The sequence below is a fragment of the Adelges cooleyi genome, unplaced genomic scaffold, assembly GCF_023614345.1.
Source record: "Adelges cooleyi isolate 19-005CV unplaced genomic scaffold, UGA_ACOO_1.1 ACOO_flye_CR_arks_rails_tigmint_CR_PRNA_167, whole genome shotgun sequence".
Classification (NCBI taxonomy): Eukaryota; Metazoa; Arthropoda; class Insecta; order Hemiptera; family Adelgidae; genus Adelges; species Adelges cooleyi.
In genome coordinates, this window is record NW_026095824.1 from 1,455,009 (window position 1) to 1,736,358 (window position 281,350).

General features: G+C 32.1%; 22 protein-coding genes across 45 annotated transcripts; 12 read left to right on the top strand and 10 right to left on the bottom strand.

The window, feature by feature from the left end:
- Positions 1 to 782: 782 nt before the first annotated feature.
- LOC126832934 (uncharacterized) lies at positions 783 to 4,883 on the bottom strand. Of its 6 annotated transcripts, none has more exons than XM_050563989.1 (7): positions 4,745 to 4,883; positions 4,561 to 4,648; positions 4,379 to 4,443; positions 3,259 to 3,377; positions 3,027 to 3,182; positions 2,800 to 2,955; positions 783 to 2,525 (listed from the first exon to the last, which is right to left on the bottom strand). In XM_050563989.1, exons 3-7 carry the CDS (start codon positions 4,411 to 4,413, stop codon positions 2,293 to 2,295), a joined length of 699 nt encoding a protein of 232 aa, XP_050419946.1. In that variant the 5' UTR covers positions 4,414 to 4,443; positions 4,561 to 4,648; positions 4,745 to 4,883; the 3' UTR covers positions 783 to 2,292. The 6 variants fall into 6 exon arrangements, with proteins under 6 accessions (XP_050419946.1, XP_050419945.1, XP_050419944.1 ...); XM_050563988.1 differs by having other exon boundaries at positions 4,379 to 4,446; XM_050563987.1 differs by having other exon boundaries at positions 4,379 to 4,487.
- Positions 4,884 to 6,994: 2,111 nt separating this feature from the next.
- Positions 6,995 to 9,415, bottom strand: LOC126832938 (uncharacterized). 2 transcript variants are annotated; one of them, XM_050563996.1, is made up of 6 exons: positions 9,169 to 9,415; positions 8,651 to 8,851; positions 8,093 to 8,215; positions 7,863 to 8,015; positions 7,507 to 7,784; positions 6,995 to 7,262 (listed from the first exon to the last, which is right to left on the bottom strand). In XM_050563996.1, exons 2-5 carry the CDS (start codon positions 8,784 to 8,786, stop codon positions 7,525 to 7,527), a joined length of 672 nt encoding a protein of 223 aa, XP_050419953.1. In that variant the 5' UTR covers positions 8,787 to 8,851; positions 9,169 to 9,415; the 3' UTR covers positions 6,995 to 7,262; positions 7,507 to 7,524. The 2 variants fall into 2 exon arrangements, with proteins under 2 accessions (XP_050419953.1, XP_050419952.1); XM_050563995.1 differs by lacking the exon at positions 6,995 to 7,262 and having other exon boundaries at positions 7,293 to 7,784; positions 9,169 to 9,413.
- On the top strand, positions 9,154 to 10,401 carry LOC126832937 (probable pseudouridine-5'-phosphatase). The gene is made up of 4 exons (XM_050563994.1): positions 9,154 to 9,376; positions 9,456 to 9,674; positions 9,736 to 9,968; positions 10,031 to 10,401. Exons 1-4 carry the CDS (start codon positions 9,319 to 9,321, stop codon positions 10,205 to 10,207), a joined length of 687 nt encoding a protein of 228 aa, XP_050419951.1. The 5' UTR covers positions 9,154 to 9,318; the 3' UTR covers positions 10,208 to 10,401.
- A 627-nt stretch (positions 10,402 to 11,028) lies between these two features.
- LOC126832936 (probable pseudouridine-5'-phosphatase) lies at positions 11,029 to 13,396 on the top strand. The gene is made up of 4 exons (XM_050563992.1): positions 11,029 to 11,490; positions 11,572 to 11,793; positions 12,790 to 13,022; positions 13,087 to 13,396. The coding sequence occupies exons 1-4, from the start codon at positions 11,433 to 11,435 to the stop codon at positions 13,261 to 13,263; spliced, it is 690 nt and encodes a 229-aa protein (XP_050419949.1). The 5' UTR covers positions 11,029 to 11,432; the 3' UTR covers positions 13,264 to 13,396.
- Positions 13,397 to 13,548: 152 nt separating this feature from the next.
- LOC126832933 (pseudouridine-5'-phosphatase-like) lies at positions 13,549 to 15,284 on the top strand. Its single transcript, XM_050563985.1, has 5 exons — positions 13,549 to 13,665; positions 13,725 to 13,853; positions 13,918 to 14,136; positions 14,519 to 14,751; positions 14,820 to 15,284. The coding sequence occupies exons 1-5, from the start codon at positions 13,662 to 13,664 to the stop codon at positions 14,997 to 14,999; spliced, it is 765 nt and encodes a 254-aa protein (XP_050419942.1). The 5' UTR covers positions 13,549 to 13,661; the 3' UTR covers positions 15,000 to 15,284.
- A 489-nt stretch (positions 15,285 to 15,773) lies between these two features.
- Positions 15,774 to 21,836, bottom strand: LOC126832932 (uncharacterized). Its single transcript, XM_050563984.1, has 6 exons — positions 21,631 to 21,836; positions 17,910 to 18,002; positions 17,688 to 17,838; positions 16,555 to 16,697; positions 16,327 to 16,476; positions 15,774 to 16,171 (listed from the first exon to the last, which is right to left on the bottom strand). Exons 1-6 carry the CDS (start codon positions 21,722 to 21,724, stop codon positions 16,011 to 16,013), a joined length of 792 nt encoding a protein of 263 aa, XP_050419941.1. The 5' UTR covers positions 21,725 to 21,836; the 3' UTR covers positions 15,774 to 16,010.
- A 3,562-nt stretch (positions 21,837 to 25,398) lies between these two features.
- On the bottom strand, positions 25,399 to 27,124 carry LOC126832930 (GTPase Era, mitochondrial). The gene is made up of 6 exons (XM_050563982.1): positions 26,670 to 27,124; positions 26,470 to 26,594; positions 26,211 to 26,385; positions 25,924 to 26,142; positions 25,674 to 25,854; positions 25,399 to 25,613 (listed from the first exon to the last, which is right to left on the bottom strand). Exons 1-6 carry the CDS (start codon positions 26,883 to 26,885, stop codon positions 25,414 to 25,416), a joined length of 1,116 nt encoding a protein of 371 aa, XP_050419939.1. The 5' UTR covers positions 26,886 to 27,124; the 3' UTR covers positions 25,399 to 25,413.
- A 7,990-nt stretch (positions 27,125 to 35,114) lies between these two features.
- LOC126832925 (pyruvate kinase-like) lies at positions 35,115 to 41,395 on the bottom strand. 5 transcript variants are annotated; one of them, XM_050563970.1, is made up of 10 exons: positions 40,517 to 40,711; positions 39,265 to 39,382; positions 38,972 to 39,195; positions 38,720 to 38,906; positions 37,617 to 37,826; positions 37,378 to 37,559; positions 37,067 to 37,312; positions 36,731 to 36,953; positions 36,438 to 36,662; positions 35,115 to 35,353 (listed from the first exon to the last, which is right to left on the bottom strand). In XM_050563970.1, exons 1-9 carry the CDS (start codon positions 40,661 to 40,663, stop codon positions 36,463 to 36,465), a joined length of 1,737 nt encoding a protein of 578 aa, XP_050419927.1. In that variant the 5' UTR covers positions 40,664 to 40,711; the 3' UTR covers positions 35,115 to 35,353; positions 36,438 to 36,462. The 5 variants fall into 5 exon arrangements, with proteins under 5 accessions (XP_050419927.1, XP_050419929.1, XP_050419930.1 ...); XM_050563972.1 differs by having other exon boundaries at positions 36,506 to 36,662; positions 40,517 to 40,707; XM_050563973.1 differs by lacking the exons at positions 35,115 to 35,353; positions 40,517 to 40,711 and adding an exon at positions 41,030 to 41,395 and having other exon boundaries at positions 36,348 to 36,662.
- Positions 41,241 to 54,353, top strand: LOC126832929 (probable phosphoserine aminotransferase). Of its 2 annotated transcripts, none has more exons than XM_050563981.1 (9): positions 41,241 to 41,527; positions 48,934 to 49,059; positions 49,191 to 49,318; positions 50,580 to 50,695; positions 50,767 to 50,928; positions 52,353 to 52,447; positions 53,208 to 53,377; positions 53,814 to 54,071; positions 54,143 to 54,353. In XM_050563981.1, the coding sequence occupies exons 2-9, from the start codon at positions 48,997 to 48,999 to the stop codon at positions 54,264 to 54,266; spliced, it is 1,116 nt and encodes a 371-aa protein (XP_050419938.1). In that variant the 5' UTR covers positions 41,241 to 41,527; positions 48,934 to 48,996; the 3' UTR covers positions 54,267 to 54,353. The 2 variants fall into 2 exon arrangements, with proteins under 2 accessions (XP_050419938.1, XP_050419936.1); XM_050563979.1 differs by having other exon boundaries at positions 41,242 to 41,510.
- A 3,049-nt stretch (positions 54,354 to 57,402) lies between these two features.
- On the bottom strand, positions 57,403 to 60,914 carry LOC126832924 (uncharacterized). 2 transcript variants are annotated; one of them, XM_050563968.1, is made up of 3 exons: positions 60,802 to 60,914; positions 58,332 to 60,051; positions 57,403 to 58,241 (listed from the first exon to the last, which is right to left on the bottom strand). In XM_050563968.1, exons 1-3 carry the CDS (start codon positions 60,895 to 60,897, stop codon positions 57,625 to 57,627), a joined length of 2,433 nt encoding a protein of 810 aa, XP_050419925.1. In that variant the 5' UTR covers positions 60,898 to 60,914; the 3' UTR covers positions 57,403 to 57,624. The 2 variants fall into 2 exon arrangements, with proteins under 2 accessions (XP_050419925.1, XP_050419923.1); XM_050563966.1 differs by having other exon boundaries at positions 57,403 to 60,051.
- On the bottom strand, positions 58,398 to 68,240 carry LOC126832927 (uncharacterized). Of its 5 annotated transcripts, XR_007684820.1 has the most exons (3): positions 68,094 to 68,240; positions 64,076 to 65,613; positions 58,398 to 58,512 (listed from the first exon to the last, which is right to left on the bottom strand). XR_007684820.1 is itself a non-coding variant. In XM_050563975.1 (2 exons), the coding sequence occupies exons 1-2, from the start codon at positions 68,190 to 68,192 to the stop codon at positions 64,348 to 64,350; spliced, it is 1,365 nt and encodes a 454-aa protein (XP_050419932.1). In that variant the 5' UTR covers positions 68,193 to 68,240; the 3' UTR covers positions 62,985 to 64,347. The 5 variants fall into 4 exon arrangements, 4 of the variants coding, with proteins under 4 accessions (XP_050419932.1, XP_050419935.1, XP_050419934.1 ...); XM_050563975.1 differs by lacking the exon at positions 58,398 to 58,512 and having other exon boundaries at positions 62,985 to 65,613; XM_050563977.1 differs by lacking the exons at positions 58,398 to 58,512; positions 68,094 to 68,240 and adding an exon at positions 67,156 to 67,262 and having other exon boundaries at positions 62,985 to 65,613.
- A 2,333-nt stretch (positions 68,241 to 70,573) lies between these two features.
- LOC126832931 (uncharacterized) lies at positions 70,574 to 98,114 on the top strand. The gene is made up of 6 exons (XM_050563983.1): positions 70,574 to 70,883; positions 87,175 to 87,336; positions 87,465 to 87,635; positions 91,439 to 91,648; positions 91,776 to 91,951; positions 94,294 to 98,114. Exons 1-6 carry the CDS (start codon positions 70,796 to 70,798, stop codon positions 94,507 to 94,509), a joined length of 1,023 nt encoding a protein of 340 aa, XP_050419940.1. The 5' UTR covers positions 70,574 to 70,795; the 3' UTR covers positions 94,510 to 98,114.
- Positions 98,115 to 99,752: 1,638 nt separating this feature from the next.
- On the top strand, positions 99,753 to 166,250 carry LOC126832923 (centaurin-gamma-1A). 2 transcript variants are annotated; one of them, XM_050563964.1, is made up of 13 exons: positions 99,753 to 100,210; positions 150,902 to 151,134; positions 161,412 to 161,553; positions 162,630 to 162,764; positions 162,928 to 163,300; positions 163,390 to 163,603; positions 163,706 to 163,962; positions 164,035 to 164,174; positions 164,249 to 164,376; positions 164,654 to 164,895; positions 164,978 to 165,193; positions 165,342 to 165,486; positions 165,572 to 166,250. In XM_050563964.1, the coding sequence occupies exons 1-13, from the start codon at positions 100,024 to 100,026 to the stop codon at positions 165,767 to 165,769; spliced, it is 2,610 nt and encodes an 869-aa protein (XP_050419921.1). In that variant the 5' UTR covers positions 99,753 to 100,023; the 3' UTR covers positions 165,770 to 166,250. The 2 variants fall into 2 exon arrangements, with proteins under 2 accessions (XP_050419921.1, XP_050419922.1); XM_050563965.1 differs by lacking the exon at positions 99,753 to 100,210 and adding an exon at positions 136,096 to 136,519.
- A 1,005-nt stretch (positions 166,251 to 167,255) lies between these two features.
- Positions 167,256 to 168,631, top strand: LOC126832821 (tRNA (cytosine(38)-C(5))-methyltransferase). The gene is made up of 4 exons (XM_050563802.1): positions 167,256 to 167,454; positions 167,522 to 167,714; positions 167,799 to 168,093; positions 168,155 to 168,631. Exons 1-4 carry the CDS (start codon positions 167,400 to 167,402, stop codon positions 168,599 to 168,601), a joined length of 990 nt encoding a protein of 329 aa, XP_050419759.1. The 5' UTR covers positions 167,256 to 167,399; the 3' UTR covers positions 168,602 to 168,631.
- A 174-nt stretch (positions 168,632 to 168,805) lies between these two features.
- LOC126832822 (28 kDa heat- and acid-stable phosphoprotein-like) lies at positions 168,806 to 170,406 on the bottom strand. The gene is made up of 5 exons (XM_050563803.1): positions 170,205 to 170,406; positions 169,917 to 170,140; positions 169,702 to 169,832; positions 169,430 to 169,581; positions 168,806 to 169,185 (listed from the first exon to the last, which is right to left on the bottom strand). The coding sequence occupies exons 1-5, from the start codon at positions 170,212 to 170,214 to the stop codon at positions 169,124 to 169,126; spliced, it is 579 nt and encodes a 192-aa protein (XP_050419760.1). The 5' UTR covers positions 170,215 to 170,406; the 3' UTR covers positions 168,806 to 169,123.
- Positions 170,407 to 170,535: 129 nt separating this feature from the next.
- On the top strand, positions 170,536 to 171,714 carry LOC126832823 (intraflagellar transport protein 20 homolog). 4 transcript variants are annotated; one of them, XM_050563807.1, is made up of 4 exons: positions 170,536 to 170,554; positions 170,978 to 171,085; positions 171,145 to 171,299; positions 171,363 to 171,714. In XM_050563807.1, the coding sequence occupies exons 2-4, from the start codon at positions 171,004 to 171,006 to the stop codon at positions 171,477 to 171,479; spliced, it is 354 nt and encodes a 117-aa protein (XP_050419764.1). In that variant the 5' UTR covers positions 170,536 to 170,554; positions 170,978 to 171,003; the 3' UTR covers positions 171,480 to 171,714. The 4 variants fall into 4 exon arrangements, with proteins under 4 accessions (XP_050419764.1, XP_050419763.1, XP_050419762.1 ...); XM_050563806.1 differs by lacking the exon at positions 170,536 to 170,554 and adding an exon at positions 170,564 to 170,842; XM_050563805.1 differs by lacking the exon at positions 170,536 to 170,554 and adding an exon at positions 170,564 to 170,842 and having other exon boundaries at positions 170,954 to 171,085; positions 171,363 to 171,712.
- Positions 171,715 to 172,102: 388 nt separating this feature from the next.
- LOC126832942 (myosin heavy chain, non-muscle-like) lies at positions 172,103 to 195,940 on the bottom strand. 2 transcript variants are annotated; one of them, XR_007684821.1, is made up of 31 exons: positions 195,700 to 195,940; positions 195,025 to 195,611; positions 189,015 to 189,171; positions 188,789 to 188,916; positions 180,668 to 180,691; positions 180,211 to 180,303; positions 179,982 to 180,144; positions 179,754 to 179,897; positions 179,319 to 179,686; positions 179,070 to 179,240; positions 178,221 to 179,006; positions 177,875 to 178,134; positions 177,596 to 177,812; positions 177,195 to 177,524; positions 177,010 to 177,133; positions 176,656 to 176,864; positions 176,438 to 176,566; positions 176,236 to 176,368; positions 175,924 to 176,102; positions 175,624 to 175,857; positions 175,349 to 175,534; positions 175,092 to 175,286; positions 174,840 to 175,004; positions 174,344 to 174,771; positions 174,132 to 174,274; positions 173,881 to 174,070; positions 173,698 to 173,815; positions 173,470 to 173,633; positions 173,254 to 173,396; positions 173,075 to 173,150; positions 172,103 to 172,374 (listed from the first exon to the last, which is right to left on the bottom strand). XR_007684821.1 is itself a non-coding variant. In XM_050564000.1 (29 exons), exons 1-29 carry the CDS (start codon positions 195,370 to 195,372, stop codon positions 172,367 to 172,369), a joined length of 5,937 nt encoding a protein of 1,978 aa, XP_050419957.1. In that variant the 5' UTR covers positions 195,373 to 195,939; the 3' UTR covers positions 172,105 to 172,366. The 2 variants fall into 2 exon arrangements, 1 of the variants encoding a protein (XP_050419957.1); XM_050564000.1 differs by lacking the exon at positions 173,075 to 173,150 and having other exon boundaries at positions 172,105 to 172,374; positions 195,025 to 195,939.
- A 1,583-nt stretch (positions 195,941 to 197,523) lies between these two features.
- LOC126832918 (uncharacterized) lies at positions 197,524 to 198,115 on the top strand. Its single transcript, XM_050563958.1, has 2 exons — positions 197,524 to 197,676; positions 197,798 to 198,115. Exons 1-2 carry the CDS (start codon positions 197,524 to 197,526, stop codon positions 198,113 to 198,115), a joined length of 471 nt encoding a protein of 156 aa, XP_050419915.1.
- A 1,005-nt stretch (positions 198,116 to 199,120) lies between these two features.
- Positions 199,121 to 202,722, bottom strand: LOC126832753 (phosphoribosyl pyrophosphate synthase-associated protein 2). Its single transcript, XM_050563661.1, has 7 exons — positions 202,477 to 202,722; positions 202,288 to 202,407; positions 201,975 to 202,084; positions 201,731 to 201,909; positions 201,145 to 201,423; positions 199,679 to 199,825; positions 199,121 to 199,605 (listed from the first exon to the last, which is right to left on the bottom strand). The coding sequence occupies exons 1-7, from the start codon at positions 202,551 to 202,553 to the stop codon at positions 199,447 to 199,449; spliced, it is 1,071 nt and encodes a 356-aa protein (XP_050419618.1). The 5' UTR covers positions 202,554 to 202,722; the 3' UTR covers positions 199,121 to 199,446.
- Positions 202,723 to 204,583: 1,861 nt separating this feature from the next.
- Positions 204,584 to 209,537, top strand: LOC126832761 (synaptogyrin). Its single transcript, XM_050563682.1, has 5 exons — positions 204,584 to 204,837; positions 207,244 to 207,481; positions 207,868 to 208,007; positions 208,068 to 208,215; positions 208,659 to 209,537. Exons 1-5 carry the CDS (start codon positions 204,733 to 204,735, stop codon positions 208,682 to 208,684), a joined length of 657 nt encoding a protein of 218 aa, XP_050419639.1. The 5' UTR covers positions 204,584 to 204,732; the 3' UTR covers positions 208,685 to 209,537.
- Positions 209,538 to 229,635: 20,098 nt separating this feature from the next.
- LOC126832771 (uncharacterized) lies at positions 229,636 to 263,069 on the top strand. The gene is made up of 5 exons (XM_050563700.1): positions 229,636 to 229,904; positions 258,328 to 258,428; positions 259,825 to 259,966; positions 260,849 to 260,995; positions 261,311 to 263,069. The coding sequence occupies exons 1-5, from the start codon at positions 229,838 to 229,840 to the stop codon at positions 261,532 to 261,534; spliced, it is 681 nt and encodes a 226-aa protein (XP_050419657.1). The 5' UTR covers positions 229,636 to 229,837; the 3' UTR covers positions 261,535 to 263,069.
- Positions 263,070 to 267,729: 4,660 nt separating this feature from the next.
- Positions 267,730 to 275,715, top strand: LOC126832803 (uncharacterized). 3 transcript variants are annotated; one of them, XM_050563761.1, is made up of 10 exons: positions 267,730 to 268,119; positions 270,337 to 270,477; positions 270,569 to 270,749; positions 270,852 to 271,035; positions 271,403 to 271,559; positions 271,635 to 271,868; positions 271,949 to 272,293; positions 272,360 to 272,552; positions 272,809 to 272,865; positions 274,602 to 274,651. In XM_050563761.1, the coding sequence occupies exons 1-9, from the start codon at positions 267,946 to 267,948 to the stop codon at positions 272,814 to 272,816; spliced, it is 1,617 nt and encodes a 538-aa protein (XP_050419718.1). In that variant the 5' UTR covers positions 267,730 to 267,945; the 3' UTR covers positions 272,817 to 272,865; positions 274,602 to 274,651. The 3 variants fall into 3 exon arrangements, with proteins under 3 accessions (XP_050419718.1, XP_050419716.1, XP_050419717.1); XM_050563759.1 differs by lacking the exon at positions 272,809 to 272,865 and having other exon boundaries at positions 274,602 to 275,715; XM_050563760.1 differs by having other exon boundaries at positions 272,809 to 274,651.
- The last annotated feature ends 5,635 nt before the right edge of the window (positions 275,716 to 281,350 follow it).

Sequence of the window (281,350 nt, forward strand, 5' to 3'; positions counted from 1 at the left end):
CCGTGTTGGAACCTCATTGGTCGGTACATAAATTGCACTACAATGAATAATATTATTTGTGTTTAAAATAAAAAGTAAAAAATCATCTTACGATGATATTAAACGTTATCAGAAAACCTCAAGTCTCAACCCATGGGTTGCTCTAATATTTCATTTGCCGATTAAATAAACGTGTACCCTAGTCCTAAACATACTCTTAGTATTGTCATTTGTCACTTTGCAGTTATATAGTCGTGGCCGTAATTTATTGGTTCTCCCGTCCTATCGATGATTTAATCGGTAGTTTTAGTAGAAACGACTGCAGTGTGTAATACAAGAGAACAAATAATTAAATTGAGCACCAACTATGAATCCAGTACCAACAAACCATAGAGTATCTTATTATTACCCTATGCGACACATTTATAGTGTTAACACACAATAGTCTGGAAAAATATCTACAAAGCCACATCAAAATTGAATTATAAACTCTAACTAAACAATATTAATCACTTAATTACAAAGTTCTTTGTATTAACCGACTTTATGCTGCCTACAAATTTCATGACAGTCAAATTATACCAGCACGATACTGTGTACGTAATACCAGTATATACATTAGCAGTGATATACTTGTGCCAATTTAGTAATTTTCTGTGGTTATTACATATTTTATTAATATGAAATATGAAATCATATTTGAAGTTTTGAAGGTTAATTTTATCAGGAAAACACACAAATATTTTTTTTTTAAGTTCATAAAGGTCACTGGTTGTTTCACCTATAAATAAAAACAAACCGGCTAGATAATTTTTCTATAATAAATAAGCATTATAATATTAATTTAATACAAAATGTTTGCTTGATGTATTAACACAGATTATTGTAATATTTTATAAAATACAATTAAACTTTAATTTCGGGTGTATATGTTTTGTTCATAAAAATCTTTCAATATAACAAGTACCTATCCATCAGTTATACAAAATAAAAATTAACAAAAAATAGTATTTTACCACCATTGGTGTCAGTTTATATTTAAAATGGAAAATTATTTCAGGCAAAAATATTTTAAAGCTATTTATTTCTAGAGTAAATATTTTATTAATAAAAATAAACTAGAAACTATTACAATAGTTATTAAATACAAAAATATAAGCAACAAATGTATTAACTGTATTGCTGTTTAAATTAAAAAATAATTTTACATTTTCATGCTTAAATAAATAAGAGATTCCATATTTTAATATAAAAATGTTATAAAGGAATTTTGTGTATATAAATATCAGATCCAATAAGAAATATAATTTATAACAATATACATACAAAGCTAGAATAACAAAATGTAATTTAATACAACAGATACTCGATGATATTTGTATAAAAACTAAAGTTTGTTTTATTTTATCAAGAGAAGTTAACAGATAATTTTTAATTTCGTTAATGTAAATTAATTTAAAATAAAATAAATTATTTAAAAAAAATATATTGTATGAACCATACATCAATACTAGGATCAGACATGTTAAGCTATTTACTTAAATAAAATAGGCATACTTAAAAATTAACTTAACTTGTTCTCGACTAATTAATAATGATTTATTAAGAATATTTTTATAGAAATGGTTATAACTTAAAATAATTGTGTAAAAGTTTAAATCTAAAAAGGATGGACAAAATTCAAAAGAAAAATCAATTTAAGTTAAGTTCTTGAGAAAATTAGATCATTAGAGATAAAATTATAATAATGGTGTTCATCCCTTACAGTGATTTATTCTGATGTCACAAGGTTGTTTTCTTAAAACTTAATGTACAAATAGCGTAAGCTATGCACTGTGGTTGACATAAATACTTATGTATATTTTATTAAAGCTATAGTAATAATATATCGTAGCATTCACATTATATTGCTTTTTAAAACAAAACTTAAACACAAAATGGTATAAATTATTTAGAATACATGGTTACAGAAACCATTTTTGTAAGAATAACATTTGTCTTAATACTTTAGTTACATTAACAGTACTTGTTACAATGGACGGAATGAGTTCCAAAATAATAATTACAGTGGTAATAATAATAATAATAATAATAATAATGATAGTAGTTGTCTAATATTATCACAATTATAGAATATGAGATTTTAAAGTGTACAATTAAAAATCATTACGGTTTGTATTTTTTTTTTTCTACAGATTATAACAGTTGTATGCTTAGGATTGTGTTTGTACTGCGGATACCAAAAACAGTCGTATTTTGATTATTGTAATACACATCAAAATTGAATATTTGAAAATTAATATTGTACTCAAATTATGTTTTGGTTTCCATGTCAAATTTAGTTTGAGATTCTTTCAAATATTTTCTCTTTTTCACTTGAATGTTGGTTTCTACAAGATAGAAGGCTCCGGATGCGAGTAACGCAAAGAAACTGGCGATAGCTACTCCAAAAGCCCAACCAAAGAAGTTGTTGTCATGACCCGGCATCCATCCAGGACGGTTAGCGAATAAAGCAAATATTAACACTGCAAGTGCCGCACATATGCCTAAAATAAAAAAATTAAAAAGTACACAGGAATACAATTACAAATATTGTTATCATTTTTGAAAATATTGTCTTAAAAGATAAGGTGGTTGTTTATAGATTTTTTAACTCTTGTACCGTTACATTTATTCAAGGTATTATTAATGAAAATTGAATAAGTAGGTTACAAAAAAAATGTAACAGTATGTTTTGCCTCAGATGCCGTTGAAATATACGTATACATCTAACTGTTAGATCCTAATAGCTTTTATCATATAAATAATGGTGATATTTACCTGAAACAACTAATGTTACTCCTAGAGCAAAAGTTATTTTTATGAAACGTTTCTCATCAGGTGTACAACACAAGAGGAACATAAGAGAACCAACAGCCGACACTAAGGTCCCCAGGAACGCAATTGTATAAAAAAATTGACATGCCACAATGTAAACTATAAAATAATAAATGAAACATATTAAAACTGTACAAGGTAATTAGTATATAATTATTTATAATTCATACATGGCAATAAAAATCCTTTTATTTCGTCATAGCCCTTAGTAAAGGGGTCAAAAATCCAGTGACATCCAACAAAATGTCTCCGCTCTGCTGGATCATTAGGATCTGGTAGCGATCGGAAACAATGTGTCCATAATCCAAAACTATCCAATTTAGCACCTAGGTATAAACTATTATTATTAATATAATTTTTTTTTTAATAAATTTTTTTTTTTTTTTGTTAAGAACTAAATACCTGTGATTCTTGAATCGCTGACCAACCAACTAGTCGAGAAAAATGAAATGAACACAAATACTAAAGCCAACACATAACAGCCAAGAGCTACATTACCGGCCAAACTACGCTTTTTCATTCTACAAAAATTAACAATGTAATAGATTATAATATAAGTTCAGTAATATGAATAAATAAATATACATCACACATTTGACTAATTAATATGTAAAAATATGTATAAAAATGAATTTGAATTCATAAATTTCTAAATATAAAAATATAAACAATGATATACTACATTATAGTTTAGGTAGAAAAGCCAACTTCAGTAATAATAATTGTATGATAATAATCTACAATAGAAAAAAAAATAGTTTTAATTCAATTAAAAATGACTTCATAATCTAGTGTGCCAGTCTTAAATAATTATAAATAGAAGTCACTCGAAAACAAAAAAAAATTAATTTTTAATTAATTATTTATAAATAAATAATGAATAGTGAGCTAATATTTGAATATTTACTAGGTATTGCTTATTTAAAATAATAAATAATATACCGAACTTGCTTAAATAGAATTTAATATAGCAGATAAAAATTTAATTTTGAATGAGAACAATAACAACTATTTGAGCAAAGCTTAATCTCCTGTTATTATTCATATATATTATATAAACATCATCAGGATAACCTCTGCCCTCTGGTACTTTTACGAAACAAATTTGATACCTTCCTTATTGAGTGTGTTTCCAGTATGACAAATAAAATCGATAATTTACCACTACTGTTTACAAATTTAAATAATAAATATTTACAATTACACTTATAATATGAAGTTTTGGTATTAATAGCTTAAAAATTAAATACTACAGCTTTAACCAATTTGATGAATTAGTCAAACGACATGAAATAGTGACAGACAACAGTTAAAAATAAAAATCTGCGAAATATTTTAAAATCGTTTAAGGAATAAACAAGGAACTTGAAAATAGTGGGTGTATAATGCTTATAATTGATTAGTGCTCAGTAATACTAAATATGTTACGTGACAGGCATATGTACAACACTTAAATTTTAAAAACTAGCTAAGACTATTATTCTTATAGTAGTAGAATGTAGGTAATATTGTAGACGCCTACCTTAGGTCTTTAACAGAATCTGTAGACCCGGGCATCGTATATCGGCAAGCGAAACAACAACACTACTACTACGAAAAATCAGTCAATGGAACAGACAAATCGACGGTTACTACAAACTCAACACCAGTGTTGAGGAACGATTAAACAATTTTCAAACACAACACAAAATACAGTGTACATACTTGGAGTGTGATTCGAGTACAGAACGAGTAGGTCTCTTTGAAATTTTGATCGCTATCAAAGCACGTAGAACGTTACAGATCTCATCGCCTGAAACAACATTAACAAACGGTCGGTTTAGACACAGGCACAGAAAAAGATATTCAATCGACCGTGTTGAGAAAAAAATTCGTATCAAAACATTACCTAGGCGCAAGTATGATAAATAAGTACAATTTACAAACAACCGAACGATTGACAAGCCTCTTGTTGTGTTTATCGAATGCAATGATACTATTGGGTTGGGTCACGCCCTACGGTCAGCGTGTGAATGCATTTGTGGAGGAGGGGAGTAAAAATATTTCAAATAATTTCTTTAAAGCCGCATTTTCCCTCCAAAGACGACCACGACGCATAATTTTAAGATTAAGCAACACATAAGATTTTACGGTCTTTCGGAAGGAACGGTCGTTAAACATTTCCATTGGACGGACGAGCGTTTTTTATGGAAAAAAAAAACCGAGGACACATAGAAAAAAGCGTTGGATGTCGGAGAAAATTAAAAACAAGTAGCCGTTGCAATAATAATTATCGCATACTTAATTCCGAAGGTCCGATTTTCCAAAGATTTACACATGACGTGGGAACTTACCGTACACTATGTATTATATTTTTAATGTTATTAGTCGTCAACGTGAGAAATTCAAAACTACGACAAATATTGCGAAACGATCAAGGGTATAGAAAACCGACACAAGGCCTTTTCGTAAAAAGCTAACAAAAATACATTACACAGACGTCTTAACGTGCATAATGATTTTTTATCGAGACTACTGATTTAATGTACATTTATTAAGAACACGACACACCTCACAATAACTATAAAGTATTATTATGATTTATGTAATTCGGATTAGAATATTTAATACTGAATGTTCAAAATCGTATTTTTTCTCTTAGTTTAAACTGTAATTTTAAGAATACATTCTTACTGGCATGGTACAGGATTCTAGCTAATTTAAAAAAAACTATGCTAAAACTTAAGTGACCTTTATTTAGTACAGTTGTGAAAAATCTTTACTTTTAGTCCCAATTGCCAAACAATTTAAAACAATCCATGTGCCTACATTGTATAATAATTCTTTTGCCCGAGCCCAGAAATGTTATGTCAAACAAATACTGTTTACAAAATATTGTTTTAATGTAACTATTTCAACAATATTTGTAAAACATTAAATGTATAGTCAAGAATTAATTATAAAATATTTTTAAGACATTAAAAATATTAAAACATTTTTTCCGACGGTTATTATAGATTGATTTTGGCAGTATAAATCATCTTGTTTTGTACGTAGACAGTAATGGGTCTAAAATGTTGTAAGCTTCTTTTTTATAGTGCTTTAATACTTATTGAAGTAATTAGAAGATATCAATAACTTACTAAAAACGAAAGTTATGGTTTACTATTTTCAACATTTTTAAACGTATCAACTGAATAATATAAATTAAGAAGTAGCTAATAAATACACCTAAAATTATGAGCAACGAGTCACATGCTTTTAAAACTCAATCATTTCACAAAACAAATATATTCTACCACAGTGACAAATGATTATTGGAGATATAGTGATTATTTTAATTCAATGTTGTTTTTAAAAAAAAAACTCAAATAAGATGTAGGAAGATCATAAAATATGTTCCTATTGTATGAAGGTAAAATATAAAACATACCTCAATGTGAAAATAATTATGAATGAGCAAACGCGATTGAATTTAACAATAATTTAAAATCAAAATGATACATAAACATTCATAAAATTGTTTTAGTAAAATATAAAATATTTATTTTAAATACAAATAAATAATAAAAACTAATAAGCTTGTACTTCTTAAACAATGTATATAATATATGCAAAATATATACCAATTAAATAAAAATAATTAAATCATAGGATATGTATACTTGGTTTGTTAGAGTATGATGTTACTCGTTTTTTTTAAACTTAATAATAATACTTTTAATTTAGTCAAATTCTTAATTGTTATTAAATTAAATTAATAAAAAAAATTGTGAATATAAATGAATTCCCAAAATCTAAAATAAAAATATAAGAATAACAATAAAATATTGAGTTTTTGTGAATAAAGTACATAATAAAAAGTACATAGGAAATAAACACTTACTAAAGGTTGTTATTGTCTACTGCCTTACATTATCACTTAAATAAAAAAGAATGATCAAAATTTTTATACATGAAAAATTATTTTAATAAAATACCATGATTGAACAAAAAAAATAAAATATTTGATAAATATTATGTATCAGGTTTTTAAAATTAGTAATAACTTTTCAGTCTTTTAAATGCATAACTGTCTTTTTTTTTTTATTAATTCAGAAATTTTTTTTTCAACCTACTCGTTATTTATGAAGTTTTATATTTATCAGGTTATTAAAAATATTAGACATCAAGTTTGCTATTCATATTTTATAGTAATAACTAATAAATAATATTATATATGATATCTAGAATAGTTAATCAGATAACAGTTTTTTTTTAACTGATACTTAAATACAATAATAATACATGCTTAATATAATATATATAATAGTTTATATATTCTTAAAACAATTAATAATACAAATGTAACCTTATAAAAAATAAATAAATGGACGGATGATTTCCAGTTGGTCAATAATTCTTAAAAAGAGATTCATCGTATGGTGCTAAAATTATCAAAACTAGTTTAAATATATATTATTAAGTTTTCATCAAGCTTTATAAAGCAATTAATGTAAATTTATGTTTTCAACCAAAATAGTGTTATTAAAATTATTTGGATTTTCAATAATTGTTTACATACAATATTTAAGTATTCCATTAAAATAAAGCGCATAAATATGTTTTAAAATAATTAATACTTTTTAGTTGTAATACTAGAATGCCAATACTTTTTTTCGAGATGCGTACATTTTATATTTAAATAATTTAAATATCAGTATGTGACGACTGTTTATGATCCTCAATGTCATAGTCGTAATGAGCCCTTTGACTAGCCATCTTTTCACGTTTGATTTTATGAACCCGCCCTTCTATAATATACAAAATACCGCTAACATAAAGGCTGATGGTGCCAGCGACGGCAACTCCGTAACTCCAACCGACATCATTGTGTTCCCAGTTTGGCATCCATACCCTACTATCACCATTAATTCCGAACAAAATCAAAGCGATAGTGCTGGTTATGGCTAAAACACAAAATCTAACATTAAAAACGTACGAGATTACATCATATTAAAATTTATAACAGAATGATTTTACTCTACCGGCGGCTAAATAAATTCCTCCGGCTGTGAACAATATATGTACATAACGCTCTACTGATCTATTCAAGTACATGTAAAGAGTGGTGTAGAATAAACCACATATTGTTAAAAGAACGCAAACGGAGAACCAGAACTGTACAGCTATATAAAAGCCTAGATTATAAAACAAAATTGTACACTATATTATTATTTGATCGCTTTTCAAAATTATCAACAAAATATTTATTTACCTTTAAATAGTACATCGTAAATGATATAATATTCTTCTTCAAACACCCACCAGCAGTTGCCAAATTTAGTGTCATACCAATGATGACTGTCTTCAAAGTCTTTAAAACAAACCACCCATAGACCTAAAAAATAACAAAACAATAAAAACTTCATATTATTATTTGACTTAAATATTTTTCACCATGCCCGTTAAGAAAATTAAGATTTTTCATTTGCCACACGAAAAGTAGGATGTTTTCGTCATGAGCACCAATACAATAAAAAGATAGACATAATTCAATATACACTAAACCAATTAAAAATATTTTATGGATATGTTTTAGAGAACATTTTTTTTTTTTAATTTTACACTGATCCGTAAACTTACTGTCCCGTCACGCTAACACCGTATACTTGATAAGTGAATATATTGTTTAAATAAAACTACATATTCAATTATGTGTCCGTTTTAACATTAATATAAAAAATAATTTAATTTGTTAGTATAATAAAAAATACAAATAATTACAAAGAGCTTAATAATGTGTCGATCACTTAGGGCGTGACCGCATACTAACCGATCCTTTCGAATTTTGGATGTTCCAACTTGCCGTCCGTGACCAACCAATTTTTAGTGCAAAACGCTAGCAGAACAAAAAAAGTGCCTAACACTGAAAGACCTACGGCCGTTAGACCGTTTCTAGATTTCGCCATCGATCACTCGAAGCCTTCTTTTACATTTATATAAACTGTTTTTAAACGACCAATGTATTTTTTATCTATAACAACAGTACAACACAAACAAATACAATACGGCTGTTATCAATATTATAGCGAACACAAGCAACATGTGTTTCAGGGTAGCCACTACAAGAGATAATTTTTCGATATGGGGCAAGCACGTGATTTTTGTGTTTGAATTTGAAAATTTTGAAACGTAAAATTCAAATAGTAGAGCACAGGTTCAATAACACGTTCATCTTTACTTACAAATTAAAAGTCATTAGACATTAAAAAAGCGGAGATCCTTGAGCGTTCTTATTTACATAATACATATATCTAGTAAACCGAGTTTGCTATTTTACTGAATACTGACCTTGTACATTGTAATTATAGCCTAAAGGTTATATAACATATTTTTGACTACACGAGAAACTGTGGAGATTAAAACATCACAGTTTCATTATGTGTGTAATAGCTTTAATGACGGCAACACCGGTACACGAATTGTTGATAATATCTGAAAATGACCAATTACTCACCTGTGACACATGTAATTTTTGATATGGACGGTCTACTTTTAGGCGAGTTGAATAATATTTTTATTTTTAATTTAAAATTTATGATTTTTAATGTTTTTTTAAATTTTTTTAACGTGTTTAGATTCAGAAAGCATTTACTTTACTTCAGTAACAGAAGTACTGAACAATTATGGGAAAATTTATACAGACGAATTACATTTAAAAGTAATGGGAACAATACCTCTAAAAACTGCTTCGATTATTACAAAAGAACTCAAAATGGATATTACACCCGCACACTTGATGGCAGAGTTAAATAGGAAAAAGCTTATCAATTTAGATAACTTACCTTTAATGCCTGGTTTGAAGTTATATTTTATTTGTTTGCGATATGATCATAATATAATATTAATTGATCTTAGGAGCTGTGAGATTAGTTAATCACTTGTATGAAAATAACATACCAATCGCTGTAGCTACCAGCAGTGGAAAAGAAACGTTCAAAGTGAAAATAGCCAACTATCAAGAATTTTTTTCAAAGTTTCACCACATTGTTCTAGGTAGTGTTGATCCAGAAGTCAAAGAAGGTAAACCTGCCCCAGATATATTTTTGGTGTGCGCATCGCGTTTTGACGACAACCCTAAACCAGAGAAGGTATGTTATTTCAACATTTGTTTTTTTTATTAGATCAAGTATTATTAATCATTTTTTTTTAGTGTTTGGTATTTGAAGATGCTCCAAATGGAGTTACGGCTGCTAGGGCCGCAGGTATGCAAACCGTAATGGTGCCGGACAAAGTAATTCCTATTGAGAAAACTAGTCATGCTACACAAGTTATTACATCTCTGGAACAATTTAAACCAGAAGAATTTGGCCTACCACCTTTTAAATAGTGAGTTATTACTCAAAATTATTTATTGGTAATTATTACAGCAAAAAAAAAAATTATAAGTATTAGGACCACATACCTATTACAATTTTAGTTGTTTTAACGTTATTTATTTGTACTATTATTATATTAAATACTATATTTTTTAATATGTAAGCAGTTTTTATAACAATCTATATTATAATCTCTTTTCGAATTATTGAGTTGACAAATAAAGTGAGTTTTACATTTTTGGATTTGCAAGTTGTTTTTTTTATTAAAATTCCTTATTATGTATTATAATTTATAGCATAGTAAAAGCGTTTATCGAATAAGTATTAAGTAATAACTCACATAAATTAATGAGAAATAAATCGACTTCACTAGGGTTAACTCAAGGTTAACACAATGGTCAATGAACAATGATCTGCATAGCGAGAACAATAACTGTTAAATGTTAATAATTAATATTAACGCAGTCAATATCACAGCTTATCGTCTTTATCTAATAACAAAATATTATTTAGTATTTACCTATTATTATTTTCAATTTTGGAACTTGTATTTTGTATCAAACACGTGCAACACGCATTGAAATTATAATCATTTATCATTATTTGTATTATCCACATGCTTCATGTGTTTGGATGTTTAATGTTTATCTATTTAGTATTTAGTATTTACACAGTGCCATCTGTTAAGCAAATTGAGAAATGTGCTAAAGGTCACAGCAAGGCTGACGCCTGGCAATACAGCTGCTCAGGATAAGGGCTGATGATAGCTGCTGTGGTCCCAGATTATATCACGACTCACGAGGTGGACGGCGGTGCCGGAGGCACGATGGAAGTCGAGCTTTCCGTTTCTCTGACCTTGAACTATGTGTTTTATAGCATAAATAATAATAATCGTTAATTAAAAAAAATACTCCCAATATATGTAAAACGTTGCTCAATTTCTCCAATATTGAAACGGCTCACGAAAAAAAGGCGGCGATACCTATTATTATAATATACGTTCACTTTTCCTTTCTAAAATTGTAAAACTTATATATAAGCAGATAAAATTCCTTTATAGCTCAACGTAATCTATGTTCGTCCAAATTGATAATACTCAAGTACTTGCCTCATGTTTTAACCAGGACCGCTGATAAGAGTATTTTAGAAGAAAAAAATAAGAACGCAAAATTTTCACATCTTCTTAAAACAATTCTTGACAATATACCTACAATTTAAACGGTTATTTTCAAAAAAATGTCCAACTATTTACCTGTGACTCATGTCATTTTTGACATGGACGGTCTACTTTTAGGCGAGTATTGGTTTTTTTTTTTTAAATTTTAATCTAGTAAATTCTATTATTTCTACATTGGCTTTTGGTTGGGTGTTTTAGACTCGGAAAAAGTTTACTTGTCTTCCATGACCGACGTACTACTGAATAAATATGGGAAAATTTATACAGATGAATTACGTGTAAAAGTAATGGGAACCGTACCGCTCAACACTGCAACGATTCTTGTAAATGAACTCGGATTGGACATTGCGCCTACAGATTTAATGGAAGAGTTCTACGAAGTTCAATTGCAAAGAATGGTTAACGTACCTTTAATGCCTGGTTAGTACTGATTTTTCAACAGTCTGCCGTATGTTAGGGATGTTAAATTACTGGTAATTTGTTTTTGGAAAACTTCAGTAAATTATTGGTAATTTTACTAAATTTGAGTAGTAAAAATTGTATAAATCATAATTTTGTTTTTTCTGTAATTATTATTTAGACAATTTCATAAATCCCAAGTGGTCATGCTCACACTATATATTATATAAATAGTATAATATTATTATAATTGGAGGTTATTTCATAAATTTTGCCATTTATTAGTTTTTGTTTTGTACCACATTTATAAAAATATACTGCTGTACTATTTTTCAGTGCTATCAATCATGTATGGTTCTAAATTATAAGATAGATAGTTATTACTTATTGTATATACAGTAGGCGGGTATCTTGAAAATGGAATACCTATCAAGTTGATATTTAATGTAAATATTTGCTACTGTAAATACCTTCAACAATTCACTCTATTTTTGTAATGGTTATAATTATATTTTAGCAATTGCTGTGCTTAAGATTTATGATGATGCCTTTGATTATATTAGCCATGGAGTCTTATAACAGTTTTAAAATCACCATTTTTTATTTATCTTGAATTACTTCTCCATTTAAAAATATTTATAATATAGTGTATTGTAAATTAAAAATGTATACAAAATACTAATTTTTAGTAAAAAACAAATTATTTTTTTATTTTACTAAACAGTCAAAAGTATAGCTCAAAATGTTAATTCTGTCGAAGTATCTTTTTTTTTCAATTATATAAAATATAATAAATATTAATAATAGTTAGATTGCAAAAGTAAAAAAAAAAAAACTTTTTTAATATAAATTAACAAATTAATTATGTATAACTTTTAGTCTACACTAAAAAAAAAAGTACTGATAAAATAGGAAAGTATTTTATTTAAATTACTTTAACTTATTTCCCTAAGTGATATTAACAAGCAACATCCCTTTAGAAATCCGATCAACCGCATTTAAATTTAATCGTTTCAGGTGCCACAAGATTAATCAACCACCTGAGTGAAAATAACGTGCCCATTGCTGTAGCTACTAGTAGTGGTAAAGAGACCTTTAAGGTTAAATCAGCTGACCATCAAGAATTTTTTTCAAAATTTCACCATATTGTGTTGGGAAGTGCCGATCCAGAAGTCAAAGACGGTAAACCCGCCCCAGATATATTTTTGGTGTGTGCATCGCGCTTTGATGACAAACCTAAACCTGGAAAAGTATGTTTAGAAATGTTTGTTTCTATTTTCTGTGTTAAATACTAGAATAACCATTCTTTTTTAGTGTTTGGTGTTTGAGGATGCTCCAAATGGAGTAACAGCTGCTAGGGCCGCTGGTATGCAAGCTGTAATGGTGCCGGACAAAGTAATTCCTATTGAAAAAACTAGTCATGCTACGCAAGTGATAACATCGTTGGAACAATTTAAACCAGAAGATTTTGGATTACCGCCATTTAAATAAATAAGAAATTATTATATTTTTGTTTTATGACTTATTAAAATGTTTTTATATTCAGTTAAATTCTGAAAGAGATATGGTTGTATATCTACTTGATAATCTTAGTTTATCATGATTCATATGCCTCGCCCTACCTATATTAATGTTTTGCTTTGTAGTATTTTTTTTTTTTTTATTCGTGTTAATTTATTTTAAATATCATCATACTTTTATATTAGGCACTATTCTTGTTGACCTACTCTTCAAGTCAGCTGTTTTGTTATCATTAATCAATCCAAATCTAGTCTATCATATTATTGAAAAATTAAAAATCAAAACATTATTTAAATTAATAAAGTTTATTTTAAATATTGTTTTTGCAAAATAGTTTTAAATTTTTTATAATATTATATTTATACAAAATGAGTAAGTTGTATAAACTACAAATACGACACGTATGATAAATATCAATTATATTTTTTTAGGATTTTTAGCCATTAGAAATGCCAGCACCGTGTTCAATAATATATTTTATCGTTCAAATTTCACAAGCGCCAAATCAAAATTTCTCCCAGTGACACACGTAATTTTTGATATGGACGGCGTACTTCTTGGTATTTGAATTGAATGTTTTGAGTCGTTGTTTGTTTTTTATTTCTTAAGTTTTATATAGAACAGACACTGAAAATATTCACAAAAAAGCTGTGTCGGAAGTAGTAGCAAGTTTTGGAAAAGATTATAGCCAAGACCTACGTTATAGGGTCTTGGGCGCTCCACAACTCGACGGTGCTAAACTTGTTGTTGATGAACTGAAATTGCCGACGTCAGTCAGCGATTTTATCCAAATGATTAACAAAATTGAAAAAAAATTACTACCCAATGTAGATGTTTTACCAGGTAATAATTTCACAGTATTTAAGATATACTGTTTGAACCAATATCATGACAATTTTCTAATAAAATGTGTATAGTTGAAAACCAACCAAATAGTATTTGAATTTATTACCGGTACTATTATTATTTACTAAAGGTATATTTTTAAAAATTTATTTAAATCAATAAAGAAACTTCAGAATTTATATACAATACTGACATAACTAGTTATTTTAAGTTCTGTTGATACCTGAACAACATTTCCTAAAAATTATAGCTATATTCTCGCTTGATGGTGGTAAGACTCAAAGTACAACCCATAACTATATTGCTTAAGTGGACATGGATATATAAGTATAATATTTTCTAATTTTGATGCACTAACTCGTTAAATAAAATACTTTAGGTGTTGAACGATTATTACGGCATCTTCACAGTCATAACGTACCATTTGCAATAGCAACTAGTAGCAGTAAAGAAAGTTTTGAAATAAAAACCAGAAAGCATAAAGATTTATTTTCACTTTTTCACCATGTTGTAACAGGAGCATCTGATCTAGAGGTGAAACAAGGAAAACCTGCTCCCGATATATTTCTTATTTGCGCTTCTAGGTTTTCTGATCAGCCTCACCCAAACAAGGTAATTGTTGTTCTATTAAAGACAGGTGACAATTTCCAAGCATGTATGTAATCGGTAATTGTTTTCAGTGTTTAGTTTTTGAAGACTCGCCAAACGGAGTCAGAGGTGCGGTCACAGCGGGTATGCAAGTAGTTATGTTACCTGATCCAGTGATACCAAAGAATTTATGTACTGAAGCGACTGTTGTAGTCGACAGCATGAACGATTTTCTTCCTGAACCATTTGGTATACCAGCATTTAAAACTTAATTTTTAAATTACCCACCTACATTTTTTACTTAATATAATAATTATTGATGGAAAACATTAATGTTGTATTCTACACTTTTACCTTATATCTTATTTAAAGGGATATTATTTCTTATTGAATATTTTTACCGCTTTAGGTAAACGCAATCGGTAGCGCTACAAATTTCAAATATGTTGAATAACTTATAAAATAACAATTAATTGTTTTGTTAAAATATTATTTTTACTTTCGCTTAAGAATATGATTATTATTGATGTTTTATTAATTATGATTTATGAAGTTAAAAATGTTATCGAACAATACAAATTTTGGTTAATTTACCTACTGGCAATAGACTTTTTTATCAACAGCAATGACTTCCAAAGTTTTTTATCTTTACCGTGTGTTGTGCTCTTGAATAATACAACAATAATGTTGACACCAAAAAAGTAAAATTAAGTATTCCACTCAAGCCTCTTGGCATTATATTGATGTTATATTGAGATTTGAGTGTTTGAAGTAGAACGTGATTGGACAACAAAATTCCAATGTCGTACCAGCGAATAGTTAAACGATTGACCAACTTGGCAACGTACCAGCTTTAAGTAGGTAACCAAAAATGTATTTTTTAAACTAACAAATATTACTATTACTTTTTACTTTTCAAAACAAACATTTACTTAGCCCAATATAGATGCCTATAGGCTACAGGTAATTGATTTGTTTGAAATTCCGATGCTCAAAAGCTCAAGTGTACCTACCGTTATGTTTGGTTTAATGATAAGTTTTATGGATAAACAACGTTAAAATTAATTTTAATAAAATAAAAATTATAAATAACATTTTTGTCGGATCTAAACACGTTAGTCCCAATTTACATAGTTAGTTTAATATTATAACATACCTAGTGGGAATGTGTTAAAACAGATATCGCTCCAAAATACATATAGTTATACTTAAACGAAATAAAAATTTAAAAAAAAATCTAAGGCTACGAGATTGAGGTTTTAGGGAGAGATGGGAGGGTTAGATCATTTACGACTGGGTGGGAACAGTTGATCGTATGGGACCTCCAGGAACACTTGATTGATGACGGGCCTACTGATTTTCTCAAAAGCCTCTTCGGCGTATGGCAACATCACTTGGAATATGACTCGCCAGAACTGGTTGACAAACGTCAAAGCCATTTGACCTGAAACAATTTAGGTCATCGTTAGTTCTATAGCTCTTTGCCGGAACGGCTTTTGTCGGCCAACGTACGGTTTATGATGATGTATCTCATACCCGTAACCGATTAATTTAATGTAAGACACAAATGCAAGTATTTTAATAACAATATGTTCTTACTCAATTCTGGGCTTCCGTTGATCAAATTGGTGGCGTAGATCTTCATGTCACCAATGGATAATTTCATACCTACGTCCTTGATGCGCATGTGACGTTGGCCGTTCAATTCCACCGTGTCGCCTTTAAGTATCCACGATCCTGCGACGTCGTCTACGGTGTATACAAAAAGGTGACGGGTAAGTGTAATATGCAAATTATTAGTTGTACACAAAAATGCATTGTACTTACAAGAAGACACGTTAAAAACGCCTTTGCCCATGATTGGGATCTGGCCGATTTTGCCTTCGCCCTTGAATTTTCCTGTGGAAATCACTCTGGGAAGTTCGAAGTCGATTTCCAGTTCCAATCGCCGCGGGTCTTCCACCAGAGCCCTAAAAAACAAAACAAGTTTTTTATTATAAACGTCTCAATACGTTTACATACGGCAATCAATCCAAACACACTACAGACTATATTTATTAAATAAAAATTACATTTCTTCCCTATTGAATCCGATTTTGAACTTAAAAAACAGAATTTTATCACTTTCTTTGTGTATAAAACAAAAAATTAAGATGCTCCATGAATAATAATTCTGAGAAAAGTTTTGAATTCGGTAAAGAAAATGAAAAAACAAAACACTCTACTTGGAATACATTTATACGTACCTACAAAACACGCAAAAATAAAAAAATAACTGTGTTTTTATAAGATAAAAGTTAAAAGTTAAAAGTTCATATCTGTCAAAATTATTGCCAGAAAATGAAGATTTAACAAAATATAAGCGTTTTTGTCATTTATCCCATTTAAACTTCAACCCTTGTAGGGCACGGGTTAAAATTAATAATTTTCTAATTTTTTTTGAACTTATTTTTATTGTATTTAGAAACTTTTTAGGGGGCGTTGAGGTTAAAATTCGAAAATCTCATTTTTAAGGACCACCCTAATATTAAATATATTATGTAATAATTTATGATTGACATTTGGTTTTTTTTTAATGTGCACCTATTTATTAATGTTACTGAATACTAATCGTATTTTAATGGCGACACAAAATCCAGTAAAATAGACGTGCTCTAACATTTTTATAAACGTAGTTCACACGGGTATAGTGTCTCGAAATTAAACTCTATTCGTTCGAACCGGGCATTAATGCTATATAAATCTAAGCTAATTTAATAAAACAGGTAATTTAAACGGATATTATTGGGGGGGGGGGGGGGGTTGGCAGTCCTTGCCGGTTTTGTGATTCATATATAGACCAATACGCTTGCTTTTATAGTTCTGGTCGTGCTTAGGTACTTAAATTTATTGGAGTTGGGATATGATGGCAATTATTTCTAATACCAAATAATTTATACTGTGTTATCAAAGCGACGAACCTGACGTCGACGATTTTGATTGAACCCAAACCGTGATTGTAAACGTTCTTGAACAGACATTTTCCTTCGAGCTGTTCGGAATCAAAATGCATCAGGTACTCATCCATGTAATACGGGTCCAACGAAGAGATGTTCAATTGCGGTATTCCCTCTGCAAGTATATACATAATTAAATCGTGTTTCCCCCAAAAAATGATCAAGCGGTAATCGTTTTGGTGGTACCTTTGCTGAACTTTGGGATCAAATATTGCAGTGTGTTCTTTAGACAGCCACTGAAGTTTTTGTCGTTTCTTTTGCACGGATCAGTGTAAGTCGCTGAAATATAATTTAAAAAAACATTGTAATCAAAGTAAAAACAAAAGAAATCGGACTTAAGACCTTAACAACGGTATCCGTTTTAAAAACTGAAAAATTCTATAAGAAAAGGACCTTGGCTATTTAAAACACACAAAGAGTTATTTAAGTAATAGCGCATTCGAGACGTATCCAGGAAGACTCAAATTAACATAAAATAACTGTGTTTATTATATTAAATTGTTCGGTTAAAAAAAAAAATGAATTTCAGTATTTTGACGTTCATGTTTTTTTTAAATGTAAAATTACCATTAATTAATGAACTATATTATAATATTTTTATTGTAAGCAATGTCAAATGAAAATTTGTATACACATGGCTTAGTAGTTGACGTCCTTCGATCACATCATAAATAATATATCCTTACTAATAATAATAAAACCATTATATTACACATATATACAGTGTATCAACTCGTAATGAATAAACAAACTTCAGGGTCGTTATTTGTCTATGATTATATGCAATTTTTCAAATTTAAGAATACAAGAGCTGACAAAGAGCACAACACGTTTATATTCTACACTCGACTAGAAAAAAAAACTGTTTTCCGTCATTCTGCTCAATTAGTTACTTAATATAAACGGCAAGTTCATTAGTGTTACGAAACAGGTTCATTTTAATATTGCAATAATTATTCGTGGTTGGCGCGATATTAATTTTCCTTTCTATGATCTGAGACAATTGTGTAAAGTCGTCTTTAGGTCTTTAATTGTTATAACTTTGTTTACCGACTTCTAATTATCTCCATAAATAAAGGCTCGATCTTAGATTTTGTCATACATGCTAGTTTCCCTAAAACTACTCGCGATTCCTTAAGAAAACGTATCTCAGACATGTTTCTGTATACAATAATGATAGCTGAACAACTGCGTTGTAATTTGTAAGATTTGGAAACAAAATCTATTGGATATGTACACGGACTCCATTATAACCGGTTTGAAAGCTCTTTGTATTTCCTATGTTACTACATTATGATTATAAAGCTGTAAAACCGTTGACTTATATCGAAAGTATTGAAAAATTGCCTACTCTTTAGTCCTTAATGAACATGTTATGGTGTTAGCAGCGTTCTTTTATAATAATTGTATTATTATGCGCGAGCCGTTTTAGCGCGTGCTTGCGTACAATGGACGCATACAACAGCTATTATCATTATTTATCCATAGAAAGGCACAAAACGAAAACTATAACTCTTACCCAAATAACATACCTAACCTACTCACTTTCGAATTTTACGCACTTCATTATAATATTATGTTATACCTACATGTATATGTATTTATTATTATTAGTGTTGTTGACAAACGGGTACGGCGGCGGCGGTTTTGTTTTAATTAAACATTTTTTTTTTTCATTATTTTTTTACCTTCTATTCTCTCTCTTTCCTTTGCGCCATCTCGGCCAGACCTTGCGGTCGTTGATCCGATCCCAGATGAAAGTGTAACAACGACGGTGAAACCATTTCATTTAATTTATTATTTTTCTTTTTTTACCATAGACGTGCGGTCGGTTTTACACACACATATATATATATATATAATAATCATGTAATCGAAAAAAAATCGAAACGGAAATTGTCATCTATCATTATACCCTTTAATCGCCCAATTTCAGTACAGTTTTTTTGTTATGTCTAAATCCCCTAGTCTTTTGTAAGAGAAACCCTCGTTGAACTTTCTCTTGTGGTAATTTGCACGTAAACCTAAAATAAATGTATATATATTAACATGTGCGTGTGTGTGCGAACACGGTATTATATTATATTTCAAAAACAAAGGAAAATGAGGGGAAAACAATCGTTCGCTGAAGGCAGTTGCACTATCTCTGCTGCGATTTTATTCATTATTGCTGCTCGACGGGCGGCGATTATCAGCTATTAAATTCATCAACTGTATTTTGAAAATTATAATCGTTTTTATTTTTATTATTCTTTTTACATAATCACCAAATATACCGGTGAATTGCAGTACACTCCTATAATCTTTTATTACCGCATAAAGGTATTCCGTTAGGTAGATGCCTATAATGATATGTGCCTATACAATATGGCTATGAATATTTTATTATTATTATTATTATTATTATTATTATTATTATACTAATAATATAATTGAGAGGTCAAAGGAAAAAAAACCAATCAGTTTCAATTAATGTTTCTTATAATTACTAAAATTAGGATTATTAAAAGATCCGAGGAAGTGATTCATGCAATAAATATCAAACATTCATTTCGACTTAAAATTGAGGGTAAATAAATTAATAAAAATAATAAAGTTGAAATTTTACTAATAATATAGACAATAGAACTTTTTAAAATCTATGACCCGGGTCAAATAGTAATGACTCTATAATTAGGTAAGTTTTTGAAAATACACCCAACTTTAGACTTTGGAGTTATCTATCACTGTTTAACCTGTTGCCGCCAAAATGTTAATCAGAAATATATAAATGGTTTACCGTTACACCTATATTTACAAATTGGTTTTGCCAATGTAATTATTTCTAACAACTTACCGTACAGTAACTTCAGCCAATTTATAAACGTAAGTAGTTTATATATTCAATTTATATGTCCAGTGTCTACACACTTTTGAAAAAAATGAAATTCTTAAAAGCGTAACGAGCATCGATTTCGAAACTTCATTAGTAATAACAAAACATAATTAAAAAATATTTGCATTTACATTTACCGCATTCGTTTACAATATTATCTCACTTAGATTTTAAGCAATTAATAATTAATTCTTAAACGATTAATATGCAATTACCAATTCGTATTTAATTTGTGTTGTTATGGATGACAATTGCAATTAAAAACGTCGTAGTATTATCTGAAAATACTCTTTCTCTTTTTTTATTTACTAGTACAATGTACTAAAGAATGAACTGCTATTTATTGAGAATTTATGAAGAAATAATATTACAGTTATGGTATCAGGTTACAGGTATTCCATTAGTTAACAAACGCTTGCTGGTAATTAACTAAAAATTAATCGCGATAAAATCCATTATGTAACTTAGCTAGAATAGCTTCCCCTACATTACACACGTACATATACTTAACTTTTTTAGAATACTTATTTTTGGTTTATGCACTTCTAATGTAGGTAACTTTTACATTTTACGTTATACCTGATTTTTAGGAAAAAGTCATAAATATAATATTTGCTAGTCAAAACGTCCCAAACCGTACAACTGCGTTGTACGGTTTACGGTTTTTACGGTAATGGTTAAGACAAAATTATGGATGGCGGTTTGATTACAATTTATAAAGTTACATATTGATTGACTTTCTAATATAAACGAAAGAAATTAGTGCAATATTCGTTAGAACGGTGTTTTTTTTTTATTGTATTCATTGGATTTAGGTAGTTTATTAGACGAATCAACTCGATTTTGGGATGTGTCTCGGTAAGATCATTTGCACGGATGAGTTCGCTATTAGTATTTTTTTAAAAATTAATTAAACGGTGGTGTGGATCATTTTCACCTGTTGCTCAAGCCACGCCGTTCATAAGCCGGACACCTATTTGTGTAAATTGCGTCGTCGAGTTAATTCGTGTTGTTGTTGTTAAAGACACTTACGCAATTCTATTCCGCCGGTTCTGATGAAAGCCGCCCTGGATGGAACCGCGAACGCAGCGGCCAGTAAGAGCACCACGGAGGTCGTACGGCGCATCTTGTTGCGAGTGTATCTGCTGTGTTGTAACTTATAAGTATACACTTGAAGACGAAAACTTCAATAATTGCGCGTTGTCCGGATGGCGAACTGTAGGCCAAGTAATACGCGGGCCCAGCGAGTGGGTCTTATTTATAGATTCGGCCAGAGGAGGGATTGCGGCTTTGAGCAGAGGTAGGTATCACAAAGCGACCGACTGCAGAAAGCGGTCTTAACCTCACCGCCGCCGCCGCCGCCGCCGACGGAAGTGGGGAACGCGACGACGATTCCACCGCACCGCACACTTGGATTTACCTTTCAAAATATATCAATGTATAAATATTGTACACCGTGTATTATATTATATTATATTATTATTATTATTATGTAAACGACACGGGGGGGTCTACTGTACAGTACAACAGGTTCCTGTGCGTCTGCCCGCGAGTCTAGATATTATTCCATAAAAAAATGTATACATTACCTACGTATATAAAGACTTTCGGACGAACCGGAGGCCACGGGAGACTTTGTCAGGAAGTATAGGTGTTACAAAATAAAGTCTTTTACATAACCAACGTTGCCGGAAGATGTTTTGGTGTTTCAATTTGCAACCCAATGCCCATCGAATCCGCACCTTCAACTTGTTTAATACACTCCTGGATGACACTCTTGGATATTTACTAAAGGATGAATACATAGCCTCTACGCTTGGCACGCGCAATATTTGAATCGTGTAAACTCGACGGGTATGTTAGTGTTAGCTTTAAACACAATTTGTTTTATTCGAGGCTCGAGCTACAGGCTATAACTATTTTGGTGGTAAAAAAAGGGCTTAACGAAGGGCAATTTTCACGTTTTGTAGTTGTCCGAATTGGATACCTTTACTGGACTTAATCCTTATTAAAGCACAGACAAAAAAGTAAAATGATCATTTCATTTCATTTTTTTTTTTATATTATACTTAAAAATTCTTTATAATTGATTGGCGAAAATTATTACCACAAATAAACCTTTTCAATATAATTTATAACATTATATAGTATACCGGTACAATACTACAATCAACAGATTGATAGGAAAAAATTGGGTTTAAATGTTAATGTCGAGGACTTTCGAGAACCTACCTGAGCTTACTTGATACAGACCCGTAAAAAGGTAAAAACTAACAACAACATTATTCAATTATAACCAATGATACAAATAATAATAATAAATGCGTGTTAAAAACGATGTACAAGGAAGTTTATACCTAATTGAATCTATGAAAACTCTATTAAGTTGTATTATAGGCAAGGTCACAAAGTGAACTGGTTAATCACTCAAATTTTAATTTGACAGCGTACATAACTGACAACTGCGTAGATAATATCAACCAAAATATATCTACTAGATTTATTGTATAGATATTATGGTGGTCATTCAGTTTTTATTACAAACGTTGTAGAATTATTTAAGTTTTTAAGAAATAACTCCTAAGTAGATACCTAATTATTCAGTTTTTTTATTCATTGCAATTTGTGATGAAAGTAAACATAGAATAATAATATTATCTTCCGAGTTCCGTAAACCGATTCCAACTTATAACTTCAGGAATTAAAACTGTTTTCGAGAACTGTGAAGAAGTAGGTTAGATATAGGTAGTTACTGCACTACTACCGGTACCAGTATTTAATGTTTACAAGCTGCAATAAATATATACTCGTTATAACATAAAGATATGAGTATAGTTTATGTCAAAGTTAGTTATATGTTATGTAATTTCGTGGTTGATATTCATACACCGTGCTATAGACCGTGCATAACCCAATATAATTATTTATAAATACATTTATATATATATATTAATATAATCACGTCTAAATTAATTTTCTTAGCAGGAGAAACAGAGGTGAAATAAATCGTGCGGTTACTGCATATCTATCACTTGTATTGTAGATTGTTCTAGAATTAATCGTTGTATAGACATCCTACTGCCTACAACAACCCTTTTAAATTTATTTTGTAGCCAGACAGCTAGTTTAGGCCAATAGTCGGTCATAATAAAAAATGAGCTTTAAGGCAGGTAATATTATCATTTGCGCAGTTGTGAGAAGAAAAAATGTCGAGTTCAACCGTCTTACTAATATATTGTAACGGATAATTTAATCATTTTCTGTGCATAAAAAAATACAGCGATTCGGCTTCACACTATAAACGTATACAACCTGTTATTCAAAGCCTTCACCTACAAAACGAAGTACATATTATTCCATGTTGGATTATACAGTTATACTAGATAGGTACTTCATACATTTATTTAATTTCTATATACATATAAATCTCGAGGATTGCGCTTATGTATTTAGATTCGGCCCTTAAATAGCTGCTTTGTAAGTCCTAGCATAAATCATAGTTTAAGAGGTACCTACCATACAGAGGCTATACTATAAAAACATTTCACAGTGATGAATCAAAAATTATATCCGGTTGTTCGAGAATAGTTTATGAAACGTTGTTTTTTATGGCACGGCCCTTAAAAACCAGTAACATTTTTTTCTTAAGAGGTGAACTTAACTAAACACACGTATATTAATATATCATAATAAACAAATTAATATTTTATAATAATTTTTTTGATCAGAAATGTAATGTGTTACAAATATTGTTTAAGTATTTTATTGATATTTAAAATATTTTCAGTATTTTTTAATAAAATGTTGTAAACAGTATTTGACGCCATAGATAATAAAATAATAGATAGGCCATCCGCCTATCTCATGAAGACTTCAAGTCTTTATGCCTGTACTAATAACACACTGGATCACGGTCCGGAGATTGGGAAGAAAGAAAGACAATGTTTAATGCAAGGTACCTATTACATTTACGACCAATTGGGAAACTATCTAAATTATTTTCAAAAGAAAAAAACATTAAGTTTTACAACAAGATTCAGTAATAAGTCATCATCTAACAAGTTTCGATGGCGGAGAATCATACGTTATACGACATTTAACTAGAATAATATTTGCTTGGGAATTCAGTGGTGCTTTTAAAACCACAAAAAAACATAGAGCTCGATTGTTATGAATAGTATTTACGGTTTAAGGAAGATCGTACACACCATTGGCAAGACAAATTGTTAACTTCAGGTGGTTTTCCTTGACACAATACGAGTGTTAGTTGGTATAACAAATATTAAAACCTATCTATGTTGTTCGTTATTCAAAAACACACAATCGGAAGGACGGTAGCAGTAAAACGGGAAAAATAATATAACCTTATTGTGGAAGATTTAATAGTAATATTTTAGTTTGAAACCGACACCAAGATAACTTTTAATACTTAACTAATATGTGTTGTTTTATTTTATATTCTACTAGAGCGGCTGATTGACCTTGAAACAGTCTATAAAGTGAAAGTGAACTTCTCGACAAGTTTACATAACTCGTTCGAGAGATAAAATAGTCTTCTTTCAGTATTCTTATTGTCTTACAGGTAACAGGTCTTGAATGAATTCTCGGCCCTTGCGCAAACACCCCCTTGGTGTCTACGACCTGTATTTTTTTAAATGACACAATAAAAGAAACACAAATAAACATTAACATACGATAAAACTACTACGTTAAATTATTTTTTTAAATACAAAAAATATTTGTATTTATCATTATATAATACTTCAACAACTTAAAAACAATTATAGAAAAAAAAAAAAAACAATATTAATACATTTAAAAAGCATTAGCCGATTCTAAAGTTTTATGTTTTTCGTTGACAACCAATTTGAGAAATACATCAGTGAAAAATACATCTCTTAAATTTTGTTCAGCTTCTCTAGCAATTTTTCTGATTCGACTTCCTTTGTTTCCAATTACTAGTTTCTCTATGCGTAATGTACTGCAACCGATTAGTACAACAATGTGCATATTACCTGTAAAAAATATATTTTATACTATGTTAATTGATATTATTAAAAAATGAATCAAATTACCATCAGAAGACAATTCAAAATATTCTAATTCAATTTGCAAATTGTACGGAACTTCATTGGGAAGATAGTTTAAAAGTTTTGATTTGACAACTTCCAATATCAGATCGGTATCTTGTTTATCGGTCAGTGTACCTTCGGGGAACATCCATGCTGATGGCTTACTGTTGTGCAGTAAGTAATCCTAAGTGAAAAGAAAAATCATTGATATATTTTAATAATTATTATAAATACAATTTAGTAGTTTAAATACCTTAATATCTTGCACTCCGTCTCCAGTTAACGCAGACACCATAAATACGTCTTTGAATTTTTCCCATCCTACACTATCTTTTATTTTTGCATTTAATTGTATTTCGCTTATATTATTCGATAAACGATTTGTTTCAGATGCACAATTTTCTTTGAGTTTTTTACAAGTTAGTGTATTTGCCAAATCTAACAGCGTGCGTCTTGATCTGAAGGTGTCAATCTGAAATACATCAGTTTATAGTTAGAATTGTCATTATTATAATAACTGAACATTACAAAAATTAATACCTTGTTCAATATTAAAAATGAATCTTTATCAGGATATAAATGTAGTAGTCTCAACACTTTGGGATCTAAACAGCTTCTAGTATATCTGTTTGATACGTCGTGTAAAACACCAAATGTGTCGGCCTCGTCTATCGCACACAAAGAATCATTCGTAAAAGTTTTTTCCAAATTGTGCCTGATAAGTACATAATTAATAAAAACATAAAATACAAATTGGTACAGTAAAAATGTGTTCCCAAGTAAAACATTAACTACGTACTTAGAAATTTCTTCAGAATTTACTAGACCGGGCGTGTCTAAAAATACTATTTGTGTTTGGTTTTGAACTAGAATAGCACGAGCCTTTGATCTAGTCGTATGAACTTTTTTAGAAGTCGGTAATACCTAAAAGGATAATTAAAAATAACATATTAATGATATTATATTAAATAATTAATATAAATTATAATTTGATTGTACATTTCTTTGCATGATCATATTGATCAGAGTGCTTTTGCCTGCATTTGGCACGCCGATTATCGCTACTTTCAAGAGCCGTTGTTGTTCCACAGTCTGTTCATTATTTCCAATAACCGATCCTTCCTTCGTATTATGTATAAATCTTAGTGAAGTCGGTGAGTAGTTTGGTGATTTTAGCAAGATTGATACAAGCCAACTTCTTGGCAACTTTACCATTTTCGAGTATTGAAAAACTAAATCCTCATTGAGTATATAACATTTGAAGAACAACCGGAAACTTTTCAGTTTTGTATTAACTTGTAAATCATAGTTCTCACTTACATAATTTTCTCAGCAAAATATGTCAAATATTAGGTTATTTGCATTAAGCCATAATAATTTACAACGTTAAATACTTGAATGTGTTAATTATTGTCATGTAGGTATGATGTGCGCTTGCCGCTTAGAAAATATATCTTAGATTATGATAATACTGTTATCAGTGATAGTACCACAGAACAACCAGAAGGGCAGGGATTGATAAGTGTCCGACATTTTGTTTTCGCGGATTACGTACAATTATCATGATTTTTCCTGAGTCAGTGTGCCGAAACATGGGAAAACTGAATTTTTCTAAAGTTTAGTAGCTGTTATAGTCTGGAGAGTGGCGAAAATATTATGGCAGCCAGGCTTTTTCGGTAGCTAATGTATTTTTCTAAAGTTTCCCTTCCGGTTATTATGGTAATATCATAATGCGATACTATAACCTAAATTTCAGGGATAACACAGTTACCACGAATGTTGCGTGCTACGATGTTATGTTACTCCGACATTTTTGTTACGAATGACAATTGCTACGACGACAATTGACACGAATACATTTACAACGAAAATATGTTTTCGCTTTTATTTTTTATGCCACGATTTACAGTTACATCAAAGTTCCATTTTTAATTATTGCTTCGAATTACATTTACCTCGAATTCCTGTTACATCGACATGACTTATCAAAAAATCTTAATGTTATGATTTCGCTATTTTATAGGACATTTACATTGATAAACATTATATGGACCTTAAATTCCATTTACACTGACATGACCCAACAAATAATTTATATAAAACTATAAATAATATAATCTGAGTAAAAACAAGTTTAAAATTGTTCAGCAAGATGTAACTCAAAGTTAAAATAACATTAAGGGGACCGCAGCATGTTTTTTATAAAAAAATATTAAGTATAAATATCAAAGAAATTAAAAAAGGCCAACCCATTGATAAAGTGTTTCCCTATACATTGTGAGAATTTAGTAAATCTACCCCTTAAGGGGGTCGGAGCACAACTAGTTTCATGCGTTTTAGCGGTGCTTAATTAGACATACTTCTCAATGTTGGATTTTTAAAGTATGTATGGATTTGTTGACAAATTGTCTGGGTTTCTTAGGAAGCCCATTTTTGATTTAAAATGTTATGCCTAAAATAAACTCAAATAAACTATCATTGAATTTTCAAAAAAAATAATTTTGGAGATCTTCAAAAGAGAAAATTAAAAATCGCCTTCCTAAAAAACCTTGAAAATTTGTCGAAAAATGCATACATGTATTAAAAATTAAAGTCCAACATTGGGAAGTATGTCTAATTAAGCACCGCTAGCAGATGATATTTACCAATATAAAGTTAACAACATTTTTATTTTAACGTTGTAACTTACTTTATTAATAACTAGAATTCAATTGAATTGAATAAATTACCACTACTGTGCTTACCAGTCGTGAGTACATTGGTTGCTGGCTGAAATGTGTGTTACTATGCTGAAACGGCTGCGATAACAACCGTCTCAGACTTCAGTTGTTTTTCAGCTTTTCACGAGCAAACGACATTTTTGTTGGAAATACAGTTTTTGCGTTTCAAGTATTATATCTAATATTCTGAAATATGTGCTCTATGGAGAAGATTTTGTGGGCCGGCGGCGCCGTTCTAACGGTAACTGGCGGCGGTTACCTGCTCTATAAGGTATGCGTATGAACATACATATTGTTTGATGACATGTTCAATGACACACCTTCGACCAGGGCTCGCTGTTTTGTCAGTGTCAGCACAATAGTTATTAGTTTAAATAAAAATTGTTCTCGTGTTCAAGGCCAAAAAGAAATGGTGGGACGCGGCACCGGTAGAACTTGCACCGGTTGAACTTACACCGGCTGAATCCGCACCGGTAGAACCCGCATCGGTAGAACTTGAACCTGTAGAACCCGCATCGGTAGAACTTGAACCTGTAGAACCCGCACCGGTAGAACTTACATCGGCTGAACCCGCACCGGTACAACTTGCACCTGTAAACCCTGCACCGGTAGAACCCGCATCGGTAGAACTTGAACCTGTAGAACCCGCTCCGGTAGAACTTGCACCGGTAGAACCCGCTCCGGTAGAACTTGCACCGGTAGTACCTGCGTGTTACTACCACGACAGATACGGGTCGGCGGCGCACAGATGTCGTCCTCCGTGCGGCTACAGGCCAACTGAGGCAGGACAGCCGGAGCCACCGTGTGTGTACCACAGGCGACACGGCGCGGATGCAGTAAACTGCATACTGCCGTGTGGATTTGCAGGAGTGCAGGAGTACGGCATAGGGGAGCCCGTACCATATTGCATATACCATCGACGGTTCGGTCCGGAGGCGGTGAACTGCCGAGCCCCGTGTGGCTTTAGGGCCATACACTGAGGTAACACATTCATTAGTTTCCACAAAAAGCAACATACTGCAACGCGTTGATAATATTTCTTTGTCAGTCTCCTTTTTTTTTCTCTCTGTTAATATTGAACCCAGGTATATTTAACTTGTTTGACTCTACTGAACTCATATCTACAGACTTTCAGGTGTGGAAAAACGGCCGTACTATCATGTTGGAGACCACTACAATTATTAGTTGTCTACGGCCGCCGTGTTTGAACCCATCACGTTGTTTTTTCTCTCTATCTATTCAAGCTGTCATCCCTGTGGTCGCATTCATTTTGTTGACCGCCGTCTCAGCCATCCTCGCTGTGGCCGTCATTCATGTGGTTGGCCGTCGACTAAGTTTTGTAAATTAATAGTTATTTAAGTTTATGTAGAAAAATTGTCCTGTTTATTACCTTTCTCGTGAAAACCTTAGTGATACTAATACACTTAATTAATGATCACCTAATAAATATGTACTGTGTTAATACGGATGTTATTGTTTAATATGTTAGGGAACTCGGGGCAATTGCCCTGATGTCGAAACACTTAAGCTAAAATATTATGTACTTACTCGAAATAAGTTTACCGACACAAGGGCTTTAAAAACCAAGTCGCTATTTTACTACTTTATCTATTTTACTAGAGCTTCGCTCTAGCTGGGAGCTCCGCCTCCAGGCCCCCGAGTCGGGCGGTTAGGTCACAGATTCCTGGTACTGTACCCGGCTACGCCGGGCACGCTCACGTCCTCTCGCTGCAAAGTATTTTCGGGGAGGTCACAGATTCCGAGGGGGGTGCCCGGCTGCGCCGGCCACGGTATGTGGAAGTCAGTGCACAGCGGTTCCTATGGGGGTGCCCGGTTGCGCCGGCCACGGTGTCGAGCCATCGCAATACGTCTTAAAGGAATGACGTTATAATTCTTGGTACCTATAGGCTGTATCTAGTAATCAGAATTCATACCTAGTTATGGACAAATATTTGCAAGCTAAGTACTGATTAAGTGTAGAGTAAGTCTAGCTATGTATCTGTAATTTTTTTAAATTTTGAATTGAAAAGAATAGTATAGAAGTTAGACGGTTAATAAATATCAAGTGTCCGGTGTTGCTTACTTGGGTTGCTACCACTTTTACCAATTTTTATGAACTAACAATGTCCAGTTCCTTATCAGCGGGCGGAATTCGTATTGAAAACTGATAAGGACGGCAGGTCTCCGAGTGTTTTGGCATTCACTCGCTTCGCCAACTAAAAATATCCTAGGTTTGTAGGCTACAGTCTATGAGGAGGTAACAGGTTTAAAATTAAGTTTAAATTAAAATTTTAAAAAGTTAAAGAGGCTTGATAAGAAGCTGGCCATTGGGAAAAAGTGTACAATGGAAATTGTCTTTGGTAAAATTTGTTATATTATAGACCACGTCATCAATATAGGCCGGCGTCATCCCGCTTAATTTTATGAGTTGAAAACAGATAAAAATGTCTAGAGGACAGTCAGCTAAATGTCTGTTAAGGTTTACCTTTGTGAAACAAAATTTGTTTAATTGTAGTATGTTATATGTCTGTACACAGCAGTTCCGAGGGGGGTGCCCGGCCACGGCGTCGAGTCAGCTCACTACGTTTTAAAGTATACCGTTATAATTCATCGTACCTTTATCTAGTAATCATAGTTCATACTTAGTTTCGAAAAAGTGTTTTGCAAGCTAAGTACCGGTTAACTGTAGTGCAAGTCTAGCTATCTGTCAGATCAGAAACGTCCTACTACTAAAGCGAGTGTGCTACTTGCTTAAAGGACAATTTTTTTTTTTTTTTTAATTTGAATTGTTTGAGGTGTTGTTTACTTCACGGGCTTGGTAATAGCTATGGTTAAAAATAGAAAGAAATGTTTAGAGGTCAGTCTGTATATGTCTGATATGGTGTTCCTATGTGCAACAAAACTTTTTCAAACGTATACGTTATATGTCTAGATATTGGTTGAATTAAAATTCTTATTTGTTCAGAAATCACCGTCTATGCCATTTTTCGGTAATGACGTACTGTACGTTTAGAATGTAACCAACAGCATAATGCATTAAATATGTATATTAAAGGTCTGGTGGTTTAACAGAAGTTCTTAAGTGTTTAAGAATTCAAGAGTAAATCACATGAATGAAATGTCTAGAGTTTATATTAAAACTTAAAAGGGAAAGAAGTGAAGAGTGATAAATACATTATTTTAATTTTTGATCGACTATTTGGCAGAGCTTATAAAAATGTCCAAAGAGAGGTTAAATGAAATGTCTCGATGCAAATCTTTTAGTTTTTGGATCTGGATCTTTAATGCTAAAGGTACTTTGTTACTTAAGGTCTGACGTTTGTTGGTTATTAGAAGTTTAAAAGTGTGGAAGAATGATATGTTTGTGTGACGGTTACTTAGGAACTCAAGAGTACAAAACATGAATGAAATGTCTGAAATAATTTGTAGCAAATATTTTTGATTATTCGAGTGTCCGGCGGTGATTATAAAAACGGCCAGAGTACAAAATGATAATAATAATAATAATATTCAGTGCATAAAATACCTAAATTATTTGATACTTATCCAGACATATTTTATACATAATAGATAAATTGATATATACATTAATACTTTTTTAAGTAAACCATGAAAGGTATAAATCCATATGTTGATATATTTTTAGATGGCTAACCAACAATTCATCCTACTAAATGATAATAATCAAAAATTTTAAAATAATTTTATTTTTCATTATGTAGTATCAATTTAAAAAAATATAGCAAAATCTATAGATTTACTATACTTTTTTAGGGTGGAGCGAATACTTATGTTATACTTCTATAAATAATAAAATAGTAAATTAAATGTTGATTTTCAATATAAATTTTAACCCTTTGAAGCACAGCATTTTTTCTCCGATTTTCTCTGAACATGATTATGAAGGTGGTAATAAATATATACCACTGTGCGAGAGTAGGCTATTTTTTGAAAAAGTGGTATATTACTTATACCACCATGCTTCAAAATGTTAAAATGCAATAAAATGATTTGAAATTAATATTTTATTTTTATGTTTTAATTATGCCCTATGTCTGAAATCACACTACAAAAAAAACCAAAATAGTCAATATTAATAAGTATCTAATTTAGTTCAAGCTATATCAACAGCAGCTCAAAAAAAAAATATATACATACATATAATATAAAAAATTAACATTAAATAGTTAGTAAAAATAAATGTTCAGACAATTTTTTTGATTTTTGATTACTACTCATAAAAACGGTCTAAGAACACAAAATGTTGAACGCTAAAATAATCTAAAGACAACTGTTTTAAGAATTTAAAAAGATGATATAGGGACTTTTGCTGATGCTTTTAAAAAACATACCTATAATTTTTTATAATAAGACTGTGTAAAAATGCATTTACTCGTTGGTTAAATAAGTATTATAAAGCCAGGGAGTAAAAACTGGAATGATTACAATAGCATAAGTTAAAATATTAAAACCACAAATTAAGTCAAAAAACAATTTTAAAAACCCCAAACGGTTAGTGATAGTACTCGATAGTGATCATACATATTTATATAGGTAAATCATCCTATTAAATGAAATAATTAAAATATATTCAAATAATGCCAATTTAACGTGAAATAATATATCATTAAAAAAAAAATATATAAAAAAACTAAAATAATTTTTATTCTATGTAGTGATCATAATTGTACAGCTTAAACAAAAAAATTTGAAATAATTAATGTCTTAATTATTTGTACATCAGTATCGTATGTGTGTGCACGTTAAGAAACTAAAGCGTTAAGAGAAGTCGGTTAAGACACTGTATAATGAAAAAAAAAACTGTCAATTTAAATTAGGGTTGAGTATAGAGATTAGATAGGCACTAATTATTAAAAAATACTTCATAAATAACAAAAAATGAACTTTTATGGTGTAAGTTTTCTGTTGGCCGCAGACAAATTAATCGGTGACGGCATAGGATAACAGTCTGTAACCAATGGTAACAATAATAACTACTTATTGTATTAATTAAAGACAGAGTAGATAGAAGTAGCAATCAATCTTCTAAACGGACACGCGTCGGTTATGATTTCACTATAGTATTGGCCTAAAACAAATAATTTACATATATATAAAATAAGTCAGTAAGTTATTTAATTGAAAATAAACAGTAGATATATACGTCAACAAATTTTTCAACAAAAAATATGAAATGTATCGTTATCACCACACACAGCGGTTTGAAAAAGATCTATACTCTACACATACAGTTGATTTAAAATTGAAACACTGGTTCAATATTATTACTTTTTTATAATACCAATTTGTTTTCACATATTAATCGTAATTAAAAACTAACTTTTATATTGTTACAATTATTTTATAATATTGTAAGTTATTGTCCATTTTAAGTGACTCTAAAACCTAAAAATAATTGTTTATAATACCAGTCACAACGAATTAACAATAATATATTCGAAAATCTATCTGAAACCCTTGGGCCTCAATTTGAAGCAATCACCTACCTTCTAAATTATATTATATTACAATCAGATTTATATAATTATTTATTAAAAAAATAGTTTATAAAATTCTTATCTTATTTGTCTAACTTTTCTATTTTAAATGTATAGTCTACTGTATTCAATTATGTATATCAACTATTTTAATGAAACCCTTACAATGGCCTTTGTTGCCAAAGGGTTTTACCCAATAATTAAAAAAAATATTGTATATTAAAATGTGCAATTGATAATAAAGAATATACTATAAAACGTAATTAATGAATTTAATATAATGTAATATTACATATTAAATTCATTATGCCCGGTGGTCAAGTATTCTTATCATGTATAGTCGAAGTAAAATACTTTCGTGGTATCACAATATCGGGTTAACTGTTGTATGATTCTTTAATTACTTTACGATGTCGGGTATGTTAAATTCGGGCTAACCGTCTAATCGTAGTAATTGTATATTCGAAGTAGATTATATTCGTGGCAAATGACTGATAAAGCAATGTCGGAGTAACTACGAGTCGTGGCATGCAACATTCGTGGTAACTGTAGCAACCCAAATTTCATGACAAAATTAACAGGTATGTTAGCAAATTGTGATAACGGCTGCCGGTTGTTAACTTTTAATGGGCTACCATATTGTAAGAAATTGATAACAAATGTTACCGACTACTGTCATACCGTTTTGTCATGCTAGTTATTACGATGAAATTCAAATTCGCCACATGATATACGACGAACCGTACCGCCATTTTTTGGCCAACTTATGTACAATCTACATTGTTAATTTAAGTGTACTGAATGTATTGGCAATGTTTCTATTATCATTATATTATATTTATAATTAATAAACGAGTGCTATTTCTTATACAATTAATTTATAATATAGCATCGTAATAAAATTAATAATTATTATTTGTGGTGACATAAACCGTGTCGGATGGATGATAACTGTCATCACTCATAGTCATAATTAAAAAGTTACGATAGCTAGCTATAATAAAACAGCTTTTAAAGAACATTTCGGATCCATAGTCTTGACTCTAAATTAAATATACTTATTCTTTACTTACCATGGTTTAGTACGACACACCTCACACAGGCGAATGAGAATGTAAAATGGAATAATAAAAAAAAGAAGAGGAAGAAATTAGTGGATTTTAGCCGTGTTGTTCGTACAATAAATAATGTACAATTAGGATTTTATAAAACATTAAACAAAATAATTATTACATTCCTAATTTTTTTTATTAAAAAAACAAAAATAATAAATAAAATGTATAACACTGTATACAGTATAATCTTGACATTACCATTATGTTAGGATAAGTGTTATAATGCACAATAAGAAATGGATTTAAATTTGGGATCTTCTAAACAGAACACCGATTAGTGTTTTATTTTAACATTTATTTATTTTTTATTGCGGTATAGCACTCAATTTTGGACAACTCATTCCACGTTACTGAAAAACAAAAAACAATAAGTACTTGTCGCTACTAAAATGACTACTAACACCACCTTTATTAATTTTTCACATTAGGTATGCTTGTTAGTAGTTTTATAGCATTAAACGTATTTAACAATTGTAAATACAGCAGTGTTTAAAAATGCATACATTTTCATACAAGCTCTTAACAATATCTAAGACTATAATATTTGACTCAATTCATAATGAGAATTATGAAAATTAATCACAAATGAATATGTTACTTTTTTTTCCCATAATGTTAGTAAAACTTGTACAATTAAGACAGTAAACAATAATAAAAAATACAAATTTAGCTTAACCAAGAGATCATAAAATAAATTAAAAATTCTAAACATTAATGAAGATGTAGAAGATCTAGTTAGTTGGTAGAGATTGACAACTAATACTTTTTTGTATTAGATATTTGACTAGTAACAAGTCGTGAAAGCAAATAATTTTAATGTGTTAAAATATATTGAATTGTAGTCACCAAATGACAGTTAGATTAAGCAAGCACTTGAATATTAATTAAAAGCTGTGTTAACACTAAAGAATTATAGTTTGCCAATTAAAAATTAAAATTAACGCTATTTTGTAATGTTTAACCATAGTATAGGTATTAAAATGATACATTAACCGAAATAATGTTGTGTAGACGACATTGTGAACAAATGACTAGTAAGATTTTTAAATAAAAACAATCTGGGCTAATATAATTGTGTCCATTAATTAAAGAAATGTTAGTAAATAGTTTAAATGGTGAAAAGTTATGAAAAGAAATTTAGCAGTTAGATTGCTGAAAAAATATAAATATACAAAGTATACTCATTGTTTAAAATTTGTAAATAATTATCTTTTACAGCGCACTTTCTTTGCACGTTCAACCGCAATAAAAACTAGAAATTGTTAACTTTATTTTCTCTGTTTAACAATAAATATGCGATTATCGAAATTGTTCACGTAGACGACATGACAGAACTGTTAGCGATTTAATTGAATACATTAATTTATTAATCTATCTTAGGAGGGTTTTATACCACAAATGCTAAGTAAAAAAAAACCACAATATGTTTAATACCTAGTGCCCAATTACATTCGTTAATTTATAATTTTATGAGGCAAAATTCTTCTTGATCGGGTACATACACAATGCGTAAAGTGTTGGTGTATCCGGATCCCTTCTTCCATCCAGTGACGATAACAACTGGATCTCCGGATTGAATGAAACCACGAGCCTTACCGAACTTGATCGCATGAACGACACGGTTGTCAATGTCCTTCAACCAGTCTGATGACGGTTGTTCTGTGGTAAAACATTAAGCAAATATTGACTTCCGTTTTGAGTTTTGACGTTTAGTTAAAAATGCTTACCATTGTAGTACAAAGGCAGAATACCACGGTAGATGTGACATTGACGAGCAACTTGAGCGTTCCTGGTCACAGCTACGATAGGACTACGAGGACGGTACTTGGAAAGAAGGTGAGCAGAGTTGCCCGACGTTGTAAGAACGATAATTGCAGCGGCCTTACATTTGTTAGCGGCATCCACGGCGGCGATAGCAGTAGTGTGAGAAGCGCCCAACGGTAAAACAACCTATGAAACAAATATATTTATACAAAATTAAAGAATAGAATGTCCTAAAATAATTAATAAAACTGTATTAAATAATACCAAACTTTGTTTAAGGCTAATAAAATAATACTTACAGCAGATGATAAATCGGAGTACAATTGTTTTTGCCAAACCGCAGTCTCAGCTTCCTTGCAGATAGTGGCCATTGTTCGAACGCATTCTAAAGGATATTCACCTTTAGCGGTTTCGCCAGATAACATGACACAATCGGCTCCATCCAAAATAGCATTGGCGACGTCAGATGATTCAGCCCTGGTTGCACGGGGTTTCTTGATCATAGATTCCAACATTTGAGTAGCGCAAATTGCTGGTTTACCGGCCTTTGAAAAGATGATTATTATTTTATAATACTGTCATTTTAGTAAAAAGTAGCAAAAACATATACTTTGTTGCAACGGGCGATCATAGCTTTTTGTGCAAGGAAGACTTTTTCTGGTGGGATTTCAATACCCAAATCACCTCTAGCGACCATGATACCATCAGACGCCTCAATGATTTCTTGCAAGTTCTTCATGCCTTGGTGGTTTTCGATTTTCGATATGATAAGGATATTTTTTCCTTTTTCACCTAAAAAGAAAACACACATTGTCAGTGCAGAGCTGTATTTATTTCATGAATATTTACCTAAAATTTCTCTGATTTCCTTAATAGCAGATGCTTCACGGATGAATGATGCAAAAATCATGTCCACGCCTTGTTCAACTCCAAACTGCAAATCGCTTTTATCTTTTTCGGATACAGCCGGAAGATCAACAGGAACACCGGGTAAGTTAACACCTTTGCGACTTCCCAATGATCCACCATTCTCAATTGTACAAACAACATAGTTGCTTCCTTAAAACATTTCAATCCATTATTACTTTATGAATAATATTGTAAGTGTTACTTGATACTTCTATTTAAAAGTGCATCTATGTATAATTATATTATATAATATAAATAAAAATAATGTCAACACTTTACTTTATTTTAATAATTTTTGGCTGCATTAGACCAGCTCATTAAAATTTAGTGTACAATTTCATATAAAATATTTGATTAGTAATAATAATAATTATTGGTAGCTAATAAGCAAACTTAATTAAATACAATAAAATTTAAAAAAGAAACCGTAATTAAAAAACCATTCAGCCTTTACCTTTTCAGCTTAACGATAAAGTTTCATTTTTTATTTGAAATACGTACAAACATTTTTTTTAATTTGAACTAGAAATTGCATTTCTAATACTCTTAATGTTAAACTAAACTGTCTATCTCGACTTTTAGTACTATAAATAAATGGTGTTATGCAGAGAGCATCCATCCCATAAAAACATAAAAAATGATATTTCAATACTACTTTATACAAAATGTCTCTTTGCACATTTTGCAAAATGCAATAATTTTTTAAAAAAAAACTTAATTAAATTAAGCGTGACCGGCATACATTTCTAGTCTGAATCACAGTATGACTAAATTTGACTGGGGTACATTCATACCTCACGTAACCAGTGATAGGTTAAACATTTTTTTTTTTAAAACATCAAATTATTCCCAAATCTGTCTAATTTATCTGACCCTGACTTAAAACCTACATGCTTAAAATGTAAAGAAAGCAAAATGACAAAAAATTAATGTCTCGGTAATTTTTTTTTTTTGAGTGTATAGTATTTGCATAAGAAATATTTTATAATCACAATATTAACAAATAGCATATTTTAAAGTTTAACACCAATTAATGAACTTACCAATTTGTTTCACAATCAAAGAAATAAGACCATCATCAACAAACACTCGGTTGCCTGGTTTTACTACTTTTGTGATATTAGGGTAATCTACATACACTTCAGTAGCGGTTCCGCGAGATTCAAAGTCTTTGTCGGTTGTCAGACGAATAGTGTCACCTTTCTTTAGTTCGATCTCAGCAGATCCACCCTAAATTTCGTACAAAAAAAATGAGTTCAGTGGAATGTTAACCAAAGCACTTTTTTACTACTTACGCCTTCCAACAATCCAGTTCTGATTTCAGGCCCTTTAGTATCCAAAGCAACAGCCAATGGACAGTAAATGCCAATCTTTTTACCGTAGTTTTCAGCGGCTTGTCTCAAGTTCTTAATAGTATTAGCGTGGTATTCATGAGATCCATGAGAGAAATTTAATCGACCAACATTCATGCCGGAGTCGATCATTTCTTCAAGTGTCTCCACGGCGACAGACGCTGGCCCTAAGAGATTACAGCCATTAAATTAGTAAGTAAATAAATAAATAGAAATTATAAAATAAAGAAACTCACCGATAGTGCAAATGATACCAGAGAGACGAACGAACTGAGCTTCGACATCGATATCGAGCGAGGACATATAATCTAAGTGAGTGGAAGTATTGTCATGTTGATATACTGCTTTAGACATCTGAAACATTGAATTTGAATAGCAATTTAACCTTATTTTATTTTTAATTAAATATACTATGCTTAATTTAGAAAAAATAAATGTTTATTCTGACTTTCTGCGGTTGATTTATGAGAGATAACCAAGTAGACTTCTTATGATTAGTATGGATTGTGTTTTTTATACTTAAAGAATTGCATAACTTTATTAAACTTTCTTTAGATTTAGTAACTTTAAATCCAATAGGACGAAAAAACATATTAAAATAATCAACTTGTGTTGCAAAAAATTCAAGCCTAAGTATTCCAGTATTGGCAAGCAACTCTTTTTTATTTTTAATAGATCAAGCAGGTAATGCAAGGAAAACTATTGAGAGCATGCCAAAATTTAAAGCATGGTTCAATGTACTAATTTAAAGAATTTTTTTCTATTCCAAGTTAACCAGTATTGCTTACAATTATATATATTATAATTTGATTGATAATTAGCAAATATTTTAAAATTTAGATTGACATCCTGTCCAATTAACATTTTTGGTTTTTTTAAAGATAACAGAAGAATAATTATTAGCCGTTGCAATAATAAGTTATAATTAAATTCATTATATTAAAATACAATAAAAATAAAATGCATGCACATCTATAATAATTAATGGATAAATAATTTTGAAAAGCTAAACAAAATAAATTAACTATAAAAAAAGTTTAATTTAAGGTCTGATGAATAGGTGAAGCCAATCATGTTTTTAAATAAAACCAACAGTATTAAAATTTTAATCAACTAGATAAAAAGTTATGAAGAATTAGACAAATAGTCTAAGCGATAAATAGTTATTTATTTTTAAATAGAGTTGTTTGATAGATTAATAAGCTTATTATTATATTTTTGTTTTCATTAAATTGCTTTTGAGATTACACATTATAGCTTATTGTATAATAATACTTTATTATGCAAAAAGAAATCCTATTTTCTTAAAACACGAGCAAAATAATTCATACGACTTTCAATAACAAGTATCGTGATACGAAGGTCAATCGTATACCTCGGTTCACCCTTGAACTGAAAAAAAGGCGAAATTTTTAAACAAAAACTATTAAAGCACTGCTTTCGTGTACAAAATATATAGAAATATGAAAGTTGTAAAGTTTTAAAAACCTCAGGCAGTGAAACCTTGCCAGGAAACTTGGGTTTACAACCAAATCTTTTAGAAAATGCCGACGACAACACAGCTGCCGATATTGGTTTTTGCTTATAACCATTTGCAACAGCCAGCCGAACCGTAGTAGACAGTAAGCGGAACATTTTGTAAAACAGACACAAAAATGTTACAAAAAAGAAAAACTGTAATGTCCCAAAAACATAATGAATCCAGCAACCGACATAGAGTCGAGGCACCTAATGAAAGTGGGCGTTTAAGCAAGTTTTGTAGACTAGATAAGATAATGACCGTTTAATATATGCCCATAGATTATCGAAAAACAAAAAGAACCAAAACTCTTTTTACAAAAAAAAAAAAGGTGTAAGGTGCACTATGCGGTTTCAAGGTTAGCGCAATGTCACGTTTTCACAGAAACACACACACACACACGTCGGTTTAGTCAAAAGTGCATGTCTAATGTACACCCTTTTTTCGAAAGAAATATAATATACACGGATATTTATACTCACGTTTGTTTGTTTTCGAACGAGGTTTGCGGGGAAATGTAGGTATTTTTTGTTTTAAACGTTTTCGGCTTTTTTTTTTTCACCAGAAACACAATCGACCGTACCGTATCGAACCGGAGGAGTGTGCCAGAGTTTTGGCTGACTGAGTGAATGTGGTAACGATATTATTATATTTTTCGACTTTTTTTTTTTTTTTCGCGTAGGTACGTTAGTATACGAAGTGGGGTGTTGAAGAAAATATTAAAGACGATCGCGGAGATAACCCGATGACGGCTGAAGGAAATATATATTTATATTACCAAGGTGAACCGTCAATAACGATCACAGTTCGTACGTCAATTACCGGCTTGTTTTACCGGTCGGATTACAATTAAGAATCGAATCGGCTACTATACGAAATAATTATCGGCAACACATTCATACACACGACCCCGTTTGTTCGCTGATAACACGCGGATATTGTCTGATAACGACTACGCACAAGGTAACGCTCTTCACAAGGTATAGTCTTTTAGAACTGTTGTTATAATCGTTTAATTAGTATATTATGACAAAATAACATAACACCAATTAGGTCACATACACATAGCTTTAGATTTTAACTGTATGATATCTTTTAAACTGCGTACTAAATGTTATAAACACTTACACTCTGTGTCGCTCGTGTAATATATTATTACTATACCATTTGGTCGGCGATTAGGCGCGCACACGTGTTTTGGAAATATTTTTGAAAAACAATCTCATTCACTAAATGCATAAACGAACGCCTGGTAGCATGGAAAAAAGATAAACGGTCCATTCAAATTTAATAAACCAATCATGGGTCATTATCCGATGTTTAAAAAAACGGCTATTAAAATTTAACGATCCATTAATTAAACCTATACAACGATTATAATGCAACCGGGCACTAAAAAAAACATTTTAAAATCTACAATAAGTATATTTTGGGGAATAACGTAGTTGTTTGTTTATTTTTAATTTAAACGCCACGTTTAGTAATTGGTACGGATCAAAATACACGGAATATTAACTCTTATATTAGTTAAGACGCTTTAAGTAGCACCAAATATCCGTAAAATTTGGATGGACAGCATAGAACGAAAACGATTATAGATATTTTGTTGGCTAGGTTCGATCGAAGAGGGTTGCATGTGATTTGTTTTAATCGTTCAAATAAACATTTATACAATTGTATGTAGTATAGAATTCAAAAAGACAATGTACCAAGGTCTGTTTTTTATATGTGCCTTGTCAATCGATAGACAGGTCACGTGTTCATTGAAAGAAACGTACCTTTAGTGCAGTTTTTTGTTGAGTGCCTTGATATTGTGTAATATCATTAGGTACCTACTTAAATATTTTATTCTAAGAATTTTTGGATAAAGCATACACTTTTCTTCCAGTTTAGCTGCAGATAGACTGCACCAAGGACGTATTATTATTATTAAAATGTTTGTGTACACAACACGAAAACATTTGTGAATTGTTGAAATAATTTATTTGATGAGCATTTATATCGTTCGGAAATCATAATAAGTTGTCTAAAGTTAAATAAGTTTACTCTATTTCCAATTTTTCGAGAATTTACATATATTTCAAGCTTTAACTTTGACACTTTAGTCATTACCGACACAAAAATAGTCTTGAGTTATTTTCACAAAAAAGTTTTTGTGAAAATAATTTAGTTTCAGTAATTTATTCTTGGTACTTTGTTCCGATTAACTTTGAGATTCACCAACGTTCACAACACTAGCTCAAGTTTTCCTTCCGATTGTTTAGAATAAATAACAATTCATATTAATTATTTCAGAGTAAGGTCCAAGAGAGTAGAATTGCCTTTTCTTGTTTTTCCAAGAGTTTAATTTTGCAGAAATAGTTGTTGTAAACCTAAAATGTCTGAAGAGAACGTTAGGTTAGGTTTTTTTAATAATATTTAAATTCGTGAAGCCTTCTATTAACATAACTAAAAGAAATAGGTACATGATATTGATAGTTAATGTTTGTTTTCAAATGTAACGACGCAGTTGTTTAGCCTTTATTGTACAAAAGCGTGTCTCCTTTCTAAATAAGAAATATTTTTTACTAAGGAACTGTGCAGTTTTAGCGTAAAAGAATATCTATACAAATTTAGAATAAAAACAGTATCTAAATTTTGAATTTTCGATTAAGGTCAACTATCTATTTATTAAGTACTTGAAGCCCGATTAAATGACCTAGAATTTTACAAATTTGCAGTTGTTTTTAAAAACACAAAATGCGTTAGCTGGTATTTTTTATTACTTTTATGTCTATGAAAGTTTAAAAATGTAAACGTATGTAGCAGATAAAATATATATTAGTTACAAGGCTACAAAACCAGCAATCCTTATTAAAACTTATCTTTTTTTTTTTGCTTCAAATTTGGCCAATTAGAATGATTAAAAATGTGCTTTATAGTTCATAACAATTATGTAATACAGTTTGAATAGGAATTGTAATTTTTAATTACTGTATACCAGCGGTAAGTTAATTTAGCTGATCAATTTATTTAATCATCATCGTCAAATCAATAACATGTTTAGGAGTTGTGTGTTGTATGAAGTTTAAAAACAACTTAAACGATTTGCTGAATTCAATACTGATGGTTTAAAATAGCGTTCAACCCTCGTCTACCATCGATTCCGTCATCATTAATTGTGGATTATTTTAGACAATAATAAACAATTATAACCACTTGCAGTTTGATGTAGATAGAATTTATTTTTGTTGATGTTAATTGTGCTAGTCAAATTGATATCAAGTTTTTTGTAAATTTGCCTTTATTTTTAGGTCAGTGATTATATTATTATGCACAATTAGACTCGCTTTATCTAATGTGACGATATTCACGTCAAGTGTTATAACATTGTGATCATCGTAAACACCATGATATTATTAATCTTCTTGAACTCGAAAACTACTATTTTATCCCTTACCTTTCACAACTAGTCACGGTACCATTTTTTTCAGAATGGAGCTAAGGGTAATTCAATTTTCACCTCCGTAGAGTTATGCCTATTGACAACACTCAAATGTCTGCACACACTTGAAGTATCTTCGGCGCTTATTCAAGTTTCTGTATTTTTTTTCGTATAGCGCTCGTTGTAATACTTGGTAATCCCAGAAATAAATTCGTTTAATGTCACTAGGATGAAACTTCGCCATTGTTAGTCGCCAATACAGTTCAATGACCATTCATTTCAATAAGCTTCTATTAAACTTGACCAATGCAATTCTATTTCCAATGGAGCTCTATCTGTGTAGTCATTACTCCGTAAAATTTAGCACACATGTGATCTCATTTGTCCAAGTGAGACCTACTCACATTCGCATAAAATAATATCACTTTCTTGTACGACCCTTTAAATTGTAATTAATATATATATATATTTATATATATATATATTTGTATCTATGTAAAATCATAAAACAAATGCTTAAAATATTTTAAAAACGAAGTTTTTATTTTGGAATTATCGAGAATTTGTAGTATAAGTGTAATAAAGTACACAATTTAAAACTGTTTTATAGCACTAATGTCAGGCTACAGGATTAAATGGAATCTACTTTTAAACTCGGTAGCCCCACCCGGGAATACTTTTTTTTTGTTATACTATTCATATGTCACGTATTACAATATGCAATGTTACGCATTGTTTTATCTTTTATATTGATTATTCATTAACCTACTGGCCACAACGTACATAATATATTTTAACGGGCGGAACTGACTGTTGTACGTATATATATATATATATATATAGCATTTTACATAGCTATTGTATAACTTAATGGTAAAAAAGTATAATGATGCAAAATCATAATCATAATTACTGTAATGGAACCGATTAAATGCACACCACGTGGCACGCGTATAATTTGTGGTATGACTTTTTTTTGTGTATTCAGTAAAAGTAATTTACCATAAAAATATAGAAACCACAATTTTGTAGATAATATTAATAGTATAGTGTTTTATTTGACGTTCGATATATTTTCATCGTCTATAGATTAACGTCGAATGTTAGAGATTGATTCTTTTTATTCGTATTAGGTGTACATTGTTTCCTTACTAAATGTTAAACCACATTGGAATAAAATGTGATAAGTCCCATAGTACAGTTTAAATTCCGATAACAGTATATTCTTATATTATATCGTACTATAACGTTGTACTTTGAAAGTTGTGACTATTTAAATCCTAAGTCTTGGTCTATTTAAAATTTTGAATGTATGAAGAATTAAAATAATATTAGTTTTAAAAAAAATAATTTAAAGATTGTTCTTTTAAACCAAACCTACAGTCGTAAGTCTTCTTTGTAGAAGTGTGTAGGCCACATCGACTTATATAGTCAAGCTGTTTTTAATTGTTTACCCTTTCAGTGCGGTGACGGAGGGTTATCCAAGTAAGCCTTTCTGACTATTGATTTTTAAAAGTAGTATTTTCAATAATTCAAAATTATTATTTATTTATTTACAATATGTATGTCGGGCTGCTTACAAAGGTTCTTTTTTAAAAACTTTTACGATTCATCTATTATTATTATGTTTATTTGAAATAAACGCGGGGATAGTATTTGCAATATAAATATAAATACTTTGTAATTGTACCCATAACAAGTCATAAATTTAATACAGGGATAGCAAACGTTACCAAGCCAAAATATACATTGTTTATAACAAAAATAAATATTTTCCTCTTAAAAAGAAAAACGTTTCAATATATATATATGTTTTTCATACGGTTTATTGATTTGTGTTTGTTCCTTAATTAAACGTGAATCAATAACGGCACCGATATAAAAAAAGTTTAAGTAAAACTTTTCAATGAAAGAAATCCATCCCCGAAGCGCTTAAACTTAATATACATCTAATGAGTGTATATAAAGTTAAGGCGCTGATTCGGCGAATTACGCATCCCTTATAAGTTCTATCCATAAAACCTACTTGTGGGAAACATGCTCGGATAGGACATAAATATTAAATCAAATAGCGTATCCGCGTTTATTAACTGTTACGATTATTAAAGGATTTTATCCGTTCGTATATTTTATCGATTTTCGTTTTTCCTACCCTGACAACTTTATGTATTGTGTGAGGGGTAATGGTGGATGAACAAAAAAAATCGATTTGTATTTCTTGTTTTGTTTTAGAAAAAGTTCCTATGACGTTTTAAAAATGTAGGGCATTTGAATGAGTTGGCAAGTTTTCGGGTAGATTTGCATTCCAACAATCGAGGCATCGAATAAATTGTTATAAATCGCCGAATTCGACGACGTGCTCTTTCGTCGTTTTCACACTTTAATTATACTCAGGGCACCCTTTTACTCTGCAACACATTTGGCTTATACCCAAAGATAAACGTGACGCTATCCAAAACTCAAACAAACTGTCTTCCGGAGTGCTTAGTCAATATGCACAGTGTTTAATGTTTATACAACAGAGTACCTATGTCAAATTGATTACATGATAAAATTGTCATTAGGCAGAGCAAGTCAAACAGTGAACGCAAAACTAAAGTATCATTTGCCATTTGTCACTTTTGCGTTGCCACATAGTAAAGTCGGCGAGTAATTTAGAATTCAGAGATAATTTTGGGATGGCAACCTTTTCTAATATGAGGGGAAAATGGCAATAGTTTACCTAATGTAGCGTTATAAATACTCTATATTGCTTGTAGTTTAAATAGGTCAGTTTACTTACACAACAATTTCAATTTAATCGTGTAACGTCTAATTACACGTTTGTATGTACATAAAATAACTACCTAACCGTTTTTAACAAACAATAAACTAAATTAATTAAAATATCTATGAAAATATTGTATTTTGGAAGTACATGAATAATGGAAAATATGTCTTATATTTTTGTACTTTTCGATATTTCTGTTCTACAACCGTTATGGACTGTCACCAAGGTTCGTGGCCTTTTAATTACTGAAAGCGACCTTAGGATTTTTCGTTAATGCCGCGTTAAGTGATATCATTAGCGAAATCACATAATTGTTGTTGTTATGGTTGCGGAACCCAGTACTTCAAGGGGTAAATATAATTTATTTAGTGATTCATACAAAATTACGGAATAAGTAATTAACGACCACTACGACGTGGAAAGTAAGTATATAATCGCACTAAATTGTTATAATTAATGAGTGTAATGTTTCAATTAGAGGTTTTCTACTGTAATAAGATAGGATCATCTAATTTGGAGTTTTAAAGAGTTAAGAGACTACTTGAAATAGTTACAGATAACATGAAAGTTACTAATAGTAAATAACATAAAAGTAGTGTTGAAGAAAATTATTATCGCACATAAGTCGAGACTTCAAACAATGCCATTTCGGGTAATTACATTCCAAAAGGCTTTTAGAGCATTGTATGTTTGAAATTATTTTTGTGCTCTGGCGAGAGTTTTGCAATAGGTATGCAGTGTATACAGTTAGTCACTGCAAAAAAAAAAAAACAGCCAAATCAGAAATAAAGTTTAGCTGCACGGTCATGTTACGTTGAATACAAATCCAAAGTATATTTTGGCTATGTAATAGTCACGTACACTTTAGTGAGTTTAGGCGAACATTTCGCTCGAAAAAGTGCACAATATGTAGAATAACCCTATTCATTTTAAATTGAATCATTATAGTTTCAGATAATGCGTTACTATTCTCTGAAATATTCCAACATTTGACAATGTATAAACAGTCTTCTTTCTTATATGTACGACTCAGGTTTCTTGTCCCGACGTGTCCTTTTTTAGAAATGTATTTTAATGTACATATATATATTTGTTTCTTACCAGTCAGTAGCTAATATTGAGATAAGAGATCTAGGATTGTCTGTTGACATACTACCCAATCGCGCACCTATGCTGTTTCATAGCAGTGGCGTGGTTTAATTTTGGGCGTACACTATTGTAGTTAAGACAACATATAAAATATTATGATGGACTGCAAAATATTTGATCTTTCTAAATTATCACAACGTTACACTGCCTGACAGACTATCTGTTAATTAAACGCCTGACGGGTCAACATTTACACTAGTAATAATTTTTAATTGTATCATAATTGTTACCGATTATAAGAGTTTATACGATTGTACAGAGTGATATTTTGTTTGGATATTTTAAATTATTTTGACTAAACAATTTTCTTTTGATATTCTTACAATCAAACACGTGCACCAGCTGCCATCTTGTTTTTTACTTTCTTTTAAACTTTTCCTTCTAGAAGCGAGTAACCGTGTTTGTCACAACTTTCCTAACTATAACAACCGTGTGGACGACGAGACACTGATTCGCCAACTAACCAATTGTACAAGTCATTTTATAACATATCGGTGGCTGAACGATGACGGGCAAGATCCTCTCAAGAAAGCTAGGCGCGTTATTACAGTTCCTGCTTACAAAAATAATCTTGTAAAACGTTAAAAAAAAACAACAATACACTCTCATGTTTAATAGTAAATCTGTGCTCGTGAACTGTTTTGATGGTATAAGTGAAAACTACAAACCTCTTACGTCGAAAGTAGTATTAGCCAAAAATGTGACGTTGACTTGTATGCTGATAGCCCGTTAAGTCGTATTCGTTGAAAAAACGCAGTTTTTGCTATATGTTGTGTTGTGTCCGTTAACCAAACCGATATTAAACAATTATATCATCCTGTATGCGCATATTAAATGTTGAACGAACGCGGCCAGTAGGATACGAATGCGATTTCAATGTTAATGTAGTTTAAACGCTGTGATTAATGGAGTAATATTTATCATACATCGTTGTAAGTGTACCTCGTGTTCCCTGCGACCGGTTTCATTTAGTTGGCGTACGCACTCGACACAGCGCACACGTTATGCCCTACTGAAATCGTTCACTCTGTTTATATTTTCAGCATAGCGATCCAGAAGATACCTACCTACCGGCAGAACGACAACTGCAAATAAAAATAAAAAAAATGGCTCAATCATCCAAGCAAGTGATCAATTTCGGCGCCGGGCCGGCAAAAATACCCAGACAGGTAAACGCGACATATTGAAAACAAAAAAATCATGGAATACCTACCTGTAGATTGTATTTATTTTACACGAGCGGTATTTATTAATAACAGTATTGTATGTATTTTTAAAATTTTTCTATTCAATTGCACAGGTTTTGGAACAAGCCAGAGACGAAATTTTGGACTGTGGTTGTGGTATCAGCGTGATGGAACTGAGTCACCGGTCGGCCGACTACGCGGCAATCAACGATCGAGCTATTGAATCAGTCAAAGAACTCCTGTAAGTATACATTTTTCTCTATACCTATAAATGCTAGTAAAATTATTTTGTACTGACATATTTGTAGACGAAAGGTGCCTGTATTATATAATTGTAATAGAATAATTAACTAATTGATTGAACGGTTAAATTAAAAACAAAAAATAAACTGTACAATCAAAAAGTAAATAAGAAAATAGGGTTAATGATATTTTTTTGGTTTTAAAATATATATGTCTGGTGCGGAAGGCAACGAAAAACCACCGCACCATAACCACTTCTCCAAGATGGCAACTCTTGTCTCTAGTAGAGCAAGAGTTGTCCAAACCCACCTAACAGGTCGTAGACTAAAAAAACAAATGTATATAGGCAGTACTTAAGGGTTAAGCGGAGTGATTGTAAACAATAAAACAAATATACATTAAAACTAAACTAAAATGTAAAAAAAAAAATAAAAATTTTAATAGTTGTAAGTATATTGCCATAATATTATTATTCAAATACTTAGCAGTGTATAAATTATAGAAAATTTGCAAGAAAATAATTCTGTTTACTTTTGGTAGTTGGTAGATACACTAAAGTCTAGTCTGTGTTTATTTTAAAATTTGTCTGGACGGTGAATGATGTAACAGGGCGTCGGTTATGGTGTAAGAAAAATTGCACTGTAATAGTCAAGTAATATAAAGAGATGATTAGAACACGGAACTTGTAAAACATATTAAATTGTTTTATTATATTTACTGTCTGGGTTAGTTTATAATTATATGTATCATCTCGGTATCTTTAAGATATTAGAATATATTATATGTCTAGTATGTGACTGTAATATTTGCATATCCTAAACTAAAGATAATCCAATATATATATATATATACTAAGTAGACAGTAGCATAATAGGTATAATGTATACGTGATACAGAAATAATGAAGCTTAATGCATATGAAAACAAGCCATTAGCGATGTAGAGGAATATTTAAGTATAAAAGAGCTAGAGTGAACTTAAAGTGAAGGCAAGGAAGAAGGTAGTCAAAATATGCAGTAAATATTTACATTTATATGTTTTAATATTGAACAACGGTTATAATAATATTGTGACGTTTGAGGTAAGTAGGTATTTAAACTTCAATAAAAGCTGTATTTTTATCTAAATTATGTCAGTAGGTGTACATAATTTTTCCTGTTTGTCGGCTATGAGGTTATTAAGTTTTTACGCTGTATTAGGTTAGGAGAAATATGCTTTTTTTTTTTACTAAATTTGAGATTAATCGTTTCAACTTACAGCGATGTTCCGAATAATTACAAGGTATTATTAATGCAAGGAGGCGGTACTGCTGCTTTTGCATCGGTTGCATTGAATTTGTTGCACAGAGGTGAAAAAGCAGACTATATATTGACAGGTAACGTTGTTGCGTTGGTTTGGTGGTGGTAGTTTTTGTTGGTTGTAACATTGTTTTCTGGTGTTTAATAGGCGTTTGGTCAACAAAAGCCGCCAAAGAAGCATCAAAATACTTAAAAATAAATTATGTGTATCCGAAACCAGAAAAATTCGAACGAATTCCAGATCAGTCGACGTGGAAGTTAGACCCGGATGCAGCGTACGTTTATTATTGTGACAATGAAACAGTAAACGGTTAGTATATTTGATAAAATTGCTAGGATCATTTTGATAAATAAAATGCAATAAAAGGTCGCTATTTCTTATAATATTTCTATAACTAATATTATAATGGCATGGTATATGCATACTGATACACACAGTTTAGATACACATTTGTATATTTTTTTAGCTCGTTAGATTAGATTGTAAATTGATTAAAACCAGACAATCATTATTATAACACAATTTTGCTTTAATTCTAGGTACGGAATTGTCTATTTTATGACCGCGCATCTTTTTAATCAGCTAACAATTAGTTTATGCTTATTATATATATATATATATATATATATATATAATTAAAAAGTTAAGTAGTTCATTTCCAGATATGCATGTTTATGTGTAATTTATTACTAAAACAAATTAGAATATATTTCAATAAATGTTTATTAGGATTTGATTCAGTATTTAATTATGTAATACTACGTATTTTTAAATTTTAATATTATCTTGAATGTAGTAATACATAATGTCTACACTAATATCTGTACGATATGGAGTATTTAATATTAAGTATCAGTATAAATTATGGTATAATGTTGATATATACATATTATAAAAAATAAAAAATTAATGTCACGCTACATTTTTTTATTGGAATCCAATATGTTAAGAGGTTATTCACGATAAATATTAGTATTTAGTTATAATTATTATTAATTTATTCTATTGGTGGTGCCACTATAATAAGTTCACTTCAACGTTATCGTTTGGGTATACTTAAAATTTTCTCATCTTTTCGAGATAAATACGATCTCAGTATTGATAATAACTTTTTTTTAATTGAGTATGGTTATTTTAATGTATTATTATATTTTTTTATCTAACGTTATCATTATTTACTTTGGTTTTTAAATATATTTAGTTATTAGTGGAATTAAAGATAATTAGGTTCTTATTGCTAAACTATGAGTGCAGTATTTTTGCCTGTATTTAATTTAATTTTAAGAGCTTTTTTTTTGCAACAGACACATTTAATTTCTTTAAGCATTGTTCAGAATTTAATCACCAGATATCTATAAGTAACATACATGTTGGCCGTTAAGTCCTAACTCCTAAGACTTATCAGTACTCGGTGGATCTAATTGAGGTTGAACATGTTAGAATTTTTGTGGTAACCGAACATATCATCCTATTCGTGGAATCTTGGAAGTATTGTGTTAAGGGATTAATAATACTTATTTTTAATGTCATCTATAATGATGGTAGTTGTTACTGAATGAAAATTTTGTGGACGAGCTATGGTCCTGAGTACAACTTATGTTCGTAACAGTTCTAGCTATGAATTCGTTCACAGTCCACTTATAAAATCTAGGGAATTTATTTTCAAAACATGTAAAAATACGCTTTACGATTTTGAGTGGAATTTATGTATTTATTAACTGTCATTTTTGTAGGTGTCGAGTTCCCTTTCATTCCTGAAACAAATGGCGTGCCGTTGGTGTGCGACATGTCATCAAACATGTTAACAAGGAACTTTGACGTCAGCAAGGTAAATACTGATTGCTAGAAATGACGGATTAAGTAGACCATCGGCCTATTGTCGATTATAATGGACTGCGCGTACTTAGGACGTCTCCAGCATACAAAGCGATTCGATCAGAATAATAAAATGGCGCTTAAGGAAAAATGATTTAAGGGAAAAAACAATATTAACAGTATAAACATACTTTCCCATACCAGTTTCCGATTTTTTTACGTGAACGACATTTTCGTTGGGCATAGGTTTTAAAGTTTTTTCATTTATAAGTCATTCGACAAGTATCGTGTTGTCTCGTAAACTTATAATAGTATTTGATCATTGGAATTCACGTCTTTATCCTTATCACAATCCTAACATTATTGTTGTTTCTAATTTTAAAATATATTCTAGTCCTTATTTTTTTGCATCTTTCCCTTTTGACAATAACCGTCTATTTACCATTATCATTATCATTCGTTATCATTATATCACGTATTCGCTATCATTATCGTTTATTTATCATTATCTTATAATCTTGGATAACCTACCTAATACCTATAAACTAGCATTCCCAGATAAAAAATTAACGAGCAAAAGAAAAATGTGGATACTATTTCAATAGTGTAGAAACGTATTAAATACATTATGAATTTTCGAATATCGTTACTGTAGAATTTCAAAAATATACTTTCGTACCTGTGTCAATTATGCTACCTATCAAATTGTTCTTGGCTACGATTCGGGGAAGATTTTAATGTTAAATTCCCATTTATTTACCTTATTTTTTCAGTTTGGCGTGGTGTTGGCGTGTGCGCAAAAGAACCTCGGACCCGCCGGAATTACTGTGCTAATAGTGCGTGAAGACCTTATTGGTAATCCCAGTCCCATTTGCCCAACTGTGATGGACTACACGTTGTTCGCTAACGACAATTCTCTGGTCAATACGCCGCCGACGTTTATGTGAGTACAACTGATAGTATTTGACAGTGAATAAGTCCATTATAATATATTGTTATATTAGTACCTTGGGTCTGAAACGATCAATATACCTACATATTTTGGTAGAAACGAGTTAGACCATGTAAAACACCATTTGTCCTATGTGAAAAATAGCACACGCTGGACAAAAATGAAAAAAAATAGTTTTTTTTTTTTTTAAATTGAACATAAAAACTTTAAAGGGCATTTGCCAAAAGGTACAAAAATGTGAGACGGCGAAAAATGTATGCCCATTGATAGTGTAATTATGGAAAAAAGTGCCCTCGTGAAAAACGGAAACTTGAAACAAAATATCTACTATGTATTTCTGACTTCGAATCCGGCTGTTCCATAGCCGAGACGGAGGAGTGAGTGTTGTATACATGTACATAAAACGCATATCTATGACATCTTACAGCGTTTACGTGTTCTCGCTGGTGTTGCAATGGGTCAAGAAACAAGGAGGCGTAGCCGGCATGGAACAGCAGTCCAAGGCAAAAAGCCAACTGTTGTACAACACCATTGCGGACTCGGACGGCTTCTATTCTTGCCCTGTTGACGATGGGTTCAGAAGCCGCATAACGGTGCCGTTCCGATTGTCCGCCGGACCCGAAGCCGACAAGCAGTTCCTAAAGGAATCCCAGGACTTGGGATTCCTGCAACTCAAAGGACACAGGTAAATCCGGAAGCGCGGTGGCTTTTGGTTAACTTTGTGGTGTTGACTAAATTGACTTAAATCTTTTGTAGGCTGGTAGGCGGCATTCGAGCGGCCATGTACAACGCGATTACGGTGGAAGAAGTGAAGGTGCTGGCCGACTTCATGACCAGCTTCCAGGAACGAAACCCGCAGTTCCGGTTAACGCAAAAATAAATTATACGTTTAAATTGATCAAAACAAAAAAAAAACACTGAACATAAAAAAGAAAACATTCCAATAAATTGAACACGCGTTGTTTGTTCTGTTTGAATGACATTTTTCTACCAATTTTCCTCCGAGTTAGGTATTTTTTTTTTTTTTTTTGTGAAAAATATATAATAGGAAATTAATATCTCACGTCATGCGACCGATTGTGTATTGCAGGAAAAGTTTCGTAGGTACTCGATATATTTTGCAGGAAAAAAACTAGAGTAATAATATATACTTTTTCTGTGGGCGCGTGTGTGTGTTGAGAATAATGCAAATACAAATTGTTTTTTTTTTTTTTTTTATTGACTGACGGCGAACAAATACAACGGTTTTGCTGAACGGAGATGATGAAAATATGCGCGGGTGGGGCGGAGGAGCTCGTGCAAGAGCTTTTAGCGAAATAAGATATTTTATTATTTCCGTGTAGGTCAAGGGAATAAATCAGCGCCATGGACGGGTGGTAGCGCTTAGATAACAGAATAAATTAGTGTTGACTGTTATTGAAAACACGGGTATCCACAGGACAGTGCGGGTAAATAATAACTTTAAAGACATTTAATGTCATATGAATATTCCATACAAACGCATCGATTTTTTCTTATGAGAACTCTACTGAATATATATTTTAAACTAAAAGGTCAAAATGCAGTTTGAACATAACCGCGGAGAAGACTAAAATTCGTCTGTTTACTCAAACTAAAGTTAAATTTAGCTGAAGAAAAACGAACAAGTGAATAGAGACTACCATAAGATATGATTGAAACTTGTATAAAATAATTAAAAATATCAACTGTTACGTTTTGTCTTGAAATATATCGTATGCTCGGACATAAATTTGGATTTTTTAACGATTACACTAATTGATATACAGTGTGGAAAAGTATTGGTAGTAGATCCCTATTGGTCTCTCTTTAGCAATTATCCATTTTACATGGAATCATTGTATTTAAGAAAACTAGGTTGGTTTCATGATTGGAATATACATGTTTATTGCACATGCATCCCTTCTTCATCAAATATTCGATGATAAAAACGAATATGTCAGCATAACGTGCAGCCAATCAAAATCAAGTATATACACATGAGTCACAGTAATATAAATATAACAATAGTAAAGTATATAGTAAAATTGATAATCCCGTTTAGCTGTCATTTTATTTCTGAAGTTAAAAATTCGAGACGATGTGCAATAACCTATATATTTCAACCATGTTTGGTCAATAGACATTAATACCGAACGACTGAATTACATCTTAATGGCTACCATTATTTGGACAACAAATTAAAAACGATAAAGATTAATTTAGTTTTGCGAAAGGAAAAGTTTCGGTTTCGGCATTTTATATTACTTGTGGTAGCAAATGTGTTTGTAGTATGATTTCTGTGAATTGGTATTTATTTGGCAGTTGCCACATATTTTTATATCATATGATGTTTTTCTTCATTCCTTCACGCTCAAATACCGCAGGAGATTGGACATTACTGCCGGTTATTTGTTTTTTTTATTACCGCAATAAACTAAACATTTGCAGAAAAAGAAATACAGATAAAGTATTATAGTAGATATATACATAATATATAAAGTGTACACCGTAATAGATATTGACATAAGCCTGCGAATGATGGCGATTCAAAAAATGATGAGCACGTACAAAATATACTTATATTTACTTAGGCTGTAGCCTTAACAGACGAGTAGACTTAACGACAAAAATGGTTTTCGCTTGCATCTTTTAGATTAGTTTTTACCACTATATTTTTATGTGACGCGAACCTAGTGTATTTAAGTGTATAGATATCGATTCAAAATATATGTCTGTTATATTTATGATTTATGAATTATATATGAAGGGCACAGGGGAAAAACGGTAGTAGTCACATTATGAACATTTTTTTTTCCAAATAGTTTTTTTCAATTTATGCCATTAATTTGTTTTATTTATGTCAATAGATTGTTTAAATAAATACATTTATTATTAGAATAGCATTTAATGTGATTTTTTTTTTGTTCTTATGTAAGAGGGAGAGGAATTCACGAACTTTGTTTTTGCTGTACTCTAAAATTTTCATAATGTGACAACTACCGTTTTTACCCCGTGCCCTTCATGTGTATAAATAATTAGTTGATACTTAATCTTACAGATGTCAGTATTAATTTATATTAATTGATTTGCAGTTTCAAATTCACAAATGCATTTTTTGAAAAATACATAAGATGCTACTAACTATTGATTTTATAGTTTTTGATTACTTATACAATTAAATGTTTCTAGGTTCTGTGGAAAAAAAAAATAACAACCAAATCGTTTTTAAATTAACTTATTTCTTTTATTACTTATTAGTGTTAATGATACTCAATACTGATACTGATATTATGGTACTGAAACTAATAACTGATAGAAATCATTTCAAAACACGGTTGTAGGTATGGTAATAATTATTGGTATGTATTAACAACAGTGTTAAAAATGTCGACAAATACAGTGATAGCACAACTACTTTTAAGACCTCGGTAAAAAAAAATTAATTTTTTAATAAAACAATTTTTATTTTGTGAAATTTTGTATTACATGATGATTATGATAATAAATTGTCCTAGAAAAAAGACAAGGATGGGGCAACTGCCCCTACAACGCACTTACCAGTAAAAACCAGCACAGTAAGAAAGTATTAAAATGAGGTGCAGTGTCCACAAATTCGCATCTTCTTCTTCATATTCGCCTTACACTCCCAACTACAACCTAACCTTACCATAGAACTCGGATTGTCCACAGATTCGCATCGAAACGTTAATTTGAAAATGATTTTATCACTTTCAGTTATAGTAATTCTTGAAGATCTATGACCTCTCCGTCTCCGCTCTGCTCTGTGCGGAGATGAAGTTATTTACCTAAATAGGTAGATGTATTATGCAAGATTAAAGGTAACAAACCAACTCTGTGTAATAAATAAATAACTGTAATACTTAATTTGAATTAACTTTTTTTAAATTTTTATTATTTTAACACCATAATATATCGCAACTATAAAATACTCATTTATGAGTGTTACAAAGTATAATATGTAAAAAATAATAATTGATTCATTTAGGTTAGTTATTTTACATGATTATTTAAAAAAACAATTTCATTCTTTAAGATTGGTTAGGTTAGGATCCAAGGCATATTGTTAGAATAAAAGTTTTTTTCAGAAGCGTACCAAATAATAAAAGCTTGGAAAAATATTAACCAAAAATTAAAAAAAAAAATCTTAAATAAATCTTTAATAAAAAATTAAAGATAAACAATCGGAAATTGGGTATGGCGTTCTTGCTAGTTTTGGTTTATTCTCTTGTACTCGGGAGCTGTAATCCTGTGTTAGGAAAAAATGTCACGTTTAATTTGTCTTTTCCGTTATAAAACATAAGAATAAAGCAATAATGAATTGGCCTTAATTTGGAATTGATAACGTTAGTGTATTTAAAGAATGCATCTGTCCGTTCGACGATTTTATTACTTTTCAAAGTTACTTTTTTTTCAATATCGGTTCTTTCGGCCATATTTAGCAGTTCCTTGTCTTTCCGATCAGAGTTTGAAGGATCGATCGATGTATCTTCGTTGATTTCTGACTGTGTGTCTTTTGGCGTGTCAAGATTACCACATAGATCTGGAATAACTTGATCGTTACGATCACGTACATGGTCTTCATTTGCACCCATCTGTATCGAATCTTGATCAGCGTTTTCATCGGACTCTGGCTTATTGATCGATACATCTTCCTTCATATCTGACTGTGTGTCTTTCTGCTGGTCAAGATTACCCCATTCATCTGTAACATCTCGATCGTTAGGATCACGTTCATAGTCTTTATTTGCACCCATCTGTATCGAATCTTGACAAACGTTTTCATCGGACTCTGGCTTATTATCGACGGCCAAAGTGGTGGCAACGACATTATCGTCTGAAATATTTTCTTTCACAGTTTCATTCGTTAATCGACGGATTCCCAGTAATTTTAAAAAGAAATCGATGATGTATTTAAATAACCTACATATAACGATATTATGGTTTTCAATAGTCGTTGTTTTTTTAGATTTCGTTGTATCGGACAAAGTTAGCCGTTCCTTGTCTTCCCGCTTAGAATTTGAAGGAACGATTGATAAATCTTCCTGGACTTCTGACTGATTGTCTTTTGGCGTATCAAGATTATCGCATACATCAGCTGTAACAACCTCTTCGATTTCAGAACATAGTGGTTCCTTGTCTTTTTGTCCAGAACTCGAAGTAATGGTCGATAAATTTTCCTGGGTTTCTGACTGTGTGTCATTCGGCTTGTCAAGATTATCGCATACATTTGTAATAACTGCATCGTTTTCAAAACTTAGCGGTTCCTTGTCTTTTCGCCCAGAACTCGAAGTAATGGTCGGTAAATCAGTGTCGTTCAACGTGTCATGATCATCGTATAGTATGCTACGTACATGGTCTTCATTTGCTCCCATCTGTATCAAGTCTTGAAAAACATTTTCTTTGGACTGTGGCTCATCATACTCGTGCAATGTGGCGTCAACGTCGTTATCGTCTACACCTATTTTCTTCATATCGATTGAAATAATTTCTTTAGCAATTTTTGTCATGTATCGAAGCTTTTCCAGAAACTCTCCGTTAAATGCATCGACTTCAGAACACAGCTGATCGATAATACTGAATAACACTGGGTCTTCATAGTCGAAAAACAAGAACTCTCTTAAGGGTTTGCACGGTAGTATCCAAATAGATGTGTCCGCAACTTTAAAATTTATCTCTTCAACGTGGTTTTTAGCTTGACTTAAAGGGTTTTCAAACATTTTGATATGCGACCGAATGTAAATGTAAATATTTATTTTTATAATTAGCAACACCCGCATGTGATACTCGGTGTACTTGAATGGCTCTTTAACAAAATCAAATGTATGGTACCAGGCTCTAAGTTTGTCTTTTTCGTTTCGTAACAGCCTTTTGCATGATCCCCAGAATATGTTGCTATTAACAAACGTACCAAACAAGTCGGTATCGCGGTTGAGGTAATCGGACAAAGCAAAAGTTTCAATCGAAAAAAGTTTATTGAAAGAGAAGAATTTGTTTAGTTTTTCATTAAATTGAAAACCGTACAGTTGATCTATATACATGCGTATATCCATCTTTACAATGCTATTGTAATAAGCTTGCAGACTCGTTGGTCTGTCGTCGTTGATCGACAAGTAATGGTTATGCTGACAATGGACAATGTAATCCACTAATTGTGTCATGTATTCAGGGTCAAAGGTATTATTGTCCGGCGCGTAGTTGTTGGGCCAGTTAAACTTGGAATAAACTTGAAAAAATATGTTCCATAGACAATTGTGCGCTCTGGTTTTGCTGATTAACAACAAAGATAACATCTTTTGGATGATAAAATTTGTGTAAACGTACAAATTGTTATCATTTATTGGACTCGAATTGATTTTTTTGTGATTTTTTATCATGATGTTCAACATGTAATGCATCATCACGGCGTTGACACATTGTAATGCTTCCATTTTTATTCTATATTTTTGTATTGATATCGATTTTGACTGGATACAATCCAAGTCACCTTTACATCTTGTTAGTAAAAAACTTTTATCTATGTCATTTAAAACAACGGGTCCTTTGCCATCTGGAGTTTCTACGGTTTCTACAGTTCTTATTTCATTAATAACATCAAGGAAGTATTTGCCGAACATGATTTCGCTGGATACCCAATCCGTCTTAGTCTATAATATGAAAAATATGCACTTAAATTTAGCTACAATCATTTGCTATTCAAATTTACAATTTTTTACATTAGAAAGCAATCTCGAGACTCAATCGTATGGTTAGTATGGTCAGTGTTTTACTTTAGTTTATTCCTATATTACCAAAAATATATGTTTTAAACATATACTTTATACTTTACTGCTGTCTGTAAAGTAGGTACATACATTTTTATTAACAAAGATATCGACTAGCTGTCTCTATTTGTTTAGTATAATATAAAGTAAATAAGAAAAAAAACCGAATTAATGGAACTTAATGACAATGAAGGGCTATTAGAATAAAAATAAAAAAAATAAAAAATTACTTAGGTGCCACGTTGAGCACGAGATATAATTGGTGTCGCAAAATAGATGATGTTTTTTAAATAAAAAAACAAGTATAATGAAAATAAAGGTAAAAGACAATTGTATACTTATTAGTTTTCGCGTTTTTTAATGAAATTAAGAAAAATTAATATTTTGCTTGTAACTTTAAAAGTAAGTATGATAGTTAATTTCTGGTCACACCATTTGTTTAAGCAAGCACAATGGCGAGGCTACATAATGAGGAGTGAAGAAAACAATGTCGTGAAAAGTAGTATTTAAATGCAAACTACAAGGAAAGACACTCCTCGGAAGACATAGGAAAAAAATTATTTAGCCTAAGGTAAACTTTTGAATCCCTAACTGAGTTAGTATATTGAAAAAATATCCGTAATTATATATTACCTTCAATGGATCCAACTCATTTGTTTTCCCCAGCGTGAATGTCATAAAACAGACATTTGTGAAGAGCAAGACTGAAATCATAATTAATGAAGTCATTCTACATTAAATTACTTGTAAATTGATTTTAGTACAAAATACTTTTAGAAAATTTGATTCTTATAGTTGAATTCTACCTGTAAAGTTCTGACGCACACAAAAGTCTATGTGTGTGCACTGTTGTTAAAATATCTAGTATAGTTTACAATATTTATTGATTTGTATAGTAAATATATAAAACTGTAGCCAACACTAAAACAATATAAAATATACCAATGCAAATGTTAAAAAGGATAATAATTTTATTCAAACCAATTCTACTATGAATAATGTCGCTTGAATTTTATCATTTTTCAGTTATACCTTTAAAGTACTGAAGCACGCTAAAGATCAAGTGCGTTCGCAGTTGTAATAATATTTATCGATTTATAATAAATACATACAACTAGGGTTAAAACTACAACAATATAAAATATTCTTATGAAAATGTAATTTTTCATTAAAATTGTGTTTGTAAAAAGATCTTTACTTATGTGATTTTTTTCAAGACAAACAAATGCCTAAATATTAGTTTAACCGGTTTGGTAACCGTTTTGATTTTCTGCTGATACTAACGGAGCTAACACTATACAATTTTTACGTTTTATAATATAATATTATAATATTAAATAATTGTTAAACTAACTTTTAGTTAAAAACTACCAGTTTAACCATTATTTAATTTTTACAACTAGCGATAAGAAAATGAATTCCTATAAAGTAAATATCTTTCTAAACAACTTCCCATCCCAATTATGCCTTATATTCTCTTCCCTCTGTACAGTTTTTTTTTTAAAATGAAATGTATTGTTTTGTTAAGTTTATTGGATATATTTGGATTATTAATGGTGTAAAAAATTGGTGGAATATCTTTTAACCTCGGCGCAAACTTTAAGGGACTATTTAAAGTTTAAAAACGTTAGTGATAACTGGCCCGAGTATTAAATGGTAGTTATGTCGAGGAAGTTACACGTCTTATAAATTGCACGGGGTTATTAATTATCACACAACTATAGGTGGGTAAATTGTAAACCTACATTTAATCAGTATTTGGTAGGTAGTAGGTACTGTAATTTATTTGGTCTCGTGTATATGGCTAAATACTGAATTGTACATTTATAAATATTTCAATAACGTCAAACAAAAAAAAAAGTACTCATGTTTTTTTTTATACAGTTCTTGAAAACCCCGCATGAACGAATTGCTCAAGTATAGGTATATTATTTCCTTATTAAAAAGTGCGTTATTTCAATGTCAACTAATTATAATATGATGATTAAATTAAGTGTACACTCGCAATAAAGCGGTGCTTAACACGTTAGTGTCATAGAATCAATAACAATTATTTTTAATTAATATATAAATTATCTTCTAATATATTTTTACATAATATACCATACACGCTATGTACCATTTGGTGTATTTATTGTGTTATGATGTCATACAGCTGCTCATTTCAGGTACTGAAAATAGCGTTTCATACCGTCCGCCCTATTGCCTGCTATCGCCTTGCAACATATAAGCACCACACAACCTTAGGCGCTCTTGTAATTTTTTAGTGACATGTGACAACATATCAAATGTATTGCGCTAAACACCACTACCGTGATCCAAGACATATTGTTAAGATAAAGAATTTTTTATTCAGAAACGTTACAAACAATAAAAGCTTTGAATAATTTAAAAAAAAACTGTTACGTTACAATATGTGTACACTTGAAAGTACATAAAACATAGTTTTTATTTACAATTTAAACATGTATTACAAAAACAAAATTAATTTAGTTACAATTATATTTTTGATACAACTATACAATTATTGCTTGACAGGTTATAGTTAAATTATTATTGTCTACCGCTGGCATTTACTTTTTTTATTATCCCAAAACCAAATTAGTTTTTTACAAAAATTAAAAATAATTGTAAAACTATCTTACATATTTTACTTAGAATAACAACTAAAATTGTTTTGAAAGAAACTATGTGAACGAACATATATATACTTTTAAATGTTTCCATTTAAAAATATCTGTAATATATTAAAAATAAAGCTTACATTTAATTAATAGCAAGAATGGTAATAAAAAATAATTTGAATGGACAAAAAATAAAATACTTTTCCTTGTAGGGAAAGATGGACTAACGAATTTCGGGTTAAAGGAAAAATTGAAAATACCATGCCGAAGTTTAACACCATTCAACGTTTATTAACTAAGCTACAGGGAAAACATATAAAAGTAAAATAATCGGAAATTGGGTGGGGGTTTTTGCTAGTTTTGGTTTATTCCATTGTACTCGGGAGCTGCAATCCTGTGTTAGGAAAAAACGTCACGTATAATTCTTCTTTTCCAATATAAAACATAATAATAAAGGAAACATCAATTGGCCTCAATTTGAAAGAGAGATCGAAAGTGTATTTTAAGAATTTGTTTGTCCGTTCAACGATTTTATTGCTTTTCAAAGTCTCTTTTTTTTCAATTTCCGTTCTTTCGGTCAAATCTAGCAGTTCCTTGTCTTTTCGCTCAGAGTTTGAAGGAACGATCGATGTATCTTCTTTGATTTCTGACTGTGTGTCTTTTGGCGTGTCAAGATTACCAGTTACATCTGTAATAACTTGATCGTTATGATCACGTACATGGTCTTCATTTGCACCCATCTGTATCGAATCTTGACCAGCGTTTTCATCGGACTCTGGCTTATTGAACGATACATCTTCCTTCATATCTGACTGTGTGTCTTTCGGCTGGTCAAGATTACCAGTTACATCTGCAATAACTTGATCGTTACGATCACGTTCATAGTCTTTATTTGCACCCATCTGAATCGAATCTTGACAAACGTTTTCATCGGACTCTGGCTTATTATCGACGTCAAAAGTGGTGTCAACGACGTTATCGTCTGCACATATTTCCTTCAAATCGTCTGAATTTTTTTCGTCCACAGTTTTTTTCGTTAATCGAAGGTTTCCCATTAATTTAAAAAAGAGTTCAATGATATATCTATATAATCTGTATGCCCGTTGAACGATATTATGGTTTTCAATAGTCGCTGTACTTTTAGATTCCGGTATATCGGTCAAAGATAGCCGTTCCTTGTCTTCCCGTTCAGAGTTTGAAGGAACGGTCGATAAATCTTCCTGGATTTCTGACTGATTGTCTTTTGGCGTATCAAGATTATCGCATACATCAGCTGTAACAACCTCTTCGATTTCAGAACATAGTGATTCCTTGTCTTTTTGCCCAGAACTCGAAGTAATGGTCGATAAATTTTCCTGGGTTTCTGACTGTGTGTCATTCGGCTTGTCAAGATTATCGCATACATTTGTAATAACTGCATCGTTTTCAAAACTTAGTGGTTCCTTGTCTTTTCGCCCAGAACTCGAAGTAATGGTCGGTAAATCAGTGTCGTTTAACGTGTCATGATCATCGTATAGTATGCTACGTACATGGTCTTCATTTGCTCCCATCTGTATCAAATCTTGAAAAAATTTTCTTTGGACTCTGGCTCATCATACTCGTGCAATGTGGCGTCAACGTCGTTATCGTCTACACCTATTTTCTTCATATCGATTGAAATAATTTCTTTAGCAATTTTTGTCATGTATCGAAGCTTTTCCAGAAACTCTCCGTTAAATGCATTGACTTCAGAACACAGCTGATGGGTAATATTGAATAACAGTGGGTCGCAATGATCGTTAAATAAGATCTTTCTTAGGGCTCCGCAGGGTAGCATCCAAATAGATGTGTCTGCAACTTTAAAATTTATCTCTTCAACGTGGTTTTTAGCTTGACTCAAAGTGTTTTCAAAAAATGTAATATGCGACCAAATGTACATATAAGTATTTATTCTTATAACGAGCAACACCCGCATGTGATACTCGGTGTGCTTAAATGGCTCTTCAGCGAACTCAAATGTATGGTACCAGTCTTTAAGTTTGTCTTTTTCGTTTTGTAACAGCTTTTTGGCCGATCCCCAGAGTATGTTGTTATTAAGAAACGTACCAAACAAGTCAGTATCGCGGTTGAGGTAATCGAATAAAACTAAATTATCAAACGAAAATAGTTTATTCAAATCAAAAAATAATTTTAGGTTTTTGTTATACTGATAACCGTATAGTTGGTCTATATACTTGTCTATGTCCATCTCGACAATGCTATTGTAAAAGGCCGTCGTACCGAATAGCGTGACGTCGTTTCTCGGTAAGTAATTGTAAGATTGACACTGGCCAATGTAAGGCACTAATTGTTTCACGTATTTAATGTCCAAGAAATTATCACCCGGCGTGTACATATGGGGCCAGTTAAACTTGGAATAAATCTGAATAAATATGTGCCAAAGCCAATGATGCACTCTGGTTTTGCTGATAAATAACACGGCTAACATCCGCCGGATGACGACATTTGTGTAAACGTACATATTGTTTCTATCGATATTACTAGAATTGATTTTGTCATGATTTAATATGACGATGTTCAACATGTAATGCATTATCACGGCGTTGACACACTGTAATGCTTCCATTTTTATTCTATATTTTTGTATTGATAACGATTTTGACTGGATGCATACCCAGTCACCTTCACATAGTTCTTGTAAAAATCTTTTATCTATGTCATTTAAAACAACGGGTCCTGTGCCATCTACAGTATTTACCACTTCTAGCGTTTTGATTTCATTAATAACTTTAAGGAATTCAAAGTCGAAAATGATATCACTGGATACCCAATCCGTATTAGTCTATAATATAAAAAAGATGTACTCAGGTTAGGAATTTTGTTACAGACATTTGCTATTTAAATTTACAATTTGTACACTAGAAAGTTATCTCGAGTTTGAGTTTTATAGTTAGTGTAGGTAATTTTTTTTCCACCGTGTATCAAATCGCGTATTGAACTCAAATGATCCTCCTCCCTTAACAATATTTCTCTTTTTTTCTTATTTACCTTATACTATACTAAACAAGTATAACAAAAAAAAGGTAAACAAATTTTTATAATTATTAATTTTCACGTTTTTAAATACAATTAGGAAAATTAATATTTCGCTTATAACTTTAAAAGTAAGTATGATAGTTAATTTCTGGTCACACCATTCTTTTAAGCGTAAAAATATATATTTTGAAAAATAAAATGTTTTTGAAAGTTCATATTTATAAAGTTATTGTACTTTTAATAATATTAAGTAAATTAAGTTTTATTACAAAATGAAGTTTGATCGCCAAAATCGGACTTCACCATTGTTTTCAGCGTAAAAAAATACCAAAATTCCCAAACAAATTTTTGAAAAAAGTGACTGAGAACTAAACTTTATGTATACCAAATAAATTTGTATTTTATTAAAATGCCAAAGTAATTGTTAGTTGTACTGTAGATGAAATTTGTTAAAAACAAAAATAAATTTGCTTACACAATTTTTTTTTAAAAAGGTAGAGATTACAATGCCGGGTCTACACAATGAGAAGTGAATAAAACTAGGTCGTTCAATATTAGAATGCAAACTACAAGAAAAGAAACTCCTCGGAAGACACGGGAAAAAAAAACATTATTTAGCCTAAGGTAATCTTTTCAATCTCTAACTGAATTAGTATATTGAAAAAAATGTCCGTATTTATATATTACCTTTAATGGGTCCAATTCATTTGTTTTTGCCAGCGTGAATGTCATAAAACAGACATTTGTGAAAAGCAAGACTGAAGTCAAAATTAATGAAGTCATTCTACATTAAATTACTTGTAAATTGATTTTAGTACAAAATACTTTTAGAAAATTTGATTCTTATAGTTGAATTCTACCTGTAAAGTTCTGACGCACACAAAAGTCTATGTGTGTGCACTGTTGTTAAAATATCTAGTATAGTGTATAATATTTATTGATTTATATAGTAAATATATAAAACTGTAGCCAAAACTAAAACAATTATAGAATATACCAATGCAAATGTTAAAAAGGATAATAATTTTATTCAAACCAATTCTACTATGACTAATGTCGCTTGAATTTTATCATTTTTCAGTTATACCTTTAAAGTACTGAAGCACGCTAAAGATCAAGTGCGTTCGCAGTTGTAATAATATTTATCGATTTATAATAAATACATACAACTAGGGTTAAAACTACAACAATATAAAATATTCTTATGAAAATGTAATTTAGAATGCAAACTACAAGAAAAGACACTCCTCGGAAGACACGGGGAAAAAACATTATTTAGCCTAAGGTAAACTTTTTAATCTCTAACTGAATTAGTATATTGAAAAAAATGTCCGTATTTATATATTACCTTTAATGGATCCAATTCATTTGTTTTTGCCAGCGTGAATGTCACAAAACAGACATTTGTGAAAAGCAAGAATATGGTTATAGTTAATGAAGTCATTCTTTGTATAATTATCTAAACGCCGGGTTCTTAGTACAAAAATATTTAGATTTTCAATAGAAAATTTTATTCTTAAACCGGTCCCACACGACTCGCGCATTTGTCGAAAAATTGTCATCAAAAGTATGACGATTTTTTTTTTACTCGGCGAGTCACTCGTCGTATGACACGTGTCAATGTGATAACGAATATTCGTATAAACAATTGTTGTGTCTCCCAGACGACTCAGAGTTCATATAAATATAACGGCAAATAATTCGGCGAGCATCCGCGATGACGGTGATCGTCAAGTACACGTCAATGTAGTGTGTGACCGGCTTTATAGTTTAATTTTGTTTTGACGCACACAAAAGTCTATGTGTGTTCACTGTTGTTATATTATCTAGTATAGTTTAGATATATTTATTGATTTATATAGTAAACATACAAAACTGTAGCCAACACTACTACAACTAGCCAACTACAACAATATAGAATATTCCCATGATTTTTTTTTTTAATAAATTTGCGATATTGATGTAATTTTATGCCCGACCGTACAAGTATACTAGTACCCTGGTACCTTTTGGTTCTTTCTAAAATCGAATGTTCTATCTCTAATCTCTTACCTCACCTCCAGCATCCAGTTTGGACATCTCTGAACTGTAATATCTTATCTCTAATCGTATATAATATGTATACTCGGTAACGTACAGCGTGATGCACGCACGCACGCAAGCACAGATTTTCCGATTCCCAGCCCAATAGCATATCCATGTTAAAAAATGATTTAGCCTAAGGTAATCTGTTGAGTCTCTAACTGGGTTAGTTTATTGAAAAAAATGTCCGCAATTAAATATTACCTTTAATGGATCCAACTCCTCATTGGTTTTACCCAGCGTGCATGTCATAAAACAGACATTTGTGAAGAGCAAGACTGAAGTCAAAATTAATGAAGTCATTCTTTATATAATTACCTAAAAAGGTTCTTAGTACAAAATACTAATAAATTTTCAATAGATACTCAAAATGTAATACACATCGACTAAGATATTATGTTTCGTAGTTTAATTCTACCTGTAAAGTACTCAAGAGCACATAAGAGGCTATACGAGTGAACTGTTGTAGTAGTTCTTTATGGACAGTTGTAATAATATACAGTATAGTTTATTTATTTATTTATTTTTATGCTTTATCGTTAAATGCGATTTATAGGATACAGTCATAATAATGAGATAACATATAATAAAATATACTAGGTATGAGTAACAGTGGATAAATATTAATAAGCTAAAGGCCGTGTGAGTTCACTGTTTTAATAATATATTTATCGTAGTTTATATTATTTATTAATTTATAGTAAATATTTTATAAATTTGTAACCAAAACTACAACAATATAAAATATAATCACATATGAAAATGTCAAAAAGGATAATAATTTTATTCCCACCAATACTACTATGGTAAACATCGCTTGACTTTTATATATTTTTTTAATTTTACCTTCAAAGTACTGACTCACACAATAGATCGCGTGCGTTCACAGTTGTATTAATAATATATTGATTTATAGCAAATAAATAAAACTATGTGAATTTCCTTTCAAGCTAAATAAATGCCTAAAAATTGGTTACTTGGTTTGGGAACCGTTTGGATTTTTTGCTGAAACAAACGGCGTTTAACCTATAATCACTATAAATTATTTACGTTTTATTTTAATAATTTTTTAATTAGCCTTTAGTTAAAGAAAACTATCACTTTCACAATAATTGTAATTAATAATTATATAACAATAAGAAAATCGAATACCATAAAGAATATATACGTCTAAACACCACCACTATAATGGTCTAAATAATTGGGATTGAGTTGTAATGGCTTCCTCCATCTAAAAAATACTCTCACCAAAAAATGTCAGCAATTTTAATTAAGATTTTTTGGTAATTGGCTTTAGATGCTAAATTGTTTAGGCTAATAACTACTTTGAATCAAACCGTTATGACATAAAAAAACTCATGTAGGAATTATTAAATTTTTTTTAAAATTTAATGTTGTGTTTTGTTTTGAGATAGCATAATATAGACTATAGTCATGTACCTGAGCTTTGAGCGCTTAACAAAAAGTGTTATTTACGGCTATATTGCGTGTTGTATATACACTACTCATTTTCAAACGCCAACGGATGTTATTCCACATAGTCTCGTCACGTGGTTATTGTTACTAATCTATCAAATGTTTAATTTTCATACCCATTCACGAATCGAGTTTATATTATTAGCAAAATTAGAACTGACAGAGCGCGAATGCTTGAAGCCAAGACGTTTTCTTATAGGCGTGCACGTTAAAATTGACATAGTAAAAATGTATTTTTATTTTATTTAAATGCCAAAGGGTAATTATTATACAGATGAAATTTATTAAAAACAAAAACTAATTTGCTTACATCATTTTTTTTTAAATTTCATATTAAAAAACATTTAACTGATTCTGTAAAATTACATGTAATATGTAAACCGTCAATTACATATGAATTATTTATAGTAAATTAACCTATAACATATTATTTTGGTAAAAAATAATTCTTTTTTAGTTGACATAAGTAGTAAAATAAAAAAACTGTTCATTGTATACTAACGCTCTATGTTCATTGGTTTTTAAGAATAATTAGTCAAAAATCGATGAAACTTTTTTAAAAATAAAAAATTCTAGAAATGACAAAAGGTTTTATTCATTGTTAATACTGTGTAATATTATGATCGGAAAAATATTTTGTTGGTAAAATGTTACTTGTACCATCTTTATTTCCATCACTTCAAAGAAGGGATTCCGGAACTAGTTGCGGGTAAAATTTACATTTTTTGCCTAGACCAAAAAATAATTATTTCTATCATTAAAAATATGTTTGTCTAAATGCGACTAAACCTTATATTGACCTTAAAAGTAATTATAAATAGACAAGTTGTTCTAATCGGGGTTTTCCCTTCAAACAAGTTCCCCCCGAAAAAAAAAACCGAAGTTCTTAGAATGTATTTCTAAATTCTTGTTATACGATTACTATGAATTGTTGTATAAACGTTGAAACTCGTCGAGGTCAAATATGCAAATGTCATACCGGCGGCGTTATTAGGTAGTTCGTGTGATTTTGATTCTGTCGGCCCACGCTCGCCCACGGGGCGGATAGGTGGCGGCGAGCGGGCGGGCGGGTGGGCCGCAAAATCGCCGCTTTGCCGTCGAGCGTTGCGCGTGTCTCCCCGAAGCGCATCCACTCGTCGGCCGAAACGGAACTGCGCCGCGGTTCTGACGGGACGCAGGGGTGCTTTTGCCGGCAGTTTTCGGACGAACATCATTGGCGTTCCTCATCTTCCGCTCGAGCTTACCGTCCGAACGCCGTTTACGTCCGTCCCGCGGCTTGTATCGGCTTCCCGTTCGGTTGACCGCGTCACGAGCGAACGGCAGATCGGCTGCTGTTGCTGCGGCGGGACACGCGTTGGCAACACGTCAAAGCGACAGGCGGTACGACGGCAGCGTCAACGACGACGACCACGACGAGCCGACGACATGAGATGCTGGTCAGACGGATCCGATGGATGTGCCTGCTGTGTGCTTGTGCGCTCGCCGATCAAAACATGCCAAGCAACGAGACACAAACAGGTAGCCTATCTACTCGCTCCGGCCTCCCTTACACCGGTGTCCATCTGCGTTGCTCTTTGGCGGCGTATTTACAAGGGGGTGATGTGTAAACAAAAGTGTTGCCCCCCCTAAATCCATTGTACAAGTCTTGCCCCTATGGACGGACCAAAAAGGGTGTAAATAGTACACCATGATTTCTGATTTTTTAGAAACAATTTTGCCAAATTATATATTTTTTGTTTTTAAGTTTTAATGAGACAAAATGCATTTTATGCCCACTTTTTAGATTTGCTTTTCATCAAAATATGTTTGTTAGTTGAAAAAAACATGATTAGAATATTAATTGCCGTATAAAATATTAAAATGTTATTTTTTTTATGACATTTCGTCTAAAACTTCTATGTTTACAGTAATATTTCTTTGTTTACAATATTTATATGAAAAATTCAAAATGTTAGATACATTTTGAATAGGTATTTTTTTATACCAAAAATAAAAGTAGTTGATGTCACCCTGACCACCTCCTTTAAAGGCGCCACTATTACTCTTATTTGAACTTAACGGTATTCCATTGCAGTATACTTATAATATCAATAGCGGGCTCATATAAACTCCGGCAGAAAAAACAAACGAGTAAAATTGAATATATATAAACTCCGCCGACACTTTAAGACCATATTGGTTTTAATAATATTTTATAAAGTATATGTCAAATATGCAAACATGTGTAAATAGCTAAAATGTATGCGTAACAAAAAAAAAAAAAAACATATAATATTAGTATGTATCGCGTTGAGAAACAAATAAATTAAAAAAAATGTTTAGAACTAGTAAGAATAACATCACTAGCACATTACCGGATGAGCACCGCCGTTTTTCTTTCAAATTCGGTTCGTTGTGTTTGCAAAGTCGTTATGAGTTACACCTCAACTTGGAACTTATAAGGCGCATAGCTGGTTTTACAACGGGAGGATGCCGCGGCTAAGAGCGGTTGGTTTTTGTGTTGTACTTAAAGCCGGTTAGGCGGATTTATGGCAAAGGTTTACGACGGCTGTTAATGCGACGGACGACACGGCGAAGAGGTGTAATAAAAAAAAGCAATGCGGCTTTTAGGCGGTAGTTGAACATAAAAAAAAAAAAAAAAACAGACTTTTATTTTAATGTTTCCACGTTAATTTTGGCCGGATGCGTTCTGACATCAGCTACATGTACTGAAAAAATAAATTCAATACGATATATTTTGATTTCATGCCTACATAATACACGTATGTATATTATGGTACATTACTCTTGCGCGGGTCTGGCTGGATTTTGACACCCTCGAAGAAGTGACACGACCCGTCAGTCGTGCCGTTAATTGTGTACAAGGGATGTTGTGCTGCTGTATCTATTACTTGTAACACGAGTATCGAGAAAATGACGTGCTCGTTGACAAAGTAATCAAACGGTGCGGTAATGATAAAAAAAAAAAAATGTGGGCGAAAAAAGTCAAGAGAACTGTCGGTTCAATTTATCAAACCAAACATGTACAATATTATATACACCTTCTTCAAAGCACGCGAATAATACATTATTCGTCGTCGTCTCCCGAATTGGCCCGTTTTTATGACGTTTCGACAAGCAATTTTACACCCCTTTTCTCTTTGCAACCCACACACAAAGGTTACCATAATTATTCATCGTCAACAAGTGCTCTCCATACACAGCCGACGTTTCATAATTAACTATGTATATATATATACAGCGATGACTGTATATATATATATATATACATCTCTCGTCGCCAAATCACTGTTGTTCCGCTTGTGTAGAGTCGAGCATGGTAAATAACAACGATCGACCAACAATAAGTTTAAGTCGTCTACTCTAGTACAACGGCCGTGGAACACTAAACAGCAGCTATGTTTAAATGAAAGAAAACATAATAGACACTTTTAACATTTTTTTTATTCAGTTTCCAGAAAATAATTACCCGCTCGGTGTTTCTCATTAAATCTTCTTTTTCGCCTATTGGACGTACAACGCAGAGCCGCTTTTATTAGAGTGTTACATTCAATCCGTTTTCTTCTCTGTGTCGGTCAGTGTCCATTACCCTTTTTAACCGTACGCTCTCTGTAGTACAGATATAAAACACCAAACAGCTGTGCACGAGGAAGGCAATTTGAAATTTTTCTCTTTTTTTCATTTTGCCGAGACGTATTCTACTTAAGTTCACGATCGTAAATCCGTCCCTTCCTGCCGCTAAAAGCGTTTACAGTGTATACATACATACACGCTACACCACGTCACATACATGCTTAATAATATGTATACAGAAACGATACTTTTAAAAAGAGGTAGGTACAACTGAGCTTTATACATTATGTCAGACTTCACGACAACTATCGACTTCATAACCATACAGTATAGGCATTTAGTTTTAGTTTAGTTAATAAATGTTAATAAATTAAACAGAGAATACATAGGTAGATGCGATTTTTTAAACAGTGACAAACGCAGAGTCGTATTAAAAAGTAGTGGAGGCAAATAACAACTGATCATCTACCGATGGAGTATTTTTTTGTTTTTTTTTTCTCCTGGTACACCGTAATAATAATAATAATTGATTTTTTAGCGGTTATGGCGGTGCAGCATTGCGCATTGAACTTTTCCACCCTCTAGCCTGTCAACCGGGATATATATGTTCTCTACGTGTTTGCCAAATACCCCGAAGTTTACACACGACCCATCACCATTGATAGCGTTATATAGCACAATGATGTCTTTACTTGTTCTTCGAATCGCCGTCCTTCGCAAAACACTATCCGCATACGGTTATTGCATAAATGTACCGCTCCACTCCACATTGATTTAATATGTTTACCGTTTTAAACGATTTTTTTTTCATTTATCAATAAAGTACTCGACTGATAAAGACATTGGGGTCTCGGTGGTCCGGTCCGACTGTACTTATCAGATATACATCATCATGTACAATATAAACGCCGAGGGTTTTCAGGATTAAAACCGTAACAACAGCGAGGGTATTTACTGCAAAACATTGTTATTCACGATAATACTACTGTACCCGGTATTGCACGTTTCATTGTTGAAACGTAGTATATGGCCGTTTATAAAAAAGTTTTTAAAAAAAAAAATGTCAAGGAGCTGAGTCCCTACGGAAAACGGAAACTACATTTGCCTCCGGTCACCGTCGGTGGACGTTTTACTATTTATACAGTCTGCTGTTTGCATTTTTACTTGCTAAGCAAACGGGCATTTTTCTACTTCAACGTTCCCCTAAGGCACCCCGCTGTTAATTCAATTTATATTTCCTCGCCTGAAATCGCGTGAAAAATGTTCGGAAGAGTAAAATAATTGTCCATAATGCTGCAATTGGAAAAACTGGGGTTTAGTATATTTTACAACAATAAAATTGTATGTTTATTTGTGCAGTCGGTATGAAATCACTCCTATAGTCAACAGCTGGTTCAGTGTTAGTCTTCTGTGATTGTTTTTCCAATTGTTTCTGTAATGTGTTCTTATTGGTTTACAATGATGTGCGAGTTTAATTTACTATATTTCATGTATTGTATTCATGTTTAACTAAAATTTACAATACAACGGTTTGAATTCCATGTGACAAACCAACTTGTGTAATAGACGAAATATGAAGTGAAATTGCCGAAATGACGTTACGAATAGAATTTCAGTTTTTCCAGAATTTAGTGAATCTGATTTGGGCATTAAAAACGGCCCGGGAATTTCTATGGCTTGCACGCCTCTCGTTTGAAAAGAAAATAGTTTTCGAGTCGTTAATATTCAATCGGCGTGCCGAATACGAAAATCTTAAAACGTTCATTTATCCAATCCAACACGGTATTTCAAAAGATGCAAAACGGCAAGGAAATTTCACCATAATAATACATTAAAACTGTATACTTTCAAAGCGATTTCAAAAGAAACCGGACAAAGTTGTGTCAAATAAAAAACACAGAGATTCTCGAGTTAACTGTAAAATTAAAACGCATAAATCTTTCACGAACAACCGTGAAATGTTTTAAACGCGTTTGTATCATTTTGGCTTAACACTCGTTTTTAAAAAAAAAAAAAAACATTTAATGTAGAAGAATTTGTTCAAACTTTTCGAGCAAGTAAAATACGGGCGCGGTAAAAAGGAAAAGGCTAAAAGGTGAATGAAATCGGAATCGTTTTACTAGTTATGGGAAGTAAAAAACTAAAAACAAAAAAAAAACCTATGATAAATGATACAGACGAATGATAATATATTATAAGGATTACTGTTCGGTGACCGGCTGACAGGTGATACGAAAAAGATTAATTAAAAATGAACCGCGCAGATCGGTATCGAAGCTAACGGAATGCAACAAATTACCTATTTACAAGGCTAATCAATCATGTTATAAAAAAAAAATATATATTTATTTATTTATTATTTAATTAATTTTTAATTTGAAAACTTTCGGTCAGGATTCGCTCAGAAAATATTGATATTTTCAACTGCTAAAAATGAGAGAAGTGCTTCGAATAATAGTACTCTGCCGTTTGTGCAGTTGATAGCGGATATGGCCATTCACAAGTAATCTGATTGGCCGAAGCTAGAAACACTATGAAGAATATAAGTGCATATACGTTTTCGTTAACTTGCTTTTCTTTTTACTATTAACTTAAGTTTTCTCAAGTCCTACATAGCACGTGGGTAGTTAAATAAATTCTGTTTATCTTGCGTGATGTGCCTAACGGTTAATTTTAGTGAACAGCTTCGGGCCTGGCGAGATTGCGGTAATATAATTTCGCGTACTTTTGGCGCGCTCCTTGAGATAATTTAATAATCAAAGTTTACCCATTGAAGTGAAATAATTTATTTAACTCGAATCCGCAGCTCGGTGTCATAGTTGTGATGTGCACCGTGAGATAACACACGATAATAATGTTATGTAGGCACGCACTATATTAATATACATTACTACTACTACTACTACTACTATAGGCGCAGCGTGTGACAGGGCTTACAGAAACGCACAAGGGTAGAGCATAGATCAGTTAAGTGTTAAGATCAATTTATCAAGTGCGAGACGCCTGCAAGATTGCTCGGCGGTCGCATAGAATATTTTATGAGCGTTAAATTTAACTCGGAGAAATGTCAATTGACTTGAAAATGCTTGGCAATACTTGTGTCTTAACCTTGTGTCTGAAAGCAAAAATTACCAACTATTTTCATAGCGGTTATATTATAACCGTAGTATAAAATATAACGCAATATATATTGCTGCCAAATTGAAACGTGTACACTGTAAAAATGGAATGTCTACAAAGTTGACTGTTCATTCCAAGAACTATTTTTTGTTCATTTTTTTTTGTAACCAAATTGAACACTCAATTACATCATAAACACTATAGACAATACAAAATTAAATACCTGTATTTTTTAAACTTTTCATTTCTTTCAAATATTTAAGCATAAATACTATTTACAAGTATTTATGTTGCACAAAACCGTTTAGCATAAAACTATAAAGGTACTCAAACGGTTTCATTAGCTTTACTTTCATTTAAATTTGTACATTTGAATGCTAAGTCGGTACTTTTGTTTAATCAAAAATAATTATAATAATTAATAAACGTTCATGAAAGTTTAGTTACTAAAATAAATAATGAACAAAAAAGTATAGGTAATGAATTACAAGGTCTAACAATGCTTTTTTTTTGTGTAATATTACCAAATAAGTTTATCCCACTTGATTTTATGTTGGTATAATTTTTGGGATTTTTTTGTGGGTGTCCGTGTCTTGTGCTTAATTATATTACATTATTACTTAACCTAACTTGTTGGAGTCAAAGTGCAGTATATAACTTTTTGTTAAAACTCGACTACGATTCTCAGAAGTCTTCAAATGTCGCCTTTGCCTGTTCCTTTTTAAATTGGAAACTAACAAAACAGCGAGAATAAACAGCCATTGTGTGTTCTTTTTAAGGTTTCAAGATGGATATTATTATTAAATTTACCGTTGCTTCCGCACAAAAGTAAGCCGTATGTTAACGTTACAAGAGCACTCGAAAAAGAGCTGTTGACATTTCGCGTATTGACGTTTTCCCTTTAGACGACACCCTTAAGACAGGCTTACAAGTGATACGACAAAATAACAACATAAAGTGGAAGAAATAAAATGATTTACAATTGGTCCATTTCAAAGTGGAGTGAATCTCTTTCATTTCCATCGTGTAGAATTTCCAAGCAGCTTTCTCAATTATTTGCCTATGTTTTGGCAGCAATTACACAACATTTTGAATACCTAACTGAACACTAATTCAAAAACTGAATGATCACTTGAGAATTTATTTTTCTAGTAAATATACCGCAATTGATTCCCAAGTAAATCACTATGCTTAATAGTTGATTTTGAGTACTGAATAATACATTTTTTTATATGTTTTTTGCTTATGTGAATAAATGCAACGACTATTGTGGTATATACAAATTTCTATTTTATAAAATCATTTAAAAATAAATAGTTGTTATAATTGTATTTATTAGGTATATTCTGATAAAGCATCATTACTCAGTAATTTATAACAATTAAGGAAGAAAGTAATCGTAAGAGAAATTACTACCGCTCTAGATATTTCCTCGTATAATAATTTCGAAGCGAGGGTATAAGTTTAAACTATTAACAAAACTCGAGTAATCAGAAGAAAAGTTTATTTTTGAATCGAGTATAAACCGGGTTTTTAGTCATTAGAAATAATAAAATTATTTTTTAAACTTTTAACGGACATTTAAACTTAATATTATTCATACAAGGCTTTCGTAGAGATCCTGTGTTCCAAGAAGTCGTACAAAAAGTTTGTATACAGCTACCAACAGCTTCAAAAAAAAAAAAATAACTTTTAAAAGCATTTTGTAGTTAAAAAAAATTAAAAATACAACAAATTAGAGCTTTAACGGCTGTTGCGTACTTAACTCTTTAATGTATTAACGATTGCATTACAGACTAATTAGCGTACACAAGACGGATATGCGATTTTCGCTAAAATGCAATAATAATTTTCTTAATTGATTATACAAAGATGAAATAGGCGGCTGAAGTTTGCTTATTGTGTAAATAGTCACGATGTCCAACAACATAAAAACTAATACACTAATAGTAAGTTGTAGTATTTTTAGGGCGAATGATGTAGGCAATTTTAATACATTTGTGTATGCGAGGAAAGTAAATTTCTTTAACAGAAACTGTTTTGTAATGATTATAAATTTAGTTCAAATATTTGGATCTAAAATGGATAGCAAAGTATTTCACGTTAAACTCAATTTCATTTACAAGAAAAACGGAGGATACGTTCTGCCTCAACTATCTCTTAACGATTCTTGGTGTCGTTGTGTATTATAATACTGCATTGGTAATTAACAAATAAAACATTTTGTACAGGACTTTTGTCAAAGTTACTAATTATTAAAGAATGGTAAAAAGCAATTATTTATTTGAAATTTTTTGTAAGCGCGTTCATCGAGAAAGTGTACATAAAACAATACATTAGTAAACAAAATGCCACGAAAGTTAAAACGTTTAACCCATTGCGTGTTAAAAAAGCTGTAAGCTATTGAATGTTTTTTTTTATAGTATCCAATGCTCGTTTGGTAAGTGTCGAATAAAAAAAAAGTATAAAAACTAATCACAAGTTAACTATTTTCAAGTGTTAATGATATTATTTTTAAAATATCAGAAATTGTCGAATCCTTTGATTTTTTATGTTTCTGCTTTGGTGTTAGCATTAGGTTTTGCAGTTTTGCCAACCGCAGTCCGTAGGGTACTTTATATTGATGTGATCGTCGCTATGTCACTTATAGTTTTTTAATTTTCGCCCAAAATAATCCATCACCAGAAATGGCAGTTATAATAAATAGCAGCAACTGTCTTAGTGCGAAAGTGCAATTAACGTTGCACGCGGTTCTACTTTGTTGATCAATTTGTACGAGTATGGTGTATTATGTTCAGATGATCTAGCAGAGTGGTAGAAAAATAAATTTGCCACTTAAGGCGATAATGGATGTAACGAATTAGTGAGCAAAACCGCAAGACGTTTATAAGTGTCATTTCCGACCACAGCCTTGGACGGTTGGGCTTTCTGGTCGCTCTCACAGTTAAACGCACGACCCAGCCATTTTGAATAATACTATTAAGATTTATGTCTTATATAAATTACAAGGAAATGTCTTTTTTTTCATAACGTTTTTTCGTGGAATTGTTAATAAAACGCGTTCATAGATCATTTTGTTTAATCTTTGTCATTGCATATTTACCAACGGGCAATCAATTTAATAACCAGATTTGTTTTAATAAAAAAATAACGTAATGGGGTTTGAAAGAGATTTAAAGAAAAATTTTAAAAAGTCAACTTCTTCACCCCCGGAACCGGAATAAACGGGTTTTTTTTTGCTAAGATATGGCAAATCAAAGTTGAAAAACCGGTTTATTTTTTTTTCAGTTTTGAGAATGAAGGAGTTAACTTTTTATACTTTTGACCGATTAAAATTCCATCTGCATAAGATTCCAATCTTTAGAGGTGTTAAACTAGTCGTTCAGTCCACAAGAAAATAGCCAAAAGGGATAACTATACATCAGAAATCAGAATACATCATCATGTACAATATTAATACCGATGGTTTTCTGGATTAAAAACATTACAATTGTAAGAATATTTACTGTAAACATTTTTATTCACGATAATACTACTGTACCCGGTGTTATATGTTTTATTGTTGAAACGTAGTGTACGACCGTTTATTAAAAAGTAAAAAAAAAAATTGACAAGGAGCTGAAATCCCTACAGAAAATGGAAACTTTTTATAAAATAATAAAAAATATTATATTGTACAAAAATAAAATTGTATGTTTATTTGTACAGTCGGTATGAAATATCTCCTACAGCTTACAGCCGGTTCAGTGTTAGTCTTCTGTGATTGTTTTTCCAATTGTTTCTGTAATGTGTTCTTATTGGTTTACAATGATGTGCTAGTTTAATTTTTAGTCTGAACTCGCTATAATATATTTTGTAAATAATTTACTATATTTCATGTATTGTGAATGTTTAACTAAAATTTACAATACAAAGTTTTGAATTCAATGTAACAAATTTATTTACAAGAATTACAAATTTACTTAAAAGCTATCTTACAGTTTTTTCTAAGCCTAAAAACTAAAATTGTTAAAACAAATGTTTAGCAGAGTTTTAAAAAGAATGTAAAGCTTTTGACTTTTACATGTGTACTTTTATAGGGAAAGAGGTTTTAACGAATTTCGGGTGAAATTCAACCGACCATGCTGAAATTTGACCAGATTTAACGTCTATTAATTAAGCTACAGGGAAACAAATTTAAAAGATAAAGATTCGAAATTTCGCGGGGAGGTTCTTGCTAGTTTTGGTTTATTCCCTCGTCTTCGGGAGCCGTACAGGAATGTTAGGAAAGATCGTCACGTTTAATGTTTCTTTTCCATTATAAACAAAAATGATAAAGGGAATATTAATTGGCAGCAACCTGGTATAGAGTTTGTTAGTGTATCGATAGAATCTAAATGTACGTCCAACGATTTTATTTTCTTTAAAAATTACTTTTTTTTCATGATCCGTTGCATCGGATACATCTTTAATAACAGTATGGTTTTCAAAACTTGGCTGTTCCTCGTCTTTCCGCTCAGAACTCGAAGAAATTATGGTTAAATCTTCCTTGATTTCGGACTGAGTGTCTTTTGGCATGTTAATATTATCGCCTAAACCGGTATTAACTTCTTCGTTTTCAAAACTCGGTGGTTCCTTGTCTTTTGGCCCAGAACTCGAAGAAATTATGGTTAAATCTTCCTTGATTTCGGACTGTGTGTCAAGATTATCCCGTACATCTGTAATAACTTCATCTTTACCATCACGTATATGGTCTTCATTTGCACCCATCTGTATCGAATCTTGACCAGCGTTTTCATCGGACTCTGGCTTATCACCGAAGGCCAAAGTGGTGTCAACGACGTTATCGTCTGTAGTATTTTTTTTCACGGTTTTTTTCGCGTGTCGAAGATTTCCCAGTAATTTTAAAAGGAGATCGATAGTGTATTTTAAGAATCTGAATGCCCATCCAACGATTTTATTGTTTTTCAGGGTTACTGTATTTTTAGATTCCGGTCTTTCGGCCAAATTTAGCAGTTCCTTGTCCTCCCGCTCAGGGTTTGACGAAACGATCGATAAATCTTTCTGGATTTCTGACCTTGTGTCTTTCGGCTTATCAAGATTATCGCATACATCAGGTGTAATTACCTCTTCGATTTCAGGACATAGTGGTTCCTTGTCTTTCCGCTCAGAACTCGAAGAAATTACCGATAAATCTTCGTGCATTTCTGACTGTTTGTCTTTCGGCGTATCAAGATTGTCGCATACATTAGCTGTAATAACTTCTTCGATTTCAGGACATAGTGGTTCCTTGTCTTTCCGCTCAGAACTCGAAGAAATTACCGATAAATCTGGCTTGCCAAGATTGCCGTATAGTATGGTACGTGCATGGTTTCTATTTACACCCATGTAAATCAAGTGTTGATAAATTTCTTCTTTGGACTGTGGCTTATCATCGACGTAAAAAGTGGCGTTAATGTCGTTATCGTCGGCACCTACATCCTTCATATAGTTTGAAATAATTTCTTTCATAGTTTCCGTCATGTATCCAAGCGTTTCCAGGAACTCTTCGTTAAATTCATTTACAGCAGTACACAGAAGATTGGTAATACTGATTAACTCTGGGTCGCTATAATATTCGTGAAACAAAAGCAAGATGCCTCTAAAGATATCGCACGGTAATACCCAATGTTGTGTGCGTTCAACTTGAATATTTATCTGCCCAATATGGTTTTTGGTTTGACTCAAAGTGCTTTCAAATGATTTTATATGCGCCCAACCGTGGAAATAAGTTTTTATTTTTAAAACCAGCAACACCCGACCGTGATACTCAACATTCCCGAATGGCTCCATAACCCACTCAGGTGTACGGTACACGGCTTTAAGTTTGTCTTTTTCGTTTTGTAACAGCATTTTGGACGATCCCCAGATTATATTGTTGTCTTCGTGCAGCGGACCAAACAAGTCAGTGTCGCGGTTGAAGAAATCGATTAAAACTAAATTGTCATCGGAAAAAAGATCTTGGTAAGTGAATAAATCCTTTAGATTTTCGTTGGATTCATCGCCGTATAGTTGTTCTATAAATATTTCCGTATCCATCTTTACAATGCTATCGTAAAAGTCTGTCGTACCCAATAGTCCGTCTTGGGAAATCGGCAGGTATTTCTGATATTGGCAAAACCGAATGTAAGGCAACACTAATGTCAGGTATTTATAGTAAAATAAATCATCACCCGGCGAGTACACGTAGGGCCAATTGAACTTGGAGTAATTGTGAACAAAAATGTGCCATAGCCATTTGTGCGCAAGTGTTTTGCTGACAAACAACACGGATAACATCCGTTGGATGATCTTATTCGTTTTCTCATAAAATTCTGGGGTTTCACTCGATTCGATATCGTTTTTTTTCAATACGGCGTTGTGCATCGTGTAATGCAGTATCACGGCGTTGACACACTGTAATGCTTCCATTTTTATTTTATATTTTTGTATTGATAACGATTTTGTCTGGATACATTCCCAGTCACCGTTGCATTTTTTTTGTAATTCACTTTTATCTATCTCATCTATGACGACGGGTCCATTGCCATCCAAAAATTCTACTGTTTCTAACGTTTTGATTTCGTTCATAACACCGAGGAAGTTTTCACTGTAAGTGATTTCGCTGTACACCCAATCCGCATTAGTCTATAATGTGAAAAATATGAACTTTTCATTAGGAATTTAGTGATAAACTGTAGCTATGTAAAATTACAAATTTTACATTAGAAAGAAATCTCAAGACGCAGTGTTATAGTTAGTGTAATCATTTTGATTTTAGTTAGGTAAGGTTTTTAAATCGTTTGATCTTATAAAATACATATTTTGAATAACAATACTTTTTTTAAAAGTTGATACTCAAGTTATTGCACTTTTAATAAAATTAAGTAAATGAAAACCGATCGCTATCGTTTCCAGGGTAAAAAAATATATATTATATTCCAAAACAAACTTTTTCAAAAAGGAACTGAGAACTAAACTACATTTATACCAAATATATATGTATTTAATTGACATGCCAAAGAGTAATTGTTGCATGTAATATGGATAAAATTTGTTAAAAACAAATATTAATTTGATTCTATCAATTTTTTTTTTTTTAATAAAAGGTCGAGATTACAATGTTTAGGCTCTATAATGATTAATGAGTAGTGGAGAGAAAATGTCTCTAAGAGGAATATAATAATGCAAACTACTAAGGAAAGAATCTTTGGAAGACAGAGAAAAAAATGATTTAGCTTAAGATAAACTTTTGAACCCCCAACTAAGTTAGGATATTAAAAAAATGTCCTTAATTAAAATTACCTCTAATGGATCCCATCCATCTGTTTTTGTCAACTTGAATGTCATAAAACAGACATTTGTGAAGAGCAAGACTGTAGTCAAAATTAATAAAGTCATTTTACATTAAATTACCTGTAAATGTACATCGACTAAGTTAATATGTTTCTTGGTTTAGTTTGTACCTTTAAAGTAATGACGCAATTAAGAGATCACTAGCGTTCACAGTTGTAATAATATTTATTTATCTATTGTAAATACATAAAACTAGAGCTAAAACTACAACAGCATAAAAGGTGCCAATGAAAATGTAATTTTTCATTAAATGTTGTGTCTGCTCAAAGATTTTTACTTATATGAATATTCTTTTAAGCTCAATAAATGCCTAAAAAATGGTTTTATATCTAAATCGTTTTATGCTTGCATACCTGGGTACACAGTTATTACATATACATATATATATATATATATATATATATATATATATATATTACATATACCGTTATTAGAGGTAAAAACTAACAGCTCTACTTTTATGTACTTAAAAGTCAAAACAAATAGGAATAACGTCATTCGCTGCAAACCAAACATTCGCTCGTTCTTTTAAGTTAAATACTGTTTTAATTACTCATATAATTCAGACTAAAGTTGCAATGTTTATGGCTGGATACATTAAGTTTAAGACCTGGGGGAATTAAGTTCCAGCCCCATAATTTAATTATTATAAGCTGTATACACACACCAGGCGTCCCAATAAAGCGTGTTTGTTGCAAATTACAATCCTTAATTAATATTTAACACTCATGTCAGTTTATAACCAATATTTTTTATTTATTTATGTCAAGAACAATGGTTTTTTTTTTATGATTAGTGCGCAGTTTTGGTATAATAGCCAAAAAAAACTATTTTATTGTAACCAAGTCACCGTTTTACTTATGTTTTTTGTTTATGTGAATAAAAAGCTATGACTTTCGTGGTATAAAAAAGTTTCTTATACATAATAATCATTTGAGCAATAATGCAGCGAAATATTTGTTATAATTGTATTTATGATATTCTGATAACATTAAAGATGTATAGGAACAATTTATAAAGTATCATTACTCAGTAATTTATAACAATTAAGGAAGAAAGTAATCCTAAGAGAATTACTACTGCTCTAGATATTATCCCGTATATATTATCCCGTATTTCGAAGCGAGAGTATAAGCTAAAACTATTAACAAAACTCGAGTAATGAGAAGAAAAAATTTGTTTCGGCTCGAATATGAACCACCGGGTGTTTTAGTCATTACAATTAAAAAACTAATTTAAATAACTTTTAATGGGCGTTTAAACTTAATTATTCATACAAGGCTTTGGTAGAGAACCTGTATTCCAAGAAGTTGCGTCACTTATTTAAATATTTTATTATGACGTATAATACATACTTCAGACACATACAGACAGTTTTAATAATTTTCTTAATTGATTATAAAAAGTTGAAATAGATAGTTGAAGTCTGTTTATTGTGCAAATAGTCACGATGTTCAACAACATAAAAACTAATACACTAATAGTAAGTTGTAGCAATAATAAGGCGAATGATGTAGGCAATTTTAATACTTTTGTGTATGCGAGGAAAGTAAATTTATTTTACTGAAACTGTGTATAATGTAAATTTAATTAAAATATTTGGATCTGAAATGAGCAGCAAAGTATTTCACGTTAAATCTAATTTCATTTACAAGAAAAACACAGCGGGTACGTCTGCAGTGAAGCTTTATGTGTTTTGAATGAACGCTAAGCCTCAACTATCTCTTAACGATTATTGGTGTCATTGCGTATTGTAATACTGTGTTGGTAATTAACAAACAAAACACAGTATGGCTGATAGAAATAATCATTGTTGGCTTTTGTATAGGACTTTTATCAAAGGTACTAATTAAAAAACGTTAAAAAGCAATTATTTATTTGATTTTTTTTTTGAAAGCGCCTTCATCAAGATAGTTTACATAAAACATTACATTAGTAAACAAAACGCCACGCAGAGTTAAAACGTTTAGTTTAACTCATTGCGTGTTAAAAAAGCTGTTAGCTATTGAATCTGAATGTTTTGTTTAATAGTGTTAAATGCTCGTTTAGTAAGTATAAGAACGTATCACAAGTTTATTATTTTCAAGTGTTTCTGCTTTGGATTTAGCATCAGGTTTTGCAGTTTTGCCAATCGTAGTCCGTAGGGTACTTTATATTAATACTAAGGTGTGATCGTTGCTATGTCATTTATAGTGTTTCATTTTCATCCAACATAATCCATCACTAGAAAATTGCAATTACAATAAATAACAACTTCTGTCTTAGTGCGAAAGAGCAATTAACGTCGCACGCTGTTCTATTTTGTTGATTAAGTTGTACGAGTAAGTATGGTGTATGAAGTTCAGATGATCTAGTAGAGTGGTAGAAAAATATACTTGCCCCTTAGGGCGATGATGGATGTAACGAATTAGTGAGCAAAACCGCAGGACGTTTATAAGTGTCATTTCTGACCACAGCCTTGGACGGTTAGGTTTTCTGGTCGGTCCCACAGTTATACGCACGACCCAGCCATTTTGTATATTACTGTTAAGATTTATGTTTTATATAAATTACACGGGAATGTCCTTTTTTATCATAACGTTTTTTCGTGGAATTTTTAATAAAACGCGTTCATAGATCATTTTGTTTAACCTTTGCCATTGCATATTTACCAACGGGCAATCAATTTACTATCCAGATTTGTCTTAATATAAAAATATTGTAATGAGTTTTGAAGGAGATTCCTTAAACATTCACGGATAAAATTTAAATACCTCGGGTATACGGCATTACTCAATTTAAACAAAGTTTCGATTTAACTGTCTTAACTGTCTTGTCAAGCTAAGACACTTTTGAGTTTTAGGTATTAGAATGATTTATTAATTGTTGTACATAATACACACAAAAGTATCGAAAATGTATATTACATAGGGCTTTTTGTATAAAAAAAACCCTACAGTCGTGTCGGGACATAGTGGAGACGGATCATGGAATGGTCGGTGTATTTATAGGACTGTATGAATTGTTATGAGTGAATAACATTACTCTTTAAAAACGCTTTGATGCAATCTGTAAATGGCACAAATATCGATTAATATAATTTTAAGATGAAAACGTGCTTAAAATTGTGTTCTTAGTAATATGTTTATTTGCTTCCCAGGTGACCTTTTATTCACACATTAGACAATTGAAAACAAATACATATTTTATTGATTTTTATTTGGCCCGTTTAGTTATACAAATAAATATACACTCATACATTAATCCATTGTTTCAATGGATTAATGTAATATGTAACGCTTATTAGGCTTAAAAGATAGGGATTTTCTGTATAAAATGTAAGTATAAATCATGAGTGAAACTACGGCGTTTCATCTTTCCCTTCCGGTTATATTTTTAATAAAATATTCACAACTTTAATACGTACCTAAAATATTTTTTTATGTAAAAAAAATAATTTTTAATAATAATATATTATTATAATAATTTTACCATAATTATCTTCTATCCTTGAAAATTTTTTTTACAAATTCTCCCCACAGTTATTATTTATTTACTATAAGAATTGAATAGGAAAACAGTTACCCTAATTTTAAAAAGTTGTATTTCGAGGTATTCGATCACAAGTTTCAGTACTTTTAAAGAGCAAAGAATAAAACGTGTATAATATAGAAATACACTTAAGACTTCCGAGCTTATGTTATTTTAATGAAATCGAAAACTACTATTCCACAAACCTGAGTGGTCATATCACATATACTTATTTGTAAATTGTATTTTTCAGGGTTGGGAGAACAGTGTTTCCAAGACGACACGTGCCACAAGCACGACAAGCACGCGGTGTGCGCACAGGTGGACCACAACGCCATATGCAAGTGCAAGCAGGGCTACCACATGGTCACCGTGTCCAGGCCTACCAACGCGCGGAGCAGCTTTTGCGCTCAAGGTAACGTTATGTAATATTTTGATGGTCGGCCCGTCGACATTTTTTTTTTTTTTTTTTTTAGTTTAGCTGCCTTTATTTTTATTGTGTTTTCTTTATGACGTTTTTTATTTGTTTTTGTTTGTACACAGACGAATCGGACGGCAAGACTGGCGGTTCGTCGTTGCTCGGCGTCGTGGTCGGTCTGCTAGTGTTCTCGGCGCTCATCTGTTTCGGGCTGCGCCTGTCCACGGCCTCCAGGCCACGGCGCTTCCCGACCACCAACTTGTATCCCAACAAGCTGCTGTGCTCGCGCCAAACTAGTAGGTCGCCGTCTATCGATTTCACCCCGCGGCCCGCCGGCCGAGTATATACGGACTCGGGGGGGGGGGAGAGTCTCGTAAACAGATACCACCTGGTTTTCCCGCGCTCTCCACACTATATATATATATATATATATATATATATATACATCAAATTACATTACATTACATTATACACCACCACCACCGCCGTCATCGCCGCTTCAAATAAATGTATGCTGTCTCCTCCTCCCCCCCCCTCTCAGGGGACACCAGGGACCCTTTTTCGCCTCCACGTGGTCTTTGCTGCAACGGTCGCGCACAAAGGTCCCACGACGGGTTTTTGAATAATTCATACTGCATATACCAGGTATATGGTAAGCTGGTCACGCGAACCAGCGAAAGGGAAAATTTCAAATTTCTTTTATATTTTTTTATTTCAAAATGTTTACCGTGTAAACGCACACTGTAAATATAACTCGCACAGCTTACGCCGACGAAAGGTATTTTGGCAAAAACATAATAATGTTTTCACGAAGAATTTATTGACTAAATGTTCATAAATTCACGGTAGATCCATTTTTTTTCCGAGTAAGTTAAATAAAAACAATTTTTATGGTGGGAGTGTTAGAAAAATAAAATTTTTTATGATTTTTGTTTATTCTCGTTTCAGTTTGTATCAAAAAATAAAAAATCTTTTTGATTTAGACTCGAGAGAATTTCACTTCAGAGTTTAGACTTACTCTATTCGTATAAAAAAAACATGAATCAAAATTAGCTAGCAAATTGGCATTTTTGGAAATAAATGTCTTAAATGGTTTTCACCAAGCACCGAAGATATAGTGTAGAAAAATTGTATTGTACTTATAAGCAACAATGGACAAACAACGCAGTGTTTCTTTTTTATCGGTTAGATTAGTTTGAAGTTTTTGAGTTTAATAGGTCTATGTATTAGGTTTTGACGTTTCAATATTTTTTTCAGCAACAATTTAAAATTTAGACATGTATCAACAAATTAAATCTAAAATCAACTTTAAAGACTTTTATATGACTAGATATAGGTTATTGTAAAAATTGGAATTTTTGTATATCCCGTTCAAAAAACGTATGTTTTTATTGTATTTTAATAGACATCAGCGATTTTAACAGAGTTCATTTTCTAAATTGTTTAAGAAACGTTAACAAAACTTTTTATAGCTTATTAGTTATTATTAAGAGTAGTTTTTATTATTATTTTTCGGATAGTTTCGGTTTTTATTACTATTTTATAATATATATGCGAAACATTTTAATTTTATTCAACGAAATCGGATAAACAGCATTTTTTTTGTTTTACAAAGTGCAATTTGATTATTTTTTTTGTATAATAGATTGTTATTTCTATTCTTTACTTTCTTTCTGTATTTTTTAGTATTGGAAAATACTAATTTAAATTACAGCAAACATTTCAGATAAAATGTTTTTGTTTAGAGAATGTTTAATATAAATTTAAAAAAAAAACGCAATCTGAAGATTTTTGGAGTGACAAATAAATTGATATTCGAGATTTAAATCTTGTGGTAAAAATATACTGTATATATAGTATATATAAATATAAATGTTAATAAAACCCGGAATAAAAAAACGCGAACAGCTGTCACTCGCAAAATATAAGGATTTAGACAGTTGAATGTTGCAAAAAAAAAAAACAGAAATGATAAAAGACCCAAATCTAAATCAAAATGAAAGCATCCTGTTGATGTATTGTTATAAAAAAATTATAATGAAAATTCGTTGAATGTCACGAAAATCAATATCTAACCCTATTGTCAGGGTACGAACCGTATTTATTTTTTTGGTCGGTGTCTGCTCAATCATGTTTTGTTCATCGTAAAACTGTCAATAATTAATTAATATTTGTTTAATACTATGCGCTCTTTTTGAGTAGGTAAAAATATAAAAATATGAGTTTATACAATTTTGATTGTTCCCTTTTTTTTCCAAGTACTTTGCCAGTAAACAAAAACACTGTTAAATGTCATTCACAAGAACGCAGTGTCATTTTTTAACCGGCATGTCGTGTATATTAATATCGAGCTAAAAAGTTATATACATACTGTGAAATCGAACGCCCTTTTTCCATGTACGACTGTTCTCGAAGGTGTGTGTGTGTGTGTGTATGACTTTATAAACCGTTATTTCGATTACAATACACGTTATGTCAACACGAGTTACAGCTGACACGACGTGTGACATGTTAACCGAATACCTATACGATGAAAATCCAAACAAAAGATAAAGGTACGCATAGGCAGTGTGTTTTATAGTCGAGCACCTATCTGGTACACCGCTGGACAGGATAGGTTAGTATAAAATAGTCCAAAAAAATAAAAAATATTATTATTATTGTTGTAACCGTCTATTGTTGTATGATAACAATATCTCGAGACATCTTGTTCCGAACGGTTGGCTTGTGATGTGAATCTGTCGACTTCCTTAAAAAAAAAAAAAAAATACCGTTCAAACTCATAGGAAAATTATCTATTTTATGTACCTACACTTAAACGTCAATCGTCTTTCGTTTGAACTGTAAACGATATTGACAAGTTAGCTATGTTAGGGGTTGCACAATTATATATTTGGGGGGGGGGGGGCTAACTCCTCAACAATATAAGCAAAATCACAACAATAATGTTAAATTTGGTTAAAACATTTTCCTGTTTTTTCGAGGGGCCTGGAGTAGTTTGTTTCACTGTTGTTTGTATCCGTTATTAACATAAGATTATGCATTTGTAGAAATATAGATTAAGAACTAAAAAAAAATATACCAGTTAAGATAAAAAAATAATAATTTCACAAAAAACAAACAATTGAAGTACAAAATAAAAGTTTAAAGAACATTTGACAGGGAGAAGATTGCATATTATTAACTTTTTCACTGGATAATTAAAAATACCCGCTTTTGCTTTCTCGCCGTTTCAAAGTTTATCACACTAGACATCGACAATTATTTTTCGGGCTGAGAGTTAAATCTCTCAAAAATATATCAGCTATAGCTTAAATATTCATAAAATGCCGCATCTTTCGAATACTTTTCCTTGAGAATTTAGGAAACGAGACCGTATCTTTTAACTCTGTATATATTATCCCTCCGCATAACTTTATGAAGTATTGATGGTATGTACAGTAATTTGGGAACCACTCCAGGTCGTATGACCGCTCGATGAAATACATAAGCACTTTGATCGCCGCATTTGCAGCCAATTATAAATGATCGCACGAGCGATCAGCCAACAAGCGCAAAGCAACCGACTCTAATGGTCTGACTTTAAGCCGAAAGGGACTTGCTCGTCTTAAGCCGAAAGTTCAACGTTGTGGTTTCGCCTTATGAATTAATAAACAGCGTCATCAGTTACTATATGGACTTCTTAGCATAATAATAGCATTTCGAGTTCCTACGTTTAGCCCCAGATTTAATCCCGGCTTATTCATGCTACCACACCAACCCTACAGCTGTTATAGTTATAATTTTATGCAGATAACGTTTCTCGGTGCACAAATTATGTAAGCAACGTCTAAATTTCCATTTTTTAAATAATGTATTTCCTACAATAAACCCGAACAATTCAAAAGTATATTTAACTATTATCTTCCATCATATTAATGTCATATACGTTATAAGCAGAGTTCACAGAAGCAGAGTTCATTTTTAATTTAAGTTTATCGGCGCGTTCAATTGAAGGGGTGACAGGTTGGTCCGAATCCTGCGCGAAACCCCAACCTAACAAATTCTGCCATGGTTTATGGAAAATAATTGCATTTTTTTTTTTTTTGATTTTGTACAGAAGCTTCTTCGAGTCGACATTATGGGACATCCGAAGGTTCGGCTCAGCAAGAAGACGAGAGCAGTGCTGGTCAGTCGGAGGCCAAAGACGAAGAGAACAGCAGGGTAGGCGCAGCTAGAGCAGCCGCTTTCATATTAATCTCTTGTCGGCCGTCCACTTCGGAGTCGCCTTCGTCTTCGCCGGGTAGAGTGAAAAGGGCGAAAAAACTGGGCAAGTATATTTTTGGTTATACTTAGGCTCGTGCCGCGGTACGGAAAAAAACATAACGGTCACCGGTATAATAATAGTGTCGCGTTCATACCTACCTACTGACCGGTGTGTTTTCCATAATATATAGGGTACGGCCGGACGGGTAGTGATCCAGCTGTGCACAGTACATCTTCCATGAAGACACACAACCTGAAGTGGTACCAGAGGGACCAGCAGAGAAGACACTCGACCAAGAATAGAGAAGCCAAAGGAACGCCGCCCAGCCATTGTTCGACCGAACAACTTATACACAACAGTTCCAAAGTAAATAGCCGAACAAATAGCAATAATAATGATGCAATTTCAAAGGTACATAACCGGGATTGAATTGTCGATACACATTGGCCGAGCAAACGTCAAAAAAACGCCAGCTGTATGTGTGTGTGGGGGTGCGTGGCGCGAGTTAGATCCTTTCAAGATTGTTCATCGATATTATGATGTCTTCATCGATCATATTAATAATATATATATATATATGTATTGAAAAAATACTCTTCGACGAATAACGTTCGTTTCAAATTGTTTCACAAATCGTTATTTCCCTCCGCTCTGTTCAATCTTTATGTACACGGACCACGGTTAACCGCACATTTTGGCGGTATCTGTTTCGAACCAATAGGATTTAATAAAAATTGATTTTACGGTTTAATAAAATAATAATATATAGATTGAAAATAATATACAAAACGACGCGGTAGCTTGAACTTAATCCTTAAATGCGGTTCTATTATTCGAGTAAGGGCTTATCCGGATTACGTTTACGTTTGCTTTTATAAGTATATATACATTTTTCTTTTGACTAGAGACTATAATATTATCTTAAGGGCACGCGGATGAACGTTAAGGGAGAAAATACTAGCAATATTTGATAAAAAAATAATTTTTTTTTTTTAAACGTCGACCATGTCTACCTATGTTTATACTGATCCGGGGGGATATATTTTTTAACGTACAAACTGTTTTTGTGATAAAAAAAAATGACTTAACGGCAGAAACGGCAATGTAAAAGTAAAGTAATCGGATTTTGGTAATTTTTTTAATGCAATTTACTACTGTTAACACTTGGCGGCACGATATTATTGGATTATTAAAAAATAAAGAAACTAAAAAGTAGTTTCATCTCGTTTGTTTTGTTAAAATTTTATCGATTTTGAATTCAAATATTAATCACCTCAACGACACGTTCGACACATTTCCATATCATAATCCATGTAAGCCACCATTCTTTCTTCCTATAAAATTAACCCTTTTGACCTTAATTCTATAATTAATTGTTCAGCCATTACCGTAATCAAATCTGTTCTCTTATTCATTTATGAGTCCGGCTTTGAATTGTAAATAATTAATATTAAGTCATTTGCTCTTATTATTGTACCGTTATCTTTTGTAACTAAAAATGTAAAGATTTAGATAACTTTAATTTTACGATTCTAGCCATTGTAGTAATAAATAGTTACCTATAAGCCAATATTTAAATAAAATAAAAAAATTCTTATATCTATCCAACATAGAATTATATAAGTTACAATCTAAGGTCGTGACATGTGTAATAAAACTAAAAAAAATTACTTTTACATTCAAGTGAACGTAAACACGTGAACACATTTAATTGCAGTAAATTATATTATGTCAATGACAAATGTGTGTAGAATATCATAACATAGGATTTTCGAATAATAAAATAAATTAAATTATTGTCTTTTGATAAAAAAAAAACAAGCATTTAAGCCATCACGGAACCAAACACATGTACATTTTGATTGACATATATTGTTGGATGGTGACATTTGCGACCCTAGTATTCAGATATTAAACCCTCGTGTTCTGTGAAATCAAACGCAGTACGTTTAATTAAACTGCAGTGGATCATATGAGTCATTAGTATAATTTATTCCGATCCGAGTACTTAATTGACGAGATGCACATAGGCTAGCTTCCAGTTGGTTTTGTTTATGGAACGTAACATGACCTTATAATATAATGCAAGTTAAAACCCCTTAGTTCCATGTTTTCTGGGACAACCCTATTTTAATCACAAACAGGACTTCTGGCTTGGAGTCTACCCGAAAGCTTTTTAAATCCTTTATTTTTCCTTTTTTAAATCCTTTATTTTTTCTCAGCATTATTGAAATAGTACTTCTGTAGTGAAATCGATCGTTGGAGGATCGGAGGTGGAACTTTGCTTACTTAGCCAAGCCTGGTTAAACAAATGTTTACGCGCTTTTATAAATAAAATGTCTCTGGCAAAGTATGTATTGGGATTAAATCCTCACCGGTCGGTTTTACACTAAAGTTTCAAGTTTTTCCAAACATTTGTCTTGTAATCCGCCTAACCGCAGCCTCGCCAAGCTATGTAGATTATTCGATCAGACATGGCCGAATCCCAAAATTCGCCTTTGGCGCTACTATTCAAAATTGGCAAAAGAAACCCAAATCCGTAAAACACCCAGCGGTGCTTTTGAATGAAGTTTTCGATGGGCCCAGCTTATCAAATGTATTATGATATTTAGCCAACTCAAACATAGTTAACTGGCTTTGCTAATATTATGTTATTATGTTGGGGTTTTTTCGATTAATAACAATTTATGACCGTCTTTATTTTGCAGGAAGAATTTTCTAGAACCAGCCAGAACGCGTTAAACTCGAAAGAAAAATCAAAGGCTTCGTCTGTGAATCGTATCGAACACAAGGCTCTAGTCCATCATTCGGCACCCAGCTGTAGTCCGGATGCGGTAGCTGTCCCCTTGGAACCTCTGGTGCCACGAAACCAACCGCAACAGTCCAAAGAGCAGCATCACAAACCGCCGGAAGAAGCGTCGTAGGGATCCCTTATAAGCGTAACTCATATCCTTATCTCCCCTTTAAGTATTATATACACGGGTTTGTCGAAAACGTGTCTGTCGTCGCCCTATTATAGTTATGTAAATCGGTGTACCGCTGGTCTTAGTCCCGTTTATTAAATTTTGCCCAGGGAAACACAAATTATCTCAAAAACCATTCATAAACATACCGTCACAATACTGTTAAATGTATAACTACTGTTTAAATAAAAAAATGTTTATAACCTCGCTATTGGCAACGGCGCATTTGAACCTAAACTTGTTGGGAAGCTTAAGTCTTCCTACAGTTTTTCCCGAAGACCACCGTAGGGTTTCTCTCTTACCGTATACCGTAACCCTTCCCCTATTATACAGGTACTGCAATTTTAGAAATCCCCATAGGGATTTATTATTTTAATCCTATCCGGGAACTGTTCTCGTTAGGATTTCTTTAGGAGAGAACGCTCGGAGACAATTAGGAGCAAAATAGAATAATAAAACTGCTCTTAGCGAGTCACATGTCTTCCAGCTTCGGGCTCCAATTTTGAGATCGATATCCTCATCTTGAGAGTCATTTCAAATAAATAACATAAAAAACGAACTATGATATGCCAGTTTTCCTTACCGTTTTTTGTTTTGGGTGATATTAGAAGAACATAGCAACTCATCCCTAGTTGCGTCTATGTCCTTCGAATTTCTGTTCAAAATCCGTACTATTACCTACTCGACCTGCGTTTATTTTTAAAAATATGTAATAATTCATAGTACTTATATTGTTTTTATGGTACACGGTTTGCGCGAAAATTAAGTACTTTTACCGATTTAAGTAAAATTTAGTTTTAAGTAAATTAATAATAATATACAGTGTTTGGTGAGGGCAAAAGTGATTACAACAATTTTTATAAATTATTTATATATATTTATACAATATTACCATATCCTATATTATATTATATTATTACCATCGAAAAAGTGTGTTACACGATACTTAAAAATAGCCGTTTTTCGTTTTGGTATTAAGTCCGCATTAAAAAAAATCTTTATTTTTATATTTTTTATTTTTACCCTGGTTAACCCGTTTATGTGTGCCAATTTTTGAAACTAAAGTATAATATTTAATAACCAAACGTCCAAACGTACGTTGAGTTTCGCTGAGCGCATGTGTTTAAAAAATTAGGTTGCACCTAGAAACACGTAGTAAGATAATGCAATTGGGTGTCTGTATTGAACATTACTATACATAGGGACGGCTACCTAGATAAGCACGTTGAAATTTGATTGACCCCCCCACCGTAATCGATCAAGTGCTATTAAACGTCAAAAAAATTTAAACACTTTTCCGTCGAGTCAAATAGTTTGTTTAAAACGTAAAGCGTGTAGTTGAAACAAAACAATTTTGACAGCTGTCGTTTTTTCTTAGCGTCTTGAAAAATCATATTAGTTTTTCGAAGTTACTCATATTTTGTCCATAATTTATAAACGTTTAACAGGTATGGGCGCAATTAGACGGGTACCGTACTAACCTTAAAAAATACTTTGGACAACCATTTTTTGCCCTCTTTGCCATCTATTGTCTCCCCCTTCACTTAGCTCGGCTCTGAGGTGAATCCTTGAACAGGTATGAAGAATACTGGTATAAGTTATTCATGCCAATACACCTACTGCAGCAAAAAATGTTTTAACTATTGATAACCTGATTAGAGTTTACAGTCCATTCTAAAAAATTGACCCCAGTTGCCCCTTTGACGTTGAACCAACAATTGCCACTGATTTTTGCCTGCTCGAATACCGTACATATTAAATTGCATGTCTGAAATAGAATTATAAATCTCCTATGATTGTTTTTCTTTGTACTTATTATTTGCTATACTTAGACGGTATGAAACCAAATATCATTAAGCTATACAGCGAGCCACGTGTATGCATCAGCTGTCACCAGTGCTATTACACTTAGGCTATAGTCGAGTTAGGTTTTCATCGTCGTGTATTATTAATAATTTAGACTTAGTAACGTTAGACGATTTTTGTTTAGTGTAGTATTTTATATAATAACGTCGTGTAGCGTCTATAATGATATATACAGTTAATCGGCCTATCTTTTTATATTATGTAGGCAGATATAGTTGTGTTTCAAAAAAAAAAAATGAATAGTATTTTACTAGTAGCCACATATTATATTATGATGTTATATGTATTAATAGCGCGTGAAACGATAAAAGTTAAGTGAATTCATCTGTTATAGACGATATAGTTAATCTATTTGAATAATATAATACAATATATATATATATATATATTATATATCATCATCATGTAGGCTAAGAAGCCATGGGGGCCTAATGCTGCCATCATGAGATGGGTTCTATATATTTATATTTTATTTTTATTATTTCTTGTAGACTATAATATAATATAATATCATAATGGATACTATAAACGAATCACCCTAATTTTTAAACGCATAATAATATAATGTAGATTACAATAATGGTTTATTATACATCTACATAATTATATAATCAGACAAACGGTTGCATATTTTTTTATATTATAGAAGCATATACAAGTCGATCAGATGCTCAAGTTTGTAAGTTTACTGTCTACCCAGGTTGGAAATGACGTAGTTTAGTTTCAAAAATATTTTGATTATTTTTTTTTCCTTTCGAAAAATTCAATTTTTTCATTTTATCATATTATTACAATGCCAGTCTTGTTGAGAACATTTTGCGATTTTTCTTGAGAACGCATTAAGATTCCCGATCAAGACCGACATTTTATAGATAAGAAGAGCGAGTAATGATACCTATTACTGCCTTTTGCGACTGGTCGACTTGTATTTTAATTTGCTATCATCTAGCTATCCAACAGAGTTGATATTCGGTATTCGTAGACTTAAACGATAACAAATAAAACAGTGATTACAATAAATAAACAAATTATATACCAACCACTACGGATTTATTTGAATTTATATTATTTTCAAAAGTACAATATTAAACCAAAATGTGTGTCATGGGAAATTGTTAAACGATATTTGTAACTTACAATCTAAAAAAAATTGTTTACAAATTTTACTGGTACGCGTTTGGATGAGTTGCTAAAAACATATATTTAAAACCCGTCGAATTATCAAAAAAAAACTTAAAAAAGTATTTTACATTTAAGTGTGCCCTTGTATGGCATCTTGGCGGTGGCGTGGCGTTTCAAATTAAACCCATGATTTTGTAAACTTTGAATACAATATTTTAAGTATGATAAATTGTGGCGGTACTGCTGACAATATTTGCATTCTGTGTGCGTTCGAAGGGTGACAAGAGATTTGCATTGTACAGCAAACAGGATGTGACCTAAATATTAATGTTATTACTTATTTTTTAAGCTAAAAAACAACAAACAATAAAATACGTTGGATATGATAAATGTACTTTGACTATAATATTTGATGACAATTTATAATATCAATGAAATAGTGCGTGTCATAATTACAATAATAATAATTGTGTGTTTTATATATTATATAAATAATTTATACATAAAAAAATTGTAAGTGTATCATATATTATATAAATACTATGTGGTAACTTAATTATGTATTTTTTTATGAGTTTGGACCGTGTTTTTAATTATTAATTAAGTTCTTTGTGGAATGATAATATAAAAATATACCTATTGTAATATAAACGAATATGTATTGTATCTAGATATATTGTATTCAATAAAAATGTTATGGGAAGTGAGTTTTATATTTTCTCCACCTGGTATTAATATTACCAAGCGTCCAAATGAAATTCCGGGCAAACATGTTATTTTACTCGCTAACTAAAAAATTGTTTGTAATAAGCATAGGTGTATACGTTGACATTAATGGTAACAAATAGGTTAAAAAAACCTTATTAAAAAAAAACTAATTTGTTGTTAAGATCTTATACCAAGAAAAAGGTCTAACAACATGCAAAACAAATATGAATCCTATATGAATAATATGCGCTGAAATGCTATTATCGTTAAGACATATAATATACTTTGTATGTTTTCTAGATGAAAAAATATACAATGTACGATGGATTTTTTAAAAAGGTTCTATACAAATTTAATTCAAAAGTGTTTAATGATATTTGTCTTAAAACTTTGTCAAATGCAAATAAATATAGCGAAGGCCAGTAAAGGGTGGATCCTGAGGATTTTAAACTTTCTCATTCGTGTGATATAAAATTGTGTATTTATTATCTTTACGTGAACATTTAAAGTAACATAGAAATACATTTGTTTAAAACTATATACTGTACAATATGTATACAGGCATACAAGAACAATTATTCTTTTTTAGTTTATTATTCCATGTTAAATCTAATCTAGAAATTTGCACAATAAGCATATTTTTAAACATTTTCCAGAAAAACATGAATTACATGTGCAGGAAATCTTGTTGAAGAATAATCAAAATGTATTAAGGCTTTTAAGTATTTAAAGTACACATGGAATAATATTATTTTTAATACTATCCAAACGCGTAATTCAAAAAATTATTTAAATTAAATTATTTAATATGAGTAAATATAAACGCAATATTGTCAATTATACGTAATCCATCTTATGGGATGGACAGAATATTATTATTTTATTTTTTCACTCAATCACATCGAATAATAATTATTAACAGTTAACTGTAGTTGACTGTACGGACTAGCTAGCGCGTGCTTGACATTTAAAACACTGATTTTTTTTTTATGATGTGAAAAGTTTGCATTGATATGCTAATTACAGGCCTCGGACACTGATAAAAATTAACACGCAGAAGGTATACTTATCACGCAAAAACGAAGCGGCCGTGTTCTAAACCAGCTATAATCATAATTAATTACATCTATACATTATTATTAGGCTAATATATGATTATAGCAGGTTTAGAACATGGGCGCCACGTTTTAGTTTAAATCGAAACTGTCCTTTCCGCTTTCGTTTATTCTGCTGTACTATTTAATATGCGTTTATATTATAAAATTATTATTATCACGTCCGGTGTATTTTTGAATTTGCGCGGGCCAGCAAACGACGCCATCTGTACACCGGAACGGCCGCGACATCTGTCCGACTACGCGGCAACTGTGGTCGGTGTCGGACGCGTGACCCGATGGCGCATGCGTCGTGACATACCATTTAATGGTAAACACGGATAACAACAACTGGTCGAGATAGCGTTTTGTTTATTTGTACTCGCTTTTGATTACAACCCGTTCGGTCCGAGTGATATCGCCGTCGTTTACTAAACGCCAAGTCTGTTACGTTCGTTCGGTCCGTCTTGTATTTATCGGTTGCGCGGCAATAGTCGTCAGTTTTTTTTTTTTTAATAATATTAATTGGAAAAAAAATCCATGCGTGCGCGGCAAGAAACCGGTCGTCGGGATTAATTGTGCGTTTTTTTTTTTTTTTTAATATATATATTTTTTCTATCCAAACTGTTTATTCCGTTCGACTTAACGTCCGACCGAAAGTGATGTACGTAGCTGTGAACGAAAAATGAATAGCCGGCCATCGTACTACCACAACCACTCGTCGTTCTCCAACAACTCGTTGTCGATATGTAAGGAGATTCAACGGTTCGAAAGCGTACATCCGTCTATATACGCCATCTACGACCTGATCGAACTCATACCGGACCCGATTGTCGCCCAGCAAATCCGGGATCATGTTGTATGCATAGAAGGTAAGATATTGTACTTGCACATAGTAGATATTTTTTTTAGAATCTAATTCTAAGATGGATTCTTTAGTTGCGCCAACGGTTTGCCGTCAAAGCGTAGGCTAGGAACTATTTGTATGATTTGTTACTGTATTGTGACGTTCAGGTAGCTCTTTAACAGTTTCCAACTACCTGAGCCATCCTTTAGGTCATATAGAAATTCAAGTATGTAACAGCATAGGAATGTACCTTCCTTAAGTGTGATTTTGAAAATGTAGGTAGTGTCGATAGTCTGCTTCTAACAAAGTATAATTTAATATCATTCAATGCAATCTGTCTAATAAAACTAAAATTGTCTGCTTTTAATTGCAGTGTTTTATCTGTATAATCTTTGTAATTATGAAGCCTGGATAATTAATTAGATTTTCTTATCATAATAGTTAATTGGACAATAGTGTTATCCAACGATTACAACACTCTGCTGTCAACTCATTAGTTTTTAGTATCATTAACAGTAGGCAAAATAATATTGGCTGTAACCACTCAGTTCATAAATGTCAAAGGACAATATTGATGATTATTTTTTTTTAAGTGCGTTACTCATGCAGACATTGTAGCTATCGCTAATTAACATGTATTAAATTCTGATTTTTATCTGGTTTTCAAAAAACCATAATTTTCTAAAAAAAAAAGATACAATATTTATGAGGTGTTGTTTGGTAGCTATCTAATGTTTATAATATTATTATGAATAACAGTTATTTTGAGGAGTTCACTTGTATTGTTAAATTTCCTATGTGGAATGTTATTTTGACCATATCCAAACGTCATTCAAAATTTTTTTTTTTGTAACACTTCTCGGTACGAATTTTGCACAGTTGGTAATTTCTGTAATAATTCTTTTATAGAAAATGTTGTTCCGTGTGTCATGTTGACATCACGTTATAGGCGTATAATATTACGGTGATTTGGTGTGTAGATAAATACAATAGTGAATTGTTATTAATTTTAATGGCAGAACATAGGATCCACCTCAAAATGTTTACCACCCAAATTGTTGCAATTCGAAAATTCATATTTGGCAGTTGAGTTTTTTGGGATATTCATAAACCCTATAAAACCTGTATTATTTTGGGTAAATATCAAACATTTGCTGCGTTTAAATAAAAAATGTATTAGTATTTTTTTTTTTGGCCAATTGCGAAAATTGAGCAAATCAAATAAATATACTTTGTACACGTCCGGTGGTTAGTACAACAACTATTGTTGTAGTTAACACGCAGACCTAACAATATCCATAATAATTGCAAACGATAATGAAAATTCTATTCTAATCTCGCGACCGTGAAATAGCCAATAAAAATCTTCAGCCCGGCCGTCACACGTTGTGACCAATTGACCTGATTTTTCATATTATGTGCATTTTCAATGTCTATCCAGTCTCCCTCTCACTTGCCCGCCTCGAGAACCGGTTGCATGTCCGCGTCGTTGACTTCCAAACAAATTACTTATGCATGTGCTCATATGTATTCACGTCGGGCACTGGCAGTCAGAACTCGGAGCACGTTGACTACTTTGAATCGAGTATACGCGAATTACAAGTGATAAAAACCACATCAACGACAAGATATCCAAAGCTCAAATTATGGAGAGTAAAAAATAGAGAAACTCCAAACGTGCTATGCGCTTTTTTGGCGACAGTCTGTCCAAAAAACTCGTACGGCACACAAGCTATTAACGATAGATAACATTTAACTATTTTATAACATAATAAAACGGCTGTGACGGGACTACAACACTATAATAACGATACGAGTAAAAACATATTAAACTATGTTTTCACTGTCAATTCCACGGATCTTACCAATGGCCCGCAGAATCCAAAACCGGTAAAGATCACTTTCTACACAACAGTAGTTTTGTGTTCCTTTTTACGTCTTCTTCATTTTTTGTTGACAACTTGTAGTACCACGACTTCAACTGCGAATTTCACATGTTTTTAAAAACAAATCTTTAGCTTTTTTTTTATGACTTTTGGACTATAATATGCCAAATAGAAACGTTCGTTTGCGGGTGATTATAATTTTATAGTTTCAGTAATAGTTCATCTCCTGCAGTCGATGATTGAAGTTTTAAAGTCGTTTTTTTTAGGTTTGGAGGTTACAAATAACAATAAGTCCCTTCGGGAAAAATGTGCTGTATATTTTCTAGTTTACAAAAGTTTAAGTTCCAACAATAGGCTGTATTCGTGCATGTACTTTACAATTTGAAGAATTTGTGAGTTGCGTACACAGAGAACATAAATTGTAAATTTAGGTGTCTATAAGATAGAGATTAGCTTCGCTACCGATTCAAATCTTTACAAATACACTCGGTTTTTATAACTATAACCTAGAAAGCATCGCACCTAAATATAGTAAATATAATATTGTTGTTTGTACATTTTATGTATTTCACACAGTTTTACAGTGTTTCCCCCATAGAAAATCCCACATAATGTGTTAAATGCTGGGGACTATTTGTTAACAAAAAAAATTGATATATTCACATGTTTTTCAATAACTTTTATGGAAAACCGTAAGCCGCTGGTTTGAAGTGTATCCACGGGTAATTGGCAAGCGTCACACTCTGCACTCGTGACCGTAAACAAACGCCTAAAGCAAAAAAAAAATATGGATCATGCAGTTTTAATTTTAGATCTGTGGGACCCACTCACTAGTATTTTCGAACCATTCGATTTTCAGCAACATTGCGTTTTTTGTTCGGAAAACCGTAATTCTCATCAAGTTTCTGGTTGCAGCATCGATAAAGTGTACCTGTGTTGTATTCTTGAGCGTAAAATCAGAAATAAATTTAACATAATTACAAAGAAAATATAGTAAATCGTCATCTTGAATACCGATAAAAGCAATTTTGTACCACACCTAAAATTCCTATAATGGTTATCATAAGCTTACAATTATTGTAAGTGCATACTGCATAATATTAGGTATATTATGTACTATATATTCTAAATAAATTACATAGCGGTTTATGGTATAATTTTACCACTCTATAATTATGTTTGGTCGTACAGAAAATTGCAAAATTATTTATTTAATTTACGTCTGGATATAAAACAAAGTTTTCACAAAACAAAGTTTTTTTATCTTAGTTATTTAGCAACGTAGTGTCCTAAAGGACAGGTTAAGTTTATTAAATACATGGGGTTGTATAACATTATTTTATTTTTAAACGTCGTTCCTGTGAAATTGTAAAAAAATGCACTTAATGTGAAAATTTGAAAAAACCCAAAGAATTAATAACAAGAGTGATTTGTATTCCATTATATGTGTTGTTAAATAATTGAAACATTGCTGTAGAGTGTTATGTACGCAGTGCTTAAAAGTCTTATTATAATTAAGATTTGAATTTAATTAAAAATTTCATAACCCGGATTCCCTAAAGATTAACAATACTTAGTAAAACTAAGTTGAATTTTAATTATATTAAAAATTATATTTTAGCACTATGAAGTTATATTATCTTCTTTGCAACTTGTGTCAACCATACCCTAATCCTGTCTGTCCGCTTTTATTTCGGTGAATATCTGTTAGTATTAAAATATATCATTGAGGAGAAACCATGTGCAATGGTGTATCTAGTGAATAATAACGAGGCTTAACACTATATTATTTACGACCTGCTAGGAGGTACGGTGTGTGGTATGAACAATTTCGAGATATTGATTTTCTTAAAATGCAATTACGTTGAGACGTATTAAATAATATTTTAATGGTCGCCAAGGTCCTGTCTTATTGTATAATTTTACGTTATTGAATATTCGAAAGTCGTAAAACAGCTGTTTATGTACTTAAATTTCATATCCAATACTATGTTTTATCGTCGAATTCTTCGAATATTATGACGGTACTTTACTACTTGTAAATGGTTGTTGACCATTACTAACCTAGTATATATACTTCAATAAAATTAATATCCTTATCGTGTATAATGCGTGAGCACATATTGTTATTATTATTACAACGACGATTATATGTTATTAGGTACACATTATATTTATGTATGTCATTGCGATTCGACCAATTCTCGGTTGAGGTCCAAAACGAATAAAATATCTAACATCCGACGGGTTTGGCGGTAGTCATGTGTTACAAGTAAAACAATGTTAAGGAGTCGACACATTGTTTATGTTTAATGGCCAATAACGTGATCTGCCGTACAACGATACTGTTTTTAGAGCTTCTTTTCGATTTGAAAAGCAATAATATTGTTTCCCGTCCTTATGTCGTACGCCCAACCGCCCACTCCTCAATCGCTCACCAAATGGCATTCAGACATCCTCCGATAGAGATAAGACTAAAAATATTACATCAAATTACACCATATTATATTATACATGGTCGGAGCACGAACAGACTACCATTCGGTTCATTTAAAAAACAACAATTACTGTTTTTCATAAGGTTAATTTTTAGATCCTATTCTCATAGTGAAAACCATCATGAGCGCTAATTGAAGTAAATTAGCAAATCAATTAAACGTCTATCGAGTACAATTGTTACACACGTTATTACTATCTTCTCTCAATTTATTATTTTCGGTGTTTTCTTTTTGAACAGGACTACTCAAATTGCGTACATTATCTGACTTGATACGCCCCGTGTAAGCTTGTTCCCCAGTTTATATTCAAAATAACCATAACATATTGTGCTTGTATTTATTCAATAACCGACTGAAATTTGCGCTTTTGTAAATCGAGGTAATACGTGTCAGGAGAACATACATTTGGGAAATTGAGTTATATACGTATAGAAATAGATACACAATAGGGGGTTAAGTGGGGTAATTGTAAACGAATGAAACAAATGTATATGCAATTTTTTTTAATAAAGTAATAAAATATTTTCAAATTTAACTCCATACTATTAACGATAAGATGTTAATAAACCACATAATTAAAAAAAATATGAACATTGTTCTATCTATTTAAAAAATTGCATTCACATTTGCCCCATTCGTTTACAATTATTCCACTTGTCCCTATCTTACTGTGTATTTTCATCGATATTATGCATTGCGTGCGAGCTTAAGCTACAGAATGCAATAGCTTTTATTTCCGGTCGACATTTTTAAAAGCAAGCCATGCGATGTGCAAAAGAACCCGTACAACTTGTACTTACATTATCATATGTAGGTGACGCGTGGGATATCTTCATATCAGACTGCCACGGATATTTTCTTTACTGCTATAATGCAAATTCATCAGGTACAAGCACTTAGGCGAGGTGTTAAAACCGGGCTATTAATCTTTCTTGAATCCGGTAATTTTTTTTTTTTTGTACTCGGCCGTTGTTTAAGACTAGTTTATATGGTTTTCCACGACCAATGCGTCCTACGCTCATGTATGTATCTTAAAAGGCAAATTAGTGCTGTAAATCTATAAATAACAAAATGATGGCGACATTTGACGACATATTATTACTACAGAAAACTGTTGATTTCAAAGAAATGTTTTAATATTTTTTAAAAGACCGTAGTAAAGATGTACAAGCCTTAAGTATACAAAGTTTAAATTATATATAAATGAAAAACCCAAAAAATGTATTAGACAATCATAATTTTATTAGTCGATTGGTTAACTATGACCAGCCTGATTTCTCTGACAAGTCTTTAAATTTCTTACTTTTTAGCATTATGTGATTTTAATTTGGAAATAATTTATAAAAACATTTATTGTCATTTACTTTATTTATTTTTAATATTTATTTATGATGGCGTTCCCGGATCCGTGCCGTCGGCTTATTGTAGAATTTGTTAATTAGACATAGACGAGGGAGACCTGGATGCGGGCCTCTTTTCTTTGAGACGCAGGTGGTATATGGAGATGCTGGCTGTAGTATACAGCATGTCTTGCACAACAATAGCCCGTGTACAGGATGGATTTACTAAATGTGAGCTAACGGTGTTGATACTGGTCCATATCCAGAGAATCACCCTGTACAACCTATAAACACGAAATCGTGTGCCCCATCAGGACGATTGCAGCTGAAATCTGTGCGTTTTTTACTTGGCCGCGGTACCGTTATGACCGACTGATATAGAGAAAAGAAAATAACAAATAATATCACGAGATCACCGCATAAACGCGTGTACGCGGGAGACAACGTCGATTTTTTTACTATAGACCTACATTTTTTATAGTTTCATTTTTGCCTTCGCAGTTTTGGTTTGCACGTTGCTGTTATTCGTCTTTACCTTCGATTGTCTTCTGTTGTAACTTGTACTAGTTTTGAGTGTAATGCAAATAACTCAGGCAAACTCCATCGGACCCGGCATTGTTGCTTGTTATTGGTTATAATAATATTGGAGTAACGAATCGACCAACAAACTATCATCTCAGGCGCTATCGGACCGGAAACTCGTATAGGAAGTAGGAACCGCAGTTATACGGCTTATTATTATACACATATATTAGAGCAATGTAATATCGTTCCGGTGATGAACGATTCTAACACGTTTGAAAAAAACTGTGTCGCTCCTCTGCATAGCAACACGTTTAGGTGTATCTTGTCAGTTGATGGATAAAAGTGTGTTTCAGTGTAAAAATGCGTTGCTACTAGATCCCATAACCGGAACACAAGTTTAAATAATAATATTCAGAGAACATTGACGGCAAACGCTGTTCGAACCTATTGACAAAAATTTTAAAAATTTTAAAATTAATTATAAAAAAATTTGGTGCTGATATTTTGTTTTGTTTTCGTAACGCTGATGACTACATCACAGCATTTATGGTATTGCTAACACCTGTTTTTAACCGACAGTATGTTCAAATTGTTTAGGAAATCAATTTAAAAAATGTATGCCGATTTGTCATATAACATCGCGAGGATATTATTCATTGATACATACTGTGTAACCAGCGCTTTACACGAATAACTATAAAAGAGAATTTCTATAAAGTGAAATTTATGCATTTTGTGCGTGTTGACGTTTAGTTTTTCAAGACATTCGTTATTATAAACGCGACCGGAAAAGTATTTTTCAATAAAAAAACAAAAGAAGAAATAGTGATAAATGTAATGAAACGTCTGTTCAATTTTCTCGTTTTTTCAATGTCTACCTACTTATTTTTTAGGAGTAGTCCTAACACGTATTTTATGTACCTACATTTTAAAAGAGAAAATCTTGTATTGATATTCAATTATATCGTTACTATGTCGACCCCAAATAATTGGAATAAGTGTCATAGAAGAGCAATTTTGTTAAAATGGAAACTATAGACAGGTTGGTTCAGTTGTAACAGTTTTTATCTAGTTAATCGTGGTTGTGTCTATCATTTGCCATTTCGTACATATATATCCCGTGTAGAACTTGAAATATCTTTTCGATTAGTAAATTATTGTCTATAATATATAATTGTGACCAATGTACAGTAACCTAGGTATTTAAACCCAGATCAAAGTAAAATAATACATTTGAAAAATTATAATTGTATTATTTTTTATGTCATGTTATTTATTCTATTTAATTCAATAAACTAATTTATCTAAAAAACATCTTCCAATTTTACAATTTGTTTCTCTTTAATTATGATCGTGTTTTGATTGTAATACAAAATCTCTCAGTGTGCAGTGACACCACATGACAATTTAATTTGACATAATTTTGATTTATTGTTACACTACTGTAATTTGTAAATAAATTATTCTACTAATATTACTGTCATAGTTATTGAAACTTGGGTTTAAAATTGTGGTAAATAAGTATAGTAAAAAAAATTGTCTTTGTATTTTTTTTTTTGTGTGTGTTGGATTCATTGTACGCAATGTTTGTACGTCCTCAACAACTACAATATAAGTTTTGTCAGTCCACGGAATGTAAAATATATTCTATGAGGTACATTTTAGTTGGTTGTTGTGTTATTAATACTATATTATGTTATTTTTGCAACTGTGTGTAACATTTATACAACGATGGTTTCAAATGCCTTAATTACTGCTTCATCGTTTCAATGTCTGGCACCTAATTATTCTTATGCTCCATAAAATTCCTTTACAAATTATGCGTTAATTAACTTCATTGTTTACCTTTCGTGTCGGTTATTGTGTTCTCAATTATTTGTATGACATCAATTAGCGCTTGTTATTATTTAGTTTATCTGAATTCACAAGCCTATCGTATGCGAAACAATACATACGCGTGTTTTCGCATAACGATTGATGAGTATAATAATAATTATAAATTATAATAAAACGTTTGCCATGTCATATGTTTTGTTGTATTAAAAATTAAATTTAGGTTTTAGTGTAAAAAAAAAAAAAAAAATAGCGTACTGGCCTTAGAACGTATGCAGTATTTAGTTGCCACACAATAGCGACGAGTGTTGCCACTAGACAAGTGTGCGGTGTCATCCTAATATATATATATATATATAATAAAGAAGATATATAACTGAAAATGCCAAAGCGAGTGTAGTTCTGTTTTCTGTTTTTTCGCATAAATATAATAACATCCATAAATATTGTGTATAACACTAATGACGTTTGTCGATGGTAATAAATATTAAATCTTTTACGTTATGGCGATGAGTCATCTTGAAAAACATACACGGCCGACAACGGTAAATCTTAATACCGCGCACCTCAGCCTATGGAGGGCGGTACTGCTGGTTCATCGGCTCGTTAAGATAAAAAATAATAATATTAAGATAAAAAAAACAAATTTATTTGTATTGTATAAAATGGCTTCTCGTATATTTTATACGCCAAAATTATCGAGATATTTTGGCGTTGATCTGTCCGTTTAAGATGATTGACGTTGTTAGAGTTCTATAATTTTCAATAATAATAATAATAATAGAGTTAAAAGAAATTAGGTACAGTTATCGTACGATTTACGTGTTAAACATATGTGTATATTATCTGTATGTATAAAAAAACAAAATATTTACATGTACACACAGGTTATCGTGGCAATAATTTTTTTGAAATAATAGGAAGATACTCTGGTCGCGAAATTCCGTTTAAATTCTATGTATTAAATCAGATTTTTGTTTTTTAGTCGCGGCGCTTATATGTCGGACCGTCGTCGTAGCCTGAAGCGTTTGGCAATCATATTTACTTGTGATCTTAATAATATAATAATCGACCTCTTCCGTTCGGCGTCGTTTTTATAACGGTAATAAATAAACGTATGATGAGTTTATTTCGCGAATATTTCCGCTGCATGATTACTGTGTTATATTTTTCTTCTATAAAACCGTGCAAAACCGGATACGTATGTGCGGTACGCACCGATAACGTGTAGGAAGAAGAGGTACCTACTATATAATATTATGTTTGTGGGTGTGCGGTGAAGGTGTTTATTTACCTGGTCGACGTCTAAAGACATTCAAAGATGAGACGCGTTTAAAGAAGATTAGAATAGTGGAAGAGTGTGGGCTCTATTTTTTTTTTTTTTTTAACGCAATTGTTTAGGAAAAACGTTTTTTGGACCGCCATCTTTTGTACGCGTTGTTGCTGTAGTTTTATTTGTAACATTCCATTGATGTACGATTTGAGTGTGGACTGCGAGGACAAATAAGGAAGACGTGTTAATAGAAGAATAGTATGGGAAAAAATAACCTTGACACATCATTAGCGACGCGGCGAAACTTTTCGGCCGATCTGCACGAGTAAAATATATACAACATATATCTATCTATTTTTTTTCTATTTACGTTTTTTACTTCTATCGTGTGGCTCGAGCTATTACCGTTTGAGTAAATAAATAAATATAATGGTTATTAATAATACAAATAATTGAATTATCCTGCATAGGGGGCGCACGTGCTTCCAATATGGATTAATGTGCTGTCGTCGTTGCCTCACCGTTGGCGGTGCAATGCGTCAATGCATACATATAATATATTATGTATGCCTATTTTTTTAAGTCTATATATTAATATCAATACCATTTTTCTCGTGTGTCCACAATCGTTCAATAACCCTTTTGCTATGGTAATATGCTACTGTGGTATTGTATGTTGACGGCTGTTACAGATGCCGGTGACAGAACGCAAAAAGTACATAATATTTTATTCATGGCGACGCGACAATTGATAGCGATTACAATAGCGACTACTATTTATATACAACAACGTTCTCGCGGCAGCTGTGTTGCTTTTTATTTTTTTGCAAAACAAAAGTCAAACACCCACCACCAGCAGAATAACCTCGTTTAAATTAATTGTATTATGTAGGTATTAGGTGTATATTATATTGTATTCAGAGTAGGTAACAATATATCGCGCGGTCCAATATTTTTCGATACCTTGAAATTAGACCTATTTCGGGAGGCTGAACTCTGATTTAAAAAATATCATATCGGTTTAATCTTGTGCAATGGGTACAGAATGTTTCTGAAGATAATTTAAAAAAAAAATCATCTAAAATGTATACAACTTTATCAACACGTCGTGATACCCCTGTATAGTTGTTGAGGATTTTAAGACAACTATTTATTTAAATTGTGTTTAAAAAAATGCATTTAAATTGTATGGTATAGATATTTTTCTTTAACATTTTTACAGGACTAGCTCTGTCTCATTAACTCGTTTATTACATTCAATTTTCGTACTTAGACTAGGATTATTATTTACTTTACGACAATGTCGAATATTCGAATGTCAATAATTCATTTTATTTAAACGTTTTTTTTTTTATATAATTTAAATCCGTTTACTATTAAACCTTTTTCATAAAAATTTTAAATTGTGTAATGAACATTTGAAGTATTCTACGTATTGTGTAGACTTATGTAAGTTCTGAAGTGTCTTTTGTGCAATAAATCGAGTAATTAGTAATGGCGGATACTTATATAATATTTTTTAATAAAAAAAACTAGTTATTTAATTACTGGCATAACATACATCCTAAAAACTTAAATTGGATTTGAGTAAAAAATGTATACATCCATTAATCTACAACTATAAAGTATAAGAAGTATTATGCAATGTTCGTTTAATTATTTAACATCACCTGAGTGGTGTTTGAAGGAGTAAAAAATCACCCAATAGAGCTATATAGTATGAATTGAGTATTTGTGGATTATCCCTACACCCTTTAAACTAAAAAGTGCCTATTTGGTGTCAATTTGTAAATTAATTTTTTTTTTTACATAAACTCATAAGTTCTGTTTAAATTCATTTTCAAATTTGTTCAATACACATTTTGTAGTGGAGAATTTTAAGAGATAAACACTAAGAGAAGGAAGGTATATATCGGTTGCGTTTACGTTACGCTGGGGTAGGCTCATTATTGTGTCATTAAAAGTATATAAAATAAATCGTCCAAGGCTCTCCGACGCGTCAGTGCCAACGAACTCAAAAATGGTATCAGCCGGAGCGAAAAAGAATGCACACATAGGTAACCACGCGTACCTACCTAGAGTGGTTCAATAACAGACTCCTTCTCCTCGTTGTTGTCTATAACACTATTCTACTTAGTCGTGATGCTCCGTTTGCGTATATATTATGTCTCCACAGTCCAGAAAGACAATCTTTACCTCTCTCTCTGTCTCCCACTCCTCCGCATCGCCTCGACAGATCAGTCACGCCCGTGGTGCATTAACAATACCAAATTTTGTACACCAAACAAAAACCCTATGGACCATAATATATACATATATATATATATGTACACTATAGTAACAACATTGGATATTTTTCGGCCCTGACTTTCACTAGCCACCACCATTCGCCACCACCACCGTCGTCGTGATCGCGGCCCCAGCAACGGCAGATACTATAATTGGAGAAAATACTATTGTTTTCCATTGTCTGGCTTTCTTCTCGGCTGATCGGTTTTAATCGTACACAACTGTATTATAATATTCTTCTATTTAACGTGATGTCGTCATGTGCAACGTCAACGCGCGAAAAACAGTTTTCCCTCTGGTCATAATAATAATATCCGCCGTTGTAGCCAAATACGTTTTTGGCGCGTTCGTTTTCTTTCGATTTGAATTTCATTGTACTAAAACTTTTTATTAAACGCCGCCGCTCTCGCCAGCGTGTTCAACAATTGGACAATAGAGAAAACTTTTTAATACGTCTGAAATTCAATTAAATTCTGTTTTATTCGCTCACTCGGTGCGATCACCGGTAACAACACAATGCATAATATTATTATGACAATATTGCCATTGTAGTAACCGTTGACGCTGCACCAAGATTTATTGTGTGTATAAATACACACTATTTGTATTTTATCTAATTGCATTTTTATGATAGCTGTATTCAACACTCGTAGTGGTGTTATAGACTATTGTGAAGTAGGTATTCATACATTTTCCTATCTGTGACAAAGCTGAACAGTAACTAGTTAAAGTGTTACAAAAGTCAGTAATTTATTTACTCGCTTTACTTGAGTCCATAGATTTTTAATTTAACGTGTTAACGGATAAGTTAAAAATTATCAATGAACGGTACTATTTAAAATAGCTTTTAAGTAAGTAACCTTTATAAATTAATTTTGAAGAATATTATGAATGAAATTGAAATCAGTTTTAGGCCATTTTAATATTTCCTTGTTTTGAGATTATGTTTTATTAATAATTTGGCTTTAGGTTATTATTTTTCGTCGTGACTAATTCTATAATAACTTAACTGTTGTGCTATCATTAACTGTGCGTAACTTGACTGGATGCTAACCCAACTTCGATTTGTTAATTAAATGACATTCTATTATTTTATTAAATTGACATTCGATTTTATTAAATGACAGTATAATACTAAAGAAATTATGAATAGTTTTATATGGAACAAGTGATAAGCGCTTATTAATACAGTGTTGTTATCGTTTATCGTTATTTTACAATAATTTTTTTTCTTTGATTGTAACTAGTATTTTAATAATCACAATTCATACTTCGTTAACTGTGTACAATATTGTCGCACACACTGTATAAAGATACAATACAGTATACGATAAAGATTATTCAAAAGTAATTTGTCAGTTATAAAACATTACAATAAATATATAAAAACACATCACTTTATCTATATAATAACGACAAGGATTGGAACACCACATAAACACATGTGTATTCTAAACACGTGATAACGATGAGTAAAATAACATCAATATGCCAAACATGCAATGACAAAAAAACCGCAAGGGATAATAATAATCACTTAAAAGCTTCAATTACTATTCTGTAAGACAATATTGTTTTTCAATTCATTTTTCGTTCTTGACACGATTGTCAGTCGAAACCTTGGTAATTAAAAAAAAAATACAATTCATTAATGCTTCAAATATTTATATGTGGGCGTATGCAATATATATTTTATGTATAATTAATTAATTATATGGTTTTGATGTTCCTCGTTGTTTGTTGTAGGCGGGAATTGAACGGATAGGGTTTTGTAAACAAAGTACTTTGAATGCAATTTCATTCTCACGGTGTTATTACTAAATAGGTACTTCCGGTAGGTGTAAGCACGGTTTATAATAATATATATTGTACGGTTTTACTAATATTTAATTCGCATAGTTCTCTTTTATAATTTAAAAAAATGTAAAGAAAATAATTTTTAATTTGTTATTATTACTAAGCACCTACAACACGGTTATTGGACGAAATTTTTTCACGTAGTTGCATTTTACTTGTTAACGTTAATCAATTAGTATGAACAAAATGATTGTGTTTTTGTGAAGGTCAATTGATTACCACTTAGGAACGGCCGTCGTTAAACACAATAATTATATTTGTCCAATCAGTAAGAATTCTATAAAAAGTGAAAGGTTATAACAAATCTCCTGCCCGTTATCTTATAAAACTAATTATATTATCTATTGGTTTTTAATTTATATCTTAAAAATAAAAAACAGATATATCATATTATGTACTCTGATATTATTTTCAAAACCCTTTCAATTTTAGCGCCTCACAACTGGCAAGGTTACTACTAAAATGACAGACGTGCGGAGCCGGTTGCCTATACTTTGTTTTTGTAACCGGCTCATAACTTGAACTATCAGAACTAGTTTTCCTTACAATTTTATTTTTATTATCTCTTAGATAATTGACATAAGTACATAATTAGTTTATGTGAAACATAAAGTTAATGTCGTTTAATTATTTGTTGCACTGAAAAGTGCATATACATTACGCATAATAATTATTGTAATTATATATTGGTAGAATACAAAGTAATTATTTTTCAATTCAATCGAATTGAAAAATTAAAATGATATTTAAGTAATTTAATAAAACTGAAAGCTCTAATGCTGTTAAACATATAATAAATTAGTTAAAAAAAAAATGTTCAGTATAACTTTTGAATTTTATTTAAAAATTAAAACTATTCAAACAACATTGTTTTCAAATTTTAAATATTTTATAGTTTAAAATATTTAAGTTTTAGTTTGTTAATAAATTGGTTATTAAATGTAGTCTAATAAATTTATGCTACATAACCACATTTTTACCCCAGCGAATAAAAAACCATGAAGTAATCAAACAAATTTAACAAAATAATACTTTTCTTTTTATTAGTTATTAGTATTTTAATATTTATTAGTTATGCTCGAACAAAAAGTTTGAAACACATATTGTAGGATTGAATGTTATTTATTGTTGTAGTAGACATTAAATAATTCATGCGGTTCTATTTATAAATAAAAACAAAGTCTGAGAGCTGTAGCACATGTTTAATTTGCTTAATGCGCGCGCAAATTTTCAATGGCCTTGAACTTTTCAAGGGTCCTTTATGACTTGCTTGCCATAGATATAAATATATTATGACAGTAAAAGTATTTTCATCGTTTGTTTATGGTGTACTGTTATGTTGTTAATATTTTTTCCATACTTGTTCATTTTTTATTGTTTTTGATCAAATTCCAAGCAACATTTTAAAAACGAAATCTTATTGTACATGCGAATGTTTAAAAACATTTCCTATAACGTTTCCCTCAATAGTTTGCCCAAATTTTAGAGTAGAAATTACTTTTTCGAATTTAGTACAATCTTAATTTACAAAATAAAATATGCTTAGCAAAGATACATTATCAAAACAACCGCATAAAGATAACCATTTTTGCGTTAGGTTAATAAAATACATTATGTTATTGCGAACTTTATGTAATGTTCATATGAATAATAAGGAACTAAGCAGATAGTTTAGATTAACCACGAGATGGCGCTGGCTATAGTTTTATATCAAATTATACTGGCAGATGGCGTACCTAGTATAATTTGAACTTAACTAAAATAAATAATTATCGTTTTAAATTAAAAGTGATCAGTTAAAGTTTGATTAAAATCACTTAAATGCTTATCACTAATGTGTATCTAATTTTGCATGTGAACAGTCATGGATACATTATCCACTTTTCATTTGTTTTATCAAAAAAATATAGTAAATTTATAGTTTTTTATGGTTATTTTAAACATGTAAGTGAAAATAGATGTAAAACACATTTTTTTTAAGCTTTCCACGCAACTTTACTGCATTTCCACTTTTAAATATTAATTATTCAAAAATGTTCACCGATCAATACCAAAAAAAAAAAATGTTCACTTAATTATTATATTGATATTATAAGATTATACAACTTTTACTTCGCCTTTAAGATTTAATATTCTGAAAAATGTGTTAATTAATTGTTTTTATGTTTCAGGTGAGTGTGTAATTTATGTTAACAATACAACATTATGAAATCCAGCTAAAAAACAATTTCGTAAGACATTTTTTTTATTATTATTAAAGTAATATACTTTTTTAAGTTAAAATGTGAGTGGTTTTTTTATTTTGTAATTTAAAAAAATACGCGAAGGTAATGGTAATTCTGACTTTTTCAAAAGCAGTAGGCGTTTTTTAAACTTAATCAAGTTTCTCAGTTGTGTACAAATTATTAAATTACTTTTATATAAAAAAAAATGATACATGAAGGGTACGTATATTCTGAAATATGCGATAGTTGTAGTTATAAATGATTGACGATGTTGCAATTGATAATGATATCATACTATTCAAACCTGTCACATTCAGTTAAAACACTTTATGTATGTACATTTTTTTGTTTTACCTAAACGCTTCATTTTTAAAATAGCTTGTTTATGATAATTAATAATAATGGTAGGCGAAGTTTTGGTTACCATTTCTGTAACCTACATTTGATAGACTATTTCTTAGGTTCAAGTAATGCATTGACCTAAAACCGTGGGTTTTTAGGATTTGCCCAATAAAACCTACATTTTTAGTTAAATAATAAAAAAATTGGAGTTAACCCAAAAAAACCCGCTAACTCTGCTGCATTTACATATTATAAGTTAATTATATTTCTCAATATCTATAATGTTGTTTCACGGGCGAATGAACAAGTAAACGTTTATTTTAATTATTTTGAACATGCCGTTGCAAACAACCCTTGAAGGCATATTATACTGAATAATATGATTTTGAATTTTGACTAAATAATCGACTCAATATGTAAATTTATACCAGACTTTAAAACGGCAGTTTATAGTTTTCGATTACAATATTATTGTCTTTATGCAAATGTAGTGAAATTAATATAGTCAACAATTTGAATAGAATCGCTTGTTGTGTAAAGGTTTACAATTTTTTCGTACGTCTTTCGAAATTACATTATAATACGGTATTAATATGAATATTATAAATAAATAATAATCCGTTTTTTCATTTATATATATCCATTAGGGGTCGGACAAAGTGTGCGCGCATACCTATGATATTGTTCGAATTCGGTTCCTATATTATAAATTATAATTGTTTGGATCATTTCACCGCGGGAAACGCAATCGTACATTGTAATTCCGATTTCCATGCCTTATGTTATAACACAGTCACCGGGTTGTACTTGCTGGTGATTCGATATTACAATAATAATAATATATACGATTTAAAGTCATTGTTGTTAAAACAAACATCAGGTTTATTTGATGTGGACGGAGAAAAAGATGTTCCACCTAATTCCAAATAAGAATAAAAACGAATTGCGTAATTAGCATACATTCGAATAGATTGTATTTTAAAAGAGTGACGGCACCGGCTGGCAAAAAAAAAAATATCCTCGAGTCGTTAAAATCGTTGGGTGATCGAAAAAACTGGTATTTCAAAATCGGCCGAACTAACCTACTCCCAACGCCGAGGCACATGCCCAAGTCCCCAGACTGATTTCGGGTTCCCTATTGTTGTACACCGTCTTTATTATATCCTTTTATTCTTCAACACATACACAATGCACAGACCGCTCCGCCACCGTCGTCGAACAACCCCGTTATTTTTATTTATTATTTTTTTTTGCATCAAAGGGGTAGGGGATACGTCTCAACTTTGAATCTTTAATTTCCAAAGTCTTTTGTGGTGGCGTTTTTCCTCTTCCTATTGCCGCGTTTGGATGGTTTTGAAATCGAAACTAGACCGAATTAACGTTGTGCTCAGCCGACAACGTTTGTTCTGTGGTATGCATGCTTATTATGTCGAAATCGTTTTTTACCAATATGTGAAAATCGTTTGTTGGGATTATTTAAAGTTAATAATATTTTTAAAAACGGCCACTTTGTCTAAAGATCGTAGATAGTATACTGTTTTATGTATAACAAAAACACCTTTAAAGTCTGTTCACAGCTGTTGTTGTTTACTATCATTCAGGGACATACCGTCTATATAATATTATTATCATTGAAAGCACGCTCTGCTACCCATAACGCAGCTACTGTTTACCAATTTATTTGCGCCGGTTCTCGCTTCCAAGACATTTGTATTATTCGTATGCGCGTTCATTAATAATGCATTTATCTCCATACAACCGTTTTGATGTCTACTATGTCAAAACTACTCATCGCCCCGGTACATACGCTGTGAAAATATTTTAATAAATGATTTTCCACGTTGTGTCCGCGAAGGATAATAGTATATATATTGAGATCCTATTAAGTCCGATGATGTGCAAAAAATAAAAAATAATAACCATACGAATAGGGGATGTTTATATACTGGTGCCGTGCGCATGGCATTATTGTTATTATGCGGGTACATAATGAACATTGACAAGTGTCTATATGCATGTTTACTGACAACGCTGGACAACAAAAGCAGAGGAGGGCTGAGCCGCATATACTCCCCCCCCCCGCAGGGCGAATTCGGTTTTAATCATTGCCGCTATCCAGGTGAAGATCGAGATAACGAGCATTACAATAATGATATTCATTATTTTCTAATGTGCAAATCCGTATGATTATTATTATAATGTGGTCGCGTGAGCTCACGGGCGTGGAAACACGACGGGATGACGTTATAATACGGTAAAGTTCATTTGTTTTTCTTTTATAATCGGATTTTACCGGATTCAAAACTGTGTGCCATATAGGGGAGGTGTCCTTACATATTTTGACTGGCGCTGATGCAACGTTGGCCAGATGTACACGCGTGCGGGAAGCTTTGTTATTTATACCATCGCCGAACAAACACCCGTTACACGCATTATATACCATAGGCGTGTGCTTAAAGGGGGGCAGGGGAGGGGGTGGAGAGCTTATTGAAAAAGTTGGTCGTACGATTTTTCACTTCTTATGCCTGTTCGTTAAATCGTGACGGCAACCGAAGTAGTTTTGTATGCTATCCAAAAGGGGTATTCGGTACTTTTGTACATTGTCATGAGTAACGAGTAAAGATACTATAGCTGTTGTTGTTGCCCAGGAAGTTCCCGAAGGAGATAACCCCGCGTGCCATTAATCGGCTCCTCTGCGTTGTTTACCCCAGTGAAAGTGACACGATAAATAAACAGAATAACACTATATATTGGCTCAAATGTAGCGCAGAAACTTCAAAACCCGTTAGACGGAACGACTTGTTGTAATAAAATTGATTGTACTTAATTCGGATAAACGTTCGTCCGGTAAAACCATCATTTAGGTACACTGTGAATATCAATGACGTTTTAGTAGTTTAAATAAAAAATATATGTATTATTTGCTGCCAAAACGAGGGCAAATGGCGCCTAAAAAACATTTTTATGCGATCTGTGCGAGGCTTTAACGTAAATTAACATCAATATTTACTACCAGAGATATACATGTTTTTTTATCTTTTTATGCGTTTCCTTATTGCGTTTTTAAACGATCCAATTTTTTCGAACATCTCAGCCATCGCCACTGCATAATATACATATTAATAATAATATATTCAAAATGTATTGAACAGAAGCAATATTCTATCGTTTAAAACGACATTTTTGTATTTATAATTTCATTTGTTTTCCTTATAATAAAATTACCTGATGAATATTTACAAAAAGTCGAGTACAAAAAGAAAATTTCAAAAATATCGTGAAAATGTTTTTTTTTCCAAATATTTGTTGGCAATAAACAATATAAAACTGAAACATTTTGACCATGTATAAAAAACTATTACTAATTTTTTTGTTCGTGCTTCATAGATTTCGGTTATATACTTTGGGCGTTGCTCGACGTCACATAACTTAATTATTGTTTGGAGGAATTTACACGAAAAGACCTCGGGGCAATTCATTAAGTACTCATCGCTCGTGTTTGCCTCCGCGTGGTCCCTTTATCGCTGTGGAATGCATATTAAATATAATTCGCATAATATATGTAAAGTACACAAAACAATGTATATATCCAAGTTCCGTTTGTGTATTATTATGCAATAGTCATTATAGTCGGTTGCTTCGGGTGCCAAAATACCCGCCGGCTATGATATTGCTGTCGTACTTGTCGTTTGCACTCTTTTTCGCCTTAAGCGTACAACGTCTTATTATTGTTCTTACGAAATTTGCGAAATTATATTACTCGGTAAAATTATATTATAACAAGCCCACGTTTCCGCCCACGGTATACGGACTTCCGATTTGCACCTTATACAGAGTACACGTTTATGTTTGGCTAGTCGACCCCGCGGATATCTGTATTTCGTTTTGTTTTCCGGGTCGCCCTGTACACGGTCTTATATATATATATATATATATATATATATATATATGCGCACTATACAACGAATTCCCCCGTAAATGTTTTTGTACCATAAATCGTCCGCTCTTCCATTTCACGAGCACAGTCCCAACGGCCGTTTTTCACCTTGCCGTCGTACGGTATAATATTATACCTATAGCCGCCGCTTAGGTGGTGTCGCAAAGGATGTATATATATATTTTTTTTCCGAAACCGTCGGCCTCTTTTCTCTTTCTCTGTCTATCTGTCTTCTCTCCACCCGACGGTTTCGACTCCTCGAAAACCTCCGGCCCAATTGTACCGCAAGCGCACGACGTTGTGCCCCCCAGCAGTCAAAAGAACTTCCCCCCCACACGCACATATAGTGTCTATTGTGTATCGCCCTTTTTTTTTTTCTTTCCCCGTACACGTACGTCGCGATTCTTTTCATTATTATTATTATTATTATTGTTATTATTATATATATATATAATATGTATAGGTATGTTCTCTCGGCGACGGCAAAGTATAGTAAATTGGTCTATATATACATATACTCGCACATGCGAGTGTAAGGACGAGAAGGACCGTCGAAAATCGAATTATTGTTTATAGGGTACAACACAACACGGACTCTCTCCTCGTTTGCCGCCGTGTAAGAGGTACACACGCGGGTCGTAACTCTTTGATGTTCGCTTTTACGTTATAATTCGAATTATATTTCCTCCTGTACATAATATTATATACATACACACACCGTATACAGGACACGTATTATATAGGTATTATATCCGGTGAAAATATCCTTTCGCAGGCTCCAGCGGACCGAGCTATTTTTTTTTCTCCCCGGCTTATTGTATGATGTTCGAGTCGGTATTAAATTTCTTTTATTTCATTAATCGCGATAAAAAAAGCAAAAAAAAAAACTGAGATAATTGTTTTTTCTCCTCGTCCTCTTCTCCAGTTCCAAACGTTAATTTCACGGAAATCCCAACGTTGCGCGGCTCACGTTTCAGCGTAAGTTTTCAAATACCTATACATAGATGATCGGTACGATTTATGATCGTGCACCCGACCATATAGATAATTTGTTCCTTAACGGCTTTCCATTGTGCAAAATATACAAATACACGAACCGAATTAAGATATTGTGTGTAGAACGCGCAACGTCGCGTCCGTCTTTGATTAATAGGAATCATTTGTGAGTGTTTTTTTTTTTTAATTTGTAGCAAAGGTATTGTTCTGAAGTCGTCATTAAAACGTAAACCCCTTTTTCCGGAAGGCTCCTGTATTGCCACTTTAGTAGCATCCGCCACGCTCGGACATACATACAAACATATATTATACACGACCCCTTTGGACCCGTAATCGTCGTGGTCCGCACTGCCGTGATGTATGTATAGGAAAGGGTTAGAAAAACAGCTGGCGGGTATATTGGCGGCATTACTGTTTGTTGCCGTCAAATTATTTGATTATGACTTTCCGGGCTATTGCCCATCTCCGCAGGTAATTTCGAATGTATTAGTGTAATTTAAATGTTATAAAAAAAAAAAAAAACGAAATTAATGCGCTTAGTTATATATTTATTCTAACGACTAGTACATCTGTCTATCATTTTTTTGTTGTGCGTGCGCCTCCGAAAAAGGGTTGTGTGTACAGCCATAAAATAACGGGGAAAGGGGTAAGAATTTTGAAGTGCGCCAACGTGTTACGGTCAAATATGCAAACGAGAACTGGAACTGTCTGCTAACCGCGCCCGAGGCCGAGTACTTAAAAACTCTTGTAGAACGGCGTTTTGCATATTTATAAATATTTAACGAAACGACGCGGAAGCTTTCATAACTCGTTATTTTTAACGCGATACAATTAAAATTAAATAAGAAATTAGGTTTTAACAAGGGTGGACACAATGAAAGAACATTAGGCTACCGGAATATTAACAAAATATTAATTATAGTTTCAACCTAACTCTCTCTTTAACCAAAATCGAATTAATATGATTACTACTGATGAGTATCGCAACTACAAATTGTATTCAAACTGATTCATAAGAAATCTACGAAAATAGAGAGTAGTTAATCAATTAAAGTAAATAAAGAAATTTATCGCGATTGTAGTTCTGAGACTTCAAAAGGATAACAGGGGATTTTGCGAGACCTCGAAACCGCAGTTATATAGCAAAAAAATCATCGCGCACTCAAGTGGACTGAATCTTTATCAAATGTTCAGCCATCGCAGCTGCGTAGAACGTACTACCATGGTCATGTAGTACAAAGCATATTACAAACATTATTGTAATGTTTGCACATTTCAGTGAAACTATTTAAAACGCTTTTTGCTTTGAATTTTCCGAAAAAAAAAAAATGCTATCATTATTATACAAAATACCGGTAAGTTCAACTTTGTGCAAAACACGGTTTTTACGACCTACGGTTTATTTTAACGGGAAGTTTGCATTTTTTGAACACTATGCGAATAAAATATACACAGCACCACCGCGTACTCGATGAAACTCATAAGAATACATTCGCAAGCAACAAAAAAAACCATCACCCTGTCATAATAAATTTCGTTTCAAACCGAAGCCCATTAGACGGTAGAGCCGCGAGTGGGAGGGACGACGGGAGATGAACTTTTTATATTTCTCGCAGGAAAAAGTCTGTCGAGGGGTAAACCCGAACACGTTTTTTTATGTAGGAGTTTGCTGATGATTTGAATACCAAATGAACGACGTGCACGTGTAAATTATAGGTCTAAGGAAAAGAAAACTGCACATCGGTAAAAAGAAAATGTCCGGAATTAAATAATAATAATAACGTACAGTCTCAAAGGTAGGCGGCCATTATCATTATAGATTTACATTTAACCTATGACCAACGTCTAGTCGGCGCGGCGCCGGTACACACCGCAAGAGTCGTTGGCGGTTATAGCTTTTTAAGTTTTCCCCAGAGAGCCTACCCACCGCGTGTAAATCCATTATAAACTAAAATAAATTGTTTCTTCCTCTTTTAATCGCATTGCGCTTTTTCGTGTAATAATATCGTTTCTTGGAGGTTATAAAACGGCAATTATAACCGTTTGCCCGTGTCAAAAACGGCGCGTGTACTTGTGTATTCATTTCTCAGACGTAGTTCCGGGTAGGGTTATGTTGACAAAAAAAAAAATGCCGTTTAACGAGTTCCCTGGGTATATTGTCGTACGTTACATAAACGACCGTCGACTATTTTGTATGTAAGTACATCAGCCGTCGTTAAAATAACATTTAGGTTGACCGTTGCCCTGTATATTATTACCTGACGCTCTATTTACAATGGCCACACAAACTCGAATTTATTAAAATAAAAATGTGTTTTTTAGCTTTCTGAAGGTATTGGTTTTTTCAATAATGTTTTATTTAATTCCTTTTTTTTTTTGTATTTAGACTAGAGCCGACGATTCGTGTAGTTTAAATTCACTTGTAGAAGTTCGTGTAATTATAAATACACGTGTAGGACCCGACATTCCACTAACTTGACCCAATGGCTATAACACTTTATCTTAGTGACAACCATTAATAAAATGATAGTATCAACTACACGTAAAATTACAGGTCTTATTAAAACTTACAGTTGCAAGAATACGTGTAGTTGCAGGTACACGTGTACTTATAACTAGCACGAACTTCTACACGTGTATACGAACTACGCGAACTTGTCCTACGTGTATGTGAACTACACGTGTAATCGGCAGCTTTAATTTAGACCCACGATAACTTTTTAATCACCGATCCGATTTCTTTGTGAAATTCTATAGAAAATCGCATATCGCACACCAAAAGTACTTAATGAGATTTAAAGTTGTAAAAGTTTACCATTTCTCCTTCAGCATCGTGAAAAACCTCTTAAACAATAACATAGTTTTCAACTTTCAAAGACCTGTGGCCATCTAGGGCCCGCTGTGATCTGTCTCCATTGCACCCGTCTGTGCTGTTTTTATCTTTTTTTGTTGTAGACTTACCCGGGTTAATTTTGTTTAAATAATAAAAACAGTTGTAAAACGTTTGCTGATCTAAAACGTCGCTGTGTACACTATATTCACTGTATAATAATGTACGTACAGCGTAATGAGGCACATTTGGGTCGCGCTGTCAACGTTTTAAGTCTTCCTGACAGCCATCTCGGACTCGTTATACGGACATTCGTCTTCGTTATAAACTATTTAAAGGGTTAGGGACTGCGGCAAAACGCATTTTTCTTATTCTAAACGTTTATTATTCTCTAAGCCGGCTTAATTAAATCTCCATTTTGGCGTCGTTACAAAACGCCCGCCGTATTTTACTAGCACGCATTTCGACATTTCGGATTTCTGATTTGAAAGTAATCGTTACGCCTGTGTAATAATAACAGCTATGCGTTTGTAATGACTATTATTATTGTCATTATGTACATATGGACAATATTGCACGTGTTATTACACTACAACAATGCATGTTCGGTACAAAAGAGGGGAGGGGGACACGATGATTGATATAATATAATCCTTCCTTAGGTTTACCATGGATTATACAAATAGTGTGGAGTTTAGAACTAGTACATTATCGACATAGTATCAACACCGAAATGTGGGTACGTTACGAGTTGTTTTTTAATTACCGTACAAGCGACTCCCGGTCTTGGTAAATGAAATTCAAGTTTTTACTTTAGCCACAACCGAAGGACGAAAAACATATTTTATTTGACACAATTTCCACTACACTGTTCGATGAACATCGAGGCAAGTCGATACACATGATAAAACAATTTTCGCCTTGCGGAAAACATTTCCAATGTATATAATATATATATTTGTGTGTGTGTGTGTGCGCTAGCAGTTTACACAGACCGTCGGAAACGTTTTCGGTTCGACGGATATGAAACTTCCTCGCTGTATGCGTTTGTCCCGCAGTGCCCTTTTACATCAGCCTTTCCTGAAATTCGTACAGCTCCTGTTTGTGCATTCGAATCTGTCGGTCGTCAAGTTGATTGATTGGCGTTCGATCGTGCCTGACCGCAAATTCGATTGGACTTTCCGGACGCGTAAATTGCCTAAACCAATAAGCGCAATCATCATTAATATAACTGACATAAATATGTATATATATATACATTATATTGTTGAGTTTCATTTATATTGTTATAAGAGAGATAGGTCCGAGCATATTTTATTGTTATCAAATATGGCTGGCAGGCCAAACCGAGGGTTTCCTAATGATGTGCTTAAAGGTCAGTGAACGGTACTGTCAATACGTTTCTCAAATGTAATAGCATAATACGATTTGAATGTTTATAGTAACTACACAGGGAGAACAGTTCAAACTATTAACAGCTACTTTTACTACTTACCATATGGATGTGTCAAAAGCGCTTGTACTTTTTGTGCTATGTAGTTTTGTTATTTCTAAAAACACTTATTTCTATAAATTACCAATAATATTTTTAATTCGTTGTTATGATCTTAATAAAATGTGTTACTAATCCTATAGTTGTAAACGACAAAGATAATTGTTTTTTGGGTTCTTGTTTGTCTAACTTCATATGTTACGCCACATCGAACTAAATAAATTGATTTATTCGCAACAACATGATAACAATAAGATTAATGTCTTTTCTATTTTTTAAATAAGAATAAATCGTCGTAATTCGCAAGTATTCATAAATCAAAATGGCTGTACACAAATCCGCCACGTGTAGCCCAGAAAAATACCAATACATTACTTATGTTTGCAAGTCTTATAGTTATGACTTTTAGGTGTGAAAAAACAGTTGAAAAGACAAACTTAGTAGTATGTGTGTAGCTATCAAATCGTCCCGCGTGGCCTATACTCCTGATACATGTAATTTGTTTCTATTTCGGTCTGTCTAAAAAGCTCAAATGTATCATAATGTTAGTAAAGTGCAGGCGTTACTTAGAACACGGCGGGTTTTGGCTATCGGTCAAACGGTCTTTGATACCGTGAATAAGTGACTCAGGTCTGAGAACATAGTCTGAGAACTGTCAGCACACGACGGCTGGCGTATGGCTTTATTATTCGCCAAACGACGTGTACTCTAGTATTATAAACTTATTACGTCAGACGGTGCAAAGATTCTACCACGGATAAAAGAAATGGGCCAACTGGCGGAGATGAATCACGACCCCGAGGAAAGTTCAAGTATTATTAATCGTGACGCTTTACAAAATAATAAAATCCAGACTTGCACATATCATCTGCATCACACTGACCATGACTCACGTGATGAAATTTTCCAGAACTCTTATTATTATTATTATTTTTTTTAATTGCGTCTGCAGACCTCTTTTCGCATCGCTTCCATTTAATCCTAAAAATAATGCGCTTTACATATGCCGCACGTTTGGCAGCACATCACGATTCGGACGTCGCCGTCGCGTTCAAACATTTAACTAGGCAAGCGGGGCTAGTGCGTGCTCTTGTGTACTGATCAAATTGTGTTTTTCAATACTTTTTTTTGTCCGTCTCTCGCGCCACCCTGTTATTAAATTCGTTGTACCATACCATTGTATGGTAATTAGGAAACCGTCGCGCCAATTGCACAAATATTGTTATTATATTTTTTAGTCCTTTATATTTATGTTGTGACTAATATAATTTTTGTTATTATCACATATGTAAATTACAATGTTGTACACGAGTGCTGTCAGGATGTAGGTCGGTGGAAATTTTCGATCAAAAAATGACCACGACAACGTCCTAAAAAAATCACGTGCCGCCTCTCACTGTTTGAATACACTGCTGGCCGTTAAAAAACAATAATTAGCGATTGTAAACATTTTTTCCTCCTATAAAGGGTATTCATAGTTTCATGGGCTGTCTGATTTTTTAATGATACCTATACTAAAATTATGAAAATATTGTGTATCATCACGAAAATCAGGTGGCCCATATGTAAGTCTAAATACTCTATAACTTTTTATATGTTCTCTAGACGGGTTAGTGCGGCCTATAGACATTAAGCAAAATTCGGCATTGATACAAGACTCAAAAAATACATTAGGAATTTGTTCATTTCAAGTTTGCATTTAATGCATACAATTATGTGTAGTTATTTTTTGAATTCTTACGAATGATGTGCACGTATATATAAAAATAATTTGGACATTCCATCAGATTAACCGAACTAAAGTCACTTATAGGACCTCTGCTTAGAGCTGCTCGATCAAACACACAATTCTCAGGACTGTGCGGCCCTTTTTCAATTCGATGCGACCATTTGTCTTTTTTAATACAACCGCATAGTAACCGTCATGTCAAGATCCATATAGTCGCCTACACGCTTACATGCACTTACAACAATTATTATTCGTCTATTCCAAGTAGAAGCGACGCACGGTCCTCTGGGACTTCGGCCAACGTTTTGAACAAAAACGCACAGGATGACTACACAAACGATAGGTCGCCGCATTCGGTTCAAAATATTCGAAAAGTCTGAGTCATTCGTGTATTATAGGTAATTTGATTTACACCAGGTTTGATCATCGTTGTAAATGTTCGCTAGTGTTCTAGCCGGGAGTTGGGCCAATAGTCTTACTCCGAAATAGCCCGTCAGTGTCTGAACTTTATTATTGTTAGTATTCTGATAATTCTAAAACCAGTATAAAACATTTTTATAAAAAGCATCGTGATAAACTATTGGAAAATTCACCAAACGGTCACGCTTCGATTGAATTTAAATATTATAATCTCATGCAAAACTAACTGTGTCCACATTAAGAAATAAGAACTTGGGAATATTCGAAATGTTTTAAACTTGGATGTTTAGGTTAAGAAAACAGTATAGGTTGTTACTAACCTATTTTAAAAAAAAAACTGGAAAATTATGATTTTCCTTAAATCTACTTGTTATTCTGGATATGTTATATTTACATTTTAAACTTTACCATTAGGTTTTGTAATGTCCTCGTAACACGACAAAAAATCGTTTGTACGTTGTTGACAAAATATGATTGGATAATAATAATTAAACACCCTCAAACTTTTGGAAGGCAAAACGGTCACCCGTGTGGACGTCACTATAACAATATGGATCCTTCAAACGTGATACTGTGTCAAGTTCCTGTTACAGTTCTGAATAGTTTATAATGTTATTTGTAGCTTAAAGGTCGAGGTGAACGCAATACACCGCACCGTCGCACCGCACAGCTAACCCTTTTAAAACCTTTAAACGGCCGTGTGTTCTCGGATTAAATATTTATAACGATACTAGGAAATACTAATAATTTTCCATTGCGTGGCGTTGTTTTACAAGGTTGAAATTTGAAACATATTGTGCGGGACGATTATGAATTAAGTGTAAAAGGAAACTGGTTTACTCATTATGAATTCAAATCGCTGATCGCGATTCAACTCGATTAGGTTTGTGTAAAAGGGTTTTCGGTCAAACGAATTAACTAGACGCGTTCAGTTCATTAACCGGACATTGTGTGTGTTAAATCACTTTGTCTACTACATATTACAGCATGCCAACGAAAGCCTTCTAACAGACGTACCCGTTGCCGCCGGTGCCTTTTGTTTTGCCAATGATTATCATACATATTTTCGGCAACCACTCTCATCGTTTATTTTAAGTCAACGGTGTTCAGTGTAGCCTACAGCCGATGTTGTGCTTTGAAAAGTCGTTAAATTTTAATGTTGACGTGTCATCAACGATTTCGATTATTCGTATTGTTTTGGCGTAACCCGAGTCAATCGATTATAATCGACAGTTACCTAATATGGCCCAACTACAGCGATTCTCAACAACACAGTGCAACATTGCCAAAGCTAAAGCTGATGAGAACAAATTGATAACTTAAAAAAATCAGCGAACCAAATAGACCCCAAAATAGATTGATTTCCACGAACTGTTGAACTGTGTTTTGTTTCATAATGACATTATTATGAAACAAATAGGATATCATTGGGTCATGCTGCTTGATTAACCTGTCATCCATCAAAACGCAGTACTTTTAATTACATTTTTTTCCCATCTGTTTGCATAATATTATTTGTTTTTTTATTTTTTTTCTGGAATGCTTTTATTTAACCACTTGAGCGTCTAGAGCGTTTGATAGTTAAGATAATTCCGCTATAAATTCCACGAGACATTTTTACATCGATAAAAACTTTCAAGTTCAATCAACTAAACAAGAGCCAATCGGATCAAATCAGTGTCATTTTTAAAATAGGTTTTCTAAAGTTACTCAAGAATAATTTCAAATCTTAAAGCTGTGTGTTTATCTTCTCAGTCTGCAGAACTGTCCTATACCGCCACAATCTTAATTGTGCATCGCTAATCCGCATATAAAATTGGCGCCACCGCAATGCATTAGTGGGGTTATTAGATTATAGAAGAGCGTTTATCATCGAATATATAAAACGGTGACGACTACGTACGCTTATATGCATCATATAATATTTACATGTATATTAGATATACAACTATTACATTACAATATAAAGATAACGGTACGCGATAAGTCTTGAAACCGATTCATTAAAATGCAAAGTGATATGCACGAATGTACTATGCGGTTTTGGCTCGCCGAATCGCTAGAATGTGTGTACGCATGTTAGGAAATTGACTGAGAAGAGAACCGATTGCGCACTTAACGATCTTTCGCATATATTTCTCGGTACAACGACCAAAAAATCCCTTGTACCGTAACGAGTTCACCGTGCGTGTATGTGCAGCGGTAAGCTAAAAAATGGTCTCTAATTTTTTATGTTCAATTTTGAATATTTATATGGCCGCCGGCGTGCATTGACAGTTGGAATACCGCGGGTACAGCTGTTTTATTGATACATTATTGTATTATATGTGTTACACAACGACTACGACGACGAATTAGTACAAATTTTATTGATACCTACAGTGGAACCCCTTTTTTTCACTCTCCGCATCTCTTTTATCGTCTTAACGCGCGCACATACACAATATATGATATGTATAATACACAATAATGTATATAATGGATGTCGCATAAAAGAATATACCGCCCGAAGGCGTTTCGATGCGTATCCACCCCCTCGAGGAGGACAACGCTATAGATGATTATGATTATAAACACATACACAGGTCTACCGCCTATATATATATTATTATGCTCTCACTGGCACGGGCCCTATCTCCAGGAGGTCCACGCCGCTGATCAAGCCCGTAGAGCTTCTCTCGTTCATATAGAGAGTATAGACAATAATTGGAGCAGATGCGGTTGTATCGATGAACAATATATTACCCAACTTCTAGCTAGGGCATCTCCTCATTCGGTTCGTGTGTGCATCTCTGCTCGGTGTATGTCTGGTAGATGATTTCTGGAATGATTTATCGAGGGGTACGCCGAAGAAATACATCATTCCGCAATGGGCGGGGTCGCCGGCGGTGGTTTTTGTATCTCTCCTATATATCTTTCGATGCGCGCTTGCATCCTCTTAGCACAATAGAGTCAAAACACGACCGTTGCCCCCTTGGTCTTAATTTTTTTGGGCCGTCCCCCTGCCGGTAGTCCGTACCTAACCTTGTTTGCTGGCTTGACAGTTGTGTGACAGATCTTTTGACGATATGAAAAATCTGAAACCAATGACACTTGTCTTGAAGCAAAAAAAAAATACATAAAAAAAAATCCCAACCAGCCGATGAATAACAACAATGCCAGGAGTGCGCTCATTAGAAGAACTGACACGGCCGTGCTCTATCCGTCCCTGTGATCTCCACCGAAAGGGTTGACGGCGTTATGTAGCCCACGTAATTAGTCGTCTTAAGTTGTTGCTTTTAAGCAACAATGGCCCTTTCCACGACAAATGATATCGTAATGATAATCTAATTATCATTATTATTATTAACGTATATACGGTGTTACTGACGCACAAGATTTGGCTCAGAGCCTAGCCGGCGCTATCGGATCCCACATCTAAGTATCCAAACACAAAGATTGTTCTTTGCTCCTATCGTTTGTGCATAGTGCACTCGCTTTGTTTTTTTGTATCTCATTGTTAAAAGGCATTTAAGTCCGTCGTCGCTATGCAGACAATACAACTATGAGCATGAGGATTAAGACGGGAATTAAAATATACAAGCTGCCGTGACCATGGTGTGCGAAGATTACGTCTTTTGGCCGACATTTATAAATGAAAAAAAAAAATGAATACTTAAAATAATTATATTTTATGTTTGGTTTCGGCCAGAGAGAATCGACTAATGAACACAAACCCTCTTTGTTATTTAAATGATATTTCAACATCTGTATAAATTATACAGGAATTACGTGTGTATGTATTATTTAATTATATTTGTGTGAATATAAAATAATTAGTTGCTCGGCAAGTTGTAAAACGCTTTTCCTTCTGAATATCACTCCTCTCTCTAAAAATATAGTATGCAAAATTCGAAACCAACCGTTTATAATTGTCATTTTAGGTTAACGATGATTCAATATCTTTCCCGTTTTAAATAAAATACAGATTATTAACAATTTAATTTTAATTACATGACATCAATATTAAACGTTTAATTAAAAATAATGATTGGTAAAAATATGATATTTTATCTATTATTTTATAACATAATAAAATATTATATTATATTATGTAATGGATTAATTGTTTATACATAATACTAATATCAAATTTATTCTTTTTTCCATAATTTCATGTCCACTATACTAATTTAATTGTTCATGAACCAACGATTACATTTTCGGTAGAGTTTAGATAAGAAAATATAATTGTGTATGTCCTCTTTATCGTTGTATACAGCTTTGCATTAGATCCGCCCACGTTTAATATTTGTTTTTTTTAATACTGATTCATTTTTGCTACATTTGGGCGGTATTTGAATTTTGATACGGTTCATATAGTCAATATCGTATCATATATTATGTGCCTACGGCTTGTTATTGATGGGCAAATATTTTATCAACGTTATTTGAATTTATGCATAATATGCGCGTCGACAATGTTTGAAGAACTGAGCACGACCAAACGCGTTTGTTTGATTTAGAATAACGCTGCCGACCTGCCTAAATCGATATTTTTTTTTTTGCGTGAACGTGCGACTTGGCAACAACAAAACTAGTTGAAAATATTTTATACTTTTTTTTTAAATGACTTATGGCGTAAAGCGTTCACAACAAACCCTGATCGGTGAAATGTGCATTGGTAATAAATAATTGATTATACTCGGTAAACGAGATATACCGTATAGATAAATGTGGGTATTTTATTACTATTTTTTTTTTATATCATAAAATGAGTGTGAAATCATTACACGTAATGAGATAATTGGTTTTATATGACCGTGAATTGTTCATTATAAAACAAGTACCTAGCACGAGTAGGCGGGGGAGGGGTAGTTTTTTGTTTTGCTTCATTTCAGTGACGCCGCGGTAGAAACACAATTACCCCGTAAAGTAAGTAGTTCCGGTCAGTCCGGCTTAACACGGCTGAATGAGTTTCTTGTTTTCAGACTAGGAGGTTTATTCAATTTCCATGTATAGTGTATACCAAAGCATATTATAATATAAGTACAAGTATATTAACATGCGGTATACACGACAGGGTAAAGTTGCCTATACTCCCCGTTGCTGAGCGGCCACTAGGTATAACATTATTATACGTTATATATATATATTATTATGATCACCGAGGGGGAGTTATAGTAATAATAATAATAATTGTCACCGCACAGTATAACCTTGTCCCACACAACAGACAATACACGCGGCCGAGGTCGTTCGGTTAATTTAACGAGGCGTTATGATAAATTATTTGTAACAAGGACGAATGTATTATTATACATATATATATTTTGCGTGTGTGTTTGTGTGTAAAATTCAATTTGCATAATTCGGCGTAGGCGGCAATTGGGGGTTGTCACCTATACTAATACTTTTTTGTTGTTTTTATTTCTTTTTACAACGGCCGGTGGTGACTACCATTTACAAAAATATGTATATATTTAAAATATTATTTATTGCCGCGCACCTTTTTTACGACCGCCACCGCCGTTGTCGCGTGTCCACGTGTATGTATATTATATAATATATATCAATGGCCGTGTATACTTGTAAGCAAAACATCTGTCCGAATCGAAACTGGCACCGTGTCGAAAGATATATACGTTTCGCTGTCTCCGGTGTACACGATTTTATGATTTACACAAGTATACATATTATATTATTTTTCATATCGACGGCGGCGGGCAACAACAGCCGGTACCCTGCACCGTCGACCTACGAAACGGGTGCCGGACCGCGTTTAAGAGTAAAATATTTACAAAAAACCCGTCACACCCCCAAAGCCGACGTGTTCCGGGCTAATCTCTAGTAACATTGTGTTGTAAGCGTGCGCGGTTCGAAAGCCGCACGCGCTATATCTTATAGTCTGTCGGCCAAGCCTTTGTACACATCCGGCACATATCCTTCGGTCTGTTGAAACAACATCAATGGGGTTAAGAGCCGCCCAATGATAACGTACTATCGGCGGCACTAGTAGCATCCGCTGAGGTCAGGTCATATAGCAAGACTAAAATATCCAAAATTGTGACCGGAAGTCTTGTTTAAAATGACGTCACACCACCTAATTATTAAGGAGTAAAGTACCTCCATACAGACAATTATTTCAATACAACTTTTTTTCAACATTAATACATTCAGTAAGACATTTTTATTCTCAAATAATATAATACCTACTAAGCAAAAAGGAATTCATAATAAATTTAATTATTTATCGGTTTCGAACTACTTCAACACAGTCGTTTAACTAAGTCCATACAAAATGTCTAAACGCATGCCAAAACAAATTTAAGCCGTAACTTCATCTAAAATGATTGATAGGTTTAATTAGCAATATTTTATATAAAAATGTTGAGAAACAAAATATTAAAATATTAAACCACGAGTTTTTTTCTAATTTTGATCAAAACTGTAGCCTTTGAAAAATTGTAAAATTCAATGTTCTATAACTCAGTTTTAATAACCTTATTAGAAATCACATATTTAAAAAAAATTATCTATAATTTTGTATGAATTTCTCGTTAAAACTTCAGTTCATCAGAAAAGTACCCTTATTGAGACCTGTTTAACATGCAATAAACATGTGGTGTAGCGCTGAAAAGCCTAGATTCTTATATCATCAGAGCCATTGCTTAGTCCTCTTTATTATTATATGTTGTTTACATAAATGAATTTGCAAATTTGTTCAAATATTCAAAACGTGTTTAATGTTTTTACAGTAACAAAATATATTGATCATGTTTATACTGGGAAGACCGTTAGATTTTTTTTAAGGTTGGTGGCTTACTCATGGAGGTATTATGTGCCAAGGTGGACGACCCCGAAAAGTTTGGAGTTACGGTGACGAAACAGTAGAAAAAGAAATGTAATAACACCTTTTTGTACTGTACCAAATGACATATAATTGAGGAAGTCGTGCTTTAACAGCATCTCTTATTACCCGGTTACCTCTATTACCCGGCAAATGTACATTTAACCAAAAAATATGTGCGCCTGTACTGTTATGAAAAGTATGTTTTAAATACCGTCTAATCGTTTCCTCGAATATTTTTCCAACCGACTAAAATATAATAACAGTATAACGACAATGCAGCTGACCTCTTTTGTTTTGCGCGACATCTCTTTTGTTTGTTGTCTCTATTATTTTATTCTTATTGTATATTATATCATTTTAAACTCATTTACTAGGTATAATAATGTAAACGAATCTTTTTTTAAGTATAAAAACCGTGTCCCCAATGTTCGTCATCTAGACAACACTTCTGAACCTAACCTACATAAGTTTGCCGACTAAACTTTTTTTTTATATAGTTATTTCCGTCATCGCTCATAATATTACAAGTCGGAATTGTCGTTAAAAATCGATTCAACTAATAATGTGATATCGACCAGTCTGTCCTGTTATTCGAGTTAATAGCTGCTGCAAGTTACCCGCATGAGTGAGTATGTATGTAAATTAAAATGTCATCGGTATAAAACAAAAAAAAAATGTAAAACTATAATGTGACCTTTGATGATGTGATGGCGTACAACCGCATTTTAATAATAATTGCACGAAAAAAAAAAATTATTATTCATGCTAGCGTTTAACGTTGTGTTTTTGTCAAACTTAGCGTTTTCTTTTTGGCAGTAGTTTTTTGTGTTTTTATTTCGCGTGTAACGGTTGAAAAATACATAATAATATATAGCCTTATGATATTTACTCAAACTACTATAATGTTGAATTTTTAAACTACACAAAATTCGACGACGTGCAACACTCCTCGTAGACGTCATAGGTGTGTTGTGTATGTGTGTGATATCTTTTTTTATTGAAACGCTATTAAGCAAGTAAATTACATGACTGGCGATTTTACTCGCGTACAATATAGAGTCCGGCACAGCTTTGTGAATTCGCGGTATAACGTTACGCGTGACTTTTTAATTTCTTTCATTTCGTACTCGTTCTGCAGGGATTTCTTTCGGGGGGTTAAAAAAGTAAAAAAAAAAAAAAACAAAATAGGGGTTGATTTAGTGCCTTTTAATGAAAAGAACCACGTCATTTTTTTCTGGTTTGTATTCTTTTCTTTTTTTTTTAACTTGTGTATTATTCTACCGCACTATAATATGTTGTGTGCGAGTCGTAGGTATACGCACATACATAATAATATATATCGTTGACACACAGCGCGGAGATTTATTTTTTCCCAGGGTTCATTACTCAATTAAATTAAAATATATTTTTGGTGTAAAAAAAATAAAGAATTGTATGTTGGGTACCTTTGTAGTATTGCCGCTGTCCCGTACAAAAGGTGTCGGGGGCACTTTCCATTTCTTTTCGGTGTGGCGCATGCGCCGGCCAAAAGAACATCTGTTGCCCGGTGCGCTGCCGCGAGTACACACACACACATAGGTACGTACACACGGCGATAAAGAATCGTGACCCTCCTCGCGGCGGCCACATGACAACACGGTCGGCCGCGCGTTCTGCTGTTGGGCTCACTCCGTCGCGTTCTCGCCGACCCGACAGACGTTGGTACGCGCGCCGTGTGTGATAACGACCGACCGCGATCTCGCCGTGTCGTCGTGCCGGTAATCGCGCCGTTTTTCATTTTTCGATGACAACAATAATTCTTATTATAATAACATCGTTGTAGTGCGTGTCGCGTCTTGCATCTGTATAAATGTTGAGCGCAGCCACCAAATGGGTGACCACGTCGGAACCCAAAACCGGCGACATGGGTCCCCCCACTAGCCGGGGAGCAGTGCTCAGGGTACACGAATCGTTTTTGCGGTCGCTCAAACGCAGATCGCTCAGGGTAAAACGATCCAAATCGCTGGTGATAGCCGAAAAAAGGAAATCAGGTAAAAATGTGTGACCTTGTAGCACTTTTTTTTTTTTTATCTACTACCTCCGCACTTGGATCTTAGATTTTGTAGTGAGTCGATTTAGAAAAAGTCGTAGGGCCTTCCCCGCATATAGTGATGGGTACCTTATATTATGACCACCGGTCGAATTCTGGGAAAGTGGCGACAACGTTGAGAATAAATATCGACAATTATTTAAAAATTCAAATTTAAAGGCCGTTACGTTTGCTACTTCACCCGAGTAGTTTTTCGAAACTTCATCTCCACTGTTCAGAGCTATAAAATAATAGAAATCAAAAGGGCAAAAGAATTTCACAGGACAACAAAATAAATTAGTATTTTTAGTGTATCCATAAAATATTATTTTGTGATGACGATGTCCTTTTACTGAAAAGTAAAGTCTATATAGGTAGACAGAAAAACGTTTCATCGACAAACACTATAGTATAAGAGTAGGCATGATAAAAAACTGGTTTTTTAAGAAAAATAATTTAACCATACCCCTTTGGTTCTTATCGCTTTAATTATATAAATTGTTAACACGATATACACTTAACCTGTCATGTACATTTTACTACTATCCGATGCTATCCGTTGCAAGTGCGCCTGCAGTAATATCTTTAATCGTTATGTGTTCTAACTTATGACAAAAATATTATAGTCTAGTTGAAACAAGATATAGAATATTTTGCATTTTATATAGGTTATCTATTTTATATTTGCACTTCATAAGCCATTATAATACGTGATAATCGTTTAAATTACTTTACAACGACGCTATGTGTAGATAATCGATTAGGCGAACACGATTTAATGATACTTTATGCTAATTTTTATTTACCTCTGTAAGAATGTTATCATTAATGAACATAAGCTTGAAAATATTTCCAAAATTTGACTTACTTGTGTTATACTCTTTAATCGTTATCAATGGGAGTTGTCCCAGGAGGCTCATCATACTATATTAAACCAATTTTTCAAACAATATTTTTTATTAACGTCTACAAAACGATTTTTCCAAATAATGACCTCGTTTGTAAAATGTCGATAAAAGTTGATTATTTCGTCAGCTAATTATTTTTAACCATGAAAAGACATCCTATAGGACACACTATTATTGTCATAATATATTATAGGTACAGCGTTGTGTCTCAGTGTATCTAACTTGTGTGTCTGGTCTTTGACATAATTGTTATCAACCGCAAACGATTGTGTTTTTCTTTTCGGTGGTTGACGTCCTTGGATTTTCCAATACGCTATCCGTTAAACAGCCAAAAAACTTGCACAACACACAGGCGGCGTGAAATACCTGTGCGGTCGACACAGAAGGTTTCTGAATAACAATTTTGATACGCGGTATCATAAGGTAACACGTCGTGGTATCTCATCACCTGCGGCAGTCGACCATATCCGTCCACGTCCTTCAGACCGATATATATTATAATGCTGACTTTTATAGTGATTAGTGCTATACAGTGCGTAGAGGTATGTTTTCCATAGATTTCCTCTGTTCTACTCAGTAACACAGTATCATCATTGTTATTACACACATCCCGGAAAGGTTGCGTTAAACACTGTCTGCGGTTTGTCCGGTGTATTTTTCCGTTCAAATTCAGTGTTAATGATCAATAAAAAAAAGGTTGTCAGTTATCAAAACGCCAAAAGGTTTATTTTCAATGAAACAAACTTTGTATTTTTAACTATATTGGCTCTACCACGGTCAATCCGGTATATTATATTGAATAGCTCTTTATAAATGTATGTGTGTGTGTATGATATAATTATGACCGTTAATGTCCGCGAACGAGTTTTTCCACACACGCACGGCCGGATTACTTTTGTTCAGACCGATACGGTAATATTAGTTTTGGATAAAAAAAATAAATTGGAAAAGATAATTCTCTTTCAAAAACAATAGCGAAAATAATAATTGTGTTTCTATCCGTACACAATATTGATATGAGATATCGACATTACTCATACTTCCTCATATCGTCTTAATGTCGATAGTGTAGAATATTATAGTTTTACGCGCGATAAACATCTTTTACAGTTTGAATTCCTTATCGTAGGGAAATAATCAGGCGTTCGCCGTCCGAAGATCATTATGATTCATTTTTTCTTTTCTATTTCTTTGACTGAGCGCCTATGTACGTGTACGTGCGTGAGTTGGAGTTCGAAAAAAATTACCCATAGCAATTCCGTATGTTTTTGAAAATATCCGAAGCCCGAAGGGGAATCGTGCCGGTGCCGCTGTTTTTGGCGGCAACGACAACATCGTCTCTCTCTCACGAAGAGGTCGTGATTTATGTTGGTTGAGGAGACAACGGCGGCTAGGGGCAGAATAATTATTGTCTTTTGTTTTTTAACGCCCGACCCCCCTTAAACGGATTCTGATAATTCATATTATATAATATATAACAATGTATAAATGTTTATTTAATTAAATTGCTGCGTGCCGTCGTTTGGGCCGCGGCTCGTTTTTTGTCATCTTTACCGGAACCTTTTAAGGAAATTAATTTCGTTTCTAGTCGATCGGATTTCTCAAAACGTATAGTATAATATAGTACGTACACTTAAAGCTTGTAAAACACGTTCTCGTTGTATATTGTCCCCTATAAGAAGTCACACACCAGTGGCCCGTCGGACCCGTTAAGTCTTTCATTAACCGTGGAAAAACTCGGACACCTGTCACTCGGACTGGCGCCGCCGCCGACCCTTTGTTTTCCTTTCCGGGCGACTACTTATGCAAATAAAAAACTGCAAAGGGGTCCGGCAAGTACAGGAAAACTCTCGAAAACGACTTTCGTGTAAATACTACGAGATGCCGCGTTGTAAGTACACATTAGCTCGACTGTGTAATGAATAGAATTTTGAAGAAAAACAAACGTCGAAGAAATTGTTTTTGCAGCGACTACATTGCATGTGTCGAAATCCTTGTGTAAGAAGTAATTGTATTTCAAACGTTTTCATTTTTGTAAAGCGGTAACGTGAAACTTAATAAGTAAAATAATGAAAAGAGTACTTAAGTGTTGCAATTTATTTTAATCTCTCGCCCCCCCCCCCCTCGTCTCTACAATTAAAAATAAATATCAACCGTCGTTTTAGAAATATATATTAAAAAAAATTACCATCCTAATTTGGAAGTATATTATTATTATAACAACGAACACAATCGTACGATTTACATAACAATGTAAACTTGTTTTTTCGTTGTTTTCTTTTTTTTTGCCCCGCCTTAATGTACTGTAATGAACTGGCTCCCAAACTCGTGATCCACGCACAAAAGTGCGCTTACGTTTGAAAATAATTAGCATACTCTTGTGTCTTAAAAAAAAAAAATAATAATAGGAAATCTAATATCAACCGCAGGGCTCAAACTCGATTCGTGTGCGTTAGTGCTATATTATCTTTTCTTATATGACTAAACCGCTTACTCTCCGCCATTCGATTTTGTCTGAGCGCACGAAAAATATGAATCGAATCCATTAAAAAAAAAATCAATTTTCAAACATTCCTTATTCTAGCTATAAATTAATGCAAGTGTGTATGTGTAACAAGACAATATTGTACACGTACTTCGTATTTTTTGAGTTTCAAGTGGCCAATCAGTAATGAAAAAAATAACAGTTTTTTAAAGAAAGCCTAGCTTAGTTTAGGTTTTTTTATTGGGCTTGAACAAGATAAATCCCGTTAGGCATTTTATACCAACTTCGACATCGATATTACTGATCCAATGAAAAAAGGAATACAAACTACTTGATATCGTACAGGTATAAAAGTTCTCTAAGTTTTAAGTTAAAAAGTCTCGCTTGCTAACATAGTAAACCAAGATGCTCTCGGGGGAAATGAAAACTTAAATGCAACAACATTATTAAAAGTTACTTGATATGAAATTGGTCTTCTTAGATGCAAGGTACAGGTGTAAACACAGGTAAACATTAGAGTTCATAAAAGCGCCGTACATCCTAACGGGAAGGATGTTATGTAAAGTTTTTAAACTTAAAACGCTACACTTTGTACACGTTTCTCAGACTTGTTTACAACGAATTAATATTTACAATAATACTATTACATTTCATCCGAATATACCTTGGGATATTTATCTTGTGCCCTAGGGAGTTACAGCGAGTTCACGGTAATGGAAACAGTAAGGGAATAATGTTTAAGGTTATTAAACGTGTGCCGGAGGTGTCATCGTTACAAGAGGGGAAAGTCAAGAAAAAAACATAAAAAATGTTTTCTTCCAATATATTATGTGTATACACATGAACGGAATTCCAAACCACGGCTGCCGTTGGGGGACACCTAGCTTCTTCGAGATACGTGATCGGATTACACTTAAATTGTGTGTGAGAGAACGCGCCGGATGTATTCACATTTAATACCCTCTATAGGCCTCTATATAAAGTATCGGTTGGGTTTGCGTGGGAGTCGAGTGGTTGTGTTGTCTCCTGTGTCGCAATTAATTGTATATGTGTATTTGATTGCGTAGTGTGTGTGTCTCTGACAACGTGTATAGTTTGTATTGTGGTAATAAGTTGTCACCTTAAACCGATATCTGTGTTGTCTTGGATCTGGCCGGTAAAGAAATTAGTTCTTCTTCGTTTGCCTTGGATGAAATTAGACCATCGCTGTATACCGTCGCCGAATGCGGTATGATGATACCTATATTTTATACTTGATGGTGGCGTGTCGCGTGGACGTGCCGATTGTTGATTACATTATTATTATTATTATTATTATTCGTGAGAGACTGTTCTATGAAATAATATGCTCGGGGAGGATTTTTACCGATGAAACGACAAGGCGATGAGAACGAGGTTGTGTTGTAAATAAGTTTTTCGTTGGAACTCTATCAAAACGCACGCGACGCCCTAAAAAATATGGGTCACTCGGTCTTGAAATAATAGTCATATAGGCTACCTACGTCATCTCGATTGGTTATCGTGAATTTCCAGTATTGTATTCGGTGAAGGCTAAAAAAGGTATTGGCTGGCTTTGGGTCGTGGATCTAAGCTGCTAGACGCTTCGGTCTGTCATCAAAAATTCTGATATGAATTTGTCGAGCATCGCGCGATCGAACATATGATGACTTCAATTTATAAATGGTAATGACCCCAAGCGCCATGGATCAGTTATAAAAATATCTAAAAAGTCGACACCCAACCACGAAATATGTACTATATCGAAATGTGTATGCAAATTATAATTATTTTGAACGGTACTATTTGGATTTGAAATGGAGCTTTTGATTGGACAATTTGATTAAAATAAAGTCTTGTGTCATATTTAACATTGTCGACACTATAAAATATATGTTTATGATTTTATATCGTACATTTTATTACATTTAAAAAACATCCTCTCATTTTTTTCTAATAACTCTTGTAATAGAAATGAAAGATTCTTGCTAAAATAGCTGAACTGAGCTTTACTGTTTTATAACAAATTTTAAGTATCGGTTCTTATTTTAAATTACTTAAACCAAAGTGGAAAGACTAGATGGACCTTGGTCCCCTCAGTACTTAGCATTAGTACCATCAAAGTCCGATGAAGAGACGAACAGCATAAAACATTTCTTTTGACCAGTAAAAAATAATATTCATTTAAATTCAACACTACAATGTACGTGTTGCGTGCCCGCTAATCTTACATCATATAATTCACGGCGGTTGCAAGTAAAAACGTCCCCTGTGCGCGTTGTCGTAAAAACAGTTTCTTGTTTTTTTTTTTTATTTTAAAATTTGCATTTTTTGCACGACTCAAACGTCTACGTGAACATACCGTGTCCGCTTTATTCTCATAGAACACTTCTGCCGGAGGGAGCTGAAACCCTTTGTTGTTGTGTGCGTTTTCGCAACAATCGTGTTACACAAATCGCAATACAATATAATAAATAAACGTTTATTATTATAATTTTGTTTACACCCTACATGTTTTTTAATGTAATATCAAAAACATATTAACCGAGCATATTAATGCCGGTATAGCTTTTGATTATAATGCGAGAAAACGACGTTGCTATACTGTTCGCGTGATAGAAATTACCGAGGAGGGTCGCGCTATGCCATCCATATCGGCCAATCTAGGCGCCAGCAGTCTGTGCATATACCACGGGCGTGCGTGCTCACCGTTACTGTTTTCCCCTTTTTTTTTTTTTGTATATAATACACATTATATATATATATATATATATATATATGTATACGTGTATATCGAGTCCCGACAGCGTTTCCGTAAAGGATTAGTGTATAATGTATATAAAGGGATCCAAAAAAGGAAAAACTTGAGTAAGTTTTAACGATTGTTTAGTCTACGGGGAGTAATATGTTGGAGCTACTACCCGCCCGCTTAGTGTTTACATAAATATTGTATTTTATAGAAAAATAAAATCCCTGCCTTTTTATAATAATATCGGAAAGCCCGAGTTTTATTGGTCGGGTTCGGTCTCTTTCTCGGGATTGAACGCCCTTCGACAGGGGTGGCCGGGGAGCTGCGTTGATTTCGATTGTCCAGTGTTGTTTCGGCCCTTACAGTGATATCTCTCGATTGGAAACCAGAGTCCAAATCGAATTATAAACTTTTACCAACATCAACCCCCCCCCCCCGTTGATGCCACAATCTTCTGATTGACAAAGGCAATAAATCCATACGGAATATGATTTCATTTTTAACGGTGTCTTATTCGATAATAATATTTCACAACAGATTATATTTAGCCAAAAGTTGTAACCAACAAAGTTATCTGACAAGGTCTGTAAGCCAAGTTATTTTTTTGTAATATTTTAGATTTACACAAAAAATCAGTCGCTATCGTTCAAAGTTTTTAAATATATTACATTTGTATTGTGTGCGCTACTGTTGTAGTTTCTATTTGTTTGATATATTTTTTTTATTTACTACAGTTAGCAAATAAATACGAATTGCAGATGTGTCGTTTATCATTGTCGTCCCGGCATATGTGCAAAACGGTTTATCTTCTGGCTATACACACCGCGCGTTTTTATTATGGTCGTGTATTATTATTATTATTATTTTTTTTTTTTTAACTATTCCACCATATTATCATTGTATTGTGCCGAATAAAACATGACGACATACACTAAACGTTACCGCTACCGCCTAGGTCTTCCCCTGATCGGCAAGGCAAGGAATGCGGGTCGTCCAACAAACAGGAAAAACGGTCGTAAAAATTGTACTGGAAACGAAATTCAGTCGAATTTAAATTATACCCGAGAAAAAAAATACCCGTTTATAGTCAAATGATCCATGCGACAATCCAGCGGTCGACCCGTTAGCCCCTGTGTATGTATAGCAGCTCTTTCTTCTGTACATAATATCAACTACGTATAATATATGGTTTCCGCCTGTATGTGTGTCATATAATAAAATAATTTAAAGGTAAAATAATATTATGTATGCCAGTCCGGTAACCGCAACGAGCGTTGTCCTTTACGGAATTTTCCCGTGTGCCGAATCGTTAAACTGCCCACTTCCGGCTGAGTTAAGATGATATGCACCTATGTGTAATAATATAACACACGAAGTTTTGCTGTGTGCGGGCAAAAATGTTCTTTCAAAAGACAGACCCAGAAGTAATACGAACCCGATTTGATCGCAATGCGCGTTATTGTTTCACAACTGGTTTGAGGTTTTTGTGAACCACCGCCACACACATTTTGCTTACTGCGCTTCAAAATCGTCGCTCGTCCGTCGTCATCCGTCAGTCACCCTCCGCGCTCCCTGCCTACCCCTAGCGGAGCATACAATTATTCCAAGACGTCCACATATGATATCAAATAATATGCTTACCCACGTCGGTGTACGTAGTATAATTAAGACGGAGGACGCTAATAAAACAACAATAATCAGCATACAGCTATTACTTCCTCCTGCCCTTTTCCCGAAAAAATTCCCAACTAGGTGTCCTAGCCACACACCGACAATGACATTTCGATTGGTTACCGGGGCCGCTTCTCAAGATATATAACAATATATTTAAATATATATATATAGGTACGTTAGAAATCATCTAATTGGCTAACCGCTGTTATACGTTTCTTTTCTTTTTTATTACATTTTCTAACCGGTTCCTGCCGTCGACTAATTACTAACAGGACCAGTCAATTTTTGCTCGATGTAGATATTATGTTTGATTTATAATAGTATAATATTATTCCTGAAAAAGGGAAAAATACGAGCTGTGAAATCTTTACGGCATTTTTACGCGTCGCAGACTGAAAGCGTAAAATAAAATCACCAACCGTTTAGCACTGCTGTTGCGATAAAAAAAACATACACACACACACACTAATCGGATAAGAGCAACGCTTTACCCTTCGCTATAATAGTACCGTCAAGACAAGTGAAAACGATTATTGCAAGTTTATGTTTATTAACTATTTATGGTATAATCATAATGTAAATACCTCTACAGTTATGCAAACCGTCTTCCATTTACAATAGTTATAAATTGACGACCAACGAAAACAAAACATATTATGGAGTTATCGTTATTCGGTTTATTTTCTACGTTTTTTCGAAACACAATAAAGTTGGACCGTCGGCAAAAGCCATCCTTCGTCCCCTTCGCTCCCTCTATACCTGCAACAACTCAATTGGGATGCCCACTGCCAGCTCGTTAAGTATTCTGGTCCAATACTTCCGGTCTCGTCTCCGCGTTTACCTTTCCCGGTCCTTTTAACGAGAGCCATGTCTCCTTGCATTTGTATGCGATTTCTGTGTGTGCATACAGTGCACAGAGTATGGTGGCGACACTCGGCATGTGGTGTAGCCTAGCAACACCGAGTCGGCAACCAAAAAAAAAAATACTTGTAAATCGATGAAACCTCCTAAAACATTTACATCAACTCGCCAGCCAAGGGTCACTCACTATAATAAATATTTCAACTAATAAATCAGGAGGGGCGCAAGAAAGCAGTGTATAGGACGTCTTCTCGGTGTCACGGTATGTGTGTTTATTTTTTTTATAACCGAGAGAAACCGAAAGTTTGAGCAGAGGAGAGAATGCGGTCCTCTCGATTTCACGTGACCGGTACACTGCAATTATTATTTCACTCGGAGAGATGTATATAACAATTAATATGTACAATCTACCGGTCAATGCGCTTCCATACTACTATTACATCCAGCACTATAGGCCATTGTGTTTGAAATGTTGCGGATTTTTCGGCCATGGGAACCGCCTAGGATTATTCACACACACACACACACAAAAGAGTGGATATTTCCTAACGTTTGGTCGCGCACAAAATATAGTCAGTTATATTCACAATATCATTTACATAACGATTTGCGGGTCATTCGCACTCGAGCATCAATTTAAGCGCATGCCACTTTTGTAGGGATTCTTTTCTGCTGTAATGAATTGGTCGCATGAGTTCTTTTTTCTTTTTGGCCGTTTTTCAACGAATAATTAATGGCGCCTGCGAATTGCCAAGCGTCCACATTATCATAATATATGTATTACATTATCATGTGAGACCGACTAGACGGTACAATGCTTGGGCTAATTTGCAAAAAAAAAACTGTATTGTTTCAAAACGAAAACAACAACATTCTTATAATAATTAACGCCAATATAAGTAATTATTCGGTTTTGTTTTCGACACCGCACGTTGTAAGTTTTCGTTCGCAAAATATAGATGACGTTTTTCGTAAAAAAAAAAAATCAGAAATCAGAAGGACGACATATGTGTAATGAGGGACCTTTTAACTGAAGTCAAATATTATTTATTCACTTTCTTAGATTTACAAGTATTTAAGTGAAATCACAATGTCACGTTTCGCAATTTTACCTGATACACGTGTGTATGTATTATGCTAATCACTAAAACTACGCTCTTCATGAAATATTTACCATTTCACAAAACCTACATATTCATAATGTATAATTTCTTTTTTGGACCGAACCCTATGTTAGGTATAGATTATAAAGTATCAGTTTCGTCCATTATCAGACATTTGGTACATTTTTATCGATAAACAGGATGGATGTGTGTCCCTCTGATTTGACAATTTTATATGGAATTTTTGGAGGTACAATTTTTGTGCTGTTTTTCGATTTTATATACGTATGCGACTAATTGCAAACATTTTAAAACACACGTCTCGTTTTCATAAAAGCCACGGCAAACAAAAGGCACGGATTCTTCCCCTATTTCCGAGTGGGTGACTCATCGACGGCTGTGGCGGCAGACGAAAAGCCAATGAAAACGTCATTCGGCGTCGGCGGTCGCCAAGAGCAAGGGGCGGGGAAAGCGTACACAGAAAGGGTCACGGTATACCCCGAGGCGACCGACTGGATCCCCTCGAACGACAAGCTCTCCCTCCACTCGCCCTCTTAAGGTTGTGTGGCCGGGTAAGTCTCACCGCATGTAGACCTTTCGAAATTTGAATGCACACGACTCTTGGCAAATTAAAACTACCGCCGTTTACCTGACCCAAAGACGATTATTATTTTAATATTAATTTCCTATAAATATTATGTCAACCGCCTTATGTGTGTGTGTTTGCTCTATACGTTAAACTATATAAAACGCCGAAAATGTTACACTTTATCGCCGGGTAACTCCATTCTACTTTCCAGGGCTGTTCTTCATACTCGAGCGCAAACATTAAAATATCTATGACACGAGTTTCCCCCGTTCTCTTCCAAATGCCGACCAGTACTCAGGGCCTTGAACCGTTTTCCGAATCGTTAAGTACAGCCGGTCAATCGATGCCGGTAATGGTGGCCGTGTTGTATCGACTATTAGTATTCTATATTATACACAATACATAGTTGACTGCGTTTTTACGATGCTCGTTTTGGAGCATTGCAAACTGCAACGGCATGTATATAGCCGTTTATAGTCCATTGCAAACGCCATTCGGATTTAAGCACATTAGTTTTCTTTTTTTTTTTATGCGCGCTTCTCCTGTTTTATTTATTTACTTATACTTACTATTCGTCTTAAGTGCGTAATCACCTCTTTAACGTTTGCTCAAAATAAAAAGGGAGGAGGGGTACGATTTTCATCTCGTTTTAATAGTTATCCCAATGGGTTGAATATCTCGCAAGTACTGCAAAAATGTAAACGATTTAATAATATTACTAGATTTGCGGTTAGAAAAGCGCTAACGGCGTTAACATATACATGGACTGCTAGACGTTAAGTAAGTACTGTATTCCAAATATTTGTCGTTTTTAACTAATTACACGATTATTGCGGAAGAGCCATCAGCACGCAATGTACTATGTTATGACATACGAGTCGTTGAAATAATATATAACTGGGCCGCGTTTAGTAATTTGAAACCATATTTCCATGAAAACCGCGCAAAAAACAGTTATTCGGAACGTCTTCGTGTCAAACCAATATTACATGCACTTGGCGTGTATCGTTTGGCGGCAAAATTACACCTAAGTAACTCGAACGGTAGCCGTCTAAATTATTAATAAACTTACTTGGCGCCACCGGGGGTGGTTGGCCTGTTCACTTAGGGGAATTGACTGCGGTGCGAGAAAATCATAATTCATAACAATATAATAACACAAACCCAAGTTAAACAGCACATTGTAACGTAACATATTATAATGTATAAAGCTTTTATCTAAACGCAACCAGAAACCTCACGTGTCTTATACACTACGGTTGACAATTTTCTGGAATTTTCCCTTTCTATAGTCTGCTTGTATTACACATTAGACAATAATAATCGTTATACGCCTTGTCCCTCCGTTTCCATAAGGTCTCTCTCTCTAAGTATTACAATAATACCTAAATAATGTGTTCGAGGGGACGCCGTGGTCGCCGCCGCTTACCAGACACTTTTACCACTGCTGTAAACTGCGGTGTTTGCCCACCACAGAAACCATACTTACACACACACAGACACAGCTGTCACCTAATACGTTTTGCATGTATATATAATATATATATTTTACGGGCACATGATATACGTTTTTAAACGTGTGGGAAAAAATGACCTCCGACAATAATGATAATTATATTGTGTAACGCGGGAAGAACTGTTTAAAAAAATATATATATTTAAAAAAAAATGTGAACGTTCGTCGTATTTGCCGACCAAAAGAAAAAAAAATACAATGCGGTAATATTTTGTTTTTTTTTTTTACAAAAGGTTTATAGTTTTCGATTGATTAACTACTCCTCGCAAGTAATATGACGTTGTTGTACCCTCTGCCGATCGATCTATGCGACGATCACGTCCAGGTGCCTTTAGGGAGACAGTCAAGCATGATATAAAATATCTCGGGCCAAAGGCATAAAGGCTACGGCACACAGGACGGTTAACTGTTAATAGCAGAAGACCTTCCCTTGGAGCATGACCCGTGCATAATAATAATATTGACACATAATAATTTTCAACGCCTGACGCTTCTTTGTCCGTTTTCTGAGGTTATGCACAACCTTCCGGGGCAACGTACCAACCAACTCCAGCATAACATTATAATCTAAGAAGATCAAAGAGTAATCCATACAATATAATGTATCATATATTCTTTTTAACTGAAATAATTTTATTAGTTAGACATAATATTACCGTGTGAATTTATGTCCAACACTATTTTAATACAGTTTCTCGTAAGTTTTACAATTGTTAAACAATATATTATAATCGGTTCGATGACAACAGTTTTCGATTTATTGCGAATGGGATATTATAAAAACTGCGGTGAAATTACTGTACGAGTGGGTGGATTGTCACATCTTTGAGTTTTAAAAGTTCATTCAATTTTCTATGATCGGCGGTTAGACAGGAAAAGTGATTTTTTTTTAATATTTACTTAACCCATTAAGGAGGAGATCGCTCACAAATCGCCTATTGTACAGATTTGTACTGCTATGGTTCGAGTGGGTCTTCTGGATGTTTTACTGCTACATTTACATAATGTTACATAGCACGGCCGTCCAGAGGCATTCGGTATTGTCATCGTGTTGTTGTTAGCCGCTCGCTGCCGATTGTCTTTGGGTCGACGGAGCGATATACGACGCTTTGGCATAAACGATTTTCGAGAAACCGGTTGGCCGGAGAGAAGAGGCATTACTGTGTGGTTTTTTTTCAATAATAAAACAAGTACCATTTTTTAAACACAATAGCAGTGCGCGCACATTTCCTTTTGTCTTACCGGTGGCGACGCGCGAATATAACAAGAAAAATCTAATATAATATGCTCTCGGTCCGTCTTTTTCTGGGTGTTTTTTTCCATTATCTTTGTACAAACTATAAAATATAATATAATATAGAAGAAAAAATGAGACGTGCGCTCGCATCATAATGTCTTCGCACGCCCGCACACTCAAACGTTAATGACTTCCTCCGGCTTAAACGCGGCGGTTCGACGGTCGTTTGATTTCGGAATTCATTTTAACTACAAGGTGATTTCAAAAAAAAAAAAAAATAAGACAAACTTAAAATTTGCCCTCAGCCATATATATTGTTAAGTGTCGGCCAAACGAGACCAAAAAAAAAAAAAATGCGAAAAAAATAATGAGTAAATATTATTGTTTCTTGCTTATACCATACCGACACTTCTTTAACAGTGTACCTACATACGTTTATTCTCATTATGTTCTCGAGTAGTTTAATTTCAATACCGTTTTCATTACGCTAATTACCCGGAAACGCCGGTTCGTGTTTGAGATTAGTTTTTCAATTTTAACGACCGAAATCCTTTTAGTCCTTTGAAAATACACCGAACGCACGCTTTGCGGATCAGAGTGTATTATTAGGGTGTACATTTCTATATAATATTATATATAATCCTTTTACAAGGTATTTATGTTCTATACTACTACACACGGGCCGGTGAAATGTAGCTGAAGTGCGTCAAGGTATATAGGAAAAATGCATTATGTACACAATATTGTGTTGTTGTGTACGAAGGCTTTGTATATATTATATCTTATTCAGATATCCTATGAAAAGCGACAGGTGCACGCTGGTAATCGAAACCTCACGAATGATTGATTAGCTCATTTTTTACACGACGTGGGTGCAACAACAAATATAATGAAAAGAAAATAGACCAACTAACGCTGTTAAATTAGCTCTCGGCCGATTTAAACATTTAGCTTTTTGTTGTTTTGTGATTGCTGTCAAATCAACTTGTGTGGCATATAACAGTGGGTAGTAGAACGCTGAACTTGGTCGGTTGACCTTCCGCCGATTGTCCGCCCGAGTTCTACGTTCTAATCGACTCGAGTTTTGCATAAAAACAAAATAAATTCCTATAAATTGTTGATATTGTACACAACATGTTCTGTTAGCTTTTCGTCTTCGAAATTAATTTTAACCAACAACAAATGCTTTGTATATTAACCTATAAACAATTTTTTTTTTTTACAGATTCGTTCGTCAACAGCCAAGAATGGACGCTGTCCAGGACGGTGCCGGACCTGCGATTGGGCATAGTTGGATCCCTGTCGTCCGGCAAATCGGCTCTGGTCCACAGATACCTGACGGGATCTTACATGCAAGAGGAGAGTCCCGAAGGCGGTCGGTTCAAGAAAGAGATATCCGTAGACGGCCACAGTCACTTGCTGTTGATCCGTGACGAAGGGGGTTCGCCCGAACTTCAGGTATGCAATATGTACATTTATTACCCCCCCCCCCCCGAATTTCTCTTATTCAACCAGTATAGAGTATCCCGGGCGTGACCGTGGTAAATTGTTCGAAGGAATGTCGCCAATGTTTTGGGTACCGTTGTGGTTATGGTCACTCGAAATCAACACCATAACGGTAATCTAGTCTGCGTTTTAATAACAATAATATATCAGTACGACGAGAGCTGCCGGGCAAAGCCGGTAATGCGTTAAGCCGAGTGAGGAAATCCGGACGGTCTTGGGGGGATGTAGACGGCGGCGATGAGAAGCCCTGAGAGAGTACTACTTTTCCACCCCTTCGCGTCCGGTCGTCCGGCACGTGGGGCTCGTCCGCCAAACGACGTCACTCCAAAACAACAACAATTGATTAATCTACATAAATACACAACAAGCCGCTCGATTTGAAGGGAATTTTAATTTAATTAAATCCGTTACGTCTCCGAATATGCGCGATATAGTGACTTGAAATACAAGCTTAAAACCAACGAGTTTTAAGTTTTATTAATTTATATTCGACGATAACAGTTAATACAACGTCCCGTCCCACGTGGAAACGACGATTAATGCCCATTATACTCTAGATCAATGATAAAATTAGGGAATTTTTTTTTTTTACCAAACGTTCTCTCTCTTAACGACCTAGCTGTGGGCGATATCATTAAAACATGTACAACCGGCTTTTATAATAGGTCTGCTAGTCGGTTTCTTCTGTAAAAATAGTACTCGTACATTTTGTTGGATTTTATTAAATACATAAAAAAAATGCATTACATAAAATTGTATTCCATGTGATTAAATCCGGGCGGTTAAAAAGATTTATATCGGCATAGGGGGGTTTGCGAGTAATTTTTGGGGGGAGATACTTACCGTCAAATCCCAACGCCATAATTATTGTATATGACCCTAACGCGTTTACCCCTTTCGTTAAGTATCTAATTATGTTGAATAATCCGGCCAAAGTCGGTATGATTCATTCGATTTGTTTTCTTTTCATACCGTTTAGTTGTTGTTGTGTTCGAGTGCAGCCGCTTTATTTTCATGGCCTATAATCGGTACTTGCCCGTCGATTCGTGTCGACCTAAACAAACTATATAAATGCGCACTCGGCACGTCTATAGACATACTATGTTATCATATATATATATATTATTTTATTCGACTACTATTTACTTGGGCATTTATTTTCTTCTCTACGTCTATGTCGCGCAAGTAAGCGTTATCCGGTTGAGTTGGCGCAAAGTTGTTCAAGCGCACAAACGTCTTTTAATATATCTATACCTACCGTGTATGGGTTTAATCGTATTATCCTATTGTAGCGCAGAGAAGCTGTGTACCGACCGGCCTGAGGAAAAATGAAACATGGAAAATGGATACATTTCAAATGTATATACATATACATCAATATTTCGACAAAATATTATTGATAGCCGACAGCCCATAATCTCATAATACTGTTCTTGCCAGGAAAGATAAATGTTCAAAATACAATCCCTTTTAGCTCTTATTATTTATCAATGTCATCGCGGATAATTGATCAACGACAAATCGATTAGTTAGTAAATCAATGTAATAAAAAGTCGATTCGCTAATTTATTTCCATTTATGCAATCCTATTAGTGTCTTTTTTATTTATATTTGCTAGTGTTTTTATTCAGTGCATACCTATAAATCAACATAAACGTATCTACAATCTCGAGATCTGGCTAATTTGACAATTAAATAAAAGGTTTAATAATTTATTTTATGATGTTACTTTATCAAAAGAAATTAAAAATCGTTAATGGTCAAAGTTTTAATACACGATTTTCTTCATAACACTATGCAAATTATGTAACATATAATTAAATAAACATATATAAATTATATAATGTATAATATACTTTCATTATGTAATAATATTATATTTATTATACCGCAAAATACACGAATTACGGTTTTTTATCGTGTACAAGTCAATTAAAAACTATTTTACAAACTTTTGATGGCAATTTACTTAAACTATATTTTATGAGGTATTATATATGTTTTTAAGTAAATTATTCTCGTTTTCAGTGTTATACTTTCTATACAGTTTTATATGTTTTTATGATATTGTGTCAAGTTAATAAGTTTTTTCGTTAATACTTCTAAGTTTTCTCGTTAACAATATAATTTTTTTTCTTTTGGTCGCTTAGTAACCAATTAGAAAAAAATAGGCATAAACCAATTCAATAACATTCTAAACTTTTGAACTTTATATGTGCTGGTTATAGCTATATTAGTGATCTATTGTGTCCACTGTCCCGCGGTTAATCAAATTTTGTTAAATTTAAAATCGGCCTACACATTTGGTAATCTTTCATAAACTATAACTCGTTATTGTAGAAATTTGTCATAAGGAGGTTTTGTAATGATATGATAGTTAACATTCTTTCCATACACAACATTCCGTCCTTGCTTAATTATGCACATAATTGAAATTGGCTAAATTATGTATTTCTGCGGTACATTTTTTATTTTAAAAGTACTTTCATTTTCGATGGTATATCTCTTAACATTTTTTAGTGGGTACATTCCTTCAGAACAAGAATTTAAGTTTAAATAAATATCTTTCCGTCGTATTTTAATTAAACATTCCGCCGTTCATTGTTTTTTAATTACTCTTTGGAAATTAAAGCTGTAGGTAGTATTTCATTCTTCAGATCGATAGTTTTTAATCATATTTCCAGTGTTGGTAGCTAAACTGGAGTAGGCCGACGAACGATGAGAACCGACCACTTGAATTATTATTGTGCATATATTTTAACATTTTAAAGGCACTTGCTTTATCAAGCCAAACGCGTTGGAGCCGTTTTCTTTTCTCGGAAGCACACTTAGCAATTTACTCGAATAAGTTTTGAATTCATTAAAAAAAAAAAAAAATTAACTAAAGAACTAAGGCAACAAATTCGAACAAACGATAGGGTTTTACTATAGACATGATAAATCGTTGTGATTTCGGGTATCGACTGTTTTCCTTATTATTCTTACATGTATGTAAAACATACAATTATAACACATAATAAGACCAAACAGTGTATTACAGTGCAGTGCACCGGCCGGTGGCCATAGTGTTTTTGTAGCGGTGTTATTTATCATTCGGTGCTCGCGGTGGTCGGATGAACGTTTAATCAATTGTTGCCCGTCGTTTGTTTTCCTTCCAGACAAACGAAAACGATTTTTTATTAGCCATAACCCCGAACAGCGGCGTTTAATCCGACGGACTACCGAAGGAGTCTGTGAAATATGGCCCTTTGCCTTTCCGAAATCCTACCGAAAACGCGTTTCGATTACTTTGGCAGCCGCAAAAAAAAAAAAAAAAGAAAGAAAGAATACAACAGCCGTCTGCCGTTTGATCCTCTGCAGCAGTGCCTTTTACACAGATATATGGGTATACTGTATTTTCTCTTCCATCCGGAAAACGCCTCCGGCCGAGTCGATTTCAATTACATTTCACCGTCTTTGTACATTTGGAAAAGTTCAACGGCAATTGTGTTTCTACTGTGCAATCCTCTAGATAACATATACTCATAACAAATCTATTATTCGAGATTAAAATCCGTACAAGACCACGGCATAGAAAGAAATAGTAATAGACCACACCAAGGAAATACATAGTAGTCTTCGGAGAAAAAAAAGTAAAAACTAGTTTGCATTTATTGATAAATATATTTACATTATATATTAAATTTAAATTTGTTTACCCTTACAACTTTTCACCAGCTCTGGAATATTAATATTTAAAAAAATAATTGTGTAGGAAAGCAAAGTAGTGTTTACCGAATGTTTACAACTTACTTTCACTATAAAGTTTTTATCAAACCCTTCATGTTAAAGTGTTTTTTTTTTTTTTGACAAGGTAATGAACTGTGATTTGTAAGTATAACATCAAATCATTATGTCTGTGTCAATAAAACGATTTGGCCTCGGGTCGTTATTATTGCATCTAAATAACGCCAAACTTAACAGAAAGTTTTCACTTCATAACAAGCCCTCTCTTTGCGATTGAATAAATATTATTATTTTATCGAGTGATTGACGTCAAGACGCCGCCAACCTATATAGTGGCAATCGCTCTTTGTCAGCTGGATAGGATGAATGTTTTCGCTGAGTATCTTGTACTTGTCTTGATTACACGTGACTCGTATTCAGATAATTTCTTCTATCTTGACGTACATGAGTTTATATTCAAATGAAAAGACCCAAAGCTGTGTGTCTCGGTTTGTGTGTTTGCTAGAGCAGTGTTATCGTTATGTGAACATTTCGAAAACGTATAATTTACATTCTCGCCGGAATTCAGCAGGAGGAACTGTAAAGCAGCTGAGCGTCCCTTTCATAGTGTCATATAAAGAAACTTCAAAACGAAGTAGCCAATAGTAATTTAAGAAGTATGCGTTTCCAATTCCGAGTATGTACTCATTTTGGTATTTTTTATTTATCATATAAATGTGAAATTTAAATTTGCTTTATTGATGTGATACACGTGCCCCGGGTCAGAGCTACCATATAATAATAAATATGAGTTTGTTGTACTGTATTTGAATTCTACTTTAGACCGCCCATCTCGGGTCGACCCTTTGACTCGGGTCTGAAATCACCGAAGCGGCAAATTAAACCGCTCTGGTATCTCGGTAGCACGGTCAATTGCTGTTCTATATTTTGTATAATTTCAGGAGTTTAAGATAGATCCAGCTAACTGAGAATCTATGTGTCTGTTTACCGTGCTATCCAGTTATGGGCTACACGAATCTACAATTAACTTGTTTTTAGTTTATTTATACGCATTATATCTATAAGTTAAAATTCCTATTTATCCAATAGTCGAGTTTATTTTATTACTTAAGGTTAAGAATATGTATTATTTGTGTCGGTAGCATTACATACAAATATATTAAAATGTTGCATTTTGAAATTAATCATGCTCGTGATTGAAATTCCAGTCACTAACACGGGTCTGCATAATGATCGTTTGCACTCGAACCATTTTCATCATACAGTTTGTATCTATATAAACGATACATATTCTTAGTCCTTTGATATTAATACCAATTCAAGTATGAACGAGTATTCATGTATCGGATTTTAGCAGATCTTAGATATATCATTAAAGGTGTTTGGTTCATTATCCGAATCGTACCGGTCAGGGCACGTTTGTGGCGTATACAGGCCGAGCCAAGGTTATAGAAAACCGTCTCTCCCACGTCACATCGTGGTACACAGACAGCATTGGCGCATCCTAGCTCGTGGTGTGTACTTGTTCAATTTCGGGACACGAGCTAAAAGTTTGTTTCGCTGCGATTCGATTAAGCCGGTGCGCCTTATACGGTTTGTCGCTCTTGCCACCCTCTCTGACCTCAAGACCTAAACTACAAGTTATTACCCGCAGACGGTCGTCATAGCGTCGCCCCCGGGGTAACCGTGTCGCGTGTAAATCTTATTAGATGCCGCCGCCGCCGCATCCGTCAGTAACGCTGGTTTTTTTTTTTTTTTTACTCTCTTCTCCCTTTTAACTTTGCTCGTAAAACACATACCTTCCAGCTTAATACACGACGTATAGTTCACTAGGAAGCAGCATCGGTACAAACGTCATAGAAAAAGCCTTCCTCAAAATTTGTGTGAACATAATATTATATGATTGTACCACGGCCCATCCCTTTTGGACGGCTGGCGACCCTCTAGCACGCCAGTACAAGTGACCAAAATAAAATATGTATTGTAATGCGCATTCCTTTCACACCTATCTAGTGTATTACCTTTTCGTCGGTATATTATATTGGTAATAAATTACGGCCGAGATAATAAAATAATAATTCGCCGGCAACGCAAAGGGAAAGATATATTATATTTATTGCTCCGGCCATTCGACAAGCTCTAACGGTTTTATACGTACCGGCTATTTTGTTGTGGAAAAAAATAAATAACATAAAATAAAAGCACGACGGTTGTACCGCGTTTCGGTAAAGCGCTTCGAATTTGTTCCAGGCCTCGGCCGTAAACCGCATCGGCTGACCGTTGTGTTGTTGTGTTACTTATTATTCGGGATTAGACGGATTAGTGCACTCCAGTTCATCCACTTGAAATTTTCGGGTAACGCGCAAAACGGTTAAATACAATACAACGCGCGCCGACCATACGTGTGTTAAGTCCGGTTTTTTTTGGGGGGGGGGCAGGGGGGACTCCGTAGCCGTTTCCGGGGTATTCGTCTCTTAGGTGTGTGTATGCCAGTGGCGACCATTTAGGATTAGCCTTTTGTGTGCGCCCGTTGGACCGCGCGGCTCTTTTGTCAGCCGCTGTGGCGCTGTATTTTTGTTCTTTGCATCAGCTGTGGCAACACCCGCCATCGCCTCGTGACGTGACGTGAACGCCCAAGATTACCGCACAGCGTTGTCAATATTAACCTATATAGTGTATAGTTTCCGCATATAGGTCCTATGTGCCTCTGTGCCTCGCGGTATCTACCGGAAGAGATAAAAGCACAGACTTGCAGAGTTTTGATACATGCGGTGTAAGTTTATGCCGAGGTGAACTTTTTTTTGCGTCTTGTACACGGTGGCATCGGTGTTGGTTGGCGAGCTGCAATATATTATACAACATAAACTCACTGAACTTTATATACCTGGCCGTTTGTCGTTTCCTTGTTGGTTCCGGCGCACTGTTAAACCATCGCAACGACCTCGTCGCTATTAAGTTTACTTAGCTGCCGTTTATTAAACAACGATATAAGTTCCGGCCGACCCAGGATTTATGTGCCGAGGCAAACGATTAATTAATAGGCCTTAAAAGTCAGAATGAGTTGGCTCCGGTCAAATAGCGCCGAATGAAATATACCCGTCTGTTGACTATAATATATAAATTTTAAATTGAATTTATAAAAAATTAAGGGTCTTAAAAGATTCAAAAACCTGCCCGACTATGTCCAAATATGTTCCTTTAGAATATTTAAATCCCGAATATATCACTTTGCTTAACCAAATCTATATCGAATATATCACTTTGCTTAACCAAATATCTATATCGAATATCAATTGCTTGTTAGGAATGTGCTTGTGTTGAATACAAAATATATTAGGTCGCCACTAAGTCTTTTCGACGTTTATGGACGTCCGTTATTTGTTTTTTAATAGCCCCTATATATTATGATAATATATGGTCAAATAATAATACTCTTTATGTGGACAGGATATAGTTGCTTATATGTTCTGGCGGCAACCCTCATGTGTATTACTATACAATCTCCACCAGTTTATCGAGACGCATTCACTACTCTCCACAATAGATAATCATCGATTTTAAAAGGCGCATAAACTGTTGTTAAGATATCTCGGAGAACGATGAAAACGCCAACAAACGTGTTGGTGTGGTTTCTATAGACAAGGACTTAACTAAACGACCAAAATCCAGCGCTTCTGTTTATGATGGAATAATATCTCGTCTAAAATATACAAGTGTATTTTTTTTTTTTTGTGTTAAATAAGAAAGAAACATGACTTTTTCCCCGCTAAATGTGTTTTGTCGCCGCCGCCGTCACTATCCTGTAACCGTTTTCCCATTAATCTTCTTTTTTTTTTTTCTTCTTCCTTTTACTTTTTCCTCGCTGATTTTGTAATATGATATTTCAGCTGCTCCCGAGCTCTTGGCCAAAGTTAAAAAAAAGTACTAAACTTAAGATAACTGCGACTGTTATAGCGACAACGTCAAACAAACCGCCACCGCACACAGCAAACTTAATTACAACGGTTTTACCAGAACGGGCGGTTAAAAGTTTGTGTAGTGTAAAAAATCTGATAATTCTTATTTGATTTGCCAAATAAAAATACTAATTAAAGCCATTACGACTTTCAAATTAATTTTCTAATTGGATTAATTGGGACTCACTTGGGTAACCAGAGACAGTGTCAATCAGAGTCAGGTAAATCCAAATCGGAGTATACAAAATATACCACAACACGTGTTAATTATAACGTTTGGGTGATTGAACTTTGGATTTTCCAAATTATAATTAATACAATTTCATATTGTTATTATAAAATATACTATTTACACCTACCTGTTAAAAAGTTCAAACAACTTTTAAAAGAATCTTTTATCACTTTGACATGACTAAAAACTTTCGATTAAAACTAATTAAAAGTTGTATAAAAAAAATTGCAACTCTAATCTTGAGTCCAATCTAAAAGTGCGGGCCTAAGTTTGCCCAATTTGTTAGCAGTGTTTTTTTTCTGAACGGGTTACGGTTTTACAAAAAGTACCTAACAGGTTTTGTTTAGACTTGTAATACTTCCCAAGCAAAAAGAGTCGTGTGCTTCGTGCATTCATCGCCATGGACCGTTTAAAACGCATTTCGAACACCATTGACCTTGTGATGACTTTGTTTGGGAAAGGCGGGTGGGGAGGGAGAGACAGCTGTGTGGTAAATGCGCGTTGCCGTGTCAGTGTCGATTTAAAATCGTTTGCATAATATGAAATATGCAAAAGCGAGGCCCTTTCAATTAATTTCGCACCAGCCCCCCTCGTATAGTTTGTATTATATATCACAATAGTAATAACAATAATGGCAATAAACACAGCAACATATCAACATCAGATAATATGTTACAATATAACATATTGCTTGTCGTCGCAATATCTTTGAAAAAAATCTGATTCCGAGATCAGAGATTTTTGTTGATCTTTATGGCATTGTTCTAACATCACTGTGCTAGCAAGTGTGTTGTCGACAACAGCTGCGGCAAGCTGTAATCATAATAATTTAAACTCTGGATTGTTGTAAATACGCCCACGACATGGAAGATAATAGTGTATTAAGTCGGTGCCTTACAACCTAACCCCTATAATTCTAAAAGGCATTATGGGTATAACGATTGTAAGAATTAGACAAAAACGGTGGGTAGTAGTTATTTGTGAAATGGCAAAAGCTTAAGCCAAACGAAATACAACATTTTAGTCGTTACGGTTATTCCATTGGGAATATCATATCACCGTTATTATGGAAAACTACCCAAGCCCAAAAGTGTGCCGAATACAATGAGTTTAAATTAAACCGTCTAATATGAATTCTCCCCTTTTCCGGTTTGCTTAACAATTAATATAAGCATTTATTTGATGAATAAAATATACTGTACAATATTATTTTTCTGGTTGTTTTTAACTCTGGTCGACGATGTACGTGTGCATACTCTAGAAACTCCAATTTTATTTCAATTACAATTATTTTATTTTAATTAAAACGAATATTATATTTTTACCGTGTACTTAGTATTGGGTTTTACAATGATAAGTACATTTATTTGCAAGAGAAATTTCTGCGCGCCATTCAAGCGAGTTGGTGGATTCTCTAAAAAAAAAATATGAAAGCTGTGCACATATCAATATATGCTCGAGTTTCTCGTGCAGTTGTTCAAATTTTGTATTGACTGGTGACTGACGTTTATGGCCGTGCGATACTTTACTCGGGGTTATCCATGACTTAAATATTCTAGGTTGTTGCACTCTACTCCCTCTCCATCGTTCTCAATGTTCAATGATAAAAATACAATGACCGTGTAAGAGTCAGCCGATCAGATTCCGTTTATTTTACAAAGGTATTGTGTATGTTATATATCCATCGAAAAAACACTGATGTACCCCCTTGCGCTGCCATTTTATGAATAAAGCGAGGATGCGCAATAACCTAGTATGTTTATTGCCAAGGGGTCATCTATCGGTTTTTTTTCTTTTTCGGATTTAATCCGCGGTCGAGATGTGTCATTGTATTATCGTCTAATATATAGTATAAGTGTTACTACACCTAGTACATAACGAGTATTCCCACGTGTGCAATGTGCATTATACTATACGGATCGAAGACATAGTGTAAACCCGACTTTTGGCGGGTAAATTTCGGAGGCGGTCTCCGGTGTACATTGCTGCTTTGGGAGGAAGATGGATAATTATAGGGGGTGGGGGGGGGGAATCGACCTTGAAAACTGACATCTCCAAAATTCAACATCCGTTCCCTTGGTCCCCCCGACCGTATCGATCGTCGGGGGTCGTCGATTCGGCGCAAAGTAATAGTGTGTGTGTGTGTTAACGCTAGAGTTATCCACAGCGCGGCGCTGGTCTTGTGGTTTCAAAAAAAAAAAAAAATAACAAAAACCGTTATCTATTTTGTCTAACCGTCAGATAAAAAGACGGTCAGCCTGACCGCCGGTTAAGTATATTAAACCGAACGTTTGTTTTTTTTTTCTTTTTTTCAGTTTACGGCTTGGGTGGACGCCGTCATATTCGTCTTCAGCCTGGAGAGCGAGGCCAGTTTCAACGCGGTCTACGGTTACTACACTAAAATGGCACATTACCGTAACTCGGCCGAAATACCTCTGATCCTAGTCGGCACTCAGGGTAAGTACACAAGAAAACAAAAATACTTATGTATATATACCTATACTACTACCTAATTCACGAGTCTCGCGAATAACGCGGGTAGTAACGCCGAGAGTCGAGACCGGGAACTTTTGGTCACAACCGGGGTGGGAATAGTTGTATGGTATTTTTGTATTATTGAATATAAAATACAAAATGTATAATATACTACTGAATTTTGTTTTTTTTTTTTTGGTTTTAAATTTAAAAACTTTGAAAACGAGTAGGTTTAGTTGAGCTACATTTTAGCAAAAAAAAAAAAATAAATAACCGAAATCGGCGTTTGCAAAGAAAACATTACTGGTATGAAATTACTTTCATTAAGGAATTACTTTAGCTCAAGTAAATTGATGAATGTGAAATGTGATTACATAATAAATATCACTCCAAAAACATAACAGTAATATTTTTTTTAAAATTAATATTTCGTGTAACAGAAAATTAAAAAAAATATGTATAATTTATAATTTCATACTATTAGTATACTTCACATATCAAACAATTTTTAACTATGCCTTATTACACTAATTATTTATTGTAAACTATAGTACGTGTACCATAAATTATAATTAACAAGTACATATATGTAAAAAAAAAGACATTGATTTAAATTTAAAAGTATAATTATTACTGGTTTGCGTTGATTTTTAAACTCGAATAATAATCGTCGGTAGCTATGACCTTAAATCGATTAATAGTCCCGTAATATAATATTTGTTTGCTTTATTTGTCGAAAATACTTGTACGTTTTTATTAAACGTGGCAAATGGCAATGTACACACAACATTTTTTTTTGTGCAAACAAGTAACTCGTTATTATTGTTTTTACAGAGAATTTTTAAAAAATATATACCGCCAATATTATTAAAAACCTAAACGCGCAATGGTTGTCGAATTGTTTTAACACGTGTTATTTCATCTATTTTATGTTGTTCTTTTTCTCTCTCTCTCTCTCTGTTCTAGTTATTGAACATATTATATTCAATATAGCAGGTCTGGGACTATAGCTGTTGCCGCTAGTATTGACGTTTTTTTTTTTTTTCTATTATTTTTAGACGCCATAAGTGAAACGAATCCAAGAGTGATTGATGACACCAGGGCCAGAAAGCTGGCGGCAGACCTCAAGAGGTGTTCGTACTACGAGACGTGCGCCACCTACGGCCTTAACGTTGACCGCGTTTTTCAAGACGGTAAGCGTTCAATCAAACAATATATTGTAGAAATCAATATCATTTTTTTTTTTTTTTTTTTAATATAACAAATGTTTTTTCAAGCAACGGTTCTCGAACGGTTAGGTTGCCGCTTTGAAACGGTTTACTGACTATTTTTTTACCGTCTTTTTTTTTATTTTAGCTTGCCAGAAAATCATCCAACAACGGTTGTCGGCCTCCACCAACTGTCTGTCGGACTCGAGGTGTTCGACTCCGGGATCTTCGACGACCCCCGTAAGCGGCTGCGGCCCTTCGTCCTACAACCACCTGGCTTCCCCCGGATCCAGGACCTTCTCCCAGGCTTCTTCGCCTTCCCCGCCAGTGCACGGTGCCTCGCCCGCCCACCACAGCGCGTTCAAAGACTCCGTGCTCCGTTCTAACCTGTCGTCCGCGCTCAACCGACAACCGCTGGAACTTTCCATTGCGCTGGACAACAACAACGTGTCCAAGTCGTTCGACGTTCTTGCCGCTGCCAAAGACCTGCCCACGCCCAGTTCCACTCCGACCACCACCCGGTATGTACATTGTCGTAATATATTACCATGCCATAAACGTTTGGCAGACGTTTGCGCACCTGACTGATCGACGTTTGTTGTCGGTACAGTAAAACCAGAAGGCGGTCGAACCTGTTCAATCCGTCCAAAAAAGAAGACAAAAACCGCGTGCTGACCACCAGCGAGCTGGGCAGCGGACGGGCCATACCCCTGAAACAGGGTTATTTGTACAAGCGGAGCAGCAAAGGCCTGAACAAAGAATGGAAGAAGAAGTACGTGACCCTCTGCGACGACGGTCGTCTCACGTATCACCCGAGCTTGCACGTAAGTCCCCGCGGCCGTTTGACTAATGCTGTGCTGTTGAGCGCAAAACCGATTTTGCCTTTTTTTTTTTTTTTTTTTTTTTTTTTTGTCACTTCTCATCAGGACTACATGGAAGACGTGCACGGCAAAGAGATATCGCTGCAGTACGTGACGGTCAAGGTGCCGGGCCAAAAGCCCCGGGGTTCCAAGACCATCGCCTCGGCCGCCAACAACCACCACAGCAGCAGCAACGGCATATCCGAACACTTGTCCAATATTTCCATATCGAATTTCCAGATGAAAGACAAACGGACGGCCGACAAAGTGTTGCTGACCGCGTTCGAACTGCTAAAGGAACCCGGCTACAAAAACGGATCCAGGTGAGTGTCTCTCACAACAGTCAGCAGTAGGTTGTTAATGATCGACTAATTAATAACATTGCGTTTGAACAGCAACGGGGACGAGTCTAACGTGGGCGTCTCCAACACGTCGTTGTCGGTGCACAACGGTGAACTTAAAGCCGAAACGCCCAACGTGAAAAAGAGACACAGGCGGATGAAGAGCAGCAACATGAAGAACCAAGAATGCGATGGTGAATATCTCGGTTTTCCACGAGTCGTTGGAACATTTTTTTTTTATGTATACCTAACTGTTTGATTTTCTTAGACACCGACGGCTTTGAGTTCCTTATCGTTTCGTTGGACAACAAACAGTGGCAGTTCGAAGCCAACAGTTCCGAAGACCGCGACGAATGGGTCGCCGCGATCGAACAACAAATTTTGAACTCTCTACAAGTAATGCTGCAATTAATATCAACTAATTAAATTGAATCGGTCATTTCAAAAACGACATAAGTCACCGATTTTTCAAAAATGACTTTTTGTCAAATTTGACTAAATTTGTCAGACTCGTATTTAATACAACAAATGTTGAGTACAAGAAATCAGAATCATTGCAAAAACTAGTTATGAAGTTTTTTGTGACTTGTGTCGTTTTTGAAATGACCGATTCAATTTGTTTACTACCGTTTGTGCTCGGCCATTAACCGTGTGTTTGACAATGTTTTCCCAGAGCAACGAAATCAATAAAGTCAACGCCGGCGGCAAGTTCGGTTCGTCCAACCGCGCCGAAGACGTCCAGAGCATCCGGACTAGGGTGCCGGGCAACGGCCAGTGCGCAGACTGCAGCTCTCCAAATCCCGACTGGGCCAGTTTGAATCTGGGTGTGCTCATGTGCATCGAATGCTCGGGCGTACACCGCAACCTTGGCTCGCACATATCCAAAGTGCGGTCACTCGACTTGGACGGATGGCCGTAAGTGTTGTACAGAACCTCCGTCCGAGGCCTGCCGGTCTGAGATCGATCCGCTGACCGTGTATTATTTTCTTTCTTTCAGACCGTCCAACCTCAAGGTAATGATGGCCGTGGGCAACGATTTGGCCAATTCGGTATGGGAGGCCAACGTCAGACCCACCCGGACCAAACCGAACCCGAGTTCGAGCCGGGAAGAAAAAGAACTGTGGATACGTAGCAAGTACGAGACCAAAGAGTTCCTACCGGCGTTAAACCATTCGCCTAGTTTGTCTCAACAACTGATCGATGCGGTTTGCAGGTAAACACCAAATTATAAAACTGTAATTCGGATACGAAAGGGTCAATTTGTATTTTTTTTTTACTACTCATTTGCCAAAAACCGTCAACTATAATATTTCACCCCTTCGACAGTCCAAAGTTTGGACTAATCCAGTCGTTTATTACAGGTGTGACATGCGAGCCCTTATATTGGTATTAGCTCACGCCTCTGCCGATCAAGTGAACTGTGTCGTCAGCCATAGAGATTTGCGAACACCACTTCACCTAGCGTGCTCTATGATTAATCTTGCCATAGCACAGCTACTCCTATGGGTGAGTGTTGTAAAAAATGTTTAAACACAATGTAAAAAACTAAAGGCTAAAAACTAATCATTTTCCTATTTGTTTACCTCCGCAGTACAAAGCAAACGCCAAAGCGGTCGACCATGAAGGACGTACATGTCTGCAACACGTTCGGGCGGCTTGTCGCGCCGGCTCGACGTCCATCCAAGACGCCGGACCGTTGACCGAGCTCCTAGTGCAAAACGGTTGTCCCGAAAGTGGTACTAGCACGCTAACGAGACCACTGGATATCCTTCCGTCCAGCGTCATCTGATTCCTTTTTACAGTGTATTACTATATTATAATATGAAGATAGGAAAAACCACTGTGATAAACTAATGATATTTTATAAATATTATATTGTACTACCCATCAACACGTCCGTGTGTGTCTAGTCGTTTGTTTAATTTGCTCGTACCAGGGTAACGACACAATTTTAGCAAATGGCCGGTGACCGTATCACCTCATCCGTTTCCTGTATTATTATTTTTATTATTGTTTATATTTTATAAAAAAAAACGACAATTGCGTTAGCAGCTTATTATTATTATGATTATATATATATATAGACTTAGTAAAAGTATCATATTTTAATATATAAATGTATATGTATAAATATGTGTTGTATAGTATTGTGTACATTAGATGAGTTTTTAAATACAGCAAATTTTCTATATATACGTACAAATTGTGTATTAGATAATATGACTTGTTTGTAAATGTAAACAGTACACATTATAGTACTTAGTGTATATTTTATACATATTATTATTATTATTATTATTATTAGAGTTATACCTATTGTTTGAGAAAGTTCTTTGTGTTGTAATTAGACACTTTTATGTATTGAAATATAAATTGATTTAAATGATGACTCGTTTTGTACCATTTTATTTTCATCGACTGCCTGAGTTTTTTGTGAAAAAAAACAAAACTTAAACAGTTTTTAAGAACATAATTTATATAAATTTATGTATTGTACCTAAACGTTTTAAGATAGAAAAATCTACAATCAAATTGAGAAGAACTATATTTAAAAGAACATTTTGGTCGACATGAATTTTAACTTTGAATAGCTATTAAAATGATATTATACAAAACTATTTTTTGTAATAGAATTTTGTTAAATTCTGTAACTCTATAACTTGAAAAAACGAGTATGGTTTTATTAATTTGAATAGAAAACATTTAAAAAAAAAACAGTTTAGAAACTACAGATTTCTTGAATAAGCTGAATGTTGTGGATCATTTCAATCACCTTTTTTGTGTACTCAAAAAAATAAAACGTATATATATATATATATATATATATATACACATTCAAAATGTTGTTCAGCATTCTAATCTTGAAAGTTAAAACTGAATACATAAATTCAAATGGAAAGCTTTGAAATCAAAGGCACGTATCGTACATAATTCATGACCGTATATAGGTCCTAAACAAACATAATATCAAGTATATTATAATGTGCTAACGTTGTGTAAATAAGTACAGTCATCGATTTTGAAATACCTACTAATAATTTAAAATCCATGACTGTTAAACAGCTAAAAACATACTTTTCAATGTTAAATGTATCCACCTATTAAAATCATAGACTATGACGTCTGTGTTAGCATCTCAGGAAATAGACATTTTTTCCCCGAGAATTTGTTATGTTGGCTACATTGGTTTGATTCACTTCAATGTTTTTATCAAAACAGTTTTTTTTGTTGTTCTCGGTGATAGCGATTTTATGATAACAGTATATTGATAACAACTGTCGACTACATAAATTAAAGATTCTGATTTCTGGTGAATAGATTTAATAATTACAATTTTAAATATTAATCTATCCTTTACAATATTTGCATTTCTTAAATAATTATATTTTACCATATGATTGGCTCCACAAGGTAACAATATGAGAGCTATTGAACTCTTCAGCGGCATCGGTGGTATGCATTTCGCCGCTAAAGGTACGAATAGGAAGAAGACCGATGCATAGATTTTAGTAATTTCATAACATTATGATGATATTTACAGAGTGTGGTTTGGATACGAATATCGACGTGGTATTGTCTGTTGATATAAATCCAGTAGCTAATAAAGTTTACGAGCATTTTTTCCCATCGACCAACCATAAAGAACTAAACATTCTCTCGCTGAAGCCCGAACAGATAAACGCTTACAATCCTGATATATTGTTAATGAGTCCTCCGTGTCAACCATTTACTAGGCAAATATATTAATAATAATTTGTAATATTCCAATGTTTACACGTTGTTGTTTTAACCAGATGACTGATTTGTTATTCCCGTAGAAATGGTCTAGTAAAAGACGTAGACGATGAAAGAGCCAAGCCGCTTTTACATATTATTGAAAACCTAATTCCGTACTTGCAATCTCTTCGATATATATTAGTAGAAAACGTCAAAGGTTTTGAATGTTCTGTTGCTAGAAATAAACTTACGACCACATTGAATCAATCTGGTTTTACGTTTAGAGAATTCTTGTTGAGTCCTAAACATTTTGGAATATGTAATTCTAGACTGAGATACTATTTGTTGGCCAAAGCAAAGCCTTTGAGCTTTAATATCGCTATTCAAAACGAAATTGTAACTATTTTTAAAAAGGATTTGTATATTATTATTATTATTTGTTTTTTGATTTAAATAGGTGTGTGATAACACGTGGGATACAAAATTATGCAAATCCATCACAAAAGTTTCAGATGTACTGTGCGAACGTGGTGAAGATTTAGAGAAATACCTAATAAGAGATGATTTACTATTAAAATATTATAAAGTATTAGATGTAGTTACAAGAAATAGCACCGGTTCATGCTGTTTTACACGGTCTTATGGTACATATTTACGCGGAACCGGCTCTGTGTTTTCAAGCCTGGACGACCAGCAAGTCAAACAGATTACCAATTGTGAAAACTGTGATTTAGAATCTCTGAAAAATCTTAAACTGAGATTTTTTACACCAGCGGAAATTGCAAAGTTTATGTGTATTCCGATTACCAATTTTCCTGTCAGTGACAAAAAAGCTTACCAGCTGCTCGGAAATAGTATTAATGTGTACGTCGTGTCAAGACTGTTATGTTTGTTGTTGTCTTGAATAATAAAATTAACTTGTAAGACTTATAAATTTGATTTATTTTTTAATAGCACTCAAGAAGTATTATAATTAACAGATTTGTTTAATTATTAAACAAAACATCATATGAGCGTTTATATTATTACACAATTGTTGTAACATTGTTTAAAAAGGTTGTTCGTGTTCATTCCTTAAGGAATTGATTGAATAGAACTTTTAATAATATAACAATTTAAATAGTTAATAATTTATTATGTGAATTAGCATATAATGAATGAAATATATATATATATTTGTTTGATAACATTATATACATATATACTGTCGTTAAGAGTTATAATAATTAAAATCAGTAATTTTGAAAGTAACAAAAAAAAACTTAATATTTGAGTCTTGTGTAATTGAAATATCGGTTCAATAATTTGATGGGTGAAACATTATTTTATAGGTTGCAATTTGCAAAACTGATGTCTAACATAATAATTGAACATAAGAGTAATTTGTTATATATTACATATCAGTCCATATGATAATAACAAAACTTCACCGTTTTCCAAGAGCTTTTTGCGTTTCCGCTGACTTCTGTATTTTAGCCATTTCTTTTTCTGTAAAAATAAAAATAAATAACAAAGGTAAATTAAAACATAAAAAGTTGTCAAAACAATGTTTAACATAATACAAAAGTTATAACATTTTCCAATGAAATGCCAACGATAACGAATAAAATGGATCTAGTTCAGTTCACGTGCAATTAAACTAGAATTGTTCATCATTCAAAATTAACACAGACTAAGACTATAGAAAAATATAGTTATTCAACCATCCACATAATAAAATTGTCAAACCGACCTTTCTTTTCTTCTTCGCGTTTCTTAGCAGCCTCAGCACGTTGTTGCTTAATGATTGCTAACCTAGCTAAATCTGCTCTCGCTTCATCGGTTTTACCTTCGGCTTGTAATTTCTGATAGTGTAACTTTTTACGCTGTTTTTCTAATTCTTCTCTAGAAACATAGACATCAAACCATTTCCAAACGTTAAATTCGCAATTAAATGCATACAATTGCGAAAGTCATTAGGACAAATGTGCAAACAACAAGATAACGATAACACAATCGACAAACCTCTCGCGCCTAGACAGCTGTGCGGGTTCAGCGTTTTCTAAAGATTCGTTGAGCGTGGCCAACTTTTTGGCTTTCATTTGCTTTCTGTTTGGATTCTCAATCTCTATGAGCCCGGCAACGCCTTTTTTCTTCTAAATAAAACAACAATAGTACATTATATTTTATGGAATAATAAATGTGATTTTTTTTTTGACGAATCCGAAAGCGACGTTTACATCATCGGAGTCTTCGTCCGATTCGCTGTCGCTCTCCTCGGTGTCGTCTTCGCTGTTGCTCTTGTCGCCTTTGGTCGCTGGCTTTTGTTCTTCTTCCTCGCTAGAAGAATCCTCGCCCCTACTGCTTCTCCATTTCCGTTCTTGTTCCTCGCGTTTCCTTTGTTCCTCGAGTTCGTCGGGATTCGTGAACCTGCGGCTCCTTCCTTTGTGGTTGGTCCATTTGCCTGGAAAAGAAAAACCGCCCATTGTCAGACCAAGAACAACGGAACGAAATTTCGTCGCACGTACCTCTGGGCATTTTTTTTTTTTTCAACAGCTTCGGTCGACTAAAAGGAAACAAGTACTGTTGTGACGATCGTGTGCTGTTGATGCGCGGAACGCCGTAATAAGACAATGAACGGGTCTATTTTCAGCTGAGAATTTCAAAACACTTTGGGGTTGTATCAATTATTATTAATTTATATCAAAAATATAACATTATTGACGTCGATGATAAAAACCGAAATGTACATGTTGGGTTTTTCTTTTTTTGTTGCATCAGTTGCAGCCATGGAAGAAACACATTTCGCTCTATTGTTCTGCGCTATGACGTCACACACGAGCAATAAAACCGCGATATCGTTGCTACGACACCATAGGTAATTGTTTTGTACAAAATAAAGAGTCAACAAATTTACATTGATACACCTACTAATATTGTGCGGGCAAGAAATATAGAACCACTCTTGTCTATGTTCTACGCGGGTCTGTACCGACTGTACACTGTTTGCCCGACAGACCCTATTAAAAAATATCAACCAAATGACACGTTAAAACCATTTAAAATTCCATTGTTAAGTCTATTTTTTCATCAAGTACAAAAAACTGTTTACTGTCACAAAGGTGGAATTGACACTTGGGTTGCTGATTCAGTAACGGCATAAACAGTAATTGTTTTTAAACATTTAGAATTAATTGTACACTTATATTCTGTATAATAATATTTAACTATTATAATTCCCACTGTATGTGTAATTTCCTTTTTTGCTTCATACGAGTACCGACCATGGATAGCGCTCCAGTTTCAGATGTCGTTTGTATTGACGATATGGGCAAAGCCAGAGTCATGGATCCATTATTAGCTGACAAAGTATCCGGTCTTAAGGAACAGTGCGATGATTTTATGAGAGGTAAAGTCGTATACATACAAATCGTATGACGATATTGAAAAACCGCAATTGTATTTAAGACATGGACAACTATAGCGGTTCCGTCGATGGATTCATTGCAGTCATGGAAAATTTGGCTAAACAAGTGGAACAGGAAAAACGAGAAGCCATCATAGCGTCCAACCAGTTAGCATCGTTAACCAATAAAACTGAAGAAAGACAAGCAATGTTACAGGTAATTTATTTGATAACAATTTGTTTGTATTATTCATAAAAATATATATATTTTATTTTAAAGACCGAGATTGAGCAGAAGACGTTGGAATTGGAGCGATATAAAACAGAGCACAGGTCGCTGCAAAAAATAGAATCTGAACAACAAGACTTGATAAATCATTTATCGTTTCAATATTAAATTTAAAAAAATAGATAATATTTATACAGTACACAAATGTTTGTTATGAATGACATATCACTATAAAACACTGTTTAATACCATCAAAATAATGATGGTAAACGCAAATTCAGTGGTATATATTTAATTTGCAAATAATAAATTTACAAAAAAAAATTATGCGCTAAATAATATATTTTCAATCAAATTTCGATTTTCATTAACAACTTTAGAAGTAAATCATAATAATAGTAAAATAATATAAATAAACATAAAATGATCATTAGTTTTTTTTTTTTTTTTTAATAATAATATTAATATTATATTATATAAAAACGTAACAATACAAAAAAAAAGGAATGTTTTGATGTGTATTGAACATTAATATTGAACTATATATATTATATAAGCTATTATTATGTTAAATAACAGTAAATGGCATAAATATTTTATTTTTATTGTTAATGATTATTAATTAATACACCTAAATAATTATTATTGTTAGATAAGTAATATTATTTTGTACAAACACAAAAATAAAAATACATGAAGGCATAATAATAATTATAATAAATAATAATAAATAACTGTTATACAACAGTGTTTACAAATACTTGTTTTTTTTTTTATAATTTACATACTATTTTTTGATACCGTTAATTATTTTTTATTTAGTAATTAAACAAAATTGTTTAATTACATGTAAAACTATATGGTCGGTTATCGTTAAAATTTTCAAAGTATTTTTTTCTATTGATTAAGTACAATGTTTCAAGTATTGTATCTCAGCCACAAAAAGTTAGCGTTTAAAAAAATATAAATAATAATTTAAAAAAAAAATCATTAAAAAAAATGTTTGGTTCATATCATTGAGCTATTGATCACAACTCGAACTGATTAATTTTAAATCACGGACCTGAAAAAATAAAATAAATAATACATTTTTATTTAAAAAATATTCAGTGCTGTTACAAATTATTATCCTTTTTAACCATCTAAATTAGTTTATCAAAATACTACACAATTACTGGTTCATTAATCTGTTAATATGTCAATAAACAGTTATCTAATAATCTATGTTACCTTTAAGGTTAAAGTACAGATAAAATTAGTTAAAATACAGATATTAACTTCAATGCATTAATACCGGTAGTAAAAAAAGAATAACTACATTGCGTTATGTTTTTAATTTGTCTAAGTAAAAATACATAATAGTACACACCAAGAAAAATTATAAATTATCCCTTTTTACTCATTATAAATTAACATTTTTTTATAATTATAACTGGGAAATATCAGTATGGTCGGTAGTGAATGAGTTTTGTTAGATTGACTTTATTTAATGTTTTATTTAAGAAATAAAGGATTTTTTTTATTCATTGAAGGTTCATAATTCAATTTAATAGTTTTATCATAATTCGTAATAAATGCCTACTACTACATAACTATGAAAACTGTCTTTGATTGTAAGCATTTTTTACACAAACAATAATTCATCCTTGTAATTGTTTCTACGTTTTTCCATGCATCCAAATGTGACCGAGAATAATATTAGGATAATTAAAATGTGTTAAAATGGGATCTAGGTTTCTATTTAAGTGCAAATCCCTACATACCATTTAATCAATTTTTATAATTTTTTTTTTTTTTGTTGGAATGAAATTTTTTAACGAGAGTGGATCTCTTCGGTACCTAAATATTACGATCATTTTTCAAAAAGATATTAATCGTATTAGCACAATGAAAATGTTTTCCAAAATAATATTTTTGGAAATTTTAGTTTTGGATTATTTACCAAGTGAATTTGTATCATTTGATCCATTATTTGATTCCAACGAGTCATCTAGTGAGCTGTGTACGACTGATAAGTCGTCGATTGTTGAACCACGTTTACTACCGGCAGTTCCTATTCTAGATGTTGTGGTAACACCGGTACGCCTAAAGATAAAAAAAAAATTAGAAAACTCATCAGCTGTAATACTGATTAGAAAATTGTTAATTTTTTTAGTACCTGAGTTTACTCTTCAAATTGTTATTTTCTCGAGAAATAGACTCGTTGGATTCCAGCAGTTCATCTAAGTCTCGTTGGATCTTACGCTTGGCATGCTTTTCGCGACTAATCTCTTCTTCTGCTTCCTCAATCTGTCTCTTGAGGGTCTTAACTCTAGCATTGCTCTGTAACAACAACAATTTGTTAAGTGTCATTTAAATAACAAACTTTTTAATTTGCACTACATACCTTTTCAACTTGTTCTTTATATTGATCAACTGTTCTTCTCTCGTCTTCTAGTTGCATGATAATTTCTTTCATCTTTTTCTCGAGTTTACGGTTAGCCTTTTGTTGCAATTGTCTTTCCCTAATGACAAATTATATTATAAATCGTACACTAGAAATCATTTTTCATTTATCAACCAGACATACTTGGCTTCAGATTCCAATTGTTCTTCGAGGTTAACAATTTTAGACTCCAAGTTGGAGATAGCTGCCTTCGTTTTGACTCGTTGATTAGTTTCTATTTCTGTTAACTTGGTTTTGAGTTCTTTGTTCTGCCTTTCTAACAACATTCTAGTGGTCTCTAATTTTTGGGTCGATGATCGCTCATTTGCCAAATCTGCAGTATTTACAAAATATATTAAAAAATAAATACGGATTATAAAGCCAGTAAAAAATACCTGAATTTAGCTGTTCCATTTGTATCAATGCTTTTCTGCTGCGTTCACTTAAAACTTCTGAGTTAGTTTGTTCTTCTTCGAGTTCTTCTTCCAAAGCTGAAATTCTAGCTTCCAAACGACGTTTCTCGTCGACCATCAGCGTGCTGTAATGAATAAATTTATGGTTTTAAACAACTCAATGGTAAATATTAAGTACAAAACACAGAACATACCCTTTGTTTGAATTGCTGTTCATATCTTCCAATAAATCGTCACGTTCGCTTTCAGCAACACGTCTGGCTCGTTCCGATGCAGACAGCTCTTCAGTCAACAACAATAATTCAGCTTCCACTGACTTCAATTTACGTTCAGTTTCTTTAGCAGTTGCTGAAAGTTCATCTCGAGATGTTCTGGCTTCTTCGGCGTCACGAGTAGCGTCCTTCAACTGAGCCTGTAATTTCTTTAATTGTTTCAAAGCATCTTCTTTAAGTTTATTGTGCATGTCCAGTTGTTGTTCCATATCTTTGTAGTCGGCTTCGATTTTCTTGCGACCAGCAACAGCGGAAGCTCTCTGTTTTCTCTCGTCTTCTAGTTCAGCTTCAATGTCACGAATTTGTTTCAGGAGACCTCGGCGCTTTTCTTCGCTCTGTTCCTCTTTAGCCTAATAAAAATGTATTTTATAACCATTGTGAAATACTTAACAAATAGTTAACAACATGAGATACATACAACTAAGTCTCGTTCAAATTGGGCTCGTAATGCTTGCATGTTCACTTCCAGTCTGAGTTTAGCATCTTCGGTTATTTGCAGCTCGTCTTCCAAATCTTCATTTTGTATGCGTATTTCAGCAAGTTGTGATTCTAATATTCTCTTGGCTTTTTCTAATTCGTGCACCTGCAGTTAACATTCAATTAGTTACCATAAAGTTACAATAATATTACCATAAAGTGTTTTTAATTGGCTAATTTAATTATAACATACGTTTTTGTCGGCTGTTCCTTGGTTATTGATCAGTTCATCCAACTCGTTTTGCAAAGTTCTTTTGCCTCTTTCCAGTTCTTCTACTTTAACCATTAGTTCATCCAATTCTCTGGTAAGGGAAAGAACGCGTGTTTCTTTTTCTCGAGCTTCACGTTCAGCCGTATCGCGTTCAATGACCATTTGTTCCGAGACGGCCTTTAAGGTAATAATAATTATTTAATAACAACATTAAAAAATGAACAAAATCAAGTATATACCTTTTCTTCAGCGAGAGTCTTGTCAAATATTCTTTGTTTCTTCTCTAGCTCAATGACTTTAGACCTTTGTGCTTCCAAATCAATGTTTATGTCATCCAACTCAGATTGTAATTTCTTTTTAGATTTTTCTAATTTATCATTGGTGGCTTGCAGTTCCTCAATTAGTCTTTGCAGCACTTCAACATCCTGAGTAATAATAATTAATTATAAACATATGGCAAATTAAATAAGACAAGTGTAACACACAGTACTTAAATAGTATTAACTACACATACCTTGATGACTTTTTTGTATGAAGCTTCTATGACTGCGCTTTGCTCAGCTTCTTCCTCCATTTTCTTTCGAGTTTCAGTAATAAGCAAATTGAGGGCTACGATTTGTTTTTCCATATTTTTTTTGGACTCTTCTTCTTCTTCTAATTGTTCTTGCAAAGTTTCTTTTTCGCTTTCAATTTGTTTCAGTTTCGAGTTAAGTGACAATTTTAATTTAGTTTCTTCTTCGAGAAGTGTCTAAAATTAGTAAATGATCGACCAAATTAATAATCTGCTCATAAATCTATTTATCAAATTATATACCTGAGTTTCCTGTAGTTGTGTTTCCATTGTACCAGCAGCTTTTTCTGCGGCTGAAGCTTTGAGCTCTGCAGCTTCCAGTTGATTAACAATTGACTCAGACTCATTACTGATTTTGGACAATCTGTCGAGCAATTCATTTTTAGATCGCTCGGACTCGGCAAGTTTACTTTGGGTTTCACCTAAATAATATCACACGGTTATATAAATGCCAATCGTGATAAGATCTTTCAATTAAAAAAAAATAATAATAATAATAAATAATGCTTGTCAACTACATATAAAATCTGCAATGGCTAACTAGTGATTACTCACTAAGTTGAGATTCGGCAATTTTGCGTTTTCTTTCCAATTCGGATTTAGAAGAAACAGACGTTTTAAGTTCAGCAGCGAGATCGGCATTTTCAGCTTCGAGTGTCTGTTTGGTCTTTTCTAATTGACTTTTTGACTAAACAGCAAAATTAAAACATAATTTTTAAATGGTCAAATAAACAATTTTAATATATAAACACTGTACTTTTTTTAATGATTCTATTTGTTCGTTTATAACAGATATCTCTTGACTATGTTTGTGTCTCATTTCAGTAATAATAATTTCATGCGACTGGGTGTCCTCTTCCAATGATTTCTTTAAAGTAGCCAACTCCTAAGAAATTAAAAAATATACAGAAATATTTAACATTATTTGAGTCTAAATTCAAAATTTTAATATAGTGATTGTTCAATTGATCATACTTGTTCACGCTTAGCTCTTAGTTCATGTTGTGCAGCAGTAATATCCAAAGAATCCAAAAGCTCGTGTTTCAAAGCTTCAAGTTCTTCATTCAAATCACGTTTTTGTTTTTCTGCTTTACTCCTAGCTGTACGTTCGGCTTCGAGGTCTTCTTGGAGCTCCCCAAGTTGAGATTCCAGTTCTCTAAGCGCTTTTTGGGATTGAGCTTTGCCTAAAAGAAAAAGTAATGAATTAATACAATAAAAGCTTAATTAATAATTATTTTAAAAAAACTGTTGATAAAAATATGTTAATTGAATGTAAATGTATAATTTAGCTAACCACTATTATTGTGCATTATTTAGTATGTCACTTACTGGCAGCTTCCTCATCTATTCTCATGAACGCTTGTGTTAATTCTTCTTCTCGTTTTCCCAATTGAAGCTGTAGATCTTCTACTTGAGCTTTCTTTTCGTTCAGTTGCTCTTTCAAATCATTAACCTTAAATATACCAATAATGATCAGAATGGTTGAAGAATTAAAAAAAATTCAAGTTATTTACCTCTGTTTCAACTTTCCTCTTGGTACGATCCATTTCTTGTCGTTGTTGATTGTCTTTTAACAGACGCTCTTCGAGTTCTGCAATAGATGACTCGTGTTTAGCTTTAAGCTTGGCTAAATGTTTAGCTTTCTCTTCTTCTTCGGCCAGAGTTTGAGCTAAATCGGCAGCTCTTTCTTCCAAAACCTTCTTTTCTTTTGCTTGTTTAACATTGGTATCTTCTGCCAGTGCAAGATCTTCTTCCAATTTCTTGAGTTTAGCATCAGTTTGTACTCGTTCCAATTGAAGTTTCTGACGAGCACCTTCTTCTTCCTCTAACTGCTCTTCTAAATCCTAAAAATGATATCCACTAATTAGCTAACAAGATAACAACAACAGTCAAAACGTTTATAATTGATACTAACACTTATGTTAAGTTGTAATTTCTTTTTTTCTTGAGATAACAAGCTAGATCTTTCTTCTTCCTCTTCAATTCTAGCTTCCAAATCATGTAATATGTCTTCCAGTTCTGATTTTCTAGCAGCCAGCCTTGCTCTCATTTCTTCAGCTTCAGCGCACAATTCTACTTCGGCTTGCAGTTGTTCAGCCAAAGCGTTTTTCTCATCAACTGCTGTTTGGTATCTAGTAAAAAAAATGTTCATTAGTATAAAATTTTCACTAAAAGCTGATTTCAAAAACTTTACTTTTTCTCAAGTTCAACGACCCCACGTTGTTGGGTTTCCAACTTTTCTTTGACCGCCTTTAATTCTTCTTCCTTGACTGATAAAACTTCTTCTTGTTTGGTAACTTCCAACAATGGCTTTACTTTTGTGTACAATCTCCACCATTGCCAATTTCTGAGTTTTAAATATGCAGAACAATTACGTTGTATGATACGAATGGCGTTCAACTGTTGTAAACGTTTTTGATAGTTTCTTCGTGCTAAATATCCTCTGCAGAAAGCCTAAACAAATTAATTAAATTGTTAACACAAATATAAATTCAGTTTAACACATAATAGTTTGATTAACATAGTTAAAAGAAACATACTTGGAAATTAACAATAAGGTCAGAAATTTTGAAGTCGCGCTCTTCTTCCAAATGAGCTAGGACACCTGCTCTAAAGAATATTTTTGACTGTCCGACTCTGTAGAGGTTTGAATCGAGTTCAAGGGATTTTATCATTTTTTCACATGCTTTTTTACCGTCCATAAAACCTTTAGGTATAGCATTTGAAGTGAGCAACTCATATCGTTGCCTGAACTCCTGGAAAGGAATACGATTGGGGAATCCTTGTCTGCAAATTCTTATACCTTCTAACACTCCATTGCATCGCAATTGGTCTAACACTAGTTGCGCCTCGATTTTACCTGCTCGTTTTTCATGATTTGGAATAATACACCTCACAAAATTGGGGTTTGTGTTTCTCAAAGTAACCATGAGTTTGTTCAATTGTTCTTTGTATAATTGCGACACTGTGCGGAACATTCCTTTCCTGGTGCGTGCTCCAAATTGTGTGTCGCTAAGAGCTTGATGAGCGATGCCAACGATTTCAGCATCTTTCCAAATGTGGGCAACAAACGGATCTTGAGAAGTTTGGAGAAGTTGTACAATGTTTTCGTTCAATGGGTCCATGTTCTTCATCAACCATTTGCGAGCAGAATAATCGACTTTACCGGCATAATGTATTATTGAAAAATCAGCGACGCCTCTAAAATCAGTTTTCATAAACTTCGGATGGACACCTTGAGCAGACATTAGCTTTTCTACAAAAGATTTGTCTGTAGCTTTTGGGAACCAACATTCTTCATCCAATAAAGCCATAATTCCCATTGGCTAAACAAATTAAAATATACATAAATTATCGTTCAAACATAAAGAAATGTCATAAATACATACTTTGTCAATTAAATCGATAGTCGGTTGAAGATCTAACCCAAAATCAATGAATTTCCATTCAATACCTTCTCTTTGGTACTCTTCTTGTTCCAAAATAAACATAGTATGGTTGAAAAGCTGTTGTAATTTTTCATTGGTGTAATTTATGCACAATTGCTCAAATGAGTTCAACTATTCATTTCAAAGAAAAATAACAATGATAATTAATACATTTTTCAAGTCTTATTTTATAGTATATAAATACTTTACTTCAAAGATTTCAAAACCAGCCATATCCAAAATACCAATAAATGAAGCACCCTGTCTCTTTGAACGATCCAAAGAACGATTAATGCGATGTACAAGCCAACGGAACATACGTTCATAACATGCTTTAGAAATAGCTTCCACGGCAAATTCAACTTGTTCTTTAGTTTGAGCTTTGACTACATAATCTCTACCAACTTTAATACGAGGTTTGAGAAAAGCTTTGGTCATCTCAGTGATAGACAAACCCAACAAATGAGCCACTTTTTGTGCTACAGTGTTGTCGGGTAAAGTTGCTTGGTCGCTGTTACGCTCTTGTTTAAACTGCATGTTTCCAAATAACATGACAGCACTTACAATTCGGAATATGGCTAAAAAGTTAAATAGGTATTTTTTAATAAAATACACATTTTAATAGGACATTTTTATCAAACTAACCAGAATAATCTTCAGTGGTCATTCCCATGATATTCATAGCATTAACGGTCTCTTTATACTCAGCAGCATCATCAACACCAGGCACAGGTAGGTTGCCGTTTGTAAGAAAGTTGTAAGTCTTAGGATCTTCAAGAATAAATTCCTCTAAAAAAAAATTTAATAAAAGATTATAATTTAGTATATTTTATTTTGTTTATCAATTAACTTATAATCTACAAAATAGCATACTTTTTTGTTCAGTCGTTGCACCACTAAGCAATTGGTAAAAGATATGGAATGTACGTTCATCTTTAGCCTGTCGTATGGCTCTGGATTTTTCCAACAAGTATGTTTCAATATTAGCGCCAGCAATGAAACCGGACGCGTCAAAATTAATACGGATAAATTTACCCTAGGGAAAAAAATCAAAGGTAACGTTAAAAAAAATTATTTAATTAAGCCACTTGTATAAACTTACAAATCTGGAAGAATTGTCGTTTTTAACAGTTTTAGCATTTCCAAAAGCTTCCAAAATTGGATTAGCTTGCAACAACTGTTGTTCAAGTTCGCCCTGTTAACAAAAATACTTGTAATATTAACAAACAATTGTCATAAACAAATTTAAAATTTAACATTTCCAGCTACTCACTCGAAGACACTATTTCTATTGTTATAGCGTCAGTTATTGCACTAATTAGTAATTACATCAATCTGAGTGGATAGCGTGCAAAATCATATTAAATGTTAATGAGTTAAAAATAATGTTAATAGTTAAATATATATTGTTATAAAACTAAGGATAAACTAAGGTTAGCAGTTAGCTTTCAAACTTAAGACAAGTTAATGATTTGGTTTGATTATTGATTAATACAATGTTGTTAGTCAAACGGTAAGTGTAATACTAAAATAGCAATTTAAGAAGTCCAAATACTTACAACGATTAAAGCAGGACCGGGCGACTGTGAATTTTTTTAATCGAACATAAAAAAAATCATAAAATAAAGATAATTAGTTTTTATCTATACATTTGTTGAATGTTTATATTATTGTGCTAAAGTTATAATTATTTATTTTTAATTAAAATATAATATATTAATGGTATCCGCAGTAAAACTGCTTAAAATATTATATCCACTGATGAGTTATAAGTCAATTCACATCATTGATATTTTGATTACATCCAAACTTGGCACATCATTTTTTATGTAGTCAAGTCTGTGGTCACATATAAGTGAAGCAAGCAAGCAGCTTGAGGTACTAAAGTTATTAAACATTAAATAAATATGCAGATCTGTTGTTTCATCTAATATACTAGACATTAATTTACACTGGATATTGTTGGTGATATTCAAGTTGTATTTTAATTTATGTTTATTATAGATAGAAATGAGTAAATAGCTTTTGAAATATGTATACATTAGTCAACTCAAAATAATTAATACGATACGAGGTGTATAGTTGAAAAAAGAGTAATAAATAGATGAATAACAATCATTTTCGTTTATAAACCGCGTCCCTCACTGTAATTAATAAAAAAATATTTGATAACATTTTATTAATATTAATGAACGATAGGACCAATATTTGTAAGCATATGTAGATATATATTTTTTTTTTAACAACTATATATGGTCGAGGTTTATACAAGGGTAAACTTATCGTGAACCACTCAATATCTCACTTCTTGGTTTAATTAATAATTTAATTTTTTTTTTCCATAATGTTTTTATACAATGTGATCTCAATTTCTCACAATTTTTTTTGTTTTTACCCCCCTTCCAACTTAGTTTTTTTGATAGCAACTTTTGAAACTTAAATGGTAACGCATACATTTCATTAACATTTTTAAATTGAGAATAATGTACTAAAAATGTTGACTGGTCGATAACCAGTTTTGGATAACTATTTTTTAAGTTATAAGAGTTTGAAAGATAGGATGGGAAAAAGTTAATAAAATGTAAGCGTTACCATTTAAGTTTCAAAAGTTGTTAATAAAAAAAAAGTTGGGGGGTAAAAAAAAAAATTAAATTAACAATTAAACCAATTGAGATATTGAGTAGTTCACGATAAGTTGATCACCCTGTATACATAGAATAATAACAAAGCATGATGATTAGCTCCTATTAAGTTATATATATATATAACTATTAACATACTAAATAACATACTTGTTTGGCTATTAACATACTTTTTTTTAATTCTGTGTAGTGCAACAAAGGTCATGATATAATAAAAGTACAGTAGCCATAATGCGTGTATAGATAATAAAATTGCATATACGTTTAAAATGTAATTGGTATACCCTATTTAATAGTTATTACTTATTATAAATTAAAATATATTTATATTTTTTTTTTTTCTAAACGAAACCATTATTATGGCGAATGGCTTTTATTTAATTTTATCTAGTCAAGTGAAATTCCAGGGAATCTTAACATTATACTGTTGTTGTTTTTTTAGCTTATCAGTTTTTTTGATAATAATAATTAAACAACTACATTACGGAACCGTAAGTAGTAGTTAAACCAGCACCTACCAAACGGTAGGTACTGTAAAAATTGTGATGATACACAAACAACAAAACATTCCATTGCTATTTCCGCACCGCAGAAACGTTTGGTTTTCGACCTGTTGTAAGACGTGTGATTTTTGTTTTAATGAACAAACCGAGTTAAATCGCAATGGGTAGTCCGAGTAAACAAAATAAAAAAAATGGCTCTTTTATACCAACACACATTATCAACGGTGTGTGTACCGAGAACTCGATGATTAACATAAACAAGCAGGAACAAAGACCACCGCATATGGTTGTTGCCTCCGTTGCTGTTAGTGAAAAACATTGCCTTATATGACGTGTATGTCTAGTGTAACACAGATTAGCTATAAAATATTAATATACACAATCTGTGTGTGCTACCTAACGCCCAAGGAGAAATGATGTTATAGATCAGATGTGAATAGAGGCTTATAATAGCGCTGCAGGATTTTTGACAGAATGATTTTAAGTGTTCATTGGAGGAATTGTACACAAAGCTTTTCTTTATCACTAAAAAAAAAAATGTCTTCTCTGTAAAAACACAGGGATGAATATTACCATGCACTCAAGTGTTACACTGAATTAAAAAAAAATAAGATAATTTGGTGAATAATGTCTGTCTTTCAACTGATGAACACACGCTATTATGTATGTTATATTCTGGTACTAAAAACAGAAAGAACAATAAACTCCGATATATATTATGGACATAATAAAGAAGACTTTTTTTTTTGTCCTTACAAAATAACTATATTTTCGATTAATAAAGATAATCGAACTTAGCAATTTGTGGCCTATACTCTAATACATTTAAATTTTGTATAATCCATAATGAATCATGTACAATATATAAATTGTAGGTATTAACTTTTCTTCACAACAAAGTACAGTAGTAAGTATTTAATAATAGTAAAAGTAGTAGTTACTATTCAGTATAGTAGTAATAATACAGTATTCGTTTTTTTTTTTTTAAATATTATTAATTTATTTATCCTATATGATTAGCTTTCTTTTTTAAGACACATAATTATTAACTGTGAATAAATGGTCAAATGGAATGACTAATGGATAATTGTTGATAAGTAGTAGATTTTTAAAGTGGGCCAAACCGTACGTGAATATATACTGTAAGTAAGTATTCTGAATAATTTTGTTAACTGAGACTATAAAATTCAAAACTGATGCGTTTCTCATCGATTACGAATTGGAATGACTTTCTTATACATTATCAATCGGTAATACTCAATTCGTGGTCTGCCAAATGACTCATCGAATGTGTAAAAAGTACATAGTGTTATTATGACTAATGAGTAATGAAGTGTCTACTTACCGGGTTATCAACCGATCGATTAAAAAAATTGAAAATAAGTCACAACATTTTTAAATAAAAATGTTAAATAAGTCATCCAAAAATGTACACTTTCATTTAAATTGAATTGACAATTGAAAACAACATTTTCTACAAGTATCCTAAATTATATTAGAAATATGAACCCATAAATTGTACATCTCTACATTAAGCTATAATTATAAACATACTAATCTATCAAGAGTTCTGTTGCTCGTGTTATTCGAAATTTTTTCTATATAAAGCCAAATATTTTTGCTGAATTCCATAGCCTTTTTTGTTTATTTAGGAAAAAAACTACTATAGATTTAATGAATTAAAAAAAACCGCATAAATTAATATTCTTATCAAAAACCAGAGTTAAAAAAAACTGTAATGATTTTTTTTAATATGCGGGGGGGGGGACATTGCTGTGCCTTTTTAGATCTAGTTACAAGTAGGTACAAGGTTATTACTACTATTATTATTACTACTAGTAGTAGATACCACTGAATACAATAAATATATTGCTATTAAACTTGGATGAATTTTACCGTTTTTCACGGACGACATGCAGTGATAATAAAGTCGGCGAGTGGCTATTTAAGGTAAAACGGACACAAGCGGCCCCTAGCATCTTTGGACAGATAAATGGAACGCATGCGCTTAGGCAGGGAATGTTACAACAAAACGATTAATGCAAAACGCGTTTTTAATAGCGTGTCATTATGATAACCTGATGTTTATACGTCGGAAAAAATAAGACATTTGGCGTTCTACAAAATTTAAAATAGGTGGTTAAAAATAAGCAGCTAAAGCGTAATTGCTATAACTGTGTAAAGAGTCTTGCGCGAAAAATGTAGAATAGTTGAAAATAAAAATTAATATTTTGTTAAAAATTGAAAAATTGAATTCACATACACTTTGTAGAAATAAAAATGAAAATACTAATTGTAAGTATCGTATAGCATTAAAAATGTTTTCTAATAAAATATTTTTAATCCATACTAAAAACCCAATTGTTTAAGTTTTAATAGATTTCGGAATTTTTGTTCTTTTGATAAAAATTAATTATTAAAAAACCAAAATAGTCACAACAGTTTACTTCGATATAATAAAAATAAATAAATAACGATAATATTTACCAGCCCTTAATTATAAACTAGGTATAACTTTAGAACGATGAACATGTTTTGCAATATCTACGAATAGTAAGTCACAAAAATAATAGTAGTAGGAATCGTTAGTCCAAACAATAACAAGTATGATGTCCTAGTAAATACACATTTTCACTGAATTAACGCATCTAATCTAAAACTGAGATTATACAATCATTTCGAAATAACTTGTGTGTATATTAGGTAACCTTATTTTGTTGATGAAAACTTTGGAATTTAATCTGTATTCGATGACACTAGTTTATCGTTAAGCATCATAACTTAGATAACATGTTGAAGAATTATACTAGATACTTTTTCATGAAATATATTATATTTTTGTACTATATGAAAGAATATGTCAAAATGAAAGGTTAGGTTAGGTTATAATATATATCTATATTTTTAAACAAATCTCTTAAGAATCTTAAGATTTCCCCTCATTTTTTTTTCTGTTACCTCCAATGATTACCATTGGATACTACGTCCACGAGGAATTAATTCCATAAATGGTCAATGATGCTCGTGTTTCAACGGTAATCGAACGGTCAACAGAAGGACATGTGACATTCAATTAAGACAATAAAATAAATGAACTCAAACAATAATACACAAACTCGGAAAAAACTGTCCAATGAAGATTTTAATTATTGACCGGGTGAATTATTTGTTGTTGGCGAAATTTTTTATGGTTTTGCAAATGATGGTTACATTAACCAACAGTTGGGGCCCGTAGAAGAATTAAACATATAACATATGTTACAGTCACGCACAACAACAGGTCCGCGTTTGGTAAAAAAAATGATTAATAATGATGATTTGGCAAACTGCTTACTGGCATAGGATATACATAAAATATATAAATTAAGTACTTATAAATATTTTTTAATAAATTAGATTTTTCGACAAAAACATGTAAATTTAAATAGTTAAATTAAAAATTGGTTTGGTCTAAGAACTAACTTAAGGTTCAGAGAGAGTTTAAAACCACTGTACGTTAGTTCAGTTTTGCTAAACAATTCAAACGTGCTTGCCTATTTTAGAGACCCAACATCAATATATACACAGTATATATTAATTATTATTAATGACATTAATCATATTTTGAAAATAGCAATAATAAATGAAGCGTTGTAGTGTGAACAAATTTAGTTTATTTAAAAAACTCTTTTACATTCAGCTGTAAAAAAAATGTAATTTAAACCAAGTCCGCTTATGTTGAATTTATGCTTTTTCTTAACAAATTACTAATACTGAATTTTAAACTGAAGATTCAAAAAACAGACGCGATTTAACAAATTAGTTTTTGTTATACAAGTATGCCATTTAGATTTTCTTTATGCGGTAGCTTTATAGCACACTGATTGACACTTGTGACAGGTGGACGGTTTATTATTTATAGTGTGGTCCGTGTGCAATGTAATCGCATGGACATATAGGTATTCATGAGCTCAATAAAAAAATAAAAAATAAAGTAAAAGTGCACGAATCCATGTGTGGATTTTGGTGACCGTGCGACGGGAGTCTTTCATAATTATTTTTGCACATGTCACGGTTATATGGAAAGAGAAATAGAACCGATACCATAAGAGGGCAGATCGGGGTTTGGCGCCAAATAAGGCAGCAAAACTTTAAACCTCATCCTTGCCACCGCTGTAGCGCAGGAGGAGTCCGCGATAAATCTCTGTGCTCGACTTTCACCATAACCTTCAATTATATTATCGTTTATACGTTTTTTGCTTGGAGGGAAAACACTAATAGGCAATACAACGATAGTGTAATTGAGTCTCCGACGATTTACACAGATAGGAGTGGGGTGTAGGTGGAAAATCACAAAATGAAAATACACTGTACGCGTAACCCGTTACGACAACGATAGTAGTGTGTATTTTTTTTTTCTATTTTGCCTTCTCCAAAATCGGCGTGTAAGGTCACCGGCAGTGTAGTCCAAATTCATAATTAGGCATTCAACGGAAACTACCTAAATGGAAATGCGGAGCCTCGTTCGTCGAGGGTATCTGTGTATATGGACAGCGACTGTACAGTTCGAACGTTATTGATGATTTTTAAAATACCTATAAAGTTTTTATATTTTTAACAAAACACCTTCTTCAATAGTTCGACTACATAAATTATATGTATTCATCATCCGTACGTACATAATATGTTAACTGGTGCTTTGAACAATGACCGTTTTCGTCATATTATTACAATATATTTAAACCGAACGCGAAAATAAGGACATACATAGGCATTGCATTGTTTGAGGGGACACAGTAAAGAGATAATAGCTTTCACCGTCGCGATTTTTGTTTGCACGCTATCGACATTGCCGAATGGCTATATTACCCGTATATCAGACCAATGCATGAGCTCAGAGTACACGCCGCTAAAAGGAATAAAAAAATATATTACAAATGATTTTGTTATTCGAGTACACATCGGTTGTCAATCAATCGGTATTGCCGCAGGCCAAGTGGCAAGTACAAACGCGTCGTCGGCCGTTCTAATCAATTAGAAAAAAATCAATACGACCGAGATGAGAAAATAACTATAATACATTTATACGCGACAAATATGGAAAGAAATATTGTTTTAGCCAAGAACAGCAGGCCAACTCCGTGTTCTGGTTTAAAACAGGCGGCGCACGCGGGCTTTCGTGTAAAAAGTCCAGGACATTAAAAATGGAATTATCTTCATCATTTTTCGTTTCTAACGCCACGTGTTTAATGCACATATTCCCAGTTTTTTACACACAACACGTTTAGCTAATGAATAAAACAACAGTTGTCGCTGTAAGATTTATTAAAGCAAATGTTTTTTTTTTCCTTCGAATCGCGGAGTACTATATAGTTACTACGCGAATTATTTATCTTCGTAATATATGTTACAGTCGGTCGAACGCCTAATATAGATGTAGGAGTGGTTTTCTAGTAAAAAAATCAACACAACGCCTTCGTCCGAAACCTACAAAGAACACAAACAAGCGCAAAAAAAAACTACCAATTCGCAACGACTTCCACACATTTCCTCGGCGCCCCCTCCTTCCATTTAATTAACGGTTTTAAGTGTCTTCGGTAATACCTATACAATCGAATGCACATAACGACACTCAAACGATACCGTTTTGCACAAACAACTAGGATTTTAAAAAGCCAGATGACAGGGGTATTGACTAGGCGGTGACTCATTTGTAGAAAGTATTATGTCTAAAATCACTCAAAGAAATCTCTTCGATACTGATCCTATTGGAAACCTTAAATATTCGTAAAAGAAAAACACAAGATCTACTACTTACTATTTTATAATTTAACTATAAATAATAACTAATAATAAGTTATACTATTTACTATTTTTAAAGGCTTTTTCAATAAACTACAATTGTGACTTCAAATAAAAAAAAAAAGATACATTATAGTGGTTCTATTAACTATTAAATTTTAAGCAAAAAATATGTTATTTTTTAAATCCTTTTAGAGAAAATAAAAATATATTTTCACCGTTTTTGTCAGTCCTCGGAAGAAACTGATTACAGAAATCAATTTTCTACCAATAAGATGTGTTATTAAGCCTGTGTTTTGAATGAATATGGACTACACCTATCCATTATGCGATGCATGTGGAGCACATACAAATTCGAGTATCGTGATGGGGAAAAAATTGGAACGATTAATATAAAGTAAAAAAAAAGTGTCCTAAGGAAAGTCAAACGAGACGTGTACCTTATTTTGAACCCGTTAAAATAAACGGGTACGCCATCGTTTTGACATCTCACTATATATAAGAATATAATCACTCTCGTCCATTATAGTGGCCCGACAATTTATAATCGTACCCACGACAATATTATATAATATTATACCGTATATTGTACCCCCCTCCCCCACCATCATCAGTACATGGAAAACTGACGGAACAACAACACACAAAATTACCATATTTCTTTTTTTTTTTTATCAAATTGTCAGGTAACCCGCAGCGAGTGATAAGGGTATCCTCGTGTACTAATACTATAGTGTTAGATTATAATACTCACGGCGTGTTGAATCATTCCTTTGGGTTTGGAAGCCGCCACGTACGCTAGGTATTGTATTACTTTTTTCGTGTTCTCGGTCTTGCCGGCGCCCGACTCTCCGGTACACAGTATAGATTGATCTTCTCGGTCTGAAATGATGTAAGAAAAAAAAACGACAGTCACACACAAGAAAATTATAGACAATTTTATAATCCTAAAATAAATTTAACGAAAGCCAAATCTTAACCTTGTAACATTGACCGATAAGCGGTGTCAGTAACTGCGAATACGTGGGGAGGTACTTCGTGTCGCTTGCTGCCTTTGTATCTCTCCATAATGTCTTCGGTGTAGATTGGTAACCTCTTGTACGGATTGACGACCACACAAAACAGACCAGAATAAGTCTAAAACAATAATAATTCAGTTAATTGGTAATAATAACAAAACAAATTTAAATGTATACCAAAACAACATAATAAATACTCTAACTTGGGTTTACAATTATTGTAAAAATTAAATATCAGCGTTACGCTCATTTTTTTTCCACAGAAAAGGATAGCCCACAACTTTTTCGACGGACCTCTTTAAGATAAAGGTCGCTATTTTAGGGATATTAATACATTTGGCTAATGTGATTATATTAATAAACGCTACGATATGAATTCATGGTAAATTTAGGTTAAACAAAATGTAATAGTGACATTTTTTACCGTTTTTTAATTTTAGTGTAGTAAGTAGTTTAAGAATACTAATAATTATAGATAGGTTAGGATATGCTTAAATTTCCAGTAGAGTTAGTACTAAGAGCCCACTATCTCTATCAACACCCCAATAACATCGTATACTTGCCTAAACATTTTTTTGATTTATCTACATATTCTAGGCACTTATTTCCATTTTAAATAATTTTTTAGTTCTCTAATTATTTAGACAACTAAAAAGGTGCTTGGTTAAAAATACCTACGTTCTGCCAAGCCCACCGCTCCCCTAAGAAACAAAAAACCATTTAGCAGCCAAGCAGAAACTCTGCTGTCACTCTACTGAATGTTTTTTTTATGGTTATTGTTTAACAGTAAAACAAAATAAAGGTTTCCATTTGTTTTGAATATAATTCTATTGAATAAGGACTACTAATACAACAAACAAAACAAGGGTATGCAAAACCTTACAAGTAGACATATTTTTAGGAAAAAAAATATTATTAAAATATTATGTTTCCATTTAAAACGATTAAATTGGTACGCGTACATTATTAACGTACAACAACATTCGTCTTAGCATGAGTAGAGTTGATAAAAATGTTGTTTTAGTTTAGACTTGGATTCGAATATTTTTATTTTATTTATTACATTACATTACACCATCAATGAATGATTATTGTTCGTTGGCGTCAATGATGGTAACATTTGTTATGTGTTCAAGATTTATTAGTTCGATTGTAATACATAATATATAGTCATATATATGTACAAATATATATTCTAACACTTTTTATACGATGTCAAAAGGGGAAAGGTAAGAGTTATCTTAACGGAACAAAACCAGTTTCAAAACCAACATCTATCCAGAGCCTAGAGGAAATGTCCGTTTTCTTCAGACTTATTTGTACTATGTAGTATTCTATTTGTTCAAAATCAATAATATTTTTCCTCTTTCAGCTGTTATTTTGTCAAATAGTCTTATAACAATAAAAACAAGGCCGTGGCGCGCTAACGAGAAAACTGTTAACAAAATATTTATTTTTACCGTCCATTCCAGATTTATCCAAATTTATAGTTATCTGTATTAATACTGACATATTTTTATTTTTTATGGATACAGCGGATCAACTTGCAAATGGATCTGTGTGACGATCCGATACGGCGGTAAAAAAAAACATCTTTAAGAATCCGTCGAGACGGCCATTAAACATCTAATTAAACGGCAGTTAATCATTCGCGACAAATTCCGTGAATGTTTAGCGAGGTTTCTCTTGTTTTGCAATCCTACTCACACACAATAATATATATATATATATATATACATCATTTTAAATGGACCAGAATTCCGATACCACGGCCTGATATTACCTATGGCGACTATTGTCGTCGTCGTCTTAGTGACTAATCGGTTACGACTAGTTGCGCTTTAATACAATAGAAGTATACAGGTACACACACATACATACATAGCAATATTTATTACCTAGTTAATAATTTTCCGTTACGTAATGAAAAATCATTTATGTTGGAGATGAAAGATCAGGTTGAAAATTCAAAAATGATTTGATTAGGCAAAATTGACAGAAGAAAAATAATATATATATATATGTTTTAAATACTTATATAAAACTTATGCATATTATGTATAGTTTACAAGTGTGTCTACAAGCATATATAATATACATCTAATGCACGTTTACGGGTATGACTCAATAAACAGCGGCGTGTGGAGGGTTCACGAGCATACAACGACGACGGCGGTTCGGACTACAGCCGCTCCCACATAATATAATATTGCTTGTGTGTGCACGGAAAACGTGTAAATATCTAAAATATCTCCTATATATTATGATAATATTTGGCAAGAGCACACAAAACGTATTGACGTCTACAAGGCCCAGGTCGACGATTAAAAGCCAAATGGGTACCGTCAGCGTTCGGTTGTACATAATATTTTTGTTATCGCAAATTAATGTTTTTTTTCTTCCGTTTGTTAATTAGCTAAACGCCGTAAGTGTCATAATCAGACGGCTAACATAATTATTCGAAATAGGTTCAAGGAATGACACAGTCATCGAAAAATGTGTTTTGTCCATATGTTTTTTTTTTTATGTTATGTTTTGTTCGTTTTTTTTTTTTGCTGACGCGACAATGAACGTGGTGACCGATAAAAAGCTGCGCGTCTTCAAAACAAAATTCCAACAAAGTTTATTCCAACGTTTTAATAATGGATACTCGAAACTGGCTTAAGTTCGAATACAATGTGATAATTGTATGCTTAAATCAGGATCCCGTGTGCACACGGTGGGTGTTTAAAATGAGTAACGAGTGCACAGCGATGGCATTATCCGTTGCGATTTGATTTTAGCTGGCGATTTTTTTTAACTAAAGATTATCTTGCATGTTGAAACCCGTAGACAATAGAATATATTATTATTACTACTACATCTATATATGGACACAAATAAAAGCTATAAAAGTGAAAATTGTGTCAGAGAAACTTATGTTGTTTGGATTTTTTGGGATTTTGAATAAGTAATTATAATCTATTGGAAAATTATTCAAATGAATTTTAAGTTTTAAAACTACGGCGAAAATATCAGTGTGAAGATAATAAAAAAAATTAGCGCGTCACGTTTGTTTTCATTTTTACCCGGGAAAAATAATAGGCAAGGCGATTTCGTTCTCACGTTGTATAAAAAAATAAAAGTAAATATTTGCGTTGTCCTCGTTGAGACGATTCATACAATAAAAAAATACAAACAGTGCGTATAAGTTTATTAACCGATTCGTTTTTAACGACCATTGGGTTTAAATTATTTTTTAATGCTGTTTGCTGCGACAGTGCTGTTCGCCAGAGAAAACCTGTTTTACTTTATATGCATTCGGTTTTTCCTTCACACTCGAACAACAGTGTATTGTCTGGTCAAAATGTAAAATATTAAATCAATTTTTCGCGTCATGTTACTACTGTGGAGGGAATTGTGGAAAATTTATATAATACAGATATAAGATATCATTATTGGATACAAACGAATTGTTGACCTAAGTGCCACACCATAATCGCGGTGGTTACCTACACGGAGGGCGGGCGCCGTCCGGACGAGATAATGTCAAATCACCTGACCCGGAATGACCTGTCCACATTCCTTTGTGCTTACTGCTTAAAAAGTAAATACTTCGGTCGTTACTAGGAATAAAAACTGAAATATTTAGTCATAACACGAGTATTACATATTAGTGGTGTATTAGTCAAGTGCGTCGATTTCCACTAAAACATGTTTTTTTTTTATCTATTCTCTGGTTGGACTATAATCTTTCAGAATTTAACTATTTGTCGAGACTAGAGGAAAAAACACTATAAATATAATATAATATTGATTGCTATTAGGAATTAGGTTGATATGAAACCGAGACAACGTCTCATTGTAGTTCGATTAAAACGTACAAATTAATAACGTTTATCGCCATTTAAAATTGTTAAAGTTTTGAGAATTTTACCCACAACTTTTATTAAAAAATTATTTTTCGCAATAATGTAAAACGTCAGAAACTTTGACAGCGACGTTACAAGGGAGAAGGGTGTTCTAAAAACAACTTATTTGTGGGTGTTGATTTGTTGATTTACAAAAATAGCATTTCATTAGGTGTTCTCTCTTAAATTTATTTTTTATATGTATGAACGAAATATTGATTTAAAATTACAGTAATTATAAATAAAATAATCTAAATTTTGGTAAAAAACTAAAAAATTTGAGAGCCTCAGATCAAATGTATTCAATTACGTACACAACTACAAATTATATGTAAACAATACTAAAATTATTGAAGTCGTAAACACTTAAAAATAGGTTACTAAAACATTTTTATAGTAGGTATAGCTAAACTAATTGTTTCAAAATCATTCTAGGCTTGTTTGGGAATATTATTTGTTTTGTAAACATTTTAAACACGAATATATCATTGAAAACATAAAAGCAATGGTTATTGTTAAAATTTACATTAGTGACAATGAAAAAAAATAATATATATATATATGTTTTTAAAATATTTAAGTAGACCAGAGCAAGATTATCAAATATATATAAATATACATGTTGATACTTAAATTCCAAGTTTTATTCTACTCAATATGTATGATATTACATAAGCTTTAACCTGTATTGTTAAATTATAATAGAATACAACAACGACCACTAATATTTTTTTCCTAGTCCTCAATAAGTTTAAACATATTTTTTATCTAGTAACCTACAACTAACTGTATGATACCAATCCTTTTTAAATATTTTTGCCAAATATAGATGAAGGTGTTATATGACTAACAATTAATACTTATGGATGTGGTTTAAGTAGTATTTACCTAATGGCCTACCCAAAATTCACCAAATGAACGATTAACATCATTATATAGAATATATATTACATAATACAATCTTTAAAAAATGACACTTAAACATAATCATTAATTTTAAGTCGCCATCTTTTTTGATCTCAGATAGATGACCCAGGACTTTTAGCCTAAACCCATAAGATTATCCTATCTCTGTTTTCCATCTTAACAGTTAAAACATGAAACAAACCAAAAAATACAAGAAACTAACTCCGTAACCAAAAAGGTTAATAATGTAAATTGCCAAAGCTTTAAAAAAAAGTAACAATAATAATATCACAAACAAATGTAACTTGATTTTAAACAATAGTAACTAGTATTTTTAAATTATATTTATTATTCAAAAGTAAATAATTAAATTTTAAATCTTAACATTCTACCAAGAAAAAATAAAATAAAATCTTTAGTTAAAGACCTGTATACAAAAATAACATTGTTTTGTTAAATATTTATGAACATATTATAGTACTTTAATTTTATGGTGCAATACAATTCCATCCAATCTATAGATTAATAACTACCAGCTGAATACTGGAGGCTTACGATATACTAAACCATTAAATTTAAATGTTCCTAAATTAATCAGCTTCAATTGTAATCTTTCATTAATGTTACAACTAAAAATCTGGCTTATGCATCTCAAATAATTAAGTATCTACATGTGAGTTATGATAAAATATAGCTGAACATTTTGGACCCTTTTATATTTTGAATATTAGAATTTCATTATTTTCTAATAATAATAATGCATTTTTCCTGAATAATAGGCATGTTTTGTTATTTTTTTTAAATATGAGCTTGTGCTAGAGTAAAGGCGGCAGCAATCTTTGTTTCAAAAAATTGAACGTGATAAGTTTTGAACTAAGTTTTATGTTTTGTTCACTACATTATAGATTACACCCATCCATTTTGCAATGAGCTGGTCTAATTGATTGTTACGTTTATAGGAAAACACAACAGTTGAAAGGTCTTAAAAAAAATTGGGCAGGTTACACATATACAATTTAATGCTTTAATTACAGTTAAATGGGGTTGAATCACTAGTCATTTTATAGAATATGTAGACATTCAGAATAAATGTGTTAGGTGTAGCCTATTTCATAAAGCAGGGTAAAATATAACAGCCAAGTTAGAGTTACAGTATTATTAAAGGTTTTACTTACATAAATTAATCCAGAATAGTATCGGTCTTTAATATTATGAAGAACGCAAGCTTCGTTGAGGCAAGTCAACTCTGCCATGTCTTCACTTTTATCGAACTTAGGAGGGTTCATTTTTTGGATAGAATCTTTGTCGACCAATACACGTTTGCCAGTCTCCGCGATTTCTACTTCAACTTCATCACCACGTTCGCCTTTGATACCGGCTGCCACAAAACCCTGCGTTTCGTGAGGCACCCACACCAAGCGTTTTTGAGTCCATTCGGCTTGTGTGGGTTGATCGTTGAGCTTGTTGCGATCAACAGCTAGGTATTTCATGAACGGATCCGATCTGTCTAAATCCATGTCCATTGTTGCGACAGTTGTGGTAGATAACGTCACAAAAACTATTCACACGCTTACGTCTCGTACACGGCACTCGGCAGGAAAAATTAAATTTAATACAAAAATTGTTAATAAATTTAAAAAAAGAACTTTTTTGAAATAAATAAATTTAAAAAAAAAATTAAAAAATTATAATTTATAACGAAATTCGAAAACCCGTTAACGAGCCGGGTCTCTCTGTGTACCTATTCGGCATCATTTGTTATCTGTACGAATTTACAATTTAATAAAAATAATATTAATAATAATAATAATATGTAATAAGTAATAAGTTTTAATGACAATAATAATAACCGTTATTGCCGTGTACTGATTACTGAATGAACGATACGGAGTGACGACTGCCGTGTGTGCCGTACCTAAGAAATGGTTGTCCTTACTCGTTTTTTCTTCTTCTTGTATGTTCCTGTATTATGGTATAGACGCTGGTCTAGCAGTGGGATGATGACGAGCAGCAACACACTGCACACACGCCGACAAACATAACCATTAACCAACGACGATGACGTATCAGCTATCGCTGCCTGTAGTAGACAACACAAGAACGCGGTTGAAAAAAATAACGGCGTAGCAGCAGCAGCTTACCACCACCACCACCACCAGCCGGCTTATCATCATTCTACTGATAATATTTTTTCAGAGATATTGTACACAGAAAAATTATACATTATCCCTAGATAAAACGTTTTCACAATCATCCGTCGTCAACGGTCGTCGGTCTATACCTAAAAATGATTGAGCCATTTTTATTTAAAAAAAATTGCCGCCGTCGCTTATAGAGCATTTTTAATGTTCCTCATTTATACCTTCCACCATTGAAACCGGACAAGGAGAGAATTTAAAGTTTCAACCGCCAAACCACCTTCTCCGATTATCCCATCGAATACCGCTTTCGACATTATAATACTAAATATTATGTTTTGTAGAGCAATTAATAATCAATTTTATGATTTGTGGTTGTCTTGTAGAGATAAAATGTTCGAAGTCTGCAGCGTTTTTATTAACTAAAGAGAAACACCTGTTGAATGCAGACACGGTGCACATTTATACACTATTTCTGAGCGAATATTAAATATTTCTTTATATTATTTCTTTATTCAACATGTTGTATTTATCATCTCTAATTTTCTTCCAGTATTATTTTTGATTCACTAATTTTATCGATTCTCTACATAAACATACTTGAACGAAACGGATAGTCTGGGTTTCTTGGTAAAAGGATAAAAAAATCCCCAAAAAATTCCAACCTTCATTAGTCATACTAGAAAAATATTAAATTAAGTTTTTAAAAATGAAAAATTGATTAGACAATTTGATATAATATTAACAAATTGTACATGATTTCCTAAAAATTTAATAATACATTATTTTCAATTTTATTTTGTAAATAAAAATATTACCTAATATTTCGAAGAAATCATGGAAATATTACGTTTAATGTTTAAAAAACATGTTTTCAATATTATAGCAATAACAATATTCATATTGACTTTATCATTAAAATATAATGTAATGGGCGTAGTTTGCTATGGGGGCTACAGCCCCCCCAAAAACTTTTGTAGCCCGCTCACGGTGTTTACTTTCATTTAAAACATTTTATCCGAAATTACAGTTATAAATATTTTTATAATTTTCCCTGAAATTCATCAAGGGGTCAAATATTAGAAGTGTAATGTTTATTGTACTTCATACTTATACCTATTTATTTTTATCATAACAATAAACATTTTTATTTATAGATCAGAAGACCTGTTAATGACTTCGTATTAAACTTTTGGATTTACCCTGTGCGGTCGTCGGATCGAAGTCGCGCATTGTCGCGTCGTCCGATGATAATATTATGACAATAACAGAAACTGATCGTTGTACTGATAAATTAAAAATAATTTGGAAAGATATAAAAGAATTTGTCAACAATTTGTAAATTTCTTTGGACATCTCTAAAAGTCTATTTTAAAAACTTGTCTAAATTAATTTATTATTTATCTTTTTAAATTCAAATATTGATACTTATAGGTACAAAGCATAAAAATAGAAGAGCCAATTCATTTAAGTAACTATTATATCAGTTCTAAAAGTGGGGATGAATGCTCTTCTATCATTAATAACGATAATAATATGTCTAACGAAGAGGCAAATTTCGAATGCTGGAAAATAAATGTTTATTTTAAAATAATGGACTGTGTAATAAATGGCATGAAAAATAGGTTTTCAGTAGAAAGTCTAAAAATCGGTGTAGGAGTGGACAATTTTATACAATTAAAATATGAAAAAAGTATTGAGTTATTAATAAGTATGAGGTACTTATGAATTTAAAATAAATTATAATATATATTTTTTTAATTTATTTGAATTTTCTAGAAAACATGAAACATGTCCAGAAAATTTGAAGGCTGAAATGATGGTCATAAAAAATATGATGAATAAAGAATCCTTTGAAATTGATGACATCATACCCATTGTAGACAACAATATATTTCTAAATTTTTGTAAACTTTTGCAAACTGCACTGACTATACCAATATCATCTGCCTCATGTGAACGCTCATTTTCTGTTATGAGACGAATAAAGAATTGGATTAGAAATACCATGACAAATGATAGGTTCACAAACTTGTCAATACTTCATATTGAAAGAGATTTATCACATGTAATAGAATCAGAAAATGTACTCAATATTTTTGCAGAAAAAGACAGACGTATAAGTTAAATTTAATAATTTAATTTTAATTGTTTTATGTATTGTAAAATAAAATACCAGGTTAAGAAGGAGTCATATTTATAAATATGTATACATATTTTTTTTTTAAAAATGTTCCCTTTCCCTTTATTTCATGATAAACATAAAGAGTTTTTGGAATACATTTTTCTAGTCCTATGTAGCCCTCACAGATAATCAAACAAGCTACGCCAATGTGACAGACCTAAGTAGATAATTCATTTATTACAATATGATCATAAAGTTGGAATACTGCTATAGTATTTTAAACAGCGAAATAATAATAAAAAATTCTAGTGATATTCCTAATATAAAAATTATTTTCAATGTAATTTAAAAAATATTAAAAGCTATTTTATAGACATATTTAGTAGATGAAAAATAAATAATAATGGTACAATAATTATAATAAGAAGAAGTAAAACAAAAGAGCTGTTGTCGTGCCCATGTTTTTTCTATTATCTAAATTAATGGGCAACAGTGTAGCACAATTACAGTTTAATGAACCTTCAATATTTAGTAATGCACATCACCCACTTATGTTGTAGGCACCTAGACATTGGTATAGTCACTAGGTATTAATGATACTAAATAACCTACCTATAATACCTAATGACCTACCTATACCCAAATTTTATACTTAATATTATTATATTTTATACTGTCATTTCACAAATTATTTTAAAATTATATTCTCAATGAAAGAGTTGCAATGTTCGTTTAGTTTTCCCTCAAAATAATATCTCGCCCAGATTTTACAAAAATAATTGTCTACCACTTAGTTTGATAAGGAAAAGAAAATATTTTTTTAACATTAATTTCAGTGACTGAATAGATTTTTTGTTAGCAAGGGATAAGTATAATAATGAATAATTTAATAAAAATTACCCAAATGAATGCCAACAATTTTAATTTGGCAGTCGATAACCTAACACATAGTAAGTCGTCAGCTTATTATTTTTTTTTATTTATTTAAAAATAATCATTCTATTTATTTATTTTTGTACATTTTTCAATAATAATTGATAACTAAAAACTACTTTTTTGGTTTCACTAGTTCAGTGCAATTTATATAAAACTAGCATGCAGTCTGAAAGTCTCATAATCTACAACACTGTAGTATGGCATATTAATTATTAATTAAGTTTAAGAAGTTAAACATGTGTTTAAAAAATAAAAACTAAAATATTACATATTAGTGAAGAAAAAGTTTATAACCTATGTTCATATTTTATAATATATTTTCTTTAAAATTTTTTAGTAAACATAAAATCTTAGTTTATGTTGTAGTAACAAAGTAAATTGCAGTTATCATTGATCAACTAATCTTCTAATGTAACATTCTTGAATAAATATGACATGGATTCTTTGTTATGAATTCTACGAATAGCTTCGGATAGCAAAATACTGATGTCCACAGTTTTTATTTTGTGGCATTGCATTTTTTGTATTTCATGAGGAATAGTATTTGTAACAACCACCTAAAAGTAACAATCAATGTAAGTCATAAATCATAATATAATTTGATGTATACTATTTAATTTTAATATATACTTCATCGATTGGTGATGATTCAATAAGTCTAGGAGCGTCTGATGACAGCAAACCATGTGTAGCCATAACATATATTTTGTAAGCTCCGCGTTCTTTTAACACTTCAGCAGCAGCAACAAAAGATGCAACATCGTCTACCATATCATCCTAAAACAAAATTAAAAAATAAAATAATGGTGTGGTCAGTAGTCAGCTGTAGTTGCTGTTAGGTGATGCTAATTGTAAGATGGGTGACGACCTATGAGTTATAGTAGTTCCAAACCATAACCATAACCGTTCAAAAAACACAAAATAATTGTAAAAAAAAACGTACACTAATGATCACAGTAGTTGCAGCAAAAATTAAATTTTTATGATTGTGAGTTCATAAAAACGTTATAAAAATTATGAAATGGAAAAAATATATACATTTATTTATAATGATTCAATATAATTGTTTTTTCAACCTTCAAGGTTAGTTAACAAGTCTTGTTGGAAAATGATAAAAGTTGTGTTTTAAGGAAGATTTTTGTGTGCCGTAGAATAATTGTTGACATTTATAAAAATTATGGTTTATCTAATATAATATGTTAATTAATACAGTCTGAATACACGAAAATTTGACAATGAACACAATGGTGCCACGTTAACAACACGCTAAAATACGTAAATGAAAGTAGACCTTCTAGAATTATTTTTTTTGTATATCAGTATTATAAAATGTCACCGATATCACAATATAATTAACAAATACAGTCGTTGCCAGATAAGTTGGCACAGCAGCAGCGGCGTTTATCAGCAAGTGTATCCTAAACTAGTTTTTTTCCTCGACCATCCATCGGCTAGGATGAACATATTTCGAACGCAAAGGTTCTTCATTATTGTTGTTGTTATTACTATTATTATTATAAATTTTATAAAATTAAACCATCAACTATAATTCGACAAGGCACAGTAAAAAAAAAACAACATAAAACACAGAGAACCCCTGTGGCTTTGCGTTTTCGCGCTGCCGCAACTGTGCAAAGTTATCTGGCAACAACTACATAATTTATTAACAATTATAATCAAATTTAATTTGTTTTTCATTAAAACTGTAGTTACAATTGTAACGTTTGTATAATTAAAAAAAAAACATGATACTAAATGACCAATCCAGCTCTAGGACAAAATTAAATGATATATAATAGTTAATAGTAATCCAACTAATTTTAATATGAAATTTTGCAATATTTTACTTCAGTATCGAAAATAGCTGAAAAAAGTAGCTATGTTGTACTTGTTTATATGGTGTATTATTAATATGGTTTTTTTTTATTGTAAAAAACCATTAAGTTAATTTATAACAGCTATATATATATAAAAGAAAAAAACAATAACAATTGATAGATTGAGAGCACTCAGTAGTGTCACCCAGCCCAACATTGTTTATTAAGGGTATTTAATCCTTAATAAACGGTATATTATACTTTAGAATTATTACTAACCACCATGATAGCAATACGGCCACCAACATCACCAACAACATTGATTGGAGGTTTTTCTTTAGCGGGATGTTGTGGTACTCCAACACTAACATCCATAGTTCTTGAACGAGAAGTTGAAGGTGGTGGTGAATTCCGTCCATCAACCATATCGGAGTCAGACTCTTTTTGTTCACCATGAATAACAGCAATTCCCAGGCGCAGACGTTCAGCATAGGATGTGGCTTTTTTAGCTGAACCTGGATTTCTAGCCACTATCACAGCATTGCGATAATCTGGAATCTAAATAAAAACAAACTATTTATAAATACAAAACATAAGTAAAAATGTTAAAAAACTTTTGCTAATTTCAAAGAAACAACATATATATTTAAAGTGCTCCATATTTTGATATTTCTCAAATTTTCATGGTTTCCAAATATATGTATATATATATATGTTCACTGACATGACTTGCACTCATTATACAGCATAGTTGTTTTACCAATATTTTTTTAATGTAATTTGGAGACAATTGAGAGGTGGAAACCATGAAAATGAAAAAAAAAAACTAAAATAAGGAGCACTCTAATAAATATTAAGAACTTACACATTCTTGGATGTACTGTAAAAGAAACGGCGAAGCTCTTAAATTGTCAACAGGGCATTCAAAAAATCCTTGAATTTCTTTTTGATGTAAATCCATAGTTATTACATGAGTTAATCCTGAAGAACACAACATTTTAGCCAGTAATTTAGACACAATGGATCCACGTTTACGCATTTTACCTAAAATATATTTAATTATCAAATCAATTAAAAGTGTAACCGAATATTTATGATTTATTAGTTACATTGTTTGCTGTAAGGCAGATAAGGAATAACGCCAACAATGCTTTTTGCAGAAGAAGTTTTACATGCATATGCCATGATCAAAAGTTCCATAATGTTATTATTTACATCTCTAGAAAATAGTTCATAAACTAGGTTAAGGATATTAATAAAGACATAAGAATTCACATTGAGAATTAAATGAATAATTTTTTAAAACTAGGACAGGTTAATTACAAAAAATCAATAACGTATCTAAAATTACTATACTATTATTTGTAATACTACAAATATTTATTTACAGCTTCAGTTCAAGTACAATGACCGACTACTTACTTTGAACCTGTTTGAATGATATAAATATCTTTGCCACGAACAGAATCGCTTATTTGAACCGATGTTTCTCTGTTGGTAGTGTACGAAACAGCACATCGTGCAGGCTTCACTCCAAGTCGGCTGTAGAAATAAATAATTTAGATTTATAATAATATTCTATACTTTAATGAAGACTTGACAAATAATTACCGAGCTACCAAATTGGCCAGTTCCAAGTGAGAATTACCACTGACAATCATAATATCCGTCGACGTTGCTATATCCATGGCTACAAAATAAAATTTGCTCGAAAATTAATACGAATACCAAACCTTTTGATTTTCAACGATTATTATACAAAATACGTTTTTGGAAATTAATGGCACAGAAAATATAACAATCCGTGATTTGATTTTGTTCAATATAATGTGTATATTGTACTTCGTACAAGTAATTAAATAGATAAGAAACCAAGTAAGAAATCAAACCAAAATATCGGGGAATTATTCAATTGAACTATCAAGGACGCTATAGACTTAAGATAACAGCGGTAAACTAAAAACACAAAAATGTTGCCTACTTGTTGATGTTGATCTTATTTAGTTGTTTCCGTAAATAAATACATAGTAGGTATACCTACATTTATTAAATACTTTTGAAGACGGAGCTTTCCTAAAAACTCGTATAAATTAAAATTGTCAAATTTTAAGATTAAGTAACAGCTTAATTTAGTTGTTATTTGTTAACAGAGCGACTGTTTTGTCCAAAACGCCACGTTAACCTTATAGCTATATAATTATTAACTGTTAAAATAATTATAATAAAAACGTCCACAGTATTAAAAATATTATAAATAGGTACACTTTTGTATTGACAAATCTCAAATCTCTGCAAAAGCAAATAAAAAAAAGACATTATATTCTTTTTTTGTAAATCCAAAAAAAAGCTATACATTAAATATTATTTCTTTTAATAAAAAAAAAATAATGTATTCTTTCAATGTTTTTAAATATAATTATTTCAGATTAGCACTGCGTTTGGTGATCATGGTGGACACTAGATACCTACTAGAGAGTAGATATCGGAGACCTAATATGGTAATCCGTAAAACAGCGATGATTTGTATAATATATAGTTGAGTTTTTCGAGTAGATTTTTATCTAAAACCTGTTGCATGTGATGGAAGTGCATATTATATTTTTATTATTACATGCGAATTAGTGGGTAAACTAATTATACTCGGATAATGAACTATTAGACTAAATATGTCAACTTCCAACCCTCTCTCCAACACTGACGGAACCTTAAGTAAATACAAGGAAATGTTCTATTGCCCAATTAATATGCTACAGTTATAAAAAAAAGACCTACCTCCTATTAAACTGATATTTTTTTTTGAAACTAGCGCTTAAGTAATTTCTGAACTGCGTTTGGTAGGCACAACCTATTGGTCAGGTTTGGTTGAAATCGGAAAGTATAAATACAAATTTGTTAAACATATTTATTTATATAACAGGTTGTTTGAACTAAGATTCAAGAAGCAAAAAGAAGAAGACAATTAAGAATTTTAATTTTACCAAAAAAAGTTGTACAAATGTATTATAAAAAACGTATTATTACTCGTCAATACCAATTGTATCCAAACTAATAATATTTACAGAAAAAGTTTAAAAATTAATCAGAAAGCCAATAATTTGTTTTGAATTGTATCAATTTTTTCTCTCAGTTTATGGATGACGTTTGTGAGAAAAAAAATGAAAAATGTCAATAGTGAAAATTTGGTTGTTCGCCGAAAATGTTGTCATTTTTGACCTGACGTTCGTTCTTCTAGGAAACACTTCTAGGAATTCCAATTATTTTTTAACAAACTCCTTTCATACAATATTTTTATTTGAAGATCCGTTTATTCACAATTTATAAAATTAGTATTTGGTATCTATATTTTGTATTTATTTTCTATGTGTAGGTCTACACGATTATAAGTTATTTTGTTGTATAATAATATAATGTAGCTGCTGTTGAAGGTCAACAATGTGTATTGTAGTTCTTGGTGGCCGTGAGCGGTATTTGAGAAAAATTGGGGAGGGTGGCAGGGCTGCGGCAGGGGAAAATATTATATGTATTGTATCAGCTAGTGATGGTGGTTTCGACGGCAGCTGCAAGTTGGTACGACGGCGACACACCCCGGTGGCGATACTAGCGTTGCTTGGTAAACGCCACCCTCCAATCGTTAAGTACAACAGTTGACCTGGAGGGGGTTGAACGGGAAGGGCCGTGGCGGAGGGGGTTGGAAAAAATCAATGTGCCCGTGTTATCTCGGCCAAAGCTTTCCGCTACTGCGTTGATAATACGCCATCCGCGTAAACAACAAACAACTCTGAATATAGTTGGTGTGGTTCAACTATTATTTTTCAGTTTTCCAACGATCCCGCGCTACTGCTTTGTGGTGCCGACTCAAAATTGGAAATGGACACTGGCCCGCAAGCATACGGGGCTGGCAAGGTCGGCGGAGCGTTCAACGTGCAGAATTTCGTCCGCAAGCCTCAAGTGTTCGTCAGACTATTGTCGTTGGTAAGTCCTCTCCGCAATAATACTGTGCACGACGCTCATCGACCGATGAAATAAAATAACAATTTAAAACAAATATTTTTTGAAAAAAAAAAACTAAAATCAAAATCCACGGCCTCGGCCAAATCCACAATTGCAATAACGATCGTCAACGACAGTATAGGTTACACAAGATTCGATTAGTTCTTAATGATCACCTTTTACACGTTTATAGCACTCTTAGTTGGACAATAAAAATTTGGTAAACAATAGCTTGCGTTAATGCCGTAATTAAAATGTAAAAGCATTATTATAACTTAATTATTTATATTTATTATTATTACCTATTTAATATTTTGGCTTTCTTAAAAATATTTTTATTATCCACGACCTGAATGCCATTATTCATATATTTGTATTATTTGGTTTTAACGACACATATGCCTATCATAATATACACTGGCCTAGTTGTAATGGATATGGCTGTATCGTTTCATTATCTGTTACAAACAAAATAAATGAGGTATTTAAATAGTGAAATTAATTGTTTATTAGGTAACCACAAACAAATTAATGTTAAAAAACTGTTTTAAATTAAAAATATCCAATATTCGATTATTCAACTTTGTACTGTTAGAATGCGCCAGTTAAAAATACCGCAATGACCTACTTACAAATAGTACAATACTGCACTTGAAAAGAGAGGATTAATAATTTAATTTATTGAACATGGTTACCATTTATGCAATTATGCTTTATTGATTTGTTATTCAGTAACTATTTTTACTTGCTCTATAACATTTTGTTAAGTACACAATAAAATTATAAAACGAATACCTATTTAAATATATTATCTAGTTTTTTTAAATAAACAAAAAAGTAACTTAAGGACATGTTTCCTCCATCAAAAGTGACGTATTTAGGGGAGGGGCTCAGAGGGATGTAGCCTTCCCCGAAATTTCAGAATATATAATGTATTAATTATTCCTGTGCTGTGTGCAAGGTGTTACTTCTTTAATTTTGGTAAATCGAAGGATAGAAATCCTGACTACTCTACTATAAAAATTGTTTATAATATTCTTGAAAATTTCTGTTAAAAAACGGGGGAACTGTTCAATATACGATCATAAAAAAAGTCGATTTGCTAATTAACCCAAAAACCATACTATTGTTTTTATCGATATTATTTTTTTAATTATAATACCAGTTAATCAACAATTAATTATTCAATTTAAAAAAAGAAAATACTCGGACACATTACTCTTGATAAACATTTTGATTGTAAAAAATTAACTAATCGAAAATACGCCTTCGAACTAATGACCTACTAACACACAGCCGCCGTATATGCAAACGTCGCCCACACAGAATATTGCTATAGTCGAATAATAAAAATTAAAAAAATAGCTGTTGTTTCTATTATCTATGTTTTTATGCAGCGCGGTGCATCTCACCAAAATCCAATCATCGATAATAATAGTTTGTATTAAATAGTATCTAAATATGTCTACACTTAACAGTTGGTTATCATTTTGTAAGATGTAGTGTTTTTATTCAGATAATTAAATTTCGATAAAAAATTTAGTTAAAATTACATACCTATTTTACACATTTTTTGTTTTACTTTTTACTGTAAACAAATAAAAGCCTGAAATAATTAATACAATTTGTGTTCGAGTTTAAAAATATTTTCCAAAACAAGTAGTATGTTGTATAAAACTGATTGCAACATACAATTATTATCCTATTCATAATTCTGCAGTATCACGATATTGGTTTGAAGCTTAAAAAGAACAAGTGAGATAATTAGTTATTGTAAAAGGACCGCACGCAGAAGTCAACTGAACTAGTGTTGTGATGTAATCGATTATGAATGGAACGGTTTTATATTGTAATTTATATATATCGATATAATACAAACGGAGCACATGATACTATAAATGGTTGAGTAGTTAAATGAAGGTGTTCGATCAATAAACTACCAATTACATCTAAAACCTGATGTACATTTTCTATTATTAGATGATAATATCATTTACATTTTGTCAACTTCGCTCAATGAGAAAATTCTGTAGTCAGTCAAGCGTTTTATCTAATCCGGCCAGCCTATTTAATTTAAAGATACCTTTTACTGTAATGTTAATGTTTATAAATTATAACACTGAAAACGACCCAAGTCCTCGGGGGAGGAAAGCGTTTAGTTTCCATCTAATAATAAGTAATCAGTTTCTAATTAAGCATTAACAATATACATTATACAATAATCAAGAACTAACTATAGTAAACTTACTTCAATTACATTATAATTAAATGGAAAACGTTAATTAAAAATCCGAGTTGATCGGGGTTTCAACCTTTATTAATGTTACTGTTGGTATATTTTATATTTTTACAAAAAAATTGATATTTCGTGTTTTTTTTTCTTTTTAGCTATTCGGTTTGATCGTATACTTTTGTGTGTCGTCCGGCTCATGGACTGTAGACAAGAACACTGGTGAAGAGATTTGTATGTTTAACCTGAAGAATTTCGGGTGCCATATAGGCGGTGTCGTTGGATTTACATCGGTAATCGGAGCGGTTGTATTCGTCGGCGGTGAATACTACTTTGAAAATGTGCCTTCGGTAAAGAGTCGCAAGCATTACGTTCTTCTCGACCTTGGATTTTCAAGTAAGCCTCGACCTAGAAGTATTACAGATCACATAAACATTAAGCACAAAACACATTTAACAATCTTATTTATTCTAACTTAATCCTATAATTGTTTTGCTTTCAAGTTTCAACACTTTATCCAACTACTTTTTACATCTGAAAGTTATTTTTTAAGATTTGTTATCATTTTTTACTACACATCAAACGCCCAGTCTACTCCACATAAAAGCTACAAAACATATTTATGTGTTTAAGGACTTTTAATAACAGTTATGAAATAAACTCAGAAAACATACTCCTCAGTCTGTCAGGGTTTAATTATTTTATGAAGTATAACCAAAAGTGTTGCTTAAGTTTTTTCTAGTCGGTATACGAAACCGTTAACTCATAAATTCACATTTTAGGTCTTTGGGCGTTTTGGAATTTCTTGCTCTTCTACTACCTGTCCAGTTCCTGGAGCGATACTCCCGAATTCCCCGAGTCAATAAGCACTGCCAATCCTACAACTGCCGTTTATTTCACATTGTTCGCCATATTTTCTTGGGTAAGTAAAAACGTACTTATCAATATGACTTCTCCTTAAATACCTTATGTGGTGTCTTAGGCTGCTTCGGCGTACTTTGCTTACCAGAGATACCAGATGGGAGTTGACCCAGCATTCGTATCGTCCTTTGAAGCCGATCAGTTTGGAGGATACGACGAAGCACAAAACAACTCTAGCCACGAATCACCGTTTAACAAACAGATTTCAGGTACAGCCAAAAAACACCACGCTGTTGAATACTTATAAATAATACGGTCAAGTGTTCCGACCTTGTAACATAGAAGATGTTAGACGTGTTGAAAGAAGAGAGAAAAGTAAAATGAATAAGAAGGATTAATGTAGATCATTGAGATGTAGAAGTAGAAATTAGAGGTGAAAGGTAAAAACAGACCTAAAGATAAATAAGCGTGAGATTCGATTTGGCGGGCCAATCCCATTTACACGGGATAAGACGAGGGAAGGAAAGACAAATAAGTTGGTAATTTTTGATTAAAATGACTTAAAATTTCTGAATTACATTTGCTATCTTTAGTAAAGATGAGGTTAGAAAAAACGAATGCAATAATCAGAAACGAATTAAATTACAATTTTACCTAAAAAAAGATTTCAATAATGAAGCATGTTAATAATTATTTCATTTTGTTTTTTTAGGAGAATACCAAAATCAAGCCTATTAGATTCAAAAAACTCTTCCGAAGCGAAACTGAATATACCTGCATAGGTTTACTAACAAGAAGAAATATACTTTTTAGTTATTAATAATCATATAGTCATTAATAACAACCGGGGTGTTGCCGAAATCGTTAACATTTCTACTTAAACATTTAAAAAAAAAAATATGCGTTTTAAATTATAAAACGGTTTAAAACGGTATCAAACTTGTAAATTCTTACAACTCAAATTGCGTTGCTCGACAAAGCAATAGACTTTCCTTAATTTTTAATTGGCAAAACTAACACTACTATACATTTTTTAATTATTATATAACAAAAGTAATAAGTATATAATATATACTAATATATATATTAATATTTTCAATCATTATAATTGTTATTACTGTCCACTTTATTTAAACTAAGTATATATACGATTATTATTATATTACAAATAGATAAATAATAAAATAATAACTATAGTGTTATAAACAGTACTTTTTTTTATGTTTTAACAAGTATAATAAATTATAATACTTATAATATATTTTATCTCGAGGAAAGTTTGAAGTAGTATTGTGGCGCTGATAAAGGAAAATCGTATAGTATGTATAAAATATTATGTTATATAGGTGAATTATCATTGTACAATAATACTAATATTGACTGGTGAAAAAAATATCTATATCTAAGAGCTTTTAATTAATGTTGTATGCATTTATATTTTTTTGGCGTTATTTATATAAATCATATTGTCATGTAACATAACTACTAAAGCTGATAAATTCGGTTTAATCGTAAACTATTATATAAATATTTATGATAGAGTTAAAATTCAATCATGTTAAACAACAACAAAAGCTGTGTTGATATTTTACCGCATCAGTATTTTGTCAGTAGTTTATTTTACTATTATTATTATAATATATAAAATATATAATATATACATATTTATGGATATTATTGCTTTTTCTAGTGTATTCATAACATAACTGTAAATCTACACATAAAAAAACGATAAGTAATTTACTTTTACATAAATACTAATTAAAAAACATGTAATTTCAATTAAAATAGGAATTGAAAACTAAAAAATCAACTTCTGTGTACGTATTTTTGGCGATTCTTTTTTGTTTAACCAATAATAAAATCAAGCTATTCTGTGAATATGTGTTAGTAATTAAAAATATAAAAATTTGACGACTTAAAATAACCCGTTCAAAACTAACTTACTTGGAAATTGTTTTTAGAAATACAATTAACAAACTAAAATAGCTCAGCGTGACATTATAATAACGATCTTAATAAGAAGTATATATTATTTGCTCACAACTTTAACAGATTTAGCATTTATCCTTCGTACAATTTCAGGTTAAACAATTTTTTTTTTAAATGATTAGTTTGATGAGTTAGGCTCTTGCCTAATTTAAATATTCTTTTAATTTCCGTTTATTCTCAAAGTAATCTGATGACGTTACCGCACTACATTACTTTTGATGAATTCAATTATTGAAACCTCCTTGGTGAACTGACTAGCTGTCATCATAGACTATTATTTCAAAACAATCATGTCGATGATAAGTACTTGTCCCTGTGACTTTTGTTTGTTTTTTGTGTTTATTAACGATTTTTCTAGATAAGTGTTTGTTCGTTTAATTGTAATAACATGTTTAAGGTAATTATTGTAAGTGAATGTTTTAAAGCATTATACACAATTATTCAACTTAAAATTGCACAAAATCCTATAATAATATGTATTTACATTCCTTGAGTTCATTAACTCAATTAGGATTTAAGAAAATATATTATACATTAATAGGATTGAAATACGGTGTTCGAGTGAAATTGATCATACTAATGCAAGCTCATGATTGGAATCATGTGCCTGAATAATTTCACTAAACAGCCGTTTTCATAGTTAAATACTTCAATCCTATCAACATAAATATTATTTATACATATTTCTTCACCTTTTATTTATCTTGTTTTTTCTTATACATTTTTAGTATGTATATTAAAATGTATAGTACACTATTAGTATACCATAAGTGGACAGTTATGTGTTAATTAATTTAAAAAGTCGCGACAACCTTGTTATTCTAAAAACTTTAAAATATTGTTTTACCTTATAACAAATTCCGAAAATTTTCATTTTTATTTAATGAACAATTGTATTAAATAGAAAACCAAGTAATATCACGAAATATAGAGCAAACATTCTCGAGTATAATGAATGGTTGATTTTAATTTTTTTCTTACTGTTGCCAAATTAAATATACGAGGTCAGAGCTGAATATTGTTTTTATAAGTATGTAATTTTGACATGAATATGTCTTTTCGCTGGGCTCAATCCAAAATTTTATCCACGATCGTGGCATCGTGACAGTAGTATCGAATAGTGATATTTATTTTAATGTGCCTACTCTATATTTTGAACCCCGGTACGCATTTAGTCCTAATCCTCGAGTATCAAACAATCTGACGATTAAACAAATGTCGGATTGATTAGATGTAATGCTTATAAACTTTAATCTAGGTTTACCCGTCTGAGACGTACTTTTCAGCTTATGTAATTTGTATTTTATTAAAGAGCTCACATGTAGTTATGTCAAAACTTATCCTACTGGAAAAGGGTTGACGCCTCATATGTATGTAGGAGGAAATCATAGTGTTCTAACAAAACATCACTTTCTATTCAGTTTCCAAATGTCTAATAACCAAACACTAATCACAATTTACAGCGTAAAATAAATTAAATTTTTGAAAACCGGAGGTCTATGTGGACGTCATTATTTTTCTTGTCAAGTCATTTTTTACCGCCAAAATGGCTATAAATATGAACGAAAATAAATAATACGCAAATAATTATTATACAATAAAGCCAATTAAAATTACCCTGACGGTTGAAATTATCAAAATCGATTTGCATTTATCAATTGTTGCATATGTCAATATTTTGCCCCTTGATAAATAACCGCGTTCGGGAACCTTTGTCATACGTGCTTGTCCTTACCGTTCGTAGATAAACATTTGGAGCTAAGCAACTGCTACTTGTTGTCAGTTACCGGATAAGTTCGAGTTCCATTCAACTGCTACCCGCATTGGTCTGGCATGGACCTCCTCTTTTTAAAATTGATTTGTTGTATTCGGTTGTCTCAGAGAGATACTCGACAATACCCATTACCCTAACATATTACATTAATAGTAGTCGTCTAGAAAGAAACGGCAAGAAAAGGAGCTAATACTCACTCTGCCACCCACCAAATAACACCATTATAGAACTATGTATTATATAATCCAGATTGTAGATTGATAAATAACAATAAGAGAAGGACAATATTATAGTCTCAATATTTCCTATGACGTAGAACGTTTTTTTTTTACATTTTAACTTTTATTGTGTTTATTTTTCATGCGCACACAATTTTTATATATTTACTAGACTTAATTAAGTCTATACCACACGTTTGGACTGAATAAACTAATTAGTATTTAAAATCATAAAACAAATTAGCAGAATACATAGATTCCTTATGATTTATTTTTCTCCTGAAGCCACAATCGATATTTTATGAAAGCTCTAAATTAAGAAATGAAATAATAAAAAATACCCTTCGCTACAATTAATTATACATTTTTCAATAATAACGTTACGGGTATTTTGGTAGCAGTCTGTTGTGAATGCTGATTGAATTGCTTCCAAAGTACGCGTATATAGTATTATTGGAAAGCCGAAAGTGTATCGTTTTTTTGTAGCGAAGAGAGTATTTTTTAATATATTATTATTTTATTCCTTAATATATAACCACAAGTTTTGCTCGAGTTTTTTCTAAACCTTAAATTACTTTTTAGTGTTAAAAACTTTTTGTAGGTAACCTCAATTTTACAAACAAATTATTTTTATACAAAAATGTGCACTTTATTACCGGATTCTCGTCGTATTCACTGAGATAAGGAGCTAAGGGGAGTTGAAATTATATTTCACTTACTTAAACGTTTTAACTTAAATAACCCTAACTGATGTAAAAATCGATATTTCTTTTGAATGGAAATTTAACTCTGGAAATTTAACACTGGAAATTAAAAAAAAAAGTTTATATATCAATAACAATAATAGTTTCGACTAATAAAACTATTTTCGGCAGGAATAAAATATAAAGTTTTCATTTTTTCCACTGAACTTTATCTGTTTATGTGTCTAAACAGATACATTATACCGTATAAGGTGTGTTTATTTACGAGTGGCTGCTATATTTTTTCATATCCGTTTTATTCGTTTTCCTATCTTTATTCTAATATATCAAATATTGAAATAATAATTTACATGACTCTCAAACAAAGTACGAATACTAATATTGGTGGCAATGGTAATATTCACGAAAAAAAAATTTGATATAACTTTACTATAAAATATGTTTAATATTTTGTATTAATTTAACTTTCATATGGTTTATCACCACTATAACAAGTGGTATGTACAACGGTTACATTTTCTTTTAATGTAACGTTATCGAATTCATTATAATGAGACTTTACGGTGAAAGAAATTCGTGTCACGGATATATTTGATGATAATAAGAAAGCCACAAGAGAATACATAGTAGCAAATAATAGCAAAAGTTTAAGCACTTTATTCAAAATTAAATTGGAAAAGTTATGATACTAATTACAAGCAATAAGCCTTAAAAATACCAAAAGTCTAATCGGCGTTTTAAATTAATAGGCCAAAGACTATTAAGAGTCAAAGATTTTAATAGTAATACAGCGAAAAACAATATTCAAAGATAATAAACGAGCGATAGTATTGTTTGTATACCCATAAGAGAGTAGCAGGAAAATGGGATTTAAAATAAATGAGAGATCGGTTTAGATAAAAACAACATTCATCTGTTGAGCTTAATAGATTATTAAAAAGTGAATTTAGTCATAACCTAGAATTTAGGTGCAAGTTTGCATTAGTTATACAACTAGATCAAAGTGACGCCACCAAGTTAAAATGTAAGTTGATGAAAAGGACTACAAAACTCAAAGAGAGGCGATTGGTGGACATATAGTGAGGTGACACCGTTGAAAAATCATTATCCATCTATTTCAGGAACCGACTTTATAGTCCATTAGGAAGAATCAGCAATTTTAAGATAATATATGGATTTTACTATAAATAAAGATCAATCAGAGATTTACAAAGAACATAAAGTGATGGATTAGTGTCATGGGCATAGACAGTCAACCAATTACTACCAATTATTATTTTGAAATAATAGTTTATTGTATTTGTTGACTTGATTTTTGATATTATATTTTGCTTTTAATTCTATTTTGTATTATTAAAATTAATAACTTAAATTGTTTGCTATAACTGTTCATTAGGTTGAACGAGTAAAAACATTTGATTAGTTTGATGAATAAGTAATCACATTGTTGGTTATGTCTGCTATAATAATATACAATGTACAAATGTACATATTATTATTTAAAATCATAATACAGATACAATGTACAATGTACATGCCTTAATAATTACTAATACTCAGTTGTGACCGAAATAATTTCTTAATAATTACTCAATACGAATATATCTGTGGTTATGTTTTAAAAAAAATATTTATTTTTTATTACATTAGACAGGAGGGCCGAACTTGAAGGTTGTACTGCCATTGAATTATACATTGGTTTTAAGAAGCTTCTATCATTATTTTGTTATTTGTGTTTTTGTGCGAGTCTGAAGCATTTAAAACTACTAAATTTATTTCAACGTTGGGATGAGAGGAAGAAAGAATACAAAGAAATTGTCCAAGGATATTATTCGTCCAAATGAATAATTTATGTAATTTAATTGAAAGGTACATTTCAATTGACATGCATTTATGTAGGAATTTCTTTTGTTTTTACCTACTAGTGTGTTATACTTGAGCTGTACGTTCGCAATTCAATTATAATATGATAATTAATGCAGAACATACTTGCTTTAAAACATTACCTATCCGAGTTTACTATACTTAGCTTAAATAATTATTAGCTGAAGTTAGATTTGGTTTGCTCCATAATCCAAAACTAAACAATATTAGTTATTCTTTTTTATTTAACACATGTTTATAGAGGCAACTTATTTGAACAGTACAGTGATAGTTAAACAGACAATAATACAAGTTAAATTGATGTAATTATATAATAATTACATAAACAGTTAACTATTGAACAAATTAACATTTTCATAGCATATTATTTGTATTGCCAATAAACTAGTTTTGCTATTTCCTTGCAACTTGATTAGGTTTTTTTTTTATTTATTCATATGGCAACTAAAATAGGTTGACTAATAATAATCAACCCTTTTTCGATGGGATTGACTAATGACTAGTCAAGGTGTATAATAATCGTACTTTAGATAAGGAAAGATAAAATACTTACTACTCAAAAACTGGTTTTTCTCGATGGCGTCATGCTTACTGTTTGGCTGTGCTACCTTTAACTCATTTGTAGATTAGTTTGCTTAACTAAAATTTGTATGTACAATACGAATAAACGGGCTTTAGAAAGTACTATTGTTAACATCGGTATATTAACGTTCCTTGAAATAATAATTCAGTGGCCTTTATTATATGAGTGTTGTTGAAATTGCAATGGCATTTGAACCATATCTACTTTTCACTAATAAAGCGACAGAGTCAGAAAGAACACAATTTTATTTTAACTACCTGTAGTTACGTAGCCTAAAAGAGTAGTTATCTACAAATGTTTATCTATTGTATTTGTATCTATCTATATCTGTTTATTATATTTAGCCCTTCGGAGCTAAGGATCTATAATATACGCATGTCTGATGCCCCCACTCATGTTTATTGTAGGAATTATGGCGGCGGAAATGCACTCACTTATTACAAATAATTTTAATAGGTCAATCTGAAATTTATTTGTTGACCTTTGGTTTATGAAAAACTTTTTTTTGTTACTTCTATAATACACAAAATTGGCATTTCAATCAAGAATTAGATGGTTGACCTTTACGCATTGTTGTATTTTAGACCAACGTTGGGAAATATAAAAGTCAACTTTTGTTTTAAACACCAAAATATGTAAGTTTATACAAATTTGTTCAATTCAATTTTGGTGATCAATTGATCTATAGCAGTTGCCCGACCGGTGATTAAGTTATCGATTTCTACTTCATACATCTTATTTGAGTTTCAATTGGCATTAATGATTTTTTTGTTAATTATAAAGCCACAAAAATGTATTGTAACAATAATTTCACTAAACCGTTAAATCGATAGTAATTGAATTATTACAGCATAATATTTAGGGTATACCTCTTGGTAAAAAGTTCACGAATGAGGAAATTCATTTTGTTTTTTTTACTAAAACCCAATTTTATTTTAAGGGTTTGAGATAAAAAACGACTATCGTGTGACGACCGTATTTGAATTCAACTGAGGTCTGCCTAATGACGATTATTTATTGTTTGCGGTTACAGAAAAAAAAAATAGGAAGCACAATAATTGAATTCGAAATTATGCACCTTGCGATAAGAGGTGTAAAATAAAACGAGTTGGTGTGTATAAGTTGACAATTTGTTCTGTACACAATTGTGACAGACATTTGAATAATTAAGTCTGCCGTCAACCAACGTGCTCGTTCATCACGGTTTCTCGAACGTGAAAGTATTGTTAAAAGTCCTAACTCTGGACTCCTTCGTCTGGCCTCATCGGCATTGTGCTTTACACGCTACGCGTGTTATATAAAGCAATTAAAAACGACCAACAGACCGGAAATTTTGTCCAATTTTACATAGACATATATATTGTTATTTATTATATAACCGTTTTGATTCAGTTAGGCGTGAGAACGCCACAGTCTGTGAACATTACAGAAACTTAGGCGCGATAGTGATGTGTAGGAGGGATGTAAACTTTACACGAGCAAAATGCACATCAGTAAATATAGTATGGCCGTTTTTTCGATAAATGCAAAACGGTTTGGTCCTGTCTGGCAGAGCGCTAGAGATATTGATGAGCTGCTCCTAAATCCCGCTATATATTTCCCTCTTGCCATTGCATAGTCATTTATTAGCTTTAGCAACGGACCCGTCGCTGTTGTGCTAGACGATCTATCCTCTATCTGTAGGGTAGTCGAAAAACGGAGTGTACAGATTGAAATTTGGATAAAAAAAAATATATATATATAATTTATACAGTTTGGTAAGCAGAGTTAAATGTTTTGCATTTCATTAAACCTGATCGAATCGGGAAAGCTTATATAATAGTAATAATGACCCGATCTGATGTCCATCGATAATAAGGATTAAAAAGGTTTATTTTGTTTCAGGTCGAACCGAAAATTTTGGAATTCCATAATGATTCAAAATATAAACTACAGTACTTTAAATAGCCGTTTCAGTGAGTGATATACAGAGACGTACACACTTTATAAAGGATTAACATTTTTTTAATTAAAAATATTAACATTTTCGGGCACTCGTTTAATATATTCTAATAATGTTAAAGGCAGCTAACCGTAAGGGATAATAAAATACCTTGTCCCTCACCTCTCTTTTGCGCACATTGTTATGTTAACATTTTTTGATTCAGTAATACTATAATAATATATTATATAATATCATTTTGAAGATGTTTTTAAAACCATTACTAAATCATAGTTGCAAAATTGAATTTTATTAATTGTCAAATTTTACATCTTTAAATTACTGGTAACTCAACTAATTTTAAAAGATTCTGCGGTTGCAAAAACTTTTTTTTTTTTAAATAATCATTGCCTGTGATCTAATTTATGAATACAGAAAATACATAATGAGTTTGTTAATAAAACTGTCTTTTCAGATGTACAACACATAAATAATAAAGTAAAAATTTAAATATTTATTTAAAAAAAAAGTCAAATTAATAATCATAAATTGCTTTCTGGACAAACATTTTAAAGCTTACTAAAATTCAGTAAATTACGTTGTAGCAGATGTGCGCTATGCCGAATAAAAGTACAACCAGTGGGTCTTTAACCTAATGTGCCTAGTTAAGTTTTACTCATTTGCTGTCTAGAGTTGGCGGTGTACACTTGTTTTGTCATAAATATAATTTATAAAGTGAAATTAGTTAAGTTACTAAGCGGTCATGAATTTTAAAGTGAATACGCGTTGGCCATAAAAACGTTGTTAATGTTTAAAAAATTACAGTACACAAAAAAAAAAAAACAAAGCCCATAAATATATGACGTATTACGGTGATAGAGTCGAATGCGATGAAACGATATGGACAAATATTATTAGTTATCTTTTAATTAAAATTAATTTGTAACTTGTAGGTATTATAAAATCGATTCGTATGTTTAAACCGACGATGTTGGCACGTGAGCGGCGAGACGCTGGTTGCCGTATAATGGGATATTAGGAAACAATGTGCATGAGTCGATTTATCTGCATCTATGTACATGTATATTGTATGTATATATTCATAGGATATTATGCCTTCGTAGCGTAGGACGAGTCGGCGGATTTATTGCCATGAAAGGCAGCTGCTCGTCCGGGAATAATTCTAACTTATACCAAAAGTGCTGAATCCGCATATTGGACAGTTACCACCGTCTTTGTTGAACGCAGTCTCCACCTGTCTGTATTAATTAAACATAAATCAATGTACCGTAAAATCGCCGAACATAATGGTGTATAAATCACATATATAAGAATTAAACGTATTCTGAAGATGATTTTTTTTACTTTAGAATTATACGGAAATTTAAAAAGTGTTTTCTTAAAAAAAAAATGCAATAACTCAATAAGGCTGTACATATTATATAATACACGTTTGCCATTGAAAAATCTCTCGGGGAAGGGGATTTATTTTTGTACAAATATTTTTATAAGAAAAAACTTGTAAAACTCTCGGGAGACGATTATGGGAAAACAACACATTTAAATTTGCATTTTTTTTATTTTACTAAAATGAATAAATTATTTTGACCAAAACTATTTTAATTGCGCTTTTTTACAACAGGGGAATATTTTGGACGTTTGGATATGTAAGAAAAATATTATTAATTTTGTTTGAAAAAAAATTGTTAATCTTTTTATTAGGTATACACTTTTTATATTTTCTTATTATAGTTTATTGTTACATAAACTAGTATTAGAGTTTGTGTCAGTCTACAGTTTTTTCATTATCGCTACATGCATGTTATATATTGAATTCCCAGACGACACGACGCGACGGGACACTTAAAAACTAAAATATCATTTTAAGCTCAACAAATTGACAATACTTGGTAGTGAAACCTATTGTCAGAATAAAATCAATTCGTTTTATCAAAATTGTAAAGAATTTTGGTGTTTCTGAATGACTAAGTTGTAAAACAACAGAAATCAATTTTAACTATTATTTTGAGACTAGTTTTGGAGTGTACACAGATTAGAGACAAAATATAACACAACATAATTGAACAGGTAATACATTATTATTAACTGTTTTGTAGTTCTACTTATAAAATACGAAATTAATAATTGATAACTGTATACTGCTGATGTAAAAAAAATGTCAAATAGATGTAAAAACTAAGGATATAATAAGTTTAACAACAAGTATGTTATATATATTTTCGGAAGAACACTGTTGTATAGAATATAATATAATTTTTACTTCCAGCTGTGATGTGCTCAATTTTTACAACCCTTCATATAATACACCTGTGGTGGTGCGAAATAAATTGGTTTTACCAGCGGGTAAATGGCTATAAATTAGTTTTGTTTCTTACAAAAGAGCACTTTGGTCCCGACTTGATCGTAAACCAAAATTATTTTTTCTGGAACCATGACAAGTCGTATCATTTTCAGTGAAATCAAATGCAATGACTAAGTGTGTCAATTTCACCAGTTCGGATCCAGTAGGACGCGTTTGACCATATTGTCGTATGTAAGTTTTCATTAAAAACAAAACCTTAAAGGATAGACAGAAATATGTCGGTTGCGACCGGCTCGTTTGCGGTAACGACAAAGCACGGCGTCATGAGTAGGCAAATCAAGTACACGACTGCGTAGATGGCAGGAGGTGAATAATACTATGTTATAATATTGCTTGCCTATAAAAAGCCCACGCTCGTCATGATAAAGCAACTCACGTGGATTTCTGATATTGTTATGTAACCACATGCAAAAATATGTATAGGCAACAACACGTTCGGGGTAGTGAGAATAACATAGCGGCAATATTATTCCGTATAAAATGTATATGTCTATTATAACTTGATTATTTTAAAATACAATTAAAAAACTGATTAAACCACGTCATTAATTCATGTAACGCCCAATAATCGCATAAAATACACTTGTTAATTATATTGAAAAGAGGATAATAATCAATAATATAAATTTGTATAATATGTAACAGCTTAGAGTTATACAATTCAGACGATATGGCACGAGGAGGGGCTGAGTAGCTGAACCAAAATTGTCATAGAAATATTTTTTTATATCATAGAAAAAATTACGGTGGGGCGGTAACTACAAACAAAATTCTTTATTTTTAGTATTTAGTATTTTTAACCACCCTAATTTATATACTATTTTATTTATACTTATTACCTACGTTGTTTTTGCGTAGAATGCTTAAATACAGAATAACAGTATTTTCTATATTAGTTACCTTTACTAGATTATAACTGTATGTAGATTATAGGAATAAATATGTTTAGGTGAGTTGTAGAATACGTCACTGGTTTGAGTGAAGAGTAAATATATAACATTAAAATTGCTTTTTTTAGATTTGTTGAGTTTTCTCAAGACCCAATCATATAAAGCATCCTGTTAATGTTCCCTACCGGGTAAAATGAATAGCGTGTCGAAAACGGTAAATCTTTTCAAGAATTCCAAACGTAAAAAAGACCGAATTAACTTTATTTCGGAAATAAAAAAGGATTGAAAACGGCCGTTTCCGAACTAAGCCTATTCCTGCGCCGTTAATGATATATATATTTATATAAAAGATTTTAATCGACAAAACATATTACCTTACCGGTAAAATGCAAATTTCTCGTCTGAAGAATAAGACGACCGGGAACTCTGAAAAAGGATAAAATATTGTTAAGAACTTTCGAATAAACTTGCTTACTATATCTTACTATATAATGGTGTGCGATCAAGGTGTCATGACTATCAGACAAAACTGTCTTCGTACTCTGTATAATATGAATTTAACAAGACCATACTTATAGTAACATTCTTGTACAGCGAAAATATATCTTTTGTTTTCCGAGGCCACAGAGCTTACCGTCTGAAAAGAATACAACAATTTCTTATTTATTTAAGTTCCTGAAGTGTCTGATCTATTTTCGTTTTTATATATTAAACACTGTTTTGTTTGTTTTCGAAAGAAAAAATCGTTCATCTTTCATTATTAAAATTCTGCAAACCGTATGGGAAATTATCAAATATAATCATATCTTAATATCGACCGTTGGATTGTGTTTCAAAATTATTTTTTTTAATCAACTCTTACACGTACCTTTTCTTCTTAGTACTAGCTCTACGCCAGATGTTTGTAAATATTTTACATCGTTATCAAGTTTAACAAAAATGATCAAAGAGGTCGCTTTTCGACTTTGAGTAATCCGAGCTTATTCAAACGATATATTATGTGTGTGTACTGGCATATACATTTTGCGCAGTAATTCTACTCTTTTCGGATTAAATACATTTCTGGAACTAATGACGCGAATATTATTCCTTTGCGCGGGTAAACTTCATTAATTCAGAGTTGTGGCGTTCATTTCCCATCGACCCTAGCAGCCGGAAATCATTGCAAAACAGCGTGTGCCCGATTATGGATGACGTTTCGTTATTGTTGCCGACAATACGTTTTCACACACTTCCCACACCCCATCGCACTACCCATCAGACTTATTGGATTTTATTGTTGCAACGCATATAATTGTACAAGTATCCTCCGTGCTCGCTGTTTTTATCATAATGTCGACGGAAATTAACCCGTTGTCGGAATCGATTCATTGATGCAAGTAGATATTTCTTTTCCAATCGGTATTTCAATAGTAAAATCGCATATGGACTTTCCTCTCTCATTGGCCGCGATTAACAAATTGACTGGGTAGCTTAGCGGTCGTTTCTCCTGACTCCGTTTGTTCGAGTATACACCTAACGTAAGTATATACCTAGTAAATAGACATAGTTAACAGACAAAATTATGGTTCCGGGGCGGCAACAACATGCGCCGCTGTTGGACTCGATTCAAACTCAAACCCCCGTTATATAGACCTTGTAAATGTTTGACAATATTGTCCAAGTCGGTCGTCGGTTTTGTGACGCTCAAAGGCATGTTTTGCAATTTGATATTGTCTTTTCGGATGTTCCGTTTGGGTCGTCTACGCCAATCTCGTTGATGAGTTCTGCTCTGTATTTTTGCGCCGGGTGGCATTAACACAATCGTTCGTTTGAAATTCAAATTGCAATTCCACAGGATTAGTTTGGGCTTATGTTTTTGCCATTTACCACTCGAAGTTAATACTCTCGACTGTTCAAGCATTCCGCGGATTTCAGTCGATTAGATAAAACGTCAAAAGTTTTACCGCGTTTTCGTCAAGAGCGATTGCGAAAGATGTTTACATTATACATACAATCACAGCAGGTGTTGCGCCAGAGTAAAGCGGGTAAGAAAAATAATTATTTTTCAACAAAAAAAAAACCGACTACGATGAACTCAATTATTAACGACTTAAGTATATTATTAATATATACAGGTTTCGGCGATGGAGGTTTTTAATTAAACACGTCCGACCCGGGAGAGGTTCATAAATAATAATTTGCAATTGCGTTGACCTAGAAAGTACGCTTGTATAGTTAGCTTTTTCGTTGGACAATTTAGTTTGGCGACGGTCTTGTTTACTCCAAATTCCCATTCTTTTCTTACTCGATGGCTCCGGTTTATTATCTATTTTCGAGCCGTAATGAAAACTTTTAACGAACCGGGTCGTGATTAGTTTTTAACCCTGTGAGAACCGTGATTGATAAACACCGGCAACGAGGCATGACCGGAGAAAAAAGAAACTTTATGGGCTCGTAAAAACCGCGTGCGTTGACGAAAAACAAACTTCTGGCCGCGTCACGTCGCCAGAACAGACCAAATAGCACTTGTAGGCGGCACAGAGTATATATTATTATTTTTGAGTTTGCACGTCGAGTAAACCGCTATCCTCTGGCAACCAATACGCTTAGCTGGCTGCAATAATAATAATAACACGTCGGGGTTAGTGCGAGTACACAGGCAATATCGATATGTGCCGGGGGCCAATAAATATCTGTGTGTGTGTGTGTTTGTACTGTACAGTGAAATTGGCTCTCAAGCGAGCAACACTACACAGGGTGTCTCTGAATCGAATGTCGCACTAGTGGAGCTATATAATGCCTAGAATAAAAAAATAATTGACAATTAAATAATAATAATAATAAAAAAAGAAAACCGGAAAATGTATATAGTATTCATAATTTGCGTGCAAACTTAAACAAATTTGTGATACCAATCACCGTTCGGATTTCGCAGCTAATACGTAGAGAGTTTATTAATAATTAAAATGGTTTTCAAACAGACTAAGGCACAGCATACAGAGCTAATCAACGTATGATTTTATTATGGAGTGGTCCAAACATAAAATACGAACAATTGTTAATGACAATTTCATGGTACTTACATTTTACGATCGAGCCCGTGGAACACGGTATTAAAACACAATTCGGAGTATCCGGTCCCCACTTCTTTCCCTTTTGACGTTGCTTTTACGTCTAGCGTGACATTCGTTACAATTACTACATCCTGTATGGAGAGTCTCTATAAATTAACGATTAACAGTCGACTCTAAGTGTTAATCTGCAGCAAACTTAGGGGTCGTAAATTTTGGACGCGGGCAAATGGTTGAGGCCAAAGCTGCTCTATACCGTCTGCGTTTCACGAACGTCTCGGGGGCATAGTACTCGGCCAAACGGTTAGGCTGACATGGCTGTTTAATAACTTAATATATCGGATTCGGTTAATGTGCTCCAGAGTCTGTAATTGTAATGCAGGAGACCGCCCTCAACCCGCCGCACATAACCCGTTTTTTTTTTATAATTAGTGAAATATGGATTATGTTATTATTATAATGATGTCGGCAAAATTAAAATCGGTTTACATAAAAAAAAAAAAAAAAATGATTGTATATTAAAGCGAGTTATTAACCCAAGTCATTAACCCAACGCGGTTCGGATTAGGTGTATCGGTCTCTTCAGTGTATAATATTTGATATCAAATACGGGACACGGGAAACTTGTATTAATTTCGACTAATTGCGTTAGTGCACATAAGTGTATCGACGGCCCTTCTAATGCAAATAATTTATTTATATAGTATAATAATCAAATATTATTTTCAATACTTATGCTGAAAAGTGAAAACAGAGCATATTATCATTAAATATGAATAATTATATCTTAATCAATTTTAATTATATATTACAAATACAGGGTGATTTCTAACTACTATATATTTAAATTTGGCTAACAAAAATATTGAATCATTGATATAGCACTTTCTAGTGTTAACAGTATTTTATTTCTACCCATAAACTAAGAACATTCATTATTTTTTTCCAGGTTAGTCTACCTTCAAAAAAGGTAACAGCTGTCAGCACAAACACATACCATTAGAAGATATTTATGAAGGTTGACACCAAAGTCAGTGAAGAAAATGTAATATATTTGTATATATTTTATTTATAAAAAATATGTCAAATACTCGGGACTCGTGAATCGCTTGAAAATTCAAATTTGGCAGAATTATATCCTATAGTAAGCGGGGTTTTTGTTCTAAAATTGTACATAAAAGGACTTTGCATAAAAGGCATAAAACGTATAATTAGGAAAAAGGTAATAAGTAGTGGTGAATACATTAATAACCTCTAGGGTACCATTTATGATAAAACAACAATTATTGTATTGTTAGGGAATATAATTACATCAAATTTCGTAATCTCATCAACGGCAGGCATAAAATGTATAATGACAAATATTTACTCTTGCTATTTGTCCGAATGATGAACAGAATAACCGACAATGAATAAAACATTTTAACTTTTATTTAAAAATGTTACATGCTTGTAAAATAAACATGTAAAAGCATATTAGTAAGTACCTTTCTAGGAGACTACTCAATGGTTTAATTATTAGTTATATTTTTAGATGATGCTATGTAATAAATTAAAACAATGATCTTAATTAAATATCAGAATTTAGTTAATAATTAACGTATATTGATTTTTTTACTAAAACGGGTCTAATTAAATTTTAAATGTTCAGCAAATATTAACTATTAAATGCCAATATTAGTCACACTAATCGAATACATATCATCTTATTAGGAGTTAACGACACTACAAGCATATAATTATCGATCATGCAGAAAGTCATTTCGACCCAACTCACGTAGTGTATAGTTTTCTTAGAATGAGTGGTAAAAGAATCCATTAAGTTTTGTCTTTCGCCAAAACAACTAAAAACTATTAAACCCCCGAAACACGTATCTGCTTTGAACGGACAATATATTTTGTAGTTGACAAACACTTTTGGTAGTAAAAACAAACAGCTTTTTTTCATTGTCGGAATTGAATCACAATTGACGTTTTTTGACCTACTCTGCTTCTAGGTAACTCGATAGAAAAAACTGAACGGTAAATAAGATTGTATTAGTTTTTAATTTCTATAAAAACTAAGAAGGTATTGATCAAATAATTTAGATCCGTGTGGTTTTGGTGTGTGACGTCCGTTGGTTTGTTTTAACTTTTGGTTTTATAATGATTTTATGTTTTTTGCTTTTATCGAACATGCTTTTATCACACTTAGACATTCTTCTGTGAACGCATCGGCTGTGAAATTAAACGTCAACTATTTTCGCGTGCGAACACAACACTACGTCGGGCACTGCAAATAAAGGCGAACGACCTCAAAAGTAAATTAGTTTTCATAATGTTTAACGAAATACCATACACGGTCGAGGGGCAAACAATCTTGAAAGATTGGGACAAAACTATCGTAAAGGCGTTTCTTTAAAAACCAATTGAATTTTATTGTCGACGGAAAAAATGATCGTCAGTTACCTAAATATTGTTAGTTTTGTACACACAAAACTTGTTTGCATTTAATTCGCTTATTTCACACACATATTTATACTGTTAACACTATTATTGTTATAATTGAATATAAGCCGGGTACCTAACACCAATAATTACGGTCTACCTGGTTTGGACAAAGAAGGTTAGCTTGCTTTCTAAATTGTAAATAAGCATGTACCGCGATTGATACTGTCTAGAGATCAACTCTCTGCTTGAGCTCCAGCGACAAGATTCTGATTATTTATTAATAAAGAAAAGCCAAATATAATAATAATATTAATTTCGACTACACGCTGGCAGTTTACCAAAACTGTTACGTTTCTGTACACTAATCTCGAATTAAACGCATAATCACATTATAACAGTAGATTGCACCGTTACAGCAAAACAGCGCTTTAAATCCTTACTGTTAAGGATTTTACTAATCGTTTTCTCTCCATTATTCGACACAAATTAAAACAAAACATAAGGACCTTTAAAATTAGACTATTTAAAAAATGTGTTCATGATGTTATTGTTAAGTGTTTATGGAAAAATTAATACTATACGAATCGTAATTTCGGGGAAAAATATGTGTAGTAAAATGCAACCACGAAAGATCATTTTCATGTCTCGTTGAAGTACATCACCCATAATTAGTTAAGCATCGAAACTATTAGATACACAATCTTGCTCATTAATAGAGGTCAAATAACTTATAAGACTTCTAACTACTTCAACGATGAAAATCTCCACTCCATTACAAACATGTAATTCTAAAAATGGTTCCGTTTACCTCGCACCGGCATATATTACTGTTTCTATGGAAGTCTAAAATAAAATCTAATAAATGTAAATGTATAATATTACATAGCCGTTAAACTGATTAAACAAAGGGGATTCTTAAATTACAGTAAACTTCGAGAGCAAATAATATGTCCTCTATATATTCTGGTAGTTATTTCGAACGTTTCGATAAGACAATATTATAGTAGTAGACGGCAATAAGAGGATAAGTAATTGAGCAATATACTAAATTGTCGGTTCAGTTTTATTCTCTTCAGTGAGTTTATCCCTATTGTCATAAATCGTCCTTAACGAAAACGTAAAATGTTATTGTTACTGGGCCAATTAAAAGCAATCATTTCACTCTTCTTCGACACCTGCTACCACCTTGATGAAATGAAAACTGACGTTCTACGCATTATATTGAAACCAAGTTACAGATAAAACTCAAGCACTTTACTCATCACTTGCTTCCAATTGTAGTTTTTTATTTTATTTTTCTACATAAGTTTAAATAAGGAAAAGTATTGTCAGTATTGGGATGAATCAAGAATAATCAAATCATAGAATTAAAAATAAAGAATTATTTTTTATTCGAATAATGCCAGCTCTGATTTTTATATTATATTCATATGAGTGGTCTCGTACAATAGTTATATAATTTGATGCCAGTAAATCTACAGAGTTTACAGTTTATAAAGCTGAATTTATTTTATAAATTATAACGTTCATGTTATAGATTTTGTATAAATTAGTTTATTGATAGTATTGATGTATTGCCAAGGTTTAATTATAACTAGTACTCGAATAATAACGAGTACCCGAAACATAGCGGATACCCGATACTCTTGTAGCCAGGTATCCGGGTATATTTATATATTATATATACCATGCACGTTTATGTATATGTACATTAAATGAAATTTACACACTTATAGGATTTAGATGTATATAATAATAATAATATGTTGCATAGTCCATTATGGCGCTACGCTATGATTATTATTGTTCGAGTTTATGTGTGCGTTGATATTAAATTTCCGTCACTGGAATAGTTGATTAAATTACAACATCAAATGTGTCTGGCGTTATTAGAAAATCAGTACTCTCGCGTCGTGTAATGAATCAACACATAAACAGATGCAGATGTTATTTAATAATAGTTGTGGTTCACCTATACGGGTTTTCTGTTGTTTATGAACACAGCCAATGCAATAATGCTGGACACTCAGCATTATTTGCAGCATCATTCAGTTTCTGTCATGTATACTAATTAATAATTTTACAACAAAAAATACCAAAGTGCCTCTTACATATTTCTTACATTTAACCGTGGTTTCCACAACAATCTTTTCCCTGTTTTATAAAATTATTTTAATAATGTTACTGTTAACGAGACTAAGAAACTTGGTATAATGCAATTTGTTCTTTGAACGTCGTTTATAGAAACCGACTGTGCAATAGCTTTGAGTAACTTTTGTTTTATTATATGAGTGATACGTGTCTTGGGGATATTTATTGGTGCGTTCCGTTTTGGAGTTTATGTGAATAATTTGGATTCTGTGACAATCTTATTGAATAGGTAAAATTGAGAGTATATTCAAAGAAGAATCATTGAAACGATCACTTGTCTACGCTCCTGAATAGAAGATAAAGTCAGTCTTATAGAAACTAAAGAATGGTACTATCAACTTTGATTGTAAAACTTGTGCTCAGCAATTAAGTGTTATGTGACTAAGAATCTCGTTAGTCTCAGTACTAGACAAAGCAACTTATTGTTCGCTTCAGTAAACGTAATTAGTAATTTTAATAAATATATTAAATCATAAATAGAATATTGCAATAATTATTTTAATATAACGCATTTTTGTATTCAAACTGAGTTTTTCTACGGCAGCATGTTAAAAAATATGTAAATTGCTTATTTATTTAGATTGTATTATTTCTATTACGAATGTATGTTGTTATATCAGTTTATATTATTAATTAGTGTATATTGTATTATCTCTATTATAACGGGTGTTTGCAATTTAAAATTAATATAGTATAAAGATTTAAGCGTTAAAATGTTAATGAAACGCCTCCAACTAAAAATCAATCCCATCAAGTGACTATATATTTTAATAAAATAATATTTTTTCAATAAAATTGTTAAAGATTTAAATTTATTCATCAGAAAAGTCTACTAAAATAATGTTTATTCATTAATTCACGCTACTTTAAACATTGACAATAAAATATTTTATCGGATTTCCAGTTTTTTTTATATCAAAACCCATTCAAGCGAAGACTAAACGCAGTTGAACCGATAAATTTTGTATACCATCGAGTACATTAAATTGATCTTTTTATTAGTGTAAATTATTTTATTTTGCTTAATTCATAACCCGACTAAAAATATTGAGTACAATATAATTTTTTTTTTTAATTAAAAAATAGATTAAAAATATATAAATACATAATATGATTACAAAAATATAACAATACAAATTATTTTTAATTTCAGTTTTTAGTACTTTTTGTGACTTTGTACAGCTTTTTTTTCGAATTGTATTGTAAGGCGCAGCATTCAATTATATGTCTAGACATTTTTGTTTAAAAATCATTTGCACTTGACACGTTTAATTTTTCAAATCCAAAACTACTAACAAACTAATCTACACCTCGCAATTCAACTACCAATTATCAATCAATCAACGCAATATCGCTTAATGTTTTTTTTTTTTACGAAACAGTAAGTCATACTCAATAATATTATTTTATGGCAAAATCATATTTTCCATAAACTTCATTAGTTGCACCCGAGACTTTTTTCGAGTCTTGCTAATCACCTACGGACTTAACCTTTTGGCACTAGCTTTTTTTTTTTATCCATAAAGGTTGCCTGGAACTAGTGCACATCAAGCGAAAAGGTCGTGTACATCCGTGGCATTTTGACTTAACCGGACCGTAGAACAATACAATGAAATGTCAGCTCGTATAACACACAGATCGTCCGCGGTGGTGCGCTTCAGACTAATCGTCCGGTGGCAGCACCCTATGACTGCGTCCGATGAAGCTCTTACCGGTCGTCGGCTCTCAGAGACACACGCACGCCGAGTGCCCCGCGTTACTGCAAACAGAGCCAAACGCTCACTACACGTGCGTTCCCAGGTCGAGATAAATAAAAAAATATACAATACTATTTTCCCGACCAAATATGTTCTAAGCACGTAGCAGACGTATCACTACATTTCTATTTCAAAGGGGAAAAAAAAAGAAATGAAAATGATGAGAATCGCTTTGCTCAACTTTTGCCTTTTGGGATTGGCCGATTACTCGTTTGGTGGTAAGTGCCATTTTTTCTGTTCATATACTATTGTAGAAATATACATAATCACGTATTAAGTTGCACCTATAGTCACCAACAATATATATATATATATATATAAATATGTATGTATAATAATTGTACTGTATTCACCAGGAACGCGTTACTTATAATATAATATATAAAATAAATGTTAAAAGTGCATATCATGTTTCAACAATATGTATGTTATAGAACAAAAAAAAAAAATTAAAACCAACAAATTTGAATTTTACTTAATCAATATCATGTTTTGAAAGAATAATGTTCTCTGGCGGGAAACGTATACTATATTTATTTAAACGGTTCAACTCAAAAGTAATTATAAACGTGAAGTATACATTTCGACCCCGATCGATTATTCAGTGATAATTACATTTTATTACAGTAAACTATAGCACAAATGTCATAAGTAATTTTGTTTTAAATTTATATGTTAATACATTTTTAAAAAATGTTAATATATTATCATGACATATTATTCTAGTTATTTAATTAACTTGACATACCAAAATTCTGTATATATGTGTTTTCTGATATTTGCACACATCTATAAAGACTATTACTAACAATATGTATTATATATTACCTAATTTCTCAATATATAACATAAAAAACTAATTGGGGCATGTTTAACATATTTTAATCTTTTCTATCAAACATCTCGCACACTATAGTATATATAAAAACTATTTAATAGTTCAGACATTTTTTTTATCAACTACCTAACTTAATATTATTTGTTTAAAAGTAATACATTTCTCTCTGTGAGTCTTTTGTCAGATTGTTTGCACCGCGGGGTTCTACAGTTGTACTTATTATGAGGAAATGCAGAAGTATTTGTAACATTTATTATTGGATAATGGGTATTTGTCAAAAAGGTTAAGCGTCAAACATTTAATAGTATATTTAATGGAATCGCAAGTCGACTACATTTAAGTTTGTCAATAATTACTTGTTAAAGCGAAGTTTACAAGTACAGGGTGATCCATTTAACGTGAGACACTCATTTTCTTTGAAAATATTAACAATATTTCTTCTTTTTGATAAAACTTGTATTTATCATATTGTAGATACAATAACATAAAATTACCAAATATCTACCTTTTTAAGTATTTTCAGAGCGCTATCAACTTATGAAACTTAAATAGAAAAGTATGTTTTTATTTAACTTTTTTTAGATAAGAATAATTTGCTAAAAATGATGACTATTCGATAACCGGTTTTCGATAATTACTTTTAAAGTTATTTAAGCTTAAATTTTAAGACGGAGGAAAGATGGGTTAAGTATTATTTGTATCTGTGCGTGTTGTTCAACTGCACTCAAATATAAAATTGTAATTATTTCTTGATAAAATGAGTGACTTACGATGGACAGATCACCCTGTATACATAAAATAATTGTGAGTCGACTGATTTAATAGCGGTTGATTCAAAGAACTTCATTTGAAATGTCACTATCATTTGTCGGTATACACTACCGTACTGAACTGTAAAATATTTTACGCGACATGATTTAAAAAATGCTTTTGTTACTTGTTCATACGAATGTTGGTTGCTGCTTCATCTCAGCCACAGAAGTCGGCCGTCATTCTCACAAAAGATTTTTTGGAATTAATTTCTAAAAGACATAATAGGTTTTCAAAAGTCTTTTAGAATAGTAGCAAATAAATGGAAATGTTTTGCGTATTTTATCAAAGTAAATAATCTATCCGTTTTTTCCTGAAAGCTACAACCTGAACCCTAAAAGTTAGATCCTTGTAGAAATAATTATTAACAGCTTTTGCATTATATAATTTGCCATAATAAAAATCTTGTCAGTGGATGATTAGTTGTAAGCAAAAAATCGAATTACGAATGCGTATGTCTAATATTTTGCATATACGAGATGTGCAATTGGGCTATCCTATTTAAATCACATACAGTTATAATGTGTAATTTTTAATTTTAACTAAACTACAGTTAAGACGTTGACAAAGTTTAGATTATATTAATTCCTTGGTAAAATATCGGGTAACTCCACTCTTGCTAGCATATTATTATTATATTCATCGTTGTGTCTTAAGGCTACACAGCGCGTTTATACATTGTTATCGTGGAAATACAGTAATCGCCGTTTTCAACAACTTCGCACGCTCACACAAGACACATGTGGTGTGTGTTTACCGCGCGTTAAATTCAAAATATCCTTAGGTCGTGCAAGATGCTACAATTATGATAATACCGAAAACCGCTTTGGTACAACTTCACAAATTATTAGCATACACAGGGACATCCATCTCGAGACTAGTTCTCAAAACAAACGTTAAGACAACGTCTAATATCATAACAAGACCAAACCAGAATGGTATTAATAACCAGAACCTAGACGAAGACGACGTAGAGGCATTACAAGTAGTATAATTTTAACAACTCATATTACTTATCATCATTCTGAAATTACACGCACTTTGCTCGTTTGTTAAAATAGGTATGACTGTTCAAAAGTATAAAATATGTGATAGTAGTGGAAGGAATCATTAAGAAACGCCATTTGCTAAACTAGAAAAGATGGATTCCCTAAAGCCGAGATAAACGCGAACCAAAATGGCATTATGTTACTGATCATACACAAAATGTAAACGGGTTGTTAAATGACATGATAGCCGACAAGTATGTCGCTATAAATTTAAAAATGTCAATCCCGAACACAATACTGTTTTGCTATTAATTGTATTATTACATATATATATATATACATATTTATATAATCAATTTTCGAAATAAAAAATAATATAATAGAAATCGCAATTGTAGAAATCAATTGTGTAGCATTATAGTCAATTATTAGTATAGTCGGAGGAAGTAGTGTGCAAATATTTCCCTCCCAGGTTAGTGATTACTTGGGAAAAAAAAATATTATAGTTACCATGTGCTTATTATAACAAAATGACACTAAAGCGTCTGACAATAATTTAATTGTATTCAAATGTTTTCTTTACCCACTTTGCCGACTTCTTGTCATAATGAATAATACATATTATGCCTTTATACAAACCATAATTCATTGTTACCCCGAACCAATGCTAATTTTTAACAATTAAAAATCAGTATTTAATTTCAAAATGTAAATAATTTTGTATATTCTTTAGTCGAATTCGTGTACATTTATTACACTGGTGGAAAAAACTTTAAATTTACAACAAAAAGTTTGCCATTGATCAGTAACCCACTCTAAGTATCACTAATTTACTTACTAGCTACTTTTATCAAATATGTCCCGTTAGAATTTTTTTTTCACATTAAACATTTTTACCAGTTACATAACGTGTTGTTGATTTGAACTATGTTAATGTGGACTCAAGTATACGTAAATGTATGTCACGTCGTGCCATCAGATCATTAATTATGCACTAACATTCTGTCAGAAAATAGTATTCCGTACTCAACATTTTAAATTGTACGCATAATTAAATACGCTTTTGAGCGCTTGCATTACAACAGTTTTACAAGAATGTGTAAAACAAAATTATGTTGGAAACAAACACTCGTGTACCAGAATGGTATTTTACTCTTTTATAGTATCTAAAACCTTATAAACCCCGGAGAGTATATTATACAATTCTGCGTTGTAGTCCTTGGAGTATTCGAAACACGTCGAAATCAATAGCCAGCTCCATCACAGCCTCATGTCATCACACAAACGAAAATCGTCTATAGTTACAAGATACACTGCAATGGTTTCCTCATTAAAATATATATGTCATATTATAATCATTTTGAACCGTCTGTATGGAAGCCAAAAGTTTGAGCAAACCGAATTAAAACTGTCGGTTGGAAAACTCTCGTTGACAGTAACAGATGTACTCGAATTTTGTTTTTTTCCCGCCAGCATGTAAGCCATACGTTCGAAATTATTATCGCATTTATGGCTTCTCTGTTGTTATTCGGCGTCTCCCAGCAATTTGAATTTACAACCATTGGCTCGAGAATTCATTTAGAAAAAAACCGATTGCCCGTGCGTTTGGATTACAACAGCGTCTATTGAAAGAGAAATAACTTTTCAGCATTTCGCTCGGCCGACGACATTGATTAGATAATACAATTTCTCATCAGTTCTGATCTATAGGGACACGGGTCGCATAAATCGGTCCGCGGGGACTCAATAGACTAGCGTTTCTTTTGAATACATTTTCGCCGTTCGTCCCCTATTCATAAAATATACTTCAAGCACGTTAAAACATTATATTACCTCCACGTTTTTACTCTGGAAGCAGACGCAACTGTCTGAATAGGGTCGAATTCGCACCATCATTCATCGATCTTGGCTTAATACTCAACCAAAGTATATTTTGTGCTTTGCCGGTGATCGTAAATAAATTGACGACATTCGAGCTTAAAAATACCGAAAATGTCTAAAGAAACCGAAAAGAAAAAATAGCATTCTATTCATACCTATAGTACCTACGGCACTTTATATTTCAACGAAAACTAATGGAAATCAATATTTGGCCGGTGCCATTAGCTGTGCGATTGTAGTGCACATAAAAGGTATGTAATAGAAATATCATTATGAGCATTTTTGATACTACTATTCTAACTTATACTTGCATTGTTTATGAAAGTACAGTTAATGCATTTAACACAAATTTTATGAAATTACACAACTTGAAATATTTTTTAAATACTTTCTGAAATCAGTTGATTTCCCCTATTTCTTAACGTCGTGATCATTAGAGAACTCTTATGGTCATGCACATCATCAATCACTTGTCTTAATATATAATCACTGTCACTTTATTTCCTCTTTTTCCTATATTTTTCTTCACTATTATTTGTTTCCGTGATTACGATTTCGTGGAACTTTTTATAAAGATACCATAGCGAAAATCTAAAAAACTTATTCTTCTTTCGCATAAAAACAAAAACGAATGAAACAAATATAAAACAGCTAAATTACTTTTTTATTACACGAGTAACATAATTAAAAAATGATATTGCTCAACAATTTGCTTCTGGGAACAAACGTTTTTTCAGTAACTTTTTTATTCAAATGCTATTTTAATTTTTAGACGTTAGTAAAAAAAAAACATTTAAACCCCGATACGGCACCAATAAAAAAATATGTACATCATAATCTTTTACTGGAACATTTTTTTAATTCTACTTAGTACGACTAAACAAATTATGGAGTTATTTAATTTCGGCTCTTGGGTAAACGTTAATCTCGTTACAAACCTTTTTTTTTTAATTAAACGCAGTACAGACTGAAAATCATTTTTTTGTTCAAACTCGCATATCACAGTTATTTTCATGGTATGGTACATTGTTATATATCATTACATCCATACTGTTAGTATTGAACAATTACTAAAATCTCAGTCCGGTCGGCTTGAATAAAATGATATAGTAACGAGATCTTCATCAACGTTATACTTATCAACAAACCAGTCGAGCTTTTACATTTATTTTTACTTTGTGTACCAATATTATACAGCAAAATACGATTTGGAATTTTCGTCATTACTGAAGTGTTTGTAAAAGAATATTAGATCTTCTACAAACTAGATTTCTGGTGCGAGTACAATTCAATAAGGAAAATATTACTCAGGGGAATAGTGTTATACTGTTTACAGTAGAAGTTTCTTGTTTTTTCTTCGTTAAAACTGCCTACCACTTTTACAAAGAGGCAAATGCTTAGGGCCCAAAAAAGGGCTAGTTGTGTATTTTTTATGGCATAATGCGAAACTTATAATTTTTTACATTAACAATAAACGAAAAAGTCTGTACATGTTGTCCTTCGTAATGGATGGACTTAAGCAAGAAAAACGAAAAGGGATAGTATACTTTGGTATTTAATGTTCGTGGATGAAAAGTTTTTTTTACCAGTCAGCTACAAAGCCAACGTTGTGCACGTTACATACATTTTTTGAGTAATTAGTAGTCATTGGTCTTATTTGAACAAATAACAAACAATCATTGAAGTATTAGAGTACTAAAAAATGTCCGGAGATGTATGAAACATGACCTCGTTGTTGGGTTTAAAAAAATGAAAAATAAACCATCACTCTTAGTGTCGCTTATATACATGTCACTTTTATAATTGTTAAAAATTATTAATTTTAATTATGTTTATATAACTACGGATTCAACGATGACATTTTTATTTTTTAATTAATACTAAGTGAGGATAATGCCACGGCTATAGTATTTTTGTAGTCATGTTATGGAATAAATTGAACAAATATTTTTAGTATATCATATCTGCCTTTAATTAACGAGGAAATGTATATTTATAAGCGGATCTATCAGTCTGTTTAAAAGGAAAACGACTGAAACAGATATCGTTTGAAACACACAAACCACGAGTAAGACCTAACAGTGGATAATATTTTATAACCACTAAACAAATAAACTAATAACCAAATTATGTAAACAAAGTAGAGCTGTAAAAATGGAAAAATGTACAAACGTTTTAATCTCGTCGAATAATAACTCTTCAAGTAAAACGGAGCATCTAGTGCAAACTGTTCCTTAAATTCCCCACCATAAATTATCGGGCCGTACATTAAGCCGACAATGTAGTCTAAAACCGTTACACTTTGGCGGCAATTTATTACTATTTAAAGTATTTCTAAATCCTCAATATCTACAGTCAATTTAATTTGCCCGTTTTAAACACATTGTTCCAGTTGAGTTTGCCTATTTAAACGTGCTTTACGTTTCACACATCGGCGAGTACTAATTATTGAAATCGTATTCTCGTGATCGTTTAGTCTTGAGGATTAATATAGTATGTTGTTGGTGTACAGCAAAAGTTGCAGAACAAAACCATAATATGGCTTTAGACCCATGTTGTTAAATCGTCTAAACACATTTTTTTTTAAGCAACTGCTCACCGAATACTTATTCAATTTGTCCTTTGCAATCACATCGTTTTCTGACACCAGACACTAGTGGTTGTTATAGTGGAATAACAATAATATTCGGAACGGATTTCCTTAAGCTGTAATTATAAATATTGTTATAACAATCGCCACTTCCGGTCGGGTGGCGCCACGGTATTGTAGCTTTCGTCACGGCATCCTGAGTTTGCTGTGTTTCGCAAAATTTCGATTAATATGCGCGATATAGATACAAAAAAAAATATATAGCATAGGATTATCTATAACTATATAAATGTTAAACATTGCCGGCGGGTGGTGATACGGTCGTCCGCAGACAACGGGCTAGAGTATATTATTATTATTACTATCAAAAGGATCGGGTTCGGTGTGAACTCACTCGTCCGTGCGGCTGTGTAGATAGTAATTATAAACCGGCAGACACGACCTCGGTTCGGCCTTTGTAAAAATATTTATTATAACAATAACGATAATTAATACCCTGCAAAATGCGATCATTTCTGCTGTATAATGCGCATCTACGGCGAGACGGTCTTACAACACCGTACTTAGGGTCTTAGTAATTTCTTCCCTCTGCCTTCTGCGTGACGACCACCCCATACCTTTACACAATCACACAGCACCTACGACAGAGTTATTGCCAGCCATACAGTATTATATGGTTTACGGCAGATTTAATTTCCGAATTAGCGGTCCGATGAAATCTTAAACTGTAAACCGAGTAAGTAAACAATATTTTTTTTTCTAGGTCGTTACCACGACGAAGTTAGTGGCGATAAACTCAACAACAGCTTTAATTAAAAAATATATACAACCCCTCCGTTGCCATATACATAGTAACAATAATAACATAAAAAAAAACATTTACTTCTTGAGCGTTTTTTAATTTTCACCGTTCTGTCGACGTACATTTGGCAAATGAAAACCTTTTTTCGTTCCAGTTAAAACGAATACACGTTATTATGTGGGATAGGTCGTTCCTTGTTTGCGTCGTCCGACAATTATTTATTGCTCTTTGTTGAAAAACAACATTAAATTTGGTTTTCGAGCACAATAACCGTTTTCGGTATTTGACACGTACGGTTTATAATTAAATCAAAATTAAAATATTAAAACGACGTTAGACGTCAATGAAGTACACAAATGAATTATTGATTTTGTGACATATCTTTGTGTAAACCTAACCCACGTGTAACACTTATTAGCATAATGTACATGACAAAATGGTCGACCTAGTATCGTTTGTTGGTATACTACCGGCCAACGCAAATTTTTAACTATAGACTTTCTGTCAGAAAAACAACATTTTATAAAAAATTGATTAGAGTAGTCCCTTGTATTTATACACTTTTAACTTGTTTTAAGCTGCAAAATACAAGATTTAATAAATCGCAATCCACTTATACCTAAACCTAAGTATTCAATTATGTCAGAAAACTTTTTAAAACTTCGACCATCGACTTAAGCGTTTTGTAGTTTACACAAAAATAATTTTTCTTATATATCATATTAAATTTTAAATAAAAATTATGATTTTTATTCATCAAACTCTTTTTTTCGATATAATATTGGCTAAAATCAAGTGTGCATTTGTTAAGTTTTTGTGTAACTTTTGTTCTTAAAGGAAAAGAATTAATTGGTCATCACAATAAATTACACAACCTTTAACACTTTTAACCTTCGGATTAAGTTCCTGACAAAATTAAATTTTACTCAATAGCTAAAAAAAAAAACAATTTCATTTTTTTCATAATCAGACATAATCATTTTACTCATTAGAAAGAAAAAAAATGTTAAAATACATTTTTTTAATTCAGTTATTCTCTACAGAACTTTAAATAGAACAAATAGATTACATTTTTTCGGAAAGAATAACACAAATTAAAAAAATATTTTGCTAATCTATTTTTGTTTCTTGTGTAAAACAATTATCCGATTTTAGAATATAGATTTATTTTGAAAAAATTGTATTTTTTAGTTATTGAGTAAAATGTGGCTTTTGCCCACAAACTTTATCCGGACTCTTTCTTTTAACTAACATCTACTAATATAAAATAAGACGGTTTGCAGTAGAAACTAGTAGATATGATAGCGAAATCTAAAGGTTGTGAGGTTGATCATTAAAGTTATAAAGTCTAAAATTGAAAATTGTAATAACTTATATGGTAGGTAAATAATTACTTCATGCTGTATGAACTTTTGGTTTATAATTTATTGAAATTCAACTATAAAGCAATCTCTAAAAGAACCGACTAAATAAATTTGTAATCGATAAAGTAACTTATCAGGAAGGGTACGGAACCCGATTGAAAAAGGTCATCCGAGCACAAGAAAACCTCATAATAAAACCAATACATTTTCTTCCATACAAGAAGCCCTTCTTTTTAAAAAAATATTTTTTTATCATCTTTATAATAGGAACTTGCTTATTTTGATGAAAACTTATATAACTACGTTCTAGAAATGGATACTCCTGTTAAGAACCAATTTCAAGCTTACAATATAACTAAAAAAGTATACTGCTTACAAGTAATTTTATATCATATATTAATTTTAAATGCAATGCATTATAATAAATCATTATTGCATTATATTATGTTCTAAATGGGAAAAGTAGGTGCTTTTATAGTAGTTGTGGGTTATGCATGTCAAAATTCTGAAGCCCGCCGCCCGTGCAATTAGAAATCGTATCTGTATAGTTAAAATGATTGTGTAAAACAAAATTTAAAGTAAAAATCAGCAGTAAGGTATGATAATTTGCTGTAGTGTCGCAAAAAAATAGACTACACATAAAATAATTTTTATCATACAAATCCCGATTAGAGTTTGACAATTTTATAGGAATATTCGATTTTACGATTGAAACAGTTGTAAAACTAAAAGAAAGTTGGCTGAGGTTGTAGAAGCAAAAGTATTTTTTTTTTCATAGTCCGATATTATGTATTTTTATGCAGCACACCAAACTTCCGGGTACACCCCGGGCGTCTGCTTGGGTCATAAATACACAAAAGTTTAATATTATACAAAATCATACGCCCTACGGCTGAAGAAGATTAAATTGCGCTAACGGACCGTCAAAGGCTAGTAGACTAAAAAATGTTCCTCGAAATCGAGTTTATAAAAAAAAACTAAATAAATCATATCATTGAAACGGTCAACTGTAGGGCTACATTTACCTGTCGACAATGTTCAACTCCCACACAACACCCTGGGGTACCACTCGGTACAGAATCAATATTATATTCGAACGTGTTTTTTAACGCGATACAGCTTTCTTTCGCAGAAAATCATAATAATAACAACATGTTTAATATAATGTCTTTCTTTGTGGTTCGGTCGATATCGCGCCTCGAACCGCTTGTTTTATTGCAGAAAATCCCCAAAGGATAAAAAAAAAATTTTTTTATATCAGATAAACAAACCAAAGGCAAAGTGGAAAAGTCCATTGGGATCGATCGCCCCGCGTACACAGAAAAGGAGCCGTCTGGAGATTGTTTGCATTGCACGCATAAAAGTTAAGATATGGAAATTCTCGGTCGTTGCATAATACACGTATACGGAATGTAACGCAGCTAAGCCGCACAAATGTATTCATCCTGAAATATAGTATCGAGTACAAATATCTTTTGCGATCCACCGAGTGTTTTTAATGTGAATATTGACTGCACTGCAATTCTTTAATTATTAAATCGGGTTCTATCTGTGCGGTTTTGACATGGAATCTAAATGTGTCTATTTCGATGAGCTTAATTTCCATAAATAAAAATTATTTAAAAATGAATACAATTTCTACCCCTAAGAACTTTGACACGACGCATTCTTGTTAGGTTATTTATATGGTTTGAGCATACCGAAAGAAGGCGCGAGCGAGTGAAATAATGTAGCACAAGCGAAATAGATTAGTGTAGAGAAATTTAAAGGGAGCCGAGTGAACAAAGAAACGGCGATAAGCGGAGATTTGTGTAGAGAAAGGATTTGGTAGGCCGACCTTGTTTGTGTGGGATAAGACTAATAACAGACAAACGTTTTCGATATCATACTATGATCACAAGACGACATAGAGTAAATATTGTGTACGTTAAATTGTGAGGTACATAACATAGTCCCAAGGCTAGTAGACACTTGTAAACAGTGTGTTCAAGACAAAATGGTAGACAGCGGTAATACGCGTTAAAGATTCTATTTTGTGGGCTCAGCTTTCAAAATAAAATATATTGATTATTAGTACACATGAATAGTGGTGGGTAGTGTGTAATAAGTCGCTTGCAAAAGAGTCACTCCTAAAAATATGTGCGTAGTAATATGTTCTACAATATTATGTTGGTAGTTGTTAAATGCATGTATATTCGCTATTATAATATTTAACGACTTAAATATTCGATTTTTTTTACTTTTATAATTTTCACCTTCTTTAGAGGGTCTCGGGTTTTTTTTTTATCACAAAACAGTATAGTAGACACCAGGAAGCGAGCGAAGCCATTTTTTTTTTTTTTGTACTTTCAAGTTTTCAACCTTTTCAGACCTCTATCGCGTATGTTCATCAGCGACCTCAAAGCATAATTAGAGTTTTCATCGAAACAGTATATTATGTCACTTTGTGTTATTGGCTCTATTATACACATCTGCGGTAAACCAAACCTAAGGGGAAATTCATAGTCGAGCCGTCAAGTATTTTGACGTTGTCGTGTAGTGGATATGAATTAACCGTGGCTTTTGACGTGTTCGCGCAGATAGTCTTTCAAGAGTGATTTATTTATGACACCCGTGTATACATATACATACACGTGCATAATGAGCCACTTTCATTTTTGTTTGCTGGCATACAAGTGAGTTCAAACGGTAGAAAACAAAATAAATAAGTCATTTGTTTGCATCGATCGTTCCACTTTGTATCCGTAGCTCTAAAAATGTAATTCCTCAAAAAAGGTTACTTTGAGTTATGTTTTCATACATTTCCACTTGGCAGCTAAAAAATATGTCGGAAATAGTATTCAATCGGCTTCGTTTACTTTTGTGTTTCAATATAACGGTGCCGCTGTTAAACTTTGTACATTTCCGTTTACAAATAATACACAAGTCCGTTGATGAGATAATATCAAATGAGTTTCTTGGTCAATTTTTCGGCTGTCATAAAGTCGCATTCGTCGATGTCGATTTGAATATTAAAATTAAAAATGTTTCTTGTAACTTTCTGCCGTTCTTATAACTTTATGATATCGAATTTATTTTACGGGCTGATCGACATAAGTGATTCGCTTATTTTCTCTGATAACATTAATTGTAATATCATATAATTTTTCTTTTCGATAAACTAAGATGAACTATTTTTTTTGTATTTTTACAATACTATACATATTTCAAATATTTTCTTATTTTTGGATTTTCCAAAGCTCTATCATCTTCTGAAACTTAAATTAATATTATTAATTATGTAGTATTTTTTTTGTGGTTATGGTTTTTTTTAATAATTTATTATTTTATTTCTTAACTATATTAGTATTTAACCACAAGTGTTACTTAGGGATTTTCCAGGAAAACTATTTAAAACAAATGAACTACTACCCTGTATTTAATCCCATAATCCTAACGAACGCACAAAACATATTCGGTGCATACTAGTTGTGTCCCGAGTCCAGGAAGGACCAAATTGTATGTAGGTACGAATTGCATCCCGAAGTCCTCTAAATCGTACCCCAAATCTTTCGTAGCTTAAAAGGTTTACACTAGTTGCATCCCTTTGTTGAGTGCCGACGGTAGAATTACAGTAGCAGTGGTCCCTAATACGTAAATACTTTTATAAAAATGTTTAAGTACTATTTTTAAATAATAAAATGGCTGCTTTGAAACGCTAGTGTGTAAGCAACTTTATTCAGTTTGACCGCTAAAAATTAAAAATTCAATAAAATATTCGCATAGTTTTGGAACCTTGTTTTATAGGGGACAGCTAGTATCATCAAATATTTAATAATTTTTTGGATGCAACTCGTATATGTTATACCTGAATTTGCGAGGCAACTACTGTGGTATGACCGTTATAGTTACGATAAGGATCTGACAGGATTCGTAGTTTCCCGAACTAGTGACATATTTTATCCATCCATGTTGTACTAATACAACAATAATTTGGTTTGCAACCGTTTGCTGTATTCATAAGGATAAATTGCTATTGGCTGACAAATAGTACAAAACGTATATAAATCTGTCAATTCATTGTTCTGTACATCATATGTATCTTTTAAACGACAGATTTGTTCGCAGTCAAAGTGTCAGAATAATTTTTAAAATAAAAAAAATACCGATTATTTACCCCTCCCCGATGTAATCATTTAAATACACCTCATATATCAATAAGGGATTTATCGCCATGATAGCGCCAATGTAATAATGTGTACTAATATGATTTATGGAGAATTGATATGTTCCTTCCCAAATTCGATCCGCAGTCACTGAATAGATAATGAAATCCTGTGTAGTAAACATACCAAATGACCGAAAAGATTAAAAAAGTATACTTATATTCTTACGTTATAACAGTTATGATATAGTATAATGCCTAGCAAACAAATAACATTATTTCATCACCTTTACTTTTAAAACCACTTTGTTCGTACATTAACGTCATTGAGTGTATTCAAAAGCTTGTACGTCGAAGTTAAAATAATACTATTTTTAGTTATATTATACTTATATAATAGCATATTGTAGGTACATAAAAAAAACCAATGTACAACATAAAATAAAAAAAACAGTAAAGTATTACACATCAATGACTTCTAAATTAAAGCATTATATATTATAATATATAAAGTAATAAGTTTAAATATACAAAAATAAAAGCTTAAGTTAAATCGATTGAAATGTCATATTGCAATATTATTCAGGGTATCCTTTGTTATTACAAATGCGTAAATTAAGGTAATAGAAATAAAGATAAAATTGGTGTTCAATCTGGTGGCTTCTTTGAAGTTCAATATAATTTCAAAATCTTTTTATACTACTTAAATTATATATATATATATATTTCATTCAATCGTTTTTTTTTATTTCGCTTTAATTTTCCTTCACTTCAAAATCGTTTAATATCACTGAAACAAGTTGAGCAACAAATGCATAAGAAATACTTTTTATAAAGAAGTACATAAATAAAATATCAGCCATGCAGCGTGATTGTTAAAATTATTTTAACTGTTTTATATTTTTTATGATATACATTTATTATTGTATTAATGTATTTTATAATGTAATACATTATTGTGTGAATTGCTAGAACCAGTCTACTGAAATATAATATGATTCAACAGTAATATTTGCTTTAAATATATTATTAGTTATTCAATTATAGACCATGTATGAAAATGATTAGTTTAATTACTACATACATGTATGTAATTAAAATGCAATATACTTTCACAGTAACTTATAATTCTTATATAGAGTTGCATAACATATATTAAAGTATAAAATGGGAATGTAATAAAATAATTGTAATGCTATTCATAAAGTTACATATTTTAATTTAAATTAAAACGATGATATGACACAAATCCAACGACATTTTGACGAAGTCTTGACAATCTTTTAAAGTTTTCCGATATTTTGTATTACATTTTACTGATTTTAAATAAATATTACAAAAAAAATCGTTTATGCTTATCAATTTATATTTTATGTAAAGACTATATAAAGGTATTGTTTATTTTAAAATGTATTTGCTTATATTCTGTTCTTTTTGTTTTTTATCTCTCCACTGTTTAAAAAACATAACGCATTTTATATAGTACTGATAAATGGCTCAGCAATTCCTATTATTATGGATTGTTTCGAGAGGGGCGATAAATAATAATATACCGATTGCACAGCTACGTGACAATAATATTTAAAAGAATTTCTACAAAAAAAAACATCTCCAGTACGATCTACGGAGGCCGTTTGGGAAACGTCAATTAAACGTCAGTTAATGAAATTCTTGGCAGCGATTGTGAAAATCACTCACGAACCAAGTGGATAACTATTGTGAGCAAATTATGTGCAGTTTGACCAATAGCTCAAATGGTTGTAATTAATTGGAAAAATAGCTTAACGCGAAGGTCTAAACATTGGAAAATGTCGGTAAATTATTTTTATATACTCATCATGTGTAATGGATATTATTTACTGCTGTTGCACATTGGTCAAATATAATAAATATGCTGATCTCCAAAAAAAATATGAAAAAAACGTCTACATTTTTGCTGACCATAAAGGCTTTTTATAGACCTACGTAAAAGTCTACTGGTGGGTTCGACCACAAATGCGGTTCCAAAGAAATATCGCAGGAAAGTTCAAAATAAATTTCATGTACGTTTTGAATAATACATGAAACGCTCGTTTTAATGAAATCAAGATTTGTATTTCGTTGAATACTTTTGCCGAGTACACACACACATCGGAGTTGCTAAATTGCCTATGCCGTATGCCGTACAACAAAAATCACCGGCGGCACCTTGATAATATTATTACGGAACCAACGTATTACAATATATACCTATATGTATTACAACACACTATGTGTACTATATATAAATGTAATTGGATACAGCGTGCTCCAGACGGATTTAATTTAAGCAGTTTGCAAACTCATCACTTTCCGGGCTTCGACAACGACCCCATCCGTCATCACTTCGGTTATTACAACGTGCACGACGTTACAAGTCATTTATACCGGAACGAACACAGGAAGAAAAAAAACTTCTTTTTGTGCACATTTATCCTCTTAAATCGGTTTTCAATCGATTTTGCGCCGTCTTTGAAGTACGCTCGATGTCTTCAAAAGCGATCGTCACTTGCGGTCTTGTCCCGGAAAAGTTATAATGAATACCAGGAAAATATATTGTTTACCTAATGTCTCTCCTTAACGGTTCGACGACGACGACGACGAAGAAGATTTTGACGATGACGATACACTTATTATGATGATGATGAAGATAACATTATAAGTAATATCGTCTCGAGCAATTAACGAGTTTATCGAAAACGATTAACTACGTTCTGGCCGAGTTTCAGGTGCGTTGACGGCCGGTGGATTAGATAAAGTAATATTTCATCTCAAAAACAGTGTGGCAACCGCAATGGTCGACTGTCTCTCCCGGTGTTTAAATCCGAGTATCCATCAGAGCTGTGGTTGGATATTAAAAAACATCAGCCGCGTTACGAGGCGACCCGTGGCCGACCGGTTATGCGATCATAACATAATCCCTTTCACGCGGCACCAGCGATCTACCCGGAGGAGCTTTGGCTAAATCCTGCGGTCGGTATTTTATTAGGAAATTGAATTTTACGATTATTATTTTTGTCCGCCCTGAAAGCCGAAAGCGGCTTAAACACTACAGGCCGTATACGGATTTGGTTTTTACAGAGATTACGAGGTTGAAAATGATGTCACCGAATTATATATATATATATATATGAATGGTAAACAGACGTCATACGTCGTTGTTTTAGACAATAAATAAAACAGTTAATTTAAAAGCGGTAAGCGTGTATATTCGGACAGCTAAATAATGGATTAATACACCTGCCTGTGTCCGCCCGTGTATTGCTGTTGTGTTTTCCGGACCGGCATTCGAGTTTAGGCGAAGTTCTGTGTAATCAGACAAAAGGGTCCTAGAAAGTTTCGACGGGGCTTAAGAATTCCGAAATGATTGAAATTAAAACGGTTAACTAATTCGCGTTTTGTTTCCGGACAGAGTGTTTGGAAAAAGGCAGTTAAGCGATATTTCACGCTCAATAAATGACGATCGACTAGATGAATTTACACATAATGTTAATAATTTCTTAAAAAAATAGTATCTATCAAACAGATAGTGAACATAGCGGCGAGGTTTCACATTTTGTTTTCCCCCTTTAACCGTAACTATGTAATCTATCTACAATAGCGTTTGAGTGTTAAGAAATTCAATTTTAATTAACATTTTGTTTTACTTGATAGCCCTTTGTAGATCACTATAAATAGAGTTCTTTTGCTAGAATATAAATATAAATATTACAGGAAAAATCACTTATTATTATTTAAGCACAATATTATTTAACTTTTAAAAACTTTTAAATAAAACCTACATTATATACCTATCACGAAACTGCACCAGTATTTACAATTCCTTGTACAAAATGAGGTAATTAAATATCTTCTTCTTCTCCTTCGCCTTCGTCCCAACTATTTAGGGTAGGCCACCCTTATCCTAAACCTCCACTCAACATGATCACCCACATCTTTGTCGCATACATCAGCAGTCCTCATATAAAAATAAGGTAATTTTATTATTTAAAAATTAATTTGGTAAACGACTACTAGGTTTTATTCCTTTTTTTAATCTGTTAAATTTTGGTTCAATGCTTTCATGTAGTATAGTTAGTTCAAATTTTCATAACTAGAAAGTCAAAACAAAGTTTTTTAATACATTTTCATCACTCAAACGCTACAGTTATGCAGTAAACATAAACGATTAAAAAGGTGTGTACTTAATATAAGTTTGAATACAGCAAAATCTAGTTTGTTATTAAATGGATCAAATCAAAGTTTTCAAATACAATAGAATAAAAGTTTTATTAAAAATGAACGTTAAGGCAAAAATTTGTTTGAGTAACGTTTTAAAATCATTTAAATGAACTATTATTATTAAGAGCTCTTTTTTTTTTAATTTGGTCACTAGGTCGTATCTTTCTGCGGTAAAAAAAGCTATATCTTTTTATAAAAATAACAATACATTATCTCAAAAACTCCCCCGACGCCATGTCACTGAGTTAAACAGAAATTATGGTTACCAAAATTATTACTTACCTACTTTCTACTTACAATTTAAACTTCAAAGACATTTCTTGGCAGAATGATTTATAGGACGATCATTTCTCCTTGATTTAAAAAACTTTTAATTAAAAACTTTTTTCCCGTCTAGATATATTTTTTTTAAAGCTAAGCATACACACTCGAATATCACCAAATAAATTAAATACCATGTGCAATAATTTCAACAACCTCTATTCGGTTTAAGTATAAAAAATAATATATAAAGAACCTTGATAAAATAAAAATCCATAATAATATTTGGCAAGCCAAACACCCTATTTAATTAAATAATGCATACTTTCAATCGAAGGAAAGCAAACATAAGTCGCTGAATAGAATTATTCATTCAGTTAATAGAGTAGTCGTTTAACAATGGTAATCTTTTTATTTGGATTATATTATGCCACTAGAAAATATTTTACACGAATATTTTCTTCGTGAAAATAATTTCGAGTAGTTTATTTTTTCATGCTAAAAGTTTTTTCAATCATCATTTGTTTTTCAGTACGGTTGAATAAATAAAATATTGTGACAAAAATGAATGTTCAAAGAGTGATAGACTGAAAACAATATTCTAGGTGAGATCAAAATTCCTATGCTAGCACAACAACATACCGTGATTTTGTAATTTTTTTTAATTATAATGAATTTATATTTGTTTAATAGCCGTTTCAACACATTATCATACTTTTTGTACTAAAATTGTATATAATCTATCATTAATAATAGTCATTAACTTGGTGTAGAATTTAACTTGGCTGATGTTTTCAAATAACTATTTGTAGCAATCAGAGCTGGATTTGGACGTTCCCGGGCAACACCTTCAAAACACCGCAACCCCCCCAAATACCCAAGGCCTATATATTTACCACTTTTCTAAATTACTTAAATACTTGCCACCCGGGACGACAGAGCATATTTTTCTCTCCTTGACTCGAATACAGCCATGGTGGAAATACAAAGAAAACAACTAACGCTATTTTATTTAGAAAAAATGTTGTAATCATTCGTTTTTTATGGCAAAAAACAACACTAACAAAGAAAGACAATTTTTGAACAAATTATTATGTAAAATGGTCGCTTTTCTTTGTACAAAATATTCAGAAATTTTAAAAATGTCAAGGTTCAAATAGTTACTGATTTATTTACAAATTATTATTTTTTAATGGTACCTATAGCCCCAAGCATAGTGTGATTGGTAAAATTAGCTGTATAAATGTCATACTACGTACAACTCAAAAAGAACAGCTTGATTTTTTTCATAAGTAAATAAACATTAAATATATATAAAGCAACTGTCTTCGTTTACGCTTTACAGACGATTTTATTACGCTGCAATGTCTTTTTGCTGTATTTTTTTTTTTCTGGTCGACAAAAAAGCCCTGAGGGTCGATACGCTGTGCGACATTGTTGTAGAAGTAACATTACCCGGAAATAATCAAAAGACGTTTAAACAACACCGGTGAAATCGGCCAAAAGCTATTACTTCCGATAGCCTACACGTTTTTCGAGGGCTCATTTAACACCTTGTGAGCATTTCTATATGACACCGTGGCCAATAGCTTTCAGGGTAACGCCGTTCAATACTCACTAGCATCATTCATGGAATTGGTAAAAAAAAAACAGCAATCCTTAAATGAATTCATAACAACGTATAAAACAATATACTTATTACTATTTATCGTTCAGTATAATATGTAGTAAGTGTTAAGAATAATCAGGAATTGGGAAATGTTAACGTAATATATTAGTCAATACAAATTAACTAAGACGGTAGTAATTTTACTGATATAAAACTCTATATATAATACTATAATATTATTTTTATAACTTAATCGGTGAACGCTGTGAAATGAGTCGTCTCGAGACAAACCGTCATCAATTACCTTCAAGCCTTTCAGGTGTTATACGATTAAGAACACACGGTTATCGATGAGAAATGCCCGCATTTCTAGACTCCGAATACATGTATACATATTAGAAAACAAAATTTTCCCATTAGATTTCTGCCCGAGTCTGCGAACGCATTATTATTATTATATAAAAAACCTTTCAAATACTATTAGCAAACTAAGTACGAACTTTTGGGCCGGATAAAAATGATTTAAACTTTAGTCGGAACAGTTAAAGCCAAGTCCGTGAGCAATAAATCACTTTTTATTGATAGCTGATCTTTTGATCGTTTAAAGAACGCTCTTGGAAAATAACCGTAATGTTTCGGAACATTAGTTGCCCACTGCGTTTTATTTTCCTTCGTTGGGTATTTTTTCGGATATAACGAAGCGTAACCCATTTTTTCTACATAGACAAATGCGCATTTGTCACATAACTAATTTCCTGTGTGGCACGGTCGTGAAATGGAATACAATTATATTGTCATCGCTATTATTCACGTGGGCACCGTCTGGCGGACAGAAACCTTCTTATTCGAAACCATCAACATTTCTAAAATGTACGTCCGCTATTATTAGTAGAACTACTGCGTGACATTTCGCGCAGGTAAAGGGTTTGAATGGCGTTAAAAGTTTTGCCCTTCAGCCGACGTTCGCCGAAAGTTTAATTTCTATGTGAAACACAACGAGTGTAAAGTTCGCCAACACACTTTGTTCCGCGCTTTGCATTCAATACCCTACCGTGAAATATTTGTCTGTGGTTTGATTTACTACGTCAACGTGCAGAACGTTTCGTGTATCATATTATTATGTATAATTTAGTAAAACGCTTATGAAATAGGCGGTTTTACATTAAAAAAAATATATATATAGTTGTTAAAAATAATTCCCGTTCCGTCCGTCGCGGTTCGATAGCGGTGCCACAACGTGGCGGCTGTTGGATATGGTTAATACGCATTATACTTAAGCTTGTCTGCGTGTGAATAATGCATACAGTGCTTCGGCACCCTAAACGCATGGAAGTCGTGTGTTGCTATTATTATTTTGTAAAATATATTAGTTCTCCTGGCATCGTTTAACCCGAATGTTATTGCCGCTACCGCAGATCCCTCTTATATTTATTTTACCTTTAGATGATAACATTACCAACTCGGCCGTATAATAACATAAAACGTCACTCCTACACGCGTTTATACGAAATCCACTTTCGTTGGGTTTTTTTTTTTTTTATATCTTTTTCGTTTTCCTCGTACCAGGCGCAAGTATAACGTATAAACACTCATGAATACATTATTAGATGTATTATGTATCATGCATAATGCTAGTATTTTATATTAAAGTTAGTATAACTATAGATATTATTTTTATGTTATCAATAACGGCGGCGGCCGTTACATAAATAATAAAATACCCGATACTAATACTGCCGAGTGCTTATTTTATTATGAAACGATGCGCATACCTAAATCATATTATTTTTTGATATTGTTTGAAAATCACTATCTATATTATTCATTTTTTACCTTAATGCCGAGCTGGGAAGGCATTGACTTTTTAATCCGATACCATATACATTGTCATACATGGTATTTACCAAACGTCAACTGAAAAAAGAGACACATATATTTGAATCAATTGTTTTTATAACAACCCTACATTGAAAAATAATGTTATAAAACTAACCACTAATTTACTTCTGAACTTAACATAATGACCCTATATACGGGCGCCGAAAAGCTAGTGAACTTGCAAATGACCCCTGTCTGAAGCAAACTGTATTGAGTTCATCGAAAAAGGCGCAGAGATAAATTCGATTAGCGAGTCACTCAAAATAAAACGGATGTCAGTATTAATTTATCTCAAGACACAATAATGACGACTGTGCAAAGGGTAAAACAATATTTCTTTTTTGTTTCGACTTAAAAGCAGTCTGCCAATTTCCTTTTAAGGGATAGTACGTGTGTGTGAAGAACTTTAATCCCAGCTGAGTTGGTTCAATCGGAAAACGGCACTCGTAGTCTCGGAATTTGTAACAGCACGAGAAATGTTGCCCCGTGCCGGAAATCAAACGAACGACGAGCTTAACAAACCTTCGGAGATTCACCAAAAACGAATTTAAATGTCGATAGAATTATATATTAGGCCTTTGGAAATAAATTATTCACTACTGCAGATATTTGGTCGTGTGTCGCAAATTCCAGGTTGTGTATTCATATCAGTCCAAAAACACACCCATCCATTGTTGCTGGTAGTAAAAATCAGGTACTCTAATTTAGTGTCAGAGTCATTATGTAAAACGTTGTGCACACAACGCAACCCTTGTTTGTGCTCGGTACAGTTGCACGCCAAACGACAACCTACCGAAGTGATAACGAGCCGCGGGTCAAGTAGAAAATTTCCGTGGTAAATATTGTGGACGGCCCGCAGGGTGATATTGTGCGCGTTATTCTTGACAAATTACATTTTCCAACTGACTTCGCTAGGACTGTCGGGCGGCAACACTATCGAATGCATTACGGTTGAACGAGTCAAATGTGACGGATGATGATCACGGGTCCGAAAACATGCAGTCTGTAACGTTATCAGTGCGCACACAACTGGAAAATTCATTATTCATTTTGCGTCTTATTCGTTTTGTCGATTTTTCCCGTTTACCTCGTTCCTTTTCCACCCTCCTATCTGAACCTCTCGAGACGTTCACATTCCCAGCGTTTTCAAACTGTACAGCACACCAATTTATCTGCGTAAACAAAACGCATTTGCACTACCGGCTACCCTCTATTTACGCCAGAGCATTGTAAGTTGCGCACACCTACTGCATAATATAACATATACATGGTGTGAAAAAAAAAAACTAAAAAAAAAAAAATGCTTGTGCTTAAAAACATTTAAATGCTTAACGCCAAGGGGCGTACACGCGCATACAAATGATTCTCTTTCACGCGTATGTACTTATGTTATAGTGAACGTTTCCGGTTTCGATTTGTTTTTATACTTTAGAAACGGTTTGACTTGACTAAGTGTTCTACACACCGTACAGAACCAAACTCTTCGAGCCACCGGCAAAACGACCATAAACGTTTGAAAAAATTGCAAAATTTATTCTACACGCGAAAGAAATACGATTTATTCAAATGCATTGTACACATTAAATATATTGATTATTTTTACAGAAATGAAAATTCCTTGAACGTTATTTAACACCTAAAAATAATGAAAATAATTTAAATCAGGTGAATAAATTGTTGACCAGGGAACAGTGATTTTGCGGCATAGCATATAGAAGTAGATTTTAAATAATTTTACACTGCAGAATGGCTTAACAAAATACAAATTATTAATATTAATATATCTATTCGGTTTATTCGGACCTGATCAGCTGACTTTATCGATTTTATTAATTACTCGTTCATTATACACCGGGTCATGTCGGGTAATTATCACATAGTCGGATAACCGAGAGACCACTGTACTTGATTCCTAATGACTGCGGTAGCCGATAAGTAAACAAATTCGTTAAAAACAATCTTTGGTTGGGTATACTTAAAATAATACAAATTGCGGAGGGTAGATTTAAAAAAAATATGACATTTAGTAGTATGTAGTTTATCTCGAAAACCAGAATCAATCCAAACAAAGTAATTGCATCTAGTGTATGTGTAATTTAGGTGTATACTAAAACCATGGACAAATTTTATGCCGTAGAAAAAATGAATTTCTTAGGGTACTATTTTTGCTATGTAGAACACTACCATATTGTTTATCTCATAACTTTTCAGACATAACCTTTTTTTTTTTATTATTTGAGTATTAAACATGTGTAACTTTAAAAAGGGTTTTGTATTAGTTTAAAAAAATTGTCGAACCCGTAAACTTGCGAAAGAGCTACGCGGTTTTTCAATTTTATCCTTTTAAAACGCACTACACACGTGTTAACTACTTTATTTTTATATACCGTCGGTTCGGTGGCTTGTGATAATTTGCCTAACGCATCGATCTCAGAGAGAGCCGTATAAGGTTTCCTGCGGCTTCATTTGCCAAAGTTATGAAAACGTAAAAATCCTCTTTCGACCTGGATTACTTACCTAACGGCATAAAAATCCCATTCACCCTTGTCATAAGACATCATCTCACTCAGGAGTCGGCACGTCAGCATAACCCCACGAGTTGTATACGTTTCGCTACAATATGTAACGAATTCATTTGTTTGCTACGCTATTAAATCAGCAAAAACCTTTTTAAAAATTAGTTTATTCCACAACTATTATAGCTCCCTCGACACAATATTATTACACCTCTATATAGGTCAATATTGCCAAATGGCTTTACGTCATTACCAGGTGGGCCATAGTCAGAAAAATCATAAATGACACTATAATACATATATATGTAGACTATTTACACCTTAAATTTATTTACGCCTTTTAAATAGATTCAAATTGTTAAAAAATTCACGTATTATGTAGTATAATAAAATTACCTATATTTGAAATGATTTATTGTTTTTAATACTTTACTTTCTTTTAATGTTTTCGACATTATTTGTTTAATTATGACAATTATAATGATAACACACTGGTCGTTTCGTGTACCAGACCAGTTTTTTTTTATTCTCGATTGTTAATACATTTGGCCAAACAAGCGTCGGTCTAAATCTATCGAGGTTAGATACGTTTAAATAGACAACAATATTATCCTTATATCTATATGCACTATATTGCACCGAAGAACTACATTTTCATTAAACTAATGTACAAGCGTTTTACCACAAAACTGCAATTTTTATTAAATATATACATATAGTCGAACTCATGTTTCTGTTTTTCCTCTATCGGCAAACCCGCTGAGTTTATCATGAAATCATCAAACGACATTTTTTACGCCCGACCATAATAATAATGGCATGAACATATATATTTTATATACTATTGTAACTCTGGAAAGGAGGATCGGAAGATAGCATAATGATTGTCGCTGTCGTTTTTGATGTGAAAACAATGACAGCGGTGTTTATTCGCAAAGCTTTCAGCTAGAGAAACGTTAATCATGGACGTTTTAAATGTAAGCCACCAAGATTACATAGCTTGTGAGACAATGGCAACGCAAAAGCTATCACAAAATTTTTTCGGCCGACGTCTGTTTTTTCTACAAACAAATAATCTTCTCTTATTTTTTTAATCTTTAAAAAAAATACACTGATCGGATAACAATGACAGAACAACCGTAGTTTTAAATAGTCGTACAACATATATAGCGAGTATGGTGAAACGACTAAAAAATAATAAACATAATATTAATTTCAAATTTCAAGCTTTCTTTCTAAATAAATGATTAATCGTCTAGGTTCAAAGATAGCGACATAAATTCTGTTATATTAATACAACTTTGAGTTTTACGTTTAACGCTTATACGTATCAACATTTAGAATAAATTAACGAAAGCTAATCGATAAATATATAATTATGTTTTATCATATTGGAGTTTTTAGAATTTAAAAATATAGGTAGTTAAAATGATGTTTTTCTCTCCTCGATCCCATTTCACAGATCTGTAGTTTACCCCACCCCAATACGCTCCGTCTTCATATTTCCTTCAAAATTGTTTTGAAAAATAAATCTTTGCTATACAGATTTCATTATCTTCAGAGAAAATTATCACGTGAAGTAGAACATCTTTTCAAGTATATTATGGTAAATTTATCATCAGTAATCGTCTATTTTGGTTAATATTATATAATCAATATAAGTGAACACAAATTTATGTTTCGGTTATTATAAAACCTTAGTTGGCTATATTTACAAACGATGAAGTAAATCTGCATGCACAATGTACAAAACTGTTTTCAACACGGGACTTGATTTGTTAAATGATTAAAGCGCACTCAACATATGTACATGCACGCGGTAGGTTTAGAAACTAACCAGGAATATGTTTAACAGCAGTTGTATTATTTTTTACGTTATTTATTATTTACGTTTGATAAAGCAATAATAATTGCAGGGAAAACAGACTGTTTACGTGTTGCTTCAACGTTGTTATCGCAGCATAACTAACTTTGTTTGTACATATTTTGCATAAAAATTTTTTTTAAAAACAACCAACCGTTAGAAGTTAGTTCATAATTATTATGGGTCTATGAACTCTTCAAAAAATAAAATAAGTCTTACAAATATTTAAAGAAACACAGGCAGGTTAATGCCTATCAACATGTCGTAAAAGATAATTTGTATATACTAAACTCGTATAACAATACACTCTCGTTAATATAACTTCTAATTAATATTTATTTGAAACAACCACCCACAAAATGTAGGTAATTACTAGGTTTATAATTTTTAATTTAAAATACGTGATTCTCTTCGTTTGTAGAGAATTTATACTTATTCAGGACAAATTACTTCCTACTGGCTTGGATTCAATTTTGAACGTTTTTCGATCTATGCGGAAATAGTAATTATTTGTTGGAACAAACTCAGGAAAAGTCAACAACGGCGGATATCGACCGGAAAATTAAAAATTAATAAATAGGAAAATAAGGTTTCAACTCAGCTAAAATGTATTTTTAGATCTAATTAAATCACGTTTACTTGTTGCGTCTATTGTATAAGAAGAACGAACTCGACGAAAAGAAAGAACAAAAATTACGTGGGAAGCCAACAGCAGTGAGATCCAAGGCTCTATAAAATAGTATATCCGTTTCATAGATACCATACTGTTAATAATAAATACTCACTATGATGGCTCGATCAGTGTGAATAATACACCTAGTTTATTTATTTTCTAAGTAATTTTTCTTAATAATTGTGCTACACCTAACAACTATCCATTTGCCTAATTATAGGGAAGCTTGGCTGATGTCTTTAACATCCCTGGAATTGAAATTAGAGACCCCTAAATTGCTGCGTTTGATACCTTAAGAGTTAAGTGGTATAGGGACAGTGCCTTTAACACCTCAACTAACATGACGGTGACTGGTTTTTTTTTATAAGGCTAATCCATTTGAGATACTTAACACCCACATTTCTCTCAAATAACTCTTGGTAAAAACAATTTTTTCAATTCACCGATCATAATAAAATTCACTGTTGCCTACCATGGTTGAGAAAGAAGCCACCACCGACCAAGAAAAATATATGAGGCCAAGTTACCTTTGATCTCTTGAAAATTCATTGATTATCCCATTACTTCTGTTGCATAACGACTATGTGGTATATTTCAAATATTCCTGAAATCTGAAATTTAATTATAGTAAAATCTCAATAAATTTAATAAAAAATATATAATTCTAGTTATGACATTGTTAGTGAATTTATTTTTTATATAATAACTTATAGTCTACAGCTTTTATTTATTAATTGATTTGAGAAATTATAAAACAATATGATTTTCGGCTTCCACCGTCAATTAAAACATTGATTTTCTTTAGGCTACGTGACCATTATCCATCTTTTTTTATCTGTTACGTTTTTATAAAAAATAAAGGAGAAAACAGTTTCGGACAAATAATTGCATCTTTGCCAACTACAACAGTTATTGTTAAACGTCTTGCGATGGTCTAAAGGGGAAAAAAAGAGAGTTAAGTGTAAAGTTCGACGACAACTACCGGTCAGCACGTCCAGTAAATATCATACGTGATTTTTTCTGAATTTAAAGAAAGACGATATGGTGTAGTCTAGGTCTTGTACACACGTTCATATTGTTGCAGAGCACATTTACCTTACAAAATGTTACAAAACGCACGGCCCACGACCACGATACCTCGTTCATTAATCATTGTTCAGGCCGAGGAGGATCGTTAAAAGTTTTAAGGAACTTTTAACCGGCCAGAGCGACCGATTATAAATATACGTATATCTTCTACCGCAATTTGATGGCAAATATAAATTAATTTTAAAACGCGTTTAATAACCGTCGCATGAAACTTTAACGCAAACGCCAATAAACTCTGTGGGATATCTTGTGTATATATACATAAATAAACCTTTTACCTCGTTACCTCGTTTGGATGCAAGTGTTTAAGAAGGGTACAAATTATTTTTTAATTAATACACCTTTGCATTGATTATAAATCAGAATTGACCTTTTGAACGTTATGTCAGAAAAAGCTGACCGAGTACATTGGATGTATTTAATTGTCATAGAATGCGTTTAAAATCGTTACTATGCTAAAAAATAACGCATAAAAGATTCGATCATCCCTGGCATGACCTATTGTAGCCAAGTGGTTCGGTTTATTTACAACACACTTATTTATATACTAACAAGCAAATTATTAAATACCACTAACGGTAATTGTAATGGTAATAATAAATTATAAGGTTTGCGTTCCACGCAGGTTAATTTTATTTTCAAAATGAATTTCCTTCGGTCAAATCACAAAATATCATACTTGTTTTGTTTAATTTTAAATAACATAGGTATTGACTAATATCAATAATAACCAGACGTGCTTTATTTATTTGTAATACCATTATACGTTAGTTAATATATTTATAAATGATTATATTCCTTGGGTCTAAAAGGATAAATCTCTTTTTTAGTAAAGTTCGGCAGCTGAGCATGAAAATTTTTATTTTTTCCAAGTTTTGTATCTATATAAGTTGTTTTTTAAAACTTTTCATAACATTGTCAATTCTAATCCTGAGAGTGACATTTTTTTACACAATATACATACATGTTTAGTGGACTAACTAATTTTTGTCAAGCATTAAAATTGACTTTGCTAGACCCTGTTTGCTTTTGTTATGATAAATTTTACATGCAAAATTTTTAAATTAAACCCAAACATTTTTGTTTTTTTCTAGTGCCATTTGGAATCCGCAGTTTGAACGACGCTGTTTTTGCTAACCCTATGGGAACGAAACCATGTAAGGTCGCTGGAGTGTTTTACAACCACAGTCAAAAGGTAAACTAATATAAACATGTACAATCAATAAAATCCGATGTTTTCAATTTGATACAAATAAAATGTGTATAATACTGTTTCATACACACACCAACTAGTTATACTATATATAGCTGGCTTAGTGCAAATTTGATACTTGATATTTAATTTTTATCTTTGCTATAATGAAGATATTATGATAATAACCTGAACTGTCGATAATTGAAATATTTATAAGTAGGCTAAGAAATAATCCCTGATTTTTTTTGTTTATGACTTCGACGCAGGTTTTTTTAGTTATATTATTTCCAGAGATTTTAAATAACAATATTGATCTCTGATTATTTCCTTGTGACAAAAATCTGAAACCCTCTTCCGAAAATGCCTCGATTTACGGCCTTCGTACTAATAACCCAACTTTCAAGATAAACACTCTTGAGTATCAGTGGTTAGTAGTGAAAAACAAAATTGGCCAGAACATAAAACAAATTTATCTTATGAACTACGGCTAAAATAATGTGGGTAGCAAAATGAAAGATTTTTTTTAACACTAACCACATACTATTAGTCCAGGCAAATTAGATCCAATTTTGGCAAATAGCGGAATAAAATGATGGAAAGCTGAATTTTGGTATACACCTTATATTATAGGTATACACCTACATATTATGATAATAATACAGCCGATATTCAACAACAAAATGCCTACTGTTCTATAACCTTATTTCTATGTCCACAATATGTGATAAGACCAAGGTTAATTTTTGTACAGACTAGATTGTTAATATGCCGTATGCGTAAGCACACTTCTAGCGACCCAATTTAAAATGTTGAATATAAATAATTACAATTCAAATAATAAATTCTAATTTATTCAAAGTGAAGAGAAGTTGCGTGTTCCGAGTATTACCAACGGCAACGCAATTTATTTAATACAACTTTAGGGAGTATATTGGTAGCTAGCTTGGCGGTACAATATTTTAGCTAATTGGCCTCTTTTGTTTTCGCTACCCGCCAAACTCAAATGTTTTTTACAATTTATAATTAAGCGTTATTTAATTGTGTAAATATTTTTAAAAAACGCTGATTTGTGTAACAGGTTAACGCAATCGTATTCACAGATTATATATAATATATGTATTTAATCAATAAATACTTCTACGATAATAGATTACTAGTCTAGTAATGATTAAAACACTAATGTGCCCGATAGTTTGGTTTACACTTTACACTTCATTTTAGAAAAAAAACTGCTTTATTATTGTGATTTAAACAAAAGAGACACGGGGACATATTTTATTTACAAATACTCTGACCCGTATGCTTAAAGCACATCAAAACAATGACAGATTATAGTATTACTAAAACAGATTATTATTACAAAACTGTACACTATTTTAAATAATACATTTTACAGATACTGTTCACTGACCGTTGCAAATCTTGTTTATGCATTGATGGACAAATATTTTGCTACTGGCAATGTGATGAAAATGTTACTGCGGACGAAATGAGAGAAGCAAATGATGATGAAACCCTATCGACGTCGACGACTAACAGTAATATCAAACAAATTACACTAGAAAAACACTATAACATTATTATAGCAAACATAAATTTATTAGTAAAAACTTTATTCGCAAATGTAATAACAGAATTAGTTTGGATTTTTTTCGTTAACATTAATCAACCTAATTTTTTTTTTTTTGTAGCAATTGACATTTGTCATCAACTTTATTAAATAAAATATTAGTTTAATAGCATAATATAATATATTCGAGAAGTTATCAAAGACCTTCAGAAACTTATTTAAGATTTGATTAATTTTAGAATAAACTTGTACACCTTTATATATGTATATATTTTTTTCATTTCAATTTTGAAATAGTGTATCCAACCAGTTAACTTACTACAGCAACAAAATAGTCCTAACCAATGAATTTAAACAGTAACTTGTGTTTTAACGAATTTCTACATCTTCAAATAAATTACAACCAAACTTTATCCATAATAAAGACCTTGAAAGTTTTAAAAATAATGGTTTTGGGTATTTAGATAAACGAGCTTCGTGTACTAGGAATTATGGGATTTTGAAAATTGTAATTTGTTGGCTGCTACTCTTGTTGCACGCAAACTGCAACCTAACATATAACTTAGTCCCTTTTATGTACAAAAAGTACATGATATATGATATATTGTAATATCATATGTAAATACATAATATATCGATACCTTAAATAATACAAATTAGATTAGCCTAATTTTATTAGGTATTTAAAATTGTACAATTTTTTTTTATTAAGCCCTAGCTGATGGCTCGAGAGTTCCATACTATTAGTTATATAGTGTAGAGTTAGGTATTCAGTTTTGAGTTGTAACGAATTCTTAACATTTATTCTACCAATCTAACACATCACCTAATTCGTGTTTATTTCCTATAGGCTTGTTGACCAGTACAATGGAAACGGAAGACAGTCCTAGGACGACCAGCCCCGGACCGTCTACACGTTCACCGGACTCATCCACACAGATAACTGCCACTGTCGGTCCCAATAAAACGACTACCGAACCGTTTTGCCTCGTTATGGGTACGTGAAAATCATCATAAACCACACATTAAAGGCAGAGATGTGTTTTTTATCATACAAGATAAGAAAACAGAGTCGAAACAAACTTGTCATGAGTTTTTTAAATTAGGAATAAAAATGAAAAACTTGTATAAAAATATACAATTGAAAAAAGTGTAAAAATATAAGGGACCCGGATATATAATTATTTTTATTTTCTTCTAAAAAATACATATACCAGCGTGGTTTGTCAAACTGTTTCTACTTTCTGTTCGACCTTTATTTTTGTACAATAATATAGTATTGAAAGATTTATGCGGATGATTTTCTGCGCAGGAGTCAAGTACAAACCGGGCAGCGTCCTGCCCAGGGACTCGGGGTCGTGCCTGGAATGCCAGTGTGGTCAAAATTCTCAAATCACTTGTAACCCCAAGGACTGCATAACGTTGAATTCACTTAACGACCAAGACACGGCCGAACCGGAATTCTTCGGAAACAGAAACGGCGAACAGAACAATGAAAATTTCAATCTGGACATGTTTGCCGTCAACGTTGTCTAAATTGAACTACACTGCGTTTATGAAATAACTTGGATTATATTATATTCTTTTTATCTTTTTAACTAGGTTTTTAAAAACTAAACTATAAACAAACAAAAATAATACCTAATAACAAATATATTACCAAAAGAAAAAATCACCGTTCGTCTGCCCATACCGTTAGATTTTTCAAGCAAACACAAACTAATGAAAATTTGGTTTGACGGCAAAGCTTTGTACCGTAGTACAGGGTTAGCACACACAAAAAAACAATAATAATATCAATAAAAAATATTTTCAAAAACAAATAAACAAAAAACAAGTACATCATCGTTCAGCCTTGATCTGTATTATTACTTAACCTTAAAATAAGACTTGTGCATTTATATTTAACTAAAACCGTTTGAAAAATAAAAAACACGCTTTTTTTACAGTTGTCGCGAATAGAATATTGAATGATAAAAAACTCCAACGTTAAGGGCGTTTTTATGATATAATTCCTACATAACATAACACGGTGTATAAATTACAACCATTCCAATATTTGTACATTAGCATTAAGTATTCTAATGCAAATTTTGCGAACCACCCACGTGATACCGTTTATCTTGAATACATATAATACACATTATATATTACACAAAGCCAAATTCCATGACCCGTTATTACGTTGGAGATTCTTGAAAAATTCCTAAAGTTTTAGACCTACATAACCGCGCAAACTAGAAAGTTCTTAAAACATTTTTCATTATCTCAAAAATAACCAATTCATAAGTCCGGTGAACCGATACAACAGTTGGAAGTATAAACTATTATTTATTATTATTTTTTTTTTTTTTCTGAAACTCACAGTAATTTTTTTATTAAATGCGATAAGTAATATCTCGAGGCGCCATTGCATTTAATATTTATTTGGAAACAGTATATTTGAGTGTTAATTTTATATTTAAATATCATCGCAAAGAAAAAGTTTGTGAATTGATCGGAAAAAATGTTTTTTACCTTATTATAATTTTTCAATTTTGCCAACTTTTTTTTTGAAATTTTAACTGGTATTTACATAACATTGCGGACTTAGCTACATTTTCTCTTTTTTTTACACTCATTCAGAAACCACTAAACCCCGTATCCGAGTCGCCGTTAACGTACCATATTGCCAAAATTTGACTTTAATTGGCATGCAATTGGATACCAGAAATATTAAACAAGATTCAGTCCATAATTGATTAAATTCCAAAGTTAGTTAGCCTATACATTGGTTCTTGTACGTAAACAAATTATAATAAAAACCATATTTTAGTATTAAATATTAATGTATCATAAAAAATAAAGTATCGTCATATTTTAAAAATATAAAACCATTATAATATTATAATAATATATTACTACTAATTGAAATTTAAATATCTTATCATTGTAATCGATATTGTATGACAAACAACACAGAATTAGGTAACCAAAAATACTTAGTATTAAAATATATTATATATATTATAACTTGTATTCCCTATTATAATAATCGTTATTAATTATTATTATTCTACAGTTATCATTATTATTATTTAACCGTGTACATTTACCATTTTATTATACATATCCGGTAATGATTGATTTGTGTTTCCGAATATTATACTGAAATTATATGAAATTTATGTTGATAATTGTCAGATTTTCTTGATATTATTAAATAATAATCCGAATGTATAGATAGTCTCCAAATTCCAAAGTCAATATTATTACTATGTACTTACTACTGCATAATTCTATTTGAATTTGCTAATTCTATGAGAAAATCATATAGTGTCGTTCAAATTAAATTGTTTAAATACGTTTTTTTATTAGTTTGACTATTTATTTTTTACCTTCAAACTCTTGGGCTCGATACCAGTACGACACATATTTTAAAACTATCTCTATTATGTGTTATTTTATTTAATCTAAGTGTACAAGATAGCAATTTTGAAATTCTTCTTCTGCTTCAGTGCGGAAAACGTAAGTAATAGCTTTTTACAAAGAAGACGGTTTTATTACTTTATTTTTTAGTAGAACTATGTTCGTATTGTCTTGTGTAGTCCTTTTATTATACATTACATTTCATACCTAGTTGTACTTTACGGGAAATGGAAACTTTTAAGTTCTTGTTAACAAAAATTCTGACTGATAAATATTTTTAAATTATTTTATTCCTTTTTAAATAAAAATAGGTAATTTCAAATTAGCTAGAGGTAGCTAGAATTTAAAAAATATAACTTTCTGATTTGAAAAGTTTGAGGATAGTAATAACACGACTAAAAAAACCTACCAATTAAAACATTTATATTATAAAAATTGTCTCATCAAAGCTAAAAATGAACTCTCTACTTTTTTTTTTTTTTTAGCAATGAAAGACCTTGACTTCTGAGGTTATTGGACTGTTGAATAGTATCTACGAACCATTTGTATAATATAATTTACAGTAAAACGTGTAATCACATAAATATCGCGATTGTAGCTCTGACTACAACATAATAGGTTTTTTTTTTGGTCATAAACAGTTAAAAATATTTTAATTACATTTTTTCTATATTTTAAAAATCAATTTTTTTCTGTATGCAAATTTGGTATTTAAATAAAATAAATTAGAACAATAAATACAAAATAATTATCTTATAAAGAGTTAGGACTTGTGTGATGTTATGTTGTCGAATGCTCATACAATATACTGTTCAGACTTGTGGCTCCCAATTAAAATTTTAACGAGAACGGGTAATACATTTGATACTACGTTATTCTTTAAGTTAAGCAGTATTACACGATATTATAAATATACAAAATCATATAATTTATTTTAGTTTATTTTTTATCTACAATGTTGGCATAAATTAATATTAGGCATTCATTTTTACCGCATACAAATAACTTTTGATATCCCAAGTGTTTTTACAGTTTAAAGTAATATGATTGTCTATTATAACAGTGCGGTTGTCAGGTCCGACCAATCAACAGCAGTTAACTGAGTTAACAGCCAGCTTATTGTCAGTTGTTAAACCATTACTTAAAGTAACACCGTTTAACATTATTACAACATGATACCTTCCCAATCGTAAAATGATTAACGAACCACCATGGACCCCATTCAATTTAATAATTATGTACAGAATTAGTACAGACGCATGCACAAGATTTAGAAACTAACTATAATTTTGTTATAAGAAATCAAACAATATATTGTACACTATTTCAATAGTATTGTTGATATTTTTTATTTCATATCAACAGTACGCACTCTAGTGGTGTTTTGTCAAGACACTGGTTTACATTTTGTTCAATATGTATTTTATTTCAAATGTACGCTATTTGACATTTATAATGATTTAAATGTAATATAATATTTCTTTAATCGTGTTCTTGGAACAGAACAACGATTAGACAAAATTAAAGGATTACCTGCTTCAATTTAAGTTTATCTGCGTTTATACTTTATTTTAGTGGTAACCCCAAAAATCTACAACTTGATACATTAATAAAAAATAATTTTCTCAATATTGACTATTGTTAGTATCATTAACAGATTATTTTAAATCTAAAACAATCGAAACTAATGCTAACAGTGAAATTGTAGCTTAAAGCAAAGATCTTGTAGAATTTTAGCCTTAAGGAGTAAACTTACTCTGATAAAAATCTTACGAGGTACTCATGCGTCATTCTATGGGAAATTCTATGAGCAATTTTTTCTTTAATCATTATTTTACTCAACTAATCGAGTTAAAAAAAAAACACTCCAAACTACACTTTCATAAAATACAAATTTTCGGAAATATTATTTAATAATTTTTTTCAAATACATTTAAGTAAACGTAAATTTACAAAAATATAAAATTCTATTTCATAATTTATTTTTTTTTTCAGCATATTCAGCCTTAAAGTTGGTCGAATAAATGTATAAGATACTCGTATTTATACGATTCCGGTTTTCAATAAAATAATTAACTAACGTCTAATAAAAAAATGTTTGGGCTGCCTTTTAAATTTGTCCACTGAGACCTGGACAAAAGATGTTGTAAATCCAAGTTCTGTAATTAATTCTTCTTATCAAATTATGAAATATTTGCTTTACCGCAACAAATCTATCAAATGTTTGTCCTTCAAACCACTATTGTCGATAACAATTAATAATAATAATTAATATTCAACAACCATTATAGAGATGGGAATTTTCGTTCATTTTACTGAACCAGTTTAGTGAACGATATTTAAATAAAGAGTTGCTACAATTTAAAAATTTCAAATAATATAATTTTATAAATTATAATTTGTTTTTATTTTTCAATTAGTTTTAACAATAAATTGCCTTTGAAAACCAAAAATTATATTATATTATAATTTATAGTACACATTTAACAGTGCTGCAGCAATAGTATGATACGCAGTTAATCATTATTCATTTTTATCAATTTCTAACGGTATAAACAAATGAAATATACGATAATAATTACTCAATTATTAATGGAATATCATATTTTATCAAAATGTATATCTGTTCGTATGAGATAAGCAAATAGAAAATATTCCAACATCGAGTTAACAGCTATACTTTTGACAACCTTTATCTCAACTATATTCACGTTTATTATTTTAATACTCAATATGCATATTGCTTAGTTATTGTAAGAAATTTAATAATAAAATCTACAAAACTAAAGTAACTGATAATTATGGATTGTACAAATAATAATAATATTAGTTACTCGTTTTATTGTCATTGAAAATACTCGTGTCGAGGTACACTATTGTTAAATTTGATTTCTTAGGAATAAGTTATTTAAACAAAGTTCAATCACCTATGGTAATGAGCAAAAATTGTTTTTTTTTCTATGATAGCCACTTAAACAAAAATTAACAATAACAAAAAAGAAAAAGGTTTAAATAGTAACATAACTATGTACAAAAAGTTGTAAGAAACTATATAAAAGTTACAGTTTTTTTGTTAATGGACGTTGCAGCACGATTTTCAACTAGGTATTATACGAGTATAGCACATTAGTTAATTTAAAATTGTGAATAAATTTAAAGTCACCTAACGTCAAACAGGCGCGTACAAATTCTAAACATACTTATTCTATTGTAAATTTCCACTTGACTTCATCCGATTCTCGTCAATCATTTTATACAGAATATATAATACAAGTACAAACTATATATCATGTTGACGTGGGATAACAGTAACATGCACAAATAAATAATATTATATTGAACTTATACAGTATGCTCTATCCCGCATAAGAAAGGTATTGCGTAAAAACCAAAACGCGTCACTCCTGGCTGTGCAGGCGCATACGAAAGCAATGACTTAGTTTCTGCGCACTACCTTTCTTATATGGGATAGAGTATGATTGTAACGTCATAGCTACAATGTAAACTGTTGTAGTCATAGTCGTTTCACGTTTGGTGCGCAAGCGAGTTGTTTTGCGCATTGTTTGTGGCTATGCTATTAACAATTGCTTCTGTATATTATAATGGTTAATAAATTGACGGTTAATCGGCGAAACGATGGTGTGTGAAACCCAGACGGGTCGTAACAACTAATAACCCACGGTTTTAGCAATATATATATATGTATAAACACCAATGACGACATCAGTAATGTTCGTAAAGCAGCCGACGAGAAGTCGTTAATCGGGTGCAGAGCGCAGTGGAATAATAGCACTTATATAGTAGTCTATGGAGTACTGTAAAAAAACAGTACTGTTTATTATCATATAAATTGAAGTAAATAAAAGTACAATATCAGTACCAGTGGCTGCCACCCGGTTGCGCGTGCGCCGTGCGCGGCTCATGTCCGGTAGGCCGTAGGCGGGTAATAAGCAGTAACGAATAACGATAAAAAAAAAAAAAAAAAAAGACTAAAACGCGAACGTTGGCCGGTAGGCCGATGCGGAGTACGCGGCGGGGCGAGGGAATTGGCGACCACAGCGTTGTCGACGCGAGCTCCTTGACGATAAAACGATAAAAACAACGATTCTACAACGTCTTTGGCGGGCGCGCGGGTCCTTTGTTGTAGACGTGCGCGCGTCCCCCGACCCCGCCGCCGGCCTATCGCGCAGTGGAGCCATACGGCGGCGCTCTTTGTGGTAGCCTGACCCGTAGCGTCGGCGGCGGGGTGGTACACGCGCCGAGCCCGACCGATGATAGCCTTCCCCCTCCCGCCGCTACGACAACACCGACCGCCATTTGCGTTTACCAAGAGATTAATAATCGTCCGTGTGTGATAGCGTCATTTCGTGTGTACACCGTCGTTTCGTATGTGTTTCCCGTCGGCCGCCCGCTCACTGTAATTGTTCCGTTTTTGGCAGTCCGCAAGGAATATTATGTAGCGAGACGCGTTGAACGTAGTGCGAACGAAAGAAGAGTTTAAAATACAAGAACGAACGTTTGTCCCGACAAATATAAACGATGGACAGCAGTAACGGCGAGACGAAACAGCCGCCACCGCAGCCGATCAGCACGACGACCGATCTCTATCAGATATGCCGTCTTTGTCTGAACACGTTGCAAGCGGACGAAGGCGAGTCCGTGTTCAACAATCAGGTGCCGTCGTTGCCGGAGAAGATTTACCGTGTATTCGGGGTAAGCAACGGAAATTGTTTATGGCGGTTTTGTTAACAGGAGGAAAATATTGTTAACAGATAATGGGGAAAAATACGAAAACGTGATAATGCGGTCCGGCCGACCGATAATGGCGTTGCGCGGTTTTTATCATACCCGTCCTCTGCCCCGGCCCCTTAGTTTTATCTCTCGTGTTATTATGATGATGATTACACGATATTATTATTAAATATCGCAAATTAACGTTGTCGCCGTCGTCGACGATCACCACTATGCCTCTGTGGCCGTGGCCGTTGCGGCGATGGTATACAACATATACCGCGGGCCGTTTCGTAACGGCGCGCGTTATGTTGATAATGGCGCCCACCGCCTGATAGGCTATTGTTGTTTGGCACGGCGTAATCACGCCAACATACGCAGCCGCCGTGTTCGGTGTTTTTCACGTACCGCGTTTTTCATTACTACCCGACACCCCTAGGATGCCATTTTTTCACCTCCCTCCGTATGCGACTATCATACATTATCGGTATTAACGTATTTTGCCGTTGTTTCCTTGCCGGTTCCGACAAACGCTATCAAATTGTTTTAATTTTTTTTTTTTTCATTTTTCTATTCCTCTCCCCGCGACCTACCCGTTGATTTCTCTCCCCACTCCGTGCAAACAGGTTTTATTTTTAGACGCCCCAGTATCTCGCGTGCCCCTCGGTGCACTTATACCTATTATTTCCAACATTTTTGTTATTATTACTCTGCTGCTATCGCACAGGACCCCGTTCGTGCACCACGAAGAAGTGTTTACTTTATTATCTTGCACCTTCAAAAAAAAAATTAAAATATTTATAACGTAATTATGATTACGTTAATTTTTATTAATCAATAATTAATAATTAATATAAAATTTAAATTGATATTCATATACTGATGTAGAGGGTTAAAGGTAGCCAAGTAGTTTGAACGCTGTATCTTAAAAATAAATTCTTAGTAAATACCATCTCAGTTAAACATGATTTATTTTTCAATTATAGTTATTAAAAATGCATAGGTGTGTTATTAGTTTTTACAGTTGAATTTCCCATTTAAAATTTATTTTATAAGCTGCATTTTTAAAAGTACTAAGTATTATCATTTTGTTATGATAAAAAATATTTATACAAAAAAAAGCTCATATAAAAATATCATTATCAGATGTCTTACATTTTTATTAATTAGAATAAGGGTTCCCACATGAAATCGTAAAAATAGTATTATTTTTACAAAAACTGTTTTTATCTTAGGTTAAGAATTAAACTTTAAAGGGAATTTTATAATTTCAGTTTTGATTATGTCATGAAGTGTTCTAATTGGAAAATTATATACAGTTAAATTGATATAACCTACCTGGTTATAGTGAAATATTTTGTTTTTTTTGTTTGAAACTGATGTCAGGGAAAACTGTAGTTCTACATTAACACTACATACTAGTTCTAATTAAGGGGAATGGAAAGAGCTATTTATTAGTTACAAAGTATAAGCAATATTTGGCAAAAATTGATTTAGTAACCATTTTAAATATGACTTATTTGAAGATGAAAAAAAATGTGTAGTTGTAAAACTTAGTTTTTTTTTCTTCGAGTAATGGCAACTGATAAAAAATGACTGCCATAGAAGTCATTTTCTAGCATATCTTTTTGGCGGTTTTCAAATTTTTTTTTTTTTTTTTCATGTAAAGCTTTCTTTTTTTTCTATGGGGGCTAAAAAGCTGATTTTCGTTTTCGCTATTAGAAAATTAGTTTGATTTATTAAAAAAACAATGAAAAATTAAAATATAAACGCTTATAGTAAAATTATGAAAATAAAAATAAAAAATTGGCTTTTAACCCCATAGAAAAGTTGTTAAAATATGTATCAAAAAGTTTTTGAAATTGGTTTGGTAGACACTTTAGAACGTGACTTTGCATTTTAGTCTTTATTTGTTAAAATTTGTCGTTTTTCGTTCCCTTTAACATGGTACTATAGCATAATTTAAGACTTTTCTCTTTTATTCTTGTCTTAGTAAAACGTGGGTTCCCCTTAGGACTCCCAAGTTTTTGTATTGCTATTATTTATTTATTTTATTCTAAAATTTGTATTTCTAATAAGCCATAATAGGTAGACAGTTATTGCTCTTAGACTGTTTATCATTTGCTATTGATTTTGAATTTATACAAATAATCACCATTGATTACCTAAATCTCATTAATGTTTTTTTGTGTTTTTTAGGTACAAATAACTGATGCTAAGGATTTGCCAAATAAACTTTGCTCAAAGTGTGTGCAAAACACAGAACAGTGTTATAGCCATAGAGAAACGTACAAACGCCAAGAACGTGTTTTACATGACTTGTTGAAAAAACCAGCTGCTGTAATTATTCTTAAAATTTTAAATTAATTATTTCAGTAAATAATTGTATTTAATAAAACAAGTAAAACATTTTTGTCTTTTTAAATAACAGGAAGAAGTAAAAAATTCACCCAAATCTGAATATGTGTATAGCCCAGCCGATTCAAATCATTCTTCATCGTCAGGTCTTGGATCAGATGCGCGATATGTTAAAGCCCAAAATTCTGCTAATAATATCAATAATGTTACTACATCACCACCGTATGAAACAAATGCATCACTCGCGTCACATGGTAAGTAAAATTATATTTTTAAAAAAATACATATTAATTACAATTAAAGAAGTAAGATTTATTATATTCTTTTACAAAAATAAAACCCTTTATTTTGTGCAGTTGAAGTAATTCAAGGATGTGATGAAATGGCCGCTGAAGTGACAATAGCTCATGATTCAGAAGAAACCGTATCTGGAGATGACACTATCTGTACAGATAACAATGCAGAATATGGTACATACAATGATGACGAAAATATAATTGTAGTAAAAACTGAACCTGATGATGAATATGACGAAGAATAGTAAGTGTATTGCATAAAATATGATCATGGATATGTGATTTAGAAAACTTAATACAATTATGACTACTCATATTAAACAAGTACAACAGTCAGCTTTTGAGGGTGGTTATAACATGTCTTAACACTTGAATGTATGACATTCTAGACATTTTTTTATTTTTCCCCTAGAATTGTTTTTATTTATTTGCTAAAATTTTGTGAATAACATATAAAAAAAATAAAAAGTACCAAAATTACGTAACTTTGTAATAATTGTATTGAGCGGTTTTATATACATTATTTTTCCTAAGATTGTTAAAATATTAGTTTGCTTTAACTCTTTTTTTTTTTTTTTTAAACTTTAATGTTAAAACAAATGTTTTTATAGTAAAAATGATGATGGCTCCGAAGGCTATGACCAACAAAGTGGTCCTAAAGTTATTGCTAGCGTCCAATTCCCTATTGTCAATGGTACAATTGTTAATGGTACTCATAAAATTGGTCAAAAACAATTTTCGCTAGTGAATTGTATTCCAACATCTTGGGTAAGAATAGTATAAATTTGTTTATAAACTAAGAGTGTTGTTTAATGTTGCAAACTTTTTGTATTGTTTTCTTAGGCATCCGGCACAAGTAAAGATCGCCGTAAACAGAGTTGCCCTACCAGAGCGTTAGAGTTAAGTGGGTTCCGAACACAAGTTGCTGGTGATGACACTAACTCGTCTGATGAAGGAAACGGTCCCAACTGGACAACTAAAAAAATCCGATCTAACTCTCCAGCAGTCATTGTAAAACCTGCATATGCTTGGCCAAATTTACAAGGCAGTGGGCAAACTCTTATTTTTCAAACAAAAGTTAGTAATCACTTTATCATTAATAATTGTATTGATACACGAAAGAGAAAAGTAACGGAGAAAATTTGTTTGCGTTACAGAATCCCGATGGAACAACATCAGAATTACGTCCACAAGTCATGCAAGTTGGTGAATGGGCAAATAATCAAGGCCAATCTAACGCTCCCACAGATCCGTCGGATCGAATGGGGATGTTATTATTTGCAGCCACACACATACAAGAACTATCAACAGAAAGCGACGATGGGCAGTCACCGGGTACTCCTAAAGGTGCAACTGTAGTTCGTGGTAAATTAGTATCGTCTGACCAAAAACGCAAAATTTATCAAACACAGGCGACAATCAGACGATATTCTGATGGCCATCAAGTACAACAACAAGTGAAAGATATAAATGCTTCACCCAATGTACCTAGGAAACGCACGGTATATATTTTGTTAAAATGTTGTCAAACTGAAACTAGTTGTTTTTAATAAATTAAAATTTTTTAGGCAAGAGAATCATCCGTTCAGAGGATGTGCAGTAATTGTGGAACGACTTGTTCAACCATATGGCGACGTTTGAACGAAGACCCTGTGTGCAACGCTTGTGGATTGTACTATAAACTACATGGAAAAATCAGACCACCGACAATGCGACGTGATACCATTCATACGAGACAACGTAGAAAACGTTCTGACAATGGTTAGCATTCTCACCTTTTTTCATTTTCTAGAGAAACATTATAAATATATTTTCCTTCTTGATAAAAACAAATGTCTAAAATTAATAATACCTTATTAAATAAACAAATTCGGACGCCTCCTTTCTGTTATTAACTAACATTCTTCTTAGATACTTTTCTTATTCACATAATGCGTAGTAAAATTTAGTCAAGTGCCAAATTGTAATTTTTTCATTATTATTTAATTGGTACACTAATATATTTATGCAATCGCAGCACATTAAACTAAAATTAAGCGGTGGTCAGGACGATATACAAGATTGCTTGCTTCAGGTAAGAACGCCATGCAAAAAAGTAGATGACAATTCTAATTAAAATCTTTCATTTTTAGTATTAAACTGCTTGTAATGCTTAATTTTTTTTTTTAATTTCATTTTAATTCAATGTAATACATCTCTTTACGGTAATATCTACCAACATAAACATTTCTACTAACATAAACATTTATATAAAAATCTATATAACTTTTTTTTTGTCATGACCATAATATTTTTTTAGCAATAAATTGTTTCAAATAAAAACTGTATAAACTTTGTAGATGTAGTTTTTAAGATAATTATTTATTGAAACTATTTGTCAAAGTATGTTTAAATGTATGGGAGACAATTTATATTTTTAAGTTTGTTATTTGTTTGTGAAAGAAATATTATTAATTTTCAAAAAATAAAAATTGAAACATAATTAAAAATATATTTTCTGATATCAGAGCTTAAATATAATTAATTAAAAAATACATATTTAGTTTATGACTTTAAATTGTAGATGCAGATATTAATTCAATTGTTTACTCTCAAATGTTAGTCAACAACTCCATTGTTTTGTAGGCTATGCACACTCATAAGAATAGGACATAAAAAAAAAAAATCGTAAGTTATTGAAAAACACTTTATTAAAGTAGAGTTAACTCTATAGTATTGTTAAACTACTCTTAAATTTTAAGAATAGTTGTTTCAAAATGCCAATGATCTAATTTTTACTAATCTTCATAATATATTTCATGCTCTATAGACATTTGTTTGAAAAGTGATGGTCAAATATTTTAGTGTTAAGGCAGCAGTGTATCACCTTATGTCACTGGTTTGACACTGTAGCTAGTGGAGTCGCCATCCTCCTACAAAAAAATAATTTGTCGAAAAACTAACATCTTGTGTTGATTGCAATAGGTGTTGATACCTACATAATAATAGAAAATAAATTCTATAGAGCATGTTTTTTATATAACGAGAAAATCCTTTCTCGGTTAACTTAATTTAATATTGTGTGTACTATTTATTACATTTAAATAGTGTGTAAATAAACAATAGTTTCGTGAGGTAATGAAGCAGTGTTGTTATAATTTAATTGTGGTTTTAAAACGGACTTCACTGACATTTGTTTTTTCTGTGGTAAATTAATGATTATTTTAAATGCATTTTTCACAAATTTCCCTTAGCAATTTCTTATCAAACAGCTTCACTAAATGTTATTAATTAGCAATTTAGTTATTATCTATATCTGTGCTGCAAAATATCAAATTTTTTAATATATGTTTGTATTTTCAAAAGAACTACAGTATTATGTCAACCTTCAATTATCTACATTGTTTTACATTATTTAATATTATACCAACTACCGATTTGGTGGACAGTTAACAATATTAGAACGTAAGACTTCTGCTTTTTACATTTTAACATTAGCTATTTTATTGTTGTGGTGGTTATTAAATATTTCTTGCTTGGCGATAATAAACATGTTCAAAACAATATATTTTTTATTTCGTCTGTTCTGTTCATTTATATTGCTTCTTATGAAAAACTACTAGTTGTTAAGATATATGTTTTTGTAGAAAACACAATATGTTTATTTAAATATTTTATTGTGCAATTAATAATAAAAAAATATACACCTTATTAAGATGTAAATCAAAGCTGTAATTTTATGGAATGCACTCACCTATTTACAACTCACTGTGGAGTCGTCCGATTAAACGTCAGAGCGTTGAAAGTACTTAAAAGTTTATTCTTGTGTAGGTATGGACATAAGCATGAATAAGAAAAAAATCAAAATTAAAAAAATGGAAGCCATAAAATTAGAACAAGAAGAAGGATATGAAATCGAACAACCTCCGTCACCCAACTCGGCGGCAGTTCAAACAATTATTGAAGAACCTGTACATGACGAAACACCATTGAATCTTGTCAACAAATAATTGTCCCGTTTATTTGGCAAGGTTCGTTATATTCCTCGTATATATATATTTTTCTATTTCCTAATAATTGTGTATGTGTAGTTTAAGTGATATTTTTAAATTAAGTATCAAATCTGTATTCGTGTTCCTGTGCCGAAGGTCTAGTAATCACAGTTTTAATTGTTTTTTTTTTAATTTGTTTTATGCATGCATTACATAATTAACATATTCCAAATGTATTAAATCAAATTGATTTTCTTTTCTTTTTATTATTATTATTAATTTTGGTTTTAAAATCAAAAACATATTCTCTATTTATTATTACCATGACAAAGAGTAGGAATAATTTCATAATAATGAATATTCAGCATCTCTCATTGCATGTATGTAACCTAACAACAATTGAACTTAATGTTTAAATAAACTATACTTCAATTAATTGTCCGATCGATCTTATGTTTTATATTATATTTATTAACTTGAGTTTAGGCAACAACATTTTTTTTGCTACTTACCTCTAAATTGATATCTATTTATAATGTAAGTTTAAAATTATTTAAAGAAAAATATAGGTGTGTTATGTTTTATCATCACGATCGGTAAAAACTAAAAACAAACAATTTGCGTTGTAATACATAAAAGACGTCTACCTCCACTGCACTATTAATTTACTTATATTTGTCATCAGTATAACTGTCCCTTGTATATACCACAATTTAATTAATAAAATATAATAAACTTAGTTTACTATAATACTATATACTATATATGTATGCATTTTTTAATTTTTTATTATTATCATTTGTGTGTAAAAAAAATGGTGTTTAATATGTAAATATTAAAAAAACAATATTTTTTATTAGGCCATTATTATTTATAGGTAAACACTTAACTAATATTAAACAAAACTCTGCACAATATGTAGCCGATTCACAAAAATGTTTTAATTCACACTAAATATTTTATTGTCAAACTTAAGTTTCTATCGATGAGTTATTTGTTAAACATTTAAGTTATAATATTTTTTTTTATTTTCTAGAATTTAATAAAGGTTGTTGTACATACATAATATTATAGTTATAATATGATCACTTCAAAGTTTTATCTCAAGGCTTTATATAGTAACGTGGCATTATTTTAGTATTTTCAAATAAAATTTGTAAAGCCGACAGCGTTTTGTAAATGAAAGATATTTATGTACTAGTAATAAACTAAATAACAATTGATTGTATTAACGACGATCACTCATTTTTAGTCATTCGTGTGATTACCAAAATTTAGTTGAAGTTTTTAGTGTACCAAATAACATTTCTTTGATTTTTTTCTGTGTAGATTTCATTGGTTGTAATTTATCTTGGTAGGTAATTTGAGAATTATATACCAGTATGGAATACATTTAATTAAATGGTTGCAAACATAAAGGAAATATACTATGATAATAAGGTAATAATAAATAAGAGTGATCATAGCAAGTTAACTAAAGTTGAATTTGAATGTACTAGTTTTTAAATAATATTAAATAAATTAAACATTTTTTATATACATATATGTATTATTATTTAATGTTAATTAATCTTTTATGTATGGTTGTGTTGTTTAGTAGCAATACATTTTCACCAGTTATTCGTTTTAGAAATAATAGTTTAACAATACATTTTAAATTATATATATATTGTATTTGTTGTGTAATCTGTACTTAATAATTTTCAAATTCTGTATAAATACATTTAATTTGTCTTTAAAAATGTAATTTATTTTGCATGCAGGTATTAAATTCGTATTTACTATTATATATATATGTATGTGTGTGTGTGTGTGTAGACCTTTAAAAAAAAAATATTATTTTCTAACATAAAAAAAGAATATTTTATTTTTAGACAAGTTAGTTGGTATGTCTTGATTTAGCTTTTAACAATCTATAAACATAGTTATAATTATTATATAAATATAAATGTATGATGACGCTAAAGATCATATATTATATATTATTATTAGAATTATCAGATATATTATTAGGAATTGTAATTAAGTACTATTAAAATTTCAAATATTATTTTAATAAGTCGGACATTGGTTGTTACTTTTTTACCCAAAACAATAAATCATTTTCCATATAACTGAAACAAATTACTGTTATGCATCCAAAAGAAAAAATACTTGTTCTACATTTTTGCATACTGTAATAATATCTGTTGTTTGAATGTAGACCTAGATAATGGTTTATCAGTTTGGTATTCATAATTGACTAAAACGGTTTAAATAAATCCTAATTAATCAATTGATTAAAATATTATTGATTTTAGTAATTGTACGTAGTCCTTTTTATTGTAACAAAGGTAATGTTAATTTTAGTATAATTTATGTATTATTAGTCATACTAAAGTTTCTACATAATTACAAACATCAAACAGAAATTGTTTTAATGTGTAAAACAAACAATTTGTAGTTTTTTACATAAGATAATTTGTTCTTCAAAAATAATGAATTTTGTACACTAAAAATTAAAACAAATTAAGTTATTATATTTGATAATGTAACCGCGGTTAAATGTTAACAGTGATATTTTTTTAATTGATGCTTTTATTCCTGTATAATGTTTGAATACAACTTTATATTTTCTCTACGGTAAGAAATAATTTGTTTTCTATATTTTGAAAACTAATAAGTACCGATGCTATCCAATGATTATTTCCTAAAGTTGTGTATTGAATTATAACGTGGAATACTTATGTGTACTCGGAAGCGAGTACAGCTTATTATAATAACACTGTGATCCCAAAGTTCCAAGGTGTAAGTATTAGTTAGTAATATTCTAAAATATACTGTTTAACACAAGGTTAATGTCTGCTGCATAAAATATTTAATTGTTTACAATTTGGATTAGTTAAAAAGGTAAGAAAATAAATTTTGTAACCCTCAATTATAAGTTTCATTTTTTTATAGTTATCTTTTAATTAAAAAATCAGTTTAGTTTTCTTATTTTAATAGTTGTTTTTTTATACTTGTATTAAGTATTAACGGTGATCGACGAACTAACATCAATATTTTTGTATAGGCTGTGGGAGACATATTATGAAGGATGGACATTGCTGAATATTAAAAAATGTTTTGTTAAAAACACGTCTATCCGACTATCACTAGGAGTAAAAAATATTGGATATTGCTTCAAATATAATATACCTATCCGCTGTTTTCAAGCTATTATTTGTTGAATGTTACCTACTTGTAGGTCTAATACTTTATTAAAATGTATTTAATTAGGTATAGTAGTATTCAACTATATATTATATTTATTTATATATGATGAAAAATATAGAATAATCCACTACATTAAATTCTATTAGTAAAAACATATTATTTTTAAAAATCGTCCCACGCGTATAAACCAGGTTTATTGCTTTGGGGAATATGTGCCAAATAATAAATATATGTATACGGATTTTGTGGTCATTCCAAAATAATATGTATTTTAATAATATTTGCTGTGTATATTACAGTAATCCAAAATATATACTTGTCATAAAACCGCTTGTACTAGATTTGCCACAATACATATAGCAAAAATAATTTTTATTCATTTACTGGTCTATTCTCTAAATACAAAAATGTTAAAAAGTGGAAGTATTTTATGTTAAGTTTAAATCTTTGTTCAGACAACCTATTAAAAATAAATTATTACATTCAGTGACACGGCGAGAGTGGGGAGGCCGAGAGTTGCCTCGAAAATATTTATGAAGAAAAGGTTACATTATTATAATTTATTATAAATTATTTTTATTGATATACCTACATCACTATTATATAATCTAACTGCCCACTAAACATTTAGATGTGACTAAATAACAATTGTATAAATGCATAATTCATAATAATTGTTATTGAAAGACCTCTTGTGATAATAATAATTTAATTTTGGGGCAGTTTAACTCTTTGAGTCATAGTGGTATTATATTAACATCACCTTTCAATATTTTTTTTTTACGATTGTGAATTGTAGAATCTTATTGAAACCACCATCAAAATAATTTGAAAAAATAAAAACAAAATTAATGTTCTCCGTCGGAAATTTGAATCCGCCTGTTATAATTATTTTATTAACTCGGCTTTTTCGTTGTATCTTTAATGTTAAAAACAAATACAGCAATTTTCAGATTATCTTAGATTTAGGTACATAAAAACCAAAATATTTTAAAAGGTGAGACGGTAATTATTTACAGAATACATCTAAAATATAATTTATGTACATTTTTTATTTCATTTTGTTGATAAGGATTTAGGTTTAAAATCAAATATTTACATTACATAAAACATTAGTTCTATGTGAATTACTGAACTATTGTTTATTACGACTAAATCTAGGCTAATTTTGCTTAGATTATAAATTTACCTAATGTTGATAGCGAATAATGTTTAAAAATATAAAAATGTAATTTATAGCGACTTATTTGGAGCATAAACTCCATTACACAACATAATAATTCAACGTAATGGCATGGGCGCATCCATTAGTGGAGTGTTTATTCAGGCTCGATTCCGGATTACCTCTCTTAAACACAGTATAATATAGTCTTAGTCCGTCGTTACTAATAATACGGTGGTCCTTCAACGATTATACCAAATACTATACATTTATAGTATTAGATTATACTGATAAGTGATAATAATTAACATTAAATATTATACTTTTTGTTTTTCTGTTATGAAACTGACAAATCATTGTACGCAAATTTGTTATTTTTCAGTAGCTATTAAAAAATTATTGTTGATTGGAGAATAGTATGAGGTTTATAATATTACCAAATTCTTTATTTCTATCCACAGTAATGTTTGGCGTTATATATTAATGTAATATTATTAATGAATTCTATTTACAATAATAACCCAACAGGTATCTCTAAAATAAATCATATTACAGTATGGCGTAGCCAAGAGGACCGAATAAACCGTGTCACTTCTTAAACAACGGGATTTCTTTGGGATTTGGTCGTGTGATTTATTTAAGTTTCCTGTAGAATTTAGTTATTAGTTGTGCATTTGCAAAATGCAATATTTTAGTCAGTGCACAGTAAACAGTTTGATTGAGAATTTGTCAATGTATTATTATTCTATCATATGCACATATTCTATCATATTACATAGTGCATTTACAGATACACGCGTGGCTATGTTGAATAAGCGTAATTTGAGATGATTTCTATGGAAGGTCGAATTCTTGCATAGAAAATTAAACTAGAGAGGCTTATTTGCCCCCCACTGTTGATCCACCAATACTTGATATAAACCATTTCTAAATTAGGCCTATACCATTTCCATTTTTATTTAATCGTGCTACACAAACATAAATTATTATAAATATCAGCTGGGGTACTAAAAATATTATTAAGACCCCACGTCCATAATATTTTTTGTATGGAGTTTAAAAAATGTAGAGATAGAGCGGATGCTAATTTTAAAATAATTAAGGGTTCTAAGCGCATCTCTAAATTGCGCCAATAGATATCAAGTGCCTAGGTATATAAGAAAAATAAAAGTAGGTGTCCTATTATAGGATTGATGAAAACTAATAAATGACATATTTAATTGTAATTTATTACTATATGGAGTTTAAACAAATGTTTACATGCGCTTATAGAGACAGTTAAAAAAATTAAAGTGGTTTGTCGTTCATATAAAGAACTTAAATCTACCAATGGTTAATTATATTAATCAATATAATGTAATCAAGTCATAATATTTAGATCTATTCAACGGTTGTATTTAGAACAATTAAATTTGTGTTACTGAAACAGCTGTTTATCTAAATAACCTGTTAAACACGAATCATGTAGACGTAGTAATAAATGAGTTCTATTATCAAATAACATAAATCAAACATAATATGGTAGTAATATATGAGTTATGATATTATCCTTATTTAAATTTGAAATTTCTAATTGGTAAATGAATATTATGCTTAAAATAATATGCGTATCATATGTTAATATGTACCTAAAATATGCGTTTATGAATATGTCTTGTTTTCTTAATTTTGTCAATATATGAAAAAAATGAATTGGTTATTTTTTTTTTAATTAGGAGGGGCTTGTTATAAGAATTTATTCATCGTTTATATACATTTATTTAATAATTATTATTATTTTGGTTAATTGGTTAACTATGATCCAGCCAATATCATAAAACGTATAAGAAATTTTAAAATTATTCTTCTTTTATACATTACATAGTTTATAGTAGATATATGTATATCGTAACCAATTAAAAACTATAAGCTAATAGGGATTTAACGCATAAAAGATGGGTTTATATTGATAAAAATATATCAAATTTGAGCTATTAATCTTATAACTTCTAAGATATTAACTGGGTCATAATTAACCAATCACCTTTTATAAACTACAACATGTTTCTATCCCTTTTATTGAAGTTAAACTTTTATTTTATAAATAACTATCGCGAGCATTCAATCGAAAGTTGGTGATTTATATTACTTTAATTTCATAAGAAATTAAAAATGTCTGAAAAATGCTTATCTATTTATATTATGCTTTGGTAGGAAGTTGAGAACTGCTTACTGGCTACTGCAGCATACGT

Bases quoted from the DNA above. Each gene is read 5' to 3' on its own strand.
- LOC126832934 (XM_050563989.1), bottom strand. From the start codon at position 4,413: ATGCCCGGGTCTACAGATTCTGTTAAAGACCTAAG. The intron at 3,183-3,258 runs GTATTTAGTTCT...GTTTATACCTAG, and splicing joins CAGCGATTCAAGAATCACAG to GTGCTAAATTGGATAGTTTT. The intron at 2,956-3,026 runs GTATGAATTATA...ATTATTTTATAG, and splicing joins AAAAGGATTTTTATTGCCAT to TTTACATTGTGGCATGTCAA.
- LOC126832938 (XM_050563996.1), bottom strand. From the start codon at position 8,786: ATGGCGAAATCTAGAAACGGTCTAACGGCCGTAGGTCTTTCAGTGTTA. The intron at 8,016-8,092 runs GTAAATAAATAT...TTTATAATCTAG, and splicing joins TTACGATGTACTATTTAAAG to GCTTTTATATAGCTGTACAG. The intron at 7,785-7,862 runs GTAGAGTAAAAT...TTTGTGTTTTAG, and splicing joins AGGAATTTATTTAGCCGCCG to CCATAACCAGCACTATCGCT.
- LOC126832937 (XM_050563994.1), top strand. From the start codon at position 9,319: ATGACCAATTACTCACCTGTGACACATGTAATTTTTGATATGGACGGT. The intron at 9,675-9,735 runs GTTTGAAGTTAT...AATTGATCTTAG, and splicing joins TAACTTACCTTTAATGCCTG to GAGCTGTGAGATTAGTTAAT. The intron at 9,969-10,030 runs GTATGTTATTTC...ATTTTTTTTTAG, and splicing joins ACAACCCTAAACCAGAGAAG to TGTTTGGTATTTGAAGATGC.
- LOC126832936 (XM_050563992.1), top strand. From the start codon at position 11,433: ATGTCCAACTATTTACCTGTGACTCATGTCATTTTTGACATGGACGGT. The intron at 11,794-12,789 runs GTTAGTACTGAT...TAATCGTTTCAG, and splicing joins TAACGTACCTTTAATGCCTG to GTGCCACAAGATTAATCAAC. The intron at 13,023-13,086 runs GTATGTTTAGAA...ATTCTTTTTTAG, and splicing joins ACAAACCTAAACCTGGAAAA to TGTTTGGTGTTTGAGGATGC.
- LOC126832933 (XM_050563985.1), top strand. The intron at 14,137-14,518 runs GTAATAATTTCA...AAAATACTTTAG, and splicing joins CAATGTAGATGTTTTACCAG to GTGTTGAACGATTATTACGG. The intron at 14,752-14,819 runs GTAATTGTTGTT...AATTGTTTTCAG, and splicing joins ATCAGCCTCACCCAAACAAG to TGTTTAGTTTTTGAAGACTC.
- LOC126832932 (XM_050563984.1), bottom strand. From the start codon at position 21,724: ATGCGCCGTACGACCTCCGTGGTGCTCTTACTGGCCGCTGCGTTCGCG. The intron at 18,003-21,630 runs GTAAGTGTCTTT...ATTATATTTCAG, and splicing joins AACCGGCGGAATAGAATTGC to CGACTTACACTGATCCGTGC. The intron at 16,172-16,326 runs GTAAGAACATAT...AAATTGTTTCAG, and splicing joins CAACGGAAGCCCAGAATTGA to GTCAAATGGCTTTGACGTTT.
- LOC126832930 (XM_050563982.1), bottom strand. From the start codon at position 26,885: ATGGTAAAGTTGCCAAGAAGTTGGCTTGTATCAATCTTGCTAAAATCA. The intron at 26,386-26,469 runs GTACGTAGTTAA...TGTACTTATCAG, and splicing joins AATTCTGAAGAAATTTCTAA to GCACAATTTGGAAAAAACTT. The intron at 26,143-26,210 runs GTATTAATTTTT...GATGTATTTCAG, and splicing joins CATTTTTAATATTGAACAAG to ATTGACACCTTCAGATCAAG.
- LOC126832925 (XM_050563970.1), bottom strand. From the start codon at position 40,663: ATGTTCCGCTTACTGTCTACTACGGTTCGGCTGGCTGTTGCAAATGGT. The intron at 39,196-39,264 runs GTGAGTTTCTTT...GTAATCTCTTAG, and splicing joins TGGTATCATTTGCACTATCG to GGCCAGCGTCTGTCGCCGTG. The intron at 38,907-38,971 runs GTAAGTAGTAAA...TACGAAATTTAG, and splicing joins GAACTGGATTGTTGGAAGGC to GGTGGATCTGCTGAGATCGA.
- LOC126832929 (XM_050563981.1), top strand. From the start codon at position 48,997: ATGGCTCAATCATCCAAGCAAGTGATCAATTTCGGCGCCGGGCCGGCA. The intron at 52,448-53,207 runs GTAAATACTGAT...TTATTTTTTCAG, and splicing joins GGAACTTTGACGTCAGCAAG to TTTGGCGTGGTGTTGGCGTG. The intron at 54,072-54,142 runs GTAAATCCGGAA...AATCTTTTGTAG, and splicing joins CTGCAACTCAAAGGACACAG to GCTGGTAGGCGGCATTCGAG.
- LOC126832924 (XM_050563966.1), bottom strand. From the start codon at position 60,897: ATGACTTCATTAATTATGATTTCAGTCTTGCTCTTCACAAATGTCTGT. The intron at 60,052-60,801 runs GTAATATATAAT...TTCATATTATAG, and splicing joins ATGAGTTGGATCCATTGAAG to ACTAAGACGGATTGGGTATC.
- LOC126832927 (XM_050563975.1), bottom strand. From the start codon at position 68,192: ATGACTTCATTAATTTTGACTTCAGTCTTGCTCTTCACAAATGTCTGT. The intron at 65,614-68,093 runs GTAATATTTAAT...TTTATATTATAG, and splicing joins AGGAGTTGGATCCATTAAAG to ACTAATACGGATTGGGTATC.
- LOC126832931 (XM_050563983.1), top strand. From the start codon at position 70,796: ATGCTGGTCAGACGGATCCGATGGATGTGCCTGCTGTGTGCTTGTGCG. The intron at 87,337-87,464 runs GTAACGTTATGT...GTTTGTACACAG, and splicing joins GAGCAGCTTTTGCGCTCAAG to ACGAATCGGACGGCAAGACT. The intron at 87,636-91,438 runs GTAGGTCGCCGT...GATTTTGTACAG, and splicing joins GCTGTGCTCGCGCCAAACTA to AAGCTTCTTCGAGTCGACAT.
- LOC126832923 (XM_050563964.1), top strand. From the start codon at position 100,024: ATGAATAGCCGGCCATCGTACTACCACAACCACTCGTCGTTCTCCAAC. The intron at 161,554-162,629 runs GTAAGTACACAA...TATTATTTTTAG, and splicing joins GATCCTAGTCGGCACTCAGG to ACGCCATAAGTGAAACGAAT. The intron at 165,487-165,571 runs GTGAGTGTTGTA...TTACCTCCGCAG, and splicing joins TAGCACAGCTACTCCTATGG to TACAAAGCAAACGCCAAAGC.
- LOC126832821 (XM_050563802.1), top strand. From the start codon at position 167,400: ATGAGAGCTATTGAACTCTTCAGCGGCATCGGTGGTATGCATTTCGCC. The intron at 167,455-167,521 runs GTACGAATAGGA...TGATATTTACAG, and splicing joins TATGCATTTCGCCGCTAAAG to AGTGTGGTTTGGATACGAAT. The intron at 167,715-167,798 runs GCAAATATATTA...TTATTCCCGTAG, and splicing joins CCGTGTCAACCATTTACTAG to AAATGGTCTAGTAAAAGACG.
- LOC126832822 (XM_050563803.1), bottom strand. The intron at 169,582-169,701 runs GTTTGTCGATTG...CTATGTTTCTAG, and splicing joins CAGCTGTCTAGGCGCGAGAG to AGAAGAATTAGAAAAACAGC. The intron at 169,186-169,429 runs GTCGGTTTGACA...TTATTTTTACAG, and splicing joins ACGCGAAGAAGAAAAGAAAG to AAAAAGAAATGGCTAAAATA.
- LOC126832823 (XM_050563804.1), top strand. From the start codon at position 170,923: ATGTGTAATTTCCTTTTTTGCTTCATACGAGTACCGACCATGGATAGC. The intron at 171,086-171,144 runs GTAAAGTCGTAT...ATTGTATTTAAG, and splicing joins GTGCGATGATTTTATGAGAG to ACATGGACAACTATAGCGGT. The intron at 171,300-171,362 runs GTAATTTATTTG...TTTATTTTAAAG, and splicing joins AAAGACAAGCAATGTTACAG to ACCGAGATTGAGCAGAAGAC.
- LOC126832942 (XM_050564000.1), bottom strand. From the start codon at position 195,372: ATGGACATGGATTTAGACAGATCGGATCCGTTCATGAAATACCTAGCT. The intron at 175,858-175,923 runs GTATATAATTTG...TACTAATTTTAG, and splicing joins CACAACTACAGGAAACTCAG to ACACTTCTCGAAGAAGAAAC. The intron at 175,535-175,623 runs GTATGTGTAGTT...ATTATTACTCAG, and splicing joins CATACAAAAAAGTCATCAAG to GATGTTGAAGTGCTGCAAAG.
- LOC126832918 (XM_050563958.1), top strand. From the start codon at position 197,524: ATGTCTAACGAAGAGGCAAATTTCGAATGCTGGAAAATAAATGTTTAT. The intron at 197,677-197,797 runs AAAAGTATTGAG...GAAAATTTGAAG, and splicing joins TTATACAATTAAAATATGAA to GCTGAAATGATGGTCATAAA.
- LOC126832753 (XM_050563661.1), bottom strand. From the start codon at position 202,553: ATGGATATAGCAACGTCGACGGATATTATGATTGTCAGTGGTAATTCT. The intron at 202,085-202,287 runs GTAAGTAGTCGG...ACTATTTTCTAG, and splicing joins ATCATTCAAACAGGTTCAAA to AGATGTAAATAATAACATTA. The intron at 199,606-199,678 runs GTATATATTAAA...TGTTACTTTTAG, and splicing joins AATCATCACCAATCGATGAA to GTGGTTGTTACAAATACTAT.
- LOC126832761 (XM_050563682.1), top strand. From the start codon at position 204,733: ATGGACACTGGCCCGCAAGCATACGGGGCTGGCAAGGTCGGCGGAGCG. The intron at 207,482-207,867 runs GTAAGCCTCGAC...TTCACATTTTAG, and splicing joins TCTCGACCTTGGATTTTCAA to GTCTTTGGGCGTTTTGGAAT. The intron at 208,008-208,067 runs GTAAGTAAAAAC...GTGGTGTCTTAG, and splicing joins TGTTCGCCATATTTTCTTGG to GCTGCTTCGGCGTACTTTGC.
- LOC126832771 (XM_050563700.1), top strand. From the start codon at position 229,838: ATGAAAATGATGAGAATCGCTTTGCTCAACTTTTGCCTTTTGGGATTG. The intron at 258,429-259,824 runs GTAAACTAATAT...TACATTTTACAG, and splicing joins TTTACAACCACAGTCAAAAG to ATACTGTTCACTGACCGTTG. The intron at 260,996-261,310 runs GTACGTGAAAAT...TTTTCTGCGCAG, and splicing joins ACCGTTTTGCCTCGTTATGG to GAGTCAAGTACAAACCGGGC.
- LOC126832803 (XM_050563759.1), top strand. From the start codon at position 267,946: ATGGACAGCAGTAACGGCGAGACGAAACAGCCGCCACCGCAGCCGATC. The intron at 268,120-270,336 runs GTAAGCAACGGA...TGTGTTTTTTAG, and splicing joins AGATTTACCGTGTATTCGGG to GTACAAATAACTGATGCTAA. The intron at 272,294-272,359 runs GTATATATTTTG...AAAATTTTTTAG, and splicing joins ATGTACCTAGGAAACGCACG to GCAAGAGAATCATCCGTTCA.